General features: G+C 42.3%; 7 protein-coding genes, 1 long non-coding RNA gene and 1 other non-coding gene across 22 annotated transcripts; 5 read left to right on the top strand and 4 right to left on the bottom strand.

Moving 5' to 3' along the window:
* The first annotated feature begins 56,570 nt into the window (after positions 1-56,570).
* Positions 56,571-57,692, top strand: LOC129785381 (basic proline-rich protein-like). Its single transcript, XM_055817503.1, has 2 exons — positions 56,571-56,630; positions 57,180-57,692. Exons 1-2 carry the CDS (start codon positions 56,571-56,573, stop codon positions 57,690-57,692), a joined length of 573 nt encoding a protein of 190 aa, XP_055673478.1.
* Positions 57,526-59,260, top strand: ANKRD9 (ankyrin repeat domain 9). Its single transcript, XM_055795432.1, has 2 exons — positions 57,526-57,688; positions 57,991-59,260. The coding sequence occupies exon 2, from the start codon at positions 58,060-58,062 to the stop codon at positions 58,936-58,938; it is 879 nt and encodes a 292-aa protein (XP_055651407.1). The 5' UTR covers positions 57,526-57,688; positions 57,991-58,059; the 3' UTR covers positions 58,939-59,260.
* Positions 59,261-60,397: 1,137 nt separating this feature from the next.
* Positions 60,398-120,000, bottom strand: TECPR2 (tectonin beta-propeller repeat containing 2). Of its 4 annotated transcripts, none has more exons than XR_008745719.1 (21): positions 119,875-119,988; positions 114,948-115,232; positions 114,706-114,834; positions 114,128-114,259; positions 113,022-113,179; positions 111,580-111,892; positions 110,651-110,783; positions 108,850-109,320; positions 107,209-108,203; positions 105,565-105,748; positions 103,439-103,612; positions 101,028-101,208; positions 99,440-99,581; positions 97,856-98,096; positions 96,978-97,067; positions 95,921-96,154; positions 92,641-92,789; positions 79,057-79,198; positions 77,723-77,872; positions 77,244-77,456; positions 60,398-67,369 (listed from the first exon to the last, which is right to left on the bottom strand). XR_008745719.1 is itself a non-coding variant. In XM_055795417.1 (20 exons), the coding sequence occupies exons 2-20, from the start codon at positions 115,179-115,181 to the stop codon at positions 77,299-77,301; spliced, it is 4,410 nt and encodes a 1,469-aa protein (XP_055651392.1). In that variant the 5' UTR covers positions 115,182-115,232; positions 119,875-120,000; the 3' UTR covers positions 75,213-77,298. The 4 variants fall into 4 exon arrangements, 2 of the variants coding, with proteins under 2 accessions (XP_055651392.1, XP_055651380.1); XR_008745717.1 differs by lacking the exon at positions 60,398-67,369 and adding an exon at positions 75,213-75,928; XM_055795417.1 differs by lacking the exon at positions 60,398-67,369 and having other exon boundaries at positions 75,213-77,456; positions 119,875-120,000.
* Positions 119,975-126,917, top strand: CINP (cyclin dependent kinase 2 interacting protein). 2 transcript variants are annotated; one of them, XM_055795441.1, is made up of 5 exons: positions 119,975-120,061; positions 121,150-121,318; positions 122,505-122,631; positions 124,942-125,071; positions 126,586-126,917. In XM_055795441.1, the coding sequence occupies exons 1-5, from the start codon at positions 120,055-120,057 to the stop codon at positions 126,786-126,788; spliced, it is 636 nt and encodes a 211-aa protein (XP_055651416.1). In that variant the 5' UTR covers positions 119,975-120,054; the 3' UTR covers positions 126,789-126,917. The 2 variants fall into 2 exon arrangements, with proteins under 2 accessions (XP_055651416.1, XP_055651422.1); XM_055795447.1 differs by lacking the exon at positions 119,975-120,061 and adding an exon at positions 120,296-120,313.
* A 3,365-nt stretch (positions 126,918-130,282) lies between these two features.
* ZNF839 (zinc finger protein 839) lies at positions 130,283-142,011 on the bottom strand. The gene is given in 9 exon segments (XM_005242964.4): positions 130,283-131,662; positions 133,415-133,550; positions 133,988-134,128; positions 135,806-135,958; positions 136,314-136,406; positions 137,083-137,334; positions 139,381-140,310; positions 141,188-141,808; positions 141,810-142,011. Coding segments are annotated over 9 exon segments (3,390 nt in total). The 5' UTR covers positions 141,882-142,011; the 3' UTR covers positions 130,283-130,670.
* Positions 142,012-142,480: 469 nt separating this feature from the next.
* Positions 142,481-142,554, bottom strand: TRNAI-AAU (transfer RNA isoleucine (anticodon AAU)). Its single transcript has one exon. It is a non-coding gene; the product is annotated as a tRNA-Ile (tRNA).
* A 5,962-nt stretch (positions 142,555-148,516) lies between these two features.
* Positions 148,517-166,917, top strand: MOK (MOK protein kinase; the record flags this gene model as incomplete). The annotated part of the gene is given in 10 exon segments (XM_055816630.1): positions 148,517-148,575; positions 148,577-148,624; positions 150,415-150,504; positions 152,119-152,189; positions 155,794-155,869; positions 156,371-156,449; positions 157,329-157,490; positions 159,926-160,017; positions 160,428-160,648; positions 163,345-166,917. Coding segments are annotated over 9 exon segments (888 nt in total), but the record flags the coding sequence as incomplete, so codon positions are not given.
* Positions 166,918-167,515: 598 nt separating this feature from the next.
* Positions 167,516-215,639, bottom strand: WDR20 (WD repeat domain 20). 10 transcript variants are annotated; one of them, XR_008745698.1, is made up of 5 exons: positions 215,338-215,638; positions 186,036-186,218; positions 179,815-181,092; positions 174,962-175,134; positions 167,516-168,505 (listed from the first exon to the last, which is right to left on the bottom strand). XR_008745698.1 is itself a non-coding variant. In XM_055795355.1 (4 exons), exons 1-4 carry the CDS (start codon positions 215,599-215,601, stop codon positions 175,048-175,050), a joined length of 1,812 nt encoding a protein of 603 aa, XP_055651330.1. In that variant the 5' UTR covers positions 215,602-215,637; the 3' UTR covers positions 167,516-175,047. The 10 variants fall into 10 exon arrangements, 5 of the variants coding, with proteins under 5 accessions (XP_055651330.1, XP_005243019.2, XP_013159151.1 ...); XR_008745707.1 differs by adding an exon at positions 177,996-178,062 and having other exon boundaries at positions 167,516-175,134; positions 215,338-215,637; XR_001227372.3 differs by lacking the exon at positions 174,962-175,134 and adding an exon at positions 177,996-178,062 and having other exon boundaries at positions 215,338-215,637.
* On the top strand, positions 174,765-176,914 carry LOC129783805 (uncharacterized). Its single transcript, XR_008745715.1, has 3 exons — positions 174,765-174,842; positions 176,502-176,645; positions 176,786-176,914. It is a non-coding gene; the product is annotated as an uncharacterized LOC129783805 (long non-coding RNA).
* Positions 215,640-219,036: the final 3,397 nt, after the last annotated feature.

The following is a 219,036-nucleotide window of genomic DNA, read 5'->3' as shown; positions in this document are numbered from 1 at the left end:
CCTCGGTGCCTTCCCCGGGCCGCCCCCCGCAGCGCTCCCAGAAACGGGGACGGAGCCGGGGCGGGGGGCGAGGGAAGGAAACAAAAGGGGAAGCGAGACCACTTTTCCTTTCGTCGTCACACGAGGCTCCGGTCGGCAACCCCTGTGTGCTTTGGGGCGAAAACGGGGGCGGGGGGGTGTCCTGAGCCGGCCTGACAGAAACGGGCAACAAAAGTGTACGAACTGCTCGCTTTTATTCGCCACTCGGGCTGTACGGCAGGGTGAGGGCAAACAATGCACAGCCATGGCAAGCAGCTCGTGGGGTGTGTCTTCCATTTTCATTCAAATGAACTTCTGTAGCAAGTTTTTCTTTTTTATTGGCCCGTGCAATTAAAAGTGCAATTTGACTAGCAGCGGTTATCTCATATCAGACGAACTGTCCCCGGCCACTCCCCTCCTCCCTCTGCCATTTTAATCCAGGAGAATTTGCACAGGGGGAGGGGGAAGAGCTGCCGAGGGAGACGCTGCGGGCTCTGGTGCTGGCCTCACCGCTCCCTCTCTATATTGTACTTTTAAGATTATCAAGATTATTCCACTTTTAGGTGGTAGTTTGGAAAGGCTCCTCCTTAATTTTCGTGCACCATTTACCCCGTTAAATTAGGGGAAGAAATACCTTTCTGAAATTTCTTTCAGTATACTGACCTCTTTGCAATTTTTACTTTCTCCTCTGTACTGCGTATATGTGTTGTGTTTATGTACTGACAGATGCATAAGCAGTTTTCTTCACGTGCACCTGCATGTACCTGTGAATATTTACTTGCCACAGTTATTTATTTAAAGTACCAAATAAATAATAAAAAAGGTTTATTTACACTATATAAAAATAACTTCTTCTAGCTCACAAAATACATGTTATGACAGTGACTTTTGATCCCGTGCTCTTTAAAAATATTAGTTCTAAAAAAATATTAGTTCTAAATCAGGGGAATAAGTAGCGATGCTTTTAAACCCCAGTACTGTACTGACAGCCACAAGTATTTCCCAGCAAGAAGTGTATTGGTTCTTCAGCATAAAACAAACACATTTTCATGATAGACAGGAATGCAAATGTGGCAGGGTGCTCTTTACCAAACTTCACTATACTCCAATATTTCTACTCCAGAAATGCAAGGGCAGGAAGGAAACAGCCAATTTTTCATTTAGAAATGAACTTGAGTGAAATTCAAAAGGTTTTACCGTCTGCTTTGCAGGTCCCAGACCTGTGGGGGCAAGGGGGTGATGACATGGGACAAACTCTCACCCAAGGGTAAGGCTGATGCACACCTGAGTATCCAACTTGAACCTGAGACCACGGATGTGCTTACACTGAGACACGTGTACGGCTTTGCAAACTGGGGCCTAATTCTGGTCCTCTTTCACTTCCACTCCTCCCTCCTCCTCTCTTCATAGCCATTACCCACTCAGGTTTTAATCCCGGGGCCTAAGTCAATCATCTAAAATATTTATAACACGATTTCACGCTTTTAAACTTGAAAATGACATTTACTGCCGACACTTCACAACTGTTGGCCTTTCCTAAAGCTGTGGCCCCAGCCCTGCCCTCCCAGGAGCGGGGGTGAGGAGGGGGCTGGAGGCACCTAAGAGGATGGCATCCCCTTGCCACCCCACCTTTGCTTGGCAGCGTCACCACAGAACACCCGTGGGACAGTGAGCCACGTGTGGCCGCTCCCGTCCGCTCACCTGGCTGCTCCTTTTCCCCGACAGAAGATGGGGAGATGCTCAGGAACAGGAGCAGATCGGTCCCTTCTCCCCTGGGTGCCGAGAGGTGCATGCGTGTGCGCTGGTCATGCGTGCGTGTCCCCAGAGCAGGAAGTCTCGGGGCTGTCACTGTCACAGCCAGTTTGCACCTGTCACAGCTGTTGTCCCAGGCTAACAACGCCCCTTTCACCCCCAGCACGGCTGTTTCTTTTCAGGATTTCCCTGCAGAAACTCATGAGGCTGGACTGTGTAACACTTTGACGCCGATGGAGCTTTTTGTTTCTAACCACTGAGAAAAGGTTTTGTGTTTGTTTTTCCTTCCTTAACAGTGGCGTTTGGTTTCTTTCCACTTAGGCTAAAAGCCTGAAGTTTTGAAAGTGTCCCGACACAGCACTACAGATTTTGGAGGAAACTTGGAAAAATTCTTTTCTGGCCGTGAAGAAAACTCTTGGCAGAGTGTAGGCGAGTGTGTACACAGAGATCATACACAAAATACAGAATTGTGTTTTCTTTTTCGGCAGCAACAGTGAATGCACTTTTTGCAGCCTCTGACTACGGCAAATGCCAAGAGAGCAACAAATTCTACTCCTCCGGCTCATGCCACTCACCCTGGAGAAACCCAATGTTAAAATTTCATTATTTTTAAGGTGGGACAGATGAAGGGGAAAGCCCATGAACACTAAGACTCTGCTGGGTACAGGCTCTTGTTTACCTGGATCAATACTTCATTTAGACACATTAAGCTGTGATCCTACACGTGACTGCGCACACCTGTATGTCCTGCCCAGGCCCATCAAGCCGTGTGTAGCATCAGGAGGAGCTTCATAGACAATCTGTAGCTGACTGAGTCACATAAAGCAAGGATGGGTAGGGCCCCTGAGCTTGACTGCAACCTCTGGACAACCTCTGGACATTACTGTAGATGTAATAGTTAACCTGTTCAGCTGTTTAGACATGAGAGCAAAAGCGGGGGGAGGGAAGTCTTTTCCTTATGAAGGTGGTGTCACTGTTGTGTGTTCGCTGTAGCCTAACAGGTTGGACCGGGCAAGATTGTCTTTTTAAATAATTTCTTGAAATTTTGTGATCCTTGTCAAGGGAAAAGCAACTTTTTTACAACTTTTACATGAAAACTTTCTGTTGTCATTAACCCTGTTAGTCCCACAAGTAAAATACAGATGAAATAGAAATGCAGCTGGGACGCCCAACAACTGAGCAGCCTTCATTCCCTGGACAAAAAGCAAAGCATCTTCTGCCTCTTTCTTGGTCTCCTTCCTGCCCAGGTGAGCATTTTGTGCCTTTCACCAGGGCAGTAATGCTTGCCACACATCCCTGGGGCTGCCAGTTCTTGCAACAAAGGGTTACAAGAGCTAACACCCCTTCCATATGCCAGAGTTGTAAAAAGCAGCTCTCACCCCCTGTGTATTGTATTTTACTTGAAATCAGACACACTGGAAATGCTTACCCCAGTGAGAATGTGCCTGTGTGTTTACATGAGTGTATATATATATATGTATGTATGTATATGCACACACATATATTTGGTTACGAGTAGTAGAAGGGACAATTAATAATGCTCTAGACTGATTGTTCTTAATACTGAAAGGCTATTAATCAGGAAAATGTTACCCTTTGAACAAAATGTTTATACAGTCAACACTATGGGTGTGGTTTTTTTCCCTGGTGCTAAGCTGCCTGCTAAAGCAGAGCAGAAATCGGGTTTATAATCTCTTCCATTAGAACTTTGTGCTCCAAGTTTGACAAAATTTTGGCAGGAGTTTGGAAGGAGTTGATGCCTGGCTGTCTTTGGTTTCAAGGGGACTTAGGTGTTCAAACCTCAAGTCTCTGGAAGCATTTGGATACCTAGAAGACGTAAACAGACATCATATGCAAATTTCAAAAACACCCCCTTCTGCTGAAAAAGTCCTAAGGGGCATCTAATTTCATTTTAATGTAACTGAAAGACTTTAAAAATCTGTCCCTAACTCTTCTGCGCTCCTTTGGAAACTTGTCCTTGGAGCCTTTCAACCTGAAAGATGCTTTTAGAGAAGGAATAATATGGCAAATTTTAGTCCAAACTTTTATTTCCCACTGGAGAGAATGGCTCATATCCTGTAGTGAGTGGGAGGCCAGCGGAAAAAATACAGGGAGGACAGTGGTGGGAGTGAGAGGGTGCAGGGAAGCAGCTGGGGCTGGACCAGCGGCTAGAGGCAGGAGAAGGGCTGCTGGCAGCTCTGGGGTGAGCCTGGCAGGACCAGGGGAGCCACAGCAGCAGAGGAAACCCAACCTTGCCCTGGAGCAGGGCTCCTGGCTGGCCCAGAGAGGCACTAAGAGCTGGCCCTGGGGGGAAGGAGAGGGTGGGAGTGAAACCCTGCACAGGCAGAGGCTGGCGATGCCAGGGAGAGCATCGGGACAAATAGACAATGTCTTAGCACAGGCAGAGCTGCAGAGAACACCCTGTCTATCCCAGCAAAGTGCAAACGCAGACCCCAGTGGGTTTATTTCAGCATCCATGCCAGGAGCTATTTCACAGCTCGTGAAGCTGAAGGGGACAGGAGTCACCCATCTGCACACACCACTGTGAGCAGTATGAGGTGGGTCAGGCACCTTTTCCTTCCTGGGGATGAGGAAGAGGCATGCAGCAAAATCAGAGTAGAAAGCCTCGGATAACCGATGGGTTTGCTCCACTCAGTTCTGTGTTTAAGTAGAAAATCTCCATATCAGAAGAGAAACACAAAGTGCAGAGATTCATCGCTCCTCAAAAAAACAGATGGGTTAAAAAGATTGCCATTTTGGGGAGCCACTTCATTGTAGGGATGATTGCAGCTAGCACAGCACTTACCTGGGAAGATAACGATTCTCTTTTTATAAACTTGTTTTGTTTCACTTCTCTCCACCATCAGCACACAATGCTAAAGTCTGTGAGGAGAGCTGGAGACGCAGCAGACACCTGCCATTGTTTTCAGGGCAACTGGGAGTCCAAAAACTTAATTTTTCTCACAGGAGATTTTTGAACAAGAAATACATACAATCCCTTTGGGGTTTGTCACAAAACCTAATGGGACAAAGATTGGATGCTGTACATTAAGAGATGCAGGGGGTTAACAGTAGATATTAGTTTGAAGAGCTCTGCAAGGCATACAACCCCTCGCACTTCAGCGTTTAAATCAATCTCTTATTTTTTGAGTGAGGGAAGAAGCTTTCCCCTACTCACGCAGCACTGTGTCATTACCTTTGAAGGATGCTGCTAGCAGCAAGACTAACAGACTATGAGAAGCATCAGCTAGATCCAGCAGGACAACTCCTCCATTCGAGACCCTCCGCAGCTTTCCAGTGGCCCGTGTTGCTGCAGTCCACTGGTGGGAGCAGAAAAGGCAGCCCAGAGGGAGGTGTCCCACCTTTGCAACGTGGCAGACAGCCCCCTGCCTGCACCCTCCCATGGAGGCATGCTGGTGTCCCAGCCCCCAACAGAAACCCTGCAGCAAAGTCCCTCACCCAGGTGGTCTCCTGCCTCCCTGGGGGTCCTCTTCACTTGCCTTGATGCTACTGTGGTAATCCCAGCAATGGGGCAGAGACGTCCAGCTGAGAGGCAGCTGCTTGCTCCTGAAATCCCACCAAAAATTCCCCCATCTGATTTTCTGCTGACACAGCCCCCTTTACTCCACCATGCAGCCCAGTCTCATCCCATGACACAGGATGATCTCAGGGAACTTCAGCCAGAGGTATCCTACAGGGCCTCTGACCACTGGCATTCTCACAGGAAAGGGAACTGTTAGAAAATCATCTGAAATTTCCCTCAAAACACGTAGTTGTAGATCCAAGCAAACTTTTGTATCAGAGTAAAAATGCATATCTTGGTATGTCCATACACACATGTGGGAGTGGAGAAAATCAGCTCACTCGCATCCTTCTGACGTACATGGGGATCGCTCTGCTGAAATCCCTGGAAATTCCCTTTGTTGCAAAACCAGTACAAGAAGGCTCAGGCCCAGTGTTTCCATGAACACACCTCTAAGCCGTAGCACAGCTCATCAGGACTTTAGTGCCAACCTTTAATTGGCATTCCAAATATAATCTGGAAATCTCAGATGCTAGCAATCTCAGGGGGTGGAGAGAGAGATCAAAGTTAGTTCCTCATTGCTATCTGTCTAAAGAAAAACTGCAACACATGAAAACCCAGGGAAAAAAGAAAAAAATCAATGAAACCTCAGTTTGGCATCAAGTGAAGGACTAATCACCAACTAAAAGAAACAATTTTAGAAAATGTCGTGACCTAGTACCTCTTAAAATCACAACTTAAAAAAAGCTACATCCCTATCTACCCCTTACTAAACTCCAAAAGTACCAAATACAGATTCATTCCCACCATTGGGATTCAGCTGAGGACACCAGGAACCCTGCACCAAACTCTCTGTCATTAGACCAAATCTTTATGCTGTGGTGGTCTTCCTCTTCTCACTTACATCAGTGGAAATCTAGAGTTTATACTGAGCCAGACCTGCTCAGAGGCACTGGAAGACTCTGGATTAATATCAAGCACGGGCATCTGCCTCCTGCAGTTTCTGTGCCTGTGGTATCAATAGTGATTTTGAAAATTATTATTTCTGTATGGGCTATAATGACTTAGAAGGAACAGTTACAGCCTGTTGTGCAAATGTGAACAATACTCGCTTTTTTAAAACGTGGATTTTTCATACGACAGGAACTAATAGCCCTTTTAGAGCAGTTATGGTCTATCTTGTCAATTTGGTTTCTATTCATGCACGCTAAGTGAATTTTTATAGCTGAACTAGGAGTCCTTAAAAATGGGCCTTATACTGGAAATGCAGATGTGACTTACTGTGAGTTGTGCTAGGAGAGCATCCCTGCCCCTGGGGAGCCAGAGCCAGTAAATCAGAATTCCCTTTCTCCGTGCACATAACATGACTTGCAGGCACTCTTTCATCTGCACTGAGAGGCAGAAAGGAGGGGCAGAATTAGCCCCTCATTACAATAATGTTTCTCACACTTTCCCCAGCTACTCTCTGCAGGCATTAGTACAGGGGCCCCGGCTGCCAGAAATGCTGAACACCTACATCTCCAGTTAAAAGAAATCAGAGCCAGGTGCTCAGCAGCTCTGAAAATCAGACCCACAGAGCTTTAAACAAAGGCTTTTATACTATTAAAAAAAAGAAGAAGAAAAAAAAAACCAGACAGACTCACCTGAACTTCACTTTTTACTGTGAGAGCTTTGTTGTGAAAGAAAATGGTGCATTTTCTGATTTCTCTTATGGCCTCCCCACTATAAACTGTACTGCATACATACTCACATCAATACATTTACCTGCCTTCTTCACAGCTGGAAAGAAAATGAAGCCATCTCAATCTTCTTCACATTCAGCAGTAGAGAAAACTGACTTTTTTCCCCACTCAATGCCAATTAAAATGTGCAATGTGGATAACCTGATCTCCACTAAATATTCCGGTCACCTCCATTGTACAGAGTGGATACACTTCCATACTCGGTGGTAACCTGAACCTTTTCTAAGACTGGAAAAAAACCAAAAGAATAGAGGCTATACAATCTTATTACTTATTTATTTAAAATGTTCTAGCCATGCCTCCCTTCAAGCCCTCTTGGCTCCTTACCCAAAACCTGTGTAATGAGCAACATCACAGGACCTAAGCATCAGCAGGCACGACAGCTCCACTAAAATGAATGCATTTATACTGATTTCTGGCAGCTAAGGAGTCGCCACAGCACATACAGGGAATACCTACCCCTCCAGAAAAAAAGACACGCCTCTGACAATGTCTTCCCAAGGTATTTCTCATAGGTCCCATGCTGTAGTGGAGTAGGAGCCATCCCTTCCCCAGCTTTTCCTTCTGTCTCCATTGCTGCACCGAGTACCTAACTACCTTGTCTTCATCACAGAGGCTCTCGTTTGAGAAGGCATGAAGCCAAACCTGGCACCAACCGATAGATATGTACAAAGGAAAATCTTGACGGCATCTGTGAACAGAGTTTAAGAGAAAGGAACAAAATAATACCACATATGTTAACAGATTGAAATGGTAGCTATGGTGACCACAGACAGACAAAGAACAAACCATTTTGACTGAATTCAGCCAATTCTTTCTGACAACAAACTGCAAGTATAAAGCAAACTTTTGAAAATCCCTAATGAAATCATTGTAATGAATCCATTTGGCTGTGTTTGGCTTGTTTGCTTTTTAAATTTCAGTTGCAGCTATTACATTAAACCTATTAATCATTGAGGTAGTCGAATACTTTCCACTAGCTAAAAATGAGGATTTTCTCACAGTAAAAACAAATAAATTATTTTTTGCATTTTTTTAAAAAAAGAAAACACCACCAAAAAGCAAGGAATAGTTATTGTAAAATGACAGGCATTCATAGTTCAGAGTATTTTCTTGTGCATGAGAAAGTGTCTGGGTTTTGTACAATAAAGGCTTGTTTATAAAAGTTGGATTATTTTCCCTACCCTGATATGCATTGTAACTATGAAAAATTACCATCCTGTTTATTGTGTATTACAATGTCAGACGTCTCAGAGCCTCTTTCCTCCAGTGTGCCAGCCATTTTTTTCAGCTGCACAGAGGAGCTGGCGCTCAGCACCCTCCCATCGAGGGATGGCTGGTTGTGCCTGGGGGAACTGCGAGGAGGACAACGTGGGAGGGACAGAGCTGTGCTACCGAGGGACAGAAAAGCTGCCCACTGAGCACCAGCACTGGAAAGATGCAGGCAGATGATGGGGAGGATTATCCAGTGCCAGCACAGCATAAGGCTGCTCAAAGTAATGCGCAGCTGCTTGCTTGCTTGCAAACTCCCACCCCAAGAGGCTTGAAGGGGCTGGAGGAGGCTGCACAGTGAATGTCACGGTGGAAACTCCGACATGTTGCCTGCTGTGGAGCATTCCAGGCACACCCCGACAGAGACCCTGGCTGCTTGTGACCACTCGAATTTAGCCTGGAGACCGCTTCAGTGCACCCAAACGGAATGATGCTGGCCCCCCCACCCCCTCTCTCCACCCAGCCACGCTCACTGGATATAGTTCCAATGCACAACATAAAATCTTACTTCTAACCTGTAGAAAAGCTGCTGTCATTTCCCTGACTGAGTGCTTAATATTTAACTTGATGTGTTCAGTACCTGCTGCAGACTGTAAAATTCATAACAATATAGATTTTCAGTGTAGCTGTGCTTTTGATGCTCCAGGAACAGTAACTTCAGATTTCAGTGGTGCACACACACTCTCAGCTCTACACTCACATTTTCATCTGCTGAAGTTCATTGTTCTTTAAAGAACAAAACAAACCAAGGCAAGCAGCAAACTAGCACAGAAGTGCCCACCATTCAAACGCTGCTCTCTGTATTTGCCTGCTGACCGAGGCTCTGGCTTAGCTTCTGTAAATCGAATTAAGCTCCCGGCCACCACTGCCTGCGTGACGAGGGGCACTTTGCCGGCTGGCTCTGTTCTGCTGAGCCCCATACACCAAACCAGGGCCAGCTTTAAGGCCTTTCACTTCTGCCTTGCGCGGCCCTTCCCTGTATTCTCCACCCACTCGCTTTGCTTTCGCTCTTGCCAGTGCAGAGCGCAGGTCCTTCAGGACTCCTCTTGCTCTGTGTGTGTACCCGAAGAGTGGAACTGAGCGATGGCGAGCACGTGTGCTCCCTGTCTTTTGTAAAGGCATGGTAAGAGGGATGAGCATTGAGTCCTGCACAACCTCACCTGCTCAAGCTGTTTGCTTTAGCTGTGACTCAAGTGCAGCAGGAGCACGGGGAAGGAAGGAAAAGGAAAAAGAATAGCACTTTTTCTTTTGGTATTACCTGGAAACAGTAAAGAAACAGTTACTTTGATTTTATGTGCAGTAAACCCTCACTAGGTGGCTCCTTACAGCAAGTAAATATATTCCCCACAGAAAGAACACTGATGTGGCGTAATCTGTGCGAGAGCAGAGAGAGTGTGACGCTAACTGGGCTTTATTGCTAGCTGAGCGTTTTGCATGGAAAAGCAGTATATAATACGGTTGTGGGTGGGTGAGCAAGTGAGCATTTACACAAATTACAAATGACACTGCTCCACAAGTCATGAACTGTGAGTCAGATGGGCATGGGTGTCTCAGGCACATCAAGAATGCCACTTGACCCTTTCTGTAGGTTTTTAAGTTAATCTGTTTCATATTCAACTTTCTAATTCAGAAAGCAGAACCGGGTTACAGTCGAGGGTACCAGCAGTGGAGATCCAGGGGGAAAAGAGCTGATCCCAGCAGCCAAGGCAATAAATGGTATTAAGGCTGAAAGCCCAAATGTCATGTAATCACTCCTAAAACAAAGAAGCAACACTCCTGAAATGCTCCCCCCGCCCCCCCCCCCCCCCCCCCCCCCCCCCCGGCCCCTTCACCATCACAAGAACACATTATTTATAATGTGTGTATTGGCAGGATGTTCTGGGCAGAAGAACAAAAAGAAATGAGCTGTCATCTGCAGTTAACCTCTCATTCATACATCACTGTGTGCACTCTGCGGTTCAGGGTTATGCAAGTTGATTGTGCCCTCATTAATGAGCAGTGTTAATTGGTGACTATCCTGTCTTGAGATAAACATGCATATTACTTGTTATAAGTACTGTAGGCTGTGAAGGAGCTTACAACGTACATGGGCCCTGTGTAGGGAACTTCAGGGAGAGATTGCATTGCAGATTGCTAGGTCTGATTTAAATCCACCAGCAATTTCAATCTGGGCAGCCCAAGTCCCTGCAAGACAGCCTGGTGCTGACTTCAGGGCAAGGTGGCTTCTGCTGGCAGAGCTCTGCTTCCATCCCTCCAGCTCCCCACGCCGGCTCTTGCCGCACCCTGAGCACTCTGCCTGCAGCCCCCTGTTTCAAGGTGCATCAGCGATGATTTTAGTTTCCCTTGAAACACCAGGCTGTAAGCTCTGGCCATCAGCAGCGCGCTTAAAGCAGGCAATTGAACCGTATGAACCGTATTAAGCAGGCATGGCAGGAGGTGTTGCCCACCCCTATATAAACTGTCCCTGCAGAGGGGCAGGGGGGCTAGGTCAGCTCCTGGTCTCCCTGCCAGCTACCCTAATGGCTTTATCCAGCCTGTCCCCTCTCACTTTCGCCCCTGCCCACGTGCTGGCGTGGTGCTAACTCAGAAGGAGCTCGAGTACACAGATCTGCCAGCCTCAGTGAGTGACAGAAAACAAGGTCTGAAATGGTGGCAAACTTGCACATGTGAAAAGACCTTTACTTTTTTTCCTGAGAGCTGCTGAAAATCAGCACAGATAAATACCATGAACCAGGTCATAATCAACACACAACACTGATGCAAATACACGGAATAGAGAATTATGGCAATTATATTAAATAACGTACTGGAATGTTACAAAAGCTGAAAAGAAGAGGGTCACATGTCTCCTAAACAAGCACAAGCCACAATGCCAGAGCAATGCAAGAATTTACTAATAAAATAATATTTGATTATCTGATTAGTGGAGCTGTTATCTCCCCGTAACAACTCAGGGCTTAGAGCTTTTAGACTGTTAAACATTCTGTCTCATCATTTAAAAAAGAGTAGCACCTGACAGACTTTTCTTTCCTTAGCAGCATTCACTTGAAATGCAGTTGTTTACTTCAGATTGTTACTACAATCCTTGAAGGCCAGATTAACAGCAGAGATAGTTTGCTTTAAATTATACACACCAATTTTATTGTGCCTCTGCCACTAAGAAGTTATTTAATAAATGTTAAACTGTCAAAGCTCACCAACTGCAAAAATAAAAGGGTCACATCAGTGAATCCAGAAATATTATTGAGATTTTTCTCTCTTTTCCTGAAATGTATTTGCAGCAGGCAGCATGAAAGTGCTTCCACCTATCTTAGCAACCAGGAGGAGCAGCTCATGAGTCAACCCCAAAAGGAAATATGTCATCACCCAGTGAGTCTTTGACATGCACAGAACCATTGACATGTCTGTGACATCCAGGGAGGAATTTTTACAACATTGGCTGCAGTCAGCAGTTTATTGCCGTAGTCCTGGGTGTGGGCAGTACCTGGGTGACTGAGGCTGCGATTGCCCCCAGCACTGCTGAGCGTTTCACACCGTGGCTCTCATGCTCCTCCTTTTCAAAACAGGAAAGAGACGAGACCGGCTGTTTTTTGATAGCTGCTGACAAGACCCAGCTATGTCCTCATGGCTGTACCTTGGGTTCCTCTCCATCCTCCAGACTGTGCCCGCTGCACCACGGGAAGGGTAGGGCTCTTATCTCAGCTTTCTGGAGTTCCAGCCCTTTTGCAGCTGAATGAAGACAAATAGAAATAAAAAAATAATCAGCTTCATATGTTTTCTCATCTGCGTAAATTATGCTTCACACTCATTATAGGAAAAAGGAAGATGCAGATTTGGAAATCATTTGTGGGTTCCTCCATTTTTCTTACAATCATGCAAGTGTTACAGCTGTATACACAGGGGACTTTCTTTATGCATGCAGCTTTACACCAAAATAAAGGCCTCAGTTGTTCTAGTTGGTGATTAGGCTCAATGTTATGCCTCTGGGAATGGGAAGCACAGGGACTCAGAGGAACAGAAAACTTAATGAGTTCTTTATTTGAAGAAGGGAAAAATTTTCAAAATATTTTCCAGAGCTCACCGGAGGGATTTGGAGGATCTTCCCTCTTGATGAAGATGTGGCTCTTCCAGGTGAAAAAATTATAACCCTTGTCTGCCAAGCAGCAGCCCCTCACCAAAGGTTTCCTTGCCCTCCGCGCCCGCAGCTGAGCTGCAGTGCACGTATTCTCGCTGGCCAAAATGAAGTCATCTACCCTTTTACCACATCTTTTTACTACTACGGCTCGTGTTGGCACGTCTCCCTGCAGGATTTGGGATGCACAGTGGGATCACTCAGAAACCAATCTTTAGTTGCACAATGAGCTCTGGAAAGACAGGGAATGCAGCCAGTGAACTTGCACCCACTCACCTTGGAGTGGAGCTTGCGAGTGGAGCTGGCCAAGTGGGCTGTGAACCGGGCTTAGGAGGCCCCTGTTCTGCACGGGCTCCTGTCCCAGGTCCCACCCAAGAACATCAGAGCTCAAAATGGAAACTGCTGCACCACTGGCCCAAGGGCCAGGGACCCTGCCTGGCAGGAGCAAAGGGAAAGTATCGTTCTCTGGAATTATCTTTGGGTGTTGTGGGGTTTTGTTGTTTGGAGGTTTTTTCTTCCAAATTCGAGTATTTTATGTAATAGAATAAATAAAAATGAAACCCAGCCTCAGAACTGCTTACAGAGTTACAGAGCCACCGGGCAGCTGGCGGAGCACCAGTCAGTGACTCCCCCATTGTCACCCCAAGGCAGAGCCTCCTGGTGCTGCCGGGTCTGTGACACCTACCCAGGGAAAACACCACACAGGCCACAAACCCTGAAGGCAGCTGGCCCAGCTCCAAAGCAGCTAAGCTAACAGCATCCCCTGCACCCCAGGACCCTGACACCGCTGCTGCTGGGACACAGCACTTCCAGTGCTGAGGCATCTCATTTGATAGGGCCACCCACGGGCACCTGTTGAAGATGACCCTACTGCCAGCTCTGTCAGCACTAAGAAATAAAGGCATGATGGTAGAAGCTAGCCACTATCTTATTTTATCCCAGTTCAGATGTCCCTAAATGAGTGAGCTGTGCCTGCTGCTTCCAAGTGGTCACCCAGTGTATATGGGCTGCTAAGAAAGTTCTTTTGATTAAATGAAACACAGAGCACAAGAAAAATGTACACATCATACTTGATAGCATCTCCTGAGCTGCCTTATACCAAAACAAAAAAGAAAAAATTACCCACACAAAGCCCACATCATCTATAATCTGCAACACATTTGGACAGAGGGAGTCCAGCCTTGATGCAAACCATGTGTATTTGGCTTTAAAACCAGCATCACTGAGGGCTCAGCCAGCCTGTGTGCCATCCTGCCTGTCCTGGATCCAGTGCTCCTCTCCCAGATTCAGCGCCTCTCTCCACAGTTGCAGCTGAATCACTCTCGCATCAGCAGCATCACCCTCGCATTAGCAGCATCACTGTGGGCAGCGTTCCCTCTCTAGGGCGGGCAAGTGTTGAGACCTCCAACCCAGCTCTGCTCGAGCCAGCAGCAGCACAGGACCTCTTCCAGGATGCCGTGTCAGACTTCTGCAGTGCTTTGTGCAACTTTTTTTTTTTTTTTTTTTAATCCCAAATCAAAACTTAAGCTTCAAAGGCATAGATCTAGCAGAGACTCTTCATGCAGATACTGTATTTCCTGGAAAAGATCCTTTAATTTTGTGGTGAGCCGGAGTTGAAGACATTTGTATTCAAATCCTTATTTAGGCTCTAATGCTCTTTAGTATTGGATATAGGGATTTTAGGCTGGAAATGGCACTCTTGACTTTACTATCACCCCAAAGAGACAATTAAAATTTAAGCTGCTGTTTCTTTTCCAGCCTTCTTATACTGTTCCCAACACTTTTCCAGAAATTGTAATTATTCTGCCACATCTACTCTACTAATAAAATCTATTCTGCTCTGTGTTCCTCCCCCTCCCTCCCAATTTCTTCTCAACCCTTACACTATCAAATAAAATCAAAATTTTCATTTGTAAAGTGGTTACCAGCAGCTCAGGTTTCACTTACAGTTCTTTGAACAGGCTACAGGGATGCTAGATGGGTAGAAATGTAACATAATACTGTGGTGCAACCTCCAAGCATCGTTCTGTATGGGACGTCCACAGTAGCCCTATCCTTTTAGGGTTTTTTTTAATCCTTGCTGATGATAAACCACAGTAGTGGTTTTAATAGTTTTGCTGGATGTTAAAAATAGATATGATCCTGTTGATGTTCATTTCACTCATGCCAGCTCACCTCACTGTTTACAATCTTGTCTGAACACAACAGGACTTGGTAATTTTGGTGGGCCCTTGTAGAACGGCCCTCATTTAGAGACCTCTGGGGACTTTGCAAGCTCACGTTATGTTGTGTACCAGCTAAAAAACACAGAGATGTACATCACTGGGCTGCTACAGAGGCAAGGGCAGAAGGGACCTGCAGGTTACAATCCAGGCACAAGACCACATCTGTCTGAAAACAAACCAACTGTGACTTCCTTTCAAAGGATCAAATGCATTTAAATTCTCAATTATGCACAAAAGATATGTTGAATACACAGAGAGGATTTGTTTGAATCTCAGTTTATTCCTGAATTTGCTCATCAGTTTTTTGTTGGTGGCTTTCAGAGCAGCAGCTTTTTTAAGCTATCCGGCAAAGGATTCGTTCTCAAGTGTGCCCTCTGTGCAGGTGCGCCTTGGGTGCCCATGGGGTGCCACGCACTGCCTGACGCACGCTGCTGTCCTAGCAGCTTTCCATGAGTGCTCCAGCTAACAAGCGTGCTGCAGAATGATCTTTGAGCAGCAAATTTTAAAAGCAGGCCCAGAAAATATTCCCCAGAAGACAGTTTGGAATAACTAATCATAAAAAAACCCCCACACCGGGCACCTAATTTAGGAGCTCTGATCATCCTTTCAGCAGCTAGAAATATAACACTTAATCTGCTTGTCCAGTCAGAACAAATGTGTGTAACTCACAGCTCGGTAAGTTATTGCTCACCAGTATCATGTACTGAAAGTCAGAGTTTGCTTGCAGAAAAGTTCTAAGTGAAAAAGAACGTGTATGTGTCAGAGGGTTCCCTCGAGTAAATTATTTACTATGAACTACTTATGCAGCCCTAGATTTTAATTGATAATTTTTCCCTCGATGTGCTTCATATAGAGGCAATGTTAGCATTAACTAAAGCTAATCCATGGTGCAGTTGGGAAGGGGATTATTTCGCCAATGATTACTTTCTTTAAACATGGAATTGTGATCAAAGCAATATGGTTCTGATTTTTTCCTCTATTTTTAGCTTTGTAGTATGGTTCTTCTTAATAGTAAGTTCCCACTATAAGCATGCTGTGAATTTCCAATATAGCAAAGCTTTAATAATTTGCAGCCATAATTGTTCCTGCTTCAGTCTCCAATTCAATTTGGTGTGGAGTTCCCATCTCCCAACACAAAGCTTAACTCAACAGTATCTGTGTGAGACAGACTATGAAACTAGTCTGGTATAATGGACTTCATTAAGGGATAGGCAAATTATTTTCATCTGTAATCTATTTTTAATGGGAAAAAAAGGGCTTTTGAATAAATATTTTTCCTTCAAAAGTTATTAATTTCTGTAGGAAAAAGGGGATGGTTGTTGTTGCTCATTTTTTCCTTTGTTTTTATAAGAGGTTTGAAAATTATTTTCTGGTTGAATTATTTCTTTGATTGAAATAACAAATATTTAAGCCAGGAATGGAAACAGCACCTTTTTATCTTACTGAAGAGTCAGACTGTGCTAGCTTTCACTTTTTTGCCTGCCCAGCTGTAGCCTCTTCTGATGCTAAAAGCCAACCTCCTGGACTGACACAACGAGCATCACCCACCTCCAGACTTCGGTAGCCATTTGTCTGCCTCTGTGCAGATTTGGTAGCCTCAAAGTACTGACCCACGTGCATTCTAGCACAGATAACTCTTTTGAAGGGACCGCGGGCATTGGAGCAAGACCCATTAACCCTAGCCTGAACCACATACACGCACAGACTAATAACAGGTTGGTGGAAAGTCTTATTCAAGCCCTGCACGTGAGAGTAAATTACTCCCTTGGTGGATAAAAGCCATCACTTAGTATTTAGCATCATAGCAAGAAGCCTCTTCGGCCTGTTCCTAGCAGAGATGTTACAGTTAATTTAGTGTAAAATTATCACCTGCTGTACAATAAAACAACAAACTGCAGTCAAATAATCTCTTAATAAATGAAAATGTGTAATAAACTGTGTCAGCACCACAGAGACTTGGCAAGGCTGAATACCCTAAAGGTACCAATCCAAACAAATTCACCTTACAATATATGGCCTGTGTCATTTCTGGTTCTTATCAGAGATGATTCATCTGGGAATCCTTGGCACTGAGTTTTACCTCTAAAGGCCAGGCAGTTATTACAATGATATAATTTCTGCCACATTAATTAAATATAATGCCTGTAAGCCCCTTTATAAGGGGTTATAAATACGTTGTAAACATATGCTGTAGATGGGCATATGTAATCTACAAAATATAATAAACATTCAGTCAACTTCCTCTCCGTTGCAGAGCAAAGAGAGAGGTCAAATGATCACCAAGCCAAAAAAACCACAAACACCCAACGGTAAGCCTAATGTTGCTTCTGCCACGCGTTAAGTATGCATGTGTGTGTATATATATATCTCTGTGGACAGAAACCCAGGTCTCTGTCAGTGAGGAAAAGGCAGAGGGACCACAAGCAGAGGGTGCATGCATCGGCTGCAGCAGGCGGGAGGACAAGCGGCTGCTCTCGCTGCCTGCAGGCTGCCCACTCCAACCGCAGTGTACACAGACGATAAAAGCACCCCAAGTCACTGCAGTTCAGCACGGTTCTTCTGCAGGCATCTTCTGACTGCAGAAGAGCAGCAGATATGGTCAGTGTTGCTAAAAATCTATCTTGCATTAATTTGCTGGGGATTCAAATGTTCCTCCTACCCAGTACGGAAAAAAAATAAGAGGGGAAAACAAAAGGGGAAAAAAAAGCCAAGCAAACAAAAGCTGGGTAACACTTTTTGCAGCCAGCCAGACCCAGAATTTGCGTAGCTTGTCTGAGGTCCAGGCTGAGCAGAAAAAACAGACTTTCTGATGCATTACATGAGAAAGTTAAGGAGGAGCTTCCCCAGCCCTGTGCTGCGCTGGGAAGAGGAAGGCACGGTGCTCAGTGGGCGGGAGCAACAGAAGTGCTGCTTGCCAACAAGTCCAGCACATCCTTTTGGAAACCACAAAGAGACCTTCAGGCTTTGCCTTTCTGTGCCCCAACCCCATTCTGGCTGCTTTAGTGAGCACCAGGAGCTAGGTGCCCCTCAACCATGCTGGTGAGAGGCTGTTTGCTGGCATGTGGAGCAAGTTGTCTTCTCCTGGAGCTTGCTGAGAGCATATCCCCAGAGCCACTGGCTGCGGGCCTGTGTTCTTGGGGAGAGCCCGAGGGAGGTCTGCAGCACAGGCCATTCACACTTTCATGCTGTGCTTGTTCTTGTTTTGCTTTGAATAGATCACAAAGCAAAAGTAAGGGACGGCTGGCGAAAAATGAAAACAATGTAGGGTCAGGGCAGGACATGGCAGGATGCACCTAGATAGGCAAAAGTTTAGATATGGATCACCACCAGGAACCTTTTTTTCCCTAGAAATACTGGTCAAATTGTGAAAGACTGAAAAATTACTTTTGTTTGTGTGCAGTGTCTCCTGTATAGGTGTTTCTCATCCCATTCCCACTAATGCAGCAAACCCCATGCCTTGTAATAAGAGTCCAACTAGAATAACAGCTTCACTGGGGATAAACTGGGAGGTGATGGGCACCCCACGCCGGCCCACACTGAAGGGCTGCACACAGTGCAGGTCAGCACTGAACTCAGTCCTTTGTGTTAAGCATCCATCTGCTAGCCCCTTTAGAGCGCATCCCTTGCTGGTACCAACAACACTGGTCCACCAATATGTCCAACCTTAGTCTGCTACTGTGGGCAGCAGGAATGACCCTTCCAGTCCGCTGGCTCACACCTATCTTCCAAACCATTGCTGGGGTCTTCACACGGGGAATTGTGCCCCAAATACTGCTTAGGTCCCCACCTCTCCACAGTGCCTTCTGCAGAAGACCCATGGAGCAATTTCTCTCAGGCTTTCAGGATGGGGAAGGAGGCTGTGCTGATGCATAAATTTGGCTGGGCATCTGGAGGCAAAACAGCATTATTCCACCCCCTACCACCAGCAAGATGGCCAGCATGTCTTTGTCAATCCAAGTTCCTGGTTAGCAGGTTGACATGACACCACTGGAGACCCGTAAGAGGTTTTGGTGCTGCTACAAGGCTGGATGCAACTGCTGTATGTCTTTGAGTGGGGAATAAGGTCCAGGGGCCTGTGGAATAACCACATCGACTGCCCTATAGCTCTTATGGGGTACGTATCATACTAGACAGCACTAAAGGTGGAAGAAATCTCTTGCATTGCTGATACAGGCCTCCTGTTGTTAAACTGAAGGGGCCTTCTGGCAGGTGGCTCTTTTCCAAAGACAGGACCACCCAACCCATGGCAGATGCCAGGCATCTGAGCCGTGAGGGCCTCCATGAGTGGGGCCAGAGGCATCAGTCTATTCACTCGACACCACCACGATGGCAAAGCACACATCCAACACAGCTTGCCCCTGTATTCCCTCTAAAAGGCTGAGATTTAAAAACAGGAAATTAAAATGACAACTGGAGGAGACATCTCCTCCACCCAGCTCCCTCCTTGGGAAACTCTGCTCCCGTATAAACATCCTCTATCATTAACCTTTCTGGACAACATCCTCCCCAAGCAACGAGAGCAGAGCCTTTTCTTCAAATTGAGTTAAGACAAGCAAAAGATAAATACAGCATTTTTCCTCAATTACAGCAAGCATTTTTAACAGGCAGGATTACCAGGACACGCCAGCATCTTCTGGTCGTGGGCAGGGGCAGCGCGACGGTGGGGCTGGTGACTCCTGCCATCAGCCCTGCGGGGGTCTCGGCTTTGCCAGCACTGGGCAGCCCGGGCACGCTCCTGCTGCGGGGGGCCTCAGGGGCAAACCCAAATGCAAAATGCTCTGTGCTTCAAGGCATTGCTAAGGTTTTCCTCGCTTGAAGAACGCTTTTCAACAGAACGGTGAAAGATTCACTATTCTGAGCAGTTTAGCAGCCATGCCACGCGGCACAGCCTGTGGCCTGTCATACTGCCCGTGGCCGTGTGTGCTGGCAAAGGTAACAACAAAAATAAAAATAAGCAGCGCAGTGAAAATCCTTTTTTCCCCTCATAAGGCCATGAACAGTCTATATATCCATTTGCATTCACCTGGTGTTTGAGAGGTACCATGCCCGGCCAGAAGGGCGAGGTGGGCCTGCTGCTGGCCACCAAGGAAACCACCCCAGCCACCTCCCGCCTGGAGCAATGCTGCCTGAAGGAGCAGGGAAAGGAGCTGGGTGGTCAAAGGCTGAACACAACCCTTCAGCCTTCGGATATAAAATGGGTGGGGAAGCACTGTCTCTGCACAGGAGGGGCTGGGCCCAGGGCAGCGTGGGCGCCCCTGCGGTGGGCTCTGCCCCCGCTCCCGTGCCAGCAAGGCACAGGGCCAGGCAGGTAATTCCTGTAGCTTCTTCATACATTTTGCAGTGCTGGGTATTTTTTTCTGCAGGTCTCATCTCCCAAATGCACATGTGATAACCAAGCTTTCCATAAATATCGTGCTCCCAGGAAAAGCCAGAGAACAACCCAAGTGTAACCTTGGAGTTCAAACCCAGGATGTGCAGAAGAGGACCTGGAAGTGTGTTTAGGCCATTACACATTCTTTTCACTCTGAAGATAGAGTGGAAGAGTGAAGCAAGTGTGGGTTTGTTTACAAAGATTTATAACCAGAAAGCTGGAGAGGTCTTTGGGCACACAGGAGGGGACCCTCACACACAGCCACACACCCCCAAGTGGCTGTGCTCCTTGCCTGGCTGCCCACATTTGCATCGGGGAGATATCTATAGCCGCTTCTCCTCCGGCAGATAAAAAACGACAAGCCTATTGTCTGTGTCTGACACAAAATAGAAGTTGCCAATAACAGGATGTTATAGAAAACCTTGTCACTTCTGAGGCAGGCTGAGCCCGACTCAGTCCGATACCTCCAGCCAAGGGCGGCTGACAGGACACCGGGACCTGGCCACTGGGGCACGGCACTAATCAAAAGGGCATCACAGCAGAGAACTATTGATCCTGCCTGCTTTGTGGTCCTCGCCTGGTGTCTGACGGGAAGCGCTGCCTGCGAGCCCAACCACCGCAACACAGGAAACAAAAACTTTAGAAGTGAGGCCAGCAGGCAGAGCCGAGGGCCAGACCGCCGCCGGTCGCTGCTCCCTGCTCGTGCCCCGTGTAGCAGAGGTCAGGGACCCACTGGCTCAGCCCTTATGGGCAGCAGGGCTACATGTGCATCCCCACACCCTTCCACCCCTCCGCATCCGCCTGCTGGCTGCTAGGACAGTTAAACCACCCAGCCCGGCATGGGTTCAGTTTGTCATGTCTCACGTACAGCCCTCTCGGTGCTCGCTCGCTCTGATGATGTTTGCTTTCCTCAAAATGTCGCCCCATAAGAAACACCTAGCTTGGCTGGGGGACCGAGTTTGCTATTTTTTTCTGGGGTTTGGGGGTTGTTTTTTTAAACCTAGCAAAGTCACTTCAGCCTCCAGTAATTGGAAGGAGAGAAGGGAGGGGACCAGCATGATCCAGAGTCTTGAATGGCTGTTAAAGGCAGAAAAAGAGGGACCGTAGTTTCCTTATTCCATCCCAGAAGCACCAAGCTGTCTGTAAGGTGAGTGGTTGTATGACTTGACTGTATGATCTTGCTCTGTCAACGAAAGGGATGGACCACTGCATGCACTTGTGTTCTTGCTGCTGTCTCCAGTGCCCACTGAGTCTCCCATTCCAAACAAGATCTCCAGCCTCAGCACATCCTTTCCTCTGTATTATGAAAATGGCTATTAATATGATTATTATTGCTGCTGGCACTTCAATCTGATGTGAAATTAAATACCTGGTTTGGTACTGAACCACAGTGTTAAGGTTTTTCATTAAAATTAATTAAATCTGAATAAAAATAGAAGAAAAGTTTGAAGCAAAGCATTGTTTGGAATTTTTAGAAAAGCAGGAGGCTGTTCACCTTTAATTTTCTTTAGCTTTCAGCTGTTCCAATGTCATTGAATTTTGGCAATTTTTGTGGAAGAAACCCTACCACTCCAGTTATGAAAAGTAAAGCTAAGAAAAATAAACAAGAAAAGTCTTACTTAGCCTTCATCTGTTATCAAATCAGACTGTACTTTTTGCCTGAAGCACAGTTATATTACAGCAGAGATGCCCATGTAAGAAGGGTTTTTTCGTAACACCCATGGACATCGCCATCACTTAAGTCCTCAGACAGGATTCGCTTTACTCATCCGGGATCACCTTGCTTTCTGTTTTGCCCAGTCCTGGATTATTCCTTGCCCCATCAAAGGCAAACCCACGTTTGCACAGTGGCATGCATTCTGCATTGAGGGAGGCAAAACAGCATCCTTTGCAGGAGGCTAGCTGCGAAGGCACGGGGACCCCCCACCCCGCTCCTCACCAGGGACAAACACTGCCCAGGAGTGATTCCCCCTTCGCTGCCGGAGTCCTGCCCAGGGCACTGGCCTCTGGAGGACCACACCACACTCACGTCCTTGACTCCACAGCTCACGGTGTGCTTTCCCTCTTTTCAGAAACACCCACTGAAGGGCAAGTGCGGAAGGGTGACGCTGGCGGCTTTTTTGGAGCCACTCCTGATTTATGCCACCACTACAGCCAATTTAGAGATTTCTATAGGAATGGCACTTTACTCCTGGTTGCATTTGATCTAGCACAACTGCTTGGGTGGTGACAAGGAGCAGGACTTGGGCCTGTATTATAGTGTTATCGTTTTGATAAGGACTTCTGCTCAACAGACATTTTTTTCCTCTCTGCTGAGTGCAAGCCTCACCTTGAACCAAAAGCTATCCAGACGTGCATTAAATGCAAAACTATTTATACTTCGCAGAAGGACCCTTTCCATGAGCACCTTTGATAGAATGAGAACAGCCCATGTAGCCTGTTTCACCAAAGGCCCCATTATGGTAAGGGAAAAGAGGTCAGGGGGACGTTTTAAGTGATGTGGAAGCTGGTAAACGTTTTCACCAGGTCTGTCAACAATTCACATACGTAAAATTAAGTTGCAAAAAACAACCCCACACATACACACACACGAAAAAGGATTCTTACAGTCCAGTTTCCAGGCTACCAGTGCTGTTTTGCATGTGCCCAGCCATCAGGTATGGGCAGAGTCTGCACCATCCAGGCAATAACAACTTTCTCTTGAATCAGATCTGAGTTCCCTCTGCCTACAGCCTATAGGCAGCACACCGGTATTGCTGTACGGGCTGGGGAAGAACAGTAACTGAGACCTCTATACATGATTACGCTCATGTAATCAGAATTATAGAAGGTGGATATCGCAGAAAGAAACCAAGAAAAGGAGAGACCGACACGTACCCTGGTCTTACCTCTGTCCAATGGCAGAGATGGTCCCACCACAGCCACCTCCAAAAGTCACCATCGGCACCATGGTTTGGGCTTCTCCCTGGTCTGAGTTTCTTTCCCAGCTGTGTGATCCGAGCATTGCAGATGTCTGCAGGGGCTCAGCATCCTGAGCATGGCACGGCAGCAGAGCTCATCAGCGGTGGCTCCAAAGGGGATGTGAAAAGGTTTATTGCTCAGTAATTAAAACTGAGCTCTCACCTGCACACAGCTAGGAGATGGAGCAGGGGAGGCTGCTGCAGAGGTTTAGCTTCCCTGGGGTGCAGCTCACGAGGGAGAGCACCCCCACCATCACGCAGCTTTCGGAGCCCGGTGCCCAGCGTCAGGGCTGCAGACCCAGGCACAGCCAGTGCCCGTACCCAGCACTGCAGGGGAAGCTCCCGGAGCAGGACTGGGCATGAAAAATTGCTCCCTGGACAAGCTCTGCTCACATGTGCGCACCACAGATGTGACCCAACAGCAGCATAACCAACGGAGAAACAGGAAAACAGTTGCCCTGGAGTTGTTCCAGAGAAAGAAGGGGAGCTGAACCCACTTTTACCCTGCTTAGTAGGGAAAAGAAAATCCAGCTGCAGTCTCTCTGCCATAAATGGCTCTACAGTTTGTTTCTGTTCATTCCCTCTTTTTCCACTCCTTATAGACTTTGGTCCTCTTTTTCTTGCTTTGACTGTCCATACCAAGTGCACAGCTATTCTGAAACCAATTTCTTCTCTGCCAGGAGGCGAAAATATTAAAGCAGAGATTTTCTTCGCTCCGTTCATCTCTCCTCTCTGCTTTCCATGGATTTCCATTTCCTCTAACCCTAATTTTCTTCCACTGAAAAAGTCCCTCAGAACAACTAATCCTCCTGCCCTCCTTCCCACCTCCCATTTCCCCATCCCTGCTCCTTTCCTGCTTCTGGTTTCTTCCCTTTCATCTGATTTGTCTCCACCAGCTGGTCTCTCCATACACACAGCTCTCCCTTCCTTCCCAGCCTCTCCTCACCCTATCATCATTTTTTCACTCATGCTAATTAGGCCCTTGGCAAACATCTCCTCTGCCTCCCTTCCCACTTGCTCCCTTTTGATGACTTCCTAACTCCCTCTGTCCTGGCATTTTCCCTTCCAGGCTTGCATTTAATACCCTCCTTGGATAAAGAGGCCACCCAGAGCTTCCAGAGGTCTGCGTGGGCTCTGGCAACTCATGCAAAAACACCCTTGCTCAGGAAGCTGACCCATCCCCACGCTACACGCACATCTGCCATTCTGTGCAGCTCAGCATCATCAAGGAGCCACCATAATTACGATCACCCCGACCGGGGCCCACCAATTAAGAGAAAGAGGTCAAATCATTACCAGCAGGTCAGCCTGCCAACGCCAGCTCAGCAAGCACCGCCATGCCAGTTGCCTTCCTCCCCCAGCATCGCCAGCTCTGCGTGCAAACTCCTCCACTGCAGTGTCCCAAATCAGGAGCAGGGTCGGACACGTGCAGCCAGAGCGCACTCAAAATGCCGGCTGCCGGGAGGGCACAGCTCTCCACAGCAGAGGGGAACGGAGCCACACACAGGAGTATGTCGCGTCACACCTGCCGTTCATGCCGCTTGCTCTCAAGGACGTATGTTACAGCAGCAGTGTAACTTATAAACAGTCTTGCTCTGCATCCTGGTGGCAAGGTCCCAAGTCTCCAGACAGCTCAGATTGCCAACAAAGTGTATGATTCAGATGACACAGCCCCTGTAGCTGGGATGGCTCTAGTCAAGGAGGGAGGAGAGGGCTTGCGGCTCCTGAGGAACCCAGCCCATTACTGGGAGAGGAGATGGAGGAAGAGGTCAGGTTTCTGCTCTGTACTCCTACCCTTGTGAGTGCATTTGCCAAAGCTGACCTGGAAGGAAGTTTCCTCTCCCAAAAATGCCTTCGAGCTGCTTGTTCCAGGCGTATTTGTCCTGTCCCAGCATGGGATCCCCAGCCAAAGATTTCTGCAACCATCAGAAAACAAAACGCTCGCAAGGAAAACTGGTACAGCTCAGTATATTTTGTTTCAATGTCACTGTCATTTTTCCTCCTGATCATCACTATTTGTCTGTACCACCAGAGCAGCCAAAGCCCCATTACTGGGCTAGACCCTGACTGTGCCAAACACAGGAAGATATATTCTCTGGCACAAGGGTAATCATCTAGACAATTAGCCCACTTTTAAAAATCATTTGGAACAAGAAAAGTAGATTTTTTTTAAAACTTTGAAAACGTGACTTATCTACCGGTTGCAGGACTTCTCCAGCCATGTTGCTCCCATGCAGGATCCACCCGATGATGCAGGAGGTGAATGCAGGCACTTGCAGCAAAGCTGGGTTTTGGCCAGCACTGCCTGTAACACCCAGAATTTGCTTCTTTCCAGGCTGCCCATAAAGGCTATGAGGGGACAGTAGGTACACCTCTTACAGGAGGTAACTGAGAAACTGGGTGCCGAGACATGCAAACGCATGGTCAGTCCACCAAAGTGACACCCAAAGCAGAGTTTTGCTGAGAACAGCCCTGGCAGACTCACACCTTCAGAGGCTCACTGCTGCGAGCACCAGGCTGCATAGACACTTTGCCCCAGCTCATCACAGCCCTTCCTCAAACCGTGAGGAGCCCACGTGGAACCAAGGACCAGAGAAGGGCTCTGCTGAACATAGATGAGAGCTGGCACAGGGACACTACTGTCCCTCCCCAGCCCTGCAGGGCCTTTCTGAGGACAGCAAGCCACCACAGATGCATCTCTGCGCTGCAGCTCTCCCCACGTGGAAGAACACCCGCTTGGGATGTGTTTGACCCCATGTGAACCTTCTCCCTCCCCCCCCCCCCCCGCCCGCTGCAAATGCGTCACTCAGGGACATTGCCAGAGCCAACCCCAGTGAGAAGTCAGGTGTGTTTTTCATTGCAAAATTGATGGAAAGGAGGCAGTTTGCACACAAAAGTGTCTCAAAAAATATTTTGATAGGGGTGAAGTTAATCATGGTTTTTTGCATCACCACAACTAAAGGATTTTATTTTAAATTTTGAAAAAAGTTCCGGTCTGTTTTTCTCTCTCTCACCCCCTTTGATTTAAAAGCTGTGCTAGCAAACACCACAATGCAGCAGCAATGCTGTAGGCTCCCAAACAGCCTCATCATTAACCACGCAGCCCAGGCAGGCAAACGAATACTAGAGGACTCCTTTTAAATTGCTGTCTGCTTTTCCCTTCACCTCCCACTCTCTTCCCCCATCCCACCCCAGGCAGCTTCGCCTGGGTCCACTGAGCAAACACAGTCCATCTCCTCTTCCACAAACACCACAGGTCTGTATGCAGCAGCCATAAACCTTCTAGGCTCAGGCTGCAACCCTTCTGCTGCCCCTGGGTTCACAGAGGCCAAGGACCACCCCAGATCAGGGCCAGTGGTCCGCACTGCAGCAGAACTTTACCCGGGCTGGGTTACCCAAGCACACCGGCAGTCCCCTGGGGTCTGTGTCCCTGGTTGTTCCTTCACCAGTATCCACCAGCTGCAGGGTGGAACGAGCACGCCCATCTCCAGCCATGGCTACACCCTCACCCTTGCCAGGTGTGAACACCAGCAGGTCACCCACAGTGCAAAATCGGTGCTGGTCCGGCACAAGCACAGGGAGACTGACTGAACCCGAGCGCTGCGGTCAGCTGGGTGCTACGTGCCAGGGCCGTGCCAGCTGCGGGAGGACGGGTAATTGCCAATGAACCATGCAGCCCTGACACGCGCTGTCAGATCGTGCACCAAGCCAGCTGATACAGTTTACTTGTCAGAATGTTTTAAGCCTGTCCGGACACGCAGCAGGAGCTCGTGCCACAGGGCTCTGCAGCAAGGGGGTTAGGACAGCAGCCACCCAGCCTCCAGGAGCAGGTATTCACTGCACCAGCAAACCAGGCTCACAGATCTCCCCTCGTCCAGCTCCTCATGTTGAAGTTGGACAAATCTCCATCGTGGCACAAAGATAAGAGTAGCAGCACATTTTAACTGGGCTTGTTGATAAACAGTAGCAACAGCCCCGGCCAGCCAAAAAAGGGACAGTTTTAAGGCCGCAGCTGGCTTCAGACAGGATTAACGGCACATACTCTGGAGATGAGGCACCGGTGTAAGAGGAAGCATACTAGGGACAAGACCAGCAGTACTTCCCTCTTAACAGCAGTGATTCATCAAAGAAGGTTGACTAAGTGAAGGTTTTTTTCTGGAAAACAGGTTTTTCCCTGCAATTATAAAAAAAATGTCTTCATTCAAAAAGAATTGTTTCTAAATTTTCCACCGAGCATTAGCTGCTCCCTTGGCCACTCTTCCTGGGAAAATCTTTAGAAATGTTGAGGGGGAAGGAGGAGGGATTACAGGAAAAGGCCGCTCAAGGATGTCTGCAAGTAAATAAGCAAAAATCAGCATGGAGTGCTGCTCTGTAACATAAATTTTATCATTTGAATTTGTAAGGATTCCATACTACTTTTTTGCTTTCTTGATTTTTTAAGAAAATTCTGCATATTTCTATTTGAGCATATTTCCAGGCAGCTGTAGTATTAGTTTTACACGCTTTCTCCCTGAACCAGGCCTAAACTTCCCCCCCCCTCTGGCATGGATATTGCTCTTGGGGTGGTGCAGGGCACCACTTCACCTGACGCTGGCCATGGGGATGGGAGGAAAGGGGTTGATAGCACATGTAGGTCTCCAAGGGCCATAGCTGGTATCACCCAGAAGGGTCCCAGGGCTGGAAGCTCCAAAGCTGAGGTCAGTAGTGCAAGAACTAGGTAAGGGAAGGTAACTCATCCCAGTCCTGGTGAAACAAGGATAACCCCTGGCTCCCACAACATGAGCCCTGCAATGGAGGTAAACTTCTAAAAGTGCTTGCTTTCTTTGTTACACCCTAAGAAGAAAAAAAAATATATATATTGCCCAAAAGTTTTGAAAAATTTTCTCCCTGCTGTGCTTTGCCAAGTGCTGCCTGACCCCTGACTCTGGACCAAGGAACAGGACAGATGTGGCATTAAGAGTCACTGCTGCTGACTCCCAGCCATGTCCATGCCTGGATAGAGGGTGAGCACCCCATGCCAGCTTCGATAAAGCACCTGTCAGCCTGGGGGCTATCTCCTTGCCTCCTGGCGCTGCTCTGCAAAGGTGCTGGGCATATTTGTAACCAGATGGTCCCCACAGTTCCATTGCTGCCAGCCCCTCCTGCTTCCCGACACGTTCCCTGTGGCCCCTGGGAACAGCTCTGTCCCAAGGGGCTGCTGAGGAGGACAGATGCCCAAATGCTCCCCAAGTTACACAGGCAGCCCCACGGAGATAGCAACAGGAGAGCAAGGAGTCAAAGCTGGAGGTGGAAATGCACTTGGGGAAATGATCAGGCTTCCCATGGTGGGTTTGCTTCATTGCATCCCCTCCAGCGCTCCACATGACTGGTGCAAACCCAGCCTGGAGCCGGCTTCTAGTAGGGAAGCCAAAAATTTGTTCGTCGTTCATCCCCTTCAGCACCTGCACACCCATCACTTGCCATCAATATGCTACACACTGAACCCCCACTGCAACATCACCCATGGGGCTGGCTTCCCCTGCCACCCACAGGCTTGGAGCGTGCAACGACCGCAGGGCTGTGGGTATGGCAGGCACTCACCGCACCTTCTGCTGCCCATGTTCCTTCACTTACCCTTTGTTTATCGCTTTTTGGCTGATTACTATCCTGCCCTGCCCAGAACCTCCAATATTAACATTAGTAGACAGCAACAACACCAACGTTCCCCTGCCACTGTCACAGGCTTTGGTTTGTGAAGGGAAGGAAATGCATTTTCAGTGGGGTTTTTATGCCTTTGTGAGCTTCCACCACAAAAAGGAAAGGGGGATTCAAGTCCTATTTCCACCATCAGCAGTGAAGCATTATGTTCCTATGAAGCTGAACCCAATATTATGAAGTAAGACTAAGCTGAAACTTAGTACTTTTGCCTTAGTTGGAGAGGCTGCATTTTCAGTGGAACCTTAATTACTTCTTCCAGCTGTAGGTCTTAAATAAGCCTGCCTGTTAAAAGTTCACAGGTTGGGTTGAAGTAGAAATTGCTGCATATCCAAATTTGGAGCAGATGAAATTAAAGAAAAATAAACCACAGAAGAAAACCAAAATGACATAATATACTGAACCAGAATTAATTTTGCTTTCTTGCCAGCCTTCTGGAAGGAGCCACCAAGTGCCATAGACCTCTGCCCAAGGTTTTGGGCTGGAGGAGAGAGCTACTATGGTGTTAATACAATGAAGACCATCTATCAAAATCTGAAAACCTGGAATAACTAAAGTCAAATTTCATTAGTTAACTTCTCAGTACAGCTGCATTTTATCATCTCTCAAGGTCAGTTTTCCTGCAAGAGAACATCAAAGTCAGCAGTTCACATTTTTTTTATTGGTGTGCCACCTTGCAGCAGGTTCCACGTTAAATTTAGTGGGTGCAATTTCCAGCGGGGCAGGCAGCTGTTGTGGTGTCACCTCCTGCATGGGAACCCTTGGCCCTGGCTACCCCAGGCACCAGCCTGGGCAGAGCCAGGGTGACCCTGGGCTAGAGAAGTATTTGGCCACCAAGAGCTGTGGAGGGGGGTAGGGTCCCACAGGCCCCACAGCACCACTGACATGGCACCACAGCCTTCCCTAGGAACAGCAGTCAGCCCAGCATGGACAGCCGCAGCAGGGGCTTTTGGCAGAACAGCAAGAACGCCAAAGCCAGGAGTCGCTGTCTACTGCCAAAGCACACACACCCCTCAAAAAAATTGTATGGAGAGTTGGCCTTGAACCTCAAAACCACATTTAGAGCAGATCAAGATTCCCTTGGGTCATCTTCCTCCTCACGTTTTCCCTATGGACAAGGGAAGTATTGCTCAGCCACCACAGTGTTTGGGACACGGGCATGAAGCATGTTTGGAAGAGCTTCCAGGGCCCTGGAAGAAGAGGACCCTCTGCAGAGGAAGGGGCACAGGAGCAAGCAGCTTGCAGCCAACAAGTGCATATATCTTCAAATACGGCTTTACAGCCACACCGCACAGCTGCTGGCCAGCTGCCACAGCCACTTACCAAGCCTGCTCTTGAGGTTGGCAAAGCCCAGAGCTTTTCTTCAATGAAAGCACCCCATCACCCTCAGCCCTCTGCCCAGCCAGCCCTGTGCTCCCTCAGTCCTCCACCCCATAGTGGGGCTGGTCAGCAATCTGGAGCATCCCCCTGCCTCCATCTCCCTCCTGGGCCCATTCCTGCAGGTTTTGTTGTGCCTGATGGTGTGTAACAAAGCAAAGATCATCAACTAACCTCCAAACCCTCAAAAAGCAAGAAAAAAAAAGCCCACAATGAAACTCAATTTTCATAGCTTTCCGGACCCCCAGCAGAAGACACGCTGCATCACACACATTCTAAAAACCAAATGGTGTGATGTTATAACAAACCTTACCCACCCAGACCAGGGAAGAAAGCTGACCCTTTCTTTTATATTCAATATACTGAGTAAACTACAACCTCCCAGACCCTATGAAAACAGTGCCCCCTACACCCACCTGCCCCCAGTCCAGGGGAGGACAAGAGAACAGACAACTCATGACAGGCACCGTCACCTCCCACCATGCTGGACAGTGCTCAAGGCACACAGCAACCATCCTTGACATCTCCAGGAAAGAGGAAGGTGTGCCCAGAGCAGGCTCTTCTGCTCGCAGCAGGAACATGTACTTCCATGTGTCATTCCCCCACCCACTCGTTCACTTTGCCATTTCAGAAGTGCTCAGCGTTACTTCGGGCTTCCCCCTCCACGCTTCTCCATTACACTCATTGACTGTCAAGTCCTTTCCCATCTCTGCACCGACCAGCGAGCCTCACACCGGGTGGGTTAGCAGCAACACGGGAAGTGCTTTCACCCCAGCACCGGGGTCTGACTCAGGGATGAGCCAAGCCCTTTGCCGTGCCAGGCCAGTGCCCGTGGTCACCCACCACCATCACACCCCCCCCCGCTCCTTGCCCCGTCTCCTCGCCAGCTCGCTCCCTTCCCACGCCGTACCACACTGCCCTCTAGCGGAGCTGAATTCACACAGAGCCATCAGCCAGCAGTGACAATGACTGGGGAAATTAAGGAGGGGGGGGGGGAAAGAAAAAAAATAAATCCGAACCCAGGCAGTTCCCAGCCAAGCTCCTCCCATGCGTGAGGAGCTGCTCTCTGAAGATGACAGGATCTAACAGGCACCCCAGAGCACCCAATGCCAAGCTGTGGCTGGTACCAAAGCCCCCCAGACACAGGGAGCCTCTGGCTGCCTAATACCAGAGCCAAGTGCCTGCCCCTCTGGGCTGCTTGGTCCCACGAAAAGCAAAGCACTGAGCAGCCATTCCACAAAACAAGGCCAGGGTGTTTTACATGTCATGTGGTTCCTCTTTGCACCCAGGACCGAAGCCTGTGTTATCCACAGACTGCTGTGTCTCATACCAACAAGCAACGCCTTTAAGAAACATCCCTCCCTTGGGAGGGAGGAATTTAAGCAAGCATTTAGTTACCAGTCTCTAAAATGAAGGTGCCTTTGAGAGGGAAACACTCAAACTGTTTGGTCAGGGTGGCAGGCTGGGAACGAAGCAATCCCTGCGAGCTGCTCCAGCCTGCCAGCGGGCTCATTGTATCGCTCCCGCATGGGCATCCGATGAGAACAGCGAGATCAAATATCCCCATTTACAACAAGATTTCAAAGCATCTTGCAGGACCCATGAACCATCGTAACAGCAGCCCGTCACTCCTGAAGGAAGGGCAGCACAGCTGGCAGCTGCTGGCCTTGCTGGTGACAAACAGGACACCCTATGCCCCAAGGCTGGGGCCAAGCCCTTAAGCTGCAGTTCAGTCTGGAGACACAGCAGACATACCCCCCACCAAAGCTCAGGGAAGGCTGCAGCAGCCCCTTTTCCCAGCAGTGGTTTCAGGGTGAATTTGCCAGCTCCCACAGGGTAGAGCCACGGGAGAAGCTTCAAGGGGAGCCACGAGAAACCAAGAGATACCACCAACTGCTGAAGAAGCTGCCCACTTTCCCAAGGGGTTGATTTTCTTTGGCAACTTGACTCCAAATCCATTAAGGGAGACAGGATCAGTGCAAAACCTGGTATGCTCATTGCAATAACTCTGAAGGCTTTGGCACTGCAGGTCAGGCCAGCATCAAGACAGCTCATCCACCACACCAGCACAAACCAAACTCTTGCCAAGGCCTGGCAGAAAACCAGCACATATAACAGGAGAATTGGGTTTTCATGCCACTCCACCTAAACACCATTAAAAGTTAAAACATGGCTATTTTTGCCTTCCAGGTCAGCGCAGACCAGCCTCACCCTGTGTTCCTCTAGCAGGTTTCACCCACCCCAGGATGCCACCAGCCACACCAGGAGCTCAGGGCTACACTAGGTTGGGGCATGGTCCCACTCAGCCTGGGAAAGGTGGTCCCAACAAGAGCACTTTGGGCCTTCTGCAGACCTCCCCCTAGGTGCCATTCAGCAACTTCTGTTTAAAGTTTCTGTTGCTTTGTGGTTTGCTTGGCTGGACGGCTGGCACCACATGACTGCATTATCCAGCATGAGCATTTGCTGAGGGGAAGCTCAGATGCTGACCTGAGCCTCCCAGTGCTGATGTCCCCCTTGGGCACTCACCATGTCACCTCCCCATAAGGACATCCCCCATGCTCTTCCTGAGGTGACTGCGGGCATCACCAACCACTGGGCAGGGCAGGTTTGTGGGTTGAAGCATGTGAATCCTCACATCTCCTGACCAGGATACAGGGCAGATCACTGCACCCCAGCAGGACATGGAGGCAGGGACCCAAGTGCAGAGGGCAGTGGAAGTCTTCTCCCTCCCTTGATCTACCCCAGCCAGAAAGGTTCACACCCTCCCAGTCAGCCAACATCCCTCTATGCAGGAGTTTCAGGTGTCCCCATGCCACCAACTGTCAATGAGGGCTGGGCATGTGGTGTCCATAGCTTCTTTTTGGGTGCAGTGTCTCTTTTTGTACTCCTTACAACCATGACCTAGTGAGGTCCTGCCACCAAAGGTGCACCCAGCTCTTGCAGGACGTGCCCAGAGCAGCACTGAAACCATCCAAGTCTGCGCAGGAACGGAATGGGAAAGGAGATCAGTGCACAAGAGGTGCTTCTTCCTCCATGCCTGGATCAGCGGATAACAGCCAGGCTGTCCTGGCTGAGGGGACTGTGGAGGCAAACAGCACTCAGTTTTCTCCAATATTTCTGCTCACATTGCTTTGCCAACATTCAACGTTCCCATAATTTCTCCCAAGTACCTGTGCACGCCTGCATGGTTCACAAGGCTAAGCAATCTTTGCTCAGCAGGGATATATTATAAATAAACCATCTATAGTATGTCTTGTTGACCTAAGCCATCTCTTTATTTCAAAGGGGAGCAGGTGTTGTGTAGGACACTGGACTGAAGTGCACAATTCCCTTCTGCTAGGCAATGGGATGCAGCTGATCAGCCAGCTTTGGTAAGGATATATTGTCGGACTCTACAGCACGTTTCACATGCCCCTCAGACACAGGCCCATTGGTCAGATCCTTTTCTTTCCCACTCTCTTTTTCCAGTTTTACTTCTATGTATTTCTCATATATCCACCCAGGTCCTCCCAGTCATCAGCCAAACACACACCCACCTGTCAATGGCTCATTTCAAGCATCTCTCCACTTCTGACAGCTCTCTTGCTGTGTCGGGAACTGAATGTCAGTCCTTTGGCTGGCCCAGGACTCCTCTTTCTTTCTGAGAATGGCAACACACCTCATTGTCAAGGGCTGACGGAAAAGCAGCAGCATTTGACCCTCTGGTTCCTCATTTACTGTTGTCCCTTAACAGACACCATGCCCCTCTGGGGACAGCCACACACATGGCAGGTCCATCACAGGCATCTGGTGGTCCATACTACTGGACCAGCACATCTACTCCTGCTGGGTGATGGGGGAGGCATGGAAGGAGGCAGAGCCCCTTCTCCTCCCCCAGAGAAGTCCATCCATGGGAGGAACAGCAACAACTTCTCCCCTGGCAGCACCCCTGCTCCTCCCTCAGCCCTCTCTCCCCAACTCCTCCACCCACCCCGGCCCAAAGTTGCTGTGCTCTGTGTGTTCCTCCTCTGCCCAGGGCAGAGCACATTGAAAAATTAGTATAATTTCCAACACATGCTAATAACAAAAAATAAAGAATCCCTTATCTGTTCAGTGGTTCTGCTAGCACCAAATGGGGACAGCATTTCGCTTCAAATGTCCTGAGACACAGCATCCCAAGCACAAGATTTTTAAAGGCCTGAACAGACAGAGAGGAATTCAGATTTATGCTATTTGGGACACTGAGGCTAAATTTGGAATCAAGCAGTTGCCTTCCTGTTAGCCCTCAGCCATCCGCTTTCCCAGAAGTACTGCCTGTGTTTCCAAGACATTTGGCAACCTTTCTGTCTCTTGCTCACGTGGTGACAACTTCCATCAGCTTCTGTAAAAGGGTCTTCAAGTAAAAGGGAAATGCCATAGAAAGGTGGAGGTTACAGAGGGCATAATCATCCTTCACCTGCCTCAGACTGAAAGGAAAAAGTGGATTTAGTTACAACTGAAAAAATAGACATTCAATGAAAAAAGTTTCAAGCAATTTTTTCATTATTACTAATGACAAATTCCATATTCATTCAACTAGTGCCAAGTTAGGTCTTCCAAAGTATCAGTAGATGTTTAGAACAGATCTATTTTATCTGATCACTAGTTACAAAATTACTTCTTTGGGAGTACTGTCTCCTTGACGAATCAGAGAAGTTGAGAAAATTTCACTCCAGGGAATTGCTCGTTTAATATTCAGATTCAATTCTCTCAAATTTCTGGTCTGACTCTCTATTACAGTTTGAATACACAGTTGAAGATATTTAGTGGAATATACTTCATCATCAAGGTGATATTTACATCTCATCTGGGAACCTGAAGGCTGAGCTGCTAGAAGCAGAAACGTTTTCCTCCCCATGCTGCTGTGAGCCCATTGCCTCCATCCAGGGCATATCACACACGGCACCATTACATGCAAGGCTAATTTTGCAATGCACAGGTGCCTTGTAGCACCACCCCCAGCACGAGCTCAGCTGCTCGTGATGCAAAGATCTGCTTTTGAGAGCAGTGCCCCCAAGCACCCCGTTACAAGTGCCCTGACATACAGCCCGTTTCCCAGCCAGGACAAAGCAATTCATCAGTGGCCATCCAGCCCTAAAGGGCAGGAACCCACGTTAGAGGAATCCCTGATGCAACCAGCACCAGGAGCAAGGAGTGGTAGGAACAGAACAAAATGCCTTTTTACAGCTAAAAGCAAGCTGGACGTGGGGGTGAGATGTACAACACCAGTAGCTGCTGGAGGAGGGGAACCTCACCCACCAGTGCGAGGGCGCTTGCTGGCACCCCTGTAAGAGGGAGGATTCGGGTCCCTAGGGCTCTTAATCAGGCATTTAAAATAATAGATCTTATTATACTAAGCATATTACTGTTAAGCCTTCAGCTGTTAACGTTCAGGCACTGTTGGAAGGGCTGGACCCAGCCACAAAGCAGCCTAAAAGCAACACAACTGAAGTGGCAAGATGATACTTCCAAGAGAAATAATTACTTTGGCCAGACAGACTCAGAGCCAACACAGTGACCACTGCTCCCGCATACATCACCAACACTCTGAAAGCACTGACTAGTTATCGTGGGGGACCTTTGGAAGATGTCCCCTGAGTCCAGCTGCCGGCAGAAGTGCCTTCCTCCAGCCTCCCACTGCAAACTGCACACACACACAGAGTTCCCAGGACTCTCCTGATCCTGATCCCTGCCCTGAATAACTCACACGGGCAAGTTTTCCCATATCAGGGAGCAGCCGCCACAGAACATATCATTAAGGCATACAGAGCTCTCCAACTCTCAAACGTTGCACAGGCTCTGCTCCTCCATCCTCCAAAGCACACAAAAGCCTCACTAGCCCCAACCCAGCTTTTATACCCTCCAGGGAGCCAGGAACCCACCTTCATCTCCTGAGGCAGAGGAAGGTTCCCTGCAGGCACTGCTCAGCCCCCAGCAGAAAGCTTAGCAAAACAAGCTTCTCCCCAGCCCACACCTCAGTACTGCCACACCGCTACTGAACGTGCAGCGCCACATACAAAAAAAAAAACCCAACACTCCAAGGCAGCACCTCCTCTCTGGGATTCCCAAACCAGCTCCCCCAGCTTCTAGGTGCCTTCTATATCCAGCATGAACAGCTAATACCAATCACCTGAAGGCCAATCTGTAGGAGCTGTGGCTTGTTGAGGGGTTTTTTATGTCTTAATGAAAGCTTGAATACTCAGCTGGTGGGGGGGTGCAGAGTCCAGGTGGTTTCTGTGGGTGTTTGGGCATTGATGGTGTACAAGGTGCCAGAGGCAAGCAAGCTGTGCTTGGCCTGCTCTGGTCTGCGCCCAGCCAGCATCCTGCAGAAACCATGTGGGGTTGTGCTAACACCACCTATTTTTCTTTGTGTCACATGCTTTTTTCAAGAGGTTTTAATATTGATCAGGTCCTTACGTACTACTTGTTTAAAAGGGGACGTATCTTGAATACTCTATTTTTGACACTATCAGCTGATTCCAGCATTTAAAGATAACACCAGGCTCAAACTATCTAATGTAAAATAATGTAAAAATAATCAGTAATCTTAAAAACAATCCATTTGAGAATATCTTTTAATGTCTTCATTTTCCTAAGCCATTCTAGGGCAAAATTGTAAGCTAGAAGTTAAGAGCTGGAATAGAATTTAAAATAAAATAAAAGCTAAGGTTTGATTCTAATACCAGGAATGAGGACCTGGGGCTCTAAAAGGATCCTCGAATATTTGAAACCAGAACAGTATTACAAGAACCAGCTGTGATAAAACTATTCTTCTTATTGTTTTTACACATGAGGTGGAAATCTGTATTTGCAAAGTATTGCGTGTGATTTGAGTACCTGATGGGAACTGAAAGAGAAAAAATTCAGCCCTGAAGATCTGGTTTATTGAAACGTAAATAACTGAAAGTAGGGTGTCTGCTGATTCATTCCATTTGTGGCAGACTCTGTCATGGCTGTCACTTGATTTCCTTCTCTGTTCATACCTCTCTGTTTCACAAGAGACAGAGAAGGCAGCAGGCATGGAGGGGTCCTTGGAAGCTGTTAGTCATCAGTGCACTCAGATTTGTGACAGAGCTGTGTGAACACTGCTGACTTCAAGCAAGGGCTCAGTGTAAGGCACAGGTGGCTCCTTAAGCTGTGGGTGGGTAGGCAATGGGCAGGTAAAATGAGGTCTGTGTCACAGAAAAAAAAACAGATCCGATTTCACAACACTGCACACAGGATGCCTCCATCCGACCCATCCCAAGGAACAGGCTGGGAAAGCCTCTGATCAAGCCTATCCCACACCCAGCTGGCAGAAACCAGTGGGATCTCCCCAGTGGCAAAGGATTCCCAAAAACGCTCTCCCAATGCACACGTGCCTTTCTCCCACCCTGGGGAAAGGATGCCTCTGGGACCGAGGCAGGCAAGGGTGGAGGGGGCCCCCAGGAGCCGCCCCCCCTCCACCCTTGCCTGCCTCCACCTCCACTCCCAGGGTGCTGGGCATGGACTGCCCACCGTGGGATCCCTCCAGACAAGCCTTTCCCAGGCCATTTGGGACAGCAACATTAACAAAAACATTGAAGGCCCATTAAGTACAAGCCATGCATCCTGTGACAGCCTTTGCCAAGGGACTAAACATTAGGAAACACCATCTCCCACTGCTCCCCATGTACCAGGAGCCTCCAAACCAGTGCCACCCGGTTCAGCACAGTGTACGTTCTGCCCTGCAACTGGTACTGTTCTTTTATTAAGTTTCTTGGCTCCTAGAAGCAGAGCCCAGCCATGCAGTAATCTCACCGATAGCTTGTTTCCTACAGTCTTGGTCCCGCTGGGGAAAACCAGTGCTAGAATAGGAAGCTTGATGTTCAGTAGCTTGCAGCCTGGGTTTGAGGTACACCCTCTCGCTTCTGAGATGCTCTCTGAAGCATTGTCTATGGTTAGTTAAGACGACCTGCTCTGAGCAGCCTGCAGAGCACAAAACTTTTTATTGGAAAGTCCTTGGCTGTTCAAGATGAGCTAGGAAATCAAATGGGATGAAATGTAATAACTCCAATGAATGCAGCACTACGTTGTGTTATACCATTTGGAAAGGCTGAACTAAATCTAGCAGTGAGAAAAATTTAGATTTCACTCCTGAGGTAGTATTTTAAAGACTCATGCAGGATTACATTACACAGACGTGCTGTTACCAAATTAGTTGCCTCCAGCTTCCCCCCCAGCTCCATGAGCAGTTGGTTAGCTACGGCCACATTTTGCTTTTCACTGCAGTAGGCTGTTGGGTGACTCCATGTGAGGCCAGGTGGCTGATGCATTTTGCAGCAGGAAAGCATAATTTCACCCTCCTCTTTCTGCATTTTTGGGGCCAAAACTGCTCTTCTCTCCCCCTCTGTTCTCAGACACAGAGATCTAGACAAGGACATTTCACCACTGTTGGTGAAGATCATCTCCAGACAGGACACTTGTTCTAACACACCAGGGGAGACAAGACCTTCTCTTTCCAGTTTCCTTCTCTGCTTTCTTTACTTTGTTTCTCTTCTTACCATTCCTTTCTCCAGAATGTTCCCCCAGCAACAAGATCAAATTAATACTTGCAAAGAGCGTCGCACTAGACTGCAAATGCCACTGGTCTTTGTCTTACAATAATTCTCGTGTGGGTGACTAGAATACAGAATCGTCCCTAAACTGCGATTTGTTTTACCTTAGCCCAAATGTGGGACTTAAAATTATTAAGACTTTTAAAAGTGGCCAGAGAGTGCCCAGAAGTGCCGTGTGCTGCTGGAGTGACACACGACCCCACAGGGCACGGCTGTGTCCTCTGCCGCTCCTGGGGGTGGCCGTCCTGCCGCGAGCAGGGCGGACAGAGTCAAAGCTCTGATAGGTGTTTTTCAACGCCAGTTGCTCTCTTTGATCTCAGGAAGAGCTGCATTTGTAACAGACGATGGCTCAGGGTGATACTACAAACCGATAGACCCATGCTGAGCCGGCGGAGAGGCAGCAGCTCACCTTGGGTGATTTTCGTGTTTCTGGAGGATGGGGAGGCAGTGCTGGGCACAGGGACATGGTCCTGTCAGCTGCAGGGGGACTGGGACAGATTTTGTTGCAGCAGATCTAATTTTTCACCTGCAAATATCTTCTTGATACATTACACTGTATTCAGTCTTACACGCACATGTGCACACAGGTTCCCATCAGTGGGGTCACTGATGTCCCTCCTATGCTGCCACTAGGTTGAACACCAATAGATAAAAAGACCCTTAGGAGATGTGGAAATGCCAATTTCCAGTCTGGGGGACTCCTAGCAACACACACATGTATTCCAAAACCCAGAGCTCAGGTAGTCCAGAGCACAAGGAGACTTTTGGGGAGAGAGAGATGACTGCGTGACAAAGCTCGGGTCCCAAATCCCCCAAGAAACTGGCAGCAACCAGATCAAATCCAATATTTGCACTGAGCATCTTGGCAGGCCTGCATACAGCGTGACGAAATCCCAACTCCAAAAGTCCTAAATCTGGAGGAAGTTTAAATCCAGAAACAAACCACTTATACTAGAATCAGTCAGTATTTAGAGAGTATGTTCATGGGTGGGAGTTTATGTGTTTGCATCCCATGCACACACATTTGTACGCACTCATTTAACTACTCTGATTTTTAACAAAAGTTAGAATCTAAGATCACAAGAAAAAAAGAATTGCTTATATTAGTCACATTTTTCATAGGCAAAACCACAGCTCAGGCTGGCTGGCATCAGCTTTTGCTCAGCACTTTTTCCATAAGCAGCATTTTGGGGCACAAATGACCCACTTCAGTGAAGCTGCAGAGAGGCAGCCCATGCCAGGGGGCAAATTCCAGGCCTGGCCTAAACGGGTGTCATTCCCATTCAAATCAGCTGAAGCTGGCCAGCCTGCTCCAGGACTAGCCCAGCTCCCGCAGCTTTTCTCCTGAGCTTTGTTCCCAGCCTGTCCCAGTGTCCCAGCGCACGCACCCCATCAGTCACGAAGCTTTACGTTGGACGGAATTGCAATCAGCCACCAAGGTACCGACTCCCAGCCTCATGAGGTCTGTGACAATCAGGAGCATTTGGGGATACATATTTATGTTCCCAGAGAGGAAAACATAGGGGGTTATTAATAGATTAATCTAAAAGCATCCCTGAGACTGTGTGAGGTGTCTGGCAGCACTTTGCTATACGCGCTGCTGGGAACGTCACCGTGTAGGTTGTCGCTGTGCGCTGATTTGAAGAATCAGTTACCAATATTCGAGTGAGCGGAGGTTATCTTTATTCAGAGGTTATCTTTATTCGGAGGTTATCTTTATTCGGCAGCGCTGGGTGCATGGGGGATCACTCCACCAAAGTCATGCACACCGAGGGAACCTTTCAGCTCCCTCTTTATACAAGTCACTCATGTCTACTCATTAACTTTCCGGGAACTCATTAACATATCTCACACCCGGACAATTAGCACATTCCATTCAAGGACCTAGTATATCTTCAAGTTAACAACATTAACATATCTTATGCCTGGACAATGTCCTTGAGGAGTTGTCTCTATGCAGACTCTATTCCTTAGAGGTCATGTTTAAAGCCTCCATCTTCGCCAGGTTGCATGTACAACAGGAATCTAAGACAAAATGTCCCTTTTAAAGATAACCGACCCAAGGACTTAGCAGTCTGTGCATCCGTCATGTTGCAATAAGGGTCTTTGGACATCTCCCGACTTTAACTAAACATAGGTGCGTCATCCTTTAGATAAGTGGTACAGCATTCACTATCCAGCGCCCATGGCCAGCAGCAGTGGGAGCCCACCCCGCGCCGGGGCAGCTCAGGCTCCACCAAAGGGGCAGCAACATTTTATCCGCCCCCCCCCCATCCAAGGCACTTGCAGGGGGAATGGGGGCCAGAGCCTGGGCACAGCAAGGACAGGGCTGAATTTGCCTTTCACCACCACCTCAGCTTCTTCCGCCTTCCCTTGGGAGACAAGGTCCCTTTTTCCCTCTTTCCCAGGCAGGCTGAGGGAAAGCCTGGAGCAATGGCAAAGGTGCACTTGGGAGCAGGAGGGCACCAGTGAAGGATGCTCCCTTCCTGGTGGCAACGATGAAGGAGCATCCAATACTTAACCTTGCTCTTCTTACCCTGGAATAGGGCCTGGCTGGGGCTGGGTAACGGCTGGATCAGTTTCAACTTCACAGCTAGACCCTGTCAGCATGCAAACCAGGAGGCTGGGAAGCACGTCGCACCTCCCACATCCAGCAGGGCCAGAGGGTCAGGTAGGACTTGGCCTCACAGGCTGGGTTTTCACACGCTGTGCATCACTTCAGCACAAGGAACAGAAATGCAACGTGCTTGTCCATTTGTTTTTATGTCCCCTCCTCTGTTCCCCCTGCCATGAATTCCCCTTGAAACTGCTGGCACGAAAGACTTTGCTTTCCAGCTGTGAGATTGCAAACAGACGGGGCAGTACCAGAGGATACTGTCCTTTTCCAGCAGCCCGTCCCAGGTCTCCGCTGTTGCTGTGTGAGGGTGGAGGTGCTGGCAGGCAGCCGGCTGCGTCCCTGCTGCGGGAGGCTGGCAGGCTGGAGAGGAAGGTGGTGTAGCCAGCTGATGCCTGGTTTGAGTGCTCAGGGTTCCTGGGTATAGCAGGGTGCTGAACAGCTAGGGGGAATACGGGGAATATATTATTTAAAGACAAATCCATGAAATAAATGAACAATTTTACCCTTTTTTTTTTTTTCTTAGAAACCTATAAGTTTTCTAGGCAAAACTTTTCTGAATATATTAAAACACAGGTTATTTCACATCTGTTGTGTTCCTGTCCTTTAGTGTGGTCATCTGGCAACCCATCATAAAGCTCTATTTCTAGAAGGCAATTCTGCTATAAGGTTGTTTCCAATAGCATAACCTTAGTTACAGATTTATAAACGATCACATATTTATGTAAGGAAAGGGATTTTGAAAAAATACACATTTAATAAGACACTCAGAATATGAACTGGCTATGTTTGGGGATTTTGTTCATTTTTATGGTGTTTCTACCCATTTATTTTATGGGCTCTGGGGAGTGGAGGCTAAAATTGAGAGCTTTTAAGAGGTTATAAAAGAAAAGAACAGGCATATTTTTCATGGCAGTTTGAATAGCCAGGCTGAAGAAAAGAAAAGAAAAGAAAAGAAAAAAAAAACCCAATGCTTTTTATTCACATCTTAGCCAACAGTTTCAGACAAAGGTAGAAATAAAAACACATTGGCTGTACTTGCTCAGCCTGACCTCGGCATCATTTTTTTCTCAGGGCTGGACTCAGGCATGGAGACCTGTATTTTTTTCTCACAGGCTTTTCTGCAGCACACCCACCAATGCAGCCCAGTGCTTTAACCGCAGCCCAAGGAGTGGAGAGCTGTTGCTATCCCCACCTTAGGGACTGGGGCATGTAAAGGAGAGGCTGCAAACAGCCATTAATTGCAGAGGCCCAAGCAGAAAGCCTCAAGACCCAAGTCATCGGGGTGTGTGACACCAGCGACTGACTCTGTATGTTTAAAGCGTCAATCCTACTGATGTCTGCCAAAGCTGCAGGCACCTGGCACTTCTGTAAATCAGATATTCAAGTCTTCAGACAGCAAAGAAAACTCATTTACGGGCCACCCACAGTCAAACACTGCAGAGGTCCAGACACAAATTTGCACAAACCAGGTCTCTGTGACCAGGATGGATTGAGTACCCAGCAAGCCAAAAGCTCAGACTTGGTGTGGTTGATTACGCATCTCACATGCACCACTTCTGGCCCCTGGTTGTGCACCAAATGTCTTGAAAGGAGAGGAAACAGCCGGTGAATAATTCATTGTATACCCTCCCGGCTGTACTGCAGCCTCTCTGCTCTTTGCAGGCAGGGTTATCTGTACCACCATGAGCCATTCCCCCAACACTGCTGCAAACAAAGGCTCCCTTTTTGTGGCTGTTTATCCAAAGGGCATCGAGAGGCAGGAGGATGTGGGAAAATAGCAGTGATCAGATCCCACCCAGCAAGGTCCCTCCTCAGGGAGCAGCGGTACCCCAGGCAAGGAGGGCTGGGGACTCGTGGCCACATCCCGGGTTTATCTGCCAGCTCTTTTCCCCTCACCACTAAGTCTTCTCCCAGTTTAGAATGACCCACCCTCCCATATCGGGAAGACTGCTTCTGAACTTGATAATGCAACTGAAGTTGTGAAAATTAAAGAATTACAAAAATTCAAGAATCAAGCAAATGAATGAGCACAGTGGGGGAAGAAGGTTCCAGGAACATTTGGGAGGGTAAGGAGCAGGGCTGGGCACTGCAGGATGTGATGGAGACAGGGGGAGACTCCCGGCGGGAACCAGGGCTCTGCCAAAAAGTTGAGCAGAAGCATGCTGCCTCTTCGAAATGTCATACAGCCCATAGATACCAATATGTCATACATACCAACACCCTCTATCTGGAGTCTGGTGGCACAGAGCAGCCCTGGGAGATGTGGCAACAGGGCCACTAGCTTCAGGGAATGTTTTTTTTGGGGAAATGCTCCAAGCAGGGATGAGTCATTCCCCAAGACAGGGCTGCCAGCCAGAGTGACCACACTGCTCATCTTGTGCTGAGGACCCCAGCCATCATCTCACTTTCAGCTCATCCTGAACTGATAGGAAGTTATGATACTTACTGCACCTCCCAGCCCCTAACTCACACATCTGTTGGTCAGTGACACCCTACTGTATTTTTTTGCCATCACTTGCAGTGCTTTAGGTGTTGCCAGAGTCCGGCTGGGGGAACGTTTCTCCAATATGTCTTTACATGTAATTAAAAAAAGGACTCATCAGCCAGCTGCCCCAATTAGCCTGTAGCACAGATGGAGACCAGGGAGAGGTTTTGCAAGTGGCTTTTACAGAATTGTAGTCAAAAGCTGCTTCCTCTGACATCCAAGAAGTTTCCTGTGGGAGTGAGCCAGGCGTAGCCAGGATGACGCACGGAGGGAGGGTCGCGGGCTCCATCTCCAGGCACGGTTGCTTTGGGCAGGGGGCGAGGGGAGGCGGGCACCCAGCCTCGCAGCACCCCCCAGCCTGAGCCCGTCTGCCCGCCGCAGGCTGGGGGAACGGCCCATTTCAGGCCCCCGCCGGTGGCCAACACTGCTCTTTGTCAGCTGCACAGATGCAGCAGGAGGGGGAATATTGGTCAGATCCTGACAGACCTTATGCTAATTCACCAAAGAGCATTTTAGACCATACACGGACACTTAATCGAGTGGGAGAGACAGCCGCGAACGCGACATTTAATTATGGGAAAGAAAAACGAAGTCTTTTACCCTGCGTTTGGCATTCTCCCAACACACAGAGTTAATTGTTAGGAGGGTATATTAGAAGGCAATGAAGGAGAAGATTGAAAACCCTGATTATGCTAAGGTCCTGAAAATGCTGAATTTATTGAATTTCACATGAGAAAACACAGGCTGTGCCACGCTGAGGGCTGTGCCAGCAGCCAGCCGAGAGCTCAGGCGATCTGTATGTGCGTGTTAGAGGGGGACAAAGCACCCCAACTGCTTTATGAGCCCCTGCCAACTGCTGGCCAAGCCCTACTGCATCCCTAAAATGGGGCAGGCCAACATAGTGGAATAGGTGCCCCTGAAGCACGGGCACACCTTGGTGTAGGTGATGCACAAGGCCAGCACATGCTTCAGGAACTCAGTTTTCCTCTAGAAAAGGATCTAACCAGGTAAAGCTGGAAATGGCTTTTCAGCTGTGACATCTGTCTAATACATTCAGCTGCATTTGCCTAAATTTGGCAAGAGTCTGCAGCAACAGCAAGCCGAAACAGCTTTGGGAAGTGCTGGCACAGATGCTCCTGAGAGAACATGAGCTACAGGGCTGGATCTCACAAAGGTCCATCAGTCCCTGGTGCACCTAGGGCTACTACAACAGAGAATCGAGAAAAATGCTTCCCAAAAAAGCCCGCTGCCTCCAGCGGCTGGTTCTTGGGCATGTCTGTGGGCTGCGGTGTAGCCTCAGCATCCCTCAGCGTGTTTCCCCATGAATTTTCTCAGTCGTCCCTCAATCCACATAAACTTTTAGCCCCTTTTTTGCTCATGCCTGACCCCGGGCATGGGGAAAAACTGCTTCTGGAGCTGACCTGTGGATTTAGTTGCGTTACCACCATCCTTGACCTAACACATCTCCCTGGGAAACTCTCCCAGCTGGGTCCAATGAAGAACAGCACCAGTAACCCGGTTACTGCCGATTCCTTCTTGCCATTAACAACCCCATCCGCGTTTTCTGAAGTCAGTAGAATTTAATCTGGATTTTAGTGGAGCAAGCTGCTTTCTTTCCTGCTTTTTTTTTTTAATTGTTTTTATGTTTGTACCGCGGAAGCCCACAGTGGTGCATGCGGCACGGTGTAGGGGGGAACCTCTGGCCACCGCTGGGAGCCCCGCGGGCAGCAGCCCAGCATAGTTACAGTACCCTTCTGGTCCTGCTGGATTTAAATGCCTTAGGAAAAAGAGCCCTAAAAATACTTTTTTTAAAAAAAAAAGAAGAAAAAAAAAAAAAAAAAAGAAGAAAGAATCTGATATTCGGGGTCAGGCCGCTAAAATTATAATTTTGTCTCTCTCAGATCAAGTGGGTTTTGTGCCTGACCAATGCCACCAGTGGTACCCAAATTGAACACCTGAATCTGCCTCACTGGCAAAGAGCTAGACTGCCGCTGCAGAGGGAGGAGGCCAGTAGAAAAATGTTATTTTTTTAGCTCCTAACAAAGCACAGTAACCCAGATGGATCCTAAAAGGCTTATGTGACCAAGCAATGTGCTCTCCATGCAGGCGGGTAGGTAACTGTGCCAGTTCAGAGACGACCTGGCACACGCTGAGCTTTGAAGCGACCCCCAGCAGCTTCCATGGGCGTTAAGCTAAAGGCTGAGCCAAGTCCCAGGCTGCAGGCAGGTCGTGTTTGGGAGGCTGGCAGTGGGCAGGAGCTCTGCTGCCCACCCTGGGCTCCCCTGCCCACCCCAGGCTCCCCCGCCAGCCCCCAGCCCCAGGCTCACCTGCCAGCCCCAGGCCGGTGGCCACAGGACCCCTTGGGAGCAGAGACCCCTGGCTCAGCCCCACAGCTCTCAGCTCTGCCTGCAGCCTCCACTGCTTGTGGTACAGCATTGAGGCGAGTAACTCGGCCTTGCTCTTTTTTTTAAAAAATATTTTTTAAGGAGTCCAGAATAAATATCTTAACTAAAAGGTCCAATATGCTGTTAAAAAATTGATTTGAACACCTTGCACTGGTTTTTGAATACTTGATCCTCTCTGTGGGATTTTATCGGTGAAGCAGTTTTCCCCTTTAAGCCCTACAAACATTTTCTCCCAAGGAGCTCTTCGAGGAACGAGGAATGGGCTGGCTGATCATTTGCAAGAGTGTTGTTCCCTGGAGCTGCTTCCAGCACTGCTCAGTAACGCTCCAGGAGACCTGGCAACAATTCACCCCCAGGCTGTGCCTGTCCTTGGTCACATCGGATTTTCAAGAAACATGTCAGCATGGAACCACGCGCCAGGCGCCCGGTGCCCTGCCCCAGTTAGCAGGAGGAATGTGCGAGCCCACACCTACAGGCAGGTCACACAAGTAGAAACGAAGGGTAGAAAAGTGCCAGAGAGCAGTTAAACGTGAGCGAGCAGGTTTCTCCTTTTGCAAGGACTGATTTGAAGTGTTTGCCTTTAGTTTGCAGCAGCCACCACACCGCAGATCCCCATTGCCCTACCAATGCAAGTGTCCTCAGAGAAACCCAGAGAGACCTCTGGGTGTGAGGAAGAAGGAAAGGTCTCAGACAGCGTGGGCTCATCAGCAGAAAAGCAGTGAAACAAACCCAGACCTCACTGCAAAACAGAGAGGAAAAAGAAATTAAAATCTATTTATTTTTTGTAATTAAAATTGTAAAAAAGGAAAATAAAAAAAAAAATCTCAGAAAAAATCCACCCCATCCACAATACTTTTAAAATGGAAGTCAAACTGAGGCTTGAAAGACTGGCCTGGGCAAGAACATATTGTACCTATTCCTGTACAACAAGTGGAGGGTGGTTTCAATTCATCACTGGCTGAGCTGTTGCACAATAAAACTCCCTGATGAATGAGCTGTTTTAAAAGCAAGGGAGATCTGTCCTCTTGGTGGCTCAGTTTCCCTAAAATGTTTGTTTGTAAGTGGGAAATGACTACCAGGCCATTGCAGAAATGAAGGCAGCTGATGCGCAGGCTTTGGGAAGTTACCTGTAGCATCAGGAAATGGAGCTGGAGAAGCCCCACGAGAGCAGGGCCTGGAAGGCAGCAGAGCAGCGGGGATGCAGCTGCATCCTCACCACTGCAGGTGACCTGAGGAGTTCAGCTCCAAGCTTCTGGTTCAGCCCACCAGAGTCCCAAGAGCAAGCCTGAATGTTGCATCCATTTGCTCTGAACTCACCTCACCTTTCCCCACACCGCCATCCTTACACTCCTGCTAAAAAAAATCCAGCCCTCAGACACAATTAGTCCTCGAGAGCACAAACCAAGCACCAGAGAAACAGTCCCATCTTCCCCAGCTGACAAAACGCTGGGAGCGGCAGCACCAAGGTGGCTCTCCTCACATCTCCACAGGCTGTCAACTCTGAAATCTAATGATGGTGCTAAAACAGCAGCCATCCCTGGCTTGCTTCCAGGGACCACTGCAGTGGGCTTGTGCCACCATCCCACGCTCCTTCCACAAAGCCTCAGCATCTTGGAGGGAGCATCCAGCTTACCTCAAAGGCCTGCCATGGTATAACCATTGCAGCACGCCAGAGACTGAAAACCTGGGAGCTCACCTCTGAGGTAGGACAAACTACAACCCACACAGCACAGCCTTGTCTTACTCACCAAGAACGGCCCAGACACGGGGAACAACAGACCAGCACACTTGGGGAGCTCACAGATGCCAGCAGCAACTTAAGAAAAGCTGCTTTTTTTCCATACAAGCACACAAAGACCTTGACCTTTTATCAGGCACTTATCACCAGGACAACAGAGAAAGGTGCTTGAACCCTGGCCAAAATGTTTTTCTTTCTGCTTCAGAGAACACATGAATACCAAAAGCAGCCTGTTTCCAGGAGTGCTGGTGCCTCAGAGAACAGCAAGATTTCCAGGGTAAACTGATGTGAAACCTTATGTTTCTTGTGGGCTAAACTCAACCACAAGTATAAGAGACATAAAATGCTGACACCACTTAAAAAACCCCAACCCAACAGCATTAACTCACCCAAGCCCAGGTGTTACTCCAAAACCTACATCCTTTTCTCACTCTACACTGACAATTAGCACAGACCCACTTTTCTCAGTAGTTTAAGCTGAAACAGCTGGCTGCAAAATGGGACATAGGCACTTCTTATTCTATCATCCCTGGTTTGAGAGCGGAAGAGTGGGGCTAAAAGCTGGCAGCAACAAAGAGGTGAGCCTGAGTATTTTGTGTTTGTTGCAACACTTCTTAGCATGAGCTGAAAAACTCTGGAAAGTTTCATTATTCACACACACTTCCAGCCCCTGCAGCTGTAACTCACCACGCACAGACCTTTCCTCCTGCTTGTTTTACCTGCCTTCCTACTGGATTTAGTAAAAATCCCCATTTTATCAAAGTGAAATTCACACCCGCATTGTTGGGTGCTTCAGGACATGCTGCCGTACCCAGCTCCAGGTGAGCAGCCACACTCCCAAGAGCCCATCGCACAACCCTGGTCTGTGCTGGACCATGCCGGTGTGTGCAGGGCACGCAGATGGGCTGCGTGGCCAGCACTGGCACTGGCCCTGCCTGGTCTCCGTGGCATGCCATGCTCCACCAGGCTCTAGGAAAAGTCTGAAGGAGCCAAGACCTTGTTCAAGTGCACTTCACACCTTTCAACGTTAAGAACACCCCACATGCTGTTCATGTCAACGGCGGCTGCTCCACTGTGGGCAGCCCTGCTGCTGATTTGGAAGGTGATGGTGAGCCTGGCGAGCCCATCCCAGTCCCCATATCCAAGCAGGGCTACAGGAGCGATCCAGGGAGCAGAGCCAAAGGGGAGCTGGCCGCCAGGGCCCCTGAGCAGCTCAGGCGGTGACAGGGAGCAAGCCGACCTTTCTGCTGTGCTTAGCAGCTGGGCTCGGGTGTTACTCAGCCTCACTATTTATACCAGCCTCGCTATTTATACCTGACTTGTTTTTGTCATGCATCTCATCTCCCTGTTAATTTACATCATCTTTTTAGCCCTTTTTTATTTCTGTTTTGGGGGCTGAAGGCAATACAAAATACTGGCAACACCTTGGAAACATCAGCCCTCCCATTTCCCTAAATTGCAATGTACAGGAGCAGATGGAAATCCTGGCAAGGGAAGCAGCACCCTAATCCCCCAGGCACTTAATAAGCCATGAAAAGACATACTGATGGACAAACCTGATCAGACAGTTACAATAATTTCAGTGCAAAAGCAGTACCTCCAAATGGAGAACTGCATAAAGTGGTGCTAGTGCCGAAGGCAGCAGGTGAAAGGCATCGCCACCCAGATTGTAGGTGCCTTTCTGTGCACAGAACCATCTTTATTGCCTTCTGCGTAGGGGATAGCTACTGATTTAGAAAAAGAAAAAAACAAAGTGAAACCCCTCGCTGTGAACTCAATATGGTCTAACCTCCTGATTGTACTTGGATTCGAAAATTTCATTAGAAAATAATTGCAGAGAAACCGGAAATATTACAGAGGCCTCAGCGCCAGACCCGGGAGGTTTTCTTGGCAGCAGAGCAGCTTCAGGCAGCACTAGAAGACTTCTCACTACTTCTTTACAAAGCAAAAGGGAAACTAAACACTACTTTGCAGCAAAAAGGCTTTTGGCTGATAATCTGATCTTTTTCAGAAAAAAAACCTCAGGTTTCCTATCGGGATGTGTGCGACAGATGAGCATCTGCCTGCTGAGGCTGCAGTTGCCATCGGAGTTAACTGCCCTAACGCCGCCGCTTCCCACCGAAGGAAATTCATGACAGAACTGCTCTCTTTCCTCATCCCTGTTTGTTATTTCAACAGACCCAGGGGCAGCCAAGAGCCAAGAGAACGAACAAATGGGAATAAAAATAAGTCCTCAAAGACATGCAAAGCATTAGCCAATTTTTTTTTTTAATCTTTCCGCTTGGCCTTATATCTATCATGTTTTATGATTCAAATGGCAGAGGGATTTATTACAGCACAACCAGATCAAATAAAAACCTCGGGTAAGCATTATACTATATGTACCTGCTTCTAAAGAAGAGTGAGGTGGCTGCTTTGCTTTGTCTTAGGAGGAGTTTGTCCTGCAATGAGCTACAAGGTCAGAACAGTTCTACTACGAAGAGCATGGTCTGAACAGCCACACACCCCACCAAAATTAAATACACACGAATCAGAGATGAACCCAAATCACTTAGGCCCAAGGGCTGAATAGTCACTTTTGAGTCACAGAGCCCTGCTCACATCCCAGCTATAAATGCTTTAGGGGGGCAGGGGGGTAAGGATGGTTAGGGTAATGCTCCCTTGTGGCAACTTGAGCATCTCCACGGTGCTGCTGCTGCAGCAGGAAAATGTCTCTCTGCCTTGCTCCGAAGAGGCTGCATCCCCCCAGACCTCATCTAGAGAAGGGGGTCTACACAGCCCTGACAAATACAGCCTGCTCCACAAGCCACGAGCCTGTGAACATACAGCCTACACCATGTACCAACGCATCCCTTGGCTTTCTGCAGAGCCATCTTGGCATCCCTGGCGGGATCTCCTGGAATTAGGGTGCTGCTGCACCAGCAGTCCCGGGGCCCTAAAGCCCAGAGAACCACAGGTTTCACTCAGGCCAATTATAGCACATTATAAATAGAGGATCCTGCTTGTTTTGGAGCTGGCAAATAGTGAGTGGCAAGTTGTGCTTCTGCAAATAGCCTGGGGAGCTGGTAAGGCCAGGCTCGAGTCAGCTGGCCTGAGAAGTGCTAGGGTTAAAATGACACCTCCGGGGAGCAAGGAGGTGCCCCCTTACCCTGGCCAGAAACTGGGGTGGACCAGCCTGGGTGCCGATCATCGGTGCAATCAGGCTCTGCTTTGGCAAAGCCTTTATCCTACTTACCTGCAGGAAAATGGAGCTTTCACCCTGTGCCTTCCTTAAGTCTTTTAGGTCAGCAAACTTTAATAATCACAGGTACACTTTTATAAACAAACATGCTTTTGTAACGATTTTAGGCATGCTCACAATATACAATACAAAAGGCAGGCAACTGTTGGTCCATTACCTATTCTTACAGAGCCAGAGGGCAACAAATTCACACTGAATTCAATCAGGCACCTGCTCAGAGCAATTCCCAGAGGGGAAAGCATCCCATTCTCTAACTGTAAAACACTGCATCATTTTTCTAACCTTTGAATAATATTGATTTTTTTTTTCAGGTGTGGAGAAAGAAATGCCAAGTGTGATGTCAGCAGGCAGCAGTACATGGCACAATTGCTCTCCAGAAGCGGAGCACTGGATGCCAACCGAAGCATCAGCTGGATATTGCACGGTAAGAGACAAGCTGCACTGTGCGTATTTGGGGCAAGGGAGGCAAGGGTTTGACCCCTTGAGCCCTTGGGGTTTGCTCTGCCAAGGCCAGATTGCTGTATCATTATGATAAGGGTAATCCTGTTAGGCAAACACATCAAACAAATAGTAATTCCTGACTGCAGACCTTGTCTAGGCAAACCTAACCCTGGGTTAAAAATGTGCTGAGTGCACAGTCCCATGGCACAGCACGCTAGGGGCTGAGTGAGGGATACGTGGGGTCTTCTGTGCCCCAGGACCCTGGTGCAGGTACTCTCTGAGGCTCAGGCTAATGCCTGGAAGCATCTAAAAATTGCAAGAGAATAAGTTCCCTCTCTTTCCCCTTCACTTCTTGTGTATAAGAGGACATATGACTCTTATGTCAGGCTGTTTTGCTTCTATATTTATGTCCTGCCTTAGGCTCACAATGTTCAGCTCAGATGCAATCCAGTCTGGTTGTATTAATACATCTGGGAAAATATTTTTAACAAGGAACATCAAGCTGAAGGCCAAAATCACCCACAGGCGCCAGGGGCTCTCTGACCCCTCTCGTCCACTTGCTTATGAAACAGAAAGGCTCCCCAGAGGTACTTTTTTGTCTTTTAAGGGACAAGAGCACTTTTCAGCTTCCCCCTGTAACATGCTGGATCACATTTGATTTCTGCTGCAGCTCTGGGAGTTTCCCTAGGTTTCCAAAAAGATGATCATGGTTCATTTATTACAGGTGCCAAAATCAAGGCTTAATTAGAGGTGGCCCATGAACCTAGCCCAAATAAAGAGGACACTGATGATAGCCTGTGACCATGCCTGAGGGCCTGTGGGACAGCTGCAGCACCTTATCATCTTGATGCCTACCTCGCTTCTGCCAGACCACTTCTGTCTGTCAAGGAACCAGAATAAAAAATAAGTTTCAAAGTCTTAAAAATTGGGCCATCCCACCAGTGGACATTGACAACCTCAACAGATCCGTGACAGCAGTAAAGCCATTTATTCAGCCTCCCATCAGCCGGGACTGACGTCTGACAGTGGTCAACCCTCGCATTAACATGCTTCCTCTGGAGCTGGTGGAGAGATCTCCTTTCTACAACAAAGTGTTTCAGACCTTCACTTGGGCTCCCAGGCGTTGTTTGGGATGCAGCATTTTGGAAGGGTGTCACACTTGCTCAGCAGCAACCAGGGAAGAAGAGCAACAAGAGAAGGCTTGTTCACTTTGCTGTTTGCAAAGCACATCTTTCTTTTATGCAGTGGGTCAGGATGGAGCTGACCCTATAACGCAACAGAGAAAGAAAAGCCGCCAGGGTTATGGGCAGCTCAGTCTTCTTGTGAAGTGATGATTCATACAAAGTCAGACAAGTAGACAGTGACTGTAATACAAAAGACTGAGGAGAAAGAAGAGGTGGGTGTTGAGCAAGACAGTGCGGGGGCGAGCGGTGAGGACAGGCTTCAAGGCTCTGCCCCCTTCCCTGGATGGGGTGATGTTGTCTGACAGTTTCAGCAAGGGAGCCAGGAGCAACGCCCCAACCCAGATCACCACTGACTCTCTGCAGCATCTTCAGCGGTGGTGTTTCTCAAACGAAAATATTTTCTCCCTTCTCAGGAAACTTCTGTGTCTTTTTTCCAAAGTGATTTGAGATTCTGAAATGAAAGGACAGAGCGATTTGTAACAGCTTCTTGCCAATCTGCCCCTCTGAAAAATGGAGATGGGCAAAGCAGGCACACAAAAGGCGTGTAGCGATGGATGTTACAGACTCCCATACAGATGGGTATGGGAGAGGGGTGCTTTCCTCTCTGCATCTGATGTCCCACAGATATCCATGGTGAGTTGCCCTCACCGCCACACAGGGAGAAAATCTGCCCTTCTTCCTCTCAGGGAGGGAAAGGACAGTCCCCAGGCAGCCTTCCCCGGCCGCCCTCCCATCCCTGGTCCTGCTGCCTGCTTCCCGGCTGCTGCTCCAGAGACGCAGAAATAAAGGGTGAGCACCTCAGGTGGGGAACCAGCAACGGCAGAGAAAACGAAACAGAAAGGTTTCTGGAGAAAATGTTTATCTAAGGCTTCCACGAGGTGTCAGCAACAGCTATTATTCATCGCAGCTAAACAGAGGTGCCTGGGGCTGCCATCCGCCTCATCGCCTGCCGTGTCCTCACCAAAGGCGAACAAGGCCGGGCTGGTGACTGCCACGTTCTGCCCTCTCCACAGGCCAGCAGTAGATGATCAGCCTCCACCCCGTGTCTAACGCAGCACATCAGGGGGGGTCCCCACGAAGAGCCAGAACCCCAGGGACCAAGCCAATATACTTGTGTGTTATCCCCGACCTAAAGAGCTCACCGGCTCAAACAGGATTGCCGAAGCAGCGTTACTGCATCCCTTCTGCAGACGGGATGCTGGTGGCACAGTGGGATTAAAATGGAGGTCAGTGATGTACCTGCAGCAGGAGGGGGACATACAGTGTGTATGTCCCAGCCCAGGGCCCTTCCTGCAACCCCCGGACTCTCCTCACCCATTACTTCTCTATGAAGATGTTTAATTTTTGCCAAACGGGACATTAGGCATTTCTACCCAACTTGTGGATGAAGTCCCCAGAGCCAGAAGCTTAAAGCAAAGTGGCAGCTCTGCTGCTCCAGCTCACCATGGGGCAGGAGCTGTTGTCCGAACTCTGCCGACCTTTGGTCCCCAGCCTGCTTTCCAGGGAGCAGGCTGCTAAATGTTCAGTCAAACCCAGGCACAAAATCCTTGCAAGGACTGGAGTTAAATCCGTATCTTTCAGCCCTTTTCACAAATGAGAGATGTACTCTCTGCCCATCTTTCATCTCAAAACCAGCGTTTAAACATTAACTATATTCAGTGTGCTCCCTGATACTGCCTATTTCCATACTGCTTTCAATTACACCCACAATTGTGTCCATTAAGTCAACATGATTCTGCCCTCAGTCTAATGAAAACATCAGGAAACAAATGACGTCTGCTACGAGAAACAGCAGAGCTTTTCCCTCGGTCCCATTACGTGGCTGGGTTTCAGTAGCATTAAGTGGGTTTTAGTTGGTCACTGGCTGGAGAAACCAAAGGATCAATGTCCTGGAGGAGGGTGAAGAAAAAAACCAGCTCCAAGAAGACACGTCACATTACTTGGATGCGGTCGCACCGGCGGAGTAATCTTCGTCATGTGCCAAGGAACCTGTGATAAGCCCTCTCATAGTCGGATCAGTAATAAGATCAGTTACTTAATTCAAAGTGATTAAAACCAGGCTGGACTGCAAGCAAACAAATCATGTCCCTGGGCTGTGTTCATATTATATATATATATGTATGTGTGTGGGTGTGTATGCACATATATATATCACAAATTTACAACCTTTCTGGGCTGTTGCACTTCATCACTAGTGCTGGGCATGCTATAAACAATTTTGGGAGCAACTGTAATACTGTTTCTGCAGTGAAGCCTACAAACAGGCTGCCTTTCCCACAGGTGGGCTCCTGCTTTGAATGTATGTAACAAGTACATTTCATCAACAGGGGCCAGCCTCTGGGTCAGCCCCCAGCTGTGAGGTGGTGAGGACTCAGCACATTCTGGCCTATTTTTTAAGCCAGTGTTGGGGGCCTGAAACACCCTATGGTTGTAGCTGGTCCCTTCACCTCCGTAGGAGAGGTGGGCCCAAGAAAAGTAGTCCTGCTCCACACCAAAGACGTTCATTTCCTATGCAAAAGCCAATCTGGCTTTGTGACTATGCTAATCCCCTGCCTTTGGGCTCCAGTGCCACTTGGCATACCCAGGCATGGGTGGGAAATGAGTAGAAAGGGCTGGCCAGCCTGGCTCATCACCACGCCGGACAGCCAAACTGATGGCAATGTGCCGGGTAACAGCAGGGAAAGGATTTGGGATTCGTGGTCAGGCAGGGACGTCTCCTGGAGCAGGCGGAACGCAGCGATGCGGTGGGTACCACAGCCATCAGCGATGGCTGGCAAGGCACGAGGCGGGTGAGGCTGTGCCGGGCACAAAGGAAAAGGCTACAGAATTGGCTATTTTTAAACCATTCCTTTTGATGCTGCACTTTGGTACAAATTATCTTGTGTCTGCAGTAATAGGATGCGACTGAGAGGCGAGTACCCCGGTGATCGCAGGGAGTGGTGGAAGCGGTTGGCTTTAATGAGTTTTCACCTGGAATCAGACACGAGCGATGAAAGAGGATTTTCCGTGCCGTGGCTGACATCCGAGACGCCAGGAGCCGCGTTGGATCTGCGGGGATCCTCAGATGATGAATCGCACTGACAAACACTGGATGTAATTCTCTCCAGCGAAGCAGCTCAGCCCATGCTACCCTGATTTCCCTTCCCTGAAATGTGGTCACCGAGAGTTTCTGAGTGCGACAGCGGTGTGCAGCGTCTTGGCTGGCTCACCCATCTGCCTGAACCCCCTTGCACGGACCCCTGGGTTTTGGGGTGAGCATTGCATGTCAGGGAAGAAGTTGCAAAGCGAAGGGAGCACAGTTTCAGCATTGTTCCCCCGGCTGAATGGCAGTTCAGAAGGGGCCCGACAAAGGGAGCGGTTGTTCCTCTCCAGCTTCGCTCTCATCAGGGTCAAGGGATGGGCTGGCAGTGTGCTGCAGGTTCCCTCCCCGCTGCCCCGAGCAGCTTCACAGAGAGGGCTGCAAGAAAGTGGGGCCAGATCGCCAGAATGTGCCTGGCGATCGCCCCATGTGTGTGCCCACACATGGTGCTGGGACACGTGGAAAGCATCACCTGCCACAGCAGCCATCAGCAGAAGCTGTGCTCCCGTGCTGGCGAGGGGAAGGCTGGAGGACACTGAGGATGGAGAAACCAGAGCTGTGGTCCGTGAACTCGGCAGCGACCAGCATCGCCCACCTGCGGAGGGTCTGATGGCACCTTCCTGCCTGAGACGGCAACGGCCGCAAGCTGGGGACACAGTGGGGGTCAAACACACAGCGAGAAAACGGGAAATGCTCTGAATTCGCTTGAGGGGGGACAAGATGGAGCAGACCCCAGGATCTGCTGTCAGTAGGGAGGCCTTTATAAGCGAGCAGACCCCGGTAGCGGCAGCGCCTGCCGTACCAGCGCGTGGCTGTTCCCTGCACACACGCATTTTCGGGCCGAGGGGCCGCAGCCACCCGGGGCAGGGCTGCCGCAGTGCTGGCCTCACCCTGGGCCACCACCAGCTCCCTGCGCTCCGGCAGCCAAAGCCCGGCGGGTGACAGTCAGCAGGGGCGGGCTGCAGGTAAGGGCCGCTGCCGGGGAGACAGCGGGAGCCACGGGGTTTTGCAGCAAGCACGTGTGCGCACACATGCGGGCCCGCAGCCGTGCCAGAGCCACCCGCGGGGGCGGGCAGGGGGCGAGCCGGGAGCTGGCGCGGGCCGGGCCGTGCCGTGCCAGGGCAGCTGGGAGGTGTGACACCGCCCGCCCGGGACCCCCGTGCCCGGGGCACTGCGCATTGGCGGCCTCCCGCGCCCAGGAGCCGGGGTGCCACGCAGCCCCGGCGCACAGGCCTCCCTGCGGCCCAGGCGCCGTGCCCCCGCGTCCCTCACGGGCTCGGCCCCCCCCTGTCCCCAGGCCCCCGTGCTCCCCGCATCCCACGCCCCCAGGACATCACGCCCCCAGGACCCCGCGTGCCCTGGATCCGACATTCCCCGGACGCCACGTCCCCTGGACGCCATGCCCCAGGGGCCCTGCACCCCCTGGCCACTCGCCCCCGAGACCCCGCGCCCCGGGACCCCGCGCGCTCAGGACCCTACACCCCCGGGACCCCGCGCCCCTGGGCCCCGCCCCCGGCACCCCACGCCCCGCCCCCGCGGCGGCCCCCGCCCCGCCCCCGCCGGGACTCCGAGCCGGCGGCCAAGTTTCTTGGAACTTCGCCGCCCGTGACGCACGCGGTGGTGCAGGGCCCCGTCCTCTCGGCGCAGCCAATGGGCGCCCGGGGGAGCCGGGGCGGCCGCCAATCGGCGGCGGCTGGACAGTTCCCCGGTCCTGACCGACCTTCACCGCCCGGGGCGGGGGGTGGGGATAAAAGGGCCCCGCGGCGGCGCGCGCCGCTCCCGCCTCCCGCCCCTCCACTGCGGCTGCGGCGGCCGCGGGCGGCGGCACCAGCGGAGAGGTGAGCGGCGGGGGAGCGGGGCGGCCGTGCGGGGAGGCGTTACCGTGCGCGGGGGTATGGGCGTCCCGGGCACCGACTAGAGGCCGGTCCCGGGCACCGGGGGTACGGGCGTCCCGTGTAGCGGGAGGAGCGAGCTCCTGCGCGCCGGGGTACGGGTGTCCCCGGCACCGAGGGTGTCGTGCGGTGCAGCGGGGCCGCCGCGGCTCGCTGCCCCCGCCCCGAGCCGGCGGCGGAGGGGAGGGGAGGCGGGCGCCGCCCCGGTGCTGGCCGCCCCGGTGCTGACGGCCCTTCCGCTCCCGCAGGTCCGATCCCGATGCGGCCGCTGTGCGCCGAGGTGGGAGGCAGCCCCCGGCGGAGCGCGGCCGCCCGCCATGCCCTGGAGCGTCCAGTGGGTCGGCGGCCGCGGCGCCCAGTCCCAGAAGCAGTGCAAGAAATCCTCCTTCGCCTTCTACCAGGCGGTGAGGGACCTGCTGCCCGTCTGGTTCCTGGAGGACATGCGGACCATGGAGGTCTTCCACTGGGAGGACGGGGGCAAGGTGAGCGTCTACTCGCCCTCGGAGGCCCTGCTCTACGCGCTGGTGCACGACCACCAGCCCTATGCCCGGCACCTGCTGAGTAAGTTCCCCCAGAGCGCCCTGGCCGTGCCCAGCCAAAGCTTCAGCTGCTGCCAGTCCTCAGCCCCGCACCTGGCCATGGCTGTCCGCTACAACCGGGTCCACGTCCTCTTCCGAATCCTCAAGGCCATCCAAGCCTTCCCGCCGAGCGACAGAGCCGGCCACCTGGACCGCCAGGGCTGCAGCCGCGTGGAGGGTGGCAAGACAGCCTTGCACGTGGCCTGCGAGCTGGTGCGCCCCGAGTGCTTGTTCCTACTGCTGGGGAACGGCGCCTCGCCCTGCTTGCGGGACAGTGCTGGGAATACCCCCCTCGACACCTTGCTGCAGCAGATTTCCCACGCGCCAGCAGCCAACATGCGTGCCAAGCTCCTCTGCCTCGACTGCCTCTTCTTCTTCGTGCCTCAGGACCTCCAGTTTGCAATGAAACAGCAACTGGTGGACAACCGGCAGCGGTGGCAGGACCTCGTGGGGGAGAACAGATTCCAGTGCCTGGTGGGCTTAGCTCCCCCGTCGCTGTTTGTCAGAGCCATGCGTGTCTTGATCAGGACCATTTCACCCGAGCATTTCCCCGAGGCTCTGGATGATCTGCCTCTGCCTCATTTTCTAAAGCCTTTGGACTTGAAACTGGAGAGCTAGAGGGGCGGTATGAGAGCCTCCCGCTCACCTGACAGAAATAGACTGTTGTGCTAAAAATGTGTTGGTATATGAAGCCACTAATGTGGTGGCCAAGTATCTGTTTTAATTAGAATTGTATTTTTAAAAAGAATTGTACCTGGCACTTTACAATACATTTTATTTAAAGATCCTTGTGGTGAGGTGAGGTCCGCACTGCATTTTATAAGAACATTCTATGGCATGTGCAAATGAGGGTATGTGGGAGAATATATTTGTAAATACATCTGAATAAACCCGTGGCAGATGTGATCAAAATACAAATCAAGCAACTGAAAACCCTGAAGTAGCATGTGCCTTGGAAAGTGTGCTGGGTGGGGGAGTATCTTTTCGTTAGGATTTCCCTGTTACATAAGCCTCGCGGTCCTGGAACAGGATGACTCCTTTTTTACAGCTCTCCTAATACATCTTGGCAGGGATGTGGGTTTTTTTTAAAGGCACAGATGAAAACTTCCTCATCTTGTACACAAGAGCAAAGAGAAGCCAGACGCTATTAAAACTTCCCTAAACAAGGCCAGCAGGGATGCGCAGCTGAACAAAATGTATTTTAAAATATGCATAAGTAACAGTTGGGTTTCCTTGCAAGGTTCTCCCCATTCCCCTGGGAGAGCCAAGGTGCGTGTTGTCAGGCAGAAGAGAGCAGGAGCACACGTGGTGCTCTGGCCAAAGGTGTTCCTGCCCTGGCAGGAGGCAGGAATCGACCGCCCCTGCAGTCCCTCTGTGCAATGGCTGCAGGCTGAGGAGGGTAGCACAGGCCAGGAGGACCAGCCTCCTTCTGCCTGCCCTCTGCTATGCCCGGAGGGATTTCTGTAGATAGGGCAATGGCCCAGGACCCTAGAGCAGCTTTTTTGGGGTGGATTCCAGCCCCTCTGCTACCATTGCCCAGCAGAATGTGATGGCTTAGGTTTAGCTGCGAGAGCTGTGGCAGTCTTGGGGTCCACTCTGGGTACCAGAGGAGTAGCTTAGATATCCAGCCTTCCCACAACCAAGGCGCATAAACACCTTCCCAGCTGCTCCAGATCAAAAAGCCTTTTAGGGGTAATGTCCTGCTTCCAACACTTGTGCTTAGACAGATCAAAGTCCTGAGAAAAGGGTACAGCTTTGGTTCTTTGCTCTGCAACCTTTACTCCACAGCACTCAGAGCAGTCGTGCTGCTTACTTCCCTGTAAAACTGGCACTGCCCCTGCCTGCTCTGCAGGGAGCAAGTTGTGCCGGCTCCACCAGCATTGCAATGACAGGAATCTCTTAGGCCGCAGCACTGTAGCTTTGCCTCTGTTCTTGGAAGTCGTCAGTGAAACTGTAGGGTTTTGTTTCAGTGCCTAAATTTGTAGCCAGGGAGTTGTTTGCCACTTAAACTATTTCAGCACTGTTGTTCCCTTTGGGGTCATCAAGGAACTGATGCGCTCAGAGATAAGAAGCCATGTTCAAGGCACAAATTTCTTTATTCGTGAATTAATTTTGGTTAGGGGAAAAAAAAAGGAATGAAAACCACAGAATGAGGCACTATAAGCTGTTCATGCTTCAGCTGAACAGAGTGATATTTCATCTAAAATAATCTCCATATTGCATGCACAATACAAGACAAGCCATACTTCTGAAATTTGAGATGCACCAGAAAGAAGATTGCTATTCTTAGACTGATGGCACCGAAAATGTTTCCTAGAAGAGCAAATGTTCCTTTTTCCCAAGAAACCAAGCTGATACATGCTCAAACTAATTACCATGGGAAATTTATGTCCCTTGCTGGAAAGCATAGAACAACTCTAACTGTTCTCTTCAGCTACCTTGTTGATAATAAAAATACAGAATTCCAAAGAATTAATCCCTCGCTTAGCTACTTAAAAAAAATGTAAAAGTCTATGCTGCTAAATTCTTTGTTTAAGTACACATTCCCCATTGCTTCTGTAATAATGGGGGGGAAGCGTCTTCCAAAACAGATGAGAATTAAAGCAGTCAGGTCTAACTTGCACATGGAAAAGTGTCTTGAGGTGGGGGAAGAGACAGAGCTGGGGGTGGGAGACAAGGTTTATCAGCCTTGCTGACAAAGACATAATGAGATTCAGCAGTGGGGAGTTGGTTAGTTGAACTGAGTGCTGGAAGACACTCCTGCTCCCAGGCTGTGATGGCAATTACGGATTGGAACAGCTTGACAGGCTGGGCAGGACACCCTACACCTTAAAATGGGCCCGATAACAAACAAGAATTCAAGGCCAAAGCTGCCCCTGTGATTCCCCGCAGCCCTCCCACCAGCTCTTGGGTAATTCACTTTAACAAACGGAAAGGGTCCCCTCAATACACCGTGATGAGTCCAAAGTCAGCTAACTGCTGTACCCCTCCTGTTATTCTAGGACAGAAGTCAAGCCTATTGCCGAGCCCATGCTGGGATCACTCTGCTGAAGGTCACTGACAGACCTTGCTGCATGTGGGTCGTTGGATGTGTCTGGGATACTTAATCTGGAGAGGATGAGAAGAACTGCGGGCAAACTACATGGTGATGACAGAGATCACTCACCCAACTGGGTCCAGGCTTGTTTTTCAAACAGAGTCACAGCTTGGAAAAAGGCTGGGGTTTCTCGGGTTTGGAAACAGAAGTCCTTTGTTTACAGACCAAGCAACAGTGGCATCAGCTTTCCTCAGATTCACTTGCCAGCATGTCTCTGTCCTCTGCCACCTTTGGAGCACAGTGGAGTGCAGGCTTCACAGCCCGTTCAGTTCTCCGTCTCTTGGCAAAGGCTGACAGCAAAAATGCCAGTTAGTGCCAGTTGCAACACCGTGGACAAGCTTAATAAAGCAAACATGGACAGTCATTATGTCTCTGCAGAAGAGGACTGCCAGTGCTAGAGTCAGGGAGCTGGCCACAAAGGTGTGGGAAAGAAGACTCATGAAATCCTAACACCATGAGAGCACAAGCATAAGGACATATACTTAAAAACTTCTGTCTTACCTGCACAGGTTAATCTGGTCACACAAGGCAAATTACTCGTCTGTAGGAAATGCTTTCAAAAGCATGTAAGGCAGTATATAGAGCCAGCATTCCCAAAAAGCTTAGTTACATTCCTCTAAAAAACTACTTACTATCATGAAGCAGCGGTCAAGTAAGTATTTCCCACGTGTTGCTCAAGCACTTTCAAAACAAAATATTCTTATACAACCCACCTTTCAGCACCAAGTGATTTTATTTGCTGTGACAGGTAAAAAAGGCCTGAAACACTTTCATTCAGAAAGCAAGGGACTGAGTACCAGGTTACTTTCATTTTTGACTCTTTGCAATTGACTCCTCTCTGCAGCTCCTTTCAGCAGTTCCAAAGTTTAGCCTGTCTAGTCTGCTGAAGGAGCTGAATTCTATTGTAATTTTGAGTAACTCGTTTAAAAGAGGCATTTTGGATCTTTAACGGCCTTCTTTTACCCAAAATATTAAGTAGTCAAAAAATTCAAATTGTTGTGAACACAAAACTAGGTGGTTTAAATAGTCTAAAAAAATCCCTTTAACATCAATCTCAGTCTTGCTCTCCGATGTACTGTCCTGCCATAAAAGCTGCATCCTTGTTCTTGCCACGGTCACAGCCTGGTATGAGCATCACTAGAGGTGGGCACCTTAAATTTGTCAGAAGATGCAGACATTAAGCGCACCTGAAAATCACTAACTTTATGAATATGCATAGATATGGAATATCAAGCCTAACATCAGCTTAACACTCAGCACCGCACAAAGAATATCTCCTGCAGACAGGTAAGGGTTTCATAGTTTCAGAAGGAGAGAAACAGGGCTGTTAATGAACAGGCTCCTCTGTGTGGACGAGTCTTGCGAACGAAGGCAGGCGTTAAGTAAAGGAGAAAAGGAAGCAGGAAACCACCGAGAGCAAGACCTGCCACCAGGAGAGTCGGCCTCGGCTATAGGTAGCGCTTTACAGGCTGGTTTGAAAATGAAGCTGAAAATAGCAATGACAAAGATCCAGCACAGAGGCATGGAAAGACAGACTGGAAATGGGCCATGGTGCCAGGTTTGTTTCTTAATCTCTATTTATCCTGTGTCTGGTGTTCAAGTCGTATGGGGTTTTGACTTGCAATATAACAAATCTGTTGACATCAGCAGATCATTGTGCATTGCATCACCCCATCTTCAGGTCAATGCTCCCCACTAAGCAAACAAGGCACCCATGCCACGTGCTTAATATTTAAACAGCACTGTAAATCCTTGCAAACCAATTTTCATAACACCTACGTTAATAACAGTACTTCCATCACTGGTTGGTGTCAGCAGCTGCCTGAGGTTTGATCACCAACTTCCCAGCCTGGCTTCAGTGGTCTCTCCACCTACAATGTGTGAAAAAGAAACTCTGCCTATTACTTGCTTAGACCACATCAGACTGTCCTCTATTATCCTGCACAAGAATCACATCTATGGTGTTGCAAGGCTGCTGCTTGCACTGATTTACTCCTGCTCTTTCCACCAAGCAGGTACACGTGCACGAGTAGCACAAGAACAGAAGGAGCAGACCTCTCTTGCAAAATGTAACTCAGCAGTCATAGCAGAAAACAGAAATACAGTTTGCAAAAAAATCAGAGATCCCTCACTGCTACTAAAAGAAATGGATCCGAGTTCAGCTGAGATAAAAGGTTCCCCCCACTTGCCCTGATGACCTCTGAAACGACCGGTATCTCTTTGCCCAGTGGTTTAGTTGACAAATGGAAGGATCACATAAATCAAAGAAGCAAATCTTCAGAAGCCTCAAACAATGAGACACTCGTCATGTTTAGGAATTATTGCTAAAGTCAGGAGAGTCTAGTCATCTAATCTAAATTGTGTATGACACAGGCCAGCCACTCCCATGCTCGGCCTATCATATCTGATTGATTTGCAGTATCTGCTTTAAGTCCAGCCTTACAGAACAGTGGAGCATCCAAGGCTCTCTGAGGAACTTGCAGCTGAGCCAAGCAAAGGTCCCATCCAGACCATCTCAACCTCTTGTCCGTCCCTAAACCACAAAACGTCCTCTGCCATCAACTCTGCCTCCTTCTTCTGTAGAAAAATTAATCACTTCCTAATGCAAATGAGAGAATTGACCGGAATGGATCTGAGCCAGCAAGGAGGGAGGCAGAGACCCACCTCAGAGAAGCAGGGAAAGCAGATGTTCTGTGCTTGGGCTTCAGCTCTCTGAGCAAGTTTCAGCAAGAGTCTGAGCCAGTAAATTGGGACCCTGTGTCAGCTCCAGTCACACCAGCCACTGTATGTTATGTTTCCTGTACTACAAATCTAACGGGACACACAGTGCAAATCAACCCTTCCTCTTCAGGAAAGTTCAATTCCCAAACTCAGGCCTGACGCAACCCATTCTTCTAAGCTGTGGTGAGACCTGCGTGCCTGGGATATGAGGGGAGACCACGGGCCAGTCTCCCCTTTCCTGCACTCCCCACCTAAGGCAAGCACAAGGGCAGAAAGCTCCATGGATCGCAACAGGGAGATGAGCAAGGCATGGGGGCCAGCCGAGCTCTTCCCTTAGGGTTCTCTGTGGAAAGCAATGGAAAGAGGCCAAGTGAAGAGTGAGGCTTCCAGGCAGAAAGCACTTGGCTGCACGCCTCAGCCAGGACAGGGAGCAGCTTCCAGCTCTGAGGAGGACAGAGTCCTCCCTGCCACTTGGCTCCTCGATCCCTGCACCATTCGCCACCAGCACCATGGCTCCTCTCCCACAGCCTCGCTGCCTTGAGGGCAAATTGCGTGTCCTCCCACCTCCCACACCAGTGATCGGGCAGTGTCCACAGACCCCTACTCTGGAACACTGGCAGCCCCATCTTCTCTCTCAGCCAGCAGAGCTCCCCTGCCCAGAACTGTCCCGCTGCTCCTTTGTTCCAGTCCCAGGGGTAATTGCTGTTTTGATGTAAGGGGCGGGGGCGGGTGGGGTGGCATCATGTTTTTAATATTCAGGCTTAATTTTATAATCATTAGGGTTCTTCTTTTTAATGGTGCAAGTAAATTATAGTAAACACATTACAATACATGACATTCATATTTTTAATGCGGTGTCATTTCCCTGACAATGTTTGAGGCAGCATTTTAGAGCAAAGCCTAAAAGGATAAGTAATTTCTAACTCACAGTAAGAGAGAGAACGAAGTCCCTTGAGGAGCTGAGTTTTTGAATGTCCCTTCCTCCAAAACCATCTGCTAGTGCTCTCCCCCTCTCTCCCACTCCTGCAATAAGGAAAGCTATTGATGGGTAGTGACCCAAAGTGACGGGACAGAAGGATGTAGCCGTAGACTCTCAGACTGATTTCAGCCCTTTGTCAATGACATGCACAGAAAGGGCTATGGCCAAAGGCAGGCTGGGCAGAAGTATTGAACTAGTCATGGAGGTGGCCCGCTCCTGTGAGGGGAGGGGCACATTGCTTCTTTCACTGAAACACATTTGCAGGCTTGCCCAGCAGGAGGGATGCTGGAACCTCAGGGATCACAGGGCTTAGGAAAACTAGAGTGCAGTAGGGCCACAGCTGTCTGACAAAAAGCCACTGCACAGCTCTCAGTGCTGGCAAGGGGAAACACTCACACACTAGCAGGAAGAGTGTGGCACGCCCTTAGGTCTGCCTCCTCCGTCAGATGTTCGGGGTTTGACTCAGCTTTGCTGCCACCTCATCTTCCCTGCCAGCAGCCGCACCACAGCTGTGGTCAGACCAAGAACGCCCTGGCAGAAAAACACCTGTGGAGACAGCCCTGAGGTAAGAGCTGCCGGGAGCGCAGACCAGGGGAGTCACTCACTGAGTCACTCGGCGGGTAGAGTATTTTGAAGGATAAACCAGTATCATTTCCTTCAAAGTGAAATGCCAGCTGCACAGACAAGGTAGCGTACGTATCACCCTGGTTGCCTTCGCTACGGAGAGCATCGGCTGGGGCACTGGAGCTCTGTACGACGTGCTGGCCAGAGATGGCCAGTTCACATTCAGCACCATCATCCCAACCTTCAGGACAGGTCAAGCAAGCTGTCACCCTATCAGCCAGCGCTGTGGTATCAAGCTCTAGGTGAAAGACTCAGGTGTATCTCCTCACAACCCTTTACTCCAGTCAGTCTGATCTCTCAGGGAACTATGGCTTCTCCTGAGGGTTGTCACCCCAGACTGGGTGTGCAGTGGAAGACACTCCACCCTCCATCCCTTCTCTCAGGAATAAAGCTGTCTCACCCCGTACAGCCTGTCCCCGGACTCATCTGCCACTGGCCCCTTCCAGCACTACTTACACCCCTGCTCCTAGGGTGCAGGGGAAGCACGCTGCCAGCACAGAGATGGGCGAAGAGCATGGCCAGCATCCAAGCTGTCCTTCACTGTTGAAGAGATTTTCTATGTCCCAGTTCCCCAGTGAGATCAGGTCCCTGGAGAAGCACCGAGTAGGAGGCACCTGGAGGTCGAGAAGGACAGCACAGCCAGACAGACAATGGGACCAAGGCCCACACCACTTGCATCATGAACATTGTGAGAACTTGAGGGCCTAATTCTTTGCTACCACGTGGTATCAGCTTATGTGCATGCTTAGGTATGCCTAGCAATAATAGGCCTGTGGTACAGATGCACTGCCCACAGGACAAACAGCAAACTCACATCACATCTCCTCCCCTACCAGTTTAGAGAGAATAGAGCAGTTAAATCCCAGCTTCGGAGCTCGAGCTTTTTCTCAAGTAATATCAGCAAATATTCTTATCGCCAGGGGTCTCTGGTTCAGTATTGCCCCGCAGTGGCCACAGCAGTGGCCCTTAACTCCTCAAGTCTCAGAAGCATTCACTCAACACGAAGCCAGCAAGCAGCAGCTCATGCCCTGCAGCAGTCCACGCTGCACCAGCAAACAGCATTTTGCTTGTACAAGTCGGGGAGTTAACAAGCACATGTTTCTCTCTACTGCACAGCTAAGCCTGCCGGGGCCAAAACGGGAATCACAATCCTCTGTGCTTTGCTCAAACAGCGGGACTCCCATGTGTTCCCATCCCATTTCCACTTCTGCTGAATGATTGCAGGAGAAAAAGGGGGAGCAAATTGCCTTGCTGCCCCTGATAGCGGGGGAGTCACTTCCCAAGCTAAAGCCAGGCAGAATAGGGGAGGAGAGACACAGAGCTTGGCTCTGCCCACCTCCAACTCAAAAAGAAAAGCTCTGCGAAGCAAATGCATGTGCCTTTCAGAGGGTGCTAAGCAGTACTGAGCACTCACTTTGGGAGGTGGCAAGTCCCAGCTGGTAGTCTGGATCTGCATCTATTCACATTTTCAGCATTTTCAGCTCATGCATGGAGAAGTGGCACTGTACTGGGAGGGTATTCGGAAGTCTTTTGTTCCAGAATCAAAAGAAGCCTTTCCTGCCTCTGCTTGGGATTTGATGCTTTAGAAACTGGTTGCTCAGATACCAAACAAATCTTGTGTAGACTCCCTGTTAAAACAAAAGCATAGAAATTTATGCAACCAAATCCCTGCTTTGGACTGTGACCTTACCAGGCCCTATTCATTAATGAGGCTACACTGAAGCTTTACTCTGATTCAACCCTGACACCGATGCAGCTGACTCTGTAGGAGATACACATACCGAACATGCTGTTTTAATGTGATGTTCACCATAAGTGGCCTTGATGACCGAGGCATTAAACATAGCATGGTAGAAAGGTACGTATCCTACCTTTTTCTATTAGCTGGTGTCTGTGAAGAAAAAAAAAAAAAGCCAATTTTGCCATCTGAGCCAATGACTTATAGCTCAGCTGGCAAAAGGGCTGCATGTACTGTGATAGCAAGTCTTGAGCTTGGACCCTACAGAAACCTGTATGATCAGCGGTATCAGAACATTTGCCTGCCTTCCTAGTTCCCCAGTCTGTGCAATGGGGAAAAAATAATTCTTCATAAGATTGCTGCTCGCTTTTCTATTACCATAGGAGGTACTTGCCCTGTCCATCACAGTACCCTCAAGCCCTTACACCAAGCCTGATGCCCTGCTGAACATCTGGTTAGCAAGGGTCACCCCACCCTGCTCACCACTCAGGTTTACTTCTTTCTAAGAAGCATCTGGAAACTGCTCCCAAGCACAGTAAGTCTGTCAGCAGCAAACCATCAACTCCTGTTTCTTGCTTGCTCTCCTTAATCTGCCTATAGGTAAAGACAAGTTTACTGCTGATCATCCCTTCAGAAAGCCCTGCTGCCACAAGAAAATGTGGAGAAATACGTGAGATGGCTGGCTTTGGTGCAAATTACCAGGTAATAAATAAAAAGGTTACACCACACAGCTCAGGCCTGATGAATACAAAGGCTGATACTACATGTGAGCATCCACTTGTGGAGGGGATCACCTCTGGGGAGAAATGTTACTGAAACCAGCACCTAGAGCTCGATTAAAATGGATTCACTATATAAGTCTAACCATTTTCCTTTTATAAATCTGCTGTATTGTTGTAATGTCAAATCACCAGTGGTCAAATGAATCCTTCTCATCTTATGCTCTTAACATACTGATTCAGAAAATAGTAAGAACCAAACAAACCCCCACTTACTTTACAGCTATTACCGGTGATGTTACATGTATTACTAGACAGCTGGTCGCTTTCATGCCTCCTCTACAATAAATGGAACTGTTTTCACACAGGCCATCAATAAGCCCTGAATGTTCTCACGTATAAACCAAAATAGCTGGAAGACTGCTTTGCAGAAATGCTGAGTGTCCACAGCACCAAATGACATCAATGGAAGATGCACATGTTCTGCACCTTCAAAAGCACTGACTTTCTGCTAATGCCATTCAGATCTTCCAAACAGAACACAGAAAGACCTAAGAGTACTTAAAGAAGTGAAAACAAGGTAATACTACCTACATAAAAGAATCAAGCAAAGCAACAAAACAGTAAATGGCTCTGATAGATGTTCTCATCCCTTTACATCATGACTGGAATTGTTCCCTCTGTCCAGTCTTAAATGCTTCACACAATGGGACTGCCACCACTTCCTGACGACAGTACAAGCCTTCTTGTGAGGAAATGTTTCCTGTCATTAAGTCTGATTCTACTTTCCTCATTCTTCTTCAATAAGTCAAACTAGACTCTTCAGCATTCCCTGAAACCATCATCTTACCTCTACTCATCCTAGCAACCATGGATTAAGGCAGGTATTCTTTAAAGGCTCTTTGATTTTTATTCCCGCCCCCCTCCCCAAGTCATTATCTCTGTCCAGTTCATTATCAATACTGGCTTTCACATAACTTCTCTAAAATTCAGGCGCTTCTAACTGTTTATAGTAACCTAGGTGTGAGCATACCAATAACGGAGGGAAACAAAACTACGTTAGCATTATGCAATGCCAAAGAGCTTCACCCCAAACCAGGACCAAACCTGCAAATCCTATACAAAACCTACTACACAGGTTGTCCTATGACTTGAATATTTTTTGAAAAGATATGCTCCTGTTTCCCAAGCAGTGGAACAGAATGGCTTCCAAAAATGGCTTCACTTATCTGGACTGGAACAGAGACACTGGGATGGGGGAGAAAGATGATTCCTTCCCCAAGTGGAATCCATGTTAAAACTGAGTCAGTACCAAGGAAGAAAGACACTCAGTACCTGGCTATCCCTTCATACAAAGTAGATGCATTTATTTTGCAAAATCACTTGCCTGGGATGGCTTCCAAAAACATCCCTTATTTGGCTGAACAGAAGCAGAGTTGCCTCTAGAGAGGCCTTAGATCCTACTAATAATATTCCTGAGGCCATATCCAGAACCATTGTAGTGAAAGCTTTCCCATGGATTTATATAGGGCTAAATATGAAAAGCAAGTGTTCCAATATTCTCTTACTTGCCTGGCTGTGTTTTCACAAAGTAAGTTTTCAAGTTTTTTTTTCTAGTCACCACGGTATGATTTTTATTGTTACCAGTATTTCCTGAGCTTAACTTAATAACTGAATTCAGATATTGTAAATCTATTAGGAAAACAGCTAAATATAAGCCAAGAGATCAACGATACCAGTGTTAATAAACAAAAATAAACTCATTTTTCAATAGTTTCCAAATTATTTATTTTTTTGAGACGGCAAGAATATGTACATATTTCTACTGCAGCATTGTTTCCGGAGCAGTGATTCTCAAACGATGCTCCATCAGGGCACTGACAATTAGGCCACATTCAGTTTACAGCAGCATACAACTTCGGCAGTGATTTTTATTAAAAGCCTGATAGAAGAACTGCAGGAAAATCTGCAAGGAAGTTTTAGTGATGACCTAGGTCAATGTACTTAAGAATTTAGGGAATCACTCCTTTAAATTTACACACTCAGTACAAGTTGGTACTCATAAAACGAACAAAGATTGATAATGAAAGATGAGAATCTTGAATGCAGAAAGCAAATGGAATAATGATATGCAAATCATCTGGGTACACAGAGACAGGCCTAATTATTGGGTCCATTAGATGCCGGATTTCAAAATTACCCAGCTCAAGCTAAAAGTCACTGTGACCCATTAAGGTCCTCAAAAAATTGTAGATGGTAGATACAACAAGTGCTGTGCCACTCAGTGCTAACTTTTAAAATTAAAAACTGCATGAAATTTGGTGAAATTGAAACATGAAGGAAGTTTCATTTGTAACAACTGATTGGGGATTTTTTTTATGTCTCTGTTGTGTTGACGCATTGCACCTTGGCTGACTTCAGGAACTGTACCAGGGAACACTAGACCTAAAGCAAGAATCATTAGAGGCAGGCCTAAGAAACCAGACATTTGCCAAGATCTGCAAAAGATTCCTATTATCCACCACGGAAGCTGGCAAAACTCACAAGGTAACGAATCATAAGTAGGCTATGAGCCTGTCCATACTGTCCAGAACAAATATGCTATGGAAGACACCAAGGGTTAGCTCTTAGCAGCACAGTTCTGCAGAGACAATTATTATTCCTTAGGTTTCTGAACCTGACAGCAAGATGCCAACCTACTCCTAAATCTGGCTTTGAGAAATCACTGGATGTATGATTGCAAAACTTTGGGATTAAATGAAGCATGGCCTTTTAAGTGAAAGCTGAGCTCACTTTGCTCAGTATGCTTTGGAAACTCATCTGGCAAGATACAGTATCTCTTGCCCATTAAAAACCCCACAAACGAACCACCAACCATCTGTCACCTTCCATCTTGAAATTCTTCTATTAAAATCAGGTTTTAAAAGTTTCTGTATTGCAAGACGCCAACAATGGCGAAAAACATGCTGCAAAGGACTATGAACAAGTCTAAAGGTTACGTGAAAACTTGCTGGCTTTAGCTTCGGTTTTAATAAAATAGCAAAGCTTAAGTAGAAGGAGCTGCTTCGCTACCTCCCTAGACCCCAACTCCTGTCCTACAGCAATTAGAAGTGGCAAGATGGGGAGGAAGGAAAGGTGACATACAAAACTCTGTTTTCCTCCCAAGAATGCTCTATATGGGTGCCGCGTAATCATGTAGTTGTTAATGGAAGGACGGGAGAACGATCTCTCCACTAAGCAAAGAAAAGTCAGCAGGCCTGAAAAGCAACAGGATTCAGCTCTCCAATGCATCTGTTCTTAGTACAGACAAACACATCTTTCAGGTTTTTTTGTTGTTGTTTTAAACACAGACCCCATGCTGATAGTATTTTAAGTAACTACTAATTAGACCTGAAGCCCAATAGAGCTCCTACACAAGTACCTAGGGCATCAATGTTAATATTTAACAAGGTCAGCATCATTATTACAGTAATTACAAAGTGAATTAACAGTGCTAAACCTGTTACTTCAAAGTGTTGTGCTGATCATTTACCATGTTCTCCCTAACTTGAAAGGACTGACTTTCACTACAGCACCACGGAATGAACTGCAGATCCACCGCTTCACATGTTTGTTATTCCCAATTTCGAGTGCTGGGTGCGGCTCATGGAGGGAACAGACTATAGCCCATCTGTTGAGGCACAGAACGGATTTAGCAAGACAAGCGTGGGAGCTGAGCAAGTAAAATCTCAGCCACCCTAGCAATTACCCTACTTACTTTGCACTTCCCCACGATCAGCTGACCGGTCTGTCCCCTATAACAGCCAGGGACTGTGGGGTTTCTTGCTGATGGTTGCATTTTTCCCCCTGCAGCTCAAGTAAATTCATTCTTTTTTGTACGTCCCCCTGCACACATGCCAGGCAGCCGGCTGGGTGCTTCCCTGGACCTTTTCTCCCAGTCTTTGGTGGTTTGTTTGTTGGTTTTTTTTTCTGGGAGAGGTCTAATTCGCTTGATCTTTCACCTGACCCAGGAAAGCTTTGCCAAATTCCTCCCGCCATGGTCAGGCAAAACACAGCACTGTAACAACTTCAGCAAGGAGTCACCTACTCTGTATTCTCATTTTATGCTTTAATAGATATAACATCTACGCCACTTCTCCATTCTACCTACAAGATACCATCCCGACAACGGACAGCTCCTGGCAAAGGCTCACTATACTGATTAGACTACAGGTGCACTTGAATAGAAATAAAGCATGCAGTCAACCTGTGTAAATTCAAGATGGACATTAGTACAATTCTGTACACATCTTTAAATGTCTTTTCTCTGGATATGAGATTCAAAACACGAGTGCTGTAAATTGACATCTCCTTCCTTTACCTGCTGTAAGTGAATCTCAGCAGAGGTTATGAGAAAGGTATACTAAAAAGGAAAAATAAGTCACTGGTTTCTTCTATATTGGACAGAAATAGTGAATAATGTTTAGAAGATTAATTCGTAACTACAGCTCCACTCGGTGCTATTCCGTTGTGCACTATTTAGTGACTCTATCCAGAGAATCACAGGCTATAAAAATCAGTGTATTTTAGTAATTTCTGAGGGCCAAGATAGAAAGGGCGTTTTTTCAGTTTGGAGGAATTAGTATTTTTTAGGTATTTTATCATCATTGTAATAGCTTTTAGAGAACAGAAATCAAAGCTTTTATATATATATATTTGTATATAAAAAGCCCACATTCCATAAGAACATAAAGTTTCTCAAACAGATCTTTACTTTTTCTTAGTGGGTTTTTTTTTTCCTCGCTAGCATCAAGCAAGATTTTAACTTTGTGGCTAATGTAACAACTCTGATAGGCCTATTCAAATAGATTTTGAATTAGATAAACTCAAAGACCAAAGGAATCATAATGGTAATTTCACCTAGCTTCCACTATAATACCAGCCACAGTATTATCTACAACATTTCCTGCACTGAACCCAAACCCTCACTTCCTATCTTGATTTCAAGTGATGAGAAATTCATAGCTATTTATGTGATAAACCATTCAGCAGACTAGGGAGATAAAGTATCTGGATAAATGAAGTTATCAGTGGAGCTCTGGCTGTAGTAATTCACAAAAGATAATGACCGCAACTCAACTTTCACTTTCCAGTAATTAAAATCCAGTCCTCTATACTACAAGTTCTCTTCTGTTCTGCTGATGTGAGAGTGGTTACTTTTAACTACAATAACTCATTATCAAACAATCAAGGTGATCTACTTTGTTTGCCAAGGGATACAACCACCTGCTGGCTACCTGCCACCATAATACTATTTCCAACATGCAACTTTCACTTTCAGGAAGGCTGCAAGAGGAATAAAGCTTGCATCTCACATTTTGCAGCTAGAAATCCTCAATGCAGATCTTATCTCTCTAGTCCTGATGGTAGGGATGGGATACAGACAGGGCTGGTTAATGTAAAAACTGAAGACCAGAAATTTTTCACCAAAGTAATGAGGAGATCTCCATATCTTCATTCAGAATTTATGCTTTTCTAATAGCTAAATAACAAGGCAAAGCCATAGGCATACAGGCACTTGAATTTCAAGCCTTTACACTCAGAACAGCGTTCACTGAAAGTTGTGCCAAGGTTGTTCCTTGAAATGTAGCAAGAACTGCAGCAGAAACAACTAGTAATAGCTCACTCATTAAAGGGAATGTTAAGAGAGAAGCAAAAAGACAAGCCAGAATGCCATGCTAGTCTGAAATAACCCACAAGCGCCTTCGAGATACTTGACAAGACTCATCTATTGAGAAGTAACGTAGAGGAGTTAGGGGCTTCAGACCTGACATTCACCTGTGTGTGTAATGACGAAGGGGGGGTTCTTGCCCATTGCATCAAAGCAGCTCTTTGTACAGGTTCAAAGAGTTTGGAATAAATGTGACTCTTTCTACGTGTATAAATAAAGCTATGTTTAGACAATGACCCAAGTCCATAATTAAGTGTTTCTCTTTATCATTTTCTTAGTGGCAGCAGTGTTTCTTAACAGTAGTTCTACTATCTTACTTAAGCAATTCACTTACTTTGTTGACACTTGGTAGTGAAAGATTTTCTTTGCACCATTTAACATGATCCTATTCCTTTTTATTTCTGCAAGACAAAGAACAAGGGTTGCGTAGATATCCCAGATGGCTGTTTCACACCAACTCATCCAGTCACCTGAACTTCCTTAAGCTTCTACATAAAGATTACTCCGGCATAACAGCAAGAGGCTGGTGCTGTAAGGAGCCTACCATCTCCCTGCAGGAGCCAGCAGAAGCAGCTGAGCCGGTTTGTCAAGATAAAAGCTATGATAATTAGCAAGGACATTGCCACCTGAATCCAAACAGGATTCCTGTGGCTGGAAGCGGGTTTAAGTGTCAGAAGCATCATTAACCATTGTTATGCTTTCTTGTGTGAAGTTACCGAGGTCCCAACTCCATCAGGAAACAGTTCTGCCCCCTGGGAAGTGAGTGAAGCCAAGGTACTCTCTGGTTCCAGTTAAAGGCCAGAAACTCAGGAAATCTTCAGATGAGCTGAGATATTTTAAAATGCAAGGAAGGGTGCAGTTACAGCGCATGGTACAATCACCCATTTTCTGCCTGAACACTTTCTAGCTGCGACTGCACAGACATACCCTTCACTGAAAGCTAAAATATTAAACATTCAAGTGCCATTTTTGTCTAGCATGCAAGGAAATAAATTTGTTTACTTTATTACAGCAAGGCCATCTTAATATGCAGGCAATATGCTTAATATTCAAATATGAGAAGTGTTCAATTGTCTTTGCTTGGAAGAAAACCATTTTTGTTGGTTTGACACATCAGTCACCACTTAAAAACCATATGAAGTAAACTTTACAATATCCGGGTGCTTACATTGTCATTACCATATTGTCTGGGATAACAGCAGGGGAGGGGCTTATTAAGCATGTCTGCCTGCTGCATCAGGACAATTTCCAGACACAGAAAACTCTCTTGTGAATCATACAACAGATGAGTCTTACCACAGTAATTTATTTCTTAAAAATCTAGTTTATTGCACTTGTCTCAAAGCACAAACAAAACCTAAATACAGAAATAAAAGTAAAAACCCCATCCTAATTTCATTAAAACTACCCTAAAAAGTAGTATGGTAAGAGCTCTTGACACCAATTTAATATTAATGACCATAGCAAGGTACAGTATTATACAGTAAATAAACAACTAGCAAGCTCAAGCCATTGCTAAGATAACTTTGAAAAATGTAATACAAAAGTGTCACTATTAAATAATGCCATTGTACTTGAGCATCTGGTGCTTGGCAGGGCACAGAGAAGTACTCATGTCCCTTCTCCAAAGTCATTGACTCAGAAGCTGCCACAAGATACTTTTTAGGCTGAATTTCAGCTTCTTTGGGGTCCTCAAGATACCAAGCTATGCTTGCATAAAACAGACTGGGTTACTTCACAAGCTGATTCCATTACATCTACTGCCAGACAGGCTAAAAAAACCCTGTGGGATAATCTCCATATATGGATGAGATAGCAATGAAGCAAACATATCACCTGTAAAAGGGAAACAAATCTGTCCTCCCTGTAAGACTGAAAGATCAGACTGAGAACTGACAGCCAATATCACAAGTGCTACCAAAAAAATAAGCCACATAACTTGGCTCTCTCTCCACCGATTCACATTCTCACCTTGCACCATGTTTGTTCCAAGTTTAGTGCAGTAAACGCATGGATTATTCTGGAAGAGAACACAGGTTAAAAAGAAAACACATCCTTTTCTGTATATATTAAGTTCTCAAAACAGAAACATCCCCACTTTTCAACTTCTGGCCTTTTCTGAAGCTGGCTCTCTTACAGTATTGGTTAGCAGCTGCTTAAAACATCCTGATGATTTACAAGCTTAGAATGAACACAAAATAACTCCTCCACCTACATACTGAACTCAGGTTCTCTCATCTATAGTTCTATTGCTTAAAAAAGATGAGGTATCTTTCAAAGGAGATTTAGTTTAAAGAAAAATAAATGGCAATTATTAACTCCAGTTACTTCCCAGTTCATCACACACCTCTGTTGCAACATCTGTTAAGCATAAGACACTTCAAAATTTAGCTAACATAGCTAAAAATCAGAATATTGTTAAGTATTTTCTCACAATATCACAATTTTTAACGGGATATATAGGTAATTCTATCAATTACCATTTTTTCTTTTACTACATCTAAGTTTGGTACTCAAAACAATTTGAGTCCAAATGTTAAAGCACTGGCTGGAGGCACAAATATAGCACAACCAGAATTACGAAAGCTGCCTTGTACATTCCTGCTTTGTACTACAAACCCAACATGCAACTTCTTCCTATTCCATAGTGGGACTTACCCCCCAAACTCTGTCAGCCTCCTGACGGCTGTGTGAAATGGGCAAAATTCCTTTTGATATTAGGTGTAATCCAAACTTCTCCCTTGTGAACGAAGCCAAATTATGAACCAAATTTCTAGAAATGGAAGGCTGGTATAGGCTTGCAGGCATTTATATGGAAATGGATCAAACTAAGTTCATTTCAACACCAATGCCGTGTAATCATTATGTTCTGAGATCTTACTAAGAAAATACTTTGCCATATTTTCCTCCATGCTGCAAGGGAAAATAATTCTAAATATATGTACGATAGTCGGAGAGCATTCCCAGCAGTTTGGGGTTCCAAGTACAAGAAGAAATTGAGAAATGCTTAATGTTTCTGCTGTAGAGAAATATTTAATGCAACAGAATTCCTTCTCAAAATTAAGTACACATGTATTAGTGTGCATGCTGTTGTGAAGTAGTCACTTTCATTGCTAGTAAGATTAACTTAAAAGTTGTATTTCCAAAGGAGCTTCTACAGTAGTACGGTATAACAATTGCAGTATGCCACACCTAAAGAGTCTCCCAAGAGATAATGGAACAAACATCAGAACTCACAGCTTGGGGGCTATTTAACAGGTCAGGTTTTCAATACAAAAGTGCTAATATCACAGGTCCAATATGAGTGGCTTTTAGATCCAATATTCTGTACATACATTACAGAAATTCTGTCCTCCTGTGTTTTTCACTGCTTCACAAGCTCAAGAAACTTCATATCACTTCCCATTCATCTTCAAAGTCGTCAGGGTGAAGCAGAACAGAAGCGTCGTTATTTTTCTGCAAACTATGGGAATGGCTAAAGGTCTTAGTGAGGCGCTGGAGAAGGGATCCTGAAGTACTGATCGCCCACAGTTCATCTAGAGGGGTCACTGCAAAGCACAAATTATCCATCTTTTAATTAAGGTAGCAGGTTCCAATTATAAACATGAAATAAATAACATTTGGATCTCTTTTCCTCATTATATCTAGAGAAGATTTTTACTAATGTGATAAAGGCACCCTTGATGAAACTCCCACATTCCACAAAGCACATAGAGAGCGCAGCGCTCCCTGCAGATGGTCAGCTGGAGCACCACCAGGCAGAAGTCAAAGCAGTCATCGCAGTATTTTGGACTGTCATGCAGAACCAACCTACCTGTTAAACGTGAGACATTCCCAGGAATCTTCTTCCAGTAGTCTCCTGCTGGATTCTTGTCAGTAATGCCATATCGACGAGCTACATCTCCATTAGGACAGCGTGCCCAAACAGTCCTTGTACTTATAGCCAGCTGACAAGCCTGCAAACCTAAAGATAATTGGATGTGAAGAGGGTATAAACACAGGCTTTCTTATATACTAAATACACCTGCAGAAAAGTTTACTAAGAGAAGACAGCAAGACTGTAACAGTTTTTATGTATTTTTATACTAATACTGGAGGAAAACTCTCCATTATAAAAGGCACAAAGAAATAGCTAGTTTTCCAAGAGGCTTTCTACGAAAGGATTGGCCAAAGGGCAATTTAGGACCTCCTATTTCCTTCCACTGACTTCAGGGGAGCTGAACAGAGTAGACGCTGTTCAAATCTGAGCTTCTAGCCCTGTGAACAGCAGAATATCAAAAAGTAGGCCACTTGCAGCACATGAAACACTGGTGAACAAAAAAAAGATTTTTAATTGCAGATTTTGTACTCACTGCACCTACTGACCATAAGTGTATCAGACTGTGGATAATGTTTTGTTATGTGGGCACAGCCACAAGCAACAACCAATTAGAGGACTTTCATAACATACTTTTGGAGCCTCCGATTTATTTTACTACCACATGGGGAATAACCCAACAGTTATAACTTTAGTTTCTCTAAAAATGGTTAACATCATGGACATTGTCTTTTTTTTTTTCTCCCCTTCTTCACAAGAAGGCAATTATTCCACAACTAAGTGCCATGCATTTATGCAGTGAAAAAATACTTTAAAAGCAGATAGTATTAATACACAAGTAATTTAGAAAAAAACAACTAAAATCAAGTTTCAAGTTTTATTTACAGGCAAGGCAAAAATGTAATTACCTAATCCAGAATGCATCCAGCACACAGGATTAATAGTGTGCAGAATGTGCAGAATAGCATTAAGTTTTTGTTAGCCACATCTAGATAGGAACCGTATGTCATATTTAAATACAAAACCACATAGCACAGTAGTTTCCTATTGCTTAGGAATACTGCTTTAGTTCTAACTGAAAGGGAACCGTACCACTTATTTCATGCTGCTGCCACTGAATTAATAACAAACAGAAATTCATCACAAAAATCAGATTTCTCTTCAGTTAACAACATAGTGTTTTCAAGTAAAACCAAGGTCCTCTTTATAAATAACCCCACTTAGTTGCTGAGAAAAATGTTTTATTTAAGCATTGCTATCCAAAAAACTCCCCAAAAAACAACACTGAGAAAATGGCAGAAAGAACAAGGAACTGATGCATTAAATTTTACCTGGTACATGCTCCCAGTCAGTGCCTACAGGCATTTCATCTGTAATTCCAACTCGTACATGGACATTCCATTTGTTATCAATTGCCCACAACATCTGATCATTTGGACTTGAATGAATGCTGACCAAGTTGATTCCTACTGGCTATAAAAATTAAGCACAGTATTTAAACTTTGTACTATTGTATCATTTGTGCTTCATAGAAGTACCCAAGAGAAGTAAAATATTTACCGGATACTAAAGACAGGAAGAAATCATAACTGAACATTATTTGTCATTGTACAAAATTCTCAGTTTTCCAAAAAATCAATCCCTTCCTAAACAGAAAAGGGACATGAATGAATGTCACCCAAAGTTACTGATAAACATATTAATATTTAATGTTCAGCATCCAAGTCTAATAATATTAGTATTTGCTTAACCACTGTTATACCAATTAGGTACAATTTCAACTGCAAGTTGAAGAGGGAACTCTTCCACTGTAATGCATGAAGTGCAGTATTTTTCTCTTGCCTTCCTGAAAGTTTGTCTAACATAATTAACTCTGCACTTCATATCTAAACATATACAAGCAGTACATTTTTACAGTCTGGATGTCTCCTGTTTGCAATGAAATGATCATTCTTCCCTATAATCCATTCTACAGGAATACAACCATGGAACTCATTGCAGACCACCGCAGTACTGGAGCAGTCACACCTGCAGGTCAATATCCACAGCACAATCTGCTGGCAAACCCAAGAGAAACACACTCTGCATTCTGCTCCCAGGCAAGTCCTTATTCTGTCCTGCTTCTATGGAGATTTGCCTTAACTACTGTTTAAAATCAGTGTTACTGACCAGAACAGCTACGGACATCATAAACAGTGATTCTGTAGCAAAATACATCAGTCAACAAACTTAGTGAATGCAAATATCCTGCAAAACATGTATGTTAAATAAAACACAGATAATAATAATAACAATACTTTGTTTCTCTACATCAGCCTAAAAAAGGCACTGAAGAAAATAGTAAGATGCCCTGAAATACAACACCACCTCACAAAGCACTGTATTTCTTGTGTTAGCTGCATAGGCACAAGGTGCATTTCCAGTGTGATAAACAGAAGAGCAAGCAGCTCTTCGCATGTAAAAAACTAAGAATACAGAAGCATAATGCGCATGTATATATGAGCACACAACCCAGTCCCAGATGGGCCTTCTGTGTACATAAAAGTTACCTGCTTTAGTTTTGCTTTTACAGTTCTGGTGCTGACATGTCTGACGCAGCTATAACCAAGCTCAACTTGCATCACCAAATCAGTCCTGCCTAATCAGGCTGCAAGGCCTTTGACATACTGTATTCTCGTGTTTCTGCTCTCATTAGGTACTTGCCCTCCATTGGAAGCTTGAGACTGGTAGAGGCTTGGTGAAGTGTTTACCTCTGGTCTCGGTAAATTCACAATGGCTGCAGTTTGAACACTACAGTAAGAGTTAGTTACATAGAATATGCAACTGCCTAGCTACTTTCAAATCGGTATTGAACTACGGTACAGCACAAAAACCCACTATCAAAACCAACCAAAGGAAAAAACCAATGCAAAACCTGCAAACAAACCCAAAACCAACTAAACAAAAAATCAACCCAAACCACAACAAAAAAAGCCACCCCAAAACCCCATACAACTCCCCCCTCTGATCTTGCTGCCTTGTCACTGGAAATGATCCTTATTCCTGGCCCTGTTCCTGTGTCTCCCCTCCATTTTTATTTGCTTCTTTCTTTGGCTACTTAAGCTCTTACTCCTTTCTACTTCACCCTGCTCACCTCCCCACACCATGGTCTTGGGGTGTGCCTCACTACTGTGCTGCTTCCAGCTTCATCACAACCCCTCTCCATATTTCTGCTCTTATAGTCTAATCAAGGGAGCAGTGCAATGAATAGCTTGTGCAGACTGAATTACTGCACTAACAGGAGATCTTTGCCTTTTTTCTCTTTTAAATCCATTTATCTCCTTGTCCCCACAATGTTCCTCTACCAGTCACCTCTTCCTCTGTTTTAGGACTTTTTGCCACTCTTCCCCTATTTCCTTCACAACCACAAATTGCCAGTGTGTCTGCTTATGCTCTACCTCTGCAACATATTTCATGTTCCAACTACAGACCTTTCCAAACTGCCAAACAGCTTGGTATGACCTGTTACTGGACTGCTGGGATTTGTGCACCTTGCTTTCCATCAGGATTCCATTCCTCTCTTCTTCTGTCATCTAGAAAAGAATTCCCTGAGAAAGAATTGGAGAAGTATTTCCATCCAGAAAGACTTACTCAGTGCCTACACCTGGCACCTAAGCCTGAGCTTAGAGGAAGGAAAACGGCTGGTATGATGACGAGCACCCGCTGGTCTTTCTTTTCTTGAGATCATCTGGAATAGGTAAAATGGAGCTGGCCAAGCAGACAGCCAAGAACATCCATAAAGATGTCAAAAAGGGTTAATTACTTTTTAATTACAAAAGAGCTTAATTACTACAGATTTATAGGTAGTGGAAGCTAAGAAAAGCAGACAAAACACCCCAAAGGAGTAGCATGAAAGGAGTTGCATGATGCCGAGCTAGATTGAGCCTGCAGTGGTGCCAGAAGCAACTATAACCAAAACAATTACCTCTACCCTATTCTGCAGCACCAATGTACCTAAGAAACAAATGGAAATTATCAAATTCAAAATAAAATCTCTACAAGCTTGGCCAAAAATTATTCTTATTATTTGTTTTCTAAGCAAGATCCTGTTTCCCTCTTAAGTTTCCCTGGCTCTCTGGGGTTTTCACTTTCAGTTTCTCTTCCTTTTTCAAGCTACTTAGCTCTTTCTGATAAACTTGCATCAACAAAACAATCCTCACCCTCATTATGAAGCATCAGGCAATACACTGTTGGCAGCTTTCAATGCTCTTAACAGGCATTGCCACACCCCCACTGCAGCTTTCTGCTGTGACATAGTAAAGGACACAACTGACAGGACAGCTAGTGATGCAATTACATACAGCAGCTTTGGCACAAAACAGTGACAAGACATTGGGAAACAAGTACAGGCAATTCTTAGAGCCTGTTGCACAAGTTTTACCTCTGGGTTTTTGTTTTTTTTTTTTACCCAGAAAGCAGCCATCTACAACAAAAAGGTGTTCTTGTGGCTATCACAATAAGGTAGATAAAAGTAATTTAATTTTTTCTTGACATAATGGACCATTTTTTGGAACAATCATACTGACAACATCTCGGCTATCCCTCATTTTCAATAAGTTTTAATTACCATAAGCGTGCTTTTAAGTATTTTATAATCTATATAACAGGAAACAGATCTCTACAGCTGCAGTAATTAGAGTCCTCTCACAGCAGTGAAGAGAGATACCTGTGCAAATTTATAAATCTGCTGATAACAGAGACTGATAACCATGAAAATTAATAAATTATTTCAGCATAGCCTTTTCTCAGCTGGTTTAACTTCAAATAGCATTCATGAGGCTTACACACCTTGACTGCGAAATATGTCATATTTATAATTTACTCAAGAGTTTGGAATTTTAAGGAGTCTCTCAGCCTTCTTTCTCAGACCCTGACACACCAAACTCTGTTTATAGGTTTATTGACAGTACTCATCTGTGAGAGACCTACTTGTTATGGAACATTAATGGGTTCAGTGTTATCTGACACAAAATGGTAAAACATTGTTTTCCTTTTTAAACTCAAAAGAAAAAAACAAATCTCAGGAGACCAACTGTTTTAGCCAAGAACAGAACAAAGATCCTTCTGCCCTCTGGTCTTGTACCTCAGCTACAAAAACCTGAGTCACTCCATCCCTTGATACTGAGGAGCTCCCATTACACTCATGGTCTGCAACACACATGGAGTATGTACTTTTCAACATTTAAAACTACATACTAAGACCTGTGAATATCTTTGTTGTCTGCTACAAATAAAAATAATGAAGTACCCACGTGTCTGATGAGAAAACAATGCTGATAAAACAAAGTAAAGTAGAAGGAAGCATTTAACCAACAATTATTAAATGAGACCAAGAAATAGTGTCTATGCTAAGCATATTTAAGTTATAAAGTTGTCCATTAGCTTTATAATTCTGTGCAAGTAATTTCCTTCCTTTCTGCAAACCACAGAGAAATAAGCTTCAGTGTAAGAACTTAATTTAAATAGTATCAAACAAAATCCCAAGTAAAAACTAATGCATTCCCCACCTCCCCCAACCTATTACTCAAAAGTTTTGTCTTACTGTAACTACTTCAGTCACAACTGAACCCAAAACACAATGGTTCAACTTCCTTGTTAAAGAGGGAAGGACAAACACACATGCACACATAAAAGGCATCAGGAACATTTTCCACGTCACTTTTCAGGAGCACAGAGTCCATGTACCAGCAAACTTCCATTATCTCTGTTCTACTGCAAATATCCAGAATGAGGAACGCTAAGCGTAACATTCTCAGGCTGCCCAAGCCCAATCCTTTTTATAATAGGCTGGTGGCTACAAGCAGCACAAATGTTCTCCTCACCTCCAGAAGACAAATCAGAAACACCTGGTCCAGGCCAGGCTGTAAGGTCAGATCAGAGTCCTTCTCACACTGTTGAGCATCTGTATATCAGACTAATCTGACTATTTTCATGGCTAACAGACATCCAGACCCTATTAACTAGAACAACAAAGAATGCGACTTAGAGACACTTCCTTAACACAGGCCTAATATTTGCATATTATTTTCTGAGCTCCATTTGAATGAAGGTTGTAAAGCAATTTCAGCATTAGAGACCTCAAGAAAGAATGAGCAACATTAGAGCAGTATTGACCAGAATATTTTGCATTCAGACTTTAAGGAGAACAGCTTTGCTAAATTAAGTGCCCCTTTTTTCTCTGCAGAGAAGTTCAAGGCAACATACAGAGGCTGGAAAGATGAATCTATCGTCCTGGAAGCCACGTGTTCTTCATTAATGATGCCATTGAATTGTCAGAAAAAGGTTATTATTTATTGACTGAAAAACTAGAACACTATTTTCCTTGGAAGCCTTGAACAAAACCATAACCCCTTCCCCCACTTCATGCCTTTAGTGAATAAAGAGACAAGGGCCTTAGTTGGATACCTCCAGTCTATGGCTAGCACAATCGGGGAAGAAAAGGCAAAGGCAAGGAGTCAATTCCTTGACATCTCCTCTGTCAACTATACATTTTTTTATTCCAAGGGTTTTTCTTGCAGAAACATGGGAAAGACTATGACAAAATATAGCATCAAAACCTAGATAAGGTCAGCCATGCGACTACTCACCGTGATAAAGCTCAATAGAACCATAAAATGCTTTCAAAATATGCAGTACAACTGTTCCTTATGAGCAACTAAAAAAATAATTAAGATGTAATGGAATCACTTTAAAGACCATACAAACTGCAGGCCTACTCAGGTTTGTCCCACTTAGGTATAAACCTAAGATTATGAACTGTAGTGTAGGAGATAAACTGTAATTACCATTACAAGTATTTCTAATAGCATACTGAAAAATCGAACTACTACGTCAAGAACAACTAAGTTTTTACAAAGATGTTTGTGAAGTAAACACTATATGCAACAACTTCCCATTAAGCAGCACATAATTTAGCATGTGGTAATAAAAATCTTGTATAAGCAAAGCTCTGAGTTTGTTTTGTTTTTTTAAAATCACACCTTTAACGAGCATCATCAAAACAACCTCTCATGCAGGCTACACCAGTAAAGTGCACCTCTCTAGCTTTTGAAACTTAAATCTTACCGAGGAGAGTAAAGCATTTTTGCAAGGTAAAAACACCCATGTGTTTTTCATTTCAGCCTCAGTTCTGCTTCACTTTGACAATTTTAAACAGTTATTAAACTGTTGCTTTTTCTGCCATTTTGCTTTTTAATGTTTGTCTGTGTTAACATGTTAGTGATGAAAATGCCACACCTTTGATAGTAACAGAAATTCCCATTTCATTACTGCACTGATTAATGAACAAATGCATATATAACCCTTATGTGTTACAATGCATTGACACAATCAGATGGCGGGGGGGGGGGGGGGGGGGGGGGGGGGGGGGGGGGGCGCCAACACACCTGTAAAAGAAAATCCCACAAACCCAGGGAGGGGGTGAAAAACAATTTTAAACAAATCAACCTTGACCAATTCTGAAAAGTTATAATCTGTTAGCATGCAAAATATATCCTGTAAGCCACAGGAAATGCACTCAGGATGTAATAGGTACTACTCATTTAGTAGTACTCATCCAGTGCTAAAGCTCTGGACTAAGTACGGTCTCAGGTCAAGTGCGAACCCCAAATACAAGGCTATGCAATGTGTTAAACCGCTGGATAAAAACAACACTACTCCAGGAGTCAGGGATCAGAAATTAAGTCACTGCCTCCCAGACAGATGATTAATTTACTAGACTATATATAGTCCAACCTTCTCGGCCTTGCTTAGTTCTTAGCTTCATTAGATTTGGGTGCAGTACACAGGGTCTTCCTACAAAGCTTTGGCAGTTCTATAGTACAAATACCCTACAGATATCTGGCAGTTCTGTAGGCAGGGCCATCTGAGCAGGACTGAGACCACAACCCAGCCCTCTAGCTCCCTGGGAAGGCAGCTCATCACTAGGCTGGTCTGCAAAGAGAAGCTGTCAGCACCTTGTCCGCTTACAACATCATAAAATAGGGAGACAGTAATACGTTATGGGGAGGGGCCTCCGAGCTCCTAATTCAAGGTCAAAAGATCTGATGTGCACAGCAGTTATCCCAGGGTGTCTCCTTCTTCTGTGCAGACTTGCATTGGCTCACTGACCATATACCCAGCTTTGCTGCCCTGATTTACTTCACAAAAGCTAAGCCCCCAATTACAAACTTGTCAACTGGATCCAGCCCCCCCACAACCCCCCCAAAAACCTGCTCTAACCAGAATTCAGAAAATGCAGATGTAGCTTTAAGGAAAATCAAACAAAACAAACTCCCCCAAAATCTTAGTTTGTACTAGCACAAGTAATTTTTATGACTGTTTCTCCAAATCACTGTTCAAGAGCTCCTATTTGTTAACTACTTCGGGCTATCACTACCTGCAAGCTCAGGAACAGTTCCACTGAAATCAAGGCACATACTTGCTAAATCAAGATGCATATCCTTTAACCATGAATTTTTACACCATTACCTTTTTATTTTTAAACAGAATAATTCTGAAGAACTCTCAAAACTCAATGACAACTGTGACAACTTTATTTACCCAACTGAATGTTAAATGTATTTCATAATATCTCTGAAAATAATTAAATATATAATTCTGTGTTAGCTAAAAAATATGGGCACATTGGAAGAGTGCAGGTGTGAGGATGTTTCTAGTACTGAACAAACGGAAGCGTGAAAAGTGAAAGTTCTCCTTTCCACAATTTCTGTGTTCAGTGTAAGCTAGCCTTGTCAAAAGGCAAATACACCACCTTGAGATCATATGTCAAAGGGATACAGAAGGATCGACTTCTCAGTTTTGTGGGTGTATCTCACTTTGTGCACTTTTTGTGATCTGAAGGTTCTGGTGCTGATGATAATTGCTATCTAATATGACAGGCTACATGCACGCTTTTCTGAGCATGAAGATAGCAACGCTTTAAAACAAATATCAGAAGGCTACAAGTCCAAAGCAGAAAAATACAGTGAAATATAGCGACAGCAGTTTTCTTAACTAGGAACAAAAAAGAAGATAATAAGCACTGAACTGAGCAACAGAATCAGCACAAAGCAACTTTAGTGAAAATGCTGGAATTGCAATTTTTCATTATCTAAAGCACCTTTTATGTAACTCAATTTCCTAAGAAAGGTACGCCTGTGAAAAACAGCACACATTTGAACTTAAACATTATGGCACTTAAATCAGCTAAACAAAATACACTGCTGCAGAAGCTTTGATCTCCTATACTTCTCTGCAGCCCACCTTGATACAGCTGCTCTTACTACTGCTGAAGTTTTCCCTCTACATCATCTTCAAAAGCGCAGTCCTCCAGGACAATCACCTCCCTAATCATGTCTTCAGGAGGCCTCACATGAGTAAAGATACATGGAACAACACACTAGCTAGTCTGGCCTATAGATAACCAGAAGGTTTAGTAAGTGTATTACCTCTCCAACCTAAGCAGATCTGGTCTAACAAAAGATGCTTCCTCTGCACCTTGTTCTTAGCACTCCAAAGTAGAACTCATAGCAACTCAGATGTCTCTACAGCAGCTAGGTAACGCAAGCTAGTCTGTGCTAGTGAAAACAGGCTTGAAAAGAACAGTCACGTGGATCATGCATTAGAGAGAACAATCTCTTCCATGGCAAGTACGTTCACAAGTAGAACAGATGATTCTGAAGTAAGAGTTATGATGCATTTTCAACAGCAAAATCCCCTCCCCCCCGGCCCCAAACATCCAATCCTTGAAGATTGTTTCTTCACAAACCCTTCCTACATTTCAGCTTTGATTTTGGCACCTACCAAAAAAGATATAATGGCAAAGTGTGATCTTGAGGAGCACTCACTGGTTCCTCCTGTAACTACCACTTAACACAAAACTGGCCTTAATAATAATAATAGAAATCTCACTGAAAAATGCAAAGGCAAGGCAGATAGCAGAGAAAGAAAGTCTCCAATTTGCATTAAGCATTCTGTAAGGTAAACAGAACTTTATTTAAAGAGAGGAAAGGAAACAAAGACCAAAGATCATGCTTCTCCCTGTACTTGGCACTGGTGTGGCTGCACCTCAAATACTCTGTTCAGTTTTGGGCCCCTCGCTACAGGAAAGACACTGAGGTGCTGGAGCGTGTCCAGGGAAGGGCAATGAAGCTGGTGAAAGACCCAGAGCACAAGTCTTACAGGGAGCGGCTGAGGAACTGGGGCTGTTTAGCCTGGAGAAAAGGAGGCTCAGGGGGGACCTTATTGCTCTCTACAACTACCCAAAAAGGAGGTTGTAGCAAGGAGGCTGTTGGTCTCTTCTCCCAAGTAACAAGCAACAGGACAAAAGAAAATGGCCCCAAGTTGCTCCCGGGGAGGTTTAGATTGGATAATGGGAAAAAATTCTTCACCGAAAGGGTTGTCAAGCACTAGAACAGGCTGCCCAGGGAAATGGTGGAGTCACCATCCCTGGAGGCATTTAGAAGATGTGTAAATGCAGTGCATAGGGACATGATTTTGTGCTGGACTTGGTAGTGCTAGGCTAACTGCTGGATTTTTCCAACCTAAATTATTCTATGATTCTGTGATCATGACAAACATTTCTAACCAGTCACCATTCATCTGTAAGGTATGGCCAACCTCCTTACAGTGAACATAAATTAAGAAAAAGGAAGGTATTGAAAAGAAATTAAATCTAGCATGTATTTATTTTGCAGAATTACAGCTACATTTCCCAAATTTCAAATCATATTTTGAACTACCATTTGCTTCAAAGTTTCAACAATTTTGAATGACAGTGAAAGCATGAACAGCCTTAATCTTTTTCGTGTGTGCGTATGCACACGAGAAAAAAAATAGGTCCTCCTAGATCACTAAGAATTTCTACTATCTTCTCTTATCTAGGATACCAAGCCTAAAGTATGAAATTGCTTAAAAGGCAATTACTACATTGTTTATGGAAGAGTAGTAAATCAAAAGTTTCTCTAACTTGAAATGCACATACTGCAAGAGACCACTTTATGACAAACTAAGTTAAACAGTACATATCTGCTGAGATTCTAGGAAATACAAAGGATCAATGAAAGCTTTATAAAGTAGCCAAACAGCAAACATTTCCTTAAGTAAAACCCTTTTACTCCACAGCTTGGACAAGCTATGTGGATATTTAAAAAGATTTCTCAATGTAACAAGATTGTTTTTTCAAACCTATTCTCGAAGAAATTTGGTTACAAAAGAACAAAGAGTAGCAATTAAGCAAATGACGGTTAATGAAATGTCTTAATCTATTTTTAGAGTAAAATTAATTGACAAGCAATAGATAACTGGTCACTCACTACAAATATTTGTCCTGATCCTTGTTTCCTTTATTCCTGTTAAATAAAGTTCTGCTTCTCTGATAGATCCCTTAATGTAAATCTGAGAAGGTGGTTCTTAAGGCCAGTTTTTATGTTAAGTAGTACTGTAGAAAGCGAGTGTCTCTCAAGATCAGATTTTGTCTCTGCAACTTTTTCAAAAGGTGCCAAAAGTCAAAGCTGAAATGTTGAAAGAATTCTTTTCAAGCAAACATTCAAGTTCTGGGGACCTTTGAAAGCAATTTGATACATTTTTAACTTTTGATCAACTTTTACTCCATAATCACCCACATTAGTCTTATTGACTATATTAAGTTTCTATTTCATTTTTTGTTACTATTCCTTTAGGCCAGAAATCTGAAAAGCATTAGATCTTCATAAATGCACAGGCACACACATATAGAAACATACATCCACATAAATCATATTTGTATTTCCTGCTCTTTTTTTAATAAAATTTAATGTATATTGAGACATGCTACAGCAGGTATTAGTTCTATCCTGTATATTAACAATAAAATGAAAAACAGTTACTATTTCCTGGACTAAAATAATTTCATCAAAGAATTTTTATCAGCTTTGTCAATGTCCTGAAAGCAGCTTCCAAAAAGCTGCTTAACTACATAATTCTTTTGACTTCTAAGTCTGCAGAACAGAATGGATTAAGCACAGAAAATATCTACATATAAACTACTGTTGCTCAAGATATTGTAATGATGGTTATCAACCACTTCTGAAGTGCTGGATAAAATAAAGAAGATGGAAGGCAGAAAACATAAAATGTTACTTTTCATCTCAAGAGATATTGCAGTAGGAAGTTACAAAGATAGGAATAACAAATCAGTATTATTCTTTCTTAATCTAGATTAAAACCAAACAGCATCACAGAACAAAGACTGAATTTAAACTAGAGTCACTGATTTTAGCATGAGTAAAATCTCATCTAAACTATTGTCTCTGAGTACATTTGTGAAGTTGTGCAAAGACGGATGCTGTGCAATTGCAGCACTCCTTTAACAAGAAGTGACACCATAAAAACAGAGTCTGTAGCTGCTCACAAGCTGCTCATGAGTCATGAGATCTGGAATATGGCAAGTCATATTGGCTCTGACATTTACTAGGGAATGAAATATCCATAGTTGGTTTTAAATTACGTTATTTGAGAATGCTCCTGTACTTAAAGCAAGTGAAAGGTAATTTTGATTTCCTTCTTCAAACAGAAAATGACTGAATTGTTCACAAATACTTTTTACAGTATTTCAGTTGTTCTGAAGATAAAAGTGGTGCAGCATGAACTGTGTTAAAGTCAATTACAGGACTTTGTAAACAAAACAAAACAAAAACAGTAAGGTGCTGCTAATAAGCAAATATTGTTCACAGAATAGTCCACTTTTCAGCCATCATATTTGTTATCCAAACACTAATCTAACATTTGGAAGTAATTTTAAAAGTCATGTATTTTTTTATTTTGCATTAAGCATGAATGTAAAAGCATGTAAAAGCATGAATGGCTGCTCCTTCAGTACTTTAACAATTAGCTTTAATGTGCTGGAATTGTCTCAAAACGGGCATGTAATCCACAAATTTTCATCTTCTCTGCAAGCAATGTTTGCATTTTTGACCTTTCATATTGACTCATTAAATTTGCAATGCTAGGTGTTGGCAAGATAACAGGAAAGAGAACGACACTGCACTGGGTATCAGAAGGTTATCATTTTGGAAGGCAACATCACCCAGCTTCCTCGACAAGCTAATAGGAAATTGATTTGATTTTCAACCTTGTCCACATAGACCTTCTACATAAGGAATTCACTGCTAAGTAGTGAGCTACAGAAAATCCAAATTTCTTGTAAACACCTTTGTACAGTGCAGTTTAATCTATTTCAGTGGAGGAGTGGAGAATACACTTATTAAAGACAAAATAGTATCAGTGTAGAGAAACAGCTTTTTGGGCTGTTTTCCTGGGTAGATAAATATTTCATAAGATACTACACAAGTTTAATTCTCTATCTCCTGGTAAACTCAGTTGAAGTGTAACACAACCTGGCATGTGTTTTCCTCCCTTTTTAAGAATATTACCTTTAAGGAAGACATCATCACCGATACCCTCAAGTCTCCTCTTCCGGCTGCCCTAGCCCGTTAGCAGGGAAAGTATCTCTCTTACAACTTACATCAGAAAGATCCACTTGCAGCCCATGAAGAATGAGCAGTGTCATCTAGCACTTTTTGCAAGTGATATTGGTACTTATTCATCATTCTGTTCCGTTATTTTGTAAAACAGGGTGCCATTTCTCCAGGTCTGACTGACCACATTCCCAGCACAGAAGAACAAGTCTAACCAGTGCTGTGCTAACTGATGGGATATAAATTCATTCCCCTGTTTCCCTGCCCTTTGCTCCTACATCCTGAAATTCACAGAAGGAGCTAATAATTGGCTGATGAGAGATAAGAAGAATTAAAAGCAAACGATGTAAAAAACAAACTATTACAACTCCACTGCCACAGATGCACTTTTATTTCTTAATATGTCCTTTCAAAAGGACACATTTCAAAATCTTCAAGAGTAATTCTGTAACATTATAAAAAGTAAATCAGGTTTGCAAACACATCCAGTGCTACTATGCCAGATCAGCAAATAGTTCAAGTGATTTCAGACCAAGGAGCAAAGAAAAAAATCAGTAGTCAGAGGTCAGCTCCATTACAGCAGTCCCAATCCACGACACAGAAATTACTGCCATTTCATAGTTTAGTTTGCAAAGCATTAGACCAGCAACAAAAGCAAGCACTGAGGTTTAAAGAGAGAGAAAACCACCCAGAGACTGGAGGAACATATTTTGTCCATTCTCTATATACAGAAAAGATGCTCATGGGGTGTTTCAGGAGGCTTCTTTCCACTCCAATCCTCCCAGCTGGCAGGTAGAAAGAATACAATGTTTGTTCATTCTGGGAACAAGGGAGAAGAGCTGCAATTGTACTGCACGTGTACGAACAACTGCGTGGTAAGGAAAGTCTCTAAATCCAGGCACAGCACCCTAGCAAGCATCCAAGACTCACAAAGGCAAAGAAAGAAAGAGGCAGGCAGGTGCTTCAGCATCACGCCACTTGAGCAGAGCCTTCCCATACCCTCTGCTTTGTGCTGTTTGCCAGCCCAGCCTCTTCAACAGAGTTCATCAGGTATTCAGTATGTGGTTCAGGGCTGCATTCTACTATGTGCCTATAAAGCTATTTTGTTAGAAGAAGAGTATGCTTTCATTAAGGACAGAAAGGAAAACAAGAGCTTCCTCTTTTGAAAAAAAATGTATTTGTAACAATTAGATGAATTTGGGATGACCTGGTGATAAGGCAGCATATTCAAAGTACATTATACAGAGTCAGGAGAGTGTTGTGGGTTTTTTTGTGGGTTGAGTGAGAGAGAGAAATCCTGTAGAATTCAAACATGTTGGACAAAGTTTTAAGCTACACATTTAAAATGTGTCTCTATCATTTTCCATTAATGTTAAAACTATTCTTTTTTAAAGCATAGAGCTAACCACTAGGTTACAAGAATTGTAATCAACATTTTACCTGTATAGGTGGTTCAATCATTATCCACGCAGGAAGCATCAAACTTGGGTTAAAAGGCTGAGTTCCTACACGGAAATAAATGCCACCACCAGTGTCACAGGCCCAAACATGCTGATTTCCACAGGTCAAGCTGATCAGCTTTACAGCACCTAGTAACAAAAAGACTATTGGCATTCTGGCATTTTCCTTTCAAATTCAGCTAATAATGAGAACTTTAATTGATTAATTAATTAATACTTGATTGTATTAAACTAGCTTTAAACACAGTCACATAAATGACTAAATACAACTTGTGAGAGAAAAAAGAAGTGTCACTGGATACAGTGAATAAAACCTAATAGGTAGCATATGTAAGGTATTTATCTTTTAAATCTAAAAATTAAATGTTTTACTCACAGGATACTGCAATTTCTAAAGCACACTAAAGATATGCTATTAAAATAACTGAATCCAAGCAGGGAAATATTCTGTGTCAAATGTTATCAGTGCCTAGTCAAACTTTCATATGACCTAATGTGAACTCTTCTCTGTAGCTGGCCAAGCCTGTGGACTTTTCAAGGTGTTGATCTGCCAGTACACTCAGCAAAGAACATTCCTAATGCTACCAGCACTTTAAAAATATGCTTAGAGGTTATGCATTTCAGTGTTGACACTCCAGTGTCACATCTGTAAATAAAGGAGCTGATTTTCAAATGGATTTATATTCAACAGTATATATATTTATTACATCTATCTCAAATTAAACATATGTAAGTCAGCACAACGAAAACAAAGCTGCCAAGTATGTATGTTTTGGAATTTGAGGGATAGTGGTGGTGGTTGGGTTTGTTGGTTTGGGTTTTTTTGCATACTCAATCGCACCCATCAATCTTGCCATTAAAAGTTTGCAAAGATAGTAGAGAAGCATACCTGATATTTTAGACTAAAAAGAACTGCTAATTAACTGTCAACTGGAACTCTTACTCTTTCACATTCATTTTAGAATAGCCACGTGATGTAATATACATAACACGTGATTATTTTTTTCTTCCAGTGTTGGGACAACACAATGCTAAGTAATGGAAAACATGTTTTACAGAAAGAGGGACCCAATCAGTACAGATACACTACAGAAGGAATGCTTTGGTCAGAATCCAAACTGAAGACTAAAAATAGGCCTTGCTGGTTGATTGAACATGCCAGTACTGCTTGGGATATCCCATTCTTGGTAACAGTTCTCTCTTCAGTGACATGAAATCTGGCAACAAATCCTTGTAAAGTACATAAGCCACAGCATTCCTTGAAGAGGGAGGCGCAATTTTATCCCATAGAGTGCAAGTTTAGCGCATTTATTTCTGCGGAAGGCAATATTCCCTGTCATTAAGGCCTGCTGGGGTAAAGAACAGGGAACAACAGAACTAGACAGCTTTATCTTTTAGTTATCTGTAATATTAAACCTACCTTCTCATTAACCAAAATTGCTTAACTTTCTGAATCGTAAGAATTCAAATTAATTCATCTCACCCCAGAATTTCCTTTAATCATACAGTTTCACACTAAAAACAAATGACAAAACCATGCACAAAAAACTTCTACTGCTTGGGGTAAGAATATCTACAACAACTTTCTTTGGCAGACAGGGGCTTCACATTCAGCTACAAAGTCAAAATCTTACTAAAACCTCATTATTCCTTCTAACATGAAGTATGACTCAAAGTAATGGCTTTGCCACATGATGTCTCAGCTGTTGAAATGTTCTGATCCAAACAAGCATCAGAGCACTCAAACACGGAATCACATATCACCTACTCGGCATAGCTGATATTATTTACGTCTACAGTACAATTTGATATTCAAAAATGCAGCCCTTATGTAAATGTTTTGGGGTTTCTCCCTTCCCACTTACTGTTTTTATCTTCAGAGAAGGTCATGCTAACAGCATTCATCTACTGTTTAGAGAAAGTAGCATGATTCAGAAGCATTGTTTATTGTTGAAACATAAAGGTCATTCTACTGTGTTTAGAAACCCTCATAGCAATAGTGCAACTCTAATCAAATTTACTAGATACTACTCCCAGTGCATAGTGTAAACGCAAGACAAAGATACTACCAACAAAATATGAATATTTCAACATTAATGCTGGCAACCCTATCATTTCCATACAGAATTCCGATTTGCATTTTACAGCAACTTCACCCCCCACCCCCCACCCCCCCGGTTAAGCAGTGATTAAACTATGGTACAACTAGTTATTTGGAACCATTTCATCAGGTCTGGAAAATCTGGCGTATAACTGGCAAACAAATTCGTTTTAAAAGACATATTTTAAGAAGTCTTCCATGAAGTATTACAAATTGTATCCTAAAATTATATGTGAGGCTTAAAGTCTGCCAGCTGTGTCTGCCTTTCCTTAACCCTAAAGTTAACATTGTTTGCTTGTTCTCAGACTAGTCATGAATGTTGCCATTAAAAATGGAAAAATTGCAAAACTACTGAATTACTTTTAAAATGGTGCATAGCCTCAATGTCTTTTAACTTCACTTGAAACAGGAATGCAGGTTAGCATGAAGATAAGAATGTTCTGATAGTCAAAGAAACAAATCTAATTGGAATACTACTGATGAAACTGACAAATAGCCTGATTATCCCAAAGACAAACTGGGAGGATATTTTAATGATCAAAACACAGTCAACAAGCTTGGCCTTATGCCTAACCAAATGAAAAGAGCAGTTAACCAGCAGCACATTCTTAACATTATGCTGAATCATTAGATCAGCATAAACTTGAACCTAAGAATGTTATCAGCTGCATCACTCCTGCAAAATACCACTCTTGGAGCACCATTTTTCCGTGACAGGATCCTAACAAAGCATTGATCACTCCGTTAAGAATGCATTTAACCACAAAATTCAGGGCCTTATGTATGGAACTGCCCAGGACCACATGATGTGGTTATCCTGTTGTACAAGAACTACACTAGTTAAAGCTACTGGTACACCTGCACAGCACTGTGTCAGGCCAAGTTATCTCAGACTGACAAACTGTAAGAATCACACGCACATATCTTGCAAACAGTAAACATGCTGTGTCCAGCAAAAGGCTAAGTGAAATACTGTCTGAAAGCCATAGCCGTTCCTGATGTTTTACATTCCTCTGCTGTGAGGGTCATTATTGTAAGGTACTATTTAATCCAGTACAAGCAATACTGTACATCAGTAAACCAAAGATGCCTCTGAAGGAAAATACCGACTGTCCGCTAAGAGAGTTTAGAGATAGTTTTCTCAATAAAAATAGCATACCTAGTTGAGAGAGATCCAGTTTTGTCCAGTGCATGCCTGTTGGACAGCTGGATGAAAGCGTTCTGATAAATATCTGCCCAAGACTATCCAAACCCCAAATGGCATCCTGGCAGGCCGAGTAGTGCACCATTTCAGCCTCTGGTGGCAGCTGCACCGTAGAAGGACGGAACTGAGGATTCTGATCACTGACACAAAACAGATCCTTGTTGCTTTGGCATAGCCACAGAAAGCTTCCTATGGAAAGGACATTTCTGTTACTGAAGTAATTCCTAATCCGCTCTGAGAAAGCTTACACATCTACTACTTCTGAAAAAATGATCAGTACATTTGAAGACAAAACTAAAGCTTCCTGGCTATGTTCATAGGGTAAGATTTTGAAGTACAAATACACATCCTAAGCCCTTTTTTAGGGACCTAAATACTCCCTTTCTCAAATCAAGTAAGTAGTAAGTGATCTCATTTGAAGAAACTAATAGAGAGGAGACATACATAACAGTACGCTACCACTTCCCTTTGCTCTTTTCCTCTTCTTTGATACTTGCTTATGAAAAACAGCATTCACTTTCAGCTCTAAATCACACATTTTCACCAATAACACCAGTGCGTTTAGATAATGCAGTTGCTAACTATTGTAACTAGCTGTTGAATTCCCTAGCATAGTTGCACTTTTACCAATAAACTGTGCCATTTGCTGCAGTAACTACGCTGACAGCAGTACCAGTAGTACTTGGTTAGCATAGGCATTCTAGCAAAGCGTGCTCTAGGATTTCATATTAGAAATTCTGGCAATTCGTGCTTCGGCCGTTTAGGAAGTTACTGCTCCTAAAGGACTACCCATTTCTCTGTTGGATGCCACTCCGCACCAAAGGTGGCAGAGTGAACGTTACACTTTTTTTTTAATCTCCAGTAGTTTTACAGATGTATTTACACCTCACTTCAAATACATTCCCTGCATACAGAAAAGGCACCAAAAATCTGAAGTAATTCAGTATATTTTATTACTTACACCATCAATTCTACTCTATTTAAAATTCAGACATCATATGCCTGCACTAACCTTCTTTAGATGAAGCTGTGGAAGCCAACACAAAAATCCATTTTGTGGCAGAAGCAGTACCACGAGGCACAATATTATTCCAGTAAGTGCCTTGAAAGAAAGAACAGAGTGGTATTGGAATGAAACTTAATTTTCTATTAAAATTTTTTATTATTTAAATTGTTAAAAACATAAAGAAATTCTATCGCAATCAATTATTAACAACCAACTAGACAAGATTTTCTATGTAAATCTTTGAAGAAACTGTTGGGGAGGGGGAACTACCTGCTGACACATGCGTATATATATGTATACACACACACAGAGAAAAGTGGGAGTGCAGAAAAGAAGGATAAGGGAGAAGATTAATGGTCTTCAACAGGAGACCAATATGGTGACAGGGTTAAACAGACAATGTTCTAGATCTATTCTTAGTGTTTACCTGATCAAGGAAATGTACTAAATCAAAACTCTATTTTGAGAAATATAGCAAGAAAAATAAAGCAATTCCTCTAATGCTGTAAAACCATAACATCACTGTTTTGCATAGTCACACCAATCATGAACCAGACTCCCCTGTGCTAGATAAAACAGGCACTATAGCTCAAGATTACCTTCTCACCCCAGAGAAGAGACACATGCAGGTACTAAAAGAAATAACCTGTGCACAGTTCAGTAGTGGACAATGAATTTTCCATGCAAAATGTTTCCCTTTAAATGGGAAAGTATTTAAGATCAAATGCTAAGGAATCATTTCATTTAATTTTTAAACATGGAAAAAATTGTTAAATCTGCCCTGCCTCACCATGGATAATTTTTGTGGTGACAAAACTGTAGTTAGTTACTTATTCTATTTATTTTTCTTAACCTAAAAATATTAGATGTAAAAGCACACCAACCTATTAAGTTTCCCTTTGCCACATGGAATTCATTTTTGCCTGAAGAGATCCAGACTCCACTGCCATTAACTCCAAGGAGGCTGGGCTGACACTGAAGCTGCTGTGACCAAAATGCCATTCGAAGCTTATCAGCCACCTTCTCCACAGGTGCCTGAGCTGCTGTTGCCACTGTATGAGTTGCCTGGATTATTGTCTGAAACAGGCTGTACTGGTCAAACACTACATAATCAGTGATGCTTACCTGGAACAAAAATGAAGTGTTCTTAATTAGTTACGTTTTTGGGGGAACTGCAGAACCTTTCATCAGAAGCTCTGTGTGTGCACTTTATGTATAGGAAATCTACCAAGAGTTTAGAAACCTTCAAAGTGTAGGAAGGGAAAAATAATACAGTACATTTTTAATAAGTAAGAGTCTTGATAATAAACCAGTGCCAATATTAAACATCATCTTACAATTCCCTCCTGCCCAACAACCCACTCCGAATTCTGCATTTTAAGAAAGCCTTTTGTTTTGGAATGACATCTCTCCTCTTCTCTCTCCCTAAAAACTTGTTGAAGTCTGCAAACTATGAGTCGAATTTTCCATTTCCCAAAGGAAGAGAGAAACTTGCATAGTGTGGCAATTTAAACCACATCACAAAAATTTGTATGTAATATTCCTTTACAACAACCTCATGGGCATTTTAATTGATAAGGCAGGAGGAGGTCTAAATAAACAGTTGCCCAAGTTCTGTCACAGACAACTAGGTTGGCCACACACTGGGATACTCCTAGAAAGGAAGGAAATACTTAAGTGCACAAAAAAAGCAGTTTGTCAACAACCTCAAACCCAAGCTATTTGTGATGCCTACATGCAAGAAGATATTATATATGTACATAAACTGAAATTCTCTTAACTTAGGTAGACACATAGACAAACAAATTTTCTGTATAATTGGTTTTGTACCCCCTTTGCCCCCATCCCTATCTCAAGGGAAAATAAAAAATGCTGGGGAAAACAAAGAGTTGGGAATTCTAAATCAATACCAGAGAGTAATTGCAGTAGCTGACTTGTTTTTACCCACATGATCTGTGATTGAAGCAAGCAGCCTTGTATCTCACATTTTCAAAAAAACCTCAACTGAATGGAAAGACATGTAATAGAAACTTTTTTGCAAGGTTACTTATTATTTGTCTCATCTAGCTAAGGAAAAGGATGGATACTGGAAGACAAGAGAAGAGATTGCACTCAGCAGCCAGACTTGTATGCTCTGCCTAAACAGCTTGTCCTATCCTATTGCCACTGTTAAGATACCAAGCTACATGCACCATTGATATGACCTGGTAGAGCATTTCCTGTGTTCTTGAAAACTGCTGTGATGCTGCTCTGGATGGCCATGGTATGGGCATTTTTTTTTTCCTTCTTGTTTATAGAAGACATGAAAAGGGATTTCAGCCATAGCCACACCACAGTTTTAATAAACTGAATAAAGAGTGCTACAATATATCAAACATTTCATTGAATTTTATTCCATGGGAAAACAATGCAAATAATACACTTAAGGTAAAAGACTAAAATGAAAGCAAAATAAAAAAAATGCCTACTTGCCACCAATGGTTATCATCTCCTTGTGGTTTCTTTGAAACTATACCAGTTCTGAACCACAGATTTCCATGGATATCCAAAGCCCATAATGTCTGCTGATCTCCAAGGGTTATGCACACTGGTTCCAAAGCTTGCATTTCACTGGAAATGCAAACAAGTACAAAAAATTAAAAAACTTACTTCAAATCTATGCTTACGGTATTTCAAGGAAGCTGTTAAAATGCTAACGGCAGTTCAAAATCATCGAACTCAGTGTGGCCAAGCTCAAAACCACATTTGATTTCAAATTTTCACAGTTAAATCAGTAATTCCAATTTTATTAGTTTGCGTAAGTAAAAACCATTCAACAACAAAAAAAGTAAGCCTTTCAAAGATCCCTTGAGATTTCAAACTTAGATACATAGCAATAAAACTAAAAAGAAATAAAGAGCTGTGATCTTTGACTTTTGATAAAGCAGCTTCATAAGTGTATCTTCTCGAACTTCCTAGACCTATTCTGAGAACTATACTAGCAGTTCAGGGACCATAAATAAAAAACTCAACTTAACTACATGGCAAAGATAAATGTTGAGTTTAGGACTAGAAATTTCTTGTATTACTAAACTGATTTTCAAGCTCAGAAAGTCAACAGGATCAGGTGACCATATCAGACATTTAAAAGGTAGCCAACAATGCTGTTTCTTTCAGAAAACCTCTCTCAACGACTTACAAACAAACAGGGACTGCTTTCTGCAATTGTAATACAAAGCCCAAGAACATTTAACTCCTCCTAAGGCATAGGTCAAGCAGATATTTTCATTAAATACACTAATTAAAGCACATGCAAAGTTCAGATTTGAACAAGACACGGAATATCTCCTTAGAGTCTTCAAGGGCCAAATACCAGGTTGTGAGCTAACACAAGTTAAAGCTTCACAACAGGATATTCAGTGGAAGATAAAATCATATGACAACAAGAACTGGAATTTCTTCCTATACTTGCTTCAGGCTGATGTCACAAGAGAGACTATATTCTAGATTCTCAAAGCCAGCAGTAAACACGCAGTGCTTTTAACTTTATCTCAAATTAATCACTGAGAGCATAGGATCAACTACAAAGCTAAATACCAATTACCCAGAATATTTATAAAATGATATGACTGCGAAGTAGAGAAGTATCATCTGTGTGGATGACCAAGAAAATGCTGACATTTAATCTCAGAAAAAAATTTCATTCAAACATCCAGAGAATTCATTAAAGCCATTATGGCATAGATTAAAGAAACAGTATATAATCAAAAAATTATATTGACAGATTATTATAAAGATCTTTTTTAAATTGTTCTCACTTTCTTAAACTCATTTTAAACTGTGTTTCTACTTCTACTTACGGCAATTTCTTTCATTACATGGAAGTCATTCATCAGACAGAAAAACAGCAGTTACTCTGAATATGTCTGGACAAAGACTAAAGGGGACACACACTCACATAGGTCTGTATACACATGAGTTCAGGTAACACTTTCTCAAACATCAAGGAATTTCAGCACTGAAAACAATTATTTGTGTCATTCTGGTTATGATGCTGCCCCACCACCGTGTCATTACCTGACGATATCGCTCTTCCATTGTTCTCCTTCAGGACAAAAGCTGCTTACTCCTTCCCGGTATAGCAGGGCCCGCTGCTCACTCAATGCCCACACAACATTATTTCTGGATGTAACCTGCGACAGTGGATAAGGGCAGTCAACCTTTACTGCTCGGGCACAAGGACGATCCACACTCAGGCCTAGAAATCAAAAAATGAGGATTGCTTTACAAACTTTGGCTTTTTGCAACTAAAAGAAAAGAGACAAAGCTACTCAACAAAAGAAAATCAGGAAGGGAATATCCTTGGCATGCTAACGTTTTTCATTTGTTCAGTATTTCCTTGACTGACTGTTCCTTCTATCAACTATTAATCATTTCATCTAATATAGCTGAATTTATATTTTAATAAATAAAACACTGTATATCCTTCAACATCCCACAGAACACACAAGTCCTGTCCTGTCATTTCTGTTCCTTTCCTCCCTCTAGTGTCAGGATCAGGAATCTCCATTTATAAAACCTGTATTAGACTTGACAGAAGCATCAAAGAAAAAAGCAGTAATGGAAGCATTTTTACTCAAACGTGCCAGGAGAAGAGGAAACCTATCTGAATAGTGGCAGAAATTACAAAAAGAGCATGCCACAATGTGTAGTGTTGAAAGAAGGGGAGAGGCTCTGGCAGATTTATGGGAAGTTTGCACGCATTCATACATATTATCTACAGGAACATGTCATCTTCACAATTACACTTCATTTACACAGCTGCATGGGAAACTCCTCGAGAGCCATAGATTTTGCTTAACCTTCTCATGATGCCGAAGCAAGTATGAACAGCCTCCTCTGTATGATATTCTAAAATAACACAAAGAATGCTCATTTTAAACCTCTGAGCACACACTTTTGTTACGGAAGTTAAGACAGAACAGTGGAAAGAACGAAAAGATCTTGGAGGAACAGCTATCATTGGTTGCCTCACATTAACAAGACATATACTGAGAATTTCTTTTTGGCATTGAAGACAAATTTAGAAGTCTAGGAACAGCAGAATGTAAGCTGATGTAATCAAACCAATCTCTCGCAGGGAAGAATAATATTGACAGAATATAGAGAATAAAACCTCCACAGAGCCCTGTGTGATTGGCAACAAAAGTTCACTCTTTATCAACACTACCCATGCTCGTTGGCAATACGCATGGACCTTGAGCAGGACACTTGATTTCTCTTTAACTACTACACTTAATTAAAAGAAAATAATTTAAGAGTACAGTATCTTTGAAACAACGTTGTGCATTTCAACAGTTTTCTTAATCACAAAGAATTTTTATATTGTGCTACAGCAATTAAATCTACAAGAGAAATTAGAAGAGTACCAGAATTAAATAGAAGATAAATAAGAATTTTGATAGCCATTCTAGAATGCTGTCCTGCTTTAGTGTGTCTTACCTAGCCCTCCTCTTATTTTTCCAGTAATTCCTTCATCATGTTATTTGTAATTTTTTGTCACCAACTTAGCTCTCTGTGCAAAGCCTGCATGCCCAAGAGTCCTTGATACTCTTATCCCTTAACTCTCAAACTTGGAGCTACATCCTTCCTCCTTGTATTTCGCCCAAATACTGTCTGCATAACACCTAAAAAATGCATCCTCTTCTATTCACTGAAGCAGATAAAGCTAAGGCCATGACTTCAAAGTTGCCACTGCACTATCCCTTTTTCCTGATTCTTGCCTCATTCACATCCAAGTGAGAAGGCAGCTGTGATGATTGCTGCTCCACAGCCTGTTATATTCCTCCACTGGCTTTACTTTCTTTATCGTGTAAAATACATACCACTTGCCTATACTTCCAAGCACTTTATGATCTTCTATCTCAGAATATCTTCCTTTCATTATCAAGTGGTAATTCTTACCTCCAACAGATTTCTGCTTTTCAAAACACATAGCTTCTACTTTCCCCTACTCTGCCCCCCATACCTGAATTTCTTCTGAACAGCCACACACTATCTCATCACCTTTCTAATTTCTTCTTAAAACTTTGTTAAAATCCTTAAAGCAAGAAAAGAAAACCCACTTCAGGCTCAGCTGTTTCGATGCATCATACCATTTTCAAGGCAAGGATATTATTTCAGTATTTTCTGCAATCCTTTTTTATTTATCTGCATCTATCCCATATCCTTCCAATATCATAAATTCTCTATACTGTAGATACTCCACTTGGCACAAAAAAAATAAGTGGCCATGAACTGGCTTTTCCAGTCTCCTAATTACCCAGAATCTCACAACTGTTTCCAACCATTTCTCAAGTTAAAAAGGTTTCCCTATGTCCTGGTGGTGGATAAAAGTTTAAACCAAATTGTGACCATTCCATTCCATAGACTTGAACTCAAAATCTTAGCCCACAAAAATTCAAAGAACCTGCAATTAATTCAGGTACCTGTTTGCAGATACAGATCTCCATTTGTTCTGATAATCCAGGCGGTGTCATCACTTAAAGCTACAAATACAGCCTGGGGTAAAGCCTCATACCAGTGGCGTTTTCCTTTTATAGTTACTTTTCCACAAGCAAATGCTTTGTTAGTCTTCTGTTCGATCTTCCAGAGAAGAGCCCCTGTATGAGGAGTTAAGACAGAACATAGTATCACTTAGCAATTACTGTAACAGCGACAGCTGACTTCTCATGCCTACACCTAAATGAATCCCAGGGGAAAGGCAAACCAGTAGCATTAAACAAAAATGCGAGGTTTTAAACAACTTTTTTGTCTCTTTGTTAAAAAGCAAGACCAGAACAGTGGCTAACTTCACTAGGAATTCCTGAAATGCATTTACCATTAGAGTATGTACAATTTTTAAATGTTCAAATGCAAGTTACTTCTCCTTAGTTACACACTGTAAACTAACAAAACAAGTTCCATGTCAAGGGCAAATAAGCCTACTATTAAGAGACTGAAGTTCATGGCTTGCTTCTGTACTATGTTGGTACATCCTCAGTACATAAAGGAAAAGGGGTTAATTGTAGTACTTTCACTGTTTACAAATACTAGCATTAAAACATAACTTTTGTGGACCAGTCATGAGTGACAAATACCTGAACAGGTGTGCACATCACAGTGGGCAGCACTGTTACCTGCTCATTACATGTCATGTCACAAGCAGACAAAATGCAGCAATGCAACTGCACAAATCCAACTTGAGAACTTTTCCTCACTCAAACTAGCAAGGACAGCTCAGAATAAGAAAACCAAACAGAATTCCAAACTTAAGTACTGACTGGCATCCATGCTGGCTCATACCAGAGCAGTGCATTGTCATATTAACTTCCTTTGAATAATTCCACAAGGTAGCATTTGATTCCATTTTGACATTTGTGATTAACATGCTCTTGTGTCAATATATCCACGGGGAACTGTGGATACTAGAAATTTGCACGAGTTCAATGGAAAACTGGGTGAGTTCCTGGAACTGCAGGATAATAAGCACAGAGCAACAACCTTTTGCTCAGGAAATCTCTGAGCCACCAACTGCAGTCTGAAACTACCAAGGGCAAATGTCATACATGCTAGCCTGTTCCTTTCCTGCAGGCCTTTGACCTGCCTTTGACCACTGTTAAGGACAAGATACTGAGCTGGATGAACCCATGATGATCTCACCTACTGTAGCTACTCCTAAATTTTTTTTGTCCATAAGAAAGCTCAGCTACAGATCTTTCTTCTTAAAACAGATAGCAAATCTTCCCCTACAGAGAGAAGGCAAGATTGACACATGGTTTTAGAGATGACAGGGGAAGAAAAGTAGTGGCAAGGCAGGAGACTAAGTAAAGAAAATGTCTGAGAAACTTGTATTTTCACACGAGTCCTGGAACAATCTGGAAGGCCAAAAGTGACATGAGTTTACAGTCAAAACCTGTTTAATTTTAATCAAACTTAACCCTCACTTCCAACCACACAAAAATTGAAAGTTTTTCTTTAGTATTAAAAAAAATGATCAAATCAACAAACAAACCCCCACACAAAACCATTCTACATTTACAACAAAAAGAATTTTAAATTTGGGAATCATAAGCAGTTCTGTAACAAAACCCAAGGTTTTGTATAGACAAGGACCTCTTTATTCATCTCCACCTGCCACTGAACTGCTACTTCTGAAGTTCACTTTAATCAGGCAGACACATGCCGAAAACTTCCCAAAATGCAACGTGAACCTGTTAGAATGACAGCCACTTAAACTAGAACATGGTATGCAGAGGTAGCGAAGATGCAGTCATATCACCTTGAATTACTTTTTTTTTTTTTTTTTTTTTTAACCCCACGCTAGTTTTACATGAAACGAGCCCCAAACCACCAAGTTTCTGGAAGTACTTTATTTAAACAACCCCACACACTAAACTGCCTATGTGGAATTTACATATACACTGAACCGTATCTGTACTTTCAGAAAAATGCCCAAGTTTCGCCTAATTAGATAATAGCCGTTATTAGAAAAAAAACAGGAGAGCAAAGCAAATAAACAATTCTATGCAAGTCTGGTACTTCGGAAGTCCCGGTGGGGCAGATGCCAACCAACCTGAGGGGGAAACTGCCACCTGCTGGACACCATCCTCAAACTTCTGCCACCGCAGCCCGGCCGCGGGAAGGGCACTGCAGTACAGGCTGCCTCTGTAGTCCAGGCACCAAATATATTTTTCGGAGACTACCAGGCTCAGGATGCCATAACCAGGGCCAGAGTATCCCATCCAGCTCTCTGCAAACTAAAAACTGTAGAGTCAGAACAGTGTCAGATGTCTACAAACCGCACAAGAAAATGGCTACATATACACAGCAGCTTCCATATTTTGATTAAAGAAGATCTGAACTTAAGGTTCCCAAGTACCTTAATCATGAATAATAAATTTGCCTTGTGCAAAATAAAACTACATCTTTCAGTGTTCTTTAAGATAGTATGTACTGCCAAGTAAGACTGCTAAAACAAAAGTTTTAGCAAAAAACCCCAAACAACCCACAACCCCCTCCACAGTGTCACCTACTTCCAAAAAGTGGAAAATCTTCTTGTATTAATTAAAGAACACATACTTAAAGTAAACGGCAGATGCGAAAAGGAATATATAGAAATGTTCAGTCTGTCTGTAGTCCAGGAAATCATTTATTGTCCATAAATTAAGTTATGAGCAAAGGGAACAAGATAGCTGGAGTGCAGAGACAGCTAAACATCCAGCTTTGATGCTCTCTGTATGGTACAGGAGCCACGCATTGCAGAATTTTAAAGACTGCTATCTTAAAATTTTGATAGCTTGCATGAGGTGAACCCAAGCACTACATACATGACCTACAACATAAGCATCTGTAAAGCTTATCTAAACATTCCAGAGTGTAAGAATATCATAACCTGAAACTAAAAGACTTCTACACTTTGGCCTGCACCTGTTACTAGATACGACACCATCAACTTATAACCCAACCTTTATCAACAAATACTTGGTTCATCTTAGTACAAGGCTGTTACAGGTTTAAAAAGAAACAAAACCCACAACCAAGAAGAATTGTTTCCATCGGGAAGAGTTCTGCTAAAACCCACAGTGATTTTGGCAGTTTTGCAGATTTTACAATTAATTTTAGTACTTCTTTTCTGTACAAGAATTACTATTTCTGGAAATGTTCACACACGAAATAACAATGAAGGAAAGAGGTTAACAGGAAAAGGAAAAATGTCCATATTTTAAATAGTACTAACTGCTACCTAGGGCACAGAGAAAGACTAATCCTTATTCTGAGTATTTACAGGTAAAATGATCCTTTAACTAGGGGCCGGCCATTTGAGGTAATCAGCATTAATTACCCATGAAGTCAGATGAAGTTGGGAATAGCATCGTGGAGAATTTGGGCTAGCGGAGGCCCAAACAAGGAGCAGCCTTTAAGCATGACTTGGTTTTACTGTTCAGTCTTCGGATGGCTTTATGACAGCATTTTTGTTGAGCTGGGAATAATATAGCCAGTGCAGCTTCACATTGTAAGCACACCTACCATTCTCAAGTCTGATACATCACATTTTGTAAGAGTTACGACACATATTGCTGTTTGGCTTTATGCTTTACTTTTTTTACTTGAATCGACTAAGAAAAAAACCTGCTTTCCTAAAGAAGGATAGAAGTTACATTAATGTTTCTTTTGAAATGCTGCAATTATGTATTTTAACTAAATTGAAGACATATACCTGATCAGATTTTAACAGCACCATTTCATCTAGGCTTATCTTGGCCACATCCTGGGAACCAAGCCCAGCACCAACTTCAGGCATGCTAGTCTCTGAGGATGAATACGGTAATCCATGTCCATAAATATCCTCTTCATCACTTGAGGCAGATTTCTCAGTCTTACTTTCATGAGTATCTGTTACCCATTCAGCAGTGCTAGTACTAGATTTAGCTTTGATTGCACTTTGAAAATTCCATCCAGAAATGGAACTGTTATCTGAATAAACATCGTTAGAGATGTCAAAGTGGAGCACAGAAGGATCTGCCAGAGCGCTGTGTATTAGAGAGAGTTGCTGTTGGTCTTCCCTACCAGTTTCACCACTTTCCTTTGGTGTCAGCGATTTCTGAACACCAAGTACACTGTCACATTCCAAAAACATTTGGTCTGTAAGGTCTGGCTCTTCAAAAGATTTTTCAGTGTCCTGCAGCTCCATTTTATCTAAGTTTTCATCTATTTTACACAGTGTAGGGAAATCCTGCTCCTCCTGTTGGCTCAGCTTTCCAAGACAGCATTCATTGCTTGCAGAAACCACACTACCATTATATTCACCATCAACACTGCTCGTCAAGTCTTCTGTAATGATTAGAGGAGAGACAGATGTTGAAGTGTCTATAATAGCTGAAGTACCCATGCCACTATCACTGTTTGGTAGTTTCTGTAAATCAACCGTATCTCCATTTTCTTCATTAATTAGTATAGTCGCAGACTCAGGAGACTGTAGGACACTGAAAGTTTCTGAACAGTTATCTTCTTGCAACATTGTATGGGACTCCACACTGAACATGCTTTCCTGATCTGGAGATCCAGTACTCAAATGATCAATGCTGCCACTCATTAGGCTGGAAGTCATGGAAAAGGAGTCTGCATTCAATGAATGTGGACTATCACCAGAAAGCTGACGCTCATAAATTGGTGTACCTTCCAGAGAGCTGTGGGTTTTCCTGGTCCCGCTTTCTGTTCTCATAAAAAAAAAAAAGAAAAAAAAAAGAAAAGGGGGGGGGATAGTATTTTTTTTTAATCTATTAAATTCCGAATCAAAGACAAACATTAAAATATTTCTATCACTGGGGATAGAGTTAAATCTAAAATTCAACATATGATTTTTTTCAACTTCAACACTAAAGGATAAGTATAAAGCCAAAAAAGTCTTAAAGCAAAACATTTAAAAGTTGTAACATTAATACAGTAAACAATTAAAATAATAAAGTACACTATTCTACAAACTAAAAAGCACAGCTAAGAAAGACACTGTCAAATATTCTAAACCAGATGAACAGATATTACACAGTTCCAATATAAAACTGGAAGCAGAATCCACTGTATGTTGCCATTAACCCATACATTGGAACCTTAAGCATGTTTACACAAAGCAAACCAAAGTTAAAATAATAAACAAATACATCTAAAAAGACTTCAATTTATCATTTTCAAAACCGTCTTTCATCTGAAACACAAACAGCCCCCTACAACCACTCATGTAGCTCAAGAGCATGACAATACAATATAAACGAAGTCTGTCAAACACACTCTCTTATGTGTAATATCAGAAATGACATGTTCTAATAATGAGTAGTGGCAGAGAAAGTTCTGCTAGACCTACCCTGTTTCTTCTTTTTTTTCTTTTTTACTTTAATTGGCTTTACAATCAGTTCTTGATCAAAATCTTCAGAGCTGATTGTGCTGAACCGTTGTGAAGGAAGTTGACCTTCTCTCTGAGCTTCTGAAAGTTGGTCTGCACATATCATAAAGCTAGAGCCACTGTCCACAGAATTTACTGAACTGCTCCTGCTTCTTGATTCACTTACTACAGAGCAGACCCTTTTTCTTGTCTCACTGCTCAAGTCTCCCACTCTATCAAAACTTTTCTCTGATAGCGTTGGAGTTTCCAGATCATCTTTCACTAAAGAATAAGAGTAATTTTTATCATCCATAACTGAGGGGGAAGTAACCATTTTTTTATCTGTTTCCACTGAAGGGCTAGATGATACAGATGCAACTACTGATAACGGGGTCAGCAATTTAGGACTCGTATCCGTTAAAGGATTCAGCAATTTTGAATTCACATCTGAAACTGACCAAAAGAAAAACAGAAGTATAAATATTAGTGCATCAAATCAGTAGAGGCATAGTACTTGGAGAGTATTGAAAGAAAAGAAGCTTTATGCAACACAAAAATATTCTAAATTCACAACATTTCAAATATGTATATCCACATGCACAATGTAAACTTCACGTAAGTAAATCTATATAAAATCATTTTAGTAACATCAATCCCCCAAAGCCTGTATCAAACTTTTTAAACAAAATTCTGAATTTATGTTTAGGTATGAAGAATGGTACAGGTGTTTAGCTAAGACCCAACAGTGCAACACACTGAAGTGCCACCCTGTATCTTTAACTTTTTCATTAAAACATTCAGTATGTTGGGGGGGGGGGGGGGAAATCAAGGAAAATTTACTAGACTAACCACTGTGGTAATTAGAAGAAAATATACTTCAATAAGGCTCCTTTCAAAATATACTTGGATGCTAAGATTAAAATAATAAAAAAATCCTCAAAGTTTATGAGTAAAGTACTGCTTCAATGACTAAAGCTACTGCTAATACATGGTGATAAGAAAGTTCTCTAGAATTCAGTGAGACTTCATAGCATATTTACTAGCATTTTGCTAATACAAAGCTAAGATGGAGTACTTTACATGCGTAAGTAGACCTGTGAGCATAATATGCTGTATAATGGTGTTTATAATCTTTAAGATTGAGAAATCAGACAGCACCATCATTAATGAAGTATTATTAACCCCGTCTTGTGAGTTCTAGTAACACAGATGCTGAAGTCAGATGGCAACAAATAAGAAAATAAACTCTCAATTTATTTTTGGAATTTTAATGACTATTATTTGGGGGTTTTGCCATTCTTTCTTTTTCATTGCTGGGAAGGATGAGATTTCCCCAGAATGTGGGTGGTGACAGGTGGCACAGAACCAACATATTCTGGCATCTCCAGCTCGGACAATCAAGACTGATCAGTAAAGAGATAACCACGATCAGGAATCCAGATTGCTTCAGCATTGTGGTTTAGAATAAGGTCTCAAATGCACAGATTAGAGATGCCTGGCTAGGATAATGATGATCCACTCTCAAAAAAAAGGGAACTATAATTTCTTAATACCCCCATTCTCACTGCAGCCAAAACACAAGCTCCGATGAGCAGATAAATCAGATCTCTAAATATAATTCGTAGAAACGGGTAAGTAACTCTACAGAATCTGGCATGTTTTTGCAATAACCTGAAGGTTTTTGTGGGGGTTTTGGTTTGTGGCTTTGGCTTTTTTAGTATTAAAGAAGTACAATAGGCACCATGTTGCATGGGGTACATAAAGTTTGCTACTCTATACAAACCTATTGATGACAGTCCTTCAGGTCTACTTGAAATTCTTATTATGTCTCTATCTCCCTTTAAGAGAAAAATCTCATTGTTGGTACAGGACACAGACACAATATCACCATATCCTTCCAAGCCACCAATCAAAGCCTATAAAGAGTCAACACAGAAAGAAGTAATTGGCATCAGATCAAACACACTGTTTGGACAAGATGGTGCTCTTAACAAAAGCATTCACTGGAATTTAATCAACATACATAGTTACAGAATAAAGATTTTATCTTATAAAAAAGAAAGAAAATAGAAAAAAGGAACAAGAAAGCACCCTTTAATTGTGGTGCTGCTAATTTTTGTACTAATTTTAATTTACATCTATTAGTTTTCTCTGTCCAAACTAACAGCAACAATATAACTAGAACTTAACATACAATTTGGTGGCAGAAAAGAGTCACAGTACAAATGTTCAAAACTATTTAGAAAAAAAGATAATAGCTTGTATTCACTTTCTTACACACTTTTAAGAAGACAAAATAGCTAACAGCTCACTCTATACCAAATAAAATGTAGTACTTGGTTTTTTGCAGACACCAACAGTAGTAGAAAGGAAAGAAGAAGCAGTTCCAGGCACGTTTATCAACCTAAAAACTTCTTTTTTGCATTACTAATTTGAATTTTTATATGCTTTTCTAACTACCAAAATTATGATGTTAACATCCAGACTGAAAGTTTTAAATATATTTAATCTTTATGCATAATATACCAAGCTAGTTTGTGAGCCTATCATTGCAATGACAACTCGAAGAGGGAGAGAATAAAGTCTTCTTTGTTAGGTTTAAATACAGATTTAAACCATAGAAGTGTAATGAATAACCCCAAGACAGTCTCACGGCATAGCACAAACAAAAACAAGTAACAAACAAAATATGCACCCACAACATTTATCTACCTGGTTCACAGTGTCTAGTAAGTAGATGCTGTATTCATTCCAGGTCAGGACCCATCCTTCTTGGAAAAAGCACGAAACAAGCCCAAGGTGTTTCTCTGGGGAGCTGTAACTTCCTCTGTCAGGTGGTTCCAAACGAGGATACAGTTCAAAAGTTTTTATTCCTCCAGCAAATACATCTTTCAATATGAATGTGGCCTGAACAGTTCCATGAACATCAGCCTTCCAGAGACGAAGCCCAGGTCTGGCAGCAAATAGCGTCAGGTCACTCTGTTTACATAGGCCAGGTATAAAACATGCCCCAAATTTGCCAGTGCTAAAATGAAAAAGAAGAATTTATTTTAAAAGCTATATACTCCACTTAGAAACAATTTTTAAAACTAACAGCACAAATTTACAAATGTAAATTATGAAAAATAAAAGTCTTTAATCAAAGTATTCGGTCAAATCTCTGAAGTACAAATTTGGTTACAGTAACACAAGAACAGTGCTTCCAAATAACAAGTTTTCCCTCAGCTTTAGATGTCACACACTACACCTATTAGGCAAGTGAAATGACTCCTCCTAATAAGCTCCATAGCCTTAACAGTACACTTTATCCATCCAAGAAAGAACCTACTATGCAGTCAATCTTTCTCCCAGAATTAATAAAAAAACCAAGAAAAACACCACAAACTAATGCTAAGAAACTGATAACCTCTCCTTGCAAGAAGCACAGAATGGACCTCAAATGTTAAAATCTTCATGTCTCATGCATAAAACCACTATTACTAGCACCCAAGAAAACCCCTCGTACATAAGATGGTGGGTGCTTGGTATTCCTCTTATAACTCATATCCCTGAAAGATACCTTACAAACCTTTCAATTTCCTCTACTTCCAGATATAGTCAGACATGCTGTTCTAAGACTGGGTGCCCTCTTCCTTCATATCCAAGAGAGATTACACAATAGAAGATGCCAGAAAGTCATACAAGAAGTTCCTAGCCTTTGAGTCAGCTCTAAGTGCTTGCTACGCATTTTTCCTTTTAATTCACTTCAGTGAATAAGTGAAATTGGGGTGCTGACTTGCTTTTTGAATCAGATATTACATCACACGTTAGATGGAGCTGATCACAATGCTTGCTCAGAACAAGTCACAGTAAACGAAGAAGGACCACAGAGGAAGTTTGGCGGTGATTTCAGTTTAAAAAAAATGAGAAAACATCTTAAATATTTTTTTGCATAATACTGCCCTGAAAATACGATTGTGACATATTTGCAACCATGTACTTTTTAAGTAGGTAGAATTGTTTCATGTTTGAGCACACATAGCTACTGCAATAACTTTTTATGAGCAGACTGTTGTGTTGTATTAATTTCACTTGCTTAGATCAATCTTTCTGTAATCTACTCTGAAAAGCTACAATTAATAGATGTGCCTGCACCAAGATTTTATGAGGGTTACTTTTTTCTGGGCTGTGTTCCGACTTGCTTCACAGATTTCTCTTCTGTGTAAAAAAGTAGAGTCCGTTGTAAAGTAGAGACAAGCAGCACTTTCTGGTTGTAATCCAACTGCACAATTGAAGATGGCTCTTCCAATACAAGGCTGGAGTTGCAAATACCCTTTTAAAGATACATACAATTAACACAAGTCAACCTTTCTAAAAATATAAAGTAATAACTAACACTGCAAAGAAGTTAATAGGCCCAAGAAAGAGAAAACTTTTGAACTACGGCTGCACAAAGTTCGTTTAATGAATGTGGAGTTCCCTTATGCAGACAAGAGAGGAGTCAGACTGCGTATCAGTGGCACACTATGAAATCTGATTTCTCTTGGACCATTAGCTAACGCATTTCACTTGAAATCAATAGGAACCCTAGGGCACGTTTTCTTCCTTCTCCTCCACTGCCAGGCCATACAATGCTGAGAAAATATTTACGTTTGGAGATGTTAAACCTTTCTGTCAAATCAAATGAGGGACAATCGTAGGTAAATCAGAATGGCTGTTATTTAAACTTCTCTCCCATACAGAAATTCAAGTTAGTACTTACTTTGCTGACATCCCAGGTCTGTATTAACAAGACCTTAGCAAAATCCCATTTACTGGTAACACTAGTTACCCGTGACTAGTCTGCTAGTCACCCAGCAGAAACCAAACATTACCTTTATTCTACACTCTACACTGAGTTACTGAACAATTCTGAACAAAAGTACTTCTTCAATACAGTGAATCAGCAACATCACATCATTCAAAAGCACCCTTTCCAAACAAAAGACAGACTGGCTGAAAGCTGAAGGAAAATATTTCAGACATTTCAGACGGGAACGTGGTAAAATAAGAAGGATCACCACTTTGTTTTTAAAATCCATTATTTTTTTAAAAGGTAAGGCAGTTGCGAAGGCTATCTCCTTGGGTGTGTGCACAGTTGGCCAAGTGTATGTGTACCAATAAAGCAGGCCAACTAAATACGTGATACTAAACACTTAACTAACTGCTAAATATTTAAACACACAAGCATTCTTTCAGAAAATTGTAAATGAGATTTAAGGCCTCTATAATAAATGCTCACCTGGTCTAGGTCTAGGGCAGAGTAGACAATCTTCCCTCTGTCATCTCCCGAGAATAATTTCATTCCATTGGGACTCCAAGCTAAAGCTGTTATACTACTTTTGTGGATACCAGCAACATCAAATCTCCGAAGCTGTGAAACAATACCAAAGCAATACATGAATGAGGAGAAGAGAAAATGGAGACACAAAACCTATTCAGTGACTCTGACTGATAAATTGGAGAGATCAAGTACAAAAGTGCAGGTCATTCTAATTTTTATTTAGCACAAAAAAAAAAACCCCAAAAAACCCCACACCACCAAAAAACCCACAAAACCCACCACCTAATAGCTCAGCCATTTATTATAAATGAGACATTTTGAAAAAGCATTTTTGATTAAATGTATCTTTTGTAATAAAAAGTATGCCTTAAGATTATTGCTTTTATAAGCTTAATGTATGAAGCCTAAAACACATTCACAGATATTTCATCAGGCAAAATTATCTCACTTTCACTACCCTAAAGAATCATGCTAACACTGTACTAGGATTTGCCATACTAAACCTCATAGGAGTTTAGCCAAATGCAAAGATTTACCTGTTTGTTTCTTCCAGGCAATGAAGACACAAGCTGAAAAACCGCAACCCGACCTGAGGCTGTACCAACAGCGACTAGATCATCGAAACAACTCAACAGCTTTACAAAAGTAATAGATTCACACTTCCCCTGTTGAAACAAACCATACATAAAACTCACAAAGTTAATAAGACACAAACAGCAGCTCAATTCTGAGCAACTCAGCTTCATTAGAAGAGAGAAGAGTAAAAGTTGATATTTACCTCAAAATTATATTTTTTCATCTGGTTTAAATGTCTGCAGTAGAGATAAAGCATTCCAATGCTGCTCCCCACGGCAATGTAGTCTCCATTGGTATCAAGTGCTGTGAGGTATACCACAACAGAGCGAAAGCCTTTTTGGACCTTTGTAGGAATGGCATTGAGAAGATAATATAAGGGACAAAACTCCTTAAATATAACCGGTGAAGCCACAGATGCCATAGCAAGCACTGACATCAGCAATTTTAAGGCTGAAATAAACACATCTACTTGACCACATAAGGAAATCTGAAAGACAAAAAGCAAAAGACATGTCATTAACTTCTTTGGAAAGAGTAAATGGTTAACAGAAAGCCACAATGTAGCAAGTAGGGATGTAGAAATTCTCAGATTTTGTTTTGTATAAAGAAAAAGCAAGTTAAACTCTTCTAGCGAATGTAAATTATTCTTAGAAGAACTGTTTTTATAGAATAAGCTTATGCCTTAGGTACAGCCAATATCTAAAGATGTATGGTAACCATAAATATGGGCTAACCACTTCTTGTTGCGCTGTGAGCTCATCAAAGTAGAGTTCAAATGCAGCATTTCTTCTCGTCTAGCTAGTGAAAGAACCACAAGGGCTCTGACACTGAACAATTCATGTGGTATATTTCCTCATCTATCTGCAAACTCTACCCTCAATCCTCCCAGCACTGAGAGCATGGGATATTCACTGTATTAGACAGTGCTATAAGACCAAACCGTCAAACTACTATTTATGCTCAGCTCCTTAATGCCCCACACCTCCAAGGAAAACATAGTTGAGAAACAATTCAGTTAAGAGCTACGTCTGCTATACAATCAAATAACAACCAAAAAATTAAATAGTGCGGGAAGAAAGAGGCAATGCAAAAATGACAGAAAACACAGTTTGGCCAACCCAGGAAAATATCCATGTAGCAACTGAATTTTGAAAGATAAGGAGCAAATGGAAAAAAGTACCATATGCCTGTGTTTCCCTTTACGGTTAAGCAAATAATTTCATGCTGGTGAGTGACACTGTAAATATACTTAGGGAACAATTCTGGCATCTTTCTAAGAGTAACGGAAACAAAGATTCTGTTTGCCTTCAAGAAAAAAAATGCAGTCAGAGCTCATCATAGTAATAACATATTGGTATCTTCAGAAAAAGCTGATACAACCATGACATATGTAAAAATATTCAAAAAATTTAATTAAACCCAGTAATTTTTCTCATCATGAGGTGACAGCCTTGACAAGAATACTTTGCAGTAGTAACTGTTCTCCTCATGGATGACTTTGGAACATGGAAAAGGAAAGAAACTTTACTTCTTGAATTTTGTTTTGCCACAAGCAAGCCTGATTAATCTAACAGATGTTTAGAATCTGCCAAAAATACCTTCAGTTTCCCAAGACAAGAATTTTGGATTTCTGCAAAGATTAAAGTTTTCTATGGTTGTTAAGCCTGTAACACTGAAGATTTTTTAAGCTTCGGCAGAGTTATAACTTCCTTAGAGAAATGAAAAACAGAAATATGCCAGTTGAAACACTTCTAAATGCTCAAAATTATTCTGTAAAGTATTCCTACTGCAATTTGTGAGATAGAGAAATAAAAACTAGGCATAATAGGGCCTAAGGATAGAAAATGGTATTTGTTTGGCAGCTTCACACATTGCTTATGGTGTATATCAACTAAATCAGAAAAAATATAGCTGCTTTAGTTTAATATCTCTATTACTGTGAAAACCTCTGATGTCTCAGTTTTCAAACTACTGCAGTTGCTGTGCAAGAGGATTCAGCACACAGGCTTTGGGCCCTGAAACACTTGCTGTCAACATACAATGCCACTAAATCCAAAAGGATTACTTGCATGACGTTACCCATTCAAGCCCATGCTAGACAAGACTGCAGGAATAAAGATTGGTTACTGGACCCACATTTTATTTCTGTTACAAAAACTGCCAGTAAATAAGCCAGTGCAGTTATTAGATGTTCTTAATTGTGATAAATTTTATTGCTTGCTAGAGCTTAGAAATTAATCCTACTCTTCTCCAGTGTTTACTGTCATGACACCTATTTTATAAAGTATCACAAGGACTGGCTGATGAACATGTCCAAATTATCTCTGAATAAAGAGTTCCTTTCAGAGTTGTTTACTAAGTTAACAGATAACCTCAGTGCATCAACATTCTTTTACAGTATTTTCACACACCACCTATTTCCTATCTTATATTGTAGGTCTCCTGCCCTGTCCTTCAGCATTGCTTCTATCATGCATACCTTCTATCCACAGTCAACTAAATAAAAAGAGAACCCACTGCTGAAGTCTCTTGTTTGCTGTTATAAACATGCTGTTTTGCCAGTTTAGTAATTTTACTAGCTGCTGGCCCTTTTTTTCTTTTTCTTTTTTTTCTGGTAAAATAAACCCCAGTCTTTGTCCTGAGTCTCAGATATATAAGTCTTCCTCTGTCTAATCTCAACTTCTACCACTGCCCAGCTACTGCCTCATAAATTTCATATATTTTGTTTTTTAAGTCCCTTTTGTCACTCCTACAATTCACATCTGTCATCATCCGAAGCTGCTTTTGTAGCTGGAACTCTCTCACACTTGCCAGTTGCCAAAGAACCTTGCAAGTCCTCCAAATTCATTCTCTCTCTTTGTTCCCATCACTTATCCTTCCAGCTCAATTAAACTGTTAAAAACATAATAATTCATTAAAAACTATGGAATTATGGAAATGCGTCCTGTCCAGAAAAAAGACTCGTTAACTCTTTCCTCTACAACAATCCTATCTGCCACCTGATGCATGTTTTCTAAGTTTATATTTAATTTAAAAAGAGAAAAAAGGGAGAGTTTGATAGGGCGTTTTTCCCCCACAGAAAACACTGGGAGGAATTATTTCTTGTCATATACTAAGTCAACTTAAAAAAATCTGCTGTCAGGTTAGGGTTCTCACTCTTTGTAAAACTTACGTATGATCTGATTTCAATACTCTCTGATGGCAAAGCTGTAAAAAAGTGAAATTAAGTTTTGTTCTCTATAACCCATTCACCCTGTACAATAAAAAAATGTATTAATAAACTATAATTTTCTTGCCATCATACACAAATTAGTTTCATCTTGAGTAGTTTACAGACTAACAAAACATTTGCATTGCTTACATGAAAACTGAAAGCTCAAATCATCACTTTCCTAAAAATACTGCTAACTAAGTAATTTTATCTACACAAAACAAATGTATAAAGGACTAGAGAATTGCAATATGGTCTATATATTCAAAAACTGCATAAACACCACGATTCTCTGCTTTTGAGCCTGAAGTCTTCAACATCCCCCTACTCACAGTTGTGTATCACATGTAGTCTTTTTATTAACAGCTTGAGGATTATTTGTTATCTGTTTTTCCTACTTTATTGATCAAAGCCAAACAGTGGATATAATCTATTTTCTCAGACAGATTTTGGAACTGGACACACATGTTCACTCTGCGTCAGCCACAGCTACTCTGAAGTACGTAACAGCTGTATAGTGCAAATCAGCTTGTGCTAAGCAGTTACCCTGCAGCAGAGATAGAGAAAAATACCTTATGTTGCACATCAAAAACAATCACCAAAGACAGTCCTTCCTTCTCAACTCACAAAGTTCCCAACAAGCTTTTAAATATTGCATTCAAGGCCATGTTTTGAAAAGCAATTTTTAAAAAAATTTCTCTGGTTACAGAAATAGGGCTCAACGCTGCCTAACAGAGGCAACTAACGTGAGAGATAATCCCATGGTTAAACAGATAGGCAGTGGTTAAAGGTTCAGTGCCAGGGTATGCCACAGATTGACTGCAGGAGGCTAAAGCTATCACCGCATTTCTCTGAGCCCGTGTCCTGTGTGTACATGAGGGACAACAGCTCTGGGGTTTTATATTCTTTGGCATAAAAACTTGAATTTAAGCTCTTCAGAGTACGGACAAACTCATATATATAACCACCACTAAACACAACAGCCTCTCATCTCAGCTAGATCCTGCTAACTAAAAAGAAAAGCGGTTTCATTCTCTGATTCTTCCCACATTTTTAGCCTGAGGAGCAGGCCACAAAACTGCCACATCTCCAGAGCTTTTCACAGCAAACAGGTGCCAAGCAGAGGGGCGAATGGTGATGCGCACCCCTGGCAGGCAGAGGACCCGCCAGCACACAGGTGGCAGTTACCTGACTGACCCATACGTCACTTTACAGGACTCCTGAAACGTTGCACTTTTGGCTCAGAAGAGAGTGGTGGGTTGGTTTTTTTTTTCAAAGAAAAAAGCCAAACAAACAAAACCAAAACAACAAACCCAGGTGACAGGGATGGAAAGGCCAGGAAAAGGAGCACCCGGGGTCCTGTGCATGCAGGTACGCCGAGAGGGGCAGTAGGAACCTGGCTTTACTCGCTCCGATGCTCTTGGGACACCCAGTTTGCCTATGAAACCTTCCTTACTTAAACGCATTTCTACATTTCGGCCGGTGTTTCAAACCATTCCTTCCTCACGAGCTGCCTTCTAGCGCTTCAGGGGTCGCAGCTCCTGACAGGGGAGGAAGAACAGCACTGGCGCGGGCTCCCGGGCGGGCGGCCAGCCCCACCGCCCCGCTCTCCCGCCGCCTTTACCTCAGCCCATGCCGGTGTTGCCACCGGCGGCGAAGTCCCCGCAGCCGCGCAACGGCCGCCCCACCGCCACCCTCCCGGAGCCCCGCAGCGCGCCCTGACGCGGGCGCTCTCCCAAGACGAGCCGCCGGGGCACGGGCGGGAGAGCCAGCCCGCTCCGCCTCGCCACACCGGGCTCACCCGCAACAGGCGGCCACGGCAGGCCTCGATGGCGGCGACCGGAGAGGGAAACGAGAGCCGGAGAGCGGGCCTTCAGGCGGTTCCTACCCGTCTCCGCGGAGACGCGGCTATACTCACCGCCTCAGGAGCGCGGAGCGGCCATAGGTAGCGGCGGGGCGGAGGAAGAGAGCGCGGCGTCGCCCAGGCCCCGAGGCAGCAGCGGCGGCGCCCCCGGCTGCCTGCGCCGCTCGGCGGGGCCGGGCCTGGGCCTGGGCGGGGCCGGACGTGAGCGCACTTCCGCGGGCGGCGGGCGCCGCCATGGCGGGTGAGTGAGGGAGTGTGGGGGAGGGGGTTGCTTCCCGCCCAGCCGAGCGGCGGCAACGGCCGGGGCCGGTCCTTCCCCTGGGTGAGAGTGAGGGGCAGCGGGGAGCAGCCAGGGACCGGGGCCGGGGGCTTCCTAAGTAAATTAGTGTGTGTGCCTGTGTGTGTGGTGCCCTGCCAGCCCGCCGGCCTGTCGCTGTCGCGCGTGGTGCGGGTGAGGAAGGTGCCCAGCACGTCGCGCATGGCCCCGGGGGAGGTGAATGACACCTGTGTCTCGCTACGTGTGTGGGCTTCGCGCGTGTGACCAGTTACAAGTGTCTCTGTGAATAAAAGTTAAAAGTAGCCAAGGCGCAAGCAGAGCGTTGGGTGGCATTTCTTAGCTTCGAGCCACCCTCGCAGCCGCCTGCCTTCCCGAGGCGTGAAGGTGTGGTGGTGCGGGCTGGGCGGGCAGGGCTGCCACAGCCCTCCCGCTGAGGTGACAGCAGCACTCCTGCTAAGGTGACATGAGGTGACAGCAGCCCTCCCGCTGAGGTGATGCTGGCCTGCCAAGGGAGTAATGCGCAGTGGATTCCTGTTGCTGTGTTGGCCTCAAAGGACACCTTGTAAAATGTGGACTTTATGCTCGGGGGTAAAGCACCCACCATCTTCTGTAGGATCCAGCATTCTCCCAAACACTTCAAGCTCACCTGCTGATGGGAATTAATTCAGATGTTCGCAGCATGAGTGCTGTGCGGGTACAGTAATCACTGCCATGATTTCTTATCGTCATACACTGCGTTAGCATTTGACTGTTGTACGTTGACGGAAGACTGCTAGATTAGTACTGCAAAGCCACTACTGTCCATGTTGCAATACCACATCTCAGAACGTGCCTGCATTTTTTTAATAACATTATTTTCTTGTCAATAGTAGTAAGGCTGACAGATGAGGAATTAGATTTTATGACTGAAGACAGCTAGTGTAAAATCCATTTTACTTTAATCCATATTCAGCAGTAAAACAAGGAAATAATTCACACAAACAGCTGTCAAAGCACACTGTTTTATTTCTGTATGCTTTAAATGGCTTGAATTTCTTTATTTTCTCATACAGCAAAAAGTCCTGCTGATGGTACTCCAAGAAGACCTGTTTTATCTGTCAGTGCAAGAAAAATTAAAGATAATGCAGCAGACTGGCATAATTTAATGATGAAATGGGAGAGACTGAATGATAGTGGATTTACTGTTGCAAACAAAATAGTCAACATGAAGATCAGTGAGCAGTAAGTATGATAATACAAGTAAAGACAGCATAAAGATTGTGTTTATTGAGAAATTTATCAGTTTTCTTCACTAGAAAGTTCTTTTTTTTGGAAATGGGGGAAAGAACGTGTCTGGATAAGCTAACTGAGATCAAACTCGGCCCTTACACTTGTTGGTTACGTGATCTATTTACATGCAAATAATAAATGTCTCAAAGATTAAATTAATCTCATAAAGTAATTATATTTGCAAGAAATTGAAAATGTTTATTATACATAGTCATGCATAACATAGTTTAAAAACTTCTAGAATGTACAAAGTTAGAATCTAACCCTATAGATCTCAGCCTATATGGGTTCCCTTACTCTTTTTGCATATTTACAAAGGCCATTGTTACCAAATTTTACTCAAGTCAAAAATTCAGCAGATTTTAAGAAAGAATCAGTGATTTATAGGGACAAAAAAGTTATAACAGTGCTGATAAAAAACAAAAAACAAAACAAAAAAACTCAAAACACCACAAAACAAAAACCTCCAAAACCAAAACCCAGCTTTGGTAGATCTGTTCTCTTTATGCTGTAAAGAAAAACCTGTAACTAATGGTTTTGTGAAGAAACTTCAGAGCCCTGACAGCTGAACAGGTTTGTCTGACAGGATTCTGACAGGTACAAGTTCAGGAATATTTTGCTGTAATGGTGTCAGGTGTTGCTTTCACTTTCTAGCAGTTCCTTCTCCCCTAAATTTACAGCTTCTGTGGAAAAGTCAGTAAGACAGGATAGGTGTCTGCACATTAGCTGCTCTGGGTTCACAGTTAAATGTCTTAGCTTAAATTGTGCATGAAGGTGAGTTTGTAGTGAGGCACCAATCTGGAGCAGCTGAAGCCTGGGCATATCTTGTCCGTTATCAGAGAATAACCTCCAACACAGGGGGAAAGTAAAGTGGGAAGAGGTGTTATCTTAACACCTGCAACTGTTTTCTCAAGCACGTGCTCTAAGGTAGAGTAATTCTATGTTCCTCCGAAGATTATGGTACCAACTCCAACTGCTCAGATGGCTAGCTATCTCTTTTACTATTTTTATTTAGGAATTCTCATGATCAGCCTGTGAAAGAGAGATTTTGTAGGATCAGACCACATGGATTTTAAATCTGCACATCTCAAGTAAAGCTGTATGCAGTTGTTTACTCTGCCTAATGTTTCTGTTTTAGATTTGAAGACAACAAACTAGAGATAGCATGTGATAACAGTGCCACAGGATCTGAAAAGTCAGCTCCAAAATACAACGAAGAACTCGACAATTTCTGTGCAGAATTAGTTGAGACCTTAAAGCATATGGTAACACCCATTTTTCAGTCTTAGTCAATATGAATCAATTCCAAGTGTGTTGAAGTATGACTTAAGGAAATGCCCTCAAGTATTTGTTGTAAACAGAAAATTGGGATTTTTTTATTCACACTTCTTTGGCTTCAGACCCAAATGACTATAAATCTGGCATGCACCATTAATTTTCTTGATTGGTAAATTTGAAATTTGGTTTTACATCTGCCTTCTGCTTATAATTCTGAATCTCCTTTTATAAAGTGATCTTCTGAAAACGAATCATACAAAAATGCATTCTAAAACTGCAGCTGTTTTCTCATCCTGAATATTCCCTCTGTTTAGAACAAAACAAACAACAAAGCATGAAGCAGTGCTTTACCTGCCATCATATCCTTGCAGCTGTCTTTGATCAGACATAATGCAGTTGTATTTTTAGTCTGCCTACCTGCATTTTCTGTGCAGAACTCCTCTAGAGAGTGGAGTAAGATAATTAGTATGTAACCCACCTTTTTTCTGTATACATTGCTATGAATTAATGTCACCTATCAGTTTGACAGAGAGCAAAAGGAGTATTTTTTTGCCTGATACTGTAATTTAAATTTCTTATTAAAAATAACTTTTACAGACTTCTGCCAAAGTGGAGGCCCATTAAAAAGATGATAGATCTATTCTTTTGTATAGAGAGGATACTAGTCCAGTATTTAGAATAAGCAGGAAAGCAGCTGGATTTTCCTCAAACTTTGTTCTGTGGGAAAAGGTAACAGTAATTTGGAGGGTTTTTTCTGTTTTTTTCCCTTGAGGTAGTTTTGTTTTCAGACTGCTAAGTGTGTTGATGCAGTTGTTTATTACTCCCAAGTAATAGGAGTCTAAGCAACCAGTGTTAGAGACCGGGTACTAAACATAGCTACTACAGATATTTTTCATTCCTTATTAGTTTGTACCAGCTTATGAGTTTATAGAAATAATGGCTGGAAAGCAGGCTGTTGGAAAAACACCCGGTAGTGCTGGTTGACAGCCAGCTGAACATAAGCCAGCAGTGTGCCCAGGTGGACAAGAAGGCCAGTAGCATCCTGGCTTGTATCAGAAACAGTGTGGCCAGCAGGACCAGGGAAGTGATTGTCCCCACGTATGTGTATTTGGCACTGGTGAGACTGCAGCTTGAATACTGTGTCCAGTATTCACCTGTGTTCAGCCTCTCACTTCAAGAGGGACACAGAGGTGCTGGAGCACGTCCAGAGAAGGGCAACGAGGCTGGTGAAGGGTCTGGAGTACAGGTCTTATGAGGAGCAGGTGGGAGAACTGGGGTTGTTTAGTCTGGAGAGGAGGAGACTCAGGGGGGACCTTATTGCTCTCTACAACTACCTGAAAGGAGGCTATAGGCCGGTGGGGGTCAGTCTCTTCTCCCAGACAGCAAGTAATAGGACAAGAGGAAATGGCCTCAAGTTATGCCAGGGAAGGTTTATATTAGATATTAGGAAAAATTTCTTCACTGAAGGGGTTGTCGAGCGTTGGAACAGGCTGCCCAGGGAGGTGGTGGAATCACCACCCCTGGAGGTGTTTAAAAAACACGTAGATGTGGTGTTTAGCGACATGGTTTAGCGATGGACTTTTTAGTTCAGGGTTAAGGGTTGGACTTGATGATCTCAAAGGTCTTTTCCAACCTAGGTGATTCTATGATCTATATTTTCACTTATTGACTTAAAGATACTCCCCGTAAGCTCTATTTTGTTGTAAATATTAGTCCCCATCAGTAATGCACAAAGTCAGATGAGCATGAAGGAAGTGGATTAAATGACCTGTTTTTTGAAGCAAGTTGTTAAATCAGCCTAGATACATTGTCAGTAGTAGCTTGAGCTGCTTTTCTCACCTGCCACTGGGCTTTTGAAATCAAATTCAAGTCATCTTGATATGGTAATGTAAGAATGCATGTGTTTATAGGGCTCGTGCCACACTTGTTCATAAACAGTCTGATGTTTTTCCCCAGTACTAAACTGCTACAGGAAAAACCCAAAGAAAGGTGAAAAAATGCAAGAGGGCTTTAATATATTTCTACATGGAGGAAACAAGAGTCACTAAGTCATATCTGCGGCATTCAGAATTTTAGGGTATCTCATATTAAATCTTTGTGTAAAATCCAGCTTTGATCCCTGTCTGGAGTTTAAAAAAGTGAGTTAGAAATGTTAAAACTAAATAATCTTCAGAAATAGTTTTTAAAAAATTAAATTGTTTTAAAAATTTAAGAAATTGTTTTAAAAAATATTTTAAGTTTATAGTAGCCTCATGTTCCTGAGATGTTCATTAACATTACATGTTCATCATTTTCAGACAAAAATACAACTGAAAATGGAAAAGCTTGCTTTGACTACTAAAGCAATCTGTGACTTGGAAACATTCCACCACGGAGCTGGGAATTGCACAGCACCCTTCTTTCATACATGGCCTACACCATACTTCTGTAAGTAAAACATTGATTATCTTAGCTAATTGCATTGTGTCGTTGATGTCATCCTATTTAGGACTGAAAAATAAACCCCTTTATCTGGATGCCTTGCCTGAGAGAGAGAGAATTGTCTCCTTTTTAATTGACTAATCAATAAACACATGGATGCTGCACTTGGCTTAGGGTTACTGCTGATGACTGCTTGTATGGATTGCCAGGCATTGTCTGACATGCAACAATTACAGCATAAACCTAAACTCGTCAGCAGCTTACAGTGTCCAAGCTGCAACAGCCACATCCTTTGTAGGGAGAGACATATTTGCAACTTGGTAGTGTTAAGCTGTAGGCTTAACTGACTTGACTTGTTACTTGACACTGAAATGAAATCCTTGAATGCAAAGAGCAAGCTATACCTCAGTTATTTCTCAGGCAGCTGAATTAAAATACCTCTGATCTCAATGTCAGTCAAGACAAGCAAGGAAATGTTCGATTACTGTCTATTGTTAATATCAATCCTTTTAGCATTCACTTGATGACAAAAGATACTGCCTCCTGACTGGTATTACCGCAGATTTTAGACTGTTTGAATTAGAGAGAAGCCTGGTTGCATGCACACCAACAGCTTTCTGTGTGAAGTAAAAGTCATACCTTTGTGAAAGCCTGCTTCTTACTTCGCTGCCAGAAGGTAGTGGGAAACTTATGTACTAGTTTCTGCCAGCTTAAAAGGGTAAGAATGAGAAAGGCAGCTGCTGTCAAAATGCTCGTTGTGACTGAATCATTTAATGATGCCCACTACTCCATGAAAGACTAAATCCTCCTGAAGGTAGTGATAGTTCAGGTAAAGTTAGAAACACAAGATCAGTGTCTCTCTAAAAATAAAGTGTGGTTATTTTTAGAAAGCCAAACAATTAAAGATTATTACATAGATATATTTCAGCCCCCCTACCAGTATTACTAACATAACTAGTAACAATATTGGCTTTTACATTATTTCAGTTTTGGTCTGTTGTGTTGTTTTACTGCTGTTTTTCACGATCAGTATCACTCATTGGTGATCATGCATTGCTAAAGTGCCTGACAGCATGTGAGGGCATCCTTTAGATTAGCTAAAATCAACAGTGACTCTAAAATGTGAAGCTTGTATTTCAGGTTAGCATTACCAATTTTTAAGATCAAATTTCAGTTATTTGAAAGAATAGCTATAATTGTTAATTTTATAGTGGGCCCTGAATTTTATAGTGGGCCCTGAGATTCAACACCTCTGCTTATTCTAGAATTAAAAGTTGATTCAAGTCAAAATTACAAGCGTATAGAATATATCCAAAAGCTGAGGAAATGGTTTAGCATTTTATATTCTAGTGTACAAATGTTATTAATGCTGTAAACAGCAAGATGTCTAGTCTAAATACGCCAAATAGTTTATATAAGGTGGGGGGGGTTAATGGTCAATATATTACAAGTATAATTTAACTTTCAGAGAGTTGCTGAAATGTTCTGGTCGGTGTGAAAGGTTTTTCAATCCATTTCAGATGAAGTTTCTCTGAAGCTTTCTGAAATGTACAAGAAGGAACTACAACTCAAGCAAACAATTGTACAAGAAATTGCTCATTCTGCTGACCAGGATCTGCTGATGGTCTATTTATCATCATGGTTATACCAGCCTTACATTGAGAACAGCAGCAAACTACTACTTGAAGCCATGCTGCTGGAAACAGGACATAGACAGTGCTAGAGTTTCAAATGTTACATGGCTTGCTTCTAACGATGCTTACATGAAACTGAAATGGCAAATTGCAAGGCTTACCAAGTAAGTTGAGTTTTTGTAAAGCTTATTAAAAGAAGTGTTTCTCTGTAGCTATTATTTTGTCTCAGCTGAAACTTTTTTCTGCATGGGACAATCTGGTTTTGGTTGCTTTATCCATTTTAAGTGCAGCAGAGAGGATACAGTTAGGAGGCTGAGTCCCCTATAATCAGAGAGAGGTAAGCACTACGTGGTGGTCTGGGGGGGGTGTGTGTGTGTCAATGCACATAGACATCTACAGCAAAGAATGTAACTACTTTCCAAGTCTTGACACTCTAAAATACCTATGTTATCCCTTTTCACCATAGAAATTCAGCACTTCTTGATCTTTCATGGCATTTTTTTACATGACTTAACAGGGCTAGCACTTTTGTACTTGTTTTATAAATGGGGAAAAGGAAAGGAAAGCACAGAAGGCAGGATCCAAAATGATCCACAGTTTGGTATGTGGTTCTGAAAGGCTGTCGCAGACAGTAGTGTAAATTCTGGTTTGGTTTTGATTATAGTGTGCTTAGGTACATCACCCTTGAGTGAGCCAAGCCTGAACTAGCACCCTGAGAAGTTTTAGTACAACTCACCATTCCACAGTTGTATGAAAAGGTCTTGTCTCCTTTAAGTCATTCTAACTTTTTTCTTTTAAACATGTTACATGAAAGCAGCTGTTGAATAAAAACAAGACCTGCTTCAGTCATGGCCTTATCCCATATTGTTTGCTTCCTGTCATAAGATTCAGTGAGTTTTTCCTTGGATTACTGTTTCTGATGCCAAGTGGGTTTGGTTTACTGGTGTGCCCCCCCCCCCCCATGTTTTTGGTTAGCAGTTTATATGACAAGAACTGGTGGCTCAAATTCTTTTCTTTTTCATGCTGCTTTCTTGGAAAAGAGTGGAGTGTGTTCGGGAAAAACAGTTAATGCAAAAGCCAAATGCTGAAGTGGAGTTCAATACCCTTACTTGCTTTCATTGCTAAAGACATAATAATCACTGTAACATACTGTTGTGTCAGACCTAGGTAGTGTGGAGAAACTGCTACCCTTATCCAGCCTTTAATAACCGTTAGCTGCTACTGCAAATTACCACTTTTCAGAAGAGTGTATTGGAATGTGGAAACTATGCAGCTGTGTTATCATTTTTAGTTAAATCCCTAATGCATAGTGAATTTAGGCCTTCTGCTTACTTCATTATGATTAATAATCTAAATTCCTCCCACGTACTGATTGCCTGTATGATCTGCTCCTATATAAACTGTTGATTTATATCTCCTACTTCACCCAGTTATGTAGGGTTTCCAAGTGTTGACTCATTGTGCACTGACAGAGGTTTACCCTTCATTCTCCTTGAAGTAACTATTTGAAGTAAAAGACAATGACACAAAATGCACATTGCTATGAAATGACTATCATGGCTGTGGTTTGGCACTAGAAAAATCTAATGAAAACAGCGAGAGATTCTGGAACAGATTTCTGATAGGAAAAGTAGGGTCACTTAACTGGCTCCAAGCTGAAACCCCATAAGCTTGGTAATGGAAATTCCTGAGTTTCCTGCAATAATGGAATAGACAGACATGAATTGGAAATTTTCTTTACATTGCTCTGTTCAACACGAAGGTTGTTTCTGACAGCTTAATAGCATTCTATTCTTACCCCAAATTTCTATCATCTAAAAAGAAATTCTGCTGTAGCTCAAGGAGAGTACAATCAGTTATGAATAGCTTTGTTGGGTTTTATTATTTTTCTGTGCAAGTGTTCCGCCTAGTTTAACAGCCAACTTTGAGTAGGGCCAAACCCTTGTCACTATGGAAACACCTTTGTACCTGAAAAATACTTTCCAAGGAGAAAAGCTTGGTTTGCTTATAGAATTGTTCTTTTAAGATGAGAGCAGGTGTATTCTGTTTCCCAGCATGTGGAAATCAATAGGGAAGGCAGAATTGAAGCAAATTTTCATTTTTTGCACAGGTGGAAATTGTGGTTTGTTCTTGTTTCTTGGAGGAAGTAAGCTCTACAGGAAGGAATCTTCATATTCACAGCCTCTCTTGCTCATTGACTGCCATCAGACACAGGAATATTACTGCAAAAACATTGCAGAGAGGTTTTGTCATTATAGCTCTAAGCAGTTGATTGTTACATTTGAAGCCCTTAGACGTAGTTATTAAGACAGTCAGTACAAAAGAGTTTGAAAGACCAGCAGAACCTTGCTTTGTATGGTACCTTCACTTACAAGGTAAGCCTGTATCTTTTGACCAGGTGGTAACCACCACTTAAAAAAAGAGAGGGGGAAAACCCAGAACAAAAACTAGACCATAAACCCAAACACCAGACAGGAGCTCACTAATACATGATCATATCTTTCACATTCACACATAAAAGGCAGTGGTTTGGCTAATCAATCTTCTACTTATGCAACCAAGACAAAAAAAAATAAACACACCCCAACCCAAAACCCCAAACCAACTATATTAAAAAGATGCAGTAGAAAAGCTTGTTCTACCTCTGAATTGTCCTCTCTCTCATTTAGATTTAATTTTAGTGGTTTTCTTCAGTAAAAAGACAATGGAAAAAAAAAATCAATGTTCGTACTTGATTTAAGAACAGTTCTCCTGCTTATCACAGGTCCTTTTAGCTGATTTGTCCGTTTATCTCAGTAGTCTCATGTATTTAGCAATGAGGCAACAACACACATTTTAAAGGTATGTTACCAGTTTTCAGTAATGTCTGCAGTAGCTCATGAACAAACTAAAGATACTGGTCGTTTAAGGTTCTTTTTCACCTGCCAAGCTTCTCGAAAGACAGACAGTGTCTTGGACAAGAAGCTGCTAGGGAGTCTCCACAAAAAATTACCATTCAAGAGTATGACAAAAGTACAAGGTAGCAGTAGATAAGTAATTTGGTAAGTTTTCTGACTCCATAAAACAGGGATTATAGTCAAGGACACCTTTTATGATTAAATAGCACAGGGCAGTGTGGAGTTACTAGGAAGGTCAATGGTTAGAAGGATCTGAAAGAAAAAAGTATAATACAAGTCTAACAAAATTAACGATCACAGACTAAAGTAAAAAAAGAATGTGGTATCTTATTAAGGAAAATCAGATCATTACTTACGCAGCCTCCCATTTCTGTCTTAAGTAACAGCAATTTCTGAAGGTGGGGCTGAACATTACACAAGCATACTTAATTATATTTTCAACAGTTCAGTACAAATCGGATCTTGTTTGAGGCTATTTTTGTCTTTCACTCAGTGGATGCTTATTTAAGTGAGGATCAGCTAGGCTGTCACATTGTTCCCAGAATGCACAAGCATGGATTATATTTAAAACTGCCCATTTTTCCAGGCAGATTTATGCACATCAAGTCTGGATGCTAATGAATATTCAAGCTAGCTTTAAGAAAGTGCAATAACAAAGTGTTTTGTAATCTCTGTGGCACAGAAAATACGTTTTTAATACAGTTTTTATTTTACCCATATACAGCTCGCCAGTACACAGCACATCACTGCTGAACAGCAGTACAACTTACTGCATTTTTAGATGGCTAGAGAGAAAAGGAATTATGTAACAAAAGGGAACAGTGCAACAGTTTTAGGGTTGACAGATTTCCACTTTCCACCCACCCCCGACATATAAAGCAAACAGAACAATGTTAATTCTAGAATTTTTGGTTGCAACGCTGCTAGATTTATATAAACATAAGTTATAAAAAGTACAGGGCATAGAAACAGTTTACAAATAAGTTAAATTTCCATTATTTCAGTATTCACATTAGAAAAATATACATTTTATATTCAGTCTTTTCCAGAAGAAAGCATATACAGTTTTCTAATTTATGGCTCCAATTCACTTTGCGAGAGCAAAATATCTTCACTTTGGCCATCTGTTTCCATTGCCAGTAGTGCTTCCACAGTTTCCAAAGGTATACCCTCAGGTGTGCGAATGTGCATTGTAGTACCATTGGAATCTGTTACAATAACAATGCCTTCTGCCTGAGACAAAACAGCAGTATCTGGATGAGACAGGATAAGCCCATCTGAAGTCTGAATAAAAATCTGTTCATGTCCCTGAGACAAAAAATCATGGCTCTCATCAGTAATCTCAAAGGCTACAGCTTCATCTACAGTTACTGTATTCTCCACCTCACGTTGCTCCTCTGTCCCACAAGAAAATTGATTCATGTTTTTAAAAGAGTTTTCATGGTTCACATGAGCAGACAAGGAGGCTTCCTGGACAGGGTTCTGGTGCAACTCAGTCTGAGCACTGTGTGGGTAGTTTATTGGCACAATGTTTGTTGAAAAAACTTTTTCAAGTTCTTGCATCTCATCAGTCACATCAGCATTACGGAATTGTTCAGAATGTTCTTTAATAGCAAAATTACGGTTTTCTTCTTGCAGTTTCTGATATTTTTGATTGTGACCATTTTCTTCACTCGTCGGCAAGTCAGTGCTCTGACTGTCCATTGCATCCTCCGACACAGACCTGCAAAGTTCAGGAGCTGACAGTTCACCTACTGTATTCTCGCTCACAAAGTGCGCTTGAACTAATTCAGGCGAGCCACCTGCTTCAACAGGCAGTACAACTTCAGTATGTAGCAGAGGTGCGTCACCTGCCATATCTAGTCCCTGTATGTTCACAGGTTGGGAATACTCTATCCTCATTTTCACAGTCTGGGAGAAGGTACCTGAATTTTCAGCATCAATTCTAACTCCTGAATCAGCAAGTGAATTATGTTCCTCTGCTGTCGGTAATGTACTTCCAGTTGTGCAGCAAGTGATACGCCTATCTTCTGAAAGCAGGATTTCCCCATTTAATGGATTAAAACCTGAAAAGGTGAAAGAAGTATCATCTTGTTGGGCAACCTAATATTGCATGTCCAAAAAATTCTTTTATGCAATAATTCTGGAGGAAAAGCTGGACTACTTCCCTGCTTTCTTCCCCCACATTAGCAAACCTGACGTGCCTTACAAGTTTCACAGCACTTCCCAATGAGAAAGCCAGTATAAAAATACTCTATGGAATTTTTGGATAGTGAAATATTATTTAGTATTTCCATACCAAGGGACCTTACATTAGAAGCAGCATTTTTCTGTTAATCCTGAAAATTCTGGGCTGAAAGTCAAACTCAATTTTTTCCATCTGGCATACAGCCGGTAACATTAAAAGAATATATCAGGCACAAAGTTGTCAGCTGCTTATCCCCATCTCTATTAGTACATTGACAGAAGCATTTGAACTTGATAAAATTGCTGTTGATAATAAAGCTCATCCTGGACTCAGACATATCATCAAGTTACTACGTATTTAATTAGCTGTGCTAACAGCTGCAGGAGAACCTCAGTCCTGTGACAGAAAAGGTAAAAAGCACTAATAATTTAGTGTGTTTTACCAGTTATTTGATCTGGACCAAAAGCCAGGTCACAAACCCAGTAGGTAGTTGAACAGTAACTACTAAGCTGCAGTAGTATAAGCTGTCAGGTTTTATTACTGAAGATCAAAAGAAACAAGTAGGTTGGTTGTTGTTGTTATGAAAGATATCACTGCACAACAAAGGAGGCCTCACACTTCAGAAGGGACCATTTTAAATTTTTTGTACTGTACACTAGCAAAGGCCCTACTAGCAAGTGCAATTGAAAGAAAAATTAAAAAAACTCATAGCAGAGGAAAATCGTAATACAGTAAGAAATAAACATGGTCATGCAGACAGCCTTTCAGAGAAAAAAAGCAAACTAAAGGGGAAAAAAACCCACAACCATTGGCAGAAAGATGTGCAAAGGGAAAAAGCAAAGCAGCTTACAGCAACACCAAAAAAAGACATTTACAAAACAAGAGGATGGTACTGATACACACGTCCTAGAGATGCGTAAGGGCTGGAATCATTCACAACAGTGATCCTAACGCCCCTGAATTACTGCAACACTTTTGCAAAGACCAGTGGAGTTTTAGGAGATTACAGATGGGACCCATCTCACCTTCCTTTCTAATCCACTGTTACCCTGCCAATCTGAGGGTCAGGGAGAATAAAGACAAGGGATAAAAAGAAAGGCAACCACTGCAAAATAGCACCTTAATTCCAATCTTCAGATCCCACATCTCCCCTGGGATACAGGACAGCCTGCACCTGCTCTCCCCCTCCCCCAGGATCCACAAAGCTCCAAAGATTCTGCTATTGCAGCCTGCTGGCACAGACAGGATGGACATGCACACTGCTTCCTCTTTCTCTGCTCTTCCACAGCTGACACAAAGGTCATGCACCACCTCAGCTACGAGGGATAGGGCAGACAGGAAGCATTCAGGAAGCACACAGTAGAGACCAGTACTATGCTCATAGTACTACTGTAGTAGTATCAATAACTGGATTATCGTGCATTCAGAATTGAGCTATTGCTGTGGTATGCATCATCCATAACTTCCCCTGGCTCCATGAGGCCTTTCCAGTTAAACAGCTGCTTTTGAACAACCTTGGAAGCAAGTTAACAAATGAAACCTTAAGACAAAAACCACAGTAGCTTGAAGAACAGAGATTTGTTCAGCTCCCCCACAAACACAACAGAACTGGAAAATCTGAAGAGGTTACCATCTTTTTCAAACAGTGTACATAAATTCCCACTCTTTTCTTTCACTGCATCTTGACTGGCATAATTATTCACATTCTCCATTACGTCTTCTAACTTGGTCCTTTTGGCTGATGGCAACAGTTCCTCCCCTGAGCTCTGTCAATACAAGAGATAATTAACTGGCTGCCACTGTAACAGCTGACAACATTGGGAAAGATCACAAACTAACTGTGGGCACTTCATGGCAGTGAACTGATACTCTCCTTGAAAATGGGATTTACACTTAAGGTCTTCCTAAAAGGTAAGGATTTAAACACTGCCCTCACACTTTGCCAAAATGCCACCAATTACTTTTGATATTTGGTTGAAACAATCTGCCCTTACTTCAACATTAGAGCATCTCTTTGAGCTTTTCATATGCTCTGCTATGACACCACAGTAGGAAGTATTTCCAAACCCCAAACACCATGAAAGCCTTACTTTAACGTGAGTCATATAATACTGGTATGATTTTTTTAAGGAGTAATTATTTATTTTAACAAGTCCTAATTTGTCTTAGTTTCATTTTTAATTTTCACAAAGGTATTCCATACCTCAGCTAATCGTTTTTGTCCCAGTATCTCCACAGGCACTTGCTCACTAACCATTTTAATTATACATTGTGAACAAGAGTCTACACCTCGCATATTTCCTTCTCCAGTGAGTATTTCTGCAATTCCTAGTGATTCAGCAACCTTTAAAAACAGTTACAGGAAAAAAAAGTAATGAGTTAGCCTCTCCAGTCTGAGTACATATATGCTGAAATACAGATCCATTTTCTTAAAACTGAACTAGAACTACACAGGGACACAGAACTACACAGCCTGACAATCAATCATCACAGCTCAATGAAGTATTTAGACTCCCATGTTTTCTACTTACTTCCATATTAATAGAACATGACCGTCATTTGAAGGTGAATATCAACAGGCAAACTCAAAAGAATTATGAGTACAATGGTTATATATAGAACCCAGAGATGGTTACTAAGAGCACAGTTTAATAAAGAACACTGTTGACGTTTCTCCATTATTTAAAAAACATTTAGGTCTTCCTGTTTAAAGAGTATCTCTGAGTAGTTAAGGATTTTTCCCCCCCCCCCCCCCGCTCCCCACATTCCATTCTTGTGCTTCATCCTTATGCAGGTGTGCTAGTATACAACTTCTCAAGGCTGGGTTGCTTTATTTGTTTGTTTTGGGTTGGCTTGTTTTGGTTTGGGTTCTTTAGGAGCACAGTTCTATATTAAGAATGCACATTAACACTGAAGAGAAGCAAGAAAGAGGTTCCATTTTGGGACTGCCAGTATCAACAGCATCCCTTTACTTGGTGCAACTCTGTTTCTCCAAAGGGAAACATCAGCGTTATTACAAAATAGCTAGATAAGCATGCAACAACTCTAGAAAGGCTTTTTAGCATGTCCAGCAAATGCCACAATTTATTCTGAAAAATAAGTATTAACCACTGCTAACAGTCCATACAGAACTTCATTCTTTAAATCAGGATTATTACAAGAACCAAAATCTTACCTTCCCCCATCCCTACTCTGAGTTTTCTAGTATGTTCCCCTCTCATAGTAGTTGCAAATTCAGTGCTGATATACCTTAATGAGCACAAAATCTGGAAATTTTGTTGAAGGTAGTATACAAAACAGCATTTTCACTACTTGAAACAGAGAAGGAAAAACAAAAAATGTTTTTTGTATGAAGAGTTGTTTTATTCTAAGGGGAACACAGATTGACAAGGATCCATAAGGATAAACAGATCCATGTTAAAAAAAAAAAAAAACAAACCCCAAAACAAACCTACCTTGTCTTTCTAGATACAGCTGCAATAACAATTAATCTGAAGAGTCACTGAAATCAGTTCTCAGTTTTATAATGTATTCACTACCTTTCATATTTGTCAGTATGACTGTGAACTGCATACAGGCGTTCAGTCCATCCTAATTTTACAATGAAACCACTTATCCCTTTAAATCAAGGCCGCTCATTTTAAATATAGACCCCTTCTTCCTAATCAAACATCACGATGTCCTTCTATTAGCAGTTAATGCTAAATACACCTTGAAGTAACATGCAGCTTCATACTACCCTAGATATGCAAGACAAATATCAGCACAGCTAGATTTTTCATATATATATAGTTTCATCTATTGCCATAAACTAGAATTGTAGTTTTATCACAGATTTCTTTTTCTTTTTGGTTAGTTGTTGGACTTTTTACAACAATGTCTATTTTTGCTCATCAAGAAACATTTTCTTCAAATAACTTTTCCAGCATGGCAAAGCTTATCAGAGAAAAATAAGAACACAAAGCATCTAAAATAAATAAACAAACAAAAACATCAAATTCCAAATAGAGTGCTTCATTACCTTAGCATCTTTTATTTCAACAGGCTGCTGGCAACTCAGCAAATCAGAATTACTGAGGTGATCATAAGCCATTTTCTTTACCATATTATGCAAGTCTTCAAATTCCCTATATACATCTGGGAAGTAAGCTTTGGCCGGATGCCCTTTTTCCACCTAGAAATAAGATGGGGAAAAGAAAGGGTTTGTTTCCCCCTCCCTATATTTTAAAAAAAGATTACATTAAAATCTGTCAGTTCAGTTTTTTTCAACATTTTAAAACAGAAGTATTCAAGTCAAAAGATTATGGAATATTCAAAAATGCTATTGAACCAGGCAGCAAAAAGCAAGGCTTTCAATCAGGAGACCTACCAGTTTTGCCTGTGTAAGAGTGAAGCGACATGTGAAACATCTACATTCTGCACAATTCTAACTTAGGAAATGCAGATACATCTCTAAAGGAATCTTTTTACGTATACTAACGGAAGTCTCCCTAAAATAATTTAAGATTTTTACATAAAAAAAACCTCACCTTCATCAACAGAAATTCATATACTGTAACAAGCTTTGTAAGACGTGGGAGAGCCAGCTCCATTAAGTCTTCATTATCGCATTGTTGTATTAGCTGTCAAAAGCCAGAACGAGTTCATTAGAGCAAAGCAGCCTACAAAGGTTATGCATCCCACATTCAGAACATAAAGTATCACTACTTTTTTTGAAAGATACACTGTATGTTTAAGCAGCTTTGAGAATAGATGCAAACATAACACCAAAGAGTAGATAAATTAGAAAATGTCAAAACAGTTACTACCCATACACAGACAAAACAGTCCTACAAATGTTGCCAATTCATAGAAAGAAGAGCAACATCAGTAGATTTAGTAGCCATAAAGGATCTTTCACAACACACAGGAAACAAACAAAAAACTGTGTTAATCGCATAGATTTTAATCCCCATTCTGTCCTCCCCCAAGAACTTCATTGTGGTTTGGTCTTGGGTGGGGTGTTTTTTGGGGTCATGGGGATGTTTTGGGTGAGGGTGGGGGTTTCCTTTCTAATTTGATGTTGCCCAGCTTCAGCTGTGTTTATTTTTACTGTGTTGGATGAGATACAGAACAGCAGGTAGTAACTTTCCTCCTCCAGAAAAAGGATAGCAAGAGTGCATCTACATGTCAAAAGTCCCTTTCCAGACTGAGTTCCCATTTTCCCTTTGTCCAGTGTTCTGCTAGAAATACTTCTAGCAGAAATACAGAGGGCGGAGGGGAATATACTTGTGAAGTAATTGCAGAAGAGAACCATACCTCTTTTAACCTAGCTTTTCTTCTGAATACATTGTGTTCTGCTGACACACTACTAATTGACTTTGAAGGGGACTGACCAGGTCTGCTAAGCCTTCCAGAACACCTAGATCTTCCACCCATCCTTGGTCGACCACGTCTCTTTGGTCGTCTGGGTCTTCCAGGTCCTTTTGGTGTTACAGGTCCTCGGTGTCCTGAACTGTTTTCATTTTGTTGTTCTGCCAACAAGTATCTGCTTTCTGCAGACTTACAAGTCTTAATTAAAAGAAAGAGAAAAGTATTTATTCATCATTTTAAACACTGTTTTGAGGAAGACCATTTTATAATTAAGTTCTTCATCTATGCAAACAATACATAGCACATTAAATAATGCAAAGCTGGATACAAGCATAACTGCAAAGAAAGTTGCAGAATAAATCCAATACATAAGTATGACTGCCACTTCTGCAACGTATACATGCCATTATTTGCAAAGTTATTATTTTTCATCCACAAAGTGTCACACAAGATACAGAGATTAAAGGAATGTAATTAAAGAGCTGTTTTATGTCAACTGAATATGTTTAATATTTTCAAAGTAAAATATGTCCTCTTCAAATAAAGAGGTTGTAGAAATAAATCTTAATTAGCAGTAAAACATAGCCAAAGAAAAATTTGGGTTTCATTTTAACTATGTCAAAGCATGAAGACTTTATATGAAAGACAAAATCTCTCAACAACCATGACCAGTGACAAGCTCAGTAACTAAAAATGAAAATATATTACCCAGCGTCCACATTTCAAAATCCTTCGTCTTCCCTAAGAAAGCAGCTAAGAAGCTGCTTTTGTTGTTACACCAAATAGCAAACTCAAAGTACGTTTTCTATTTTTAAGTTATCATTGTGATTTCAGTAAAAAATTTTTTTACTGATAGAAGCAGTGATTTCTTACTGAGCATGTCTTGTCTTCCCTTCCAGGCTAGAACTTCTAAGAATGTCCCTATATTTTTTGAGAGGAGTTTACAACAGGACAGAGGTATATCAGGCTTCTTGTCATAGTACATTTTCATCCCAACATTCAGCAGCTCCCTACTGTTCTAGTGATTAGGAAAGCTCTAAAAAGGGCAAATTTATGTCATTCTATCCAGGGATTAAATTAATAAATTAGTTCTAAATATGACATAAGACTAGGTTGAATGTAGGCATCTTGATTGCCTTCCGATCTATCTGTATCGGCGTACCAGTTTTAACAATCCTGCTCTTCTTTCCAGGAAGTATTTCCCTGCCCAAAAACTGTAATAAATCAGTGAGTTAAAGCACAAATTCGTAAAATCCGTATCTGCTAGTTAAAAGTAGCAGGTACGATAACAATCTAGTATTCAGGAGTAGTATTACATATGAGACTGACTATAATTTTTTTTCTAAATTCCCAAGATCCTAGGTAAAATAAGTGCTGCACAGGGAAGTAACAACTATATAATAATACAGAGAGCAGACTTCAGTATTCTGCAATTCTCTTTTTCCAAAGACAACAAAAGAGTGTACAGGACTGGGGAGGTTTGTTTGCTGCATTGGCATCTTAAGCTCTAAATTTTCACATTTCTGAGAATGACTTCACATTCACAAATAAAAGTAATATAAGTGGCACTGCTACATCCAAACAAGTATTTTTTTTCCTAGACAGCAGCTGTATCAGCTCTTGCTGCAAGATGTTAAGAGTAATTTTAATATTAAAAGGGAAACTTTACTTTGAAGTGACCCATCTTAAAACAGCACAGAAAGAAATTTGCAGCTAAAGTAGCTTCCAACCCCGAGACTCAAGTTTCACCAAGGTGTTTGGTTTGCAGGGGTAGCTAAGCCACACTTTCAAAACCTGCTCTAGGAAAAGCTGCAGTCTGCTGTTGGATTCCTAATAAGAGATTTTTCTGTGATGACATTATTTCAGCAACAGGAATCGATAGAACAGATGATGTTTTGCTGTCTGTCCTGCTAAAGGCTGTAACTGAACAACACAGTATTGTTATCCAAATGCAGAGAAGAATTCTGTTTATGCAGACAAGGTTTTTTCAAGCCAAAAACTGTATTGCAGAAAACTGGTAACAAATGAACACTCAGTGAACATTTTTGTTTTATGTGCCTGTGCAAGAATGCTATTCCTGCAACACTACAAGAAACAATAATTTATTTTTAAATCACTTCAATGGGCAATTTTTTTAATTTAGCATATTGGTGGATATTTCTGAGCAGTACAAGACTATGTGGCTACAAAACTACCATTCTACTTTCCACAAAACCGACAGCTTTTCTAAGTAATACACTTTACCTGTTCTCCAGCCTTTGAATCAACAGTTTCTTCCAGACCGGTAGCTAGTGTGTTTTCATTATTTAAAGTGACAGCAACTGAATCCAAATGTGCTGGACTCATCATTTCCTCTCTTATTCCACAGACATTGTCCACAAATATACTTCCATTAGGCTTATTTAAAGGTATTTTTTGAGGTGAAGACTCCAGCTCTCCATGGCCTGGGTTAAGTTTATAATGTCTTGCTAATCCTCCTTTTCCTATATAGGATTTTTCACAAGTCTGACATTTAAACATTTTGGGCTTCAGATTATAACTTGAAGAACTGAATAATGCATCCTTTCCCTTCACCTTTCCTTCTTCATCATCTTCTATACTCAGCTCAGAGTAGTCATCAGAATCAGATTGATGACCATCAGCCAAATCCTCCATTTTAATGAATTTATAATCTTTAGCTTTGTATTTGGGGGGGCGTGAAATCCGTCCGGAGCGAGTTTTCACTTTCAAGGATTTTTTTAACTTGTCATCTTTTTGGTTTTTTTCAAGGCATGGCATCAGACTATTTGCTGAACTTGCTGCAATCATGGTAATATTTGGAGACCTTGTAGCCGATACTGCGGCACAAGTAGTTTTCTGTCCATTTAGCATCTTGGCTGCGGGAATCTTGTTCACAGACACCGATCCATGAGATGGTAAAGGTTTCTGCATGAGCAACTGAACTGGAGACTCAGAAGAACTATGCAGGAATAGCTGCTGCTGCTCAGTTCCTGTAACAGGCTGTATCCTAATTATCTGGGGATTAATAATGCCAAGTCCTGGTATGCTAGAATTCCTACCAACCGACTGACTCAGCGCTATAGTTTTGGGCTGGATTGGTGCCAATGACGGCATTGGCCTTTCAGTTCCCTTCATCTGTCCTGGCTGAACTTGGATACAAATGGCTTCCAGCTGCTTTTGTGGAAAAAAAGGAAGAGTTGAGATTACACAAATACAGTATTTATAAATAAAAGACAACGCTTATCAAGATGATACACACATGCCTTAAAGCAAAGCACAAAGAAACAAATGCACATCATTAGTTTTCCATTTTAATGCATCAAAGCACAGATATAACATCAAAGCAGAGTCCCTTCCTTCAAGCTACAGGCTTTCCTGCACATTTGTGACTGCTGTTCAACTAAAGCATGTCAAGTTTGCTCTTAGGCCATGTCACAGCTTTGTTGCCTGCTAGCAGGCCTGTTCTGGAATAGCAGTCAACACCATCGCCTACACAGATTCGTAACCTTCAGCAAACCAAACGCAGGAGAACTACAGTCTGCTAAATGACAAGTGCCAAATACCAGATCCAGGACCTACTGTAATAAGTGCTCAGTTAAAAAAACAATTTTGTGAGGTTCATCTCCCTCGCAGTCTCTCATCTGAATTTCTGCCTCAGCTTGACAACCCCTGCAACCCAAAAGGTGGCCTGAAAGCCCAGATAGTGTCACTGTCTGTGACAGGCGCATGCATCATCTACCTGCACATCACCACTTCACTGCTACGGAACAGCTCTTCCACGCTGTTCTAGCTGCACGTGTACTCGGATTGAAATACCGACTGCAGCAGCCAGCCTCTACACTCAAATGCGATTTTTCCAAACCACGTTGAAAGTTGTGCCTTTCAGTCACAAGGCTCGAGCCTACACCCAAGGGCAGGTGTGACTGAGAAGGAAGGCAGAAAACCATAAACACACACACACACCCGCCCCCGAGACCTGCCCTCGGCAGCGGATTTCATCACCGAGCGGGTGCCGCAGGCTCCCTGCCCCCAGCCTCCCCCCCTCGGTTACCTTCTGCGGGAGGAGCCGGGCGGCCGCCATGGCTTTGCCCTGCTGCAGGGCGACCTGCTGGGCCACGCTCTGCAGCTGCTGCGCGGCGTTGTGCATGATGCTGGCCAGCGGCGGCGGCGGGACGGCGTCCCGGGGCGGCGGGCACCCCCCGCCGCGGCAGGGCGGCGGCCCCCGGCAGGGCTCCGGCGGGGCGGCGGCCGGCGGCGGCTTCTGCTGCTCCTGGGCCTTGCTCACTTGCTCGATGACCCGCTGGAGCTCGGCGGGGGCCAGTGGCGTGGCGGCGTGGCGAGGCGGCGGGGGCGGCGGCTCCGCCGGGCCCGGCCCCTGGCTCTCGGCGGCGGCCAGCAGCTGCTCCAGCAGCCGCCGCTGCTCCTCGGCGCTCAGCCCCGCGCCCTCCACCAGGCTCCCGTCCGCCTGCAGGTAGAGGACGGTGCCGCCTGCCGCCGCGCCGGCTTCCAGGGCGGCCAAGCTCTGCGCCAGCTCCTCCGTCACCGCCAGCAGCTCCGGGCCCTCCGCGGAGGGCGAGGGGCCCGCGGGCCCCGCCGCGCCCCCGGCCGCCGCCGCGCCCCCGGCCGCCGCCGCCGCCACGCCGAGGGCAGCCCCGCAGGCGGCGGTCACCCCCCCCGGGAGGCTCGTCTTCGGCTGGAGGAGGGGGCGGCGGCGCCTCGGTGCCCCCCTCCTCAGGAGCCGCCATCTTGGCAGGCGTCAGCGGGCGGGAGCCGCATCGGCCCCCCCGGGAGGTCTCGGAGGCGCGGGGCGAAGCGAGGGGCACCGGCGGCACGCGGGCCAATGGCGCCCCCGGCAGCGGCCCGCCGCGCCCCTGGGGCGGGGCCGCCCGGCACCGACGGCGGCCTCGCGGGGCCAGACATCTTCGGGGGCGGGGCGGGACGCGGTCGCGCCCGGAGCGGGCGGCCCCGGGTGGGACCCGCGAGTGACACAGACCGGCCGGAGGGAAGCGGCGCGGGCCGGGCTTCCTCTCGCGCGGCCGCGTGCGGCTCTGCGCCTCGCCACTCGCGCCTACGGGGCGGCGTCCCGCGGGGAGCGGGAGCAGCGAGCAGGTGGCAAAGGGGCGCGGGAGCGCGGCCCGCACGGAACGAAACGCGCCGGAAGGGGCCCCCCAGCCACCGGCGTGCAATCGACAGTCGCACCCCGGCAGCCGCAGGAGGGGGCACGGTGGGCGCTATAGCCGCGGTAGCGCCCGTCCGCACCCCCACGGCTGCGCCCGTGCGCGGGGCCAGGCGCGGGTGCGCTGGGTGGGACACACGAGAAGGAGAGGAAAAATAAGTCGTTCTCTGGCCCGTACGGGGATCGAACCCGCGACCTTGGCGTTATTAGCACCACGCTCTAACCAACTGAGCTAACCGGCCTGTTGACGTTGGGTAGTGCTCGTCTATTGGTGGATAAGGGCGTCCAGGCCCCGCAGCCCCATCCAGCCTGGGCAGGGCAGGTGGCGAGCGGAACGAGGGGCCTCCTCGCCCCCCCCAGCAGCGCCGCAGCCACGCCCGCCCGTGTGGGACCCGCTCGTCCAGGGAGCGCTGTGCCCCGCCTATGGGGATGCAGCACCTGGGAGGTAACAAACACGGGTCACGTTTGTGGGGCGACTTCACCTCTTAAGTCAATAGGCTCATACTTCCCCAGGTTATGATTCCAGTTTCATTTAGTTAAACAAAATATGTATTTTGGGCGTATACGTTAAAAGCATTTACTCTTCTGGTTGTTTAATGCACTGTTAGGATGTTAATTTGCACGGACAAATGATTCACATTTTCCTAGTATTTTGGTTTTTACTACATACGCAGCATTTTAAAAGAACTTTTCTTCTCAGCTTTGAAGCCTACGTTAAAATAGTCCGCTCAGCAAAAGGCAAATACCGTGAAGGGGGGCGGGGACGCCTCTGCAAAACGGTGTTTTTTTCGGAGACCGCCTGCCTACAGCTCGGTGAGGAAAACCCGGTTCAGCGGCGCGGGGCCGTGCAGACCCCCGGCTCCCCGCTTACTCCTCGTGTAAGCCGGAACCCGGCGACACGCACCGCCCCCGCCTAACCAAGCCAGAAATGAACCCCGCGGAACCACGACCTGCACTGGCACGGGGAAGCCACTGGGGATCAGGAGCTCACCGAAGATCAACCCGAGCCCGCACCGGCCACACGTGTGCCAGCCCCGACACAGGCCAGGGCCGCCCGCGCCGCCGCTGGTTTTGCGGAGTACTCGGCGGCCCGGACCGAGGGCTGCGCGCATCAGCCCCTCACCCACAGAAAGCTCAACCCCACCGCCCCAAGCAGGACGGGCCAGCGGAGAAGAACCGCTCCGCGCACAGCACGGCACCGGCGGAGGCTGACAGGCCGCAGCACCGAGGCGGACGCACCGGCCCACCGCAACCCCGCGGCCGGAGGAGCGGCTGACCCCCCCACCTCCGCGTGCGGCTAACGGACACCCTGCTGCGCGCCCCCGAGCAGGCGCAGTGGCCGCGGCGAGCAGAGGCGGGGCGGCTCCCCCTGCGCCGTGCGCCCCGTGCGCCGTGCGCCGGGGGCGGGGAGGGGCGGGGCGCGCAGGGGCGGGGGCGGAGCCTGGCGCGGGGAGCCGGAGCCTGCGCGGTTGCCAGGGTGACGGAAATACAACATGGCGTGCGGAGGGCCGGGCTGGGCCAGGAGGTGCTCGGCGGCTGCGGGGCGCTCGGCGCCTCTCTCGCTCACTCGGAGACCTGCACCCGAGGCGGGATGAACAGTAAGAGGGCGCGGGGGAAAATAGCGGGCCCTGCGCGGTGTGGAGGCCGCGGGCAGAGGGCCCTGCCTGAGGGGCGGCGTGGGCCCCGCGCCTTTGAGAGGCCGTCGGCCCGGGCCCGGGGGAGCGCCCTGGCGGAGGCGGGCCGAGGTGCTACCGTAGCCCTTAGAAACAGCCATCGCTGCAGCCCATTGCCACCTCCTAGTTCTCCCAACGGAGTCCGTACTCGTAAAATGCTGGTCTCTGCGTGCCAGTCCTCCTCTTCAACAGGGCGCTAATAAATCTTACCCTCGCCCCTGTGAAGGAATAGCCTCTCTGGTCTCTGAGTAATTTCTCAGAAGCTGCTGGCTTTTTCTCATGCTTTGTTCTTCAAGCCTTTCCTTCCATTGCTTAGCATCCTTTCTCAAATCATCCCATGTCGCATCCTACACATCTGGTGTGTTTCTGAACACAGAAATCATGTGCCATGGCCTTGTGACTGTGGCTGAATTTGAACTTCTTGTTGCTTTCTTCATTTTTTTGGTTATTTCTCTCTTCCCCCAAGCATCAATGTATTTAATTGTCATGGCTTTTTCTTCCTCAGCTAGCTGGCATCTTTGCAGCAAAATAATCTGCTTTAGGTTTTTATAATACCCTGTTTTGACTATTGTAGTGCGATCTTTTTTGTTATTTTGTATTGGATTCTTTAATTCCAAATGATGACTGATTTTCTATGCTCTGTAGTTAACAGCAATAGAGGTGTAGTCTTTGAATTCCATTATTTGCCCATAATTCTGAATTACATTGTTCCTAATTTCCAGGGTCCTGTAGCTTCTTGCACATTAAACTGTCCTTCTGTTGAATGATTACCTCCCTGCCATTTTTGTGGCCACTTTTTTTGGTGTTAGACTAATCCAGATTGCTACAATTTATTCTTCCTAACCTTTATCTGCCTTTCCACTAAGCCTGAACAGCTGTGTGCTGAAACAGGAGAGAAAAGGAAGAGGTTAGGTAATGTCTAGCTTGTTATAGATGCCATGAAAGAATTGTTAACCCATGGTTAGGTTATGATTATTCTTTATGTTATTCTTTAATGTTATGTGCAAGGGTAATTAAAATACTTCATTCAATTTCATCCTCAAAGTTTTCAGTCTTAAAATGCTGATAAAATTTTTAACACTTCTGGCACTGATCATCTTCGAGTTCCACAAACTCAGGCAAACAAGCTAGTAATTAGTTTCGTTTTGTAGCTGTACCAAGTTTCATAGCTTACAATTGACATACTTTGACCTGACTATTCTCTTTCAGTATGTGTTTGAAGTCAGTTGTTTTGGTGAGGTTTTTTACCACCTGGTTGCTTTTGAAGGATCAGTTATATGATGCTGAAGTGGGTTTTTAAGAATCTCCAGAAGTCTTGGCCTGTGAATGCAAATTCAAAATTTGTATTAAATTGTTAGTACATTTAAAGTCTGAATTTTATTTCTTATTTATATAAACTTTTATGTTATTATTCTTACAGTGGCAAGAGTTCCTTTCAGCTTCTCATTAAACAATAACTAAGGGGTCACATGATCATTCTCATTTTTTCATTCTCCTATTTTCAGTGATATTTTGTTGAGAGTTTACATGTTGATTTTATGCATCAGAGACATTTTGATTCTGCACTTTATTTGGTCAATTGAAATCATTTAGGTCTTTACTGTCATTCTTTTCACTGGATGGTGCTCTCTTAAGTGCCAGGCAAAAGCCTGAGTTGTTTAAGTGCAGGTTTCTTCTTTTGTATATATAGCGCTCTGTTGTAAAACATTAAAATAACAAACCTTATATGAAAAAATTCTTTAGTTCTGTAAGACTATTTTAGAGTGTGTAAATAATTAATTCTTCTTACACTATTAGAACTCTTCAGTTTAAAATTAAAAAAATCAAATTATTTTGAGCCCGCCACTGTCATCTGGATTTCTCTTGTAGGGGCAAAATACATGTCTAGAAGAAAATATAAACAAAACCAAATTATATAAACATATACTGTCTGACTTCTTTATATATCTACGAATATTTTCAATAAATTTGTACAATAATGCTTTCCCTGTGTTTGTCTGCCGAAGTACTTTGGTTCATTAACACCTATGGCTGGTATACCATAGATATTAAGATCTTATTTTCAGATCGTATGATTTGAGTATTTTTTTTATGCTGGAGAATTAATTACTTGCATTTAGGAAAAGAAAAATATGGGATTGCCATCGATTAGAATCAAAGAGTAGGTTAACAAATAGCTAATTTTTTTTCTTATCTACCTGGGGTTTTTTTTTGCCACAGGACTGGCTCTGATGTTACATGAACATATAACATTGCCACTGTGTAACTTACTGGAGAGGATCAGTTGCTACCAAAAAAAATCCATTGACACTTTTTGTTTGGAATTATGCAAGAGTGGGATTTAAGTACTCTGAATTTGTGATCTCCATCTTATATTTAGCTATTTAAATAGGATTGTAAAACTTAAGGTAGGGTTAGAGAGCATGGTGCAAAGTGTGATTGCTACTGGCAAAGCATGTTACTTGCTCTTAGTCATGTTGCTTAGTGAACACCAAAGGCTAGGGATCACCTTCCTTAAAGCACTTACTGACCAGTTATTAAATAATGGCCAAATGAATTAAACAGTCTGCTGGTCTCTTCCCTATTTTGAAGTCTCTGTTAGAGATTGCTCCTTTACCCATAATAATTTTCAAAGTCTGTTTCTGCTTTTAAAATAGTTCTAAATGTAAATTGTCTGTATAGAGTGCGTTAGATGGTGTCATTGATTTCAAATTACTCTGCTTTCTCCTATTTTTCAGATATAGATGACCTAATTAGTTTATGATACAGCAGATAATGATCAGAAAACCTAAGCACCAGGTGATAAAAATTAGAAGAGCAACTGACAAGTCTCACAGAAGTGCTGCTACTGTATTGGAGAAAGAGGGATTTGCAAGGGGAAAGTTTATACTAATTAAAATACAAACATTTGGATCACAAGGAAAGGAAAGACCTTTTTTTTTATTTTTAACAGGAGTAAGTGTGAAAGTTGGGGAGGAGAAAAGAGATGAAGACCACACAAACTGGTTGCAAGTTGGAAGACAGTGTTAGAATGCCCCTGCTTAAGTAACTTTTCCCTCCACAAAAGTCTTGGCAGGCTTTCTCCACTGTGAGGCTGTATTTATACTTGTAAATTAAACATATCTGGAAATCTTCTTGGACACAAAGAGCAACTGGCATGAAATGCCCCACATCTACGCTAGTAAATTCTCTTTATCTTCCAAAACAAGGCAGTAGGACAGAAACTGCTGGAGAAATGACCTTAGAAGGAGTCCTCACATAAGGCTGGGAAGATGCCTAGGAGAGCGGTGGTTGTCAGAGGTCAAATCCAGGCCAGGAACTGTTGTCACAGTAACTAATACAGACAAGTACACTTCACTGAATTTACTGCTATCGACATAGCTTAAGACTCCTACAGTTATTCTGACTTCCTTAAACGGGTTGAGTATGATGAAAAAGCTTCCCAGGTCTGCCTCCCTCAAAATAACTGGGTTTGGTTCTTTCTTAAATAATAAGACTATGTCAAAAGCAACAGCAGCATAAAGCTAACCAGAATTGGGTTTTGCTTAGGTGGAATTACTGGAAGAATTGTCAAGGATAGAATCTGTAGGTGCTAAAAATAAAGGGAAACGGGAGGATGAAGTGGGTGAAGGGAACCAGGCACTGGGATTGGTAAGGAACAGTTAATCACAAAGCTGAAGGAGAATAAAGGAGGAAAGAAAAGAAATGTCAGTTTTGAAGGCAATTAGGAGGCGACTGGAAAACTAATATACATAAAGCTTTTGTCATAACCCTTATGTTATCTGTTTCATCTCTTGAAGTTCTACAGAACTAGATTTGACTGATTTCAGCATCCTTGTGTTTGGTGCACTTCTTCAAGCACTTTGGCCTAGTGTGGAACTCCTATCTGAATTTATTATGGGAGTAAAGCTTTAAAATCAGGAACTGCAGGAGCTGCTTTGCTTAAAAAAGAAAAAGGGGGGGGGGGGCAAAAACAAATGAAAATAACCACCCAACCAAAAATACCACAGCAAAACCCAACCAACCAACCAAAAAAACCCCAACAAAAAAAAGCCCCCCAAAAACACAACAGCAAAACCCACATGATGGAACAATGACAAGATACACTTGCTTTTTAAGATAACTTTATGTTTTCAGTACAATGTAAACAAATGTTGGGGTTTTTTGGTGAAAGAAGCAAAAAGTAAGTTCAGGTACAAGTTGCTAATGTGCTGCAGCATTAAAGAGAATGAAATATTGTGTGCAGAGGCATCGTGTCTGTGAGCAAGGAGGTAGTAGTTCATTGTCCAAGATGGAATTAATGTATTTTACTTTCAGGAATATAGATTTCTGTAATATGGGCAGCAAAACTTCATTGGCTGGTATTCATTATATTTTCTCTCAATTAACTAGTGTGTTAACAAACCCCACCTTTTTTAAAAAAGAAGTTTTCTGTTAGAATTTAACAAATCAAATATGGATCAAAAACATAAGTCTTCATAACAATTTGTATTTTAAACATACTGAAATGGTCTAATTTTGTTTTTAGACTAAACCAACTGGTCAGATAGGAGAGGGAACATTTTCTGATATTCTGAAGACACAGTCTTTGGGATGGAAATTACTATGCCTGTAAACACATGAAGCCACATTTTGAAAGGTATGCATAATTCATCATAGTACTACAGAAAAAATCATTTAAATTTGGTGAGGAAATGTGAAATTAAGACTAAGTGAAGTTTTTTGAGTACATGTGTATTAAAAAGGTTTGCATGTAGTACATACAAAAAGGGGCCTCTGCTACTGATTGTGCCAGGCCTTCCCATTTGGGATTTGGGTTATTTCCTTAAGTATTCTAATTGATGTCATCCACTGTACTAAATTCTGCCTGGCCACTGGGTCCAGGGTGGAACAAGAAGTGTGAGGACAAAATAGTTGATTTCTGCTGTGCCAGATGCACTGAATATATGTGTGCTGTTTTCCTTTTTGCTGTAAATAATAATCGCAGGAAGAAGAAATGTGTCGGTCTTCCCCCTAGACAACACTTTTTTCAGTCTGTCTTTAAATATTGTTTTAATGCAGGTCAAAAACATGGTATTTATCTTTACTCCATGTATAGCATTAGTTCTACTTCATATTTGCATTTACGTTTAATTATATACATCAGCAAGATCTTACATGGTCACAAAATAGGTGCTTTTTACCAGTCAGGAAAACAGAGGAGAGGGCTGTGTGGAAGTAGACATAGACTTGACATTCTCCTCCAAATACGTAAGTGACAAACAGTGTCTTTTGGGTCACTGGTTTTGTATTCTCAGTTAAATTTATTAAGTTCCTAGTGAAATTGGTGGGAGTGATACATTTGTACATACAAAGTAAAATGGAACATTTTGCTCTTAGTTGAGATTTCACAATGTAACTCGGAGTTGCGAAGGCTGTAAATTAAAAACAAAAAAGATAATTCAAATATCTTCAACTAATGTAGCTTCTGATTCTCTTTTGTGTTATTAGAGAACTGTTGGTCCATTTGTACATTACCTACAACTGACCAAATTGTCCAATCAAAAGATTATTTAATTGCCTAACTATATCAAGGGCAGATAGTATACCAATTCAGTGGCAGGGCATAACAAGCAGACTCTTTTTTTCATGTAGCATGTTTAAAACATCTTTTAGGCCTTTAACCCTTTGATAATTGACCGACAAGGTCTGCTGATGAAATTAACTCTTTTAGCAGCAGGTAACAGTGTTTTAAGCAGAACCTGGATGTACAAGGTATTTCTCCTAGTTTCAAATTGGGAAATACTGTTTGGGTGTTTAGCTTTACATCTGACTGTGAAAAGGCCAATGTATCCTGTTCTGATCCATTAAGTAGTGTGCAAAGCTCTTTGTTTCCTGCTTCCTTTCCAGAGTTTCTGTAGTGTGTAGTGTTATTTTTTATTATAGTCTAGGAGGACAACATCATAATTAAACAACAGTTGAATAGTGTTTATTTTACATGTAAGAGGTTATTATCAAAACTTTATTTTACATGTTAAATTTGGCAGGGCTGGGTTGTCACTTTCGGCATCATGCTGAGCAGCAGTTGGAATGTATGCTACACTGGCGCAGAATAAACAGCATCATACATATAATGCAACACCAAATTCCTCCCAGATAGCTCCTTGGCATGGTAACTGATGTCTGGAGTGCAATACATTACTGCTTACTTGTTCGGGTAAGTCCAGCTACTCCAAGCTGCAAGAAGGAATAAAGCCATTTACTGATTACTGCTTTGCTCTACAAAGAAAGAAAGAAAGTAGGCAGACCATTTATTAGGTCCTGCACTTGAAAGTTCAATTACAGACTAAAGTGGAGTAGGTTCTGATAGTCTCATGGCAGGGAAGAAAGACAATTATAATCCAGTCCCTGACTGCAAGTCAGTCGTCGTCTTTTCTAATTCAATTTTAGTATGAAACAGGTGAATAATCTGAGAGAAATACTATCACTAAGGAGGTTGAATCTGCATCCTAATATCCTTATGTTGCATGAAGTTGTTTTGTAAGTATGGTGCTTTCATTTCTTTCTTCTTTATTCCTATATTTGCATGATATCCAGTAACTTTTGGGTCTAGAGGCAACCTGTAGGCACTTAATCAGCTCTTCATTCCAACAGAAAGAAAAAAAAAACCCAACAAATATGTTGAATTCTGAAGTCCTTATGCCTTTTTTATTAAGAAAATCTGATGTAGTGCTTGCTTTCGCTGGCACTTTTGCAAAAGACCAAAAATATTTCAACCTCAATATTAAAATTATAGACTAGATATATTTTAAGCATAGCTAAACTTCATATCATAATACGTATTAGTTGCTGGTGATTTCAACCTATGTCCCATATCCAGTGAGTGCTTTAACTGCACAACATCACGTCTACTGGAGACAGTATTTTGGTTAGGCACACTCAGAGCATATCTGCTGGAATAGGCTTTGGTGCTTCAAAGATCCTGGTTTGACTTGTCAGTTTGAACTAGGGATTGAGGCAGATTGGCAGTATCGCTTCATAGCCAGCTTTGCAGACACCCCTTTGCAAATAACAGAAGTTTAGAACTCTGAATTTGACAGCAGCTGAGCTATGAATTTGGGAAGAGATCAGCCAGTGACAAAGTTGGGTTCCTTAGCCTCATTAGGCACTTAATTGTCTTCTGGGGACATGTTCTGTCTCACAAAGAGGTCAGATTTCATGACAGCATTTACTGCATTACTGTGTGTTACACTTCATCACTATGTAGCAGCAGACATTTACTTCATTACTGAAATACTTGACACGAAACTTGTTGACTGCTCTAAAATATATTTTTCTGGCTCTTCAGGCTGTCTTACTCTTCTGCTCGAGGCTGTGGTACTGTGCTGTTATTGACAGGCCCATTTTCTCCAAATACATGAAAAGCCAGTAATCGTGTCGGCGGCTTAGCTTTCTGGAATTCTCAGCTTCAGCTGCTGTGCCGTTAACTAAGTGTAACCCAGATGGCCAGCCAGCTCCCCTAGCTCTTTCACACTGTCTGCAAACTGAATTGCAGCTTGTACGCTCCACCTTTTTCTGTCTGGGTTCATGGAACGTTGTGGAGAGGATGTGCTTTAGTACAATGATCTCACAAGAAAGCCTGAAGACCTAAAGATGTCTGTCTGCCTCTGCAGGGCAGTGAAATGGAGAACAAAGTGTCAGATGTATTATCATATCGTGATAATACTTAAAATTGCTGTTGTCAGCAAAGCACAGATTCTAGTCAGGTGCTCATCTCCAGGCAATAGAGCGCTGCTGGTGACCTAACTAGGAAGTACATTCATATGTAACGGCTTTCCTGTCTTTTATTGTAAGATTGTATCAGTTAGTTTACTGGAAGTTTCTTGATACTGAACAGTGTGATATGCCTGGAAAAGATGCCTTCAAATAACTTGACAGGGTAAATCAGTTAACTTTTGCAATGGATGATTTGGATAGTGTAAACTAAAACTATGACACCTCAGACCCACGTTGAAGAACTTCTATGAAAAAGTATCAATTAAAAATGAAAATGTCCACTTTAATACTGGTTAAACTATGTACTTTTTTCCTACGGTGTATACAAATCAACATGTAAATTTTATTTCTAGCTTAAAATCTTATTTGTTTCTTAAGTGATAAAAAAGCTGGCTCCCTTTCACTGATATATGAACTTACGGACATGAATATTCATGAGCTGATAAAAAGTATGTAGCATACGCTTAAGAAACACACAAACCCTCTTTGTGTAGAACACAAAGTGGAATTAATTATTTTTCACTTGGTTGTTCACCGTTACATATTATAAAAGTCATAGGGAAATTTTGTGCTGTACTGCCTTGCTTTCTGTTTCTTTCCAGTGCAATATACCCACTTGTTTAAGGTGTGGATGCATGCAGGTTTCTAGTGAGTCAGGCCCACAGCCATCTATTTCTACAGTCAAACTTTGGCTAAAAGCAGGGAAACGACATTGGCTGCAAAACACAAAATAATTACTTTATGTAACAAAAAATACAACTTGAATGGGGTTTTCGTTATGTCAGCACTGTAGTGATATAACAAGAAAAGTATTCCTATTTGTTTCAAAAACTACTGAATCAATGAATAATGTTCTCCAATTTTTATATCTAGTAAAAATGCCCTTTACCAAGTTTTTGCTATAAAATAACATTGTTCTCTGAGACCGCCTGTATTTAAAAATTCTGGAGCTGCTTGTTGGAGCAGGTTGGAGATTGTAAAGCTTAAGGAAGAGTTCCTACAAAGAACATTTAGAACAAAAGCTGATTTAAAGCCAAATCTCTTATAGACACCAAAGGAACTGGATACAGCAAATCAAGGGGTACTTACTTATAATGAAATACTAAAAGAGGATTTTTTTTCTGAATAGTTAAAAATTTGTAATATTTAAACAGTTGGGAGATTCATTTAAATAACTGAGCATGCAACTGGCGTTCAGTGTAACAGAATAGGTAAAAGACTTGACCCCAAACATTACGTTAGTGACACTGAGTATTCAGATCTCAAACAAAAGGAATAACCCCTTTCCTGACCTATATATAAAGTTGAGATTAAAATACAGTTGTTTGCGGATCACTGAAGCAGACATTAGTATTTGCTGGCTTTAATAAAACATTTTATTTTTCTAGGATAAATTGGTTAAGTTGTAAAGTCAGAGTAAGAGCATATAGGAAGGAGTCTTCATTGATAGTAAGTTAGTCTAGTGCGTTAAAAACAATCCTGTATCTTCTCCTTCCAGGAAAGATACTGTACTTTAGTTATGATAAACCAGAATGTTTAGGTTTGTTCTTTAAATGCCTTCTCTCTCTTTTTTTTTTTTTTTTAACCACAGAATATTTGCTTTCATTTGATTACATTTCTCAGTGTCTCATTCTTTTCACGTGAAAAAGCCTCTATATTAAGCGTTGTATACAGATGGAAATTAGTCTAATAGTTTAAGTATGTTCTGTTATGCTTCTTCTATTTTAAAATACAATTTTTATCAAATTCAGGTTTTCCATGTGAAGATTGTTTTCCCACACTTAGTTTTAAAAACCTTTTCTATGGCATGGTGAATCAGTTCAAAATGAAATCTGCGTTCAATTGTAATCTGAAGTGCTGCAGTTAGGGGTTATTGGAACATTAATCTGGGTTTACCTGAACTTCTTTAAATTGGTGGTGGTTCTTTATGGTCTGGATTCTGTGTGTGGATTTAGTTTCACATGATATAATGTCTTTTTTTCACCTTTTATAAGGTGGTGGCACAGGGGCTAGAGCTTGTTAAATCACAGAATAAAATGGGAAAATGAACAACAGATTCCTATGGAGAGTATAATAAATTTTAAAAAGTATTTTGATATTTTGAATTATTAGTATTTCATTTGTGTCAACGGTTTTGGATTTTTCAGAAATTAATTTTTGTGTTTCAAAGGAGATGTGTCAACACCACAATTTCCTATGGGGCAGAAATAGTTTTTATTTTCTTCCCCAGCCAACTCTACTTGTGGCTTATTGCAAAGTCAAGAAATGTAACTTGTGGCAGTCATTTCAAACAATAAATATGGCAAAGATTCCAAGTACGTAATTAAATTGGAAAATTAATCTTAGTTCTGAGCCAGAACACTTACTGACTGAGGATATCCAGAAAACAATGGCAAGTAGAAGGAGCTCCTTTTGAACTTTCAGCATTGTGATTTGAAGGAGTGCATTATTAATTTGTAAAACAATTAAATTTTTCATTGGCGATGATCTGTCACAAAACAGTTTTCAGAGTATACCAAAGGAGCTATATCTTGGATGATTTGGAGTCTTTTATAAATACCTACAGTGTATAGTAATGTGAATACTTCTTGTTTCCCAGCTACTCTGTATTTTGCAAAATTAAGTTTAATATAGGTGCAGAGCAATTTAAAAATACTTTAGGTTGGAAAACAAGAGGCAAGCTTGTACAAAGTTTTGTAATGAATCGAAACTTGAAGCAGAGGTTGACTGAAAGTGAATTTCTAATTTAACAAGGTGTATAGAGACACTTATGTAATTAGGAGAACAGTTCGCAGGTCATTTAATAACTGAAAAACAGTCTTGCCTTTTGTTTAAGCAAGAACAATTTGGTCATTTAAAATGATGAAAAAATTATTTCTCAGAGAGGTGGGGAAGATACCTCAAGCGAAAACAATTTTAGGCTCCAGTGCTGCTGCCTTATGATACATTTCATCATTAATTCCAAAAAAGGTTTTTCTAATGATAAATCTGGAAGTAGAAGAGCATCGGCCTCAGATTTTACTAGTGGCCTGTAATGAAAAAACAATTGAGCATGACTTCTTTTTGTGAAGGCCTGATTTCTTAAATATTAGTAATAATCCCAGTTGGTTTGAATAGCTGCATTTTTATAAAATCTTTTCTACAATAAATGGCAAAAATCCTGATGTTGAAATACCATTTATCTCTACTGGGGTAATAATAGTACAATTCCCGATGTAAATGGTACTCTGTGTCAAGTACTTTCTTATCTAATCCTGCTCAGTGGATTACGCAGCTGACTGGAGGAGGACTGTAATCAGTTAGGAACACAAGTCCTGCTGGCCGCTAGGACTTGCAGCCTCAATGGGTTATTGTCCTGATCATCTCCTTCCTCCTCCCCAGCCAATTACTCATACTACTGTCATCAGGCAGATCAGTACCTGCTTTGTTTTTCAAAAATGCGATCATTTCTGCCTCCCTTGATGACGTTGCAGAGTTACATAAAGGCATTACAGCAAGATTAAAAGGCCTTTGGAGCCTATAAAAGAAAAAAGCTGAGTAGTTACGGAATGGCTCTGAAAAACAGATAAATTTTATAATAGTCGTTATTGCACAATGGCAATGGCAAGCTAAACTACATAGGTTAACCATTAATTTGCAAGTCAAATGTGAATCACAGTCATTTCAGTGTTGCAGTAATTTGAGGTGATTGAAATGAATCTTGAACCTTAAGGACAGATATGTTGTTTAGAGAAGAAATTAGATGTTTAGAAGTGAAATATTGCAGTTCTGTTAGAACTTGGGGAAATATACTAAGAAAGACATGCAGTAAAAGCTAAGGCAGATTACAGACTATTGAACTGACAGTTGTTAGCCGAGCTATTCTGGTGCATATTGAAATCTAAATTATGCCTGAAGTTGAGTGGAAAATGGATTAGAAAGCTAGCTATAAATGACAGAAATAGTATAATTGAAAAAGGTACTATCAATGCACTATTGGAAGCTGAAAAGTTGTTGGGTTTTTTATTTGTTGTTTGCTAAAAAGGACTTGTGCAAGTTCAAATTTAATTCTAGGAAGAAGAAAGCCATTACGGGGTGGGGGGATGAACTACATGTACCAGTTATGCAAATTTCTTGATTACATACATAGGTAAGAGACGTGGTTCAGCAACAGCTTTACAGTAAATGTATCGTACATTTATTTCAGGGTCATCTCTAAGCAGAGACATACACTTGTCTGGGCAGCAGACTGCTGCAGGCAGAAAAAAAGGTCATTGCTGAGATGCAGCTTTGCCGCTAGCAGAGCCCTGGAAGGCAGCAAGCAGGCAGCCCACGCTGCTGCCAGCACCCAAAGGAGCTGCAGTGCTTGCTGCGGGAAGCCCTCCTGGGAGGGAGTGGCCCTTGCAATCCTTTGGTCACCCTGGCGAAAGCAAAAGCAGAAAGCCTGGCCTCCCTTTCCTGAATTTTCCCTTTTCCGATACCTGTAGCTGTTGTCTCACCATGGTGGCAAAACTCGGGTTTTTTACTATGCTGTGGATAAGTTTGAAGAAAGTGTTAGTTTCTTTAAGTATGTTTTTGCAAGTAACTGGAAGCATAGATAATGTTTATCTTTTACTGAACTCTTCTCTCTGGTGTGTTTATAGTGGTACAGAAATGGGGTATTTCACAGAAACGTGAAACCAGAAAACATATTAATAAAGGTAATTAATTTTATGTGAGAATACTTAAAAGTGAAATATATCAACTCTGAGAAGGTAATGCTTCTTCATGAATAAAAGTACAGGTTTAAAGAAATATATAGACCTTGTCTCCAATACCATATTCCTGATCTAGAGGAGTGAACAAGCAAATTTGTTACTGGCTAAAAGCTGAAATGAATCAGATGCATTACAGCCTGCATATGTTCAGTCCAATCTAAAAAACTGTTCTTTATCTTCTTAATACATAATTTCCTCTCTGTGTTAACCTAGAAACAAGCAATGAGGTTCGCTTCTGCAGCTCGCTCTTTCTGCATTCAGTTCCTGCATATAGTGGATGTTATTCCTACGAAACAGCAGAAGGTACTAGCTTTCAGAAGATGTCTTCATTGAAATCTATTCTCCTGACAGTTTCAGAATGTTATTTCCCTATTGTCTGAAAAGCAAGGATTTCAAAGTTTAGTTTATGAAATTTTATTTTCTGGAGATAATTTTTTCTTTTAAGTCTTAGAAGTGTACAGGAGAAGCAATTACAAAGACAAGCCAAAACCACTTATTGTATCACTGCTAAACACAAGAACTCTAAGAAAATAACTTCATCCAGATGTCCTACTTAGCAGTCTTCCCTTCAGTTGTAGTCCATACACTTTTCAATTAACTCTTAGGTCTGTCTTTCAATGATGTACAGTATGGTATTTGCACGTTATAGGACACAGATATCTTCAAGCTCGGAGCTACTTGTTATTTTAATGCAGTTTTACTGCTATAATACTATGCCTGGGATTTCTGAAAGTTTATTCTTAAAGTAATCTGTGATTTATTTTATGATGCCATTTCACACATTTAAGGAAAATCTTTGCTTGAATATTTCAGTGTTTTTAATTTGTCAAAATACTTTCTTTACTTTTGCAGTTAAGAAATTTTGGACCTTGTAAGACTATCTATTCTAAGCAGCCACACATGGACTACGTATCCACACGCTGGTATGGAGCACCTGAATGCTTACTTAGAAATGGCTACTACAGTTACAAGATTGCTATAGGATGTGTTTTCTATGAAGTCACAAGGTACAGTGTTCAGTGGAGGGTTTTGCTTATTATTAATCAAGAAAATCAAAGGTAAATAACTGAAATAAGGAGCATGTGGTATGGGTAATACGATCTTGTTTCCATGGTTTTGTGGAAGCTTCTTCTGTGATTAGTTTGCAGGGTTCAAGAAGCAGTAATCCTGTCTTGTCTAGCACTCTCTTCACCCTATGGCAGGTTAGTTGTAAAGCAGTGGGATGTTCAAGGGTAAATAGTACCAACAAAACATTATTTACAAGGTAAATAACATTCTTGTACAGTTGGTTGTTTTGTTGTTTGGTCTTCACCCTGCCCCCCCTGGTTTGCTTCGTATTTTAATTTGGTTAAAAATTATTTTTTCTGCTTTATCTCTGGATAGAGTATAGCTCGTTTCCTCTCAATGAGCTTTACTAACAATTCTCAATCTTGTTAATGCACTTGATAGTTTTCTCTCTTTTTTTGACTTACTATTCTGCAAAACCAGAGGAGATTAGAGAAAACACTCTCTGATATACTACTTCGATTTATAATAGAGTGTTTTTAAGACCCTTGTGCCAGGACCTTATGGTGTCCTGGAATATTTAGAAGTTGGATTCCGATGAAGGAAGACTTCAGGAAAATTCAGATTAAAGTCCTTTAAGCTTTTCAGTGACGATGAAACTATAACTCAAAAAAATTGTTATGGTCTTCAAGAAAAAAGGAAAAATAACCACCATGAGTATTTCTCCATTATCTTTGTGCCCTAGCAACAGCGGCAGTTCTTCTTTATTCTCCTCCCACGCTGCTGTCTCTGATATGCAACCAGGAGTGATAACATTTGCTTTGCTTCTTTCCTCCTCCTCCACATGGCAAGTGCAGCTGCTGCCGTCACTATCACATTAAATGACAACCCTTATGCTTTGCCTGCTAACTTGTAGAAACAGTTCTGCTTCGGTCAGAAAACTGTTAACAGAAAAATCCCAAATGTGGCAGTTCTTTTGCAAAGTAAATTGGGACGAAAAGCTTTAAAAAATGCCATTTTTTCCATTTCAATTTGAATCAGGTGGGCTTTGAAGTTTGGCAAGAAAATTACATGCTGCAGACTTAAGTTTTCTTAGGGCAAAAAACCCTTAAAGATATGTCCTCATAATTTTAGCTTAATATAACAAATTTCATTCTTTGTAACCATTGCACATTTTCAGACACCTGATAAATGTGTTCAGAGAGAAATGAGGGATGTTTATTGGAAATTACCAAATTAAAAAAGATACAGTCTTGCCAAGCTAAAGGAAGTTATGGACAGGTTTGTTTCTTTTTAAGTATATCTTGCCATTTCTGCTGTTGCATGTTTGTGTAAACCTTTATGCTTTAACACCACAGTGCGTAAGAATTTTTAACTCTTCTACTCAGCTGTCCTTATCCTTCAGATCTTGGTCTTCCTCTTTCTGTTCATTACAAATTACGGTTCTTGGATTACATTTTTTTGTGGATTGCACAGTTGTTCTTCACTATGTTATAGTTTTACATTTAGAGACAGCACATTTTTGTAGATCACACACAAGCTATTCCCAGCTGCTTGTCTTGATATAACGGCACAACATCCATCAGATCTCTTTTTTCTCCTTCCTCTACTCGGGGCTTTATGACGACATAGAGAGAAGTGTGCAGGCAGCTGTTTGATTGAATTTGGGAACAGTTTAAAGAAGTTTCCCCTGTCCACAAAGAGGGCTGAGTGTTTTGCTTTCAGGAATCATGTGGTGCTACTGAAATGTTTCTTAAATTACAAGCTCAAGGAAATGTTCTGCTAAGGAACTTTTTCTCAAGGAAAAAAAACAACACATGTTTGCAAGAAACAAATGTTTGTGGACCTTATTTGTTAAGTTAAATTGCTCTGCTGTGCTAACAGTATTTTCAAGGACTTCAGGCAAGTTTTATATTAGCTGAGGATCAAGCTCAGGAATACAGTTCAAATTACCATCTTCCCAGTATTGCTGCTTGCAAAGAACCTGTGTGTTAGGAATGGAATGGTTTTTGTATATTTCTGTGTGCATACACCGCAAGAGGAGACTGCTTGACTCTGGCGTCTTAAAATGAGGAAAACACATTGTCTTCTGGGATTTGCCACTTGACTAGAAGAAAACACAGTCCTATATCCATTGCCTTTCATCACAGGGGATGTTCTTGTTACATATTTTATCCCAAAGCTGTGAGGAAAGGGTAACTACAGGTTTCTGTTTAATAACCCGAGCTACTCTTTCCATCCAAACATGCAGTTGTATTGATCTGCTGTTCACATATTATCCTTCAATGGTTGGTTGGTATTAAACTGTCCACAAATGAGTAATACTAAAATGTATCTTCCTTGTAACTGAAATTTTGTTAACCACAGTGGCAGCTATACCACTTAAACTAGTTTAAATGTGTCTTCTCTAGTGCTAATTGCATCTCTTACCTTGCGGTTTTCAGCCTTCTTTCCTGGACCTGAAGCTGGACCAAATTTCCAAAATCCATGATGTTATAGGCACTTCTGCTAACAAAACTCTCGACAGGTTCAAGTAGTAAGTATGCAGTCCCATAGTTATTAATCTCACTGTTTAAATATCCACAGTATAACTGTACAACTGTGTGCAATTTCTGATCAGGGAACCACAACAAAAATCTTGTTCTGTTGTGACATCTGCTGACCAAAGAGCAGTATCTTCTCTCCTCACCCAGAGACGTCGTGCATTCGTGATCCTTGTAGGCAGAGCAGAGGAAATCCGAACCTTACTTAGCCTTTTATTTCCATGGTATCTTTAGGGCCAATGACATAACTTGTTAGGAAAGAAAACATTTTTTTTCCAAGTATTACTTACTTGTACCTAATAAATGTTTACCTAAAGCAGATGAAAATAAATTCTTTTCCGTAAATTGTAATTCTCTCAGAATATGCATGAATAACTGTTTGTTCTCAACTTGCTTAACACAGGTCAAGGACTGCGAGTTTTGATTTCCCCTTTAAAAAAGGAAAAGGAATACCTCCTCTTGTGCACAGTTTGTCTCCCAAAGGCTTCTGTGTCCTGTATGCAATGATAAAATATGATCCTGATGAGAGAATTGCTGCCCATCAAGCATTACAGCACCCTTATTTTCAAGAACTCTGGCAAGTGACTTCAAATCACTTCATCCTTGAAGACTAAAATCAAAAAGGTGGGGGGAGCACTGTGTGTTTATTATTTAAAGTGGACTGAAATTAGGCTTGCTTACAGTGCTAGTACTTAGCTTGCAATACAATGAACCTAATTCAGTCAACATAATTCTTTGCAATGAGTCCAAACCTCACCTAAAGCACAACTGATGTTTTTCTCTTTTATTCTCCACTCCCACCCCCCAACTTTTTAGGGCAGCTGATAAACAAACTTTGGCCATGCACAGTAAATTAAGATTACTAGGAAATGCATCAGGCCAATTACCTCTGCATTCGTGGCAAATTTCAAAGACGGGTAATACTTAAGTGGAAGAATTGTCAGCACATTTAGAGAAAGTAATTTGTGTCACTGAGCTTGTTAGCTAGAAACAAATGTTTAACTTAAGCTGATTACTTGGATTTATTCAGTCTGCCTGGATACTGATCTTTATGGGCTGATGCAGCCCCCCCACCTCCTCCCAAAGCCCTGAAACACATGAGTTTGAGTTTAGAAGCCGTGATACCACATCATCCCTTCAGTAGACTCTTGTCATAGTTGCTATTACTTAAAGGGTCAGTTCCACGTTTTTCTTTTAAATATGGTCATCCTCTTTTTGCTGCCTTTAAGTTGAAGTTTTACAGATGAAGTTGTGGCAGAGACAGAAAATGTGCTTTTGTCTTTTCAGGCCTTCAGTCTACGTTTTGAGCAAGTAAGTTTATTTTTTTACATGTAGTTACCCTGTATTTAGATTATATCTGGGACAATCCTGAAGTTGTATTTGACACTGGAAATCAAAAAATTGAGATCTGATTAAAAAATCTAGCAAACTAAAACTTTGTTTATTTTCAAGCTATGTGAAAAATACTCAATGTATTCACTCTTAAGGGTTTGCTGTACTGGCAGGGTGAGGCAGAAGTTAGTACTACATGAAAAACTCCCAAATAATTTTTTTTTCTCAAAAAAACAAAACAGCAGAAAAAAACCCCCAAATTGTTTTCTGCTGTGCATTTAACCTTGAAAGCATGGACTCTCCTTCCACAGGAGCAGCCACTTTTCCCACCAGTTTAGTTCTGGGGTTCATCAGTGTAGGCTTTGTAAGAAGTTCCTTCAGGAAAAAAATCCAAGAAACATCAAGTGAGGCAGTAATTTAAAAAAAAAAAAATTAGCTGAAGTAGTATTTGGCTGAGTTATTTTTTTTTCTGATTATTTGGATTTTCTCTTGTAATTTTATTCCTTAAGGTGTTCTCAGAAAGTGAATCTTGTTTATTTCAAAATCATTCTCATAGGGAAGTCCAGAAAATGCCAAAACAAAACCATGGATGTCCTTGAGAATCACCAGAATTAAATCTTTCTGAGGTAGCCAGATTGACTTCCTGTCTTATTCCTACATGGCTTTCAGTTTTCCGGGCCCCTCAGGAAAGTGGTGAAACCCTTGTGTAACAGTCTGTTAGATCTGTTAGATCAAACGTCAAGGTATAGAGTTTGACTTGCTCATTAAAGTGCAATAGCAAAATGTGTTTTGCAGAGTGTATTTCAAACTTTTGTTGTCTCCTGAACAGTCTGAGAAACAGAAGGCACTTAAGTCTTCCCTGAAACATTTCCACTTACATGCTATAAAACGAAGAGGAGGAGGTTACTGACCACCTTGTAAAGTATTTGGAGTGCAAGGAAAAGGACAACTAAGATCTAACGAACGGAAGTGCCTTATTTTGTGTTTCTCTGACAATTTGTAGGAAAACCCCACAAGGTTATGAGGTCTGCTTACCTACCATTTTGGTATTCTGTTCCTGAAGGGTATCAATATTTAATTAAAGTGTTGTTCTGGCAGAGCATAGGGAGTACTCTGTATTGAACTTTCTAAGTATTTTTATCTTTTTAGTACCTGATGGAGGAGGACGTTGGTTAAAAATGACATGAAAGGATTCTTTCAGCTTCAGTATTAGGAATAGAATGTTATCTACAAAAGACACATTTTCATATTATATTTTAAATGACAGCTAACTTCTGTATATTTTTTAGATGTAAAAAATTTTTATTGTTCAGTCCACTCTGGAAAGTATTCACCTCCTGTATTCAATAACTTCACCTCCGGTTTTATCAAGAATGTGCAGATTATGCAGTCATATGAGATAGCTTGATTTTGATGCAGTTTCTGTAACTGCTAAATGTTTTTACATAACTATAATCTAGTTAAATGATAAAACAACTTTTTATCTAATTGAAAAGCAAATAAAATTTAGTCATAGTTTTCTTCAAGCCATTGATCTTAACATTAATCAAAACTTTCAAGTGACTAATATTGCAGCTAGTTGCTTGCAAGAGCAGTAAAGGCCCGTATCTTACCATGTTTCAGAAATTTACACAGGGATAAGCAGCAACAATTTAATATAATGTTACTGTTTCCTAGTGCTATACAAAGTAAGGACAAAAATGCCTTGTACTTTTTCTTTGAATTTGCAATTTGATACCACTGATTTTAAAATTTGGGATTTCCTAAAAATTTGCAGTAACTAATTTGCAATATTTAAATTTGGTCATGTGTTACAAAATAGTTTTGCTATTTAAAAAATGTGCAAGTCATTCTTAGCTGGGGGTTTTAAAATCTTGTGCCTACCAAGTACACATGCAGGATAAGTTTTGCAATTTTTTTTTTTGTTTTTTAATAGTTGCTAAAAGTTATTCTGCTCATAACTGGGAGGTGATCGACTTTTTTTCCAGTAATGAAACACCTCTGGGACTGCTGTTGTTCAGAATTTTCTGTGCAACAAAAAAGTGTAAAACAAGCAATGTGAAGGCAGGCGAGCGGCATGGTGTATTGGAGGTCACTGCTGCACGTGAGGCACTATGAAAAAACACACCGCGCAGCAGATCACGGTAAAGTTACTTAGCCACCCCTTAAGCATCAATTGGAGATTGATACTCTAAATCCAGACAGACATTTTATTCTAATCAGTTAAGATACAGCTTAATTAATGCAGTAAAATATGTGTTAACATAAAGATTTTACAAAAATACTAATAATCTAGAATAAAAGTTAGGCCCTTTATGCTCTCAGCTCTTCTTCTGGGATGTTATTGGGCTATGCGTTTGTGAAAATAATGACTCTTCTCATTCAAATAGAGCTTTTCCGGTTGGTGGCTTTTTTGTTGTGGTTTTTTGGTGGTTGGTTTTAAGAACTGGCATCTCAACACTTGTGGGATCCAGTTGTGACTGCATTGGATCCTATTCCTTGTTCTGCTGTTCAGCTTCTGGGTAACTTTGAGCATGCCCAAATTCTACATTGTAGCTTTTCAATGAGGGGAAGCTCATGAGACTCAAGTTCTTCATGAGTCTTTTTGAGATCTACTGTTTCAAAGCACCTATCTTATGTTTGTCTTCATGTTTTGAAGAAGGTGTTACTTTCATATACTGTGCTGAGGACCAACATGACGTTTACTAGCAGATTTTTTTAAAATGTGAAAATGTTAGCAGGCTAAATATTTGTGGTGCATACCATGGGAGTAATTTTTCAGTATTGATTCAAATTGGACTATCCAAGTTGAATTGCACCTGCATCATGGCCTACTGTATCTTTGCCCATTTTATTCTGTTTCTTTCTAGCAAACTCCCAGAATCTCAACAGCAAGAATGGAAAAAAATCCCAGCCCTGGCAAGAGTTCTTGTAAATTAAGGCCACAAACAAGGCTCTGCAGGGAAACCTGTATTGCTGCCGCTCCTCCTAGGTACGGCAGAGGAACAGCAGATTTCTCTTGCTAGGACTGAACAAATACATAAGCAGAATTTTAGTGGAGGAAGTGTTCTACACCAGTAGAGCAAGTACATCATAATAAAGGGAGAATTAAACGGCAGAACGTAATGGTATGGCTAACTGCTCTTTCTCCTTTTGTTGAAACCCATACTGGAGGGATGCTGTCTTTCCTCCAGTTCGGAGCAGACAATATGCTCCTGACCACGGTACCTTAAAAGTGCCGGGGGGTGGGTGTACATAGAGTGAGTGGCTGAGCTTTACTGCTGTTACAGTTAATCATCTCTCCACTTCATCATGCTTTCTTGTTACCAGCTCATACTGCTAGAACAGATAGAGAACTCCAGCAATAAAACAATCCAGTATTTGTTTGAATACCTAGCAAGAGATTTTTAGATATAGATATACACAAAATAAATAGGTATATAAACCTAGCACAGGTTTATACATATGTATGTGTATATATATAAAAGAAAGGTGTGATGCTAAGCTTAGGAAATGGAATTAAGGATGGCAAGTGTACAGGCAACACAGTGTAACAGTAAGTTCCAACTTCCTACCTTTGGAACTCCAAGCAGAAGGTGCCATGAGCTTCTCCAGCATTTTTTGCAGAGGAAGATGGTGAGTTGCTCGGTGCTAATATATTTGGACTTGAGCATGGTGTGCAGCAGTAAAAATGATGGTCTAAAAATAAGTAACTTTATCTGAGGGATCTTGCTTTCCTCAGTTATTAATCTCTTACAAGATTTAAAAAAAGGACAAATCCTACCACCCCGATTTGACTGATCATTCAGACTCTGAGCTCTCTTACCTAGCCTTATGCAGTAGGTCAAGGCACATGCTATCAAGAGTAAGTTTGTGATGGAGATAAATTAATTGTATTGGTACCCTCCCATCATCTTTTTCTGGAAATCTCAAACCACAGATAGTGAAGTTTACGTATTTGAACATTTCAACTAAAAAAAAAAAAAAAATCCCCTCAGATTGTGTCTGAAGAAGCTACTTTCTGTTTCCAAAAGTGTTACTGCAACTGTTTGCTTCTATAATTAATATATCAGGTAGGTAATTATTCTTACACCAAGGAAGTAGTTATTTCTTTAAAAAAGATGAAGTCAGAGTTTTTGGTAAGCTTTAACTTGGAGAGAAAAGGCTATCGTAGTAGTATCATGTATGTCGCCAGAAATTCAGACTGTTACAATGAAAAAGGCAATTTCACATTCAGCAGATTGTTCTTGCTATGAAAATAGGAAATTTGAAGTGAAGGACCACGTTGGAATTTTTCTTCATTTATTTTACACTTTCAGGTGGATCTTACACACAGTTCAGCATATATGGTGCTTCACAGGTATTTATTTCATAACAAGTTCTTTGCCATTATACCTCTGGAGACAAGCTGCACTTCTCTGGCTCTTGGATTAGTAGGCAAGCTTGAGTTTTCCCACCTGCTTCATAGTTGAAATACAGTCAACTTCAAACTACAGACTGGCGAGTGTTGTTTCTACCCTCATTCTTCCAGCTAAAATTCCATATTGAGATGACCTGTGTGGCACTCGCTTTTAAATTTATTTAATTTTTAACATGGTAGGAAAAACTTATTTAAGAGTTCTCCTATAGCTACAGCTCTTAAGTTCTTCCCAGGTAAGCGATTAGTATCCTTTTGCTTCCTAAAATATTTTTTTTTCCGTATGGAATAAAGGGTGGGATGGGCAGTTCAAGCTTCTAGATGATTGCCTAACAGTAAAGAGGCTGAAAAAAAAGAAAAGCCACGTGCGTTCCTTGTATGCCGTTGAACTGTGTGTGATTGTAGCAGGGCCGTTCTGCAGACGCGTGTGCCAGTAGCTGCTGTTCCTGCCCTAGTGCTGGACACTGTGGTCCTTTCTGTACTGGTTTTGTATTTCTCCAGCTGAAGGAAGTAAGTCTTTTAAAGTTATTACATATTTTCTGAACTGTTTCATTTTGACCTAGACCGTATGAAGCACTTAGTAGAAGTCGTCTACAGGGAGATAACTACACTAGATTTCGGTGACAAGGTTTATCTGCATTTTAACAGTTAAACCCCACTATGTTAATAAAACTTCTGAACAATAATCCTGCTCAGTTTCAGTATTTTCCCCATTCCTCGCCTTTAGAATGTAAGGAGGTAAGGATAATAGAGCTGTACTTTTTACAAAAGTAGACGATCTAATTGCCAGCTTGTAAATGTATCTGGCAGCTTTCTACATGCTAGCTGCATTACAAGAATAAGACTTAGTTATGAGTAACTGCTGCAGTTATTTCTCCCCAAATTTTCATTCATTTCCGGGAAAAAAAAAAACAAAAAAAACAAAACAACCAAAAAACTTCTTATGCTGGAAAACGTCTAAAGTTTACTTGCAATTTAAAAAATTCTATCCACTTCATTGCTGGAGAGCATTAATGTGTGCCCCCAGACAGAGCATGTGCACACCCGGGCAAGTTCCACATTCCCAGGCTAGCAGCCTCTGTTTCACTCTGCCTGCCTGATGCCTGGCTGCAAGATTCAGCAAAAGCCCATTTTATATAAATATTGCTATATAGGATAAAGGGAAAGGCATGGCAGATACTTCCATCCTCTGTCATTCTGGGGCTTGACACAGAGCAACATCTCCTGGGGTTTTTTTTTAATCACTGCAAGAACTACTGAAAACAATGTGAGTGTTCTGTTGCTGACTGATTAAAAGTAACGCGTGTTCAGGCACGCAGCATTTAAGCTATACACACACGGGGGCCTGTCTGTCTCTGTAACACTGAGCCGTTTAAGCGCACTGAATTATAAATGAGATGCCTGATGTAAGACAAACGAGTTGTCTCAAACACATCTGCTTCAATATATTGACCTAATTTTAGATTGTCGAGTCAGAAAGTGTGTACATCTACTACTGCTGGGTCTTTCATTTCACAACTCCCAAGACAATTATACAGGACTATGTGATTACAAAATCCTTGTCCCACAACGTTGGCTTGTCTGCAAGACTTCTGCTGTGTGATGTATTTAAAGACAAACCCTTAACAATGAGAACAGAACAATGTTATTTCACTTACCTAATTGAAATTCAGCTATATTAATTATGAAGCATTGTTCTAGATGAGAAATTTTTGAAAGGAATTTGTTCTACAAAGTTGAGATGGTATTTCTGTACCAAACATTTAATTCAACAAAGGATTAGATTACATCAAAAGTGATTGAATCTGAACAGAAAGTAAACAAATGCATATTCAAGAGAGTTTAATATGTATTTTCTGAATTAGAAATATCACTTCCTTAAATGAATGAGAATTTCTAGTGTCATGACCCATTACTCCCCTCCCCCATCACTGAATTACATTATTTATACATATAATACAGAGCTGATTGCAGTTGGAAACAACAATATTAAAATAAATGTTTAATAGATACAAAGGATCTTTTTTTCCACAACATAGTTTTTCTGGTGTTTGGACACCAATTTTAAAGTAATTTCTATTAGCATTAAACTATTCAAGTGCAAAACAATTCTGTTTTAAAAATCTATGATTGCAGCATCCATCTTCCTGAATAACATTTTGAAGCCAGAAAGTAATCACTTTCATTTTCCATGAGTGCATTCCAGGCTGTCTTCTAGTCATCTCTGGTTAAAAAGATCAGTGCAAAATAAACAATGGTGAAGTACTAGTTTAACCATTGAACTTACTTGAATTTAAGAAACATACTTTATTTTACACTATATATATATATATCTTCTATTTATATTATTTATATAGAGAGATTAAATTACACTGAACTTGAAAAGTATAAAGAAAACCAAAAATGTTACTATTTTTTCCTGCAGCACCAAAGGAAGCTTTTTTTTTAAAAAAAAAAATAATGAAAACTCTTCCTTGGGTGAGCAGCCTAGCAGTATTAGCTGTAGTAAGAACCCATTACATTATTCCTTTGCAAATTACTATGTGATTCACATAATTCCATGTTTACACTCTGCCACATTATAATTTGTGATGCTCTTTGCCTGAAGAACAGCTCCTGGTTCCACTGTCATTACTTCTTGTCCTGCGTTCAGAGATTTGCTAGCAGTAGTGTGATGGCTATACTACAGTTCCACTTGGAGAATTGGCCTGGTTTTGGGATGACAATAAACCCTGCAAACAAAGCAGTTTACATTAATCCAGCAAGAGAACCTGACATTAATTTTATAAAGTTCTTAGCCTGAAGCTAAAATGAGTATAATTTATTTTTACCACCGCTTGCTTACTTTAGGCATCAGCACCTTCTTTCCTACAAAAGAATCTAAGCTGCTATTGTGTCGGTCAAGCAGCACACAAAAGAGCTTTCACTAAGTAAGAAAGCGTGTGCATTTATGACACATGGTGAATCTGATCCCAGCACATGATTTAATCTGCCTTGCATTTTTGAGTCATTGTGAACTGCGAAACTTCAAAAATCATACATCAAAAAATGATCAGCATTTTATTAGGGTAAAAACAACCAAACCTACTGCAGTATCAACAAGTTGGACACCTAACCTGATACAAGGAGCCGCTCAGTCTCTTAGATGCTATTGAGTATTACAAGCTTTGAATAGAAAAATAGATTATCTAACAAAGTAGTTATTTTGGTAATTTTGAGAGAATGAAACACTGAGCAAGAGTTCAGTAAAGATTTCCCATAACAATTTAAGCTTGCATTCAGGAAAACTTTTTTACCAGCTCGTTTAACTACATCACCATTCAACTAAAATGAGACTGACTTCATTTCAGACAAAATCCCACAACAGCGCGGCCCCCCTTGCCAGATGGAGGCTCCTGTTCTGGATTAAGGCAACCATACCTTACGGATAAGATATCAATAGATAAATTCCATTTCAGATTTATGTATAGTAGCCCCTTTTTAATCATTCACATAAAAGTAACTGTATAGCAGACTTATTTAGGAAAAACTTAGTATCAAAAAACCCCCGATTTACTCTTCTTGCAAGGTCATTAATTATAAAATTAAATGCCAGCAGGCTGAGGAGCACAAAGGCAGCTAAGCTGGAAGCACACCAATGAGTACCGCTGTGCAACTCCTTACTACGGAGGCACAATAAACACCCTTTTAGCAATTTCTCTACATGGCTACCAGCTTAGGTTCTTACCTCAAAATTAAGATCCTGTGACTCAGATCCATCAAACTCCACAAGCTCAGGCAGCAAATAGCATACAACACAGAATTGGGTCACATCTTCAGAATCTACAGGAGCTCTTTCTTGCTTGGATCCAAGAACTAAAGGTCATGATGGAAGAAAACCCTGACCATAGAGAGAAGAGGTGGAAGGCAGGCTGGGCTGGCTGGATTCGTCATCAAGTTTCTACTAAAACCACAACCCTTCCTTCTAAAAAAATAAAAAATAAAAATCTAATCTACCACTTCAGATACATTATGAATCTGGATAAATTTGTAGGATTTATAGCAGGCTCTGCATCTGCATGTGCACCCCATTTTACGTTACATTTATAAATAATAAAGTACGTGGTACTTAATATCTTGTCCTCCATAGATCACAGCTGCAGGAACTAGAACACTATTTTTACTGGTTTATGTAGTGGATAACTGATTCAAACCGTGCTGAGGTAGGCTGAGGTGAGTTGTTCTTTGAACTTGACACTCAGGATGTGCAAAGACACGGCATGTTTCACAAGATGAGAACAAAAAGTTTCCTAGCCATTAGTTAAGGAATAGCTGGTGAAAAAAGGCAGAATTTTCAAGCAAACAAGCTACTGAAGCGCTTCTGAAAGTTTTTACCAAGAAAGTTTTGTTCAAGCATGATGAAGATGAATCAGAACTCTATAGTTCGTTACCGAAGCATTCTTCAGAAGGCTATTAAATCCAGCAGCAACTGGAAGGTCTTTCTTGCCCGAAGATTACATCCACTAAGCAACTTTCAAGTACCCTGGAAAAAGACGTCCAAACGTATTATTTCCAGTCTTTAATAAACCACTGATCCAAACTGTTTATATGCAAATATGTGCTTTATAAGCACATAGGAAGTGCTAGGGATGGCATAATATTAAGTCATTTTCAGCAGGCTCATAACCATGCTATACAGATGAAGAGAAACAAGCACTGTTTAATATCGGATTGACACTGTAATGCAACCACTTACTGGGAAACAAACTGAGATGTCATTCATTTTCCTGCAACTCCTATAGAAACAGGTGGCACAAACTGAAATTCAGTGTGGTGCCTTGTTCCCCATGAATTACCAGACACTCTGAAATCAAGTTCCAAGACTAGGAACAAGGAGTCACTTAGCCCTGGTTTCATCTCCCAGGCCATGAACACTCCCTGTTTTAAAAAGCACAAGTGCAGTGCAGGTGGCTCTGAGTAAGCAAATACTAGCTACTTCTTACACTTCAATCCTTGCTCTGAATTAATTCTGCAACTCTGAGCAGGAAAGCCAGAGGAACACCAAAGTGGAAAAGATCTCAAGATCAATATCCTTGTGCTACTGCAGACAGACGTCTCAAAAATTTTCAAGTACTGCCTTAAAACTTTACCAGGCTACAATGGCCATTCCACAACTTCACTTCTGTGGGAGAGAGCAGAAATTTTGTGAGTTCTTCCACATACTTAATTTCACAAGACATCTTAGACCTTAGATGTTCATACAAGAAAAGCAAGAATAGGAATTTGGGTTTTAGGCACAGAAGTTTTACCAAAGTGGTGCGTGTTCTCTGTGGGTCCCAAGTAACAAAGATTTTCTAAAATTTTGCCATTATATCACAGCCTTTCAAGCAAGGCCACTTAAGCAGTTGGTGTAACATAGGAAACTTTAAAAAGACTCATTAGAAAGCAAGTGACAGCTCAAAAAAAGTTACCCTGTAAGAGTCTGATCTGTAATACAAAGGGTGTGGGACTAGAATATTTGTAGTTGCATTCTCTGGGAGTAACACAATAGAAAAGGTCATGAAAAAAAATACAGAAAGCTCCTGCCTGTAAAGAAATAATAAAGAAATCAGTGCAGTGCTTTCTGTCATGAAACCACCCAGTCTAGTCATCCAGGTGGAACAAAAGCTGCAGCAACTTATCAGCGCGACAGCAAAGCTGCACAGTTTAACAGCTGTGACAGAAAACACGAAAGAATCAAGATGCAACAACTGCAGATGTGCTGTGCCCTACAGTGCACCAGCTGAAAGCTTAAAACCAAACAGATCGCACTGAGCAAGCAGCAGAAACAGATTAAGAAACTGTTCCAAAAAGTTTTGAAAATAAATGCAGTCTTTTATTAATAGCCTGATTTTGTCAGCATGTGGGTCTAGCAGGGGGTGGGAAGTGGAACAGTTACGAGACTCAAGTCAGGAATCTGATAAAACAATCTTCATCGCAACCTCCGAGAGGGACCTCCAAGTAGGTGCTACCTCATCTGCCATCTCCATGGAACGTGGCCGAAACGTGCCTCTTCTGCAGAGGTCAGTATCATTTTTCTTGCATCAGTTAGCAATGTGAGAGCAGTGAAAAGCCCGTTTCAGCACGAGTTGCTAGGGCTATTCCATATTTATCTGTGCGTTCTCTGACTTCCCAACACACAGGACTTCATGTATTTGGTAAAGATAGGCTCGTGTGGGAAGGAATGAAAAGCCGTAACAAATACGACCAGTAAGGTCATTTCCACCCCAGGTTCATGGCACTCATAGCTGTGGTCTGGTCAGAAAGACCCGCAACAGCGTTAAGACCAACCCTCCTCACAATTCATGAGATTGCAGGGGGGTCTGGGGTTTTTTTTTACGTATTTCAGACATGCTCCAGCCAAAAGATATGAAACACAGTTTCACAGAAGAAACTAATTCTATGGAGGATCAGCACATAATTGCTGTATTTAAAAAAAAAAAAAGCATAGGAACATACTACTAAGTATGAAAAAAGCCCTCAGTAACTACCAAGTTAGTATTTTCTTCATTTAAATTAGACAGGATTAATTGGAGCCAAAGATGCAATCATGCGTAGTTTTACTGATCTAGACAATAAACTGCGAGTCTGGACATGTAAGCAGGACCTGGAGGTTAATGTCTGGGTGCTGCTTCACGATGCTCTTGGCACACACTCAGCCTTCGCTCCTTCGGTAAAACAGCTCAGCTGTCTCCCTGTAACTCGCTGGACGTCAGAACTCCTCACATCTCTCCTACCTTCTGTTTTGAAATGGAAAGGTAGGAAATACAAAGCAAAGGGTCCAATGTAACAACCAACAAATGCCGGGGGCGGGGAAGAAAGTCTCATAGTACACTTCACTAATGCAACTCAACCAATTAAAAAAAAAAAAGGCTGATTTAACAACTGCCCATACAAAAGTGGCACCGATTTGTTAAACCATTTCTGCTATAACCAGTACATGAAATAATGGGTATTTATTATCTGCAGAATATTCCATGGGTAGTTTATTCTTGTCCAGAACTGGGATATTCCTGGAGTCATTTGACAAAGTGATCTGGACTGAGCCCTTCGCCTGACAGAAGAGCCCACGGTCCAATACGGTATTTGAGCAATAATAATACACCAGAACGGAACGAGACTTTTCACTTTTCTTTAAAATTCTGTAGTCAAATCACCTGAATTGGTTTTAAGATTTGCATGAACAAAATTTCCAGCAGTTTCTTATCCAAATGAATCAGCATTTATTAGCGTCAGTCTCCAAACAGCACATACTCACTAAATCAGGTATTAATCTCTAATGCAATCAGAATTAATTGAGAATGTTCAAGGAAGCACATGCTGAACATTCATGTAACACATTACAGAGAGATATTCTGTATGGGATTTAGGGGGATACAGCAAAGCTGATACCTATCTTTACACAGTCTAGATGTTCACTAAACAGAATTTTAAACGTATTATTTGTCTTCCATTTGCCTTTTTTTTTTTTCCCTTTTCTTTGTTCTATGTTACAGAAAGGTATAAACGCTTAAACCATTTGACACCAGATCATGTAAACGCATATAGTAGCATCAAGGAGGTTTCACTTGCAACTTCTCTTCTGGGTACATAAAGGAGTTCTCCTTACAGAGTTGTATCACCATTTTACTCATTGTCAACAAAAAGAAAATGCAAGGCTGCTAGAAAACCAGCAGACTAAAACTAACTAAAGATCTGCCTAGTGGTATTAGGCAAGATTACTTCAAGACTAGTGTATGATCGGCAAATGGAAGATACGTGTGTTCAAAAGAAAACAAACAAACAAAAAAATTAAGATGCAACTGCCTGTGTGCTGGGAAAAGCAAAAAAAGGCTTTTGCAAGCAGAACCCCGATCTCACTCGAGCAATAGGAACTTAAGATCCATTTAGGTTGTAAGGGCTCACATGCTTAGGAACAGTTGTTTCTCTAGCTTCCTGAAGCTACAGAAGTTGGTAAGGCTTAAAACGTTCAGATTAGAAAATAATGATATTGAGTTAAACCAGGGAAACCTCAGGGGAAAGCATATGACTTAAGGCAACCCCATTTGGGTTAGTCTTAACAGAAGAAGAAATGAGCCAAATGAATTTGAGAAGATTGATCAGCACCTACCTAAAGTCCAACTTCAAAAGCCAGAAAATAATGTGACAATACAAGTCATTTCCTTGAGAAGTGTGTGCAACATTATTAAAGACAAGCAAGATGACATTTTCAGTTTCAAGACACCTTTTGCCAAAGACTCCTATGACCACAGAACCTGTGGAAATTAGTTTTGTTTCATGCTTACACTGACTGTTGAGAAACTGGTTTTACCAACCAGTTCTTGCATCATTTGATGTAACTGGATGTTGCCAGAAGTTTTCAGGACGGATTTCACTTTGTTCCTCCACTGGCACCTGTTCTTAAATATACATATCTGTTATATATATATATATCTATATATATATAATCACACACATATAGTGGTCAATCAATACCTACTGAAGTACCAGAAAGTTTCCAAGTTCACGTAAGAAAGATGACTTCCTCAGCTTTAGTCTACACAGTTATTTCTGCCTAAGAGACAGAGTCCTACCTTGGTTAGACTTTTTCACTGAAATTTCTCAAAAGTGCCTTTGAAACACTTCAGTAAATATTATTTGTTTGTCTGTCCTTGATTGTATGTGTGGATTGATTGTCCGTTGATGTATGTCCTTCATCAGTTAACACCCAGCCACTGCTGCAAGGGTGACAATCCCTAACCACTCAGATGGAAGGGCAACATCTTACGTCTTCACCTAAACAGGTTCCAAGAAATTTTGCAGCCCAAGTTTTTTAGTTTCAGTTCAGGCAAGTTTAGTTCTAGACTAGCCATCATTTTTCTAGACAGAAAATGCCTGAATCATCCGTGTAAGCCATATCCTCGTGGCTGTAAATTCAGCATTCATTAGGTAAATGTCACAATCTAAAGCTGGAATAAAGAACATGACCCTGCACCAGGGTCCGCAGAGGAAAGAGCTCCTGTAGAGTCCTAGAAGGAATGACAACGCTCTGCCTCAGCTCCCGCTTGACAGGTAGGCAGAGAAAATCTAGATACATTCGTGTCAGTGTTTTACTGAATCTAAGTAAGTTTGACAAGTATGCTATTTCATATAACTCTAGTCCTAAAAAATTAAGTATAATGAGAAATGACCTTATCAGCAAGATTTCACCATCAAAACGTGTGCACCGTCTTGAGATGAAGTGAAACATTTACTCAGAGCAGGTTACAGGATGCAATCAACTTTCTTTAAAGTACGGCAGGTTAACAGCTTTCACTGTGGCCGTTTGTTCAGCACAGTGTGATAGCGTAAGACCACCTAAGGACTGCAAGATAAATTAACACTCCAGTGTGGAAAGGACTATTGAAAGTTATCTACATTTACAGTTCAATCACACGTTTTTATTTAACATCAGTATACAGAGGACAACCCCAGCAAGTTATTTTGTAATGTCAAGTATTTAGTAAAGTTCTTCAGCTGTAACAGTGACAATAGTACAGCTAAAAATAAGCAGTATGAAACAAACATGGATCTTCTTAAAATTATAAATATACCAACAATACTTCTTAAAGCTTAATTATTGCAACAGTTAAATTAACAATAGGTCATGTTAGAAAGGCTCTATGAAATTTATTCAAGTTGTCAAGAAATTAGATGGAAGTGTAAAAAGGAAATACATATGAATTTTACTTTTGATTTTCACTAAAGGTAGTCAATACAATTTTGTACAGTATCACCTAACATGTCAATCTTTAACAAACTCCAGCATACAGAATTCATAAAATGCAGAAAAAAATAGTTTAATCTTTACATGTAAATTGACAGTAAATTAACTGACACAAAATTTATTATTGTAACATAAGCAGGCCAGCATTTTAAATATTAATTTAGTAGCTTTATGTTGTTAAAGGGGCAGACATATACAGTCATTCCAAGTACATAATCAAATTTTAAGAGGTGATAATTCAGAACATGGGTTTTCTAAAAAGTGTTTAGTAAAAGTCATGTTATTTCCTAATCCAGACATCCTCATCATAAAGCCTTTACAGGGTTATGATCTCTCCTGGCTTTAGCGGAGCCACTAGTCACACCTTCTCACACACGCACACGTGCAAACACACATACCTTGCTATAAATATCACACCAGTGTTCTCTAGGTTTAAATTCACCCCGATAATGCGGGTATGCCATGTGCAACTTTGCTATTATGCACATTACAGAAAGCTTCAACTTTTCGCATGGTAACCTGAAGTCATACAGCTGTGTTTCAGTTTTACTATAATCATCCCTGAAGTTTATACAGATACCGTATCACGTTGAAAGAAATCTATTTGATAGTACTTAAATACCAGCAATTGAACTTCAATTGTAATGATGAAATGCTCCTTTCCATTGAGGAAGAATTAGTACGTATAGCTGCTCATCTCACTCAAATATAGTACATGAATGTTTAAGTACTTTCACTAAAACAGAAGTCATACTAAAACATGATACTGTACTACAATTGTAGTTAACTAGAAAATTCAAGGATGTTATAATTTAAATCTAAGTTCTCCTGTACAATAAGTCAAATAAATAAATTCCATGTGCATTTGTTTTACAAAATGGTAGCATGTTTATCTTGCTAGGTTATACACTGCCATTCCGCCTGTGCATACTTCTGGCCAATCTTACCTTGAGCTTTCTCACCAGGGAAACTACTCAGCAACTTTCATTTAGACATGAGGGAGTCTCTGTACAAGACGGTGAACGGGTCATTCTGAAGTCAGACACAGAAACCACAGAGATAGGTCCTCTGACCACTAAGTTCAGAGAAAACTTGTTTTGCATATCCAGGTACCGCTTTGGTTTTTTGGGGGGTCTGTGGGCTGGTTTTGGGGGTTTTTAAATTGCTTCTGCAGGTCCCGTAATTCAGTTTGAAGTAGCTATAAAGATGGCCTGTGAAATTTACCTTGCTTCCTGTTCTCTGTTTTCAGGCTAATACAACAGCCATGTAACCCCATTTAAGTTTCCCATCAGGGCCTGGGAAAGATGGGGGAGAAGCGACAGCTAATTGTCACCACATTGAGAAGCAAGTTCATACTCCTGTTAAGGCAACCTGTTTTTCTCACCACCCTGAATCTTCTTCTGCAGAAACAGGCTAACAAAAAATGAAGTAAAAAATTAAAACCTATGAACCCTGAGCCTCATTCAATTTGTTTTTAACTGAATTTTTCCATTCACTTCACCTCATACTGATCGGGAGTTAGTACAACAGTTCTGGAAGTGTAATGCAAGAACAGTATATCCAGTGAGGAAGCTCAAGGTATGATCATGTATACACTGAATTAGTAATTCGGAAAGTTTATAAACAAACTGTCAGGACACTCTGTAAGCACTGCACGGCCTATCAACTATCGTAAGGATCATGGCTGAAGAGACGTTTCTGGATTTGTTTTGTTGGGGTGGGGTTTTTTCCGTTAAAGACAGCACCAGCCCAACCAGAAAAAGGAAGAAAACTTGTCATACACTGTCCAATTATCCACTGTGTCTTTTGATGGCTATTAAAAATGCAAGGGGAAGGGTAGCACTGCCTCAATGGAAATCACGTTAAGACACTGCAAGCCTGCTTCAGTTTTCCATCCAATTCTTTCTTTAGCCTGGCAGTGAATTTAACGAAGGCCTTTTGAGGCAATAATGGAAGCAGCAGCAAGATTCAGAGGCTTTCACTCTAGAGTTGGCAGACAAAAAAGTGACGGAGTTTTAAGATCACTTGGGGACCCACACTTCAAAAGGAAGACTAGAAATAGCAGCTTTAAACCCCAGAGTAATGGGACAGCCTAGGATAAAACAGCTGGCGAAACAGAAATGAATGGTATATAACCCAGTAAGAAAGACATTACCATGAGTGTTTTATAATTTGACAATATTTCATTAAATAAAATTATTAAGTGCTTTCCTATAAACAAAAAGGATGCTCATAACGCCTTTCTGGCACAAATATTTTCCTATCAAAGCCCTGTAAACATGCCACCAAAATTTAGTTTTTTACCAGCAGAGTGAGCTCACTAGAAATGCAAGTGAAATCAGAAAAACAAATTCATTTGAAAACCTCTAAGTAAATACTTCCTAAACAATATGGCATTTACATCAGTGTGCAATATATTAATTTTGAAAGTGATTAACTTCAGCATGAAAATGACTTACCTGTAATTAAAGTTTTCCATATTGGCCAATACATAAATCCTGATTTTTGGTACTGCATACTTTATCTCTGAAATATTTGAAATGTCATATTCCAAATCAAAGTCAATACACAAAAATGTTTACGTTACACCCAGTCTAACAAAACCCACCTCAGCCACTGAAAATAAATTTAACAGCGTAGTGTTTAGTAGTACGCAAAGGAGTACTTTTAAAACAAAAAGACAATGTAGGTCACAATAGAAATCTGAGGCACTGCTGTACACGTATAAAGTTAATTCATAAGACGTGAATTGCACCGAGTGACAGAAGTGATAACTGCTTTAGTATTTTCATTTAGGACAAACATTTTAAATAGTTTAGTGTTTTAGAGGAGTGTTGTTGTTTTTTTAAATTGATGCTGGATCTGTAGTTCTTAAACAAAAAAATACTTTTAGGTAACACCCTCCTCCCTTCTCCCAAGAAAAGGGTTTACATTTTTTTAGTTTTAGATTCAACCTGTAAATATGCATTAAGATGCAGACAGGACATAGCTCTCTACGCATACCTATGTTGTGACAAATCTTATAACATCTCAAAGAAAATTATAAACAGTTTTAAGAAATATTATTTTTTACTTCAAAGTTTATAGCAATGAAGACGTGGTATATAAATATATACAGTACCTCCACTTTGGAAGTCAGATTTACGAACCAAACTGTTAAAACCTAATGAACATCAGACTTTCATTTAGGTTGCCCAATGTGGCAATATTCAGGTATTGCCAGATTATTTCTTTTTCTTCAGGTGATAACCTACATACCCTTTCAGAAATTTTTCACAAAAATAATGGTTCTTTTTTACTAGATCAATTCTGGTAATGTTGTTATAGCTGCGCTTCTTTAAAATGTTACTGACAAACAAAGCTACTGTAGCACAAAGTACTTTTTAATGAAATAATCACCATGTTAAGCTTCATTCAAAATTTAGCTTGCTATACACTGGACAGAAGAAAAATAAAGTTTTATCTGTGTTCAAGTGCATTAACAACAACAGTTAAAACTAGTAATATATTTTAATGAAGGTTCAACTGATAGAACAGGTGCCATCCAAAAGCATGAGCTTGTCAATGATCGAGTTGCCTAACAAAACTGACAGCAATATAGCACTGAAACTACTTAAGAGAAAGCTTGCATGGTTTTCCCTAACTTAAGAAATACATAAAGCAAGACCTAGCTAAAATTAGAGTTCCTTGGATAATACAATTTCAAGAGCACAAACTGCAGTCAGTAAAGGGCGCACAATTCTGTGCATAAAATGGCTAATGTCTTCGTAAGAAGTGGTTTTACATTAATGGCAGGCCACCACAGAAAAGTATGGAGGAATAAAACACTTTGGTTTTAATTTTTTCAGAGGCTCACATTTCACATTAGACTTAAAAGCAGCAGCTTTTCACAAGCTACTCATTGGGAGTGCTGTATTTTCTAGAAAACATTAGAAGGATTATAATTATTTTAGTGATTGACAGGTTTTACTTCAATTTTTACATAAATAGCTTTCACCATATTGTGGTTATGTTTAAGTATAAGAACACTGATCAATAGTTTAGATGCACAGTATTTATTTCTTCTGCTGGAAGGCAACTATACTTAATAATTGTATCCAAGACACTTCAAATCATTCAGAAATATGGCATGCAGTATCCAAAAGTATGGCTCTGAGGATTTTTTTTTTTTTACATTAAGCATAAAGAAATTTTATATTCAACATTCATTTATATTTCAAGAAAACTACCTATTCAGAGTTCTAGTTCTTTGATGCAGCATTAAGGATTAAAACTTACCACTTTACCCGGCCTTGCCCATGTGCAAATAAATCCCTCCTGACAAGCAGTGACTATACAGTCTTCAAGAAAAATTAACACAGTCAGTCTTTCATGTGCTATCTTTTTACAGATAAGAGGCTCTAACAAGGGAACATCTTCCATTCGGGGACAGAGAGGTGTTCCCAAAGTTTTAGCTGGGTCCGTTTTGGTTTTAGTAACTAGGTTCAGTTTGTCACTGCTCTTGCTAGATATATGTCCCATGCTATGATTTCTCTTGTGATCTTTTTCATGGTGTCTTTCCTTCCGATCGTGTAGTGACAAGGTTGCAAATTTACTAACGCCAGAAGCAATGGCACCATCCATGACACTGCTTTTACTGCCAGCATTTGAGACTGCAGAGTGTGGAAGGCTGTTTGACCGTGGAAGAGGAGGGGGTACAGAGTTTCCAGGTGTTGTGATACTGTTTCCATTACTTCCTGGGTTAGTTCCACCACTTCCAGCAGGTGGACTTGTGGCATTCATGACATTTGTATGTGTCCTTGCTCTTGAGAGAGGTTGGTGGGGAAAGAGGATATCTTCTGTAAGATCCCACAAACACAGCTGTGTGTCCTGGCCTACTGAACCAAATCTGTATGTAACACTTACTGGACGACTGTCTGTAGAGTTCCTTTTGGACAGCCTAGATTGCGTACTATTTGCTCGATCTCTGCCAAAATGAAGGTCTTGGAAATCCTCATCACTTCCGCTAAATTCCATCGGGTCACTCTCTTCTACACTAGTGGTATATGGATCAAACGCAACAACACTGACCCACGATTTATGTCCATGGCCTCTGGCTATTACTCGACAGTCCACGAAAGACCAAACTGTTACCAAGTCATCCTCTCCACCTGTCACTATGTATTTCCCATCAGGACTCCAACACACACACAGCAGTCCTCCAAAGTAACTTTTCATTGTACCATGCAATTCCACTGAATCAAAGTTAAACACACGAAGAAAACCATCCTGGCTCACACATGCCAAGAACTTCCCATCTGGGGAAAAGGCAAACTCATTCAGGGCACCCTCACCTACTGTCCATTTAAGCAGAGGGTTTCTTGTGGATTTACTCTTGCAAGTGTGAACTGCAAAACTTTCTCCTTGTTTAAGTAGCTGGTAGTGCGGGGCTGTGGTACCACAAGTGTGCTCCACGTTATACAAGTACATATTGCCACTGGAATGAGCTACTAGGAAAAGGCTTTCCGAACCCGGTACCCATTTTACACAGGTTACTCTGGACTTGTCTATTAGTCTCTGTGAAAAACAAAGAAGATACACATCAGAAAGTCTGAAAGTTAAAGTTTTAACGATTAACTATAAATCTGGTCTTTCTGGGGGGATGGAGAACAGTACTTAAGCAAAGTGAACTGGGCTTTCTATAAAGGAGCTATGTTACTGCATTTGCAAAAAACTTCTCTTGTCAGGCAGTGAAGAGGAAATTATTTTTAGACTAAGTGCTACCAAGGGTTATTATTATGGTCCAATCGCATTCTACAATGAACATACTTCAATCAAGCCAATCTGTTGTTATGAATCTAAAGGTAGTGTTCTTAGGTTTATTTTTCACCATGAAGAGTGTGAGAAGGAAATAATCAAGAAAACACAGAATGAGCTAAAGGGAAAAAAGGCAGTTACTCATCTGTAATACGCAGCAAACAGGTTACAAAGCAACAACAGTAAATTTAGATTCTGGTTTTATCTGAAATCACAAACAAAATCCATCCTCTGGGAAAAAAAAAAAAACCAAACCAGAAACAAAGAGGCTTCAGGAGCCTTTACCAGCTTTCACTGACTGAGGGAGGAAAAGCTACATACACAGTGATCCTGTTACCGTGTGGCTGGGAAGTTAGTAGTTAATGCACGTGGATCAGTGAATTCTGAAAGTACAATGTACTCTTCACCTTGGAATCCCCACACTCCAATTACTTTCCATTTATTAGCCAAAGACCTGTCAATACTCTCAATTACCACCTGATTAAGAAGATTCCTTTAAAGAAAAACATATTAATAGCAATCACTGCAAAAGAATGAACACACACATTAAAAAAAAAAAGAATCCTGATCACAATGTCTTCAATGCTGTAAGAACTGAGAGATAAAATTTCACTCCTTGAGTTTGCTAGTGTAGTTTTGGTGGACGTCTAAAACTTACCAAGTCAGCCATGGAATCACGCAGCTGCAACTCGGAGATAAGTAATTCTTTACACGCACATTCAAGATTTGTATTTGGCATAGATCGATCATAGGCTGAAAGAAGAGCTGAGCTACACAAAAAGCTAGAATGCAAGTGCAAAGAGCCTAAGGAAATACCAGTGTTGAAGAAGCACTAAAACACAAAGAAGAAAAAAAAAATCCCTCCCCAAAACCTTGCTATGCTGTTTATCACAAACAAAAAAACTCGAGCTAATGCATAATACATTGACTGTTATGCATTCTGGGCCTATAACTATCACTGGAAAGCAGTACCTGGTCATTTTAGATAGTTTTGCATATACTTTTGCTGCTGTCAACCTCAGGTAAGATCAGGAAGCCTCTCTCGTCATCTCTTTTGTACTTGAGAGCCGAGAGATGTAACAATCTGGGAACTTTTCCTCAAATGCAGTAGCTTCGAAGTAAGGTATTCTTAGCTTCTGTTGTGATATTTTAAATAGTTTAAATAGTTTGTCATGTGTTCATTGATAAATATCATTCCCGTCTCAGTAATGATGATACCAGAAATATTCAACAGAAAGTTACCTGGTACACTCCAAGAGAATACGGACAGGGAACATCAGCCCCGCTGGCCTGCTATAGGCAACAGTCTTCTCATTACCGCTGCTCTCCTCTACTACAGCAGCTCAACCTGACATACAACCTCTACTCCTAAGAGCAGCTGCTCAACTTTTCTATTAGAAATGACATTTTAAGTCCATAATCATGTTGGGCTACACGGTCTTCAATACCATACAGAAACCTGGTCTTCACTTCAAAGAGGCTATGAACAAAACCTAAGATTGCCATCTGCAATGCGAACGATTAGCTCAAGGAGACAGATGCAGAGACTTTAAGCTGGTAAGTAGCAAGTGACTACAATTCATCCCATCCTCAACCAGCAGAGCTTTAAATTCAGCAGGAAGATAAACACTCTGAAACAGCTTTCTGAAGTTTTCAGAGTTTTCCACTGGGCTCACATACTTCTGCACCACAACAAAACAAGACCTGAAGTTGGTATGACTGGCAGATGCGTTACGAGAATGGACTGAGTGAAGTATCAAGGAAATGAGTGAGGTAGCTGGGATAAGGAGCTTCTGTTCAGTTTGGTGAAAGAATAAATAGTAAGTGATGGAACTTCAGTCACCAGTCAGAAAGACAAGCCAAGATTATCTTGGTAGCCATATTGTGAATAAGTTTGAAGGGACAAAATTATAGGCATAGGCCACAAAGGAGTGAAAAAACTGAGGCAATGAAGGAATGTGCATTAAGGTCTGAAAAAGAGCTTCAGCAATACAGGTACAGGAAAAGTTTATTAGGAAAAAAATTGCAGCTTAAGGCTTTAGTTTAAAGAAAAAAGGAAAAAAAAAGTAAGACGAAAGAAACAATTCAATTGGCTAACTTGAGAATAACCAACTACCACCTGGAAACAACCGAATCTGTCATGTAGTATACTTGGTTTGGGGAATAAGCAAATATCATTAATTCTAACACAGCTAGAAGGAATACCACTGTTGATACAGATTGATTTAGGTAGGCAGCCACGAGCTGCATAGCAACACTCCCCTCAGCCTTTCAAATCCCTATTGTCTTCTACATCAACAGAATTAAAGAAAAAAAGGAAGAGTAACAAGTTAGACTGCATTAAAGCTACTGCATTTTAAGTTCAACATAACCTTCTGTGTTTAACAGGTTAAGGTACCTCACATATCACATACCATTAAGTACTATCCTGATAGCTTTATCACAGGTGATAGTCAAAACAGAGCTTTGGGCTACCTGAATCATACTAACAGGACAGGTGGTGAATTTATTACCTCTAGTACTAGTGCTAAATCTGCTGAAAGTAGTAAACACTCATTTAGACCATCTTCTGCCTACAAAGACAAGTTTATTCTCAAACACTATGTAAACTATAAATATATTCAAAACCTAAAAGGCACCTTCATCTTGAAGCTAACAAACTGGCTCAAACATCAGTGCTCACTAATGCTTCTATGAAATGGCTTTTAGATACAAGCCAGAACTTCCAAACATGTCCAGGACAAGCTTGAATACTATAACTGACTTTTTTCTTTTTTTAAATAAATAAAATATAAAAATATAAGTTTGGGGATTGGTTGTAACTGCCAGTAAGACCAGCATAGGAAATAAGTACCTGTCATTTAACTCTAGCCTACTGTGCACATAGTTTTGGTAGCACCGAGCAAATCCTTATGTCAGCTTTGTAGAAAATAGATAAACTCATTTCATTTCTACCAAACTGTCAAAGGATGTATTCCCACCACAGTGAAGTAATGCTGGTCGATAGCACAGAGAAAACACGATACTGTCAAATGGAAGTGGCTTCGGTGCTTCCATCATTTGTGGACTACCACAAGAACTACTCAAGCCTGCAATGCAGATTTACACTGTAGAGACTAGACAGTAAACAAGATTAAGGCATGTAAACACGCATCGGATCTTTTTGTATTTCAGCCAAAGTCTTTCTCAAAGCAACTTATAGTTCAGCTACAAGAGTGGGAACTGCTCTGAGATATGAAACTCCTGCTGTTTATAGTACCTCCACTACTGCTCTTTGTAATACACTATTATCGAACAAGATTAGACCACAGCCGAACATACACAACTAAATTGTTCACATCCAGACTGGCGTTCCCAGTGGTGAAGTTGCACCAGTGACAAAGTTTGGGGTTTTTTGGTTTTGGGGGTAGCAGTGCAGGGGGAGGTGTGTTAGGACAATGCTAAAATGAACATTTCAACTACTTACTTATAGGCTTCTACCAGAATACTCTGTGCAACATTAGGAGATTCTCCAGCACTGTTTCCCACTCAGCACAAGCAGAGAGACAGAGCAGGTGGGAAAAGGCTAGGTAAGAAGAAAAATGCCCCTCTTCTGATCGAGATTTAGCTACTTTTAGAAAGCTGAGGAGCAATTAGACAGTTCTAATTATAAAACATCCCCACTGAGAACAATACTTCAATCTTCTTTGCACAAAGACAGAGAAAGCCAACACATCTCTGAGGTGGGAAAGATACACTTGCTCAGTTTGGGAGCTTCATCTGCAAAGCTCTTACAGAAATTTGAAATGTCTTATAAAAGAAAAAAAAAGACAACATAAGACACCCGCAAAGCTTTTTGCTATTACCCCTCCACAATTCACCTGCTGCTGGATTAAAACACAAAAAGGAGAAAAAATTGAACACATCCCTAAAAGAACATTCACCTTCCGCACACCACCCAAATTCCCACAGCTTATCCTCTGCAGAACAGTCACAAATTGTACCAGTTACCAGATTTCTTTCCTTGTTAGCATCTAGACACTTCAAGAATGCCAATACTACCAGATGACTGGAGCCAGTGGTCTTGTAACTTGGCATTAATCACGCCCATAGTACTCCCTTCTATCTTTCCTTATTGCACAGCAGCAGAAAAAGCAGGAGGAGAGTTTCTTTCAGGAGTATCACTTGGCCAAGACCTCATAAGCCTTCAGCTTTTCCTATGCAGCATTCAGCTTGATCTCCTAGTCTTCCCCGAGCAAGCTTTTAGCAACCCTTGATACAGACAGCTTCTGATGTAACATCCTGACCACAACGATTGGTATTTTTACCTTTTTTAGTATTTTGACCACAATATATTAGTTAAATAGGGGCTTAAATGTTTTCTTCTTCATTTGGAACCAGAAGTCTCAAACAACTGACTGCAGAGCACATGCAGCAACATCTAGATTCGTAGACCCTTCTTCCATCAGTTAACTGTTGTTAACACTAGTTACAGTATTACCCAAACCAAAAAGTCCTAATTTTTAATCTTAAACACCAAATGATTCCTTCATGAATAACAATTTTTGTAGGTATTCCAGGCCAATGAAACAGCTGAAAAACGAAGGTAGTGACTGAGTGATAAGCTATACAGGCAAACGGAGCTATCTACAGAACTTTTGAGAATCTAGAGTCTTTAATATCACGAATACATTGCATGCAATAACGTTAAGATTTCTACTTACTTCCTCATTAAATAATTTGCTAGTTTCTTTTTTAATAGGGTCTATAAGTTGGACCTGGCCTGCAGAGAAGCCCACTAGAAGAGACACGCTTTCTGCTGTGGCCGTTAAGTGATTGAAGTCATGGCATGTAGGTTGTGTTCCTTTGTATATCCTTTTGTCTATTGGTTTACTCAAGTCCGCAGCCTGCAAAGAGAGCAAACAGAATTAAGACAGTTTATCACAATGTGTGCAAATAACCAGTTCTATTTGCAAATAATGTTTATACTAAGCAACAATTTATGGCAGTCACAAAGCCCTACTTGAAAAAGCAGCTTTGTATTTATCAAAGACATCCAAGATGCTGTCAAAGTTTATCTTTTCATATAATGCAATACTCATGCTTTTTAATTTTGCTAAACACTACACCTACCCTAGCCTTTGCAACTACATCGTGTGACAAATCAATGACAACCATTCAGTAACACAAAGGCTCCAGTGAGTCAAGATCAACCTATTCCCGTAAGGCTTCTCCTACCAGAAGAGGCATTCCACCTCAAGAGACTAGACACCTTCTACTTTCCCAGCAGCTGCTTTCTCACTATTGAATACAACCAATCTGAATTAAAAATAGCACATTCTCAATCACCTAATTCTTGTACTATGTCTATCCTTTTATAACAGGCAAATGTTCAGTATTGGTCTCAATTCAAAAAAAATGATCAGTTGGATCCTAGAAGAGCATTTTCTAGGAACACTGACTCAAGATGCTGATACTGTGATTATAAGAAATGCATTTTAAGCCATTAAGCTACAATGTAACTGTGCTTCTGACACTAAACACAGAATTCAAATATAGCTCAAACAAAGCAAGTGCTAACAAAACTGAGGAACTTCAATAAAAACTGAAGATCTGGCACTGATGTGTCATAAGAATCAAAAGGAACAGAAAAGCAATTTAAAATGCTCTCTCAGTTGTGTAACCCATGTTTATCCCCATATCACTTCTGAACAGACAACCTTATCTTTCATCCAGAGATGAAAACCCACACATTTAATATGCAAGAACATACATCAGGTTCAACCTTTGAGGTTTTTTGTTGGTTTTGTTTAGTTGTGGGGGTTTTTTTAAACTCCCTACTTACCAGGTTCAGAGTCTGTAATTAGAAAGCTACAGATACTCAACAATATTACAGACCCGAGATGCAGCTGTGATTTTGGACTCTGATACTGAAAAGGTATATATCAAAACCAGAATTTTTAGTCAATTTGGCCAGCAATACAAAAAATAAAACTTCTTTGAGAAAGAGGGCAAGCCACACATAAAAGAAAATTGCTCCAGTGTACTAAACCTTCAAGGATGAGGTCCAAAGAGCTGCAAACCCTTGGTGTGCATGGAGCTGCACAGACAAAAACTAGAACTGTCAGCAAGGAAAAAAACGTAACTAGCTACACAGTGAATCATGTCAGGTGAGCCATTTCCAAGGCAAATTTAACTACAAGATACACATGATAAGCATATATACATAAGAGTATTCAAGTTGCACTTATGTTTTGCAGCATACATTATAAACCAGTTTAATCAAGTATGCGGCCTCCTGGCTGAAAACTCCAAAATGAGATTATGTATTCCAATTTCTAAAGTCAGCAGATTAAAAAGTTATTCTCCAGAGCCCAGAGATCCATTATAAGCTAAAAAAAGAGTATTAGCAATACCTCTTCAAGGAGAACTTAAATAGAATACTAGCTCTACTGGGAGATCATAGGGTAAGGCGCATGCCTACCAAGGAACATTCACAGACAGATGTAAATCTGTAATTCGAAGCTGAAAGATCAAATCCCAGAGGCCACGAAGTTATCTCTTACATTGTGCAAATTTCCCTTGTCCTGTATCACTACAAAATACGCAATATCAAGAGATAGTAAGTCTCAAAACTGAGACAGCATTCCGATCCAAAAGACCGTTCTACAGAAACATACAGATGCATCCTTCCACACCTGAAAGAAATGCAGAGTTAACAAGGTTAAACTATGAGACTCAAGGTTGTGTCCTCTGGACAAAAGTTCCAGCAGGACCCAATGCCTAAGACGACAGATCCCTTTTAAATTAAACAGAACTCAGCCTGAATCATGGTGAATGATCACAGAACCACAGACACCCTACCCAGCAGAAAACACAGGTATTCCCAGGTTGTTGTTGTTGTTCTGAATTCTCGCTACCCTTTTAAGCGGCAAACAATCAATAGGTAGCTATTTTCAGACTGGAACTGTAGCTTGCTCTTTTGTCTGGTTTAGGTTTTGTATCACTAGCTTTGGTTTTGTTGTCCAACAAATTTGGTGTGACTTAAGTTCCCCATCTTCCGAAATTATGTGATAACAAAGCTAGCGAGACAGAAAATTCTGATAAATCTAAGCACAGACTTCACTGTGCTTGTTCTAGCTGTTCTCTGGGAACCAGATGGCAGTGACAATCTGTCTGAATTTAAATGGAGTAAAATAACTAATTCAACCCAGAATTAACCATGCTTCTACTGACAGGGATGCCCCGCCTGTTATTTACATGCGGCTAATGTCTTCAGTTACAACATAGGTGTCTCATGGAGATGTCAAATCTACAAGCACAAAAGTACTCCTTTTGTCTTGATCTCTCTCTTAATAGAAAGACAAGAGTAGAATAAGTGACCGTAAGAACTAGGAGACATTTTCTTTATTTCTGCACAGTTGAAGGTTGCTATTGGATGTTGGTAATAACAAGAAAAGCACTTAATCATAAAACTCAAACATGCCTGGGACTCAGCATTTCATTAGCTTATGACTGAGTCCATTTGCTATAGCCATTTTGTGGAAAATCTGATTCTCAGAAAAAAAGCTTTTACATGAGATCTGAGCCCGTAACTGTCAAATCCTAGGCTATGACACTATTCACTGAACAAGGTGATGTGAACTGTCTCCCTCTCAGAAGAATGGTGATGTACTTTGGAAGAGAACAGAAAGATCTTGGGATTACACGTTACCAAACACGGAGGTTAAAAGCACAGCATCAGGCACCCTCACCTCTGCTTGAGCTGGTGGCAAGCTATTTGCATGCTTTCTGTCTTACTTCCTTTAAGATTTTCTTCTGAAAAACATTCAGCACAATTCCAGTCTGTCTACTTTGAGACGCTTACTGTGTTGTGGGTGATTCATGATGACAGCAAGACTTCTTAATCACAACTGAAAGAAGGCTGGGGCATCTAACGCAAGGCTAAGATTAATACCACCCTCCAAATAAAAATCTGTGCAATCCATTGAAGTACATCTTAGCTCATCAAGACTCTAGTATTAGCACTTCGGCTAACTGATAACCTGCATTAGAAGTCTGCTCCTTTCAACCTACAGCGGTATTTCAAGTATCCCTTGGGCAAAGGAACAAGGAATAATGGTTATCGGGCGACAAGAACAAGAGGAATCTCACACACCACCTGTCCGAAGTCTGTAATACAACTGAACAAAATAGGTGTACCTTGGGCATCAACAGCTTCCAAGTCCTTTCTTAACAGATTAAAACTCTCTAGAGAACGAACTTACAGAAGAAAAATTTATCAACTTTGCCATTTAGTTCTTCATGATGAATTCATACTCCAGAAATAAAATGTGAACCACGTAACTGTTCCGGGGGACCTCCTAGTCTCATTTGGTTAACTCTCACAGCATGCTTTAGAAAAAATAATGTAACAGTCCAGCAGTTGCCCATTCACCCTGAATTCATCACTGCAGAAAGGCAGTCAAATGGCACATCTTAACCACAGCTTTAAGTACCTAAACACTGGGATGAAAAGGGGTTAGGACGGACTGACCAGTTACCTCAGTCTGAAGCAAATATTTACATTTTCAGATTCTGATGTTTGAAATGTCTAATTAGGATGGGCATCAATAACCTTGGGTCTGTAGCTGCATGTAATTCTAAGGTCAATGCCAGATTAGCATCTGTCCAAGATTCATTCTTTTTATGTACTATTGATCTGGGACTTAGAGCTTTCATACTAAAGATTTCCTAAACAGTGAATCACATTATTTCAAGTCAGCATTTAATCATGCTCCTTGACAGATGTGACTTCTTCCTGTAGCTTTGCTTTTCCCTAACTTAATTCGCAGCTTTCTACAAATTTTAATTGAATGAAATGTATCATAGATGCTACATTTCTTTCCAAGCTAAAAAAACCACCTATGAGATCACAAAGGAAAGGAGTAATTTCTTAACTTATCTCAGATAATTTCAACTGCATCATCAAAATGCTTCCTTTAGATACTCAAGAGTATTTAGTATCACGTTTGCCCAGAGACTGGCTTTCAATGGGTCATAGCTATAAGTGAGCTCAAGACAGAATATCAGTTCTTTAAGCCTGGAAGTGAGGGCAAACATTTAATAAAAATTTTATTTCCAAAAATCCTCTTAAGAAAATCTCTCTTGTCCAGAGAATTAATTGATCTTGAACAGCAGATTACAGACTGGCTACGTATGTAGAGCTGTATCGCAAAATAAAAGAGAAGACACAGAGAACCAAGATATTACAACTTTGAAAGCAATTCCCTCAGCATTTCTGGAGCTTGGAATTCACAACTTGTAACCTGTAGCTTGGTATCTCTTCAATACCTTGTTGTCCATGAATTTCATGGTCCCTGGTCTATGAACAGAACAATCTGAGAAAGCTGTGTTTGTTATAATGCTATACAAGTAACATGAGAAATTGGCTCTTAAAATTATTATTAGGTGAACTTTACTGAACTTCACAGATGTTCTTTAAAACCTAGCTGATAAAAAGCAGCAAGGTAACCCTTGCTGCAGCACTTTGCCTTACAGTATCCCCTAGGGAACAGGGTTAGGGTCTTCCGGGACAGACTTGCTCACCGTATGAGCAAGGACAAGGAAAACTAAACCAGCTTGTTTATTCTTCCTCCGTGTCTGTGCTGGTCTCCCTCTCCTTCCATCAGAGCAAGCTGAAAGACAGAAGAAGTTGAGGAACGTGGCAAGAAAGCAGAGTTATCTTAGTCGCTTTTGTAGACTTTTCTGACAAACCGCTCACTGCTTCTGTCCACAAGCGTTTGTGTCAGAAATACTAGCTTCAATATTTCACACTGGAAATCTTACTAGTATAGTAACTAGCACTCTAGTTATTATCAAAGGAGTAGGTTTCCAGGTATTTTTTTTAGAGCCCAAATACAGCTCACAGTATTAGCAACAGAATCATCTGTAGTTAACTTCACCGCTGCTTTAGGCTGGTCTGATCTCATAGCCGACCCTGCTTTGGGCAGGAGATTAGACTCTCAGAGGTCCTTTCCAATTTGCTATGAACCTGAGATACTAAGCTTACGATCAACCAAAGCAGCAGCAGCATGGGCCACTCTGCTTAACAGGTCTGGTCTATGTCTTAAAGGAACTTCATGCAAGAAGAAAACTACAGGAACAAGTTAGTTGCTTTTCCCTATAAAGAACGCTGATGTAGAACAAAAGTTCTGCTTCAGTTATGAGATACACAACAGAAAGTCCAGGCAACATTTCCTGCAACTATAAAGCCCTAATAAAACACTCCTCAGTGCAGCTGACAGTGCCATACCCAATCAGTAGTAAACTGGCTTCTACAACTGTAACTGCACGTAAGCTGCCGGACTGCTGACTAAGGACCTTACTTGGCTTTCTTGGTAGCAAGTTTACAGTCCGGCAAGAACTCACATCAGTTGCAGGGTCTCTTCAGACCCAATAGCATGAACCTTTCAGGTAGCGTTCAAGTGCACACACACTCAGGGCCACTTCACAAACCCCCAGAAAACTTGAACACTAGTTTGAAAGCCCCTGTGAAAACTTACAAACTAAAAAAAATAAACAACCAACAAAAACAAGGGATAAAGTCTCTTTAGCATTCCATAAAAAGCCAGCAGACAATCACCATTTGTAAAGTTGCCCTATTTATACACAGCTACAATAGGTTTTTAAAATACAAGGACAGTTTCTTAAATAAGCAAGAGCTGCTTTTTCTATACCCAAGTGATGTACTTAGCTTTAACGGTTGTCATAGGTGTTTTGTGTGTACACACAAACTAGTTTTAAGTGTCTCCTCAGCCTTGCAAAGCCATAATTGCTAGGGGACTTTTTAGGTCTTTATTTTGCAACATTGCATTAAATGCACCTGCTTTATATTAAACTCACATTTGTAAACCTCAGAAAAACTGTATTTCATTTTTAGTTTTGTTTTTAAAGTTTGGATGATCTTTCAACTCTTTGAATTGAAGCATCAATAGCTTAACACTCACAACACCACAACTGGCACTGGATTTGCTGTCAATTAACATAGGGACAAGTATGAACTAACACTAAAAACGAGCACAGACATTCACTTTCCCTTATTCCTCTCTAATTGAAAGCAAGAAAACCCATGAGAAAAGGATGAAAGTTGCACTGGACAACATGAATTTTGAAAACTAAAAACTAAGAAATTGGGACAGAAACAATCAGCAGGCAGAAGAATCTGCTACTTACAACATACTGACTCAAAGACTTTCCATTAAGGTATCTCTCTATAGCTTCCTTTTTCAAGAAAGTCTCCAGAAAGCTGAGCTGCCAATTCATGCCACTTTACTTTCGTAAGTCTTAAGATCCTGATCATCAAGACACAATCATTATTAATTTGGCTTCAGTGGCATATCTTCTGATGTACTTTTTCTAATACATAAATATTCTGAATGATCTCACAAAGTTTAAAATAATCTGCATTTATACCTGCTCCCAACAAAAGCATTTCAAGATTTATTTCCACTCAACAGAACATTTACTCTCCTGAATAACACTGTTCCTCATAAATGGGTTCCTGTATCTTTGCGGTAGGTTTTTTATAAGTTACAAAGCACTTGATTAAATGCTGAACAGGAACACTTAAGGCATGTGACAGAGTTTCTAGGATACTGTGTAAGAACAGCTCTGTTAGTAAAACAGGGACACCAAGTAATTTTATTTAACCTCATTTTTTCAAGTGTTCCACACAATTCATCCATAACAAAGTCTTGAAGATCAATTTTGTACAGAGCTGCTTGTAAATTTGGGAAGCTACTTGATACTCTTCTCCCTTCTAGATTTAACTTCCACTAGGGGCCATACAAGACATACATGGCTTTTGAAAGAAGAAAAGCATTACTTAACAAGATTTCAGCGTGTATTCCTACAGCAGACAACTACAACCACACTAAGATAAAAGCTCTAGTCCAGACAACTGGACATAAATCCGTATTTAGGCAAAGATCTGTTTAGTTTTCTGAAGCATCTGATAAAATAATCATATTCTGTTTCCAGAAGAATTATTCTAAGCACTCAAACAGAGCAAAGAACACGCACTGGTTTGAAATAAACCTACACGATAATAACTCAACCAATAGTTACGTAATTGGCAAGATCAAGAAAGTGGATGTGAACACCGTAAAGAACACACATATGGGACTTCGATTTACAACTTACCGTAACAACATTAACTCCATTTCAGTAAGGTTATAAACCAAAATATTTATCTGGTTACAGAATAGATCAGCACATCCTATAGGAAGTAATCTAAGGCAAAAGCATGAGTCTACCAATAACCCTATGAAAAGTAACATTTTTATTTTAAAAAAAAAAAAAAAAAAAAAAGGGAGAGAGTTCAAAAACCCAGAACAGCAGACTCTCCAAAAAAGAAAAATCTTTTTTATTTGCAAATCCCCATTCACTTCACAGGTGCACACAGAATTAACTTACCCTTTGTTTCTCCAAGACTGGGCAAAGGGCATTGAAGTAGGACAGGAATGTTAACACATTTGAAGTACTGTAGGCCAGGGAGGCTGAGGGAAATTGAAACAAGGTTTTGAACACACACTTACAAAAAATACCTCCTCTGTCTTCTGAGCAGAGAACGCTGCTGCTGCCTCCATCTGTCACAACCCAACAGAGGTCTCAAGTTACTAAAATTGTTCCTTTAGAAACTTAAAGCATTTTCAATTAAACATGTGACTCGCTTGGTAAAATTTACACCCATGCTGACAATGCTCCTTTTTGAGTGGAAGGCCAAAACATACAACTTGCCACACTGCTGTTCAAACAGCCGGGTCAGACCCAAAAGTGTTCTAATGAACTGACCACAACCCTCAGTGCAGCTGTCCAGAGCAAGTCCTGGTCAGTCCTAGAATCACAGAACTGGGTTGGAAGGGACCTTAAAGATCATCTAGTTGCACACCCCCCGGCCACAGGAAGGGACACCTTCCACTAGCCCAGGTTGCTCAGAGCCCTGTCCAGCCTGGCCTAAAAGGTGGGCGAGCTCAGCGTCTCCGAAAGAAACAGAACAGCCTGCTCATTCCAGCAAGCAGACTGCAAGCACTCCAAGTAACTTCAGCTGCACTGTAACCAAATCACTGAGACTTCAGGGAAATGACATGACATTGTAACTCAACTTTCCAAAGTTGTTTGTTCCTACACATTTAACAAAGTTTAACATTTAACATTTAACAGAAGAAAACCTGTCCCTTTCCTCCTTAGAAGCAATCCGATCCCTTAAATCTCACTTTGCACAATACTGCTTTACTGCATACAGAAAGAGCACAACAGCTTTACCTTGTTCTTGAGCATCTGAACAATTGCTCAGAAATCCACACTGAAGAACAGCTAACAAAAGCAGTATTTCACACTTCTTTTTGCAAAGTTCATCTTATTGTGGGTGTCAGTTAATGACATGATCAATTCAGATAAAAATTGAGACTATGACTTCAGTGTTATGTGTTTGGCCACTCTAAATCTGTAAACAAGCTGGTTAAGCTCAAATAACTCTGAACATAGTCACTATATCACGCACTCCCAACAGACATGAACTGAATTAGATAGTCTATTTTGGTTTCAGCAATTAGTTGCCCTTTTTTTTTCCTAATAGGAAGAAGGGAAAAGGCAGCATGATATCAGTATTACTCTCCTCAGTGGCTGGTCTACAGAATTTTGGCTCAACTGTAGCTCAGCCTGCTGGATAAAAACCTCTCCAACAGAAAACTAATTCAGAATCACTTATGTTCTGCATGCGATGCAGACACCTTCCTCCTCTTCTCCCCCTACTCAGCTCTTTTTAAGGACATATGTAAAAAAAGAGATTTCACTGTGCAGTTTTAAGTTCAAAACAATGATCTCTCAGGGCTACTAATAAGCGGTGGGTGACAGGTCACGCTTTTATACTGGTCTCTCCCTCACTGTCTTAAAAATTAAGACACACATCTAACAAGTCATAGCACATACATACTTCATAATCATGGACTGCAGAACTGGACCACAATCCAAGACTTATTATTCCAACACCATTTCTTCAGCAGAGGGCAGATACATGCGCAAGAAGTCAGCTGCATTATCATCCATCCTAAATGTCTTTCAGGAATCCATTTAAATTGCAAATGTGGAAGTTTAATAATCCTTTACAGGATGACTATTTTTTTTTGCTATTATCTACTCCACAGAATTGCGAATGTTGCCAGATTTTGTTTTAACACCCACTTTCTGTTCATTATTTATTTAGATGACTGAAGCAAGACATCCTGATAAAGTTAAATGTGGAAAAAAGTATCAGTTCTGAATTTTGTTCCCCTCTGATTTTCCTGAATACCTTCTTGTTCCCAGGAAGAGACAATGAAGTCTAACATTCCTTATACACACAGCACTTGTACTGCTTACTAGAATAAGCAGTTCCATCCTTCTCAGTACTTCCACAGAAGTTTTCAGCTATCACTATTTTCACCATTTCTCTGAATCTCTTAATAATATTTTTTTTTCTTATGGAAACACTGATAGTGGAATCTACTAGTTTAGATAATGCAATATGATTTACTCCATTCTTGTTTCTAATATTCTTCCCCATTCCATTTCTTACAATACAGAAAAATTAGAACTCAAGTATTGATCGATTAATCCCCTCTTCCTTTTGTTTAGTGGTTCCAAACTGACTCAAGCTTCCTCTTCCAGTGTGTGCCACCAAAAGATTAGTGGGAACAAACACTCCTGCTTATTAACCTAGCATAACTGCATCTCCTGAATTCCTTAAAATTGTCTCTTGCCAGTTACTTAGTCAAATTAGTCCACTTTCAATTTCTTCTGCTTTTCTCCTTTATTTCCTTTCCTGAAGTTATGAATCTACCGCAGAACTATAAATTACCACGTTAAACTTAGTGGGACGAAAGCTATTTAAAGTTTTATTTACTGTGGCTAATCAACGGCACAGTTCATCTCTTCCTGTGGCCTCCAATTTCTTACTGTCCTTTCAGTTAAACCCTAGTATAATCTTCCATATGTTTTCACATTCTACTTTTAATTATAAAGTGATCAGTAAGTCCTTTTTAAAGAGGTCAGCAAAAAGCACAGACCAACCTGTAATTCAATATAAGTTACCACTTGTAACAAATCTGCAGCCCAGCCTCTTTACACTTCAAACTCATGAGAACTCCTGAACACCAATACTAAACTGTTTGTTTCATCACGTCCAACATTTCACATTCCAGCAACACCACTTCCAGGTTACCAAAGCATCGAGCCTTCCTTCCCAAGACACCATGTGCTCTAAAGGTACAGGCAAATCAATCCTAGTTTCTCAATAACCTAAACTGCTTTCCCTTAGCCTCTAACTATCTATCAATCCCCAAGCCAGATTACGTAAACCGTAAAGAGATGAGGTTGAGTCACATGTTCAGGTAGGTGCACACAATCTCAATGTCCAACTCTAGCCTCAATCTTCAGGAAGTTTCTAGAAGTAGTGTCTCTCTCAAGCCACAGATTGGCCTTTCTGTAACAGCTTCCCCTTTGGGGGATGAGATTTGGGAAAAGATGCATGTAAAGATATGTAGTAATTTACATGCAGAAAGAGAAAAATAACTGCATGATTTGCATGTGACCACACCTATGGAGAACTGTACAGCAAGTCACAGGCACCAGGATCAGATTTTGCCACAGTATACTGCCATCACTGCAACATGAAATACTGTGGTCACAGACAACTCAAAGGCAGCTGATAAAACAGGGAACCTATTAAACAGAAACCTACACCATTAAAACACCAACATATAGATCTTTGTTACAGTTAGCAAACCTTAAGACTAACAACTGCGGGAAAGTGAATTAAATACTGCAAGATCTTTAACATAGAACAATAAAAATACATACACATAATGATGAACATAGACAAATCATTAAAATATACTTATATACATACACACACACCTTGTCCTGGTCACTTCTGTTAAACTAGACATTGCACACTAAAAATGTGTCATCCTTGATTGGAGTACTTAATTTATCTGCCTCCAAGAGGCTGTTCTATTCACTCAATGCCCTTACAGTTAGAGGGCAAGCCAACAAAGAATTTTTCTCTTCCCTGCTAGTGAATATTGCCTGCTTCGTGTAAAACTCTAAACTGACAATTAAGACCTGCTTGACAAAATACCATTTTAAAACAGTATTCTTTGGAAAACAGACCCTAATAAATTATAAACAACTACAGTTGCTCTCCAAAGTGATTTCAGTTTCCAAGTTTTCCTTTGTGTATCTTAGTTTCCAAACTTTGGCATGAATTTCCTACTGTGTTTGCCATGGTAACCAAGGAGCCTGAGCGTCTACTTGAAATTCTGTTTAACTGTTTAGTGCTGCATATTGATCAAGACACATTAACATCCTAATGTATTCCAGAGAGTGAATCCAGCAATTCTCATACTGAATGAATCACCTTATTAACTATTACAAACCTCCAAGGGTTTTTGCTGTTCTTTAAGATGGGAGAGTAATGGGGAAACTTCATTGCCCAAGATGCGCATAAATAGCTACCAAATAAAGAGAATGCACTCAGATCAGGGTATATTCAATATAAAAGGAGCTACATTAGAACAGCAGAGAGTCTCTATTTGACACTACCTTTTCTCCTGTGAATCAAGACTTGGCATTCATGACAGAAAGGAAAATCTGTTCCAAGAGTGTATTTGAATGAGAAAGACAGTTTCTGTACATTAAAGCTTGTACCCTAGTTGAAAACTCTTCTGCTGCAAGAGGGGCCAGGTAACCAGCTAACTTAAAGTTCTAGGATTAACATTAGCAGGGCAAAGCCAAGCCAAAAATGCTAGCTTCTTTTAATTTCCATTTTGAAGAAAGACCTTTCATCAAACATTTATCTCAAATACAGGATCATGAATAAGAAAACATCTGTTTTAAGCACATGGAATCTTTCCTAACTCCCAGAAAACACAACAGATACCTCAGCACACTAAAATTCTATATAAAATCAAGTAAAAAACAGATTAGGAAAACCTGAAAAAAAAGAAGACTACTGTTTGGTTTTTTTCAGTCTCAGCACCCCATATGATTAAAAAATGAAAAGTAGCAAGGGTTTGCTGGTCACCTCTTCTTACAACAAATTAATGCACCCACTATTAGCTAATTTTACTATTCATGAAAGTCTCATCTCAATTCTGCTCATGGTTAAAGATAGGATGAAATAGTTCTGACCTTCCATGCCTGCTATATAAATGCAGGCTTACAATACAAAGAACCATCTCTAAGAATACCTAAACCACAAAATAACATGCCCAAAGCTTCCCTGCAAAACTACTGAGATACTGTTATCATAAAACACTGCAGGCATGGAAAGAGCCTGCTAAGTCAGCTATACTTCCATTCTCTCAATGGACTTCACTGCCTCCAGCTCCTCAGTATCTTACACTTCCTTTCCTGGATCTAGAAGTCAGTAAGGTTGCCTCACTGGGTACCACACAGGTAGTTGGATTTGTATTGCTATAAATACATTTTCTTCATTCCGTTCATCTGGCTCAGCTCTAAGAAGCTTCTGGATGAAACACTCTGCCTCTTCTTAAAATCTATTCCGTACTTCCCATAGAGTCTGTAACCTGCCACACCACAGTATTTTCATTATGCAGTTCAACTGTTAGCAACAGGTTACAGCAGGGCTGGTCAAAGCACAAGATCCTTCTGAATTAATAGTAAATTTTGCATGACTGGCATGCGTTTCATACATCTAGTGTAGGTTTTGTATTATTTATTCTCTTTCTTCTTCCTTTTACCGCTTTAAGAAACAGTGATTGCTTTATTCAGCTAATTAAAATCACACTCTTCTTTCTGCCGTTTTACATTAGACACCATCTTCTCCTAGTAGGAGATGAAACTCACCTTCATCAACATAAGCAACCAGAATTTCATACACTATTAAAGCCATCTTTTCAATGCCTTGTACAATGGCACTAAAGACACTTCCTTTATTTCTATTGGTAAACCTCATTTGATACATGTTTGAATTGCATTCATCTCCTCCTACCTTCAACAGCTGTATCACAAGCTGGCTCAGCTTATAATCAACGTTACACTCTGGTTACCATCTTTCCAAAGTTTTCTGGCTGAAGCAAAAATTCGCTATGTATTTTTTTCAAATAATTTTCACTTCAGTTACTGTTCTGGTATCTGCTTATTTCTCCCTATAAAATACCCGGATTATGAACAGTGGTGCATCCCAACTTTATTATGAGAATTTTGCCATCATGTGCTCTTATGTACTTCTTTGTCCCAACTTCATCAATGAAAATAATTGTTTCCAAAACCACTCCTAGAAGACCTCAACTTGAAGCTCTCTTTTCAGCAGTTACCACAGTCACCGTAATCAATAAAATATGTAAAAAGATAACAAGAACTAAGCATTTTAATTCTCTCCCCATTTCAGAACAGAATTAGTTTAAGGTTCTAGAACTCATTCAGTTAAAATTCTATTATACTAATCTAAAAGTGCCAGTTCATACAAGGACACGAACTTAAGTTACAATTCTCCCTCACTAACACAGTACTACACTAGAAAGGCTGAGCACCTGAACTTCTACTAAAGCTGTCTATAATATACAAGTTATACATGAATGTTTTCCCACTGCAGGGAGACAATGTTTTACTTTAAGGAAAAAAAAAAACCAAAAAACCGCAGAAGTGTACTACCTCAGAATTTCAGAAGCTAAAACTGAAAGTAACTGTAAGCAGTTGAGAATTCTCAGGTTTTGGTGTGGCGGTGGTGTGTGTGGGCGTTGAGTAACATTCCTGCATGTTTTTCTTCTGCCTAAATACAATCAAGGATAAGCCTTAAGAAAATACTTGCCTGTCATTGGAGTGACAGGCATTCAAAGGGGGTTTAGCAGCAGTTTTCACTGTTAGAAATGGTGAATTAAAAAGCAACTGATTTAAGAATAGTAGAGAACATACCAAATATTCGCAGGCACTGAAAAAAGTTCACGCGGCACTACTACTACAAACTGTCACATACGGTGTAGAGACGGTATCACCTTCTGTAATGACTGCGATGCACTGAAGCACACATTTTAGTTTGTTAACTTTTGAGGAACTAAGAAAATTACATGTACTGTAATAATTATTCGCTTCCTTAACTACGCTTCATAATTAAGTCCTGCAAGGTACACTTAAGATTTATGCTTAGTTAACTGTAACATCTTTCTCAATAGTTATAACCTAGTAAATTATAACAGATTCATAGCTCTAAAGTAAAAAAGTAATAGTTATCTTTCTGATCTCCTTGCTTCTTATCCTCCAGTGGAACCTTTAATTTCCTCCTACTCCTACAGTCTAGTCACACTGTTGCCTTCACTTACAGTCAACACTTTCTCACTTGTTCTTAATGCTGAATGAGGCATGATTCAGATGAGCTGAACAAAGACAAGATACATATGATACATACAATACATACAAGAAAAAAATAAGGAAAATAGGTATATACATATCAAATGGACTCCAAGTAGAACCACACATTCTGGCATAATTGGGCAACCGTTCTCATTCAGTTGACAGGCTTAGTTGGGATACTTATTAAACACTTAGGAAATTACTTTCACTGGGAAAGTGTTTAAATTGGCTCAGCTCTGTAAGCAACACTGGTGAGAAAAATTATACCTGTTAAAGGTGACACTCATTTAAATTAGAGCTGGCAGACTGCTTTTAGATGGCCTCCAAAACATGGAACAAACTGGAAACATTGCATGACTTAATGATAGCATCATCCCCAAGTTGTTCATCTCCTCCCCATGCACACACACAAAAAGTTACCTGACCTGCTGGACTAGTGTTCCAGCCAGTCACACCTTCAAAGCCATTACTTTCACTTTAGCTTTGAATCTTAATTTTTTCTTCTCTAAAATATTAGTATGGTTTTGTTATGATACCAGAAAAATACACTTAAACAATACATGTACGCTTATCAGTGATGTCTGTTGCAGTTGACTGTATATATAGCTTGCCAGAGACAGAACTGCTGCTTTTGGTTTTTTCTTTCAAGTGATCAGACATCCTAAGTATCCTCAAAATGTATCACAAAATTAAGTTCCCTGTTGAAAGACTAAGGCTGCTGTAGCTTCATCACTGAAGTTGTTCAAATTTCATTTCTTATAACTTTAGAAAGATCAAAGTACGGTAACACTCAAAAGTTGGTTTTACAAGTGTATTTTATAGCAAAAAAAACCCAACACCTGCAGTCCCTTGACAATACCCTAATCTTTTCCGATTTTAACAACAAAGCTTGAAGTAGAACATTCTTCTCTTTAAGGGTATTCAGACGTACTGAAACAAATATAACGTACAGAGATTTTAAACATACAAATCAAAGTCAAGCCAAAAGCCTGACTGACTCAGGGTTTCAGCATTAAGACTAAACTGAATGGATTTACTTGAAATTTGCAAGCTACTATATGATCATTATTATTAAATTATAGCAAGTTCAGTTTCATGTAGACTTGTCAACAGTTAGAAGTATTGCTTCTTTCAAGCAGAATAAATTCATACCACATAATGATATATTCAATATAGCTCCATTATATGAAATAACATACAGGCAAGTAGTAGAACGATGAGTTTCCACCACTCTACCACGCTGGTATTTATCTTTGAAAGTCTCTCCCATCCCCTGTCCAGCACATAAGAGGGAAAGTTATTTCTTGGGGGGGGGGAGAGCAGGGAAAGGCAGCAGCAAGTGCTCAGGATTATCTGTTGCTATAACAAGACAATGCTTTAGTCCAACAGTGTAAATTCAATGCTTGCAAGAAAAAAAAAAATCCGTTACAAAAAAGCAGATTAATAATCGTACCCTGCATTGCCCTGTTGCTATAGAAACTTACTTCACTGTAGTGGTTAATTGTTAATCAAATTATTTTTTTTTCATTACAAAGCTTAGTAAAAGTCAAATAAAACGAAGTAATGTCTGTCCCACAAGTCAGGATTATGTCTTTTCTGGCTACTGTTGGATTTTGCAACCCTTACTGGAATGCCAGACATTTTTGATGCAGTGGTTTTATTAAGCCTGTAACTCTATCATGTTGCAGCATGCTAACAAAATATTACTAGAACAAAGCCCTAATTACTTTTGTACTAAAAGTAAGATGAAACTGGCTGTTATTCTAAGAGCCCCAGAACAGTCCTAGTGAAAGTTAGGTGAATAAATTATTGACAAAATGTATAACCTATGCTCCAAAACCAGAATAAGGCTCATTGGTTTATACTTTTTGTGGTTGTATTTAGTAACAGACAGATGAAATAATGTATTTGCCTTAACTCTTGTCCTGGAGTTCTTAATTTGCAATGCATCTTCCTTCTGGGGCTGAGGACATTTCATAATGACCAAAACCAATACGGCAAAGTGTTACAGAACAAGAATAGGAGCACAGGCTACTAAAAAACAAATATCAAGGAGCAAATCCCTAAAACAAATACAACGCAGTGAACTCAAGATTTCACACAATCCCATACCTACAAGGACATCACTATATTAGGTTATCACCTAGTCTGGAAACCAGAATCCTGATTCAGAAGTTTTAGAGCGAAAGGCAGTATGTTCCCAGACACTGGAAGAGGTTTCCCAGGTAAGCTGTGGATGCCCCATCCCTGTGACTGTTCAGGGCCAGGCTGGATGGGGCTTTGAGAAACCTGGTCTAGTGGAAGGTGTCCCTGCCCAAGGTAGGGGTCTGGAACTAGATGACCTTTAAGGTCCCTTCCAACCTAAACCATTCTATGATTATCAGCACTAGTTTTCCCAATAGCCTTATTTTAGAGTAAGCAAAGTATTAAGATGCTTTAAGTAACAGTATGCTGACAGTTTCACTGGTCCAGATACTGGGGCGGGGGGGGGGGGGGGGGGGGGGGGGGGGGGGGCGGGGACACCAAACCTTTTGCCTGCTATTAATCACTTTCTTTCAAAATTACCATTAAAGGGCTAAAAGTGTTTCATGTACCAAATGGTCACACTTTTTCTCTTTTCTCAGGCTGATTTTTGTCTCAAGAGTTGGAGAAAGTGCCCACCTCTTGTCACCTACAGATCTTCTTGCAAACAGAAGTACTGGCCACCTGATTAACTGCCCACACCTCAAGCATTTCACTGGAAGTCCTAACAGAAGCCTGTATGAGGGCACAGAGCTGAAGACAAGACTACTGACTGAACACAGCCCAGCTATTAAATCATCCCTCGCATTGATATGGGCATACGTATACTATGCACGCCAGGGATTTCTGCTGTCAAAAATAATTGTACCTTTAACCAGCACCGATACCAGCAGACTGTTCAAATCTAAATTCTCCTTTATATCAACTTGCACTGGAAGTGCCACAGCTGTAAGACACCTACTCACCAGAGAGAATACAAATAACGAAAGGGTTCCCAAAGCAGCAACTTAACTGTCGAGCACTTTGTTACTCTAACAATAAGGAAAAGTATGAATCATCTTGAGCATCACTAAAGGCAGCTTCATCTAGGCATCTGTTTAAGTTGTTCAGAACAGTTGTTTGCCCCACCTCTCCAATTCAAAAGTGCTACTATGTGCCCATGATTAACATCCCAGTTCAGTCTAGCGCATTTATAGAAGTTGCATTTTGGTTAAAACACAGAACTGCACTTGAACAGTCACTGCATTGGCACAGTCTATTCTGCTAACACTGTTAGAAGCCAGGAACTTCATCTCAAACAGCATCAGAAAACTTTGTTTTTGCTAAGTGTACATGACAGCACTGTTATTCTGTACAGGAGACCACAGTTTCACTGCTGAAGGCAAGAAAGGCAGGCCATCCCCATGTGTTATATTGATGTGAACCTAACTGAACAGTAACCTTTAGAGGGCATGAAGTGTAAGTTCACATTCTGAACTAACAGCAAGGTTTTGCTGCAAGTCCCCTGTTGAGGTATATATCTAATGCTATTAAACAGCAGTAATTTCCCTTGTCAACCCAAGCACCTTTCTTCTACAAGCTCCACCCTGTATTTTTTAAAAGTTGTCTTTGGGACAAAGCTTGTCCTGGATCAATATATCACACTGAACAGGCACACTTCAAAAAAAAAGTCTTTCGTTGTTTATAAGCAATAGATTAATAATTTGAACTGACAAATACTGACACACACAAGATGGGCTGTAAGGCAGGTAAGAAATACTGCATTCAGCAGTATATAGGGTATCAAACTTCAGAACTGGTACTGCCTAACCATGCAACTATCCCTGCCCTCATAAACTGTTTTTAAAAGATAGACCCTCTTGACACCTTAAGTGCAAACAGGTAGCTATTGAAGGTCTGCGGCCACTGTGGTGGTCTGACCTCGGCTGGACGCATGTGCTCACCAAAGCCATTCTATCACTCCCCTCCTCAGCTAGACAGGGGAGAGAGACTGTAAGGAAAGGCTGGTGGGTCAAGATAAGGACAAGGAGATCAGTCAGCAACTAACATCACAGGCAAAACAGACTCAACTTGCAGAAGTCAATTTATACCATTCAAATCAGAGTAGGATAATGAGAACTAAAACCAAAACTTAAAAACATCTTGCCCTCACTGTTCCCTTCTTCCCAGGCTCAGCTTCACTCCCGATTTCTCTACCACCTCCACACTGAGTGGTGCAGGGGAACAGGGAATGGGGGGTTACAGTCAGTTTACCACACATTGTCTCTTCTACTTCTTCTTCCTCACACTCTTCCCCTGCCCCAGCATGGGATCCCTCCCACAGGAAGCAGTCCTCCATGAACTTCTCCAACATAAGTCCTTCTCACAGACTGCAGTTCTGCACACACTGCTCCAGCGTGGGTCCCTTCCACGGGGTGCAGTCCCTCAGGAACAGGCTGCTCCAGCCTAGGTCCTCCGTGGGGTCACAGGTCCTGCTGGCAAACCTGCTCCAACCTGGGCTCCGCTCCTCACAGGTCCTGCCAGGAGCCTACTCCAGCACAGGCTTCCCATGAGCCACAGTCTCCTCCAGGTGCATCCAGCTGCTCCAGCGTGGGGTCCTCCACAGGCTGCAGGTGGGTATCTGCTCCACTGTTAACCTTCATGGGCTGCAGGGGAACAGCCTGCCTCACCATGATCTTCTCCATGGGCTGCAGGGAATCTCTGCTATAGTGCCTGGAGCATCTCCCCCTCCTCCTTCACTGACCTTGGTGTCTGCAGAGTTGTTGACCTCTCATATTCTCACTCCTCTCTTCCACTGCAATTTGTTGTGCATTTTTCCCCTTCTTAAGTATGTTCTCCCAGAGGCACTACCACCGTCACCAATGGGCTCAGCCTTTGCCAGCAGGCAGGCCGGCATTGGCTTCATCAGACAGGGGAAGCTTCCAGCAGCTTTTCACAGAAGCCACCCCTGTAGCCCCCCTGCTACTAAAACCTTGTCATGCAAACCCAATACACCCACTCTCCTATTAAAAATGAAAAAAACCCCAAACCTCTAGAAATACTTTCATTTAGAAAGAACATCTGGAAAATAAATCCAACTGTTTGCTATATAGATCCTAGTAGGAAAGAAAGGTGAAAATTTGAAGGAAAATGCAGACTAAGCCTCTATCTATGGCTTCTTAATACAGCATTAAAGCTGATTTTTAGAGGTAGTATTTGCCATGCAGACCACTACATTATGCAAATCCAAACATTAAAACTCTAATTTAAATCTTATGAACAGGATTTAGAAAGTAAATCATTGCATAACTATTTTTCTATAATACCGAGAACAGTAACTAATAGAAAACGAGAAAAATGCATACAACAACAACAAAAAACCCTTTACAACAACTTCTGCCAAATTTTCATTTCAGTGAGCACTTCAAACTTGTATGAGGGTCATGCTCCAATATCCACTTCAAATTGAAAGAAACTGTGCAACTTTTGTAGAAGTCTTAGTTAGAACTGTGAGAAAAAAAGAATCCCTAGAAATAAATTGCCACAGTTAAAATATATGACTATGACTTGCAGAATTACGTATTTGTTATGGTTACATTTTTAAGTCAGGAAGACAAGACATTTATGTTACTCAGATTTACTGAGTTATCTTTGTGACTGCAGGCTAAAGTGTCCTTAAGGCATCATTCCAATAGTTTATTTCACCAGACTCATGGATTTTTAACAGATAGCTTCAATATATATTGGCATCCATTCAGTCTCCTGTTGCACTGCTCCCCCTTTCTTTACTTGAAAGGGAGCATTAAGCCCTCTCAAAGTTTTATGTGGTATCACTTCCCTGACAAAATGTATGTAAACATCCTGTAAGATAAGAATTACTTTTTTGTATTCCTAGGAGACTGGGGATAATAAGTTTGTTCATAACATCCAGTGTTTTCTCCCTACTCCAGGGCACTTTTAAGTTAAAGTTCTTGCTTAGACGAGCATTTAGTGTTAACACAGCACTTCACATTCTCTAGGTGTACAAAAGTAGGCATTACTAAACCAAAAACTCCTTCATACAGCCACCTTCCAATTCCACACAGAGTGAAAAATGAAAATGAGTATTATTTCTTTGACCATTACAGCCACATGAGAACCCTATGATTAACTCATGAAATTAAAGACCAATTATAGTTGGTAAACCAAAACTGAAATCAATTTGCAGAAGGTATCTATTAGACATCTATCATTCCATTATGCACGCTTTATTGAATAATGCAAGAGAGGAATCCCAACACAAGTTATGACACTGCGACTGGGAAGATTTCAATTGTAGCGGCCGGTGGTCCTCCCACAAAGACTACAGGGCCACATCTAGCCTACCAACAGTCTGCAAAACTGAAGCTGGAACACGCAAAAGTAGCTGCTTTATTTTAAGTTACAGGGGGCAGGAAACATAAGGGATGTACGTGCTAGAAGATGGAATGCATATACACTTGGACTTACAAGTGGGGGTGAGGTAAGGAAGGAAAAATACTCCATTTCTGAGAAGGACACAATGCAATATTATTACTTTAACTTACAGTATGGCACATTTAATGTTACTGTTTAGTTTCCTTAAGTTTTTTAAGAGGACAGTGGCATTATTAGGCACTATTGGCACTAAATGGCACCACTTTCAAATAGTAATTTGTCCAAGTGTGTCAACTCATAGCCATGACCAACTGGACAGCAAGTAGCCTTAACATGTATGTCCTTCAAAAGAAAGTGTTTCAGATGGTTCCCTTTAGGCAAAGAACTACAACAGTACTTCAAACTAGGGCATTAAATTTGATTCTAGAATGTCAAAGGACAACTACTGCTTGCAATCCTCTCAAGAGTTTGAGGCATCTTCAATGTATGTTTTAACTATTAACGGTAACTATTTAACTACTATGCAGACTGTCAGGTGTCAGAGTATAATGCAAACCCCTTGTAATTTAAGGACGTATCACACCACTTTTGTAAATATTATGACAAAGCTGGCCCACAAAACTCACCACAGACACAGAAGTGTTTGTAACGAACGACCATTATGTGCATCTGTGAAGCATGACGACTAAAATGTTGTCCATTTGCAAAGAGTAACTGCCATAATTCATGTTTTTATACTAAATTAAATTCCCCCAACTGAATTCATGCAAATGCAACATTACTACAAATATACTCCAATACAAAACAAAAAAACAAGTCATACCTGCAGTGGCAAAAAAACCCCAACCAACCAACCCTCACACAAATATTCACTGCATATAAAATACTGCATGCCAATTTGGGGGTTTAGCCAGCATAGCCTAGTATTCACTCTCAAACATGCCAGCCAAACAGGCAGCCATAGATAAATGAACTATTACCTCTGAGAGCAATCCTTCATGGGATATAATGCAATAGCTTACTCAAGTCAAACAGTTGTGATACAGGCTTGAAGCACAGACTAGAAGTAAAAGCACTACAGACTAATGCCACTGTCTACAGCTCAGAAGTAGCCCCCAGATAATAATCATCTTGCAAGCTCTGTCAAGCACAGATATTTTGTTCTCTTCCACAGCAAGGAACATTTCACAGTGTTAACAGTGTCATTTTAAAGCAGCCTTTTAGTCTTTAAAGCAGCTCTTACTCAAACCAGTTCTAGTAACTCTACATAAGCCTCAAAGTTAAACACTTAAATCTACCCATACTCCTGTAATCTACATTAGGTCTTCACTATTTCCTTCAGAAGTGTCACTGAAAGAAAGGGGTTACAGAAACCCCCACGCTTCAGAAGACTCCACAGAAACATTTTGTAAGGTGTCTTGTCAGACCTTAGTACAGCCCAGCTAGATGTTTTCTTCCTTAACTCTATCTACAACATAAAACTCAAGGGGTAAGTATATCCATCCATTAAACACCTGAAACAAATTTCCAAGAGACTTCCAAATACTTTGTCTTTTGATCGGTGGTTGTGAAGGTACTACTGATCTAGCAAGAATAACTCCACGGGACTGGCAAATCCAATACCAACATAAAAACCATTATTTACAAGACAGAGAAGATAAAAAACTCAGCAAGAAATTAAGGGATTTCTAAAAAAAAAAAAAAACAAAAAACCGCAGAGCATCACATCCATCACACCTGAGAAAACGGACTACGCAAATTCCTCCAGCACAGAAAAAGTTTATCTTCCCAGCTGCAGGATGGCATCAGATACCTTTAAGAAAAGTTCTGCTGTCTTTACTGCGGTACTTCCATTAGCCACCTTTACCCGTCAACTCTTTAACAATAAGAGTGATGTCTGATTCTGATTTAAATATGTATTTAAATGCAGCAACATTTTGTAGTAGAATTTGACAGTTGTAGTAGTAAACCTTTTCTTGGTATCAAAATCACTGAAACAAATCAGACTGTAAGCACCCAGACAAAGGTGTAAAAGCACACAACGTAAACCTGCCAAAAGCAAGCACCAAACAAACCTAATTGTCTTCTGAAAAAATAACCAGACTAGAGAAAAATGTCAGCAGCAAACGCAACGTAAGTTTTTAAGTTCCATGACATACTTCCAGTAATGGATGAGAGTAGACATCAAACTTGTGAATGGCATCAAGACCGGAAGGATTTGTTGCAGTATGCAGCACAAAATTGGAAATAGAAACACTTTCTAATAAACTTAATAGAACAAATTCAATGAAAATTAAAGTGGCAGTTATAAACTACAGCAACAACAAAATCCAAGCATGGATAAACACAGAGAAAAGCAACAATATGATCAGAAACAATCCAAGCGAGCCAACACTATGAGCAGGATTTAAAGAGGTCAACACTATTCAATACATTAGCCAGAATATTAGAAGACAGACAGAGTAGGCCATAATTCTTCCTTGCTCCGCACTGAAGTCACAGTGGAAGTACTGTATCTGGTTTAGGCATCACAAGTGCAAGCTAACAGAAGGCAATACAGAGAAGAGCAATCAAACATTTAGAACTCATGATTTGAGAATAAAGGTTAAAAGAACCAGATCTATTTATCTTAGGAAAAATGAGAGGACAAATTAACAAGTTTTCAAATACATAAAAGCCAAAGGCAATAGTCAACTTCTTTATGTCTACAGCAGATAAAAGCATTCAGCCTCATTTTTATTTCCTTGAACAAGAAGTTTAGTTAGATATTGGAAGGGAGAAAGAAAACTAAGCACCAAAACAGGTTATTTAGGGAGGCTGTGGAATTCTTGTTAGTTCAAGTTGGTCACAAGATGCAGATATACTTCCCTCTGCTTCAGAACAAATCTATCTTCAAAGACCCTTACAAATATCAGCATTTTTATAGCTCATATATGCTATTAAAACATCTTTTTTGGAGGCCTGACACATCTTCGTGATCTCTAAATATGCAGTAATACAAACTCACCTTCCCACCACATCTTCAGAAAGCCTCCTGGTTTTCTCCACAGATTCCAGCTTCCAACCCAGAACTGTCTTGCACTACTCCTCCCAGAGCAATATATTAAGCACAGCGACAAATACCACCCATCATCATTCTGTCATTGTGACAACAGTCTATAGAATGAAAGTCACCAGCAAGCATAACACTTCTCAACTGGACAACAAGGACTCCAGTATCAAGCCAGACGTAAAAAAAAGTAGTTTAGAGAATTACAAAGGAAGGACTCTTACACATCATCAGTATTTTTACTGATAACCAGTAATTGCCAGAAGCTCAGATACGAGTTTGCTTTCAGCTTAGTACAAATATAATTAATTACTTTAAGCCACTTGCTCAACATAAGGTTAAAAAGACAGTCAACAGATTCTGCCCTCTATGCCTCCACCAACCTGAGCTTATCACCTAGATATCCTTCTACTCCAGCACCGTAACAGCATACTATAATATTCTGTAGTTATTGACAGACTGCTGCTTTAGGTAGCTGCAGGAAAAAAAGCACAATTATAGACAAAGCCTCTTGTTGTGAGGAAGAAGTTCCAAAAAATGAAACAACCAATGTTAGGAAAGTCTACCACACGTTAACAAAGAGAGTAGGTAGTCAGAATTTAAATACAAGAAGTTCAACATAATGTAATAAGCTAAACTACACATTAAAATCCTGTAACCTCCCAATATGTTACACAAAAACTAAGACTGTGCACCGTGCAACACTATTGCTAATAGGTACTTGTATATGACTATATTGCAGTGACAGTTGGAGACTAACTTGCCCAGAAACCTTCAAAATATACACAGAACACCACATTAATTATCATACACACAATACCTTAAAGGAAAATGCACTTGCTTCCTTGTAGAAAGGGAAACAGATTTGATAGTTAATGTCAGCAGAACTTTAGAAAGCCTTGTTTTGTCAGTCACTCCTAAAGCAAGGAAGATGAGATAGTATTCTCCTTTTCCAGGAGACTTTTCCATTATCAACTAATAAATCATTTTGCAAAGCTAGCCACAAATCATACTGAAGCACCCCAAAACTGTTTCATAAGCAAGAAGCAAGTAACCGCCCTCACTCATGATTTGGGGCTGCAGGAAAAAGCAACCCAATCAAAGCATCAATGCCTCACAGTTTGAGCAGTAATTTTTGAATTACCGTTTTATAACCCTAATCCATGAAGAAGCAAATGCCTGAAATAATAGAAAATACTTCCTTTAACACCTATAACTCTCTTAATCAAAATTAAGTCAATAATTCGCCAAGAACAGATCACTCAATCTGACTTCCGGCTGAAGTAAAGGCTTTATTCAGAAGACACCTTATAAAGCAGTGGATCCAATCTGACAGTGCAGGCCATTGAAGGGGGTAGCTTTGTTCTTCCCCTCAACCCTTTCTTTGCTCCCACTGTACCTGCTAATATCTGACCCCAAGATGAGACAGTTGAGCTCACCAAAGAGAAAATCTGCCCAGAAAAACATCAAGTACTTCACTGCTGGTTTAGCAAGCCGAACTAGTTCAACCAGAGGTTGAGCACTGCCAAAGACAGCAAGGAGATAGGAGCACACTGCCAAGATGATGATGTACTGCTAGACCATCATCTTCACCTGTTACTAAATCGGTTCAGTTTGTGAAAATTTACCTCTTCTGTTTAACAAGGGATCACTGTACACATCTAACGATAAAGCCAAAGTTAAGGAGGACTGAAAGGGAAAGCCCATTGACAGTCAGTGCAGTTGAGAATAATCATATATTTACCTAAGTAAAGCAAGCACATCTCATTTCATCAGACTAATTTCTCCTTAATAAACTACAGGTTTATTTCTTTTTTCAGTGGATCCAAACCAGAAGGCAGCAGTTTTCTGGAAACCTGCTTTGCCTTATTAACACAGAGAGAACTGTGTAATATAAAAACAACAATGCACTAGCTGCTAATTGATATGCTTTCTATGACATAGAAAACATGGAAATACAGTAACAAGTTTAACGGTAATGATGAAGTTTAGTGGTAACACTGAAACATGAAACAGTAAAAACTCAGCTCCCTTTTTAAAGGGGCAAAGAACTAAGTTGGGAGAAAATACCTTTTTGCTTCAGAAAGTCTCTAAAGACAGCCTGAAATGCTCTCCAAACCTCTTATCTTGACCAAACTATTATCATTGTCTATAACAGTCCAATCTCAACACTGCTGTCATGGACACTGTATGTAACTTTTCAACCAAGTTTCTTGGAAGAAGGATCAAGGTTAAAGAAACATCCCTGGAAATCATTTATTCTTTATATAGGTTAAATATCCTAAATAGAACACACACACTAGCAGTCTACTTAAAAAGATGACTTGCAAACTAGATGTAGCAGATGCAATGTATTCAGAATTTAAGGGAAACTAATAGAAGAAAGTTTAGCATCACCGATTTCAAGAAATATCCTTTCCAGTGGTATCTTTGGGTCAATTTCACATCATTTATTCTTAAGTGTCATTCATGGCTGAAGTGTGACTCTTAGATGATGTGCACTGATCTGCAATGGACTGCCAATGCAAGAATTACCTTAGTATCTAACAGGCACTGTTACTTAAAGTCCTTGTGGCTCTTTCACTCATTTTAGTAAAAAACATAGCATTTTCTTAGGAAGAAAAGAAGCAGACCTTAAAAAATAGAAAATTATACCTACCTGATAAATACACACAGCACAGCTTCACTAAACTTAACTCATATTCTAATATTTTAATACAACTTAGCCAAAATGAAAATTACAGCCTCATAGTAATTAGGGGAAATTTTTAAAGAGATGCTTAGATAATTATGAACTAACAGTTAAAACTGAAGCTATTGGTATCTGTATTATACAGAGGATTACAAACAGGTTGGTCTTCAACAGATGAAGCCCCTCTCCACCTCCTGCCTCCAAGAACAGGAAGGCATGCAGAGTGTGATAACTTGTCCAATTTAAGGCAGAATTACGTAGTGCCAATTTAGGTAACAATACCTCTCTCCCTTTAATGATAGCCACAAGATAAACCTTCTGATTCTGAAAAGCTCAAATGATCAGTTGAAAGACTGTCAGCCTGTTCTTACATCAACTTTGTACATAGACAAAACAATGACTTCCAGTTGAACAGTTTCAAAATAAATTACAAAGAAGCAAGTATTACATGTTTAAGACAGACAAACTCCTCCGTTCTTAAATAAACACCTTCCTCAAGTGTATTTCAATCTATTTTGGCTCTTTTTCTAGGTTCGTTTCATTCATGTATTATACATATAGAATATATGGTTTATTTTAAATTGTTCACACCGTAAAACTCATTCATTCATTTTTCATTATTGAAATTTCAATTTCGAAATTCATTATTGAAATGAATTCTGTTATAACAATGCATGTGTTTTACACTACTTGGAGAGAAAAAAAGGTATTTAACACTTTAACAGGTACACATCAAAGCTCACAAGTTAACAATCTGACAAACTAAAATTTTCTCTGTTAGCGTGTATCACACCAACAGCTTCTAAAAAAAGTTTAAATACTCAGCCCAAAGTTATATTCAGTTCTCTATTTTCAATGAAGTCCCAGGCTTCACGGTTTTTTATTTTTCGGAAGTGTGGCAAGATATAACTAAGACAACTTTCAAGAATCACACGTACCATTACTAAACTACATAAAGGCCTGCTCTGTAATCTAAGTGAGGGAATTCTGCTCTTCCTTCATATGAAAAAAACCCATAAGATATCAGAATCCAAACATGGTAGTAATTTAAGCTACAGATTTTCAGAGATACTGCCACCCATAATACCTTGTAAACAGCAAAGATAGCAACTACTTATAAATAGCAAATACTGTTTGATACAACATACTTATTGCATGCCTAAAGAAACTATTGTCCAAGACTTTAAATTCATTAAGGGGTGAAACTAAAATCCACATGCACACTTTTCCATATACTCATATAGAACATGTCAGATAAGTTAAGTCACAGCCAACAGACAACCACATAGGCTTCATTCTCCAGTAGATGCTTACATTCAATACAGAGGAGGAATGACATGGATACTAGCTTAGGGCATAGTAGATTCAGGTATAATTCCTTGCTCATCTACAAGCTTCCTGCACAGCCCTGCATATATCACTTAGTTCTCTGTGTCTTCATGTAATGCTGAATCGTGGGCTAAAAGCAGGAAGATTTCGAAGTACTCACATTACAGCAGCTGAGTCCCAGATATGTAAGATAATGAACAGCCACTTTTTGAAACGTAAGACAGAAAGCTGACAATCATTATATTTGTGTTTACACATATTTACACATATTAGAAAGTGACACACATTTATTTGGCATGACAAATTCTTCTTCTCTAAATACCATAAACCCAAAGACCTTAAGAAACAACAAGCAGAAAGGGTTTGTTCATAAATGTAGTGACCTGACAGATCAAATGCATGCCTGCAAGAAATAATGACGGGTAAGGAGTCTCAACAGCATCAATGGTTCTTTCCCGTAAAAGCAACTTTCTCTGTGTTAATTATCTGACATTTAAAACTCAGCTCATTACACTGCTCCATTTAGAAACAATCCTAAAATCAGTCCACACTTCAAAGTCATGACGGAGGCCTAAAATTACAGCGAATACTGTAGGCATTCAATCAATACTATAAAGATCCTGAACGCAAGGATCTGACACTACCACAGTCACGACAGGCGTTAGCGCCCAGTAAACTTGGACCCGAGGCAGCAGGTGAAGGAGGCCCCGGGCTGCCTTGCCAGTGGAAAGCCAGCCCTCACTCCTGCATGCCAAGGAGGGCCCAAGAACCGCATCCCTCCAAAGGGCCCCCCCACGCACACACCTACCGCTTGTGACACCGCATCTGACGCAGCCCACCAGCTCTGAGCCAGCGCCGGTGCCCCCACAGTCCCGCGGCCCAGGCCCGCACCCCCCCGCCCCTGACCGTTACCCCACAGGCCAGGCCAGTGGGAGAGCGGCTGGAGTCACCGCCACAGCCGGGCCGCAGCCCGGACGCGGCCGCCCCACGGCCGCCAGCGGGGCGGCGAAGGAGAGGCAGCCCGGCCCCTGCCCTCCGCCCACGGCGCAGCCCCCCGCGGCGGGGCTCCCACTCCCCGCGGGCGGCCGGCGGGCCCTGGGCGGGCGGGCGGGCGGGCGGCGCGCAGCCCCCGCCGCTCCCCCCCAGCCCAGCAAGCGAGTGCCGGTACCTTGCGGACCCCCTTGTAGATGTAGAAGTAGAGCTCCCGGCCCACATTGAAACAGAGCCGGTCCCCGTTGCCGCTCTGGTCGTTGACGTTGACGAAGGAAACGCGGACCGGGTTAGAGCCCTGCGAGTTGAAGGGCACCCGGTTAGGCCGGCTGTACTCCGAGTGGCTCAGCAGCTTGTACAGCCCCTCCCGGGTGGTGAACTGGGTCTTAATCTCGTTCATCTCCTTCCCTCCTCCCTCCGCCGCCATCTTGGAAAGGAGCATTCATCCTGCCCCAGTGCCCGGATGTAGCGCCACTGCGCAGCCGCCGCCGCCGCCGGCGCTCGCACGGCCCTGCGCGGAGGAGGCCACGCAAACGGCGTAAGGGGGAGGAGCGGCGGCGCCTGTTTACTGCGCGTCTGCGCATGCGCCGGGCGGGCGGCCCGTGGGTGGCCCTTGCGGGGCGGGGCGGGGCAGTGGCGGCGGCTGCGGCCGCCTGCGGGCGGGGCCTCGGTATGGCGGCGGCGTGAGCGTGGGGGTTGGCGCTGCCGGCGGTCGCTGTGGCGGCCGAGTAGAGGGAAGGGGTCGGGCTCCGGCTGGTGGGTGCGAGGAGGGTGTCTTCGGGCCCGCAGGGACCCGTCGCCTTCGTGCGGGGCCGCCTGAGGTGCGGGGCCGGGCGGCGCGCGGAGCCGAGGCGCCAGTTCCCTCCCGTCTGCGCGGGGGGCGCTGGGCGCAGTCCGCAAAGCTAGCACAGCCCTCCGCGCGCGGCGGAGCATCTTACGCGCTTTGAACAGTCGTTTACAATTAGGTTCAGTCACACTTAAGTCTCGCTGGTGCTCCGGAGCCTGGGCTCCGTGTAAAGGCACAGCGTTCGCCTTCCCCGCGCCGTCCGTGGGGAGGGGGCTTTCCCTGCTCGGGGGTGGATCTAGGATGCTGATTAAGATAGTTCACACACAGGTCAAGTAATTTTCTGTTTGGTCTCATTAACTGTTTGGTTCTCCTTGAGCTCATTTTGTAGCTTGGTGTATTTATGGTGTCCATTCCTTCTCCCAAGGCCATGGTTTTTTAATACTTGTATTAAATTTTTTATTTAAAATACTTGTATATTTTAAATGTGTTTGGTTTTAATATTTGTAACATCCTCTGTTTTTCGTTGTAGATATTTACATACTTCTTTTTTTGAAGTGAGTAATTCTTGTATCACTGGGACAGCATCATTTCGCAGCAGTGATGAGTCCCGGGTGAGAGCCTCCACCGTGGGGCAGCCAAAGTGGGCACCACGACCCTGGCTACGTCCTTAGGCTCATTTGCCTTGGCCCTGGCCAGCTTTGTCTACAGGTTATTGCCAGCACACCTGCCAGCTCCTGAAAGCCTGGTCAGATGGGGTTGCTAAACCCAGCTGGGAGTGTCCCATGGGTAAGTCAGTTAAGCGCAAACACAAGTCTGCAGCTGTGCTTTTGATGCCTCATATCAAGCCCATGCTCCCCCTGAAGGAGATGGTACCACCAGCTCTGCACCAGACTAAACTGCCAGCTGCACGCAGAGCCAGGCTGGGGAGTTGACCTGAAATGTTAGCCTGAAAAACTGGTTGCAGGATAACTCTGTTGTTCTGATTGTCTGGCAACTACGCAACCATGTTGCATGGTGAACCAGATCAGTGTCAGATGGAAGTGGCATAGGGTTGGACAGGAGTGTTTTCACTGAGCAGGGAGGCAGGACTGTTTCTTCTGGCAACAGTTTAAGCTTAGTAAGTTTTGTCTTAACTACAGCCTCATGATTGACTCAAGCTAATGTAAGATGTTCTCCAACTGTAAAAGAGGACTTTGACCTCTCTATCTTTAGGTACCTATTTCCATTACCTCCTTTGCATCACTTCTATAAATCATGCAACAAAAGAGTGAGTCAGATCCACTTGAAAACTCACACACACACACAGAGAAATTATGGGTTCTTGGGTAAACTATTGATCAGCAGCCAGGATGATCCAACTCATCACAGAATTGCTTGAGACAAAATACGGAAGGAGTTGGAAATGTGCAGCTAGGGAAGATAAGCAACACAGAATTAGATCATATTGTATTAACAATTAAATTCAAGGTATAGTTTCATGCTGTAGTTGCTCTAATGTGGCTGCTACCAAAGGTGGTGTCCTGCTCTCTTCTTTTGTGACACTGAACCATCTGTTGCTACTCCTTCCTTCACCACCAGCAGTGCTCATCTGACCTCACAATGAGCCATTTCCGAAAGATAAATGGATAGAGAATTAAACTCCCTGCAAATGTGAAATTAATAGAGTTAAACGAAAAACACTGACTATGTAAGAGAGGGGACAGGAATGCACAGCAGAGCTGGAGGGAAGAAGGACCTCCCTTTCTTTCCACTACATCAGCTCAACCACAGAAGTCCACTCTGACTCCAGGGCGTTAAAGGGATTTAGTTTCAAATCCATTTAGTTCAAAGAGATTTAGTCTACAGTTAAGTACTATGTTTCCTGTTGACCATCAAAATATTAGTCTGAGGTAGCTGACAGACATGAAATGGCCAAAGATTTCCAGGTTAATTAATGCAGAATAGAGTATGTATCTGAGGGAATATCTGAATAAATATAATCAAACTTCCAAAAGGCCAGGTACTGAAGCCTTGCTTGAAATTCTTAAGATAAAGCCAATCGATAATGACCAATAGATTGTGTCGGCTTATCAGCCAGCCCTGCCAGATGGTATTGATGGCCTCTTTAAAGTACATAAAAGTAGGTGTGCAGACCTGCAATTATTTTAAGAATCATCTTGAGAGTGGTTCTTTCATGCAGAAATTGTATGAATGGACTTTCAGAGAGAAGGTCAGAATGTTTTGAGTCACCAAAGGAAGAGCAGGAAATGCAAGGATCTCTAATTAATAACATTCAAGACAGCCAAGGATTTTTTAAAAAAGATTTTTTTTAAATTGTTGCTCCAAGCAGGCATAGCCAGCATGTCTTATTCATTACGCACTGACAACACTTCAAAGAACAAAGCAGGCAACTTTGGTAGAGGGCTTGCATGGAATGCAAATCATACTGAAGCCACAGCAGACCATCTGTCACTGATGGAATGAGTGTGATCCAAAGAATAAACAAAGTTAACAAGTACCTGGTTATCAGTAGTACATGGTGGTGCAGAAAGTCAAAGAACTGATGTAGTGTTTAACATTTACCAAGAAACATCAATAAAAGCTGCTGGGAGATTCCACAGAGAATCCAAGACAAATATTCATTTGAAAAACACAGCTGCAAGTCACAAGAACACTATTGTACAGCCCCGTCAACAATAGTCATCAAATACTTGGTTAAAGAATGGGGAAAAAAGAGATTACAGAGCCTTAGGAAAAAATTCTCTTTACCACTTGTAAATTTTTCTGTTTCAGGCGAGCCAAAGATGATAGTTCTGACATGATCCCATGAGGACACCCCTAGATGTGTTGTTTTGTATGTACCACACAATCAATAAATAGAACTCAGTCAGAATCACTGCTGTGTCATGCCTTTACAACTCACAAATCCTTTGGCAAATTGGAAAACAGACACGAGCAAAATTCACTAACGTTAATAAAATAGTGTGGGTCCTTTGAGACTGATTTATGCAGGGCAAAAATTGGACCTGCAACTTTTCAGGATGTAGTATTAATAGTGTTTTGCTGGCCATGAGGAAACTGCAGCCTTCAAACTTACACAATACAAGTACA

This window comes from Falco peregrinus, chromosome 1 (genome assembly GCF_023634155.1).
Source record: "Falco peregrinus isolate bFalPer1 chromosome 1, bFalPer1.pri, whole genome shotgun sequence".
Lineage (NCBI taxonomy): Eukaryota > Metazoa > Chordata > Aves > Falconiformes > Falconidae > Falco > Falco peregrinus.
Note: the sequence above shows the minus strand (reverse complement) of the source record. Positions and strands in the feature narration are given on the sequence as shown.

Bases quoted from the DNA above. Each gene is read 5' to 3' on its own strand.
- ANKRD9 (XM_055795432.1), top strand. From the start codon at position 58,060: ATGCCCTGGAGCGTCCAGTGGGTCGGCGGCCGCGGCGCCCAGTCCCAG.
- LOC129785381 (XM_055817503.1), top strand. From the start codon at position 56,571: ATGGAGCAGACCCCAGGATCTGCTGTCAGTAGGGAGGCCTTTATAAGC. The intron at 56,631-57,179 runs GTAGCGGCAGCG...CCACGCCCCCAG, and splicing joins TTATAAGCGAGCAGACCCCG to GACATCACGCCCCCAGGACC.
- CINP (XM_055795441.1), top strand. The intron at 121,319-122,504 runs GTAAGTATGATA...TTTCTGTTTTAG, and splicing joins AACATGAAGATCAGTGAGCA to ATTTGAAGACAACAAACTAG. The intron at 125,072-126,585 runs GTAAGTAAAACA...AATCCATTTCAG, and splicing joins ATGGCCTACACCATACTTCT to ATGAAGTTTCTCTGAAGCTT.
- WDR20 (XM_055795355.1), bottom strand. From the start codon at position 215,601: ATGCTCCTTTCCAAGATGGCGGCGGAGGGAGGAGGGAAGGAGATGAAC. The intron at 181,093-186,035 runs GTAAGTAGAAAT...TGTTTTTCACAG, and splicing joins GCAAATTATTTAATGAGGAA to AGACTAATAGACAAGTCCAG. The intron at 175,135-179,814 runs GTAAGTTTTAAT...TTTATCTTGCAG, and splicing joins GGGCAAGGCCGGGTAAAGTG to TCCTTAGGTGGTCTTACGCT.
- TECPR2 (XM_055795417.1), bottom strand. From the start codon at position 115,181: ATGTCAGTGCTTGCTATGGCATCTGTGGCTTCACCGGTTATATTTAAG. The intron at 111,893-113,021 runs GTAACCCTCATA...TTTTCATTTTAG, and splicing joins GGAACACAGCCCAGAAAAAA to CACTGGCAAATTTGGGGCAT. The intron at 96,155-96,977 runs GTTAGTGCAGGC...TCCTTTCCATAG, and splicing joins CACAGCTTCATCTAAAGAAG to GAAGCTTTCTGTGGCTATGC.